Source organism: Tachysurus vachellii, chromosome 18, assembly GCF_030014155.1.
Source record: "Tachysurus vachellii isolate PV-2020 chromosome 18, HZAU_Pvac_v1, whole genome shotgun sequence".
NCBI classification, from domain to species: domain Eukaryota; kingdom Metazoa; phylum Chordata; class Actinopteri; order Siluriformes; family Bagridae; genus Tachysurus; species Tachysurus vachellii.
Window position 1 is genome coordinate 18,308,039 of NC_083477.1, and position 269,788 is coordinate 18,577,826.

Genomic DNA, 269,788 nt, shown 5'->3' on the forward strand with positions numbered 1-269,788 from the left:
AATTCAAGTTTAATATTAGATATATTTAAATGTGTATGTATTTATTCCCAATGAGCAAGTCTGAGGTGACTCAGTCAGCGGTGGCAAGGAAAAACTCCCTAAAATGGAAGGAAGAAACCTTGAGAGGAACCAGACTCAGAGGGGAACCCATCCTCATATGGGTGACACTGGAGGGTGTGATTATAAATATACAGTCTGACAAATGTTGTATTGATGTAAAAGACCACATGGAGTTCACATCTTCTCTCTAGTATCGCAGAGTCTAACTGGAGCTGGTAGATCTCTAGATGCCTCAGGATTCTCACAGCGTCGGGCCTCAACTCAGTCTTCGTCGCCCGGAAAACAATCGGAGCTGGTGCAATTTCTGGATGCCTCTCGATGGGTAGAAAGAGAGAAGCAGTGGAAAGGGATTAACATATCTGCTGTTCATAAAATGTGAAAGTCTGATGTAATAATGCACATTATTATGGGACATATTATGTGTACACAAAGTGTGTCTGAGCACCGAACACTATCAGGAAGACTATTCCAAAGTTTGGGAGCTAAATACAAAAAAAGAAAAAAAAAAGATCTACCACCTTCAGTAGACTTAGATATTCTGGAAACTACCAGGAGTCCTGAGTTTTTGATCTCAGGGAGCGTGAAGGATTGTAATGTGTTACAATGTGGGAGCTAAACCATTTAGATCCTTGTACGTAAGTAGCAGCAGTTTGTAATCAATTCTAAACTTAACAGGTAGCTAGTGTAGAGATGATAAAATTGGGGTTATATGATCATATTTTCTTGTACTAGTGAGAACTCTGGCAGCTGCATTTTGGACTAACTGTAGCCTATTTATTAAAGATGCAGGACAACCACCTAGTAATGCATTACAATAGTCCAGTCTAGAGGTCATGAAAGCATGATCTAGTTTCTCAGAATCAGATACAGATAGGATGTTTCTCAGCTTGGCAATGTTTCTAAAGTGGAAGAAGGCTGTGTTTGTAGTATGGGCAAAAGACAAGTTGCTGTCTAGTATGACACTCAGGTCTTTCACTGTCGAGCTACTAGTAACAGAACATCCCTCTAAATGGAAGTTAAATTGTGAAATCTTCTGTGTACTGGTTCTTGGACCGATAAGTAGAATCTCTGTATTATCAGAGTTTAACAACAGAAAATTAGAGCTCATCCAATCTTTTATCTCTCTAACGCACTCGGTTAATTTGGACAATTTAGCTATTTCATCTGGTTTTTATGAGATATATAACTGTGTATCGTCATCATAACAGTGGAAACTAATCCCATGTCTTCTAATAATGTTCCCAAATGGAAGCATGTATATCGGGAAAAGCAGAGGTCCTAGGACTGATCCTTGCTGGACCCCATAATTAACTGGCACTAAACTGGAGGATTCACCATTTAATTCTACAAAATGGTGTCGATCAGACAGGTAGGATCTAAACCAACTTAAAGCTTGTCCCTGAATACCTGTGTAATTTTGTAAGCAATCTAGGAGAACGTTGTGATCTATAGTGTTGAATGCAGCACTAAGGTCAAGTAGAACTAATAGGGACATGCAGTCTTAGTCTGAAGCTAGGAACGAGTCATTTGGAACTGTCACAAGTGCAGTTTCTGTGCTATGATGGGGCCTGAAACCTGACTAAAACTTTTCAAATATATTGTTCTCCTGTAAGAAGGAGCTCAGTTGAACAGACACAACTTTTTCTAATATTTTACACATAAACGGAAGATGTGAAATAGGTCTGTAATTTGATAGTTCGTTGGGACCTAAATTCTGTTTCTTAATGAGGGGCCTAATAACTGCCAACTTCAAAGATTTAGGGATGTAACCTAAAGATAGCGAGAAGTTAATAATATTAAGAAGAGGCTCACCAGCTTTTATGTAACACTTTTTTAACATTAATTTAGTTGGGATGGGGTCTAGTGAACAAGTTGATGATTTAGCTGTAATAATAAGTTTATCTAACTATTCCTGTCCTGTACTTGTAAAACACTGTAGTTGTGAGTGTAGAGCTTTAGGTGAGACTGGGTCACGAGATGCTCTCATATGGTGAACATCAACTATTTTGATACAATGCTGATCTATCCAAGTCTAATAAAATACAATAAATTACTAAATAATAATAATCCACAAATGAAAACAAAGAGATTTAAGTTAGTTAATTTAGTTCTACTGTAGTTCTAATAATTATATTGTAGATTTTATACCATAATAATACATCTCTGTAATTACTGCACATAATAACTGCAATAAAAATCATATCACTATCAAGAACTTATGTAGTATATTTGACTAACAATAATCACCTCAACAAATTAGAATCTGTGAGAGGGTTAAAGTTTTAGTTACGCTTCCTCTCTGTACATCACATTGACTCTCACATGTTTTCTATCATGACGTCATGATGCAAATCCAGACTGCTGTGTGTCCATGCAGTATTTATGTGCAGCTGAGCTGAGTGGAGCGATCGAGTCTCATCAACACTCACCATGAAGATCCCACTCTCCTTATTCCTGCTACTAATCAGCCTCATAGGTGAGTTCTCATGCTGAATCCCAAATATATTTTATTATTTATTTTAAAATACACTAATGTTGTTCTTTTTTATGTGGCAGGTATTCAGTGTCAGAGTCTTGAGTCTATTCCCACTGGTTCAATGGTGAAAAAACCTGGAGAAACTCTGAGTCTTTCCTGTAAAGGATCTGGGTTTGACTTTGGTAACTCTGGCATGCATTGGATCAGACAACAAGCTGGAAAAGCTCTAGAATGGATTGGGGTTATCTGGTATGATTCCAGTAAAACAATATACGCCAAAGACATTGAGGGACGTTTGGAAATTACCAGAGACAACTCTAAAAACATGGTGTATCTGCAGCTGACTGGTTTGAGTGCCCAGGATTCTGCTGTTTATTACTGTGCTAGATACCACAGTGGTACAAACATGTTAATCAGCTGTACAAAATCCTCCCCCAGATGCAATAAAAGAGAAAAGTGCTTTCAATATACTGGGCATTTTCTCAAGATCTGCAGGTGGCGCTACAGCTCAACAAATATACTGTAACATTGTAGGTTTATTTAAAGTACAACATATTCTCATATCCTCAGTCAGATCTAGATACTCCACAATTTCTATGTATTTCTGTGACACAATGAACACTGAGACTGTCTCTTATAGTCATATTCTTACAGAGGAACCAAAAGGGAAATAAATAACATTTACAGAAAAAGTCTGACTTTAATTAGTGATTATTAAATACATACATTTCACAAAAGTTCCATAACATTAACTGTAACATTAAACGTAAAAAGAGTTCACCATATTCTTCTTTAATTAATAAATAAATTGTCACCGTTCACAGACTGCTGCTCTTTAAGAGGAAAAGTGATCATAGTAATCAGTGCCATTGATTATTAGAAAAAAATTATCTTCATGTTTGTAGCAGTAACTTCATGTCACAGTAGAGCCAAAGGGTGCATAATTACACAATTTCGTGGGTTTTGTTTGTACTTTACACAATAAATTATCAGCACCTGCATACACCACCTCTACAATTCCTGACATCACACCACCTGGTCCTTGATTATTGTCCTATAACAACCTCATGTGTTTTACTCCTTACTGAATATGCTGATATAAAGAGTGTGTTCACTTCACATAAATTTACATGAGAACGTCTCTTAATGTTCCAAATTTTATAGATTAATAATCACAAATTAGAGCTGTTCATGAGATGAGGAGGTTTTTACATCTTGAGGAATCCATGTTTCACCTTCTACGTTTCTCAGAAGTGTAAGAAGATGACATCAGCTAGCTTTCTGTCAGTTGATTTGATGAGATTGTAGTGCTAAATTTTAATAGATTTTTTAGATAGATAGATGTAAATAGATGTATACTTTTTTAAATCTAGTAAATAAACACTGACATCTCTACATCACGTTATAATTGAGTTATGATTTAGACTGATCATGACCAGATTACTGTCCTGCAGTCTACTGAGTTACTGTGCCTTGTCCAGTGGGATTGACGTCCACATAATTGTAGGAAATGATAAATCGCTATAAAGTATAATTAATTGTATAGAAATATAACTATTAACATTGATTTTATTTAGTTATGTTCAATGATTTGCTGTGAATCATTTTTTTTTCTGACTTTGAATGTATAAGCTCTCACTATGTTCACTATTACTTTACATGCATAAGTAACATGATGCTACTCTAACAGGTAATGCGATGAACACAGGAAATTAATGAACTTATTATTTATGGTGTATTATTTTTGTAATATTTGTTACGCAGTTAACCAGACTGCATAATTCTACATATTTTATATAAAGATTTTGAATAATGCAGTTGTGATTGTTTCATATATATATATATATATATATATATATATATATATATATATATATATATATATATATATATACAGTAATACCTCGAGTTACGAGTTTAATTCGTTCCTTGACCTTGCACGTATCTCAAATTGCTCGTATCTCAAAGCAATTTTCTCCATTTAAATTAATTGAAATCCCATTAATCCTTTCCAGCTCGCAAAATTCCACTCCAGTTGTTTTGTTTATGTGTTTTGAAAATGAAAAACATATAAAAACATACAGTAATAAAAGAGAATGTTAAAAAATAAACTGATTTTACTTTACGGAAGATGCGCACGGAGGTTGAGGGAGGAGTAAACAGGCGGAGGAGTTAGGAGGAATTACACTTTCACTTTCGTTCATTTACTCGCTACGGTACACTCTTAATGCTACTTTACACTTAAATGGAACTTAACTAAACTTCACTAAAATTAACGAACTTAAATCAAGAATTGCGTTAGTTCAGGCATGCCACGTCGTCAAGTGTGCATCAGCTGTTAATCAGCTGTCCCCAACGCACACCAATCCGGTTACCACATCCATATAACTGAAATTCTCTTAACTGAACTTAATTGCTACAATTTCTGTTTTCTTTACATTCATTTTGCTTAATTTTCTTCATCGCTTTTCCAGAGGTGGGAGTAAGTCACACATGTGCAAGTCACAAGTAAGTCTCAAGTCTTAACCTTCAAGTCTCAAGCAAGTCCGAGTCATTTTTTGTGAGAGTCAAGTCAAGTCAAGTCAAGTCAAGTCACTGCTTTATGTCAAGCAATTCAAGTCAAGTCGTAGCTTGAGTCAAGCAAGTCACTGGTAAGTCATACAGATGTTTGATGATTTAACTAAATGTATATATTAAACAAAGTTAAATCTACAGTATTTATGGACTATGAGAGTTTTATTTGCAATAAAAAATGATTATATGCATTTATATTTAAAAAGCGTCCACATATAGGTGAGTTGTAAATACACTAAAAATCTAAAAATGAATAAAAATCAAAACTACAAAGAATAAGATGTCAATGTAACTGAAATAAGGCCAACATAAAAAATGAAAAGTTTCAATATGCCTCAAACATGGCAGAAGACCTGGAAAAGTATATATAAAAAAGTACAATGGTTTCTATCCAGCCAAATGGCATTTTTTGAACAGGCATTCCCTTTTAATGGGACATGAACACATCCTTACATTAGAGCCTTCCTTTTTAACAACAGAATAACAATAACAATCAATCACGTCAATCAAAAAAAACATAAATTATTGAATCACACAAACCTTGAAGTGAATTAACTTGGATTGAGTGTAATTTATTAATATTAAAGGGATAGTTCACCTAAAAATTCAAATTCTGTTATATTTTTCTCAGCCTCATGATGTTACAAGCCTGTATAAATTTCTTTGTTTTGATGAACACACATGTATTTTGAGGAATGTTTGTAACCAAACCATTCATGAGCTCCATTCACTTCCATAGTGGGAAAAAGAATACTATGGAAGTGAATGGGGCTCATGAATGGTGCGTGTGCATGCGAGACAAGAATATGGCTGTGCTTGCAACTCTGAGTTTTTTATTTTTATATTTAGGTTTATATATATATATATATATATATATATATATATATATATATATTATTAATATATATATATATATATATATATATATATATATATATATATATATATATATATATATACACATATGTATATATATATATATATATATATATATATATATATATATATATATATACATATGTATGTGTGTGTGTGTGTGTGTGTGTGTGTGTGTGTGTGTGTGTGTGCGTGTGCATCCCCATAAACGGTCCATACGCTTTTCACTCAAAGCCTAACACTGAAGACCAATTATAAGTGCTATTGCAAAACAGCTGACATTTCCACATAAACAGTGACCAACTATTTACACGACATTGCCCTTGCAAAAAATTAAATTTGATAGAAATTTGTCACTCAATTGTGAGCGATGTGGTCGCATTATCACCCCACCATGGCTGAATACATGTTCAACAGGTGCACCTGATGCAGGGATGGCAATAACTCTTACCGCTCCCTTGAACAAAGAGGGGAGGGTGTGTCTGTACACAGCCCAAAACTGCAGGGAGTCCTGTCCTGGAGGACAGTCTCATCCTGGAGTAGTTTCTCTGAGTCCTGCCATACGAAATCAGGATATGGGTAAAGGAACGGGAGCCGAGAACTGGGCTAGCTGCTGCAAAACTCGCCCAGCAGTATCGGAACGCTCACCAAGAGGGTCGTCATTTCCAACCAACGAAAGGTGACCAGAGGAGTTCTACCAGTGGATGGAGCGCTGGAGAATTTCGTCGCGACATTCAAGACAGAAAGGGGGATAAAGACACCAGAGAGCAGAAAATCACGTGTTACTATTGTCAACAGCCAGGACACAAAGCAACCGTGTGCCCAGCGAGAAAAGCCAAATTGACGGGGTTTTGTTATGTCCCGAGGAAGGAGGACAGTACAGTGAATTGTATGGGGAACCCCCAACTTATCCCAGTGACCGTTAATGGGAAGGAGTTGACCGCTTTGTTGGACACTGGGAGTTCAATGTCGCTGGTGAAGAGATGTCACGTGACCAGCGTGTCTTTCACAAATCACACAAAACTACAATGTGTGCATGGAGATGTGAAACAGTACCCCCAGACAGAGTTGAATGTGAACATTAATGGACAGACATACCTACTTACTGTTGCGATTGTGGAAACTCTACCGGCGGATGTGATTTTGGGACGCGACGTACCGGTATTACCAGAACTGGTACAAGTGAACTGGGAGGAAGAACGATCAAGAACCAACGTCCAGCTAGCATGTCCAGTTGTCACTCGGGCCCAAGCTAAGATGGGACTGCAGCTGTTGCCGGACTTGGACAGTAGTTTGCTTCAAGGTGGGACCAAGGGGCCCAGGAAATCACGTCGGCAACAACGGCTAGAGAAAGGACTTGGTACACCAGTGCCGGAGATCAAAACTGAAGGACTGGAGGTGAGTGGATGGACTGTACCTGTGAACATTGTGAAGCTGCAGCACGCCGACGAGTCACTGAAGCCTTTGTTCGAGAAAGCGTTGCAAGGCAAACAAGCGGACGTGTGTGGGGAGAGGTATATTATTACCAACGATATACTCTACATGCAAGCCTCGGATGTAACCCAGTTGGTGTTGCCGAAATGTTGTCGCCCCATGGTGTTGTACCTGGCACATACAGTTCCCTGGGCAGGACATCTTGCGCTGCAGAAAACCTACGCACGCATCAGCTCACGATTCATCTGGCCATCTATGTACATGGATGTACAAAAGTACTGCACCACATGCCCCACCTGTCAGCAGACCAGTGCTGTGCGACGACGAGACAGGGCCCCTCTACAACCATTGCCGGTGATCTCTGTACCATTCCGACGCATCGCTATGGACATAGTAGGGCCACTGGAGAGGAGCAGTACAGGATATCAGTTTATTCTTGTTATCAGTGACTACGCTACTAGGTACCCGGAGGCATTTCCTCTCCGCTCTATCACCACTCCTAAGATCATAAATGCTCTCATTCAGCTGTTCTCTTGGGTTGGAATCCCAGAAGAAATATTCACGGACCAAGGGACCAACTTCACCTCAAAGCTGATGAGACAGGTACACCGACAGCTGGGTATCACCACTATTAAGACCACCCCATATCACCCACAGACAGATGGACTGGTGGAACGCTTCAATAAAACACTCAAAAGCATGCTGCGGAAATTTGTGTCGGAAACTGGAAGGGACTGGGATAAATGGCTAATCTTCTTGCTGTTTGCCTACCGGAAGGTGCCACAAGCATCGACTGGCTTCTCACCTTTCGAGCTCCTGTACGGTTGGCAGGTCCAAGGACCTCTGGATCTCCTCCGGAAAAACTGGGAGGACCCTTGTTCAGAAAAGAAGGTGTAAAAGGGCATAGTCCAGTATATCCTGGAGATGAGGGATCGACTGGAGAACTACAGGAAGCTGGCAGAGGAGAATCTCCGAAAGGCTCAGAAGGCACAGAAAACATGGTATGACCAGCAAGCCCGTTCCAGAGAGCTACAACCAGGTCAAAAGGTGCTGTTGTTGCTGCCAACATCCACGAGCAAGCTCCTTATGAAGTGGCAGGGACTCTACAGTGTTGTCCGGAGGATGGGGCAGACAACTTATGAGATCCATCACCCGGACAAAGGCAAAGCGACACAGACCTACCACATTAACCTGCTGAAGGAGTGGAAAGAGCCTCCCAGCGAAAAGGCCGAACCGGTACTGCTCATCCAAAAGGTGGAGGAGGATCAGGAGGAGGATCACCTGGAACCAAAAGCTAGCGAGCAGGCCCAGCCAGCAGAGGTAGACCTTGGACATCTGGAGGCACCCAAACAGGCTGAGCTGCAAACGCTCTTTGGTCGATACCCTGCGTTGTTTCGTCAGAGGCCTGGACCGACTGACCTGATTCACCACAAGATCCGCCTGACTGATACAACTCCATCTCGACAGAGACCGTATCGGGTACCCGAGAGGCTGTTGGCCCCACTGAAGGCAGAAGTCAGGACTATGCTGGAGATGGGAGTAATTGAGCCATCAAGTAGTGAATGGAGTAGTCCGGTGGTCATCGTACCGTAGAAGGACAACACCCTCCGCATCTGCATTGACTTCCGTCGATTAAACTCCCAATCCCAGTTCGAGGCATACCCGATGCCACGCATTGACGATCTGCTGGAAAAGATCGGGAGAGCCAAATATGTGACGACACTAGCCCTGTAAAGGCTACTGGCAGGTGCCTCTGGAGAAGACATCCAGGCCTTACACAGCGTTCAGGACCCCACTAGGATTGTACCAGTTCACGGTTCTTCCCTTTGGCCTGCACGGGGCACCAGCAACGTTCCAGAGGTTGATGGACCGGGTGCTGCAGGGCGGCGAAGAGTGGTCGGCCGCGTATCTGGACGATGTGGTGATCACAGCGAGATCTGGGCTGATCACCTAAGCCACCTGGAAGAGACCCTGAGGAGGATCCAGGAGGCAGGCCTGACCCTGAACGTGGCCAAATGTGCGTGGGCCAAGGCTGAGGCAGACTACCTGGGTTACCGGTTGGTTGAGGGAGAGCTAAGGCCCCAAGTGGACAAAGTGGAGGCCATTCACAACAGCCCGAGGCCTACAACTAAGAAGGAGGTCCGTGCACACATGCGCAGTAAAACCGGAAGTCGGCGAGTTTATTTTGATGGAACATTTTTGTTTGCGATTACTATTATTATTATTGGTATTGTTCTCATTATTGCTGTTATTATTGTTATTACTATTGTTATTATGTTTATTATTTATATATAATGTTATAACTCCTTTCTATGGCTGGGTAAAAATTCCAAACCCTCTGGGAGAAATGGTTGAGTCCAGGGGGAGGGGTTTACCCTTTAAAAACCAGTCTCCCACTTCAGTTCGGGGTGGGAGTGGTAGGAGTGTGAAGTGGAGTTTTGGAATTGGAAGCTAGTCAAGTAAATGCTATTTTTCTCAGATTTTCTTTGGTTTTCTTTATTTTTCCACTTTTCTGGGGAGTTGTAAATATTTTGGACTTTGCACTTGAGCACACTGTAAATAAACACCACTTTACACGAAACATGACAGCAAGTATTGCCATCATTTGGGTAGAAGGCGAACCCGTAAGGCCGCTCTACCACACTGACTCGAGTCAAGTCATATGACTCGAGTCCCCCATCTCTGCGCTTTTCTCTTCACTTGTTTTTGCCTTTGTTGTCACTCTTTCCTCACCAACATCTGCCGGTCGTTTTAATAAAAACCTGTCCGGTCGGCATATCAGATGCGGTGTAGTCGCACAAGTTAAAATTTTTTAACAAATCCAACGCTCAAAACGGATACGAAAATTACGGATCCACAGATGGTCGGCAAACCACGCAGTGCCTTTGTGACTCTCCATAGGAAATGAATAACTTCCAGTTTATCAACCGTCGTTTGTCGTGTGCAGTGGAAAATCGGCTTCAACCGAGTGAGACGCATGAAGCTGAGGCGGGGGGGGGGGGGGGGGGGGGGGGTATGGGGGGGGGGGGGGACACACACGATGGACAGAGCACACGTGGTTGTTGGGGATCTTTGTTTCGGCGGCGGTGGCGGCTCGGATGCTCGTATCTCAAAAATTTGTTCGTATCTCACGGCAAAAATGTGGTCGAATCACAGCTCGTATCTCTAAAAATCCGTATGTCAAAGCACTCGTATCTCGAGGTATCACTGTATCTGTAATAAGAGTAATAATTACAGTATATGACAATAATAGGATGTTCTGCGTTCTGAATATTATAGAGAGAAAAAGAAAATCATACCGATTGTTAGTAAGAATCTGGAGACTGTATAAATGTATACTATATCAGTTCAATCAGGTGTGTATGGAGTAGGCAAAATTTCAAATTGCTGAATAAAGTGAGCAGAGACTGCAAGTCCTCTTCTGAGAATGTGAATGAAAGAGGATGATGCTTACGATTACAACACAATATTAGACATTTGCATGTAAGTCTCTGTCTCCTCCCTCCTCTCTCTTTTTCTCATCAAGTCAGGAACAGAGACGTAATAAAAAGCTCTCTGAACTGTGGAGATTCTGGATCAGTAGCCGTACCTGGTTTTTTCACTCACTAAAATAACTTTTCTATTTCATTGTGCATCTCTTATGGATATGAAAGAGCATTGACTGTATCGTCAAACAAAGCATTTGATTCTGTGTTGCTCTTTACAGGTGTGTATTCGGTTGAATTTACTCAGTCAGATAATATAGTGGTGCGACCTGGGTTTTCAATATCCAGCTACTGTCCATAATGGACTCGACAAACGCCATCCAAGACTATGGAATATATTGGATTTGTGTGTAGCAGCAGCTCTTCTGTAAAAGACTCACTCAAGAACAAAATCAGTTTCTCTGCAGATGTTTCCAGCAGCACAGTGTTTTTAAAGGGGCAAAACTTTCAGACTGAGGACACAGCTGTGTATTACTGTGCCCGAAAGCATTCAGATTACTGGTACAGCTGTACAAAAACCAGGGTCATGCTGTGGTGATCACAGCGAGATCTGGGCTGATCACCTAAGCCACCTGGAAGAGACCCTGAGGAGGATCCAGGAGGCAGGCCTGACCCTGAACGTGGCCAAATGTGCGTGGGCCAAGGCTGAGGCAGACTACCTGGGTTACCGGTTGGTTGAGGGAGAGCTAAGGCCCCAAGTGGACAAAGTGGAGGCCATTCACAACAGCCCGAGGCCTACAACTAAGAAGGAGGTCCGTGCACACATGCGCAGTAAAACCGGAAGTCGGCGAGTTTATTTTGATGGAACATTTTTGTTTGCGATTACTATTATTATTATTGGTATTGTTCTCATTATTGCTGTTATTATTGTTATTACTATTGTTATTATGTTTATTATTTATATATAATGTTATAACTCCTTTCTATGGCTGGGTAAAAATTCCAAACCCTCTGGGAGAAATGGTTGAGTCCAGGGGGAGGGGTTTACCCTTTAAAAACCAGTCTCCCACTTCAGTTCGGGGTGGGAGTGGTAGGAGTGTGAAGTGGAGTTTTGGAATTGGAAGCTAGTCAAGTAAATGCTATTTTTCTCAGATTTTCTTTGGTTTTCTTTATTTTTCCACTTTTCTGGGGAGTTGTAAATATTTTGGACTTTGCACTTGAGCACACTGTAAATAAACACCACTTTACACGAAACATGACAGCAAGTATTGCCATCATTTGGGTAGAAGGCGAACCCGTAAGGCCGCTCTACCACACTGACTCGAGTCAAGTCATATGACTCGAGTCCCCCATCTCTGCGCTTTTCTCTTCACTTGTTTTTGCCTTTGTTGTCACTCTTTCCTCACCAACATCTGCCGGTCGTTTTAATAAAAACCTGTCCGGTCGGCATATCAGATGCGGTGTAGTCGCACAAGTTAAAATTTTTTAACAAATCCAACGCTCAAAACGGATACGAAAATTACGGATCCACAGATGGTCGGCAAACCACGCAGTGCCTTTGTGACTCTCCATAGGAAATGAATAACTTCCAGTTTATCAACCGTCGTTTGTCGTGTGCAGTGGAAAATCGGCTTCAACCGAGTGAGACGCATGAAGCTGAGGCGGGGGGGGGGGGGGTATGGGGGGGGGGACCCACACGATGGACAGAGCACACGTGGTTGTTGGGGATCTTTGTTTCGGCGGCGGTGGCGGCTCGGATGCTCGTATCTCAAAAATTTGTTCGTATCTCACGGCAAAAATGTGGTCGAATCACAGCTCGTATCTCTAAAAATCCGTATGTCAAAGCACTCGTATCTCGAGGTATCACTGTATCTGTAATAAGAGTAATAATTACAGTATATGACAATAATAGGATGTTCTGCGTTCTGAATATTATAGAGAGAAAAAGAAAATCATACCGATTGTTAGTAAGAATCTGGAGACTGTATAAATGTATACTATATCAGTTCAATCAGGTGTGTATGGAGTAGGCAAAATTTCAAATTGCTGAATAAAGTGAGCAGAGACTGCAAGTCCTCTTCTGAGAATGTGAATGAAAGAGGATGATGCTTACGATTACAACACAATATTAGACATTTGCATGTAAGTCTCTGTCTCCTCCCTCCTCTCTCTTTTTCTCATCAAGTCAGGAACAGAGACGTAATAAAAAGCTCTCTGAACTGTGGAGATTCTGGATCAGTAGCCGTACCTGGTTTTTTCACTCACTAAAATAACTTTTCTATTTCATTGTGCATCTCTTATGGATATGAAAGAGCATTGACTGTATCGTCAAACAAAGCATTTGATTCTGTGTTGCTCTTTACAGGTGTGTATTCGGTTGAATTTACTCAGTCAGATAATATAGTGGTGCGACCTGGGTTTTCAATATCCAGCTACTGTCCATAATGGATTCGACAAACGCCATCCAAGACTATGGAATATATTGGATTTGTGTGTAGCAGCAGCTCTTCTGTAAAAGACTCACTCAAGAACAAAATCAGTTTCTCTGCAGATGTTTCCAGCAGCACAGTGTTTTTAAAGGGGCAAAACTTTCAGACTGAGGACACAGCTGTGTATTACTGTGCCCGAAAGCATTCAGATTACTGGTACAGCTGTACAAAAACCAGGGTCATGCTGTGATGAGATCCCTTTAGTCTGCATTTGGTCATGTCCATGATGAACGTTTGACAAAGACCTGACTGAAGATTGTATTTTAGACCTTTATGTGTTTGCTTATTTTAACAAGACAAAATTTAAAAAATAAAATTTTGAAAATGGGGGGCACGGTGGCTTAGTGGTTAGCACGTTCGCCTTACAACTCCAGGATCGGGGTTCGATTCCCGCCTCCACCTTGTGTGTGTGGAGTTTGCATGTTCTCCCCGTGCCTCGGGGGTTTCCTCCGGGTACTCCGGTTTCCTCCCCCGGTCCAAAGACATGCATGGTAGGTTGATTGGCATCTCTGGAAAAATTGTCCTTAGTGTGTGATTGCATTAGTGAATGAGAGAGTGTGTGTGTGTGTGTGTGCCCTGCGATGGGTTGGCACTCCGCCAGGGTGTATCCTGCCTTGATGCCCGATGACGCCTGAGATGAGGCCCGTGGTAGTTCGGATAAGCGGTAGAAGATGAATGAATTATATGAATGAAATGCTGAGGTGATACATAACATCTAATTAACTCACAGTCATTCAAGCAAATTTAAGTTTAAAGTTAAAGTGATGTATTAGTGATGGCCAGTTCGTGAAAGGAATCGTTCTTTTGAACCGGTTCTTTTTAGTGAACTGGATGAACCAGTTCACCAAATCGGACTGATTCATTCTAAACAGTTCGCGCCTTGAGTCAGCGCTGATCCACAAGTTACTAAAGTTACTCACTTTCGGTCATGCCTGACAGCCCCTCCGACTCTAAATAAACTAATATCGTGGAGTATATCGTCGCTGTCGGGCGGAATCCTCGTATCTCCAAAATCATTATTTTTCAGGAAATTAAAAAAACACCATATTTTTTTGAGTTATTAAACATTGTATCATTAAAGTTGTTATTATACCTTATATTGCTATCATATACTGTTGTGTACCAACATTAACACATCATTTTCCCAAAGTCACGTTTTATCGGAGATACAAGCTTTATGACTTGGGAGCAGGGAGATACGAGATTATGCTGTCATTGATAAGAATGGTACGGACAAAGACGTTGCTGCTGCCAGCAGTGTTCAATAAAGTCTGCGGTCACATTGAGCCTTTTGACAAGAGAAAAGGCTTCAATAGTTAACCAAAGCTAATGACTGTAGTTACATACATCTTCCTATACTCTATTTTATGAACTGGATCAGACAACAAGCTGGAAAAGCTCTAGAATGGATTGGGGTTATCTGGTATGATGCCAGTAAAACAATATACGGCAAAAACATTGAGGGACGTTTGGAAATTACCAGAGACAACTACAAAAACATGGTGTACAGTATCTGCAGGTGACTGGTTTGAGTGCCCAGGATTCTGCTGTTTATTACTGTGCTAGAAACCACAGCGATACAAACATGTTAATCAATCATCCAAAATCTCAGATGTGGTCAAAGAGAACTGCTGCTGTATAAGAGGAAAAGTGATCATCGTAATCAGTGCCATTGATTATTAGAAAATAATTATCCTCAGGTTTGTAGCAGTAACTTTATGAATTAAATATCTCAACTTCAACTGTGAAGATCTTCTGTAAGATACACGGCTTTGATATGACTGAGTACAACATGCACTGGATCAGACAGAAACCAGGAAAAGGTCTGGAATGGGTTGGATATGTGAACTTCGTAGTCTAACTGTACCTCTGTACTGTAAGTTTGGCTTTAACAGCTTCAGCCATGTTCATATTCACCTTCTCAAAACAGGAACCAGGAACTTTGTAGACATGAGAATCATTTCTGTGTTAATGTAATTCTCTAGAGTGCAGCCTACACATGACTGATAACGACATAAAGTATCGTTTATCTAATTATTATCATTTTCATGGATTATGGTGGAGATTCAGATTAATTTAAGGGAACTGGAAATAGATCACTTTTCAATCTGACCATCACAGGAAGTGTTAATTACATCACAACAAGTTCATATCATTATTAATAATAACAAACATATGAATTATTTTCCACATTAAATTGATATGGAGATGAAACAGGGTGTGAATGTGATTAACAGCTGCAGAGCTGCACTCAACATAGCCTCTCTGTAATGTTTATGCAAATCTGCATTTCCTCTTGTAATATTAGCAGCGTTCTGATCTAGAGAGGAAACACTTTTCATTAGTCTTCCTTCAACACAAACATGTTTGCTTCAGCTCCACTGCTGCTGCTGGCTCTCGCCCCCTGTGAGTGTTTGGATTGAAACTTTATTATTTCATCCGATCCTTTCAGTTCGACATCCTTTTCAGTTCGAAGACACAGCTGTGTATTACTGCGCTCGTTATCCACACAGTGACACAACAAGCTGTAGTGCTGCACAAAAACCTCATCACAATTCACTTCTTTAATTAAAAAATAACTACATTTTACTGAGTAAATAATCCGTACATTCCAAACACTTCCTACATCATTTAATCATCAAACTTCTCAAACAATTAGGAATACGTTGAAGTACAAATTGTTTGAGAACATTTAATTAGAAGATAAAATATCTGCAGTGGTTGATATGATGAAGATTTCTGTAAAGAGAATGTTTATTTTGTGTTGTTGGAAGGAGTCTCCAGTGTCAGAGCTAGATCAGGGTTAAAGCTGTGACTTTATTTTCAGTATGAGAAAGAGAAAGAGAAAAGTTTGTACTTTTTCCTCAGTTTCAGGACAAGTGTTGAGGGAAGGAATGGTTCTAGCTGTAATAATGAACACGATAACAGGAAATACATTATTTTTCTATAAATAAATAAAAAAGAAAAGAAAAATTGTAAATGGTGATGAATAAAAGACTTCATGTTGTGATGACCCTGTGATGGGTTGGCACTCCGTCCAGGGTGTATCCTGCCTTGATGCCCGATGACGCCTGAGGCACAGGCTCCCCGTGACCCGAGGTAGTTCGGATAAGCGGTAGAAGATGAATGAATGAATATTGTGATGATAAAAGAAACTATGCTTTGATTCATTGTTGATTATTTTTCTGTAACAAAACCTCCCCAAGTGTTTTATTCCTTACTTTCTGTCACTGAGCTTTACTCCTTCTCAATACAGGAGCAGGAGAAAACCGTCTGTGTGAAATAAACCATCACCACGTAACCATTCCTACATTTAGGTTTCCTAAAGTGTTCCTTAGATGAGTGAGGTGTCTTCTAAAAATGATTCGATTTGGTTCCCTTTCTGATAGAGAAACATTCTGTTGTAGAGATTTACATAGTACCTTATCATCCTCTCATCTATCCAGTGAGTAGCGTGTGGTTGTGGGTTGAACACCTCACTTGTGGTCATGGACATTCCTTATTCAAATAGAGTGGTGTATAAAGAGCATGTTCTTGGCTGCTCTAGTTTACAGTGAGCTCTGTGAGAGATAATACAGCTGTACAAAAACTTACACAATGTTGTTAGAATGGTAGGTAGAATGGATGATGAAGGAAATGAATGTTTAACTTCATGCTCATTAGATGAAACTTATCAATGCTATCCAACTTCACAAACCTGCTCTCATATTCCATACAAAACAAAAGTGAGATTAAGGCTACAAATACCAGAAAACCTAGAGCTAGGAGAGAAAGACAAAAAGAAGAATAAAGAAGAGAATAGAAAAAGTAGATTCAACTGAAAAAAAAATTCAACTGTTGAATAAAATAAAGAATATAAAGCTTGAGGAATGAAGAAATCAATGGATGAAAAAAGAATCCGATTCTGTACCGAGACAGAAATGAAGAATGGATCAATATCAAGAATATTAAAGTGATTAAGTTTTCTTTATTTCTTCATATATTTTTTCTTTCTTTGCTTTCAAAATATGTATCCAATAATATTGCTTGTGTGTTAAAAGATAAGACGTGCTGAGTATGTTATATGGAGGCTTTCTTAAAAAAAAATAGTCAACCCTCAGTGCTCAGAAGGATACCGCTGACAGTAATCCGTAAAGGGAAACCCCAACACTCGTGGGGGAGGGACATAGTTAGTAAGATGATATTGCAAGCTTGTGCTGTTTAAAAGGAATGTATACCTTAAAGAATACAACTGGTCACTGACCACAGGGTTACCGGTTTGGGGAAAGAGGAATGGGAAGGAATGTTGGTCTTAAGGTCAATAAGAATTGATATTGAAATATTGAATATTGGTGAAAGGCTTGGAAACGTATAAAAGCTTGTCTTGATTTACATTGTGTGTGCATTCTATTGTAGACAGACTCAGTGCATGTTATACTCTGTGTGCATCATAGAACAAATGCAAGCTCACACTTTGAGAGTGTGTCTTGGTTTGTTATAATCTTTGCACTTTAAGTACTTTTACTTATTCTAATACTGTTTGATTATTTGAAGGAGATTTTATTTGTAATTTTCTTTTCTTTTACTTTACATATATTACACACATTTATCTGTATTACACTACTTTTAATAAAAACAAGGATCCCCTTGAAGTTCTTCTACCTAATCTATTGTTTGAATCTTTAAGTAGAAGAACTTGAAGAGGATGGTTTGTTAGAAGACCGAGGGGACTTGGAAGGACACCTGCGTTCGTGGTCAGACCAACTCTGATAGTTGATCTTGTGTTTTCAACACTAACCCGTGCAAACTAGGACACATTCCTTAGTGAGATTGTGGAAGGGTTTCCTACGCAATACGAAAACATGTGTCACTAAATTACTTCAACAAGCACATCCTCGTGAGCTGTAAATATTCCCTCAGCAGGAAGCTGGACCCCAGAGACCTTTATTATAAACAACATCATCCATTCACACTCAGCACTCAGATCTTCCTCTTTATTCCAATCTCTTCTAGCAGTTATTAATATTTATAATGATAATAATAATGCTAATTATTACTATTATTTTTATTACTACAGGTTGATGGTTCATTTCCTGAATTTAGAAACACAGAGTCTGTTCAGCAGCACAGAATCTGATGAGAGATCAAACTGAAATGTAGATGTTTACTGCAGCATCATTACTACAAACTCCTAGAATTAAAAATCACCTGTAGGGGCAGCAGCTGCTTGTTTTCAAGAAGGATTCATGGAACTATGAAATCTAACAGCTGAAGTGTGTTTATACAAATTCACCCTGTTATAATACAAAAACATCCTCTTGCTCACCCAAAGTTCAGATTTAGCAGATTATTGTAGACATTTGATTAAGAAAGAAGAAGAATAAAGAATAGTTTCAACATCTAGCTGTTGTGATATTAGATTTCAGCTTTCTCTTCTGCTCACTAGAGATTACAAATCTTCTTTAGGATTTAAAAACACCTGATCTAGAATCTTCTCAGCTCTTTCTCTCTGGATTCGTCAGATAAAGCCTCTTGAGGTTTTCAGCCTATACCAGAATAAACGTCATGTTCAGTTACACGGTTTGATTATAATGTTCAATGTAGTTCAGGAAAGCGTTAATTACATCACAACACGTTCATATCATTAATAATAATAACAAACAGCTGAATTATTTTCCACATTAAATCGATATGGAGATGAAACGGGGTGTGAGTGTGATTAACAGCTGCAGAGCTGCACTCAACACAGCAATGTTTAGTCTGAAACACATGATGTTTTTATATCTCTAGTGGGTGTGTCATGCAAACCAAATCCTGTGTTTGAACCATTTATGCTGAAACATTCAGCCCAACAACATAGCAGCAGTTTGTGTTCATTTACAGCAGCAGGAATCATTTTAATTCTTTGAGATGGGACTAGACAGAGTTTTGAGTTACTTTACTCTAGCAAATAGATCGTCTACTCCAGCCAATAGACTGTGCCACGATTGGTCAGTGCCACGAGACCGTTGTCCGATTGGCTGGAGTAGACGTTGGGCGGAGTCCACCTATTTTTGGATTCTTGTGCACGTCTTGACTTTGGAAATGTTTCAAATCCACAATTGCATAGAACGCCATTCACAAATAAATACAATTAAATATATATTTATAAATATTTTTTTTATTTGCAAATCCCATTTTATTTATTTGTGAATTTCATTTCTTTTTGTGAAATTTGTAACATATATTTACAGTTTGCTTATTGTGCATTTGTTGATTTAAAAAAATATTTGTGAAACTCTTTTTTAGTAGTAGTAGTAGCCTTTATTGTCACTGGTCACAGGTACCAGCGAAATTAGCCATCAACCTGCCCATACATACAATACATACAATACAAGGGGAGGACAGGACAGGTAGACAGGGGATTGAGAAGAGATACAGCATAACATGAGGGAAGGGAGGAGAAAAAAAACAACAACCCCCAGACTATGCTCCGGTGGGGAGTACAGTGTGGGAACAAGAAAAAAACACCTCAGCAACATAAGCACATAAACAGTACGCCATAAACACATGACTTGCAACAGGGGAGGGGAGTGGGGGGTGGAGGTAATCCAGCACAGGCAAGCACCCATCAGGTCCTGCGGCCTTTCGGCGCTGGTCACAGACCCGCTTGTCAGACTGGCGGTACAAAGCGGCGAAGGCGTGAGATGGGGGGTGGGGGGTGAGTGCATATCTTTATATATGTATGTGTGTGTGTGTATGTATGTAAGTGTAGGCCTGGAGAGTCGTTGCTCCCGGCATCAAATCTTGGTGTGCCTCAGTCTGCAAGATTGTCATAGCGATACACAGCAAATTGCCATGGAGACAACCTTGATTAGTCCCAAAGAGAGTCAACAATCAGCAGGTGTCTGTAGAAGTGGGGGAAGGAACGCAAGAGGGTCTCGCTGCAGTGCTCTGCCGGGGGAATTGTTGTTCCAACAGCGGCCTTGGCCGAGGCCAGTGCTGGTTGAGAGGAGCCGAAAGCAGATAAGATTGGGATTGTTTAGTCTTGGGGCGAGTAGACGCATTCCAATTTACACGACTACACTCTTAGTCCATTCTGGTCTCCATATCGATCCGATTTTCTTTCCAAAGCAGTGAGCTTCTCCATGATGTTAACCAAAACAGTATCCAAAGCAGTGAGCTTCATCGTGATGTTACCCATAATGCGGTTATTAGTCCCAGCCTCAGTGCTGACCGCTCTGCCCACTGCATCGATCATGACGGACAGCTTAGGGAGATTTTGAACAGCTGTTACCGTTTTCTGATTCTCTCGATAAACCAGGGCAATGCCTAATCCAATCAGCAGAACTCCTGTTATCATGGTTCCGAATAGGTAGATATCTTCAATGTCCTCCACAGAAAGAGCCGCCAGACACACGACCCGCCACCTCTCCCACGCGTCCATCGTATAGCCAGCTGCAAACGTTCCGGCAGGGCAGTCAGGCTCCCCCGAACCCAAGCTTCTCGTCGAGAAGATGGTGTCAATTGCATTGAGAGACCAGTTTATCAAATCCATGATATTTTAGTTGCATAGACATTTAGTTTATGTCTCTTTATATTTATTTGTGGATCATAGTATATTTATTCAGAATAACGAAACAATTCTGACCCCATAAGTAAATGATGAGAGAATTTTCATTTTGAGTGAACTATCCCTTTAAATGTGTGTGTTCGGCGCTGCAAGAAACGACACGTCTGATGTCATCTGTTTGTCGGCTCTTGCGGCGCTGAATAAAGTTGAGCACATAAAAAAAACTCGAAACAGCTGAACTCGACAAAACTGCTCTGTGTACTGTATGTCTGCGCCTCGTCCATTAATTCAATAGTATATAGCAGAAAAAGTTCTCCCTTACTTCTCAGCGTAAGAAATACAAGGTGTGAACTGACTGAAATGCGTCTCACGGTGAAGACTTGAGAGCTCTGTCATATGTAACCTAAAAGACAAACATGCGCCTATCTGCTTTGGCAGACACAGAAAACACCTCATAATGTAGCTGCTCTCTCGCACTTTTACTAAGGTAAACATGCTGTCAATATGAGGCCAGGGGTGCGGGTTTTCCTCCTCGTTTGTGTCTGCATTGCCGACGGTTGATTCTGACATGTTTGTGTTGCTAACTAACCCGTCCCGCCGCTGAGATTGAGTATGGTAACGTGACGAGACTGCACAACTACGTTTGATTGGTGAAACACAGTCACGTGGTAGAGCCTTAGCGGAAGTTTCTCTTTCTGTCAAAATAAAACATTAAAATTGATGCGTAGAATACCAAAGAGGTAAAAAGAAAAGTAACGAGATCATTGTAGCCTAATGTAGCGGAGTAAGAGTACAGTTACTTCTTCACAAATCTACTCAAGTAAAAGTAAAAAGTATAGTGATTTAAAACTACTCCTAGAAGTATAATTTTTTCAAAAACTTACTCAAGTAAATGTAACGGAGTAAATGTAACTCGTTACTACCCACCTCTGCTTATTAGCATGAACTACTTATCATTTGTAAATACACACAGTTCAGAAAGAAAAACTCCAGTCATTCTTTATGATCATGGTGGCAGTTGAATGCTGTAAATCACAATATAGATCAAATATACCAAGAATATTGTGAGAAAACATGTTAACAACTCCAAAGGGAACGAGTTGAGTTTATGAACCCACACATCCTCCTTTAAATACATTTCAGATACATTCTCCTCCCATCATCAGCAGATAAACAAATCCAAGTGTCAGAGCTGGATCTCACTCTATTTATATGATGTGATGGTGTGTGTTAAACTTTGGAGAACAGAGAAGACTCCAGTCCAAACAACACACACCATGTTCTCTACATCTCTACTGCTCCTGCTGGCAGCTGCTTCTTGTGAGTGCTTTATCAAATTCATTCATTTACTAGATGAAGAATAAAGGTGCAGCATATATTGTGTGAGATCACCATGTGTTTTCCTCCACAGATGTGCATGGTGAGGAACTGACTCAGCCTGCTTCCATGACAGTCCAGCCAGGCCAGAGTCTCTCCATCCAGTGCAAGGTTTCATATTCAGTTACGAGCTATCGTACAGATTGGATTCGAAAACCTGCAGGAAAAGCTCTGGAATGGATTGGATACATCAGCAGTGGTGGGAGTACAGCTTACAGTGAGAAACTGAAAAATAAGTTCAGCATCTCCAGAGACACTTCTACTAACACAATAACAATTGGAGGACAGAACATGCAGACTGAAGACACAGCTGTGTATTACTGCGCTCGTGAACCACAGTGAGACAGAATAGTGGATTCCTCTTACAAAAACCTTATGAGACATGTTACAGACATCCTCTCAGTGTAACTAATAAATCATCTCAGTCACACTTTCACTTTCTTCCACTGGAATGAAGTTAGAATCATTTGCAGCATTTTAAAACAGTCACACAAAGTCATTTTTAAATGAAAAAGAAAACATTTTTGAAAGAGACTTCATTCTGAACCATTATTAATCCCTTCATTTTACAGGATTTTTAACCAGCAGTTGGAATCAGTGTTTAATGAGTGGATTCAGGAATAATACAGCATGTTTCCAGCAGTGTGTTGTGTTTAACACACAGTCTGTTGTAATAGTCTGAGGTTCAATAACTGAAACAACTGAAGGAGGCAGCAGAGCTCAACAAATAAAGTGAAAAAAAGTGAATCCACAAACTGCATTCTGTATGAGACTCATTCAGTATCAGTCATTATCAGACAAATATCTACATTTTCTCTTCTTTTTCACTCTTTCCATGATGTGTGATTAGTTATTTGGGTTGTTAAACACAGGTTGGACAAATAAAAACACTATAATTTATGTAACTACATCCTCCTGTGGTTGTGAGGTTTCTCAGTAACATGACAAGATGTATTTTATAATGCTGTTATAAAGTAAGGTTCCAATTAAATACAAAAATAAATTAATAGATATTAAGTTTAATGTTCTAGATGAATAAAAATGTCTGTTTTAGAGATAAGGAGGTTTCTCATTTATATATATAATCCATAGAATCCATCCCATGTTGACCCTAAGATAAGGAGTGTCTATGCAAATGTCCTTCTCTGTTATATATTTAAGCAACAAAGACCAAGAGCTTTTACTTCTTCTGCTCCAACACACACCATGATCTCTACATCCCTACTGCTGCTGGCAGCCGTACACTGTAAGTGTTTTTACATTTGACATGTAATACAGTTTTGGTTCCTAAAAGCATTTTGCTTTTACATCATTAAAATAACTTTTCTTTAACAGGTGTTCACAGTGTTGAGCTGATCCAGACCGGATCCACAGTATTAACTCCTGGTCAGTCACTGACTCTGACCTGTAAAGTGTCTGGATATTCAGTAACTGATAACAGCTACTGTACGAACTGGATACGACAACCTGCAGGAAAAACTCTGGAATGGATCGGAGAGATATGTGGTAATGGTAACACTTACTACAGTGAGAAACTGAAAAGCAGGTTTCCAGAGACACATCCAGCAGCACAGTGACATTAACAGGACAGAACATGCAGACTGAAGACACAGCTGTGTATTACTGCGCTCGTTACAGTGAGATGAATTAAACATCCCTGTACAAAAACTCCTCAAGACACACTGATCTATAGGAGTCTAACAAAATGTAAAATAAATAATCCACAAAAGAGAACAAAGATTAGTTATTTTTTTAAATAATTGTAATATAGATTTTAAACCATAATACAAAATTTTTAATGTTACTGCACATGATAAACACTGTAATAATTATATCACTAACAAGAACTTATGATAATGTAGGTTGAAGGATTAGTTGCTTTTCATCTCTGTTACATCATCATGACTCCCACATGTTTTCTATCATGACGTCATGATGCAAATCCAGAGTGCTGTGTGTCCATGCAGTATTTATGTGCAGCTGAGCTGAGTGGAGCGATCGAGTTTCATCAACACTCACCATGAAGATCCCACTCTCCTTATTCCTGCTACTAATCAGCCTCATAGGTGAGTTCTCATGCTGAATCCGGAATGCATCTTATTATTTATTTTTAAATACACTCATGTTTTCTTTTTTATGTGGCAGGTGTCAGAGTCTTGAGTCTATTTCCACTGGTTCAGTGGTGAAAAAACCTAGAGAAACTCTGAGTCTTTCCTGTTGTAGCAGAGCGGTAGGGGGGAGAGTGACAATTCTAGGTTATACCAAGATTTATACAACGCCACAAAAGGCCCGTAGGGGCACCACATTCAACTACGCCACCCCTTATAAGGGGAACAGTGCCACAAGGACACAGGTTCATTACCTAATGGTGATCAGCAAGAGATGAGGGCAAGAGAATAACACAGTAAACCTTTATTGTTACAGTTTGTGCAGGATTAAGATTTTCAAAAAGAATATAAAATCTTCCGTCACTAATAACAAAATCAAACACACCGAACAGAAAACATACTTGAAATGACTAGGCCTTTCAAGGAGAAAGAGGAGATAACACCGGACCCAGCTACAGCACAGTATCAAACCACGCCACTCACACGTGTGGAAGGTACACATCAAACACAGCCCCCAGTGTAAAAGTCACCCTCAATAGGTCCAGTAATTACTTCCTCCCTCTCAAAGACGACCCGCCCAACATAATTATATCAAAAGTAAACTTAAACACAACAAAAGAATTAAATGCAAAAACAAAATAAACATTACAAAACCAAAACAAAACAGAAATCTCTCAATTTAAATTAAATATACTCACAATATAAATCAAACAATAACAAAACTAATCAATAATTAACTCGAATAGCCCAGATTCAAAAGAGAGCGAAAAACCTACTTGTTGAAAGTATGAGATGGTATCAATTGACGATAGTTAGTACATGCAGATTTACTAGAGTTACTATCACTAATACAATTTTTGTACGTGCAGATTTAATAATGCATACTTCCATTCAAACATATCCAAGGGAAAACTAATGATATTAAAATCACATAACTCAAAAAAAACAAAAAAAAAAACAAACGAAATACACAGAGAAGTACTGAGATAAGTAACAACATCACATAGATAAAGAAACAAACTAAAACATCGACTATGTGACTTGCTGTTAAACGCCTCAGGAGAGGGAAGAGTGCACGTAAAACCAAACAAAGCTGCCGACTGAAATACCAGTACACGGGGTAAAACGAGGTTGACGGGTTAAAGTCAGAGCGAACCACAAGGTTATTGTCAGAGGCAAAACAGCAGCGCAGTCATACCCATGAACTTAACCCTCTCAATCCTCGGAAAGCAGTCGGACAACCAGATCAACCTGCCGAGCATATAACAGTAGGTTATTACAAATAAATAAATTGCCGTAAACAGGGACCGAAATTATACGTACCAGCGATTAGCAGTTGTAACTCTCACTAAACGCAATCATCTTCACTAGATGGAATTTTCTGGTTCACAAACTGGATGCCAACCCACACTGAAATTCGTGCCACGCGTAAGTTTCAGTACACCAGTTCGTATAAAACAAAAAAAACAACACACATATCTGAGATAGCCGACAGCCCACGCCAACAACAGCAGAACAATATTGTCCTAGTGTTAAACAAGCCACGTGAGTAAGCACGCATATAAAGTTTGTCGGACAAATTACGACGCGGTTCAACACATACCTGGAGAAAACCATGAATGGGGTCCCAAAGAGGGCGGTGCCAAAAATGACGCATAGACAGGTAACACGAACCCTGCCTTTATATAAATTACACGCATCACGTGATCCAATAAGCAATTAATCTCTCTCACTCTGCTACACTGTAAAGGATCTGGGTTTAACTTTGGTGGCTATGGCATACACTGGATCAGACAACAAGCTGGAAAAGCTCTAGAATGGATTGGGGTTATCTGGTCTGATGCCAGTAAAACAATATACACCAAAAACATTGAGGGACGTTTGGAAATTACCAGAGACAACTCCAAAAACATGGTGTATCTGCAACTGACTGGTTTGAGTGCCCAGGATTCTGCTGTTTATTACTATGCTAGAAACCACAGTGGTACAGACATGTTAATCAGCCGTTCAAAATTCTCCCCCAGATGTGGTCAAAGAGAAAAATGCATTCAATATAAAGGGCATTTGCATAAGATCTGCAGGTGGCGCTACAGCTCAACAAATATACTGTAACATTGTCTTTAAAGTACAACATATTCTCATATCCTCAGTCACATCTAGATACTCCACAATTTCTATGTATTTCTGTGAGACTGTCTCTTATTGTCAAATTCCCACAAAGGAACAAAGAGGGAAATAAATAACATTTAAAAAAAGTGTCCGACTTCAATCAGTGATTATTGAATACATACATTTCACAAAAAATTCACAACAATAACTGTAATTATAAACGTAAAAATAGTTCACCATATTCTTCTTTAATTAATATATAAATTGTAACATTGATTAAGTGGCATAATTATAGAAAGTGGCATTAATTATTAGTAAATAATTATCTACACATTTGTAGCAGTAACTTCATGTTACAGTAGAACGAAAGGGTGCAGAAATTCACAATTTCATGGGTTTTGTTTGTATTTTACACAATAAATTATCGGCACCTGCATCCACCACCTCTACAATTCCTGAGTGTGATGTAACCTGGTCCTTGTGATCCACCTGGTCCTTGATTATTGTCCTATAACAACACACCCGTGTGTTTTACTCCTTACTGAATTTGCCAATTTGAAGAGTGTGTTCACTTCACATGAATTCACCTGAGAACATCTTTTAAATGTTCCAAATTTTATAGATATAAAATCACAGATTTGAGAAGTTTATGTGATGAGAAGGTTTTTACATCTAGAGGAATCCATGTTTTACCTTCTAAGTTTCTCAGAAAAGTGAGAAGATGACATCAGCTAGCTTTCTGTCAGATGATTTAATGAGATTGTAGTGCTAAATTTTAAACTACAATTATATTTTAAATGTATACTTTTTAAATCAATTAAATTAACACTGACATCAATACATCATATTATAATTGAGTTATGATTTAGATTGATCATGACCAGATTTACAGTCCTGCTCACTCAAGTCGTTGTTCCTTGTCCCAGTGAGATTGACTTGTATATAATTGTAGGAAATGATAAATCGATATATAGTAAAATTAGTTTTGTTTCGATTTGTATTGAAATTGTAAAACAGGATTTATTCTTAAATATGTTATACAAAGAAAACTAATAACATTGATATTATTTAGATATTTTCATTGATTTGCTGTGAATCCTGAGGTTTTCTGAATGTCTTTTTTTCTAGCTTTGAACGTGTAAGCTCTCACTATGTTCACTATTAATTTACATGCATAAGAAAAGTGCTGCTATCTAACAGGTGATGTGCTGAACACAGGAAAGTGATGTACTTATTATTTATGGTGTATCATTTTTGTAATATTTGTTACGCAGTTAACCAGACTGCAAAATTCTACATATTTTATAAAATAGTCTTTGAATCATGCAGTAGTGGTCGTTTCATATATATGTCTGTAATAAAGTGTAATAAGTACAATATATGACAATAATAGGATGTGCTGCTTTCTAAATATTATAGATAGAAGGAGAAAATCATACTGCTTGAGAGTAAGAAGCTGGAGAGTATAAATGTACACTATATCAGTTCAATCAGGTGTGTATGGAGTAGGGAAAACTCCAAATTGTTGAATAAAGTGAGCAGAGACTGCAAGTCCTATTCTGTGAATGTGAATGAAAAAGGATGATGCTAAAATACTGTAAGTCTCTGTCTCCTACTGCACTTCTCCATGAACCTCATGCACTGGATCCAACAGAAACCAGGGAAAGATTCAGATTAATTAGCCGTAACTGGAAATAGATCACTTTTCAATCTGACCATCACAGGAAGCGTTAATTACATCACAACACGTTCATATCATTATTAATAATAACAAACAGCTGAATTATTACCCACATTAAATTGATATGGAGATGAAACGGGGTGTGAGTGTGATTAACAGCTGCAGAGCTGCACTCAACACAGCCTCTCTGTAATGTTTATGCAAATCTGCATCTCCTCTTGTAATATTAGCAGCGTTCTGATCTAGAGAGGAAACTCATCTCATTAGTCTTCCTTCAACACAAACATGTTTGCTTCAGCTCCACTGCTGCTGCTGGCTCTCGCCCCCTGTGAGTGTTTGGATTGAAGCTTTATTATTTCATCTGATCCTTTCAGTTCGACATGTCCACCTTTTCTTTTTCTCTTTTTACAGATGTGTTCTGTGCTACTGAGCTCATCCAGCCAGACTCACTGTTTATAAAGCCAGGAGAGACTTTAACCATCACCTGTAAAGTGTCTGGAGCTTCTATCACTGATAGCAGCAGCCACTATGGAACAGCTTGGATTCGACAACCTGCAGGAAAAGCTTTAGAATGGATCAACACCATTTATCATAGTGGGAGTATTGATAAGAAAGATTCACTTAAAGACAAGTTTGTGGTCTCTCGAGACACTTCCAGTAACTCTGTGACCTTACGGGGACAGAACATTCAGACTGAAGACACAGCTGTGTATTACTGCACTCGTGATCCACACAGTGAGAGGAATAAACAACATCCCTATACAAAAATTCAGTGTTCACAATAACAAGACACAACACTGATCTATCCGAGTCTGAAAAATTGTGAAATAAATAAATAAGTAAATAAATAAATAATTTACAAATGAGAATAAATAGATTGAATTTAGTTCATTTTTTAAATAATTGTGATATAGATTTTCAACCGTAATTCAAAATTTTAACATTACTGCACATGATAAACACTGTAATAATTATATCACTAAGAAGAAAAATTGTAAATGGTGATGAATAAAAGACTTCATGTTGTGATGATAACAGAAAGTCTGCTTTGATTCATTGTTGATTATTTTTCTGTAACAAAACCTCCCCAAGTGTTTTATTCCTTACTTTCTGTCACTGAGTTTTACTCCTTCTCAATACAGGAGCAGGAGAAAGCCGTCTGTGTGAAATAAACCATCACCACGTAACCATTACTACATTTAGGTTTCCTAATGTGTTCCTTAGATGAGTGAGGTGTCTTCTAAAAATGGTTCGATTTGGTTCCCTTTCTGATAGAGAAACATTCTGTTGTAGAGATTTACATAGTACCTTATCATCCACTCATCTATCCAGTGATGGTGATGTGGTTGTGGATTGAACACCTCCATAGTGGTATGGAGAAGACACTCTATTCAAATAGAGTGGTGTATAAACAGCATGTTCTTGGCTGCTCTAGTTTACAGTGAGCTCTGTGAGAGATAACACTCCCATACTCTTTAAATCTGGGTGAAGCAGAACGCAGGGAAGGATGATTTTAGTACAGTGTATTTTATTGCTACTCATTTCATGTATGTTTATGTTTTTTATGTGACAATTATTAGCATTATAATCAGTATAAGATAACATTACTGAGTTCTATTCTTCTCTTCCAAATTCTTATGGACAGTCCCTGACCTCCTCTGATTCTGTGGTGAAGAGACCTGGAGAGTCGGTCACTCTGTCCTGTACTGTCTCCGGATTCTCAGTGAGCAGCTATTACATGCACTGGATCCGTCAGAAACCAGGACAAGGACTGGAGTGGTTCGGGAACATTGACACTGGCACTGGCACAATATTCACTCAGTCTCTACAGGGCCAGTTCTCCATCAAGACACCAATAAAAACTTGCTGTACCTAGAAGTGAGCTGTACAAAAACTTACTCAAGCATGTCCTCGTGAGCTATAAATATTCCCTCAGCAGGAAGCTGCACCCCAGAGACCTTTATTATAAACAACATCATCTATTCACACTCAGCACTCAGATCCTCCTCTTTATTCCAATCTCTTCTAGCAGTTATTAATATTAATTATAATCCACGTTATGTATCATATTTACATTATGATGTCCTTACGTATTTGACTGGAGGTAAATCAGCTCTTGGACAATGATTGTGATGACTAGTTGGGACTACAGTATATACTGTACTATTCATGCTTTTGTTCCTCCTAATTGTGATGCCAGCTGCAGGAACACTGACAAGAGATCAAACTGAAATGTAGATGTTTACTGCAGCATCACGACTACAAACTCCTGGAATTAAAAATCACCTGTAGGGGCAGCAGCTGCTTGTTTTCACAGTGCTCTCAAGTTTTGAAGACAGGCAAGCGTGACATCTCCAGGAGGATCAGCTTTCCAGCACTGGAGAGAACTGAAGGATCAGGAAGTTGGCCGCATATTCACAGATTGGAGTTTTCCGAGTAAATAACTCCTGAGCTAAACGCTGTTACTACACAAATAACACCTCTTTTCTATTGTAGTAATGTAGAGAGGCAGCTACAACCACATTTTGTATAGTAACAGCGTTTAGCTCAGGAGTTATTGACTCTGGAAACTCCAATCTGTGAATATGCACACTGAACACTCTCTCCGCCCATATTGTCAAGACCTGCCCCTTTCCGCTCATTGGCTACAGGTTTGTTTTGATTTTTGTTTTGTTTGGTGCCCCAACGCAGTTTTCAGAAGCATTTCTCAAATATCAGAGACCCTACCTTTAAAACAGTTCGGCGCGAGCACAGCCATTTTTAGGGTCATGACTGAGGATAATGTCCCGTCCAGAGACAAGCTGTTTCATGTTGAGATTTTGTTCAAACCGACCATCGAAAATACCCTCTCTAATGAATGTTTTTTTCATTGGTTGTTGCCTTAAATCTTACCCAGATAGCGCTATTTTCTGATTGGCTATTGTGAAGCCTCTTTTTTTTTGATTGGCTGATAAGTGTCAGTCTTAACTAAAAGTGATTCCTGAGCGGTAACATAGAGATAGCGGTGCGGACTGATACATTTTGGGTGCTGTGGCTTATTAAATATATGATAAATAGTCAAAAAGTTTTTCTGCGTGAGAAATACGATTTGTGGCAGGAGAGCGTGAGAAAAGACCCAAATGAGTGACTGTCACTCTCAATGTGTGACACTTGACCGCCCTGTTTTCAAGAAGGATTCATGAAACTATGAAATCTAACAGCTGAAGTGTGTTTATACAAATTCACCCTGTTATAATACAAAAACATCCTCTTGCTCACCCCAAGTTCAGATTCAGACATGTTCATATTCCGGTTCTTTAAATGACTCTGTAAATAAACTGCAGCTCATTTTCCACGTCTGCGTCTGCAGGTTTTATGTGTTCAGGAGTCCAGAAGAGAACAAATGTCTGTGCTCTTATTAATAGAGAACAAAACTACTGGAATTAGAGGTGTAAGGATATATATACTGTAACTAATCATATAATCATTCAGTATCACCAGACAATAATCAGGGTAATGTATTCAGTCACTCGGTCATCATTAGGAAGTGTTTTATTGGGTCAGAGTGCAGGCTCCAGAGTCCATCCCAGGAACACTGAGCGTACATTCTGGTCATGTTACACATTCACACACTCATTCACACCGAGGGGCAATTTACAGAAGACGAGTTACGTTATTTACTCCTGATTCGATTTCTTGAAGCAGATTATTTTAGACTTTTGATTAAGAAAGAAGAAGAAGAAGAAAGAATAGTTTCAACATCTAGCTGTTGTGATATTAGATTTCAGCTTTCTCTTCTGCTCACTAGAGATTACAAATCTTTAGGATTTAAAAACACTTGATCTAGAATCTTCTCATCTCTTTCCCTCTGGATTCGTCAGATAAAGCCTCTAGAGGGTTTCAGCCTATACCAGAATGAATGTCATGTTCGGTTACACAGTTTGATTATAATGTTCAGTGTAGTTCAGGAAAGTGTAAATTACATCACAACACGTTCATATCATTATTAATAATAACAAACAGCTGAATTATTTTCCACATTAAATTGATATGGAGATGAAACGGGGTGTGAGTGTGATTAACAGCTGCAGAGCTGCACTCAACACAGCAATGTTTTGTCTGAAACACATGATGTTTTTATATCTCTAGTGGGTGTGTCATGCAAACCAAATCCTGTGTTTGAACCATTTATGCTGAAACATTCAGCCCAACAACATAGCAGCAGTTTGTGTTCATTTACAGCAGCAGGAATCATTTTAATTCTTTGAGATGGGACTAGGCAGAGTTTTGAGTTACTTTACTCTAGCAATCTTCATTCAATGTTAGTATTATTATTTATTTCCTATAGAGAAATGACTTAATTTTCTATTTTTCTTCTTTTTTACTTTAACACCTATCTTTGTGTGTTCTTGCAGATTCCTGCAGTCAGACACTGATCGAGTCTGATCCAGTGATCCTCAAACCTGATCAGTCTCATAAACTGACCTGCACAGCCTCTGGATTAGACATTAGTGGCTATTACTTGGCTTGGATCAGACAGGCACCTGGAAAAGGGCTGGAATGGCTTGCAAGCATCTACAGTGGCAGTAGTCCCATATATCACTCCACTGCTGTTAAGGGCCGCTTCACCATCTCCAGAGACGACAATAAGAAGCAGCTGTATCTGCAGATGAACAGCATGAGGACAGAAGACACTGCAGTTTATTACTGCGCCCGTGACACACAGTGATACTTCCCCTTAGACATCAGTACAAAAACACAGACTTACTGTTCTGTCCTCACTAGACATGTAACTTCTCTATCCAGTTAGACAGACAGTGAACAAGTGAGATGTTGGTTCATGGCTTTTAATCTTTCAATAGCTTTCATGAATCTTTTCTCAATTAACTTTAACATTATAATGTTAAAGTTATAATATAATATTTTTTCTTGTAAAACTGTAAACAAAGAATATACAGCAATTAGAATTGTATTCAATTACATATTCAAGCATAACTAACTAAACAGTATTTACTGCCCAAAAAGATTCAAAAGAAACATAAATCAACACAATAAGCATTAAACTTTACATTGTCATGTGCATCTGGTTCTTATATTCTTAGTTATAGGTAATGGCTTGTAATCACGAAATCCAAATTACCTTAATTAGCATAACAAAAGACAGCTAGCATACGGCGCTACCTAATGCTAAGTCTTTGCACTTTACGTTTGTTTTTAGCAATATTTGCATCTCTAGATCAATGAATTTACTGTCAAACATCTTTAACCTACTAATCTTTATATTTATATGACAAATAATAGCGACTTACAGCTTTATGCAGGTCACAACTTCACTGTACAAGCCGCTCTTCAGCCATGACACTTAACAATGAACTCAACACTTGAAATACGGAAGTTACCATCCCAATCCGCGCCACAAGATGGCGCTTAAAGTTCAACATATAAACAAAATCATCTCTTTACAATTAACAATTAAACTGAACCAGTACACTTACTATAGACACATAACAAACCCACATTCATAGAGGAGACAGAAACAAAATGTTTACAGTGTCTCTGACTTACAAGTTACCACTTGCCACTTTCAGGAGTCTGTGTAATGAGATCCAGTCAGTAGAAAAGTTTCACAGTGTGACAGAGTGAGAACTATGGAAGCAGTTTATAATCAGAGGATGAAAGTCATTTACATACTAAATGTAACTTACAGATTCAGTGTTAAATAAATACAAACTAATTTAAACACCAGGGAACATTTTTCACTGTGATTATTGACACCTGTAGAAGACCAGCATAACAATATGCAAATGAATATGTAAAATGTTCCCCTTACAGCTACATATAGAGAAATATCAGCCACGGTCACTGTGGGCTCTGGAGAGTTTAGCACTGCTTTTAGTTATACGATGTTCCTTCCAGTTCTGCTGCTGCTGGCAGCTTCATCCTGTGAGTTTCACTTCACTAATGATCTCAGAGCTGCTAGTAAATTCCTGTAATTATAACCTACTGTACATAGATTTTTGACTGAAATTGTGACATGTCTTTTTTCAGATGTGGAATGTGCGGTAGAGCTCACTCAGGACACCTCAGTGATGTTAAAGCCTGGAGATTCTTTAATCCTCAGCTGTAAAGTATCCGGTTACTCACTTACTGATAACAGCTACGCCACAGCTTGGATTCGACAACCTGCAGGGAAAACTCTGGAATGGATAAACCACATTTGGGGGGGGTGGAAGCACGTATCATAAAGAGTCTCTAAAAAGCAAGTTCAGTATTTCTAAAGATGCCTCCAGCAGCACGGTGACACTGAGAGGACAGAACATGCAGACTGAAGACACAGCTGTGTATTACTGCGCTCGTGATCCACACAGTGACACGACAAGTGCTGCAGTGCTGCACAAAAACCTCATCACAATTCACTTCTTTAATTAAATAATAACTACATTTTACTGAGTACAGTAACTAATCCCAGCATTCCAAATCCTTTATACATTATTTAAAAGCTTTTCAAACAATTAGGAATACTTATCATCCACTAATCTATCCAGTGAGCAGCGTGTGGTATGACACCTCCATAGTGGTCATAGACATTCCTTATTCAAATAGAGTGGTGTATAAACAGCATGTTCTTGGCTGCTGTAGTTTACAGTGAGCTCTGTGATAGATAACACAGCTGTACAAAAACTTACACAATGTTGTTAGAATGGTAGGTAGAATGGATGATGAAGGAAATGAATGTTTAATTTCATGCTCATTAGATGAACCTTATCAATGCTATCCAACTTCACAACCCTGCTCTCATATTCCATACAAAAGAAAAGTGAGATTAAGGCTATAAATACCAGAAAACATAGCGCTAGGAGAGAAAGACAAAAAGAAGAAAAAAAGAAGAGAATAGAAAAAGCAGCAGAAGAAATAAAACAACTGTTGAATAAAATAAAGAATATGAAGCTTGAGGAATGAAGAAATCAATGGATGAAAAAAGAATCAGATTCTGTACTGAGACAGAAATGAAGAATGGATCAATATCAAGAATATTAAAGTGATTAAGTTTTCTTTATTTCTTTGTATATTCTTTTCTTTCTTTGCTTTCAAAATATGTATCCAATAATATTGCTTGTGTGTTAAAAGATAAGACGTGCTGAGTATGTTATATGGAGGCTCTCTTAAAAAAATAGTCAACCCTCAGTGCTCAGAAGGATACCGCTGACAGTAATCCGTAAAGGGAAACCCCAACACTCGTGGGGGAGGGAGGGACTTAGTTAGTAAGATGATATTGCAAGCTTGTGCTGTTTAAAAGGAATGTATACCTTAAAGAATACAACTAGTCACTGACCACAGGATTACCGGTTTGGGGAAAGAGAAATGGGAAGGAATGTTGGTTTTAAAGTCAATAAGAATTGATATTGAAATATTAAATATTGGTGAAAGGCTTGGAAAAGTATAAAAGCTTGTCTTGAATTACATTGTGTGTGCATTTTATTGTAGACAGGCTCAGTGCATGTTATACTCTGTGTGCATCATAGAACAAACGCAAGCTTACACATTTTAATTACTTTTACTTATTCTAATACTGTTTGATTATTTGAAGGAGATTTTATTTGTAATTTTCTTTTATTTTACTTTACATATATTACACACATTTATCTGTATTACACTACTTTTAATAAAAACAAGGATCTCTTCAAGTTCTTCTACCTAATCTATTGTTTGAATCTTTAAGTAGAAGAACTTGAAGAGGATGGTTTGTTAGAAGACCAAGGGGACTTGGAAGGACACCTGAGTTCATGGTCAGACCAACTCTGATAGTTTATCTTGTGTTTTCAACACTAACCCGTGCAAACTAGGACACAATTCTTAGTGGGATTGTGGAAGGGTTTCCTACTCAATACGAAAACATGTGTCACTAAATTACTTCAACAAGCACGTCCTTGTGAGCTGTAAATATTCCGTATAGAGACCTTTATTATAAACAACATCATCTATTCACACTCAGCACTCAGATCTTCCTCTTCATTCCAATCTCTTCTAGCAGTTATTAATATTTATAATAATAATAATTATTATTATTACTAATATTTTTATTACTACAGGTCGATGGTTCATTTCCTGAATTTAGAAACACAGAGTCTGTTCAGCAGCACAGAATCTGACGAGAGATCAAACTGAAATGTAGATGTTTACTGCAGCATCACTACTACAATCACCTGGAATTAAAAATCACCTGTAGGGGGCAGCAGCTGTTTGTTTTCAAGAAAGAGTCATGAAACTATGAAATCTATTTGTTTTAGTGACAGAAGCTCCACAGTGTAACAGTGTAACAGAATGACATATACAACAGAATGACATATAGAATATATACAATTTGTATGTACAAATGTACAAGTGTGAAATGTGCAATTGAAATATAAATAGTATGTGTTTTAAGTAAATAATGTTTAAGAATAGTGTTGTGTGTTCCGCGGATGTTAAGTGTTCATCAGATGGATTGCCTGAGTGAAGAAACTGTTCCTATGTCTGGTCGTTCTGGTGCTCAAGGCTCTGTAGCGTCGACCAGATGGCAACAGTTCAAAGAGGGAGTGTGCTGGATGTGAGGGGTCCAGAGTGATTGTCTTTGCCCTTTTGCTCACTCTGGAGAAGTACAGGTCTTGGAGAGTGATGAGTGTTGTGCCAATGGCAGAGGATGGATTCCATGATGGCAGTGTAGAACTATTTCAGCAGATCCTGTTGCAGCTTCAAAAACAGTCCAATCAGTGAGAGAGAAACAGGTTTGTAAATTCTGCTCCGCTTCCTTGGTCCATCTTTTTACAGTCCTTAATAATGGTTTAGCTGATTTCAGTTTCTCCCTGTAGGTCAGTATCAGATGAACTAAGCAGTGATCAGAGATTCCTCAGAGCTGCCTGTGGGACAGAGTGATATGCATCCTTTATTGTTGTTTAACAGTGATCCAGTGTGTTACTGTCTCTGGTGGGACATGTAACATGCTGTCTGCATTTTGGCAGTTCACGTGTGAGAATTGCTTTATTAAAGTCCCCAAGAATTATTAGTACAGAGTCCGGATGTTGTTGCTCACTCTCTGTGATCATGTCAGCGAGTGTCTGTAGTGCCAAGCTCACGTGCGCTTGCGGGGGAATGTAAACACTCACCAGAATGAACAAGCAAAACTCCCGCGGCGAATAGAACGGTTTGCAGTTAATGAATGAATGAGTGTTTCAAGATCGGGACAGCACATCTTTAACACAGTTACATCAGAACACCACCTTTCATTGATGTAAAAACACGTCCCGCCGCCGCGCGATTTCCCCGTTGATTCCGCGTCGCGGTCCAATCTAAAGAGCTGAAATCCCGGCAGACTTAACGCTCTGTCCGGAATGGAGTCGTTCAGCCAGGTTGTGTTTCACCCAGATGAAACAGAGAGCAGCAGAGTTCGAAAAATCCTTATTTTTCCAGGTGAGCAGAAGGACTTTATCTATTAAAATAAACAAATAAGTAAATAAATAAATAAATAATACACAAATGAGAATAAATCGATTGAAGTTAGATCATATTTTAAATAATTGTAATATAGATTTTAAACCGTAATTCAAAATTAACATTACTGCACATGTTAAACATTTATAAATGGTGATAAATAAAAGACTTCATGTTGTGATGATAGAAAATCTGCTTTGATTCCAGAGCCGATCCTGACCTCCCCGGGGCCCTAAGCAAAATTCTGCTAAGGGGCCATCCTACATTTCGTGCACGATTACACGCGCATATGAAGGCATGTTCACGAGTGGTGTGGTTATTGAGCTGCCGTTTATAAACACCGTTGTCCTTGGGCCTTTATTCAAGCAATAAATTGTTGTGTGACAGACAGGCCAAGAGATGCACTGGCAGCACTGCACAGCTAATTTAGCTAGTCAGATAGCGACTAGAGACAGAATCACATCAACTTAACTTTACTGTTATTTGCTCTTGCTGACATCAAACTTGAAAAGAACACAAGTTTACCTGATTGTTGTTCTCGCATTTCACTCTCATTTTGTATAGCTCCGCTTCATATTGTCATCTACACAGTAAACATTAACATGCGCTGTAAAATAAGCAACAAAAAGGTTGTAACAAAACTTCCCCAAGTGTTTTATTCCTTACTTTCTGTCACTGAGCTTTACTCCTTCTCAATACAGGAGCAGGAGAAAGTCGTCTGTGTGAAATAAACCATCACCACGTAACCATTCCTAGATTTAGGTTTCCTAATGTGTTCCTTAGATGAGTGAGGTGTCTTCTAAAAACGATTCGATTTGGTTCCCTTTCTGATAGAGAAACATTCTGTTGTAGAGATTGTAGAGATCTAACATTGCTGCACATCATAACGACTATTCTAATAATTTCACGAGCCTCATCTTTAGAACCTGTTGTATATTTGACTAATAAAAATCCCATCAACAAAGTAAAATTAAAAGGTAAATTTAGTGTTTGATCCTTGATGCCTATTTCCACATATGATCCACATTTCTTCCATCAGATGAATCTCTGAAAAATTGTTAAACAGGATTTATTCTTTTAAAGTGTCAAAAAAAATAAGTAATAACTTTTATGACTTTACTGCAAGTAATTTTCCATTTTTACTCACAAAGTTTAATCAACATTTGGTCTTTAACTGTATCCTGTATATTTAAACTGTACCCACATTAGAAAGGTTTGAACATTATGCTGTTCTTTAAGCTTTAAGGCCTGTGATGATCGCTCTTTCTTTATTCACACAACATCTAAGCTACATGTTGAGGATCAAAGGACTGACAGTGTGTCATAAATATGTGAACATGTTCTCCTGGGATTTACATTAAAGTCATAAACACTAACTACAACATTCTTATAAAGCTAAGACATTACAGCTCCATTATATCAGCATCTCATTAAACCAGACTGCATCATCCACACTGTTTCATCAACTACATCGTAAGAAACTAATATTTTGTGATTGTGTTATTTTAACATTTGTAGGAAATGCCTCATGTTTTCTGAAAGCCTAAACACTGTCATGCAAATCAAACCCCTTCATAAATGATTAGAGGTGTTCTCAGGAGAAGTGAGGGTCTGGGTTCAGGTTCAGATCAAACCATGTTCTCTACACTTCTACTCTTGCTGTTAACAGCTACATCTGGTAAGTGTGTGGAGAATTTTGGAAAGATGCAGATCACTGTGTACATTTTCCTGTTTGATAGAATGCACCTGAATAATGGCATGATTGTTGTTCACAGGTATTAAATGTATTGAACTGGTTCAGCCTGCAGTCATGCTGGTTAAGCCTGGAGAATCATTTTCAGTCCCCTGTAAGATCACTGGATACTCAGCCACTAGTTACTGTACTAACTGGATACGACAATCAGGACAAAAACTGGAATGGATCGGCTGGTACTGCAGCTCCAGTAATACTGGCAGCAGCGATTCACTAAAGAACAAGATCCGTTTCTCAGCTGAAGCCTCCACCAACACTGTGACTTTACATGGGCAACAATTTCAGACTGAGGACACAGCTGTGTATTACTGTGCACGAGAGCCACAGTCATTCTGATTACTGCTGCGGCTGTACAAAAACCAGGGTCATGCTGTGTTGAGCTCCCTTTAGTCTGCATTTGGTCATGTCCTGTGATGAACATTAGACAAAGACCTGATTGAAGACTGAACATTGTATTTTAGACCTAGGGTTAGCTTGATTTCACAGGGAAAAAAATGAGGACAGAAGACACTGCAGTTTATTACTGCTCCTGTGACACACAGTGATACTTCCCCTTAGACATCAGTACAAAAACACAGACTTACTATAGTCACATGACAAACCCACATTTTCAGATTCATGGAGGTGAAAGAACTAAAATGTTTACAGTGTCTCTGACTTACATGTTACCACTTGCTGACTTTTACTGGACTGTTCTGAACATTGTCTGGACATTTATACTGATGTTAGATTTATTTAATTGAATGTATGTAATAAATATTGCCTATATTTCACAGATTGAGAAATATGGAAGTAGATGTTCACAAACTAGAAACAGAGCTCGGGGCCATAATAATTGAGACTAATATCGATTTCCCAATTAACTGATTAATTAAACCAGATGATTTACTATGTCACTGCTGATACTGTATCTGAGTATTTTCTCTCTTTTAAACCATTCTGATAAAAATTTCTCCATTTCTGAATTCATACTTTCTTCATTTTCACTAGTCCATGTAAAAATGTATTGTTATTTAATTTTTGATTTTTACTGACAGCGAGAACATTATAATATTTTGTATCTGCACCTGTAGGGGGCAGCAGCTGCTTGTTTTTGAGAAGGATTCATGAAGCTATGAAATCTAACAGCTGAAGTGTGTTTATGCAAATTCACTCTGTTATAAAAAAAAAAAAAAAACAGCCTCTTGCTCACCCGAAGTTTGTGTCACACGACTGAATCAAAGAGCATGATGATGGGGCTGAGGGTCACTCAGTACTACATCTTTGTTATAATGTTAACCAAAGGTACCTGAGACTTCTGTACTGTTTATTTCTTCCATCAGAATATCTTGACTGTGTTGATGATGATCTTTGTTATGTTTTATCTGCTAGGTGTCAGCAGTGATGAGATCAGACTGGACCAGTCTCCTGCTGTGGTAAAGAGACCTGGAGAAACTGTGAAGATCTCCTGTAAGATTCACGGCTTTGATATGACAAGCAGCTACATGCACTGGATCAGACAGAAACCAGGGAAAGCTCTGGAATGGCTTGGCAGGATGGATGCAGGCAGTAATGATCCAACATATGCAGAGTCTGTGAAGAACCAGCTCACTTTTACAGAAGACGTCTCAGCAAGCACACAGTACTTAGAGGCCAAGACCCTGAGGACAGAGGACACTGCGGTTTATTACTGCGCCCGAAGTCCCACAGTGACTGGAGCTGAGGAAGCAGCTGTACAAAAACCAGACACACATTGTAACTGAACTAACTGAAGTTGCTTCACTTATAATTGTAACACAGATGAACAGAGTTTGTATCTATTTACTGCTCCAATTATATATAAATGTACCTGGATATAACCCTAAAGTGGGCGTGGCCTAAATTAATTATCATGAATGAAAATATACATAAACTCTGTTTCTCTGCTCCTGGAAAGCCACAGGTAGAAATACAGTAACAGCTCTGTCAGCATGCTGTGTGAATGTGGTTCTAACTGTTCCTCAAACCAACAAACTAGTAGACGTGCCATTCCCAATATACACTGTAATACACACATCCCAGTGACAACTGCACACTGTAATAAAAATGTCCCAGTCCCAATACACACTGTAACACACACATCCCAGTCCCACTACACACTGTAATACACACATCACAGTGACAACTACACACTGTAATACAAATGTCCCAGTCCCAATACACACTGTAACACACACATCCCAGTCCCAATACACACTGTAATACACACATCTCAGTCCCAATACACACTGTAATACACACATCCCAATTCATACTGTAATAAAGACACCACAATTACAATAAACACTATACTGTAATACACACATCATACTAGCAATACACACTGTAACACACACCCCAGTCCTAGTACACACTGTAACACACACATAGTACAAAACATACTGTCCTAATACACACTGTAACACACACATCCCAGCCCCACTGGACACACTAATACACACATCCCAGTCCCAATGCACAGTCTAATACACACATCCCAGTCCCAATGCACAGTCTAATACACACATCACAGTCCCAATACATACTTTCATACAAACATCCCAGTGCTAATACTGTCAGGATCCTGCCCAGACTTTGGCCATGTGCTTTTGTTTATGTTATATGTTCAGGTATCTGCCCCGCCCTTGTCTCTTCCTCCCCGTCTCTTTACACCTATTCCTCATGTGTTTAATTGTCATGTCTATTCAGCCGTGCCGCGTTGCCTATGGCTGTGCGGAATCCTTGTTGTCATCTGTCATCCCGTGTCTAGTCGTGTCATGTCTGGTATCGTCTGTGTCCTTGTCCCTGTTTTGTGTTTTTAGTTAATAAACCCTTTTATTTTAGCTATCCTGCATTTGGGTCTGTTGTTATCCCCACGTCACTGACAAATACACACTGTAATAAACACACTACAATCCCAAAACACACTGTAATACACACCTCCCAGTCCAAATACACACTGTAATACAGACATCCCAGTCCAAATACACACTGTAATACACACATCCCAGTCCTAATACACACTGTAATACACACATCCCAGTCCTAATGCACACTGTAATACACACATCCCCATTACAGTACACACTGTAATAAACACACTACAATTCCAAAACACACTGTAATACACACATTCCAGTCCAAATACACACCGAAATACACAAATCCCAGTTTCAAAATACACAGCCTCTGTTCTGTAATGTAACTAACACCTTCTGAACACAGACACTGTGACTTTATCATATGAGGCTCATTTTAGACGATTGTTGATTGAACATGTTCAGTTCAGTTTATCACAGAGACACGTTAGTGTTTTGTTCATTTCACTCTAAGACCAATTCTTCTAAGAGGAAGAACGTTAATGTATAAATGAGTAAACCTGAGACTTCAAGATCATAATGATGCATTTCATGCAAATCCTCCACTTGTGTCTCTTACATTAAGGAGGTCTGTGTGAGTGTGTGTGTGTGTGAGTGTGTAGTGAGGAGGAGGAGAGCAGCTGAGCATTTTACTTCACTTCACTTTTATATCAACAACAATGCTGTCATTATCAGTGTTGCTGCTGCTTTCAGCTACATTCTGTACGTCTCCGTGTCGGCTGAATGAATTTAGATTTAATTCTCGTTTCGTGAAAATGACTTGATGACTTTTGATGATGTTCTGTCGCTCTTATTCACAGGTGGTGTTGGAGGTGTGGAGCTCACTCAGACAGACTCTGTGCTGGTGAAGCCTGGAGAGTCGTTCTCCATCTCTTGTAAGATCTCAGTGTCGAGTTATTGTATTAACTGGATACGGCAACCTGCTGGAAAAGCACTGGAACGGCTCGGATATCTGTGTAGCGGTGATAGCACTGATCTCAAAGACACGATGAAGAGCAAGATCAGTCTCAGCCAGGTCAAATCCAGCAGCACAGTTTATCTAAGAGGACAAAACTTTCAGGTCGAGGACACGGCTGTGTATTACTGTGCCAGACACACAACACTACAAACTCACTGAAGCTCTGTACAAAAACATCCCTGGTCATTTTCCTCTCTCTGCAGTACACATGTCCCCAGAGGGGTCTGGTATATATGAGCTAGCAGAGCTAAGACACTTCTGTAGTTCAAAGATATCTACATAAGGTTTCATCTTTGTCTCAACATTAAAATAAATTGTTGTCCTGAACAATTTAAGCTATTATTATAATTATAATTCTTTATGTGCCTCTAGATGTCAGTCTTTGTAAAGAAACTCTCTCACTTTATACATTCTAATCGTTCTCCAGCGTCATTTAACTCACCGGACAGATATTTGATTATTGGGATTCTGCAAAACTGATTCAGATTTAACTACAATAATCTGTGTATTTTAGAAATGTTACAGTTATTGTTTAGATCAATTAGAGCATAAATATTGTAAGAAAACATGTTTAAAACTAAAAAGTAAGGTTCCAAATAAAAAATCTTGTTGAAAGTTGAGTTTATAAACCAACACATCCTCCATCAGATGAATCTCCTCCTCATGATATAAATACATTTCAGATACAATCTCCTCCCATCATCAGCAGATAAACAAATCCAAGTGTCAGAGCTGGATCTCACTCTATTTATATGATGTGATGGTGTCTGTTAAACTTTGGAGAACAGAGAAGACTCCAGTCCAAACAACACACACCATGTTCTCTACATCTCTACTGCTCCTGCTGGCAGCTGCTTCTTGTGAGTGCTTTATCAAATTCATTCATTTACTAGATGAAGAATAAAGGTGCAGCATATATTGTGTGAGATATCACCATGTGTTTTCCTCCACAGATGTGCATGGTGAGGAACTGACTCAGCCTGCTTCCATGACAGTCCAGCCAGGCCAGAGTCTCTCCATCCAGTGCAAGGTTTCATATTCAGTTACAAGCTACAATACACATTGGATTCGACAACCTGCAGGAAAAGCTCTGGAGTGGATTGGACGCATCAGCAGTGGAGGGGGTACAGCTTACAGTGAGAAACTGAAAAATAAGTTCAGCATCTCCAGAGATACTTCTACTAACACAATAACAATTGGAGGACAGAACATGCAGACTGAAGACACAGCTGTGTATTACTGCGCTCGTGACACACAGTGAGACAGAATAGTGGATTCCTCTTACAAAAACCTTATGAGACATGTTACAGACATCCTCTCAGTGTAACTAATAAATCATCTCAGTCACACTTTCACTTTCTTCCACTGGAATGAAGTCAGAATCATTTGCAGCATTTTAAAACACAGCCACACAAAGTCATTTTTAAATAAAAAAGAAAACATCATTAAAAGAGTCTTCATTCTGAACCATTATTAATCCCTTCATTTTACAGGATTTTTAACCAGCAGTTGGAATCAGTGTTTAATGAATGGATTCAGGAATAATACAGCGTGTTTCCAGCAGTGTGTTGTGTTTAACACACCGTCTGTTCTCATAGTCTGAGGTTCAATAACTGAAACAACTGAAGGAGGCAGCAGAGCTCAACAAATAAAGTGAAAAAAAGTGAATCCACAAACTGCATTCTGTATGAGACTCATTCAGTATCAGTCATTATCAGACAAATATCTACATTTTCTCTTCTTTTTCACTCTTTCCATAATGTGTGATTAGTTATTTGGGTTGTTAAAGACAGGTTGGACAAATAAAACACTATAATTTATGTAACTACATCCTCCTGTGGTTGTGAGGTTTCTCAGTAACATGACAAGATGTATTTTATAATGCTGTTATAATGTAAGGTTCAAAATTAAATATAGCAATACATGTATAAAAAATAACTTCCTGATTTAAATGAATAATAATTTCTGTGAGTTTTCTTATTATAAATTCATCTGAAAACACCTGATAGTGTATAAACTTACTCATTAACACCTGCCTTAAGCTTCTTATTGGTTCAAACATAAACTCAAGCTGCAGTGATAGATATCTCTACAAAATACAGACATGTTTAAAAGATGAGGAGGTTTTCTCATTTATATTTATATATAAGAATCCATCCCATGTTGACCCTAAGATAAGGAGTGTCTCTATGCAAATGTCCTTCTCTGTTATATATTTAAGCAACAAAGACCAAGAGCTTTTACTTCTTCTGCTCCAACACACACCATGATCTCTACATCCCTACTGCTGCTGCTGCTGGCAGCCGTACACTGTAAGTGTTTTTACATTTGACATGTAATACAGTTTTGGTTCCTTAAAGCTTTTTGCTTTTACATCATTAAAATAACTTTTCTTTAACAGGTGTTCACAGTGTTGAGCTGATCCAGACCGGATCCACAGTATTAACTCCTGGTCAGTCACTGACTCTGACCTGTAAAGTGTCTGGATATTCAGTAACTGATAGCAGCTACTGTACAGACTGGATACGACAACCTGCAGGAAAAACTCTTACTACAGTGAGAAACTGAAAAGCAGGTTTCAGGCTTCCAGAGACACGTCCAGCAACACAGTGACATTAACAGTACAGAACATGCAGACTGAAGACACAGCTGTGTATTACTGCGCTCGTAACCCACAGTGAGACGAATAAACAACATCCCTGTACAAAAACTCCTCCTTCGATGTTCACAATAACAGGACACAAGACACAACACTGATCGATTCAAGGTTAAATTAAAAAAATGATCCCACAATTGATCACAAAACATTTCACTCTAGTTATTTGTTTAAGTTAATGATGTTGATTTAAATCCATATTATTATATCTCTAATATTGCTGCACATCTTAAAGACTATTATAATCACAACACTTTCCTGAACGTTATATAAAGTAGTGTTTTTGTCTAATAATAATCACATCAACAAATTAGAATTTGTGTAAACATGATCAGACAACTGGATCAGACAACAAGCTGGAAAAGCTCTAGAATGGATTGGGGTTATCTGGTCTGATGCCAGTAAAACAATATACACCAAAGACATTGAGGGACTTTTAGAAATTACCAGAGAAAACTCCAAAAACATGGTGTATCTGCAGCTGACTGGTTTGAGAGCCCAGGATTCTGCTGTTTATTACTGTGCTAGACACCACAGTGGTATAAGCATGTTAATCAATCATCCAAAATCTCAGATGTGGTCAAAGAGAAAAGCGTATTCAATGTAGAGGCCATTTTCACAAGATCTGCAGGTGGCGCTACAGCTTAACAAATATACTGTAACATTGTAGGCTTCATTAAAGTACAACATATTCTCATATACCCAGTCACAGATAGACACTCCACAATTTCTAAGTCTTTCTGTGAGACATTGAACACTGAGACTGTCTCTTATAGTCATAATTTCCTGAAAGAAACAACAAGGGAAATAAATAACATTTACAGAATATTCGCTAACGTTTATCACCAACGTGTATTGAAAGCATGTATTTTACAAAATTATCACAACAAGAACTGTAACTATAAACGTAAAAAGAATTCACCATATTCTTCTTAGATTAATAAATAAATTGTCACCGTTCACAGACTGCTGCTGTATAAAAGGAAAAGTGATCATAGTAATCAGTGCCATTGATTATTAGAAAATAATTATCTTCATGTTTGTAGCAGTAACTTCATGTCACAGTAGAGCCAAAGGGTGCAGAATTACACAATTTCATGGGTTTTGTTTGTACTTTATACAATAAATTATCAGCACCTGCATCCACCACCTCTACAATTCCTGACATCACACCACCTGATCCTTGATTATTGTCCTATAACAACACACACATGTGTTTTACTCCTTACTGAATATGCTGATATGAAGAGTGTGTTCACTTCACATAAATTCACCTGAGAACATCTCTTAATGTTCCTAATATTATAGATTTATAATCACAAATTAGAAATGTTCATAAGATGAGGAGGTTTTTACATCTAGATTAATCCATGTTTCACCTGAAGAATTACAGTTTCTGAAAAAAAAACAGAAAGTTCTTCTGGATGTTACAGTTGATCCAAAGTGATGGACTAAAAACAACACCAGCATAACGATATGCAAATGAATATGTAAAATATTCCCCTTAAAGCTACATATAGAGAAATATCAGCCACGGTCACTGTGGGCTCTGGAGAGTTTAGCACAGCTTTTAGTTATACGATGTTCCTTCCAGTTCTGCTGCTGCTGGTAGCTTCATCCTGTGAGTTTCACTTCACTAATGATCTCAGAGCTGCTAGTAAATTCCTGCAGTTATAACCTACTGTACATAGATTTTTGACTGGAATTGTGACATGTCTTTTTTTCAGATGTGGAATGTGCAGTAGAGCTCACTCAGGACACCTCAGTGATGTTAAAGCCTGGAGATTCTTTAATCCTCAGCTGTAAAGTATCCGGTTACTCAGTTACTGATAGCAGCTACGCCACAGCTTGGATTTGACAACCTGCAGGGAAAACTCTGGAATGGATAAACCACATTTGGGGGGGTGGAGGCACGTATCATAAAGAGTCTCTAAAAAGCAAGTTCAGTATTTCTAAAGATGCCTCCAGCAGCACGGTGACACTGAGAGGACAGAACATGCAGACTGAAGACACAGCTGTGTATTACTGCGCTCGTGATCCACACAGTGACACAACAAGCTGCAGTGCTGCACAAAAACCTCATCACAATTCACTTCTTTAATTAAATAACAACTACATTTTACTGAGTAACTAATCCCTACATTCCAAACACTTTATACATTATTTAAAAACTTCTCAAACAATTAGGAATACATTGAAGTACAAATTGTTTGTGAACATTTAATTAGAAGATAAAATATCTGCAGTGTTTGATATGATGAAGATTTCTGTAAAGAGAATGTTTATTTCGTGTTGTTGGAAGGAGTCTCCAGTGTCAGAGCTAGATCAGGGTTAAAGCTGTGACTTTATTTTCAGCATGAGAAAGTCTTCAGGACAGAAAAGTTTGTACTTTTTCCTTAGTTTCAGGACAAGTGTTGAGGGAAGGACTGTTTCTAGCTGTAATAATGAACACCATAACAGGAAATAACTTGTTTTTCTGGCCTTAACACAAGATTAAACATAACTATAAATAAATAAAAAAAGAACAATTGTAAATGGTGATGAATAAAAGACTTCATGTTGTGATGATAACAGAAACTCTGCCTATCTCAGGCATCATCGGGCATCAAGGCAGGATACACCCTGGACGGAGTGCCAACCCATCGCAGGGCAGAAACTTTGATTCATTGTTGATTATTTTTCTGTAACAAAACCTCCCCAAGTGTTTTATTCCTTACTTTCTGTCACTGAGTTTTACTCCTTCTCAATACAGGAGCAGGAGAAAGTCGTCTGTGTGAAATAAACCATCACCACGTAACCATTCCTACATTTAGGTTTCCTAATGTGTTCCTTAGATGAGTGAGGTGTCTTCTAAAAATGATTCGATTTGGTTCCCTTTCTGATAGAGAAACATTCTGTTGTAGAGATTTACATAGTACCTTATCATCCACTCATCTATCCAGTGAGCAGCATGTGGTTGTGGGTTGAACACCTCCATAGTGGTCATGGACGCTCCCTATTCAAATAGAGTGGTGTATAAACAGCATGTTCTTGTCTGCTCTAGTTTACAGTGAGCTCTGTGAGAGATAACACTCCCATACACTTTAAATCTGGGTGAAGCAGAACTCAGAGAATGATGATTTTAGGACAATGTATCTTATTGCTACTCATTTCATGTATGTTTATGTTTTTTATGTGAAGATTATTAGCATTATAATCAGTATAAGATAACATTACTGAGTTCTATTCTTCTCTTCCAGATTCTTATGGACAGTCCCTGACTTCCTCTGATTCTGTGGTGAAGAGACCTGGAGAGTCGGTCACTCTGTCCTGTACTGTCTCCGGATTCTCAATGAGCTACTACATGCACTGGATCCGTCAGAAACCAGGACAAGGACTGGAGTGGATCGGGCGCATTGATAGTGGCACAGGCACAATATTCGCTCAGTCTCTACAGGGCCAGTTCTCCATCAATAAAGACACCAATAAAAACTTGCTGTACCTAGAAGTGAAGAGTCTGAAAGCCGAAGACACGGCAGTTTATTACTGTGCACGAGAGTCACACTGACACAACAGACTCCAGAGCTGTACAAAAACTCACACAAGCACGTCCTTGTGAGCTGTAAATATTCCCTCAACAGGAAGCTGCACCTCAGAGACCTTTATTATAAACATCATCATCTATTCACACTCAGCACTCAGGTCTTCCTCTTTATTCCAATCTCTTCTAGCAGTTATTAATATTAATAATATTAATAATAACCATCTTATGTATCACATTTACATTATGATGTCTTTATGTATTTGACTGGAGGTAAATCAGCTCTAGGACAATGATTGTGATGACTAGTTGGGACTATATACTGTACTATTCATGCTTTTATTCCTCCTGATTGTGATGCCAGCTGCAGGAACACTACAGGTCGATGGTTCATTTCCTGAATTTAGAAACACAGAGTCTGTTCAGCAGCACAGAATCTGACGAGAGATCAAACTGAAATGCAGATGTTTACTGCAACATCACTACTACAAACTCCTGGAATTAAAAATCACCTGTAGGGGGCAGCAGCTGCTTGTTTTCAAGAAGGATTCATGAAACTATGAAATCTAACAGCTGAAGTGTGTTTATGCAAATTCACCCTGTTATAATACAAAAACATCCTCTTGCTCACCCCAAGTTCAGATTCAGACATGTTCATATTCCGGTTCTTTAAATGACTCTGTAAATAAACTGCAGCTCATTTTCCCCGTCTGCGTCTGCAGGTTTTATGTGTTCAGGAGTCCAGAAGAGAACAAATGTCTGTGCTCTTATTAATAGAGAACAAAACTACTGGAATTAGAGGTGTAAGGATATATATACTGTAACTAATCATATAATCATTCAGTATCACCAGACAATAATCAGGGTAATGTATTCAGTCACTCAGTCATCGTCACGTTCAAACACACTTATTCTGTCTTACTATGACTGACTTTCATTCCTCTTCTTTCCAGAGCAGACATCTAACTTTCCAGGTATTCCTCCACCTGCTCTCTACTCTCACTACAGAATTTCCTGAAATCTCACTTCTTTAAAATAAGGAGACTGATAAAAAGTGTTTGTAAAAGCCACTCTACACTGTGCAATTCCAGTATATTGATATGACTGAGACAGTAAAGGATGAGATAAATGTAGAGATCAGATGATGAACATTGGGACGATGACAAAAGGCATGAGGCTGATCTGAGGAGGTTTTTGTACAGGCACTTCTGTTATCTGTAGCACTGTGTTATGATAGCGCACACAATAATACACAGCTGTGTCTTCCATCTGCACATTCTGACCATGGAGGGTCACTGTGTTACTGGAGGTGTCCTGAGTGATGCTGAACCTGTTTTTCAGTGACTCTGTGCCCCCTGTGCTTCCATCACTACAAATGTATCCAATCCACTGCATATTTTTCCCAGTAGCATGTCGAATCCAGTTTGTACAATAACTGCTATCAGTCAAGCTGTAACCAGACACTTTACAGCCAGTGGTCAAAGTCTGTCCAGGCCGGACAATCACATGACCTGGCTGAGTAAAATCAATTGCGCTAAAAACAACTGCAATAAAAAAAATATATAGATAGTAAACATAATAATATTTTTTCTAATAGATCTCAACATGAAATAGACAAAGTACAACAATGTATGGTTTAAACAAACTTACAGGACGTAGATATGTCCAACACTAGGAGATAAACAAGCAGCATGGTTACAGTTGAAGCTGTACTGGTGGGAGCTGCTCTCTAATCATCCAGCTTTATTGATGTATAGTCAGGGACAGAGTTTACATAATTTACCCTCATGCAAAATAGTACTATTGCTCATTTGGTGTAATGGTGAAGGGGCGGCAGAATACAGCTACTGACATGTCCTAAAGTAGTTACTGTAACAGATAGACTACTTTTTTTACCTTAAACATTTTAGTGTAAATCATGTCTAAATTATAAGAATTAGAATCAGGAGTTTATTGAGACTGGAAGTCATTGGAAATCAGAGATAACATTAAAATATAACATTTAGATTCCTGAAAGAGGGGGGCATGGTGGCTTAGTGGTTAGCGCGTTCGCCTCACACCTCCATGGTTGGGGGTTCGATTCCCGCCTCCACCTTGTGTGTGTGGAGTTTGCATGTTCTCCCCGTGCCTCGGGGGTTTCCTCCGGGTACTCCGGTTTCCTCCCCCGGTCCAAAGACATGCATGGTAGGTTGATTGGCATCTCTGGAAAATTGTCCGTAGTGTGTGAGTGCGTGAGTGAATGAGAGTGTGTGTGTGCCCTGTGATGGGTTGGCACTCCGTCCAGGGTGTATCCTGCCTTGATGCCCGCTGATGCCTGAGATAGGCACAGGCTCCCCATGACCCGAGGTAGTTCGGATAAGCGGTATAGAAAATGAGCGAGAGAGTGAGATTTCTGAGAGATTTTTTTTCTTTCCATTCATTAAGGGGTCAAATGTCACTGATTTATGTATATCATAGTTTATTGTCAACCCAAGAATAGTTCGGATAAGCGGTAGAAAATGAATGAATGAATAGTTTACTGTCAAATGTTGTAACTAGTTATTAATTCATTCCACAGAGGATTTTTAGTTATTGTTAACTAAACAGGTGTATTGTTTCTTTTGTTGTTAAAATGTCTGCAAAGTCAGAGTTAATCTTTTTTTTTGTACAAAACCTTTATTCCAACATAGAATTTAAGAATTAATATGATTAGAATTCTCTCTTTGTAAAGAAAATCTTCTCAGTCTATTTGAACACATTCCGTGTCTCTTTCTTAAACACTCTAATCGTTCTCCAGCTTCATTTAACTCACTGGACAGATTAATGATTTTTGGGATTCTGCAAAAGTGATTCATATTTAACTACAATATTCTGTGTATTTTATAAATTCTGCAGTTATATTCACTTTTTGTGGTTTTATAGTTGATTTAAATAATGAATGCTGAATGAGTCGGATCAGGAAAGTTCATGTATTTATGTCAATCTCAGTGCAAGAAAAAGTCTAATTCAAACCCAAGCAGCAGGAGTGTTAGGGAGCGTTAACTAATACTACAAACAGAACAGTTAGTGACCTGACAATGTGAAACTTACAGAAATAGTTTTCTCCTCTCGTCTGTTCCTCTGTGGATGTTTTTATATCTCTAGTGGGTGTGTCATGCAAACCAAATCCTGTGTTTGAACCATTTATGCTGAAACATTCAGCCCAACAACATAGCAGCAGTTTGTATTCATTTACAGCAGCAGGAATCATTTTAATTCTTTGAGATGGGACTAGACAGAGTTTTGAGTTACTTTACTCTAGTAATCTTCATTCAATGTTAGTATTATTATTTAATTCATATAGAGAAACATTTTAATGATTTTTAATATTTCTTCTTTTTTAACTTTAACTAATACTTTTAAATATTTTTCTATTTCAGATTCCTGCAGTCAGACACTGATCGAGTCTGATCCAGTGACAATCAAACCTGATCAGTCTCATAAACTGACCTGCACAGCCTCTGGATTTAACTTTGGTGACTACTGGATGGCTTGGATCAGACAGGCACCTGGAAAAGGGCTGGAATGGGTTGCAAGCATCTACAGTAGTAGTAACATATATTACTCCAGTGCTGTTAAGGGCCGCTTCACCATCTCCAGAGACAACAGTAAGAAGCAGGTGTATCTGCAGATGAACAACATGAGGACAGAAGACACTGCAGTTTATTACTGCGCCCGTGACACACAGTGATACTTCCCCTTAGACATCAATACAAAAACACAGACTTACTATAGTCACATGAAAAGCTCACAGTCTGTTACAAAAAATGTTCCAAAACTTATACTTATTTTATAAGTTCTTATAAAAATTTTAAATTTTTTATTGTATGTTTCTTTTCTTTTTTAAAGCTGCTTTGAGAAAATATCCATTGTTAAATGTGTTATATAAATAAAGTGAATTGAATTAACAGATTAAGAACTATGGAAGTAGATGTTCACAAATCTAGGGAAAAAAAAATAATATTAATTTCCCTAATAATTAATTTGGTTAAACCAAATGATTTACTATGTTACTGCTGATACTGTATCTGAGTGTTTACTCTATTTTAAACCATGCTGATAAAATATATATATTTTTTCATTGTTGGTCCTTGTGAAAGTTTTTTTTTTACTGACAGCCAGAACATTATAATCTTCTGTATCTGCACCTGTAGGGGGCAGCAGCTGCTTGTTTTTGAGAAGGATTCATGAAACTATGAAATCTAACAGCTGAAGTGTGTTTATGCAAATTCTCTCTGTTATAAAAAAACAGCCTCTTGCTCACCCAAGATCGACAAGTTCGTGTCACACGACTGAATCAAAGAGCATGATGATAGGGCTGAGGGTCACTCAGTACTACATCTTTGTTATAATGTTATATATTTATAACCAAAGGTACCTGAGACTTCTGTACTGTATATTTCTTCCCTCAGAATATCTTGACTGTGTTGATGATGATCTTTCAGACTGGACCAGTCTCCTGCTGTGATAAAGAGACCTGGAGAAACTGTGAAGATCTCATTCATTCTTTCATTTTCTACCGCTTATCCGAACTACCTCGGGTCATGGGGAGCCTGTGCCTATCTCAGGCGTCATTGGGCATCAAGGCAGGATACACCCTGGACGGAGTGCCAACCCATCGCAGGGCACACACACTCTCATTCACTCACGCACTCACACACTACGGACAATTTTCCAGAGATGCCAATCAACCTACCATGCATGTCTTTGGACCGGGGGAGGAAACCGGAGTACCCGGAGGAAACCCCTGAGGCACGGGGAGAACATGCAAACTCCACACACACAAGGCGGAGGCGGGAATCGAACCCCCAACCCTGGAGGTGTGAGGCGAAGGTGCTAACCACTAAGCCACCGTGACCCCCCACTGTGAAGATCTCCTGTAAGATAAATGGATATTCAATGACAAGCCACAACATACACTGGATCAGACAGAAACCTGGGAAAGCTCTGGAATGGCTTGGCAGGATGGATACAGGCAATAATGCACCAATATATACAGAGTCTGTGAAGAACCAGCTCACTTTAACAGAAGACGTCTCAGCAAGCACACAGTACTTAGAGGCCAAGACCCTGAGGACAGAGGACACTGCGGTTTATTACTGCGCCCGAAGTCCCACAGTGACTGGAGCTGAGGAAGCAGCTGTACAAAAACCAGACACACATTGTAACTGAACTAACTGAAGTTGCTTCACTTATAACTGAAACACAGATGAACAGAGTTTGTATCTATTTACTGCTCCAATTATCTATAAATGTACCTGGATATAACCCTAAAATGGGCATGGCCTAAATTAATTATCATGAATGAAAATATACATAAACCCTGTTTCTATGCTCATGGAAACATTGGAAAAAGCCACAGGTAGAAATAACAGCTCTGTCAGCATGCTGTGTTAATGTGGTTCTGACTGTTCCTCAAACCAACAAACTAGTAGACGTCCCATTCCCAGTACACACTGTAATACACACATCCCAGTCCAAATACACACTGTAATACACACATCCCATTCCCAATACACACTGTAATACACACATCCCAGTCTCAACACACACTGTAATACACACATCCCATTCACAATACACACTGTAATACACACATCCCAGTCTGACTACACATTGTAATGCATACATCACAGTCACAATACACACTGTAATACACACATCCCAGTCCCAATACACACTGTAATACACACATCCCAGTCCCAATACACACTGTAACACACACATCACAGTCACAATACACACTGTAATACACACATCCCAGTTTCAATATACACTATATTACACAGATCACAGTCACAATACACACTGTAATACACAACCTAGTCATCCCAGTCCCAGTTTAACTCACTGGACAGATCATTGATTTTTTGGATTCTGCAAAAGTGATTCATATTTAACAACAATATTCTGTGTATTTTAGAAATTCTACAGTTTGACACTTTTATATTTATGCATTTATGTGTATCACAGTGCAAGAAAAATCTAAACCCAAGCAGCAGGAGTGTTAGGGAGCGTTAACTAATACTACAAACAGAGACAGAGTGAGAAGTGTAGGTGTGTAGGTATATATATATATATATATACACACACACACACACCTACAGTTTTGATCTTAGACTTTTCATTAAGTTATTTATTTCCACTATAACACTTGTGTTCCTGATATTATTGCATTTAATGAGGCCTTGTTGTATTTATTCTTACAATAGATTCCAGATGTGGTCAAGCTACAATTTTTTGACTAAAACTAGACTAAAATTAAAAGACTTTTAGTCGACTAAAACTTGACTAAGATACCTTGAGTTTTCTTTTGACTAAAACTAGACTAAAATGACGAGACTTTTAGTCGACTAAAACTAGGACTAACAAAAAAGATATATGAATGACTAAATATGACTAAAACTAACAAGGACATTTGGCACAAGACTAAGACTAAATTAAAAATAGGTGACGAAATTAACACTACAGCGAGCAGCGTGTGGTTGTGTGTTGAACACCTCCATAGTGGTCATGGACGCTCCCTATTTACATTATGACGTCTTTACTTATTTGACTGGAGGTAAATCAGCTCTAGGACAATGATTGTGATGTATTATTTGTTACATCATTTAAAAAATATTTTGTTTTGTTCTATTTTTAATGTTAATTCCTACCTTTGATTATTCTTCTATTTCAGATTCCTGCAGTCAGACACTGATCGAGTCTGATCCAGTGATCATCAAACCTGATCAGTCTCATAAACTGACCTGCACAGCCTCTGGATTAGACATTAGTAGCTCTTGGATGGCTTGGATCAGACAGGGAAAAGGGCTGGAATGGGTTGCATCAATCTCAGGTAGCAGTAGTTACATATATTACTCCAGTGCTGTTAAGGGCCGCTTCACCATCTCCAGAGACGACAATAAGAAGCAGGTGTATCTGCAGATGAACAGCATGAGGACAGAAGACACTGCAGTTTATTACTGCGCCCGTCACACACAGTGATACTTCCCCTTAGACATCAGTACAAAAACACAGACTTACTATAGACACATGACAAACCCACATTTGGAGATTCTTGAATGTGAAAGACATTTTTGCTGCTGACTTTTACTGGACTATTCTGAACATTGTCTGGACATTTATACTGATGAAAGATCATTAATTTTCTTCTCAACATTTTTGCAGTCATGTGAAAAAGAAAGTGCACCCTCTTGAATTCTGGGTTTAACTATTAAGACATAATAAAAAAAAATCTAGTTTTTAGCAGGTCTTAAAATCAGGTAATAAAACCTCAGATGAACAAGAACACATGACATATTACATCATGCCATTATTTATTTAACAAAAATAAAGCTAATATGGAGAAGCCATGTGTGAAAATATAAGTACACCCTCACTGCTTCCAAAGGAATTAAAAGTCTTTTATATAACAGGCTTATAAGCATTAACTACTTCATACAAGAAGTAGAATGATGTAAATCACAATATAAGATCAATTATAGGATGAATATTGTAAGGAAACCTTTTAACAACTCCAAAGAGAAAGAGTTGAGTTTATGAACCCACACATACTCCTTTAAATACATCTCAGATACAATCTCCTCCCATCATCAGCAGATAAACAAATCCAAGTGTCAGAGCTGGATCTCACTCTATTTATATGATGTGATGGTGTGTGTTAAACTTTGGAGAACAGAGAAGACTCCAGTCCAAACAACACACACCATGTTCTCTACATCTCTACTGCTCCTGCTGGCAGCTGCTTCTTGTGAGTGCTTTATCAAATTCATTCATTTACTAGATGAAGAATAAAGGTGCAGCATATATTGTGTGAGATATCACCATGTGTTTTCCTCCACAGATGTGCATGGTGTGGAACTGACTCAGCCTGCTTCCATGACAGTCCAGCCAGGCCAGAGTCTCTCCATCCAGTGCAAGGTTTCATATTCAGTTACGAGCTATGCTACAGCTTGGATACGACAACCTGCAGGAAAAGCTCTGGAGTGGATTGGAATCAGCTGGAGTGGTGGGAGTACAGCTTACAGTGACAAACTGAAAAATAAGTTCAGCATCTCCAGAGACACTTCTACTAACACAATAACAATTGGAGGACAGAACATGCAGACTGAAGACACAGCTGTGTATTACTGCGCTCGAAGACCACAGTGAGAGGAATAAACAACATCCCTGTACAAAAATTCCTCATTCAGTGTTCACAATAACAGTAAAAAATAAATAAGTAAGTAAGTAAATAAATAAATAAATAATCCACAAATATGAACAAACAGATTAAATTTGTTAATTTAAAAAAAAAATTGTAATATAGATTTTAAACCATAATACAATTTTTTTATGTTTCTGCACATGATAAACACTGTAATAATCATATCACTAACAAGAACTTGTGATAATGTAGGTTGAAGGATTAGTTGTTGTTCCTCTCTGTTACATCATTTGGATCAGACAAGCTGGAAAAGCTCTAGAATGGATTGGGGCTATCTGGCATGATGCCAGTAAAACACTATACGGCAAAGACATTGTGGGACATTTGGAAATGACCAGAGACAACTCCAAAAACATGGTGTATCTGCAGCTGACTGGTTTGAGTGCCCAGGATTCTGCTGTTTATTACTGTGCTAGAAACCACAGTGGTACAAACATGTTAATCAACCGTCCAAAATCCTCCCCAAGATGTGGTCAAAGAGAAAAGAGCTTTCAATATACGGTACATTTTCACAAGATCTGCAGGTGGCGCTACAGCACAACAAATATACTGTAACATTGTAGGTTTATTTAAAGTACAACATATTCTCATATCCTCAGTCAGATCTAGATACTCCACAATTTCTATGTATTTCTGACACAATGAACACTGAGACTGTCTCTTATAGTCATATTCTATAAGGGACCAAAAGGGAAATAAATAACATTTAAAGAAAAATGTCAGACTTTAATTAGTGATTATTAAATACATACATTTAACAAAAGTTCCATAACATTAACTGTAACTATAAACGTAAAAAGAATTCACCATATTCTTCTTTAATTAATAAATAAATTGTCACCGTTCACAAACTGCTGCTGTATAAGAGGAAAAGTGATCATAGTAATCAGTGCCATTGATTATTAGAAAATAATTATCTTCATGTTTGTAGCAGTAACTTCATGTCACAGTAGAGCCAAAGGGTGCAGAATTACACAATTTCATTGGTTTTGTTTGTACTTTACACAATAAATTATCAGCACCTGCATCCACCACCTCTACAATTCCTGACATCACACCACCTGGTCCTTGATTATTGTCCTATAACAACACACACATGTGTTTTACTCCTTACTGAATATGCTGATATGAAGAGTGTGTTCACTTCACATAAATTCACCTGAGAACATCTCTTAATGTTCCTAATATTATAGATTTAAAATCACAGTTCAGAGATGTTCATGAGATTAGGAGGTTTTCACATTTAGAGGAATCTATCACATGTTGACCCTAAGATAAGGAGTGTCTCTATGCAAATCTCCTTCTCTGTTAAAGATTTATGCAACATAGACCAAGAGCTTTTATTATGATGACTAGTTGGGACTATATACTGTACTATTCATGCTTTTATTCCTCCTGATTGTGATGCCAGCTGCAGGAACACTACAGGTCGATGGTTCATTACAGGTCGATGTTTACTGCAGCATCACTACTACAAACTCCTGGAATTAAAAATCACCTGTAGGGGGCAGCAGCTGCTTGTTTTCAAGATGGATTCATGAAACTATGAAATCTAACAGCTGGTGTGTTTATGCAAATTCACCCTGTTATAATACAAAAACATCCTCTTGCTCACCCCAAGTTCAGATTCAGACATGTTCATATTCCGGTTCTTTAAATGACTCTGTAAATAAACTGCAGCTCATTTTCCCCGTCTGCGTCTGCAGGTTTTATGTGTTCAGGAGTCCAGAAGAGAACAAATGTCTGTGCTCTTATTAATAGAGAACAAAACTACTGGAATTAGAGGTGTAAGGATATATATACTGTAACTAATCATATAATCATTCAGTATCACCAGACAATAATCAGGGTAATGTATTCAGTCACTCGGTCATCATTAGGAAGTGTTTTATTGGGTCAGAGTGCAGGCTCCAGAGTCCATCCCAGGAACACTGAGCGTACATTCTGGTCATGTTACACATTCACACACTCATTCACACTGAGGGGCAATTTAGAGAAGACGAGTCACCTGCTTCACTCCTGATTCCATTTCTTGAAGCAGATTATTGTAGACTTTTGATTAAGAAAGAAGAAGAAGAATAAAGAATAGTTTCAACGTCTAGCTGTTGTGATATTAGATTTCAGCTTTCTCTTCTGCTCACTAGAGATTACAAATCTTTAGGATTTAAAAACACCTGATCTAGAATCTTCTCAGCTCTTTCTCTCTGCATTCGTCACATAAAGCCTCTAGAGGGTTTCAGCCTATACCAGAATGAACGTCATGTTCGGTTACATGATTTGATTATAATGTTCAGTGTAGTTCAGGAAAGTGTTAATTACATCACAACACATTCATGTCATTATTAATAATAACAAACAGCTGAATTATTTTCCACATTAAATTGATATGGAGATGAAACGGGGTGTGAGTGTGATTAACAGCTGCAGAGCTGCACTCAACACAGCAATGTTTTGTCTGAAACACATGATGTTTTTATATCTCTAGTGGGTGTGTCATGCAAACCAAATCCTGTGTTTGAACCATTTATGCTGAAACATTCAGCCCAACAACATAGCAGCAGTTTGTGTTCATTTACAGCAGCAGGAATCATTTTAATTCTTTGAGATGGGACTAGACAGAGTTTTGAGTTACTTTACTCTAGTAATCTTCATTCAATGTTAGTATTATTTTTTTACATTATTAAAATATATACAGTATATATATTTTTTATTCTTTTGTTAATGTTAATTTTTACCTTTGAATATTCTTCTATTTCAGATTCCTGCAGTCAGACACTGATCGAGTCTGATCCAGTGATCATCAAACCTGATCAGTCTCATAAACTGACCTGCACAGCCTCTGGATTAGACATTAGTGGCTACTTGATGGCTTGGATCAGACAGGCGCCTGGAAAAGGGCTGGAATGGGTTGCAACCATCGACGTTACTAGCATATATTACTCCAGCGCTGTTAAGGGCCGCTTCACCATCTCCAGAGACAACAGTAAGAAGCAGGTGTATCTGCAGATGAACAACATGAGGACAGAAGACACTGCAGTTTATTACTGCGCCCGTCACACACAGTGATACTTCCCCTTAGACATCAGTACAAAAACTAAAGCCCCGTTCACACTGCAGGTAAAAGTGGCCCAAATCTGATTTTTTTGGGGTCAAGTGACCAGGTCAGACTTCTTCAGGAGTAGTGTGAACACTCACATGTAGCCCAGATCTGATTTTTTCAAATCAGATTCAGACCACTTCCATATGTGGTCCTGAATCAGACCGAAATCTGATTTTTTCCAATGTGGCCGCAGTGTGAACAACCAAGGCGGATTTGATTACAGTGTCTCTGACTTACACGTTAACACTTGCTGACTTTTACTGGACTGTTCTGAACATTGTCTGGACATTTATACTGATGAAAGATTATTAATTTACTTCAAGAAAGTGCACCCTCTTGAATTCTGGGTTTACTATTAAGACATAATAAAAAATTATCTAGACTTTAGCAGGTCTTGAAATTAGATAATAAAACCTCAGATGAACAAGAACACATAACATTTTACATTCATTATATATTTAACAAAAATGAAGCATCAGCAGTTATCTTAGAGAATCTGTCCGTCAATCTGGAAAGTGTTATAAGGTCATTTTTAAATAATTTGAATGACCATAGAGTTCAGTTGTGTGTACTTTCTATTTAACATGACTGTATTACATCACACCCACAAGTGTTTTATATCTTGTATAACACACTTTTTAGCATGAACTACTTATCATTTGTAAATACACACAGTTAAGAAAGAAAAACTCCAGTCATTCTTTATGTTCATGGTGGCAGTTGAATGATGAAAATCAATTATCAATCAATTATAGCATGAACATTGTTAGAAAACATGTTTACAACTCCAAAGAGAAAGAGTTGAGTTTATAAACCCACACATCCTCCATCAGATGAATCTCCTCCTCATGATTTAAATACATTTCAGATACATTCTCCTCCCATCATCAGCAGATAAACAAATCCAAGTGTCAGAGCTGGATCTCACTCTATTTATATGATGTGATGGTGTGTGTTAAACTTTGGAGAACAGAGAAGACTCCAGTCCAAACAACACACACCATGTTCTCTACATCTCTACTGCTCCTGCTGGCAGCTGCTTCTTGTGAGTGCTTTATCAAATTCATTCATTTACTAGATGAAGAATAAAGGTGCAGCATATATTGTGTGAGATATCACCATGTGTTTTCCTCCACAGATGTGCATGGTGAGGAACTGACTCAGCCTGCTTCCATGACAGTCCAGCCAGGCCAGAGTCTCTCCATCCAGTGCAAGGTTTCATATTCAGTTACGAGCGATTATACAGCTTGGATTCGACAACCTGCAGGAAAAGCTCTGGAGTGGATTGGATACATCAGAAGTGCTGGGAGTACAGTTTACAGTGAGAAACTGAAAAATAAGTTCAGCATCTCCAGAGACACTTCTACTAACACAATAACAATTGGAGGACAGAACATGCAGACTGAAGACACAGCTGTGTATTACTGCGCTCGTGAACCACAGTGAGACAGAATAGTGGATTCCTCTTACAAAAACCTTATGACATGTTACAGACATGTTACAGACATCCTCTCAGTGTAACTAATAAATCATCTCAGTCACACTTTCACTTTCTTCCACTGGAATGAAGTTAGAATCATTTGCAGAATTTTAAAACAGTCACACAAAGTCATTTTTAAATGAAAAAGAAAACATTTTTGAAAGAGTCTTCATTCTGAACCATTATTAATCCCTTCATTTTACAGGATTTTTAACCAGCAGTTGGAATCAGTGTTTAATGAGTGGATTCAGGAATAATACAGCATGTTTCCAGCAGTGTGTTGTGTTTAACACACAGTCTGTTCTCATAGTCTGAGGTTCAATAACTGAAACAACTGAAGGAGGCAGCAGAGCTCAACAAATAAAGTGAAAAAAAGTGAATCCACAAACTGCATTCTGTATGAGACTCATTCAGTATCAGTCATTATCAGACAAATATCTACATTTTCTCTTCTTTTTCACTCTTTCCATGATGTGTGATTAGTTATTTGGGTTGTTAAACACAGGTTGGACAAATAAAAACACTATAATTTATGTAACTACATCCTCCTGTGGTTGTGAGGTTTCTCAGTAACATGACAAGATGTATTTTATAATGCTGTTATAAAGTAAGGTTCCAATTAAATACAAAAATAAATTAATAGATATTAAGTTTAATGTTCTAGATGAATAAAAATGTCTGTTTTAGAGATAAGGAGGTTTCTCATTTATATATACAGTATAATCCATAGAATCCATCCCATGTTGACCCTAAGATAAGGAGTGTCTATGCAAATGTCCTTCTCTGTTATATATTTAAGCAACAAAGACCAAGAGCTTTTACTTCTTCTGCTCCAACACACACCATGATCTCTACATCCCTACTGCTGCTGGCAGCCGTACACTGTAAGTGTTTTTACATTTGACATGTAATACAGTTTTGGTTCCTTAAAGCATTTTGCTTTTACATCATTAAAATAACTTTTCTTTAACAGGTGTTCACAGTGTTGAGCTGATCCAGACCGGATCCACAGTATTAACTCCTGGTCAGTCACTGACTCTGACCTGTAAAGTGTCTGGATATTCATTAACTGATGGCAGCTACTGTACAAGCTGGATACGACAACCTGCAGGAAAAACTCTGGAATGGATCGGAAGGATATGTTCTAGTGGGGGCACTGACCACAGTGAGAAACTGAAAAGCAGGTTTCCAGAGACACATCCAGCAGCACAGTGACATTAACAGGACAGAACATGCAGACTGAAGACACAGCTGTGTATTACTGCGCTCGTTACAGTGAGATGAATAAACATCCCTGTACAAAAACTCCTCAAGACACACTGATCTATAGGAGTCTAACAAAATGTAAAATAAATAATCCACAAAAGAGAACAAAGATTAGTTATTTTTTTAAATAATTGTAATATAGATTTTAAACCATAATACAAAATTTTTAATGTTACTGCACATGATAAACACTGTAATAATTATATCACTAACAAGAACTTATGATAATGTAGGTTGAAGGATTAGTTGCTTTTCATCTCTGTTACATCATCATGACTCCCACATGTTTGCTATCATGACGTCATGATGCAAATCCAGACTGCTGTGTGTCCATGCAGTATTTATGTGCAGCTGAGCTGAGTGGAGCGATCGAGTCTCATCAACACTCACCATGAAGATCCCACTCTCCTTATTCCTGCTACTAATCAGCCTCATAGGTGAGTTCTCATGCTGAATCCGGAATGCATCTTATTATTTATTTTTAAATACACTCATGTTTTCTTTTTTATGTGGCAGGTGTCAGAGTCTTGAGTCTATTTCCACTGGTTCAGTGGTGAAAAAACCTGGAGAAACTGAGTCTTTCCTGTTGTAGCAGAGCGGTAGGGGGGAGAGTGACAATTCTAGGTTATACCAAGATTTATACAACGCCACAAAAGGCCCGTAGGGGCACCACATTCAACTACGCCACCCCTTATAAGGGGAACAGTGCCTCAAGGACACAGGTTCGTTACCTAATGGTGATCAGCAAGAGAATAACACAGTAAACCTTTATTGTTACAGTTTGTGCAGGATTAAGATTTTCAAAAAGAATATAAAATCTTCCGTCACTAATAACAAAATCAAACACACCGAACAGAAAACATACTTGAAATGACTAGGCCTTTCAAGGAGAAAGAGGAGATAACACCGGACCCAGCTACAGCACAGTATCAAACCACGCCACTCACACGTGTGGAAGGTACACGTCACCCTCAATAGGTCCAGTAATTACTTCCTCCCTCTCAAAGACGACCCGCCCAACATAATTATATCAAAAGTAAACTTAAACACAACAAAAGAATTAAATGCAAAAACAAAATAAACATTACAAAACCAAAACAAAACAGAAATCTCTCAATTTAAATTAAATATACTCACAATATAAATCAAACAATAACAAAACTAATCAATAATTAACTCGAATAGCCCAGATTCAAAAGAGAGCGAAAAACCTACTTGTTGAAAGTATGAGATGGTATCAATTGGCGATAGTTAGTACATGCAGATTTACTAGAGTTACTATCACTAATACAATTTTTGTACGTGCAGATTTAATAATGCATACTTCCATTCAAACATATCCAAGGGAAAACTAATGATATTAAAATCACATAACTCAAAAAAAACAAAAAAAAAAAACAAACGAAATACACAGAGAAGTACTGAGATAAGTAACAACATCACATAGATAAAGAAACAAACTAAAACATCGACTATGTGACTCGCTGTTAAACGCCTCAGGAGAGGGAAGAGTGCACGTAAAACCAAACAAAGCTGCCGACTGAAATACCAGTACACGGGGTAAAACGAGGTTGACGGGTTGAAGTCAGAGCGAACCACAAGGTTATTGTCAGAGGCAAAACAGCAGCGCAGTCATACCCATGAACTTAACCCTCTCAATCCTCGGAAAGCAGTCGGACAACCAGATCAACCTGCCGAGCATATAACAGTAGGTTATTACAAATAAATAAATTGCCGTAAACAGGGACCGAAATTATACATACCAGCGATTAGCAGTTGTAACTCTCACTAAACGCAATCATCTTCACTAGATGGAATTTTCTGGTTCACAAACTGGATGCCAACCCACACTGAAATTCGTGCCATGCGTAAGTTTCAGTACACCAGTTCGTATAAAACAAAAAAAACAACACACATATCTGAGATAGCCGACAGCCCACGCCAACAACAGCAGAACAATATTGTCCTAGTGTTAAACAAGCCACGTGAGTAAGCACGCATATAAAGTTTGTCGGACAAATTACGACGCGGTTCAACACATACCTGGAGAAAACCATGAATGGGGTCCCAAAGAGGGCGGTGCCAAAAATGACGCATAGCCAGGTAACACGAACCCTGCCTTTATATAAATTACACGCATCACGTGATCCAATAAGCAATTAATCTCTCTCACTCTGCTACACTGTAAAGGATCTGGGTTTAACTTTGGTGGCTATGGCATACACTGGATCAGACAACAAGCTGGAAAAGCTCTAGAATGGATTGGGGTTATCTGTCTGATGCCAGTAAAACAATATACACCAAAAACATTGAGGGACGTTTGGAAATTACCAGAGACAACTCCAAAAACATGGTGTATCTGCAACTGACTGGTTTGAGTGCCCAGGATTCTGCTGTTTATTACTATGCTAGAAACCACAGTGGTTCAGACATGTTAATCAGCTGTACAAAATTCTCCCCCAGATGTGGTCAAAGAGAAAAATGCATTCAATATAAAGGGCATTTGCATAAGATCTGCAGGTGGCGCTACAGCTCAACAAATATACTGTAACATTGTCTTTAAAGTACAACATATTCTCATATCCTCAGTCACATCTAGATACTCCACAATTTCTATGTATTTCTGTGAGACTGTCTCTTATTGTCAGATTCCCACAAAGGAACAAAGAGGGAAATAAATAACATTTAAAAAAAATGTCCGACTTCAATCAGTGATTATTGAATACATACATTTCACAAAAAATTCACAACAATAACTGTAATTATAAACGTAAAAATAGTTCACCATATTCTTCTTTAATTAATATATAAATTGTAACATTGATTAAGTGGCATAATTATAGAAAGTGGCATTAATTATTAGAAAATAAATATCTACACATTTGTAGCAGTAACTTCATGTTACAGTAGAACGAAAGGGTGCAGAAATTCACAATTTCATGGGTTTTGTTTGTATTTTACACAATAAATTATCGGCACCTGCATCCACCACCTCTACAATTCCTGAGTGTGATGTAACCTGGTCCTTGTGATCCACCTGGTCCTTGATTATTGTCCTATAACAACACACCCATGTGTTTTACTCCTTACTGAATTTGCCAATTTGAAGAGTGTGTTCACTTCACATGAATTCACCTGAGAACATCTTTTAAATGTTCCAAATTTTATAGATATAAAATCACAGATTTGAGAAGTTTATGTGATGAGAAGGTTTTTACATCTAGAGGAATCCATGTTTTACCTTCTAGGTTTCTCAGAAAAGATGACATCAGCTAGCTTTCTGTCAGATGATTTAATGAGATTGTAGTGCTAAATTTTAAACTACAATTATATTTTAAATGTATACTTTTTAAATCAATTAAATTAACACTGACATCTATACATCATATTATAATTGAGTTATGATTTAGATTGATCATGACCAGATTTACAGTCCTGCTCACTCAAGTCGTTGTTCCTTGTCCCAGTGAGATTGACTTGTATATAATTGTAGGAAATGATAAATCGATATATAGTAAAATTAGTTTTGTTTCGATTTGTATTGAAATTGTAAAACAGGATTTATTCTTAAATATGTTATACAAAGAAAACTAATAACATTGATATTATTTAGATATTTTCATTGATTTGCTGTGAATCCTGAGGTTTTCTGAATGTCTTTTTTTCTAGCTTTGAACGTGTAAGCTCTCACTATGTTCACTATTAATTTACATGCATAAGAAAAGTGCTGCTATCTAACAGGTGATGTGCTGAACACAGGAAAGTGATGTACTTATTATTTATGGTGTATCATTTTTGTAATATTTGTTACGCAGTTAACCAGACTGCAAAATTCTACATATTTTATAAAATAGTCTTTGAATCATGCAGTAGTGGTCGTTTCATATATATGTCTGTAATAAAGTGTAATAAGTACAATATATGACAATAATAGGATGTGCTGCTTTCTAAATATTATAGATAGAAGGAGAAAATCATACTGCTTGAGAGTAAGAAGCTGGAGAGTATAAATGTATACTATATCAGTTCAATCAGGTGTGTATGGAGTAGGGAAAACTCCAAATTGTTGAATAAAGTGAGCAGAGACTGCAAGTCCTATTCTGTGAATGTGAATGAAAAAGGATGATGCTAAAATACTGTAAGTCTCTGTCTCCTACTGCACTTCTCCATGAACCTCATGCACTGGATCCAACAGAAACCAGGGAAAGATTCAGATTAATTTGCGGGAACTGGAAATAGATCACTTTTCAATCTGACCATCACAGGAAGCGTTAATTACATCACAACACGTTCATATCATTATTAATAATAACAAACAGCTGAATTATTACCCACATTAAATTGATATGGAGAAGAAACGGGGTGTGAGTGTGATTAACAGCTGCAGAGCTGCACTCAACACAGCCTCTCTGTAATGTTTATGTAAATCTGCATCTCCTCTTGTAATATTAGCAGCGTTCTGATCTAGAGAGGAAACTCATCTCATTAGTCTTCCTTCAACACAAACATGTTTGCTTCAGCTCCACTGCTGCTGCTGGCTCTCGCCCCCTGTGAGTGTTTGGATTGAAGCTTTATTATTTCATCTGATCCTTTCAGTTCGACATGTCCACCTTTTCTTTTTCTCTTTTTACAGATGTGTTCTGTGCTACTGAGCTCATCCAGTCAGACTCACTGCTTATAAAGCCAGGAGAGACTTTAACCATCACCTGTAAAGTGTCTGGAGCTTCTATCACTGATAGCAGCAGCCACTATGGAACAGCTTGGATTCGACAACCTGCAGGAAAAGCTTTAGAATGGATCAACACCATTTATCATAGTGGGAGTATTGATAAGAAAGATTCACTTAAAGACAAGTTTGTGGTCTCTCGAGACACTTCCAGTAACTCTGTGACCTTACGGGGACAGAACATGCAGACTGAAGACACAGCTGTGTATTACTGCGCTCGTTATCCACACAGTGAGAGGAATAAACAACATCCCTATACAAAAATTCAGTGTTCACAATAACAAGACACAACACTGATCTATCCGAGTCTGAAAAATTGTGAAATAAATAAATAAGTAAATAAATAAATAATTTACAAATGAGAATAAATAGATTGAAGTTAGTTCATTTTTTAAATAATTGTGATATAGATTTTCAACCGTAATTCAAAATTTTAACATTACTGCACATGATAAACACTGTAATAATTATATCACTAAGAAGAAAAATTGTAAATGGTGATGAATAAAAGACTTCATGTTGTGATGATAACAGAAAGTCTGCTTTGATTCATTGTTGATTATTTTTCTGTAACAAAACCTCCCCAAGTGTTTTATTCCTTACTTTCTGTCACTGAGTTTTACTCCTTCTCAATACAGGAGCAGGAGAAAGCCGTCTGTGTGAAATAAACCATCACCACGTAACCATTCCTACATTTAGGTTTCCTAATGTGTTCCTTAGATGATTGAGGTGTCTTCTAAAAATGATTCGATTTGGTTCCCTTTCTGATAGAGAAACATTCTGTTGTAGAGATTTACGTAGTACCTTATCATCCACTCATCTATCCAGTGTGGTTGTGGATTGAACACCTCCATAGTGGTCATGGACGCTCCCTATTCAAATAGAGTGGTGTATAAAGAGAATGTTCTTGGCTGCTCTAGTTTACAGTGAGCTCTGTGAGAGATAACACTCCCATACTCTTTAAATCTGGGTGAAGCAGAACGCAGGGAAGGATGATTTTAGTACAGTGTATTTTATTGCTACTCATTTCATGTATGTTTATGTTTTTTATGTGAAGATTATTAGCATTATAATCAGTATAAGATAACATTACTGAGTTCTATTCTTCTCTTCCAGATTCTTATGGACAGTCCCTGACCTCCTCTGATTCTGTGGTGAAGAGACCTGGAGAGTCGGTCACTCTGTCCTGTACTGTCTCCGGATTCTCAGTGAGCAGCTACTACATGCACTGGATCCGTCAGAAACCAGGACAAGGACTGGAGTGGTTCGGGAACATTGACACTGGCACTGGCACTGCATTCGCTCAGTCTCTACAGGGCCAGTTCTCCATCAAGACACCAATAAAAACTTGCTGTACCTAGAAGTGAGCTGTACAAAAACTTACTCAAGCATGTCCTCGTGAGCTGTAAATATTCCCTCAGCAGGAAGCTGAACCCCAGAGACCTTTATTATAAACAACATCGTCTATTCACACTCAGCACTCAGATCTTCCTCTTTATTCCAATCTCTTCTAGCAGTTATTAATATTAATTATAATCCACGTTATGTATCATATTTACATTATGATGTCCTTACGTATTTGACTGGAGGTAAATCAGCTCTTGGACAATGATTGTGATGACTAGTTGGGACTACAGTATATACTGTACTATTCATGCTTTTGTTCCTCCTAATTGTGATGCTAGCTGCAGGAACACTGACGAGAGATTAAACTGAAATGTAGATGTTTACGACTACATCACGACTACAGCATCACGACTACAAACTGGAATTAAAAATCACCTGTAGGGGGCAGCAGCTGCTTGTTTTCACAATGCTCTCAAGTTTTGAAGACAGGCAAGCGTGACATCTCCAGTGCCCCTTTTCCACCGAGGCAGTTCGAGTGCTGGTTCAGAGCCAGAGCCTAATTTAGAACCAGTTCTTTCTTTTTCGACAGCCAAAGCACTGGCTCTGAACCAGGAAAAGTGGTTCTTAAGTAGCACCAAAACATTGCTGGTCTAGACTTAAGAACCGCTTGTGTCCGGGGCTGTGGGCGGGGCTACTGTTAGCGCATTTGATAATGTACCTTAAGTATATTAATGTTTAATACACTTTTACTTTACCGTAATATGATACATTATCAGCACACGCAATAGTAAGTAGCTACATGCTAAGGCTCACTTTTTTCTGTGTTAATGATAAAATAACGTTATGTACTTTATCGATTACAATCTCCGTTTATACAGATTACATGGAGCTGCACGTACACGTTTTATTCGCCGCGTTTGGATGCCAATGTATGTTCGCAAAGCCATGAGCATTAACAGTAAAGCAACATCCGCCATTGTTGATGTATTTCTGTTTGCCGCTGCTGCGCTAAAGTTGCTGGGACACGTGACACGTATACAGTGACGTGAGACTCGGCGCTGTGATGCTCTCTAGCCGGTGGAAAGGCAAACCGGTTCTTAGAAGGTTCGCCAGTGGAACCAACTTTGAACCAGCACCAGCGCTAACTCTGACCCAGCACCCGGTTCTTTCCGGTGGAAAAGAGGCACAGGAGGATCAGCTTTCCAGCACTGGAGAGAACTGAAGGAGCAGGAAGTTGGCCGCATATTCCCAGATTGGAGATTCCCGAGAAAATAACTCCTGAGCTAAACGCTGTTACTACACAAATAACACCTCTTTTCTATCGTAGTAATGTAGAGAGGCAGCTTTTTGTGTAGTAACAGCGTTTAGCTCAGGAGTTATTGACTCTGGAAACTCCAATCTGTGAATATGAGCACATGGACATGTGCGCATCGAACACTCTCTCCGCCCATATTGTCAAGACCCGCCTCTTTCTGCTCATTGGCTACACGTTTGTTTTGATTTTTGTTTTGTTTGGTGCCCCAACGCAGTTTTCAGAAGCATTTCTCAAATATCAGAGACCCTACCTTTAAAACAGTTCGGCTCGAGCACAGCCATTTTTAGGGTCTTTTTATGACTGAGGATAATGTCCCGTCCAGAGACAAGCTGTTTCATGTTGAGGTTTTGTTCAAACTGACCATCGAAAATACCCTCTCTAAAGAATTTTTTTTCATTGGTTGTTGCGTTAAATCTTACCCAGATAGTGCTATTTTCTGATTGGCTTTTGTGTAGCCTCTTTTTTTTTGATTGGCTGATAAGTGTCAGGCTCGACTAAAATTGATTCCTGAGCGGTTCCATAGAGATAGCGGTGCGGACTGATACATTTTGGGTGCTGTGGCTTATTAAATATATGATAAATAGTCAAAAAGTTTTTCTGCGTGAGAAATACGATTTGTGGCAGGAGAGCGTGAGAAAAGACCCAAATGAGTGACTGTCACTCTCAATGTGTGACAATTGACAGCCCTGTTTTCAAGAAAGATTCATGAAACTATGAAATCTAACAGCTGAAGTGTGTTTATGCAAATTCACCCTGTTATAATACAAAAACATCCTCTTGCTCACCCCAAGTTCAGATTCAGACATGTTCATATTCCGGTTCTTTAAATGACTCTGTAAATAAACTGCAGCTCATTTTCCCCGTCTGCGTCTGCAGGTTTTATGTGTTCAGGAGTCCAGAAGAGAACAAATGTCTGTGCTCTTATTAATAGAGAACAAAACTACTGGAATTAGAGGTGTAAGGATATATATACTGTAACTAATCATATAATCATTCAGTATCACGAGATTTAAAAACACCTGCTCTAGAATCTTCTCAGCTCTTTCTCTCTGGATTTGTCAGATAAAGGCTCTAGAGGGTTTCAGCCTATACCAGAATGAACGTCATGTTTGGTTACACGGTTTGATTATAATGTTCAATGTAGTTCAGGAAAGCGTTAATTACATCACAACACGTTCATGTCATTATTAATAATAACAGACAGCTGAATTATTTCCCACATTAAATTGATATGGAGATGAAACGGGGTGTGAGTGTGATTAACAGCTGCAGAGCTGCACTCAACACAGCAATGTTTTGTCTGAAACACATGATGTTTTTATATCTCTAGTGGGTGTGTCATGCAAACCAAATCCTGTGTTTGAACCATTTATGCTGAAACATTCAGCCCAACAACATAGCAGCAGTTTGTGTTCATTTACAGCAGCAGGAATCATTTTAATTCTTTGAGATGGGACTAGACAGAGTTTTGAGTTACTTTACTCTAGCAATCTTCATTCAATGTTAGTATTATTTATTACATCATTTAAAAAAATGTTTTGTTCCTGTTTTAATGTTAATTCCTACATATTCTACTATTAATGTTAATTCCTACATATTCTTCTATTTCAGATTCCTGCAGTCAGACACTGATCGAGTCTGATCCAGTGACCATCAAACCTGATCAGTCTCATAAACTGACCTGCACAGCCTCTGGATTAGACATTAGTGGCTATTACATGACTTGGATCAGACAGGCGCCTGGAAAAGGGCTGGAATGGGTTGCAAGCATCTACAGTAGTAGTTACATATATTACTCCAGCACTGTTAAGGGCCGCTTCACCATCTCCAAAGACGACAGTAAGAAGCAGGTGTATCTGCAGATGAACAGCATGAGGACAGAAGACACTGCAGTTTATTACTGTGCCCGAGGGAGATACAGCACACAGTGATACTTCCCCTTAGACATCAATACAAAAACACAGACTTACTACAGACACAAGAAAAGCTCACAGTCTGTTACAAAAAATGTTACAAAATTTAAACTTTAATTTTAAAATTTTTATTTTATGTTTCTTTTCTTTTTTAAAGCTGCTTTGAGAAAATATCCATTGTTAAATGTGTTATATAAATAAAGTAAATTGAATTAACAGATTAAGAACTATGGAAGTAGATGTTCACAAATCTAGGGGAAAAAATTAATATTAATTTCCCTATTAATTGATTTGGTTAAACCAAATGATTTACTATGTTACTGCTGATACTGTGTCTGAGTGTTTACTCTCTTTTAAACCATGCTGATAAAAATGCTCCAATTCTGACTTCCTACTTTCTTTATTTTTATTGTTGGTCCATGTGAAAGTTATTTTTTAATTGGCAGCAAGAACATTATAATATTTTGTATCTGCACCTGTAGGGGGCAGCAGCTGCTTGTTTTCAAGAAGGATTCATGAAACTATGAAATCTAACAGCTGATTCATGCAAATTCACCCTGTTATAAAAATAGCACCCTTTTGCTCACATGACTTTCGTGTCACACAACTGAAGCAAAGATACCTGGATATAACCCTAAAGTGGGCGTGGCCTAAAGTAATTATTAGGAATGAAAATATAAATTAACTATTCTAAGCTCCTGAAAACGCTGGAAAAAGTCCACAGGTAGAAATAACAGCTCTGTCAGCGTACTGTGTTAATGTGGATCTGACTGTTCCTCAAACCAACAAACTAGTAGACATCACAGTCCCAATACACACTGTAATACACACATCCCAGTCCCAATACACACTGTAATACACACATCCCAATCCCAATACACACTGTAATACACACATCACAGTTCCAATACACACTGTAATACACACATCCCAATCCCAATACACACTGTAATACACACATCCCAGTCCCAATACACACTGTAATACACACATCCCAATCCCAATACACACTGTAATATACACATCACAGTCCCAATAAACACTGTAATACACACACACCAGTCCCAATACACACTGTAATACACACATCCCAATCCCAATACACACTGTAATACACACATCACAGTCCCAATAAACACTGTAATACACACACACCAGTCCCAATACACACTGTAATACACACATCACAGTCCCAACACACACTGTAACACACATCCCAGTCCCAATACACATTGTAACACACACATCACAGTCCCAATACACACTGTAATACACACCCCAGTCCCAATACACACTGTAATACACACATCACAGTCCCAATAAACACTGTAATACACAAATCCCAGTCCCAATACACACTGTAATACACACATCCCAGTCCCAATACACACTGTAATACACACATCCCAGTCCAAATACACACTGTAATACACACATCAAAATACACAGCTTCTGTTATAGAAATGTAACTTACACCTTCTGAACACAGAAACTGTGACTTTATCATGTGAGGCTCATTTTAGACGATTGTTGATTGAATATGTTCAGTTCAGTTAATCACAAAGACACGTTAGTGTTTTGTTCATTTCACTATAAGACCAATTCTTCTAAGAGGAAGAACATTAATGTATAAATGAGTAAACCTGAGACTTCAAGATCATGATGATGCATTTCATGCAAATCCTCCACTTGTGTCTCTTACATTAAGGAGGTCTGTGTGAGTGTGTGTGTGTGTGTGTGAGTGTGTAGTGAGGAGGAGGAGAGCAGCTGAGCATTTTACTTCACTTCACATTTATATCAACAACAATGCTGTCATTATCAGTGTTGCTGCTGCTTTCAGCTGCATTCTGTACGTCTCCGTGTCGGCTGAATGAATTTAGATTTAATTCTCGTTTTGTGAAAATGACTTGATGACTTTTGATGATGTTCTGTCGCTCTTATTCACAGGTGGTGTTGGAGGTGTGGAGCTCACTCAGACAGACTCTGTGCTGGTGAAGCCTGGAGAGTCGTTCTCCATCTCTTGTAAGATCTCAGTGTCGAGTTATTGTATTAACTGGATACGGCAACCTGCTGGAAAAGCACTGGAATGTCTCGGATATCTGTATAGCGGTGATAGCACTGATCTCAAAGACACGATGAAGAGCAAGATCAGTCTCAGCCAGGACAAATCCAGCAGCACAGTTTATTTAAGAGGACAAAACTTTCAGGTCGAGGACACGGCTGTGTATTACTGTGCCAGACACACAACACTACAAACTCACTGAAGCCCTGTACAAAAACATCCCTGGTCATTTTCCTCTCTCTACAGTACACATGTCCCCAGAGGGGTCTGGTATATATGAGCTAGCAGAGCTAAGACACTTCTGTAGTTCAAAGATATCTACATAAAGTTTCATCTTTGTCTCAACATTAAAATAAATTGTTGTCCTGAACACAAGTGAATACACAGTTAATCCATCATTAATACAACACCAATCTATACCAAAGCTTCTTGTAACTTACAATTTAAGCTATTATTATAATTATAATTCTTTATGTGCCTCTAGATGTCAGTCTTTGTAAAGAAACTCTCTCACTTTATACATTATAATCGTTGTCCAGCTTCATTTAACTCACCGGACAGATATTTGATTATTGGGATTCTGCAAAACTGATTCATATTTAACTACAATAATCAGTGTTTTTTTTAGAAATTTTACAGTTATTGTTTAGATCAATTATAGCATAAATATTGTGAGAAAACATGTTTACAACTCCAAAGACAACGTTCCAAATAAAAAATCTTGTTGAAAGTTGAGTTTATAAACCAACACATCCTCCATCAGATGAATCTCCTCCTCATGATATAAATACATTTCAGATACAATCTCCTCCCATCATCAGCAGATAAACAAATCCAAGTGTCAGAGCTGGATCTCACTCTATTTATATGATGTGATGGTGTGTGTTAAACTTTGGAGAACAGAGAAGACTCCAGTCCAAACAACACACACCATGTTCTCTACATCTCTACTGCTCCTGCTGGCAGCTGCTTCTTGTGAGTGCTTTATCAAATTCATTCATTTACTAGATGAAGAATAAAGGTGCAGCATATATTGTGTGAGATATCACCATGTGTTTTCCTCCACAGATGTGCATGGTGAGGAACTGACTCAGCCTGCTTCCATGACAGTCCAGCCAGGCCAGAGTCTCTCCATCCAGTGCAAGGTTTCATATTCAGTTACGAGCTATGCTACAGCTTGGATACGACAACCTGCAGGAAAAGCTCTGGAGTGGATTGGAATCAGCTGGAGTGGTGGGAGTACAGCTTACAGTGAGAAACTGAAAAATAAGTTCAGCATCTCCAGAGACACTTCTACTAACACAATAACAATTGGAGGACAGAACATGCAGACTGAAGACACAGCTGTGTATTACTGCGCTCGAAGACCACAGTGAGAGGAATAAACAACATCCCTGTACAAAAACTCCTCTTTCAGTGTTCACAATAACAGGACACAAGACACAACACTGATGTATACAAATCTTAGAAAATGTTAAATAAATAAATAAATAAATAAATAAATAATCCACAAATGAGAACAAAGAGATTAAAGCTAATGATGATAAACACTGTAATAATTATATCACTAACAAGAACTTATGATAATGTAGGTTGAAGGATTAGTTGCTTTTCCTCTCTGTTACATCATCATGACTCCCACATGTTTTCTATCATGACGTCATGATGCAAATCCAGACTGCTGTGTGTCCATGCAGTATTTATGTGCAGCTGAGCTGAGTGGAGCGATCGAGTCTCATCAACACTCACCATGAAGATCCCACTCTCTTTATTCCTGCTACTAATCAGCCTCATAGGTGAGTTCTCATGATGAATCTTGAGTCTATTCCCTGGAGAAAACCTGGAGAAACTCTGAGTCTTTCCTGTAAAGGATCTGAGTTTAACTTTGGTGGCTATGGCATGAACTGGATCAGACAACAAGCTGGAAAAGCTCTAGAATGGATTGGGGTTATCTGTCTGATGCCAGTAAAACAATATTCACCAAAAACATTGAGGGACGTTTGGAAATGACCAGAGACAACTCCAAAAACATGGTGTATCTGCAGCTGACTGGTTTGAGTGCCCAGGATTCTGCTGTTTATTACTGTGCTAGATATCACAGTGGTACAAACATGTTAATCAGCTGTACAAAATCCTCCCCCAGATGTGGTCAAAGAGAAAAATGCATTCAATATAAAGGGCATTTTCATAAGATCTGCAGGTGGCGCTACAGCTCAAAAAAATACCGTATACTATAACATTGTAGGTTTCTTTAAAGTACAACATATTCTCATATCCTCAGTCAGATCTAGATACTCCATATTTTTTATATATTTCTGTGATACTGTCTCTTATTGTCAAATTCCCACAAAGGAACAAAGAGGGAAATAAATAACATTTAAAAAAAAATGTCCGACTTCAATCAGTGATTATTGAATACATACATTTCACAAAAAATTCCTAACAATAACTGTGACTATAAACTTAAAGTGCAGTGCTGCAAAAAAACCTCATCACAATTCACTTCCTTAATTAAATAACAACTACATTTTACTGAGTAACTAATCCTCATATTACAAATATTTCAACATAGACACCAACACTGGAATTAATAAAATAATAATAATAATAATAATAATAATAATAATAATAATAATAATAATAATAATAATAATAATAATAATAACCTTTATTTTCTATAGCGCCTTTAAAAGAACATCTCAAAGCTCTTTACAAAAGCAAAATAAAAGCAACAAAATTACACACATAATATAAAGATTAAAATTAAAGCAACAAAAATAGACAATAAAATAAGCACTATGTAAAATCACAATTAGTCAAATTAAAAGCTACCCTAAAAAAAATAAGTTTTAAGCAGAGATTTAAAAGTGCCAAGAGATGTTGCTTGCCTTATCTCAGTTGATAATGAATTCCACAGTTTTGGAGCTAGTGAAGAGAAGGCCCTATCTCCCATCGATTTTAAACTGAGTTAAAGGAACAGTTAAAAGACCAGTTTCCGAAGAACGAAGATCGCGAGATGGAATATAAGGAATTAAAAGATCAGCCAAATATTGCGGAGCTAACCCGTGTAAGGCCTTGTAGGTAAGCATCAGAATCTTAAAATCAACCCTAAACCTAACGGGGAGCCAGTGCAAGGACTCCAGAACGGGAGTAATGTGATCTTTTAACTTTGTTCTAGTAAGTATTCTCGCTGCCGAATTTTGCACTATACCTGTAATTTATTTAAGGTAGCTTTAGACACCCCAGTCAACAAGGCATTGCAGTAATCAATACGGGAAAACACAAAAGTGTTGATCAGTCTCTCAGCAACAGAAAATGACAGAATTGGACGCAATCTGGCAATATTTCTGAGATGGAAGAACGAAGTTTTAACTAGTGATGAGCGAGTACAGCATTATCTGTATCTGTATCCGTATCTGTTAACCATATGAATTATCTGTATCTGTATCTGTACTAGAAGTAGGCGGGGCTTGTATTGAAATGGGCGGGGCTTTAAACGGTAATAATTAATTTGTAATATTTATAACACTAGCTTACTACCTTTATGTTTTTATGAAATACAGCAAAAACTTGTCAGACACACAGTGTCTGGTTACTGGTTAGAGACAGCTGAAGGTTTAAAAAAGAAAAAAATCTCCGACAGGCAGAGACGCAATGCGAGTCGCATTCTACCAAGCAAGCACCACGTCTGAACGAAACCATTTACCAGAACTCTACTGGTTAGCAGTGTTGTAATGTAACAAAGTACAAATACTTCGTTACTGTACTTAAGTAGAAATTTCATGTATCTGTACTTTACTTCGCTATTTAAATTTAATGTATGTCAACTTTCACTTTCACTTTTACTCCACTACATTTTCTAGATAAAATGTATACTTTTACTCTGCTATATTTCCACTAGGCATCTTCGTTACTCGTTACTACAAAATAAAAAAAATAATAATAAAATTGCGACTGCAATAAGGGAGGTTTAGCGAATCACTGCTCCTAGATTGCATTACGCAGCTCCGCATGCTCTATTTCAGCGTAATGTTACCAAAAGGAGGCGGAAGCACAACTGAACCTGAGCCACAACAGAGCCACATTTTTTACTGTGTTACCACAAAGAGCCACATCATACACATGGGCACAAATGATCATCACCTTTTTTCCCTGCCATTTTGAGAGCAAACTTGACACAAATTGTTTACTCAAATGATCTTGCTCCTACTGGGAAACTTTGAGGTATTTTCTCGTGAACCACAGTGAGACAGAATAGTGGATTCCTCTTACAAAAACCTTATGAGACATGTTACAGACATCCTCTCAGTGTAACTAATAAATCATCTCAGTCACACTTTCACTTTCTTCCACTGGAATGAAGTCAGAATCGTTTGCAGCATTTTAAAACACAGTCACACAAAGTCATTTTTAAATAAAAAAGAAAACATTATTGAAAGAGTCTTCATTCTGAACCATTATTTATCCCTTCATTTTACAGGATTTTTAACCAGCAGTTGGAATCAGTGTTTAATGAGTGGATTAAAAAATAAAGCATGTTTCCAGCAGTGTGTTGTGTTAACACACAGTCTGTTCTCATAAGCCCTATTCGGACGGGAACGACGTTTGAGTTAGATTTTTTTTCAGCCAATGTCTGTCATTTCGTGTATGGATTCAGACGGGACTAACATCTCTGTGTTTATTACGGAGGTAGGAGTGTCTGTGTTTTACATGTGGTCGTTGCACAAGACCACATGTCCAGGATGCGTGGATTGCGTATGGTCATATTTCTATATAGAACTCCTTATAAACCCACTGGAATAAATACGTTTTTATATAATTTTCACGTTATGTAATTGACTATAGAAATGAAAGTACTCTTACCTGAAACTGATTACAGTAGCCAGTATTAACAATTTACGTGATTTGGCTCTTCTTATTGATTTCATTTTTTTATTTCTTCGCAGGGTAGCAAACACATTTACATCCATTATTGGTGTGCAGAAAGCAGAAACTTGAATACCGGTGTGTAAGGGTTAATACGGTAGTTCATGTTGAATGAAACAGACAAGAAAACGCGTTTTGGAAAAAACATTTTCGGCAATCACAGACATTCGCATTCAGACGGGATTAGATTTCTCAGAGGAGCGCCGATTTGCTGAAAAACTTTGATGCAAAAAAAAATTTTGCTGTAGGTAATTTGCTCTGGAATTTTGACACAGGTCATGTGAGAAAAAGACAGAAATGGCAGATTTGGACGGGATTAAAATCACAAAGTATGTCTGTGAAACTGAAATTTCTCTAACGACCCCCTGTAAAACTAGTCCCGTCCGAATAAGGCTATAGTCTGAGGTTCAATAACTGAAACAACTGAAGGAGGCAGCAGAGCTCAACAAAATTGGTGTGTGATTTATTCACACACCATTTAAGCAACATGTTGTGGCTGAAAGGACTGACTGTGTCATAAATATGAGAACATGTTCTCCTGGGATTTACATCATTACATTCTTATTCTTATTAAGACGTTCCAGCGGCATTTTATCACCATCTCATCTCATCCACACTGTTTCATCAGCTACATTGTAAGAAACTAATATTTTGTGATTGTGTTGTTTTAACATTAGTAGGAAATGCCTCATGTCTTCTGAAAGCCTAAACACTGTCATGCAAATCAAACCCCTTCATAAATGATTAGAGGTATACTCAGGAGAAGTGAGGGTCTGGGTTCAGGTTCAGATCAAACCATGTTCTCTACACTTCTACTCTTGCTGTTAACAGCTACATCTGGTAAGTGTGTGGAGAATTTTGGAAGATATGCATTCAGTATCAGTCATTATCAGACAAATATCTACATTTTCTCTTCTTCTTCACTCTTTCCATAATGCGGGATTAGTTATTTGGGTTGTTAAACACAGGTTGGACAAATAAAAACACTATAATTTATGTAACTACATCCTCCTGTGGTTGTGAGGTTTCTCAGTAACATGACAAGATGTATTTTATAATGCTGTTATAATGTAAGGTTCTAAATTAAATATAGCAATACATGTATAAAAAATAACTTCCTGATTTAAATGAATAATAATTTCTGTGAGTTTTCTTATTATAGATTCACCTGAAAACACCTGATAGTGTATAAACTTACTCATTAACACCTGCCTTAAGCTTCTTATTGGTTCAAACATAAACTAAAGCTGCAGTGATAGATATCTCTAAAAAATACAGACATGTTTAAAAGATGAGGAGGTTTTCTCATTTATATTTATATATATAAGAATCCATCCCATGTTGACCCTAAGATAAGGAGTGTCTCTATGCAAATGTCCTCCTCTGTTATATATTTAAGCAACAAAGACCAAGAGCTTTTACTTCTTCTACTCCAACACACACCATGATCTCTACATCCCTACTGCTGCTGCTGCTGGCAGCCGTACACTGTAAGTGTTTTTACATTTGACATGTAATACAGTTTTGGTTCCTTAAAGCTTTTTGCTTTTACATCATTAAAATAACTTTTCTTTAACAGGTGTTCACAGTGTTGAGCTGATCCAGACCGGATCCACAGTATTAACTCCTGGTCAGTCACTGACTCTGACCTGTAAAGCGTCTGGATATTCATTAACTGATAGCAGCTACTGTACACACTGGATACGACAACCTGCAGGAAAAACTCTGGAATGGATCGGAGCGATATGTGGTGGTGGTGACACTTACTACAGTGAGAAACTGAAAAGCAGGTTTCAGGTTTCCAGAGACACGTCCAGCAGCACAGTGACACTGAGAGGACAGAAAATGCAGACTGAAGACACAGCTGTGTATTACTGCGCTCGTGAAGCTCACAGTGACACAACAAGCTGCAGTGCTGCACAAAAACCTCATCACAATTCACTTCTTTAATTAAATAACAACAAAATTTTACTGAGTAACTAATCCCCATATTACAATTATAAACAGATATAACAATGATAAATAAATATATTACAGCTTAGACACCAACACTGGCATTAATAAAATAAATAAATAAAAGTTTACTTAGGAATAATAGTCTCTTTTTATAACTAGTTGAAATGAAATGTGTCTAAAAAAGACATTTATTATAAAGAACAACATCCATTCACACTCAGCACTCAGGCTTTAACTCTTCATCCTGAATGAACAAAAACCATCCAAAAACTCCTCAATCTAAATCTAATAATTAATAAGAATCCCATGCAATTAAATGTGAAGATTGTATAATTTGATCAAGAATTTCTGGTAATGTACAAATTAAAAGGAAAAAGAAACACAAAGTGTTTTATCATCTCACCAAATTTTTATTAATGGATCATCAGAAAACCAGGATTAGCTAAAAAATGACAACATCATGAAGGACTGGACACGTTTGTGTTGTTCAGTGATAAATATGAATATCAGTTCAGACTGATATAATATTTATTTAATTCCTTGAATATATCTAATATTTATTGCCTACATTTCACATTGTGACAAACTGACTACAAACTGTTGTATAAAGGACATTATTTACATTGACATTATTTCCTGTCAGTGTCACCAAAATGAGAATGAGGTTTCCTTCTAAACCTGGTTCCTCTCAAGGTTTCTTCCTCACATCATCTCAAAGAGTTTTTCCTTGAAATGTCACCTCAGACTTGCTCAATAGGGATAGATGTAAAAGATAAATAATAATTTTAAACTTTAATATTGTTATTCTATGTTTCTGTACTTTTGTAAAGCTGATTTGGGACAATGTCCATTGTTAAATGTGCTAAATAAATACAATGAATCGAATTGAATTCACAGACTGAGAACTGTGGAAGTACAGTAGATGTTAAGCTAGGAAAAGAGCTCAGTGTCATAATCATTAAGACTAATAATGTTTTCCAAATTAATTGATTTGGTTAAACCAAATGATTTACTATGTTACTGCTGATACTGTATCTGAGTGTTTTCTCTTTTAAACCATGCTGATAAAATATATATAAATATATTTTCTTTGTTGGTCCATGTGATGCTGTGTGAATGTGGTTCTGACTGTTCCTCAAACCAACAAACTAGTAGACATCCCAGTCCCAATACACACTGTAATACACACATCCCAGTCCCAATACACACTGTAATACACACATCACAGTCCCAATACACACTGTAATACACACATCCCAGTCCAAATACACACTGCAATACACACATCCCAGTCCCAATACACACTGTAATACACACATCCCAGTCTCAATACACACTGTAATATACACATCCCATTCCCAATACACACTGTAATACACACATCCCAGTCCCAATATACACTGTAATACACACATCCCAGTCCCAATACACACTGTAACACACACATCACAGTCACAATACACACTGTAATACACACATCCCATGTTCAATATACACTATATTACACAGATCACAGTCACAATACACACTGTAATACGCAACCCAGTCTTCCATCCAAGTCATCCCAGTCATCCCAGTCATCCCAGTCCCAGTTTAACTCACTGGACAGATTATTGATTTTTTGGATTCTGTGTATTTTAGAAATTCTACAGTTTGACACTTTTATATTTATGCATTTATGTGTATCACAGTGCAAGAAAAATCTAAACCCAAGCAGCAGGAGTGTTAGGGAGCGTTAACTAATACTACAAACAGAGACAGAGTGAGAACTATAGAAGCAGTTTAAAATCAAAGGATGAAAGTCATTTACATACTAAATGTAACTTACAAGATTCAGTGTTAAATAAATACAAACTAATTTAAACACTAAGGAACATTTTTCACTGTGATTATTGACACCTGTAGAAAACCAGCATAACAATATGCAAATGAATATGTAAAATGTTCCCCTTACAGCTACATATAGAGAAATATCAGCCACGGTCACTGTGGGCTCTGGAGAGTTTAGCACTGCTTTTAGTTATACGATGTTCCTTCCAGTTCTGCTGCTGCTGGCAGCTTCATCCTGTGAGTTTCACTTCACTAATGATCTCAGAGCTGCTAGTAAATTCCTGCAGTTATAACCTACTGTACATAGATTTTTGACTGGAATTGTGACATGTCTTTTTTTCAGATGTGGAATGTGCAGTAGAGCTCACTCAGGACACCTCAGTGATGTTAAAGCCTGGAGATTCTTTAATCCTCAGCTGTAAAGTATCCGGTTACTCAGTTACTGATAGCAGCTACGCCACAGCTTGGATTCGACAACCTGCAGGGAAAACTCTGGAATGGATAAACTACATTTGGGGGGTGGAAGCACGTATCATAAAGAGTCTCTAAAAAGCAAGTTCAGTATTTCTAAAGATGCCTCCAGCAGCACGGTGACACTGAGAGGACAGAACATGCAGACTGAAGACACAGCTGTGTATTACTGCGCTCGTGATCCACACAGTGACACAACAAGCTGCAGTGCTGCACAAAAACCTCATCACAATTCACTTCTTTAATTAAATAATAACTACATTTTACTGAGTAACTAATCCCTACATTCCAAATCCTCATACATTATTTAAAATCTTCTCAAATAATTGGAAAATATAAAATTTGATTTTATTTACAGCATGAGAAAGTCTTCAGGACAGAAAAGTTTGTTCTTTTTCCTCAGTTTCAGGACAAGTGTTGAGGGAAGGACTGTTTCTAGCTGTAATAATGAACACGATAACAGGAAATAACTTGTTTTTCTGGCCCTAACACAAGATTAAACATAACTATAAATAAATTAAAAAGAAAAGAAAAATTGTAAATAGTGATGAAAAAAAAACTTCATGTTGTGATGATAACAGAAACTCTGCTTTGGTTCATTGTTGATTATTTTTCTGTAACAAAACCTCCCCAAGTGTTTTATTCCTTACTTTCTGTCACTGAGCTTTACTCCTTCTCAATACAGGAGCAGGAGAAAGCCGTCTGTGTGAAATAAACCATCACTACGTAACCATTCCTACATTTAGGTTTCCTAATGTGTTCCTTAGATGAGTGAGGTGTCTTCTAAAAATGATTCGATTTGGTTCCCTTTCTGATAGAGAAACATTCTGTTGTAGAGATTTACATAGTACCTTATCATCCACTCATCTATCCAGTGAGCAGCGTGTGGTTGTGGGTTGAACACCTCCATAGTGGTCATGGACGCTCCCTATTCAAATAGAGTGGTGTATAAACAGCATGTTCTTGTCTGCTCTAGTTTACAGTGAGCTCTGTAAGAGATAACACTCCCATACACTTTAAATCTGGGTGAAGCAGAACTCAGAGATGATGAGGATGATTTTAGGACAGTGTATTTTATTGCTACTCATTTCATGTATGTTTATGTTTTTTATGCGAAGATTATTAGCATTATAATCAGTATAATATAACATTACTGAGTTCTATTCTTCTCTCCCAGATTCTTATGGACAGCCCCTGACCTCCTCTGATTCTGTGGTGAAGAGACCTGGAGAGTCGGTCACTCTGTCCTGTACTGTCTCCGTATTCTCAATGAGCAGCTACTACATGCACTGGATCCGTCAGAAACCAGGACAAGGACTGGAGTGGATCGGGCTCATTGATGGTGGCACTGGCACAATATTCGCTCAGTCTCTACAGGGCCAGTTCTCCATCAATAAAGATACCAATAAAAACTTGCTGTACCTAGAAGTGAAGAGTCTGAAAGCTGAAGACACGGCAGTTTATTACTGTGCACGAGAGTCTGACACAACAGACTCCAGAGCTGTACAAAAACTCACACAAGCACGTCCTCGTGAGCTGTAAATATTCCCTCAGCAGGAAGCTGCAACTCAGAGACATTTATTATAAACAACATCATCTATTCACACTCAGCACTCAGGTCTTCCTCTTTATTCCAATCTCTTCTAGCAGTTATTAATATTAATAAAAATAATAATCCACATGTTATGTATCACATTTACATTATGATGTCTTTACGTATTTGACTTGAGGTAAATCAGCTCTAGGACAATGATTGTGATGACTAGTTGGGACTATATATTGTACTATTCATGCTTTTATTCCTCCTGATTGTGATGCCAGCTGCAGGAACACTACAGGTCGATGGTTCATTTCCTGAATTTAGAAACACAGAGTCTGTTCAGCAGCACAGAATCTGACGAGAGATCAAACTGAAATGTAGATGTTTACTGCAGCATCACTACTACAAACTCCTGGAATTAAAAATCACCTGTAGGGGGCAGCAGCTGCTTGTTTTCAAGAAGGATTCATGAAACTATGAAATCTAACAGCTGAAGTGTGTTTATACAAATTCACCCTGTTATAATACAAAAACATCCTCTTGCTCACCCCAAGTTCAGATTCAGACATGTTCATATTCCGGTTCTTTAAATGACTCTGTAAATAAACTGCAGCTCATTTTCCCCGTCTGCGTCTGCAGGTTTTATGTGTTCAGGAGTCCAGAAGAGAACAAATGTCTGTGCTCTTATTAATAGAGAACAAAACTACTGGAATTAGAGGTGTAAGGATATATATACTGTAACTAATCATATAATCATTCAGTATCACCAGACAATAATCAGGGTAATGTATTCAGTCACTCGGTCATCATTAGGAAGTGTTTTATTGGGTCAGAGTGCAGGCTCCAGAGTCCATCCCAGGAACACTGAGCGTACATTCTGGTCATGTTACACATTCACACACTCATTCACTAGATATTAGATTTCAGCTTTCTCTTCTGCTCACTAGAGATTACAAATCTTTTTTAGGATGTAAAAACACCTGATCTAGAATCTTCTCAGCTCTTTCTCTCTGGATTCGTCAGATAAATCCTCTAGAGGGTTTCAGCCTATACCAGAATTAACGTCATGTTCGGTTACATGGTTTGATTATAATGTTCAATGTAGTTCAGGAAGCGTTAATTACATCGCAACACGTTCATATCATTATTAATAATAACAAACAGCTGAATTATTTTCCACATTAAATTGATATGGCGATGAAACGGGGTGTGAGTGTGATTAACAGCTGCAGAGCTGCACTCAACACAGCAATGTTTTGTCTGAAACACATGATGTTTTTATATCTCTAGTGGGTGTGTCATGCAAACCAAATCCTGTGTTTGAACCATTTATGCTGAAACATTCAGCCCAACAACATAGCAGCAGTTTGTGTTCATTTACAGCAGCAGGAATCATTTTAATTCTTTGAGATGGGACTAGACAGAGTTTTGAGTTACTTTACTCTAGCAATCTTCATTCAATGTTAGTATTAATTATTAAAGAATTAAAATATTTTAAATTCATTCATTTTTAACTTTAACTCCTACTTTTATATATTCTTCTATTTCAGATTCCTGCAGTCAGACACTGATCGAGTCTGATCCAGTGACCATCAAACCTGATCAGTCTCATAAACTGACCTGCACAGCCTCTGGATTTAACTTTGGTAGCTATTACATGGCTTGGATCAGACAGGGACCTGGAAAAGGGCTGGAATGGGTTGCAACTATCCACTACAGTAGCATATATTACTCTAATGCTGTTAAAGGCCGCTTCACCATCTCCAGAGACGACAGTAAGAAGCAGGTGTATCTGCAGATGAACAGCATGAGGACAGAAGACACTGCAGTTTATTACTGCGCCCGTCACACACAGTGATACTTCCCCTTAGACATCAGTACAAAAACACAGACTTACTATAGTCACATGACAAACCTACATTTGGAGATTCTTGAATGTGAATGAAATTTTTGCTGCTGACTTTTACTGGACTATTCTGAACATTGGACATTTATACTGATGAAAGTTCATTAATTTACTTCTCAACATTTTTGCAGTCATGTGAAAAAGAAAGTGCACCCTCTTGAATTCTGGGTTTAACTATTAAGACATAATAAAAAATAATCTAGTTTTTAGCAGGTCTTAAAATCAGGCAATAAAACCTCAGATGAACAAGAACACATGACATATTACATCATGCCATTATTTATTTAACAAAAATAAAGCTAATCTGGAGAAGCCATGTGTGAAAATATAAGTACACCCTCACGGCTTCTACAGGAATTAAACGTCTTTTATATAACAGGCTTATAAGCATTAACTACTTCATGCTAGAAATTGAATGATGTAAATCACAATATAAGATCAATTATAGGATGAATATTGTAAGGAAACCTTTTAACAACTACAAAGAGAAAGAGTTGAGTTTATGAACCCACACAACCTCCTTTAAATACATCTCAGATACAATCTCCTCCCATCATCAGCAGATAAACAAATCCAAGTGTCAGAGCTGGATCTCACTCTATTTATATGATGTGATGGTGTGTGTTAAACTTTGGAGAACAGAGAAGACTCCAGTCCAAACAACACACACCATGTTCTCTACATCTCTACTGCTCCTGCTGGCAGCTGCTTCTTGTGAGTGCTTTATCAAATTCATTCATTTACTAGATGAAGAATAAAGGTGCAGCATATATTGTGTGAGATATCACCATGTGTTTTCCTCCACAGATGTGCATGGTGTGGAACTGACTCAGCCTGCTTCCATGACAGTCCAGCCAGGCCAGAGTCTCTCCATCCAGTGCAAGGTTTCATATTCAGTTACGAGCCATCATACAGCTTGGATTCGACAACCTGCAGGAAAAGCTCTGGAGTGGATTGGAATCATCTATGCTGGTGGGAGTACAGCTTACAGTGAGAAACTGAAAAATAAGTTCAGCATCTCCAGAGACACTTCTACTAACACAATAACAATTGGAGGACAGAACATGCAGACTGAAGACACAGCTGTGTATTACTGCGCTCGTTACACACAGTGAGACAGAATAGTGGATTCCTCTTACAAAAACCTTATGAGACATGTTACAGACATCCTCTCAGTGTAACTAATAAATCATCTCAGTCACACTTTCACTTTCTTCCACTGGAATGAAGTCAGAATCATTTGCAGCATTTTAAAACACAGTCACACAAAGTCATTTTTAAAAATTGACCCTAAGATAAGGAGTGTCTCTATGCAAATGTCCTTCTCTGTTATGTATTTAAGCAACAAAGACCAAGAGCTTTTCTTTAACAGGTGTTCACAGTGTTGAGCTGATCCAGACCGGATCCACAGTATTAACTCCTGGTCAGTCACTGACTCTGACCTGTAAAGTGTCTGGATATTCATTAACTGATAGCAGCTACTGTACATACTGGATACGACAACCTGCAGGAAAAACTCTGGAGTGGATCGGAGGTATATGTGGTAGTGGTAACACTTTCTTCAGTGAGAAACTGAAAAGCAGGTTTCAGGCTTCCAGAGACACGTCCAGCAGCACAGTGACATTAACAGGACAGAACATGCAGACTGAAGACACAGCTGTGTATTACTGCGCTCGGCAACCACAGTGAGACGAATAAACAACATCCCTGTACAAAAACTCCTCCTTCGATGTTCACAATAACAGGACACAAGACACAACACTGATCGATTCAAGGTTAAGTAAAAAAAATGATCCCACAAATGATCACAAAACATTTCAATCTAGTTATTTGTTTAAGTTAATGATATTGATTTAAATCCATATTATTATATCTCTAATATTGCTCCACATCATAAAGACTATTATAATCACAACACTTTCCTGAACTTTATATAAAGTAGTGTTTTTGTCTAATAATAATCACATCAACAAATTAAATTTGTGTAAACATGTCTGAGCAAGTGTGGATCAGACAACTGGATCAGACAACAAGCTGGAAAAGCTCTAGAATGGATTGGGGTTATCTGGTCTGATGCCAGTAAAACAATATACACCAAAGACATTGAGGGACGTTTAGAAATGACCAGAGACAACTCCAAAAACATGGTGTATCTGCAGGTGACTGGTTTGAGTGCCCAGGATTCTGCTGTTTATTAAAAATCTCAGATGTGGTCAAAGAGAAAAGCGTATTCAATGTAGAGGCCATTTTCACAAGATCTGCAGGTGGCGCTACAGCTTAACAAATATACTGTAACATTGTAGGCTTCATTAAAGTACAACATATTCTCATATCCCCAGTCACAGCTAGACACTTCACAATTTCTAAGTCTTTCTGTGAGACATTGAACACTGAGACTGTCTCTTATAGTCATAATTTCCTGAAAGAAACAACAAGGGAAATAAATAACATTTACAGAATATTCGCTAACGTTTATCACCAACGTGTATTTTACAAAATTATCACAACAAGAACTGTAACTATAAACATGAAAAGAGTTCACCATATTCTTCTTTAATTAATAAATAAATTGTCACCGTTTACAGACTGCTGCTGTATAAAAGGAAAAGTGATCATAGTAATCAGTGCCATTGATTATTAGAAAATAATTATCTTCATGTTTGTAGCAGTAACTTCATGTCACAGTAGAGCCAAAGGGTGCAGAATTACACAATTTCATGGGTTTTGTTTGTACTTTATACAATAAATTATCAGCACCTGCATCCACCACCTCTACAATTCCTGACATCACACCACCTGATCCTTGATTATTGTTCTATAACAACACACACGTGTTTTACTCCTTACTGAATATGCTGATATGAAGAGTGTGTTCACTTCACATAAATTCACCTGAGAACATCTCTTAATGTTCCTAATATTATAGATTTATAATCACAGTTCAGAGATGTTCATGAGATTAGGAGGTTTTCACATTTAGAGGAATCTATCACATGTTGACCCTAAGATAAGGAGTGTCTCTATGCAAATCTCCTTCTCTGTTATAGATTTAAGCAACATAGACCAAGAGCTTTTATAGACCAAGAGCTTTTATTGTGATGACTAGTTGGGACTATATACTGTACTATTCATGCTTTTATTCCTCCTGATTGTGATGCCAGCTGCAGGAACACTACAGGTCGATGGTTCATTTCCTGAATTTAGAAACACAGAGTCTGTTCAGCAGCACAGAATCTGACGAGAGATCAAACTGAAATGTAGATGTTTACTGCAGCATCACTAGTACAAACTCCAGGAATTAAAAATCACCTGTAGGGGGCAGCAGCTGCTTGTTTTCAAGAAGGATTCGTGAAACTATGAAATCTAACAGCTGAAGTGTGTTTATGCAAATTCACCCTGTTATAATACAAAAACATCCTCTTGCTCACCCCAAGTTCAGATTCAGACATGTTCATATTCCGGTTCTTTAAATGACTCTGTAAATAAACTGCAGCTCATTTTCCCCGTCTGCGTCTGCAGGTTTTATGTGTTCAGGAGTCCAGAAGAGAACAAATGTCTGTGCTCTTATTAATAGAGAGCAAAACTACTGGAATTAGAGGTGTAAGGATATATATACTGTAACTAATCATATAATCATTCAGTATCACGAGATTTAAAAACACCTGATCTAGAATCTTTTCAGCTCTTTCTCTCTGGATTTGCCTCTAGAGGGTTTCAGCCTATACCAGACTGAACGTCATGTTCGGTTACACGGTTTGGTTATAATGTTCAACGTCGTTCAGGAAAGTGTTAATTACATCACAACACTTTCATATCATTATTAATAATAACAAACAGCTGAATTATTTCCCACATTAAATTGATATGGAGATGAAACGGGGTGTGAGTGTGATTAACAGCTGCAGAGCTGCACTCAACACAGCCTCTCTGTAATGTTTATGCAAATCTGCATCTCCTCTTGTAATATTAGCAGCATTCTGATCTAGAGAGGAAACACTTCTCATTAGTCTTCCTTCAACACAAACATGTTTGCTTCAGCTCCACTGCTGCTGCTGGCTCTCGCCCCCTGTGAGTGTTTGGATTGAAGCTTTATTATATCATCTGATCCTTTCAGTTCGACATGTCCACCTTTTCTTTTTCTCTTTTTACAGATGTGTTCTGTGCTACTGAGCTCATCCAGCCAGACTCACTGCTTATAAAGCCAGGAGAGACTTTAACCATCACCTGTAAAGTGTCTGGAGCTTCTATCACTGATAGCAGCAGCCACTTTGGAAAAGCTTTAGAATGGATCAACACCATTTATTATAGTGGGAGTATTGATAAGAAAGATTCACTTAAAGACAAGTTTGTGGTCTCTCGAGACACTTCCAGTAACTCTGTGACCTTACGGGGACAGAACATGCAGACTGAAGACACAGCTGTGTATTACTGCGCTCGTTATCCACACAGTGACACAAGCTGCAGTGCTGCACAAAAACCTCATCACAATTCACTTCTTTAATTAAATAACAACTACATTTTACTGAGTAACTAATCCCCATATTACAAATATTTCAGCATAGACACCAACTGTCATAAGCGTGAAACCAGTTAGATCCAAATGCAGGTTTATTAGCAAAATCCAAAAACAGGCAAGGGTTAAAACACCAGGCAAACAACAACAACAAAGGAAATCCAAAAGCAGTAGTCAATTATCCAGGCGTAGGTCAGGGCAGTTAGCAAACAATCACAAACACGAAAAACAGGCATGTTCAAAACAAGGCAATAGACGGAACAGAGAAATACGCTCAGTATGCAGACAGGCTAACAATACTTCGTCCCATAAGAGAGTTCTGAGTGAGCTTAAATAGACCAGGTGATTACAAACAGGAAACAGGTGTGCTGAGTGGGTGGTGCAATGGATTGTGGGAATTAGAGTCCTGATGATAAAGTGCAGCAAATCCTCTGCAGGCCAGCAGAGGGAGCACTCATGGCTCTCATAACACCAACACTGGCATTAATATGACAAACAAATAAAAGTTTACTTAAGAATAATAGTCTCTTTTTATAACTAGATGAAATGAAATGTGTCTGAAAAAGACATTTATTATAAAGAACAACATCCATTCACACTCAGCACTCAGGCTTTAACTCTTCATACTAAATGAACAAAAACCATCCAAAAACTCTTCAATCTATATCTAATAATTAATAAGAATCCCATGCAATTAAATGTGATATGTGAACATTGTAAAATTTGATCATGAATTTCTGGTATTGTACAAATTAAAAGGAAAAAAGAAACACAAAGTGATTCATCATCTCACCAAATAATTTTTTATTAATGGATCATCAGAAAACCAGAATTAGCTAAAAAATGACATCATCATGAAGGACTGGACACGTTTGTGTTGTTCAGTGATAATCAGTGATCAGAAAACTTTAGGTTCTTCTGGATGTTCCAGTGATCCACAGTGATGGACTAAAAAGACATGAGATCTAATGAGTAAAGAGCAGTGATGAAGCTGACAGCATGAAACACACCAGGAGTTTTACAGGAAGCTTTTTCTCCTCTCGTCTGTTCCTCTGTGGATGTTTTTATATCTCTAGTGGGTGTGTCATGCAAACCAAATCCTGTGTTTGAACCATTTATGCTGAAACATTCAGCCCAACAACATAGCAGCAGTTTGTGTTCATTTACAGCAGCAGGAATCATTTTAATTCTTTGAGATGGGACTAGGCAGAGTTTTGAGTTACTTTACTCTAGTAATCTTCATTCAATGTTAGTATTATTTATTACATCATTTAAAAAATATTTTGTTTTGTTCCTGTTTTAATGTTAATTCCTACCATTGAATATTCTTCTATTTCAGATTCCTGCAGTCAGACACTGATCGAGTCTGATCCAGTGACCATCAAACCTGATCAGTCTCATAAACTGACCTGCACAGCCTCTGGATTTACCTTTGGTAGCTACTGGATGGCTTGGATCAGACAGATGCCTGGAAAAGGACTGGAATTTCTTGCAACTATCCATGGCAGTAGCATATATTACTCCAGTGCTGTTAAGGGCCGCTTCACCATCTCCAGAGACGACAGTAAGATGCAGGTGTATCTGCAGATGAACAACTTGAGGACAGAAGACACTGCAGTTTATTACTGCGCCCGTGACACACAGTGATACTTCCCCTTAGACATCAGTACAAAAACACAGACTTATAGTCTAAGGTTCAATAACTGAAACAACTGAAGGAGGCAGCAGAGCTCAACAAATAAAGTGAAAAAAGTGAATCCACATACTCCATTCTGTATGAGACTCATTCAGTATCAGTCATTATCAGACAAATATCTACATTTTCTCTTCTTTTTCACTCTTTCCATAATGTGTGATTAGTTATTTGGGTTGTTAAACACAGGTTGGACAAAAGAAAACACTATAATTTATGTAACTACATCTTCCTGTGGTTGTGAGGTTTCTCAGTAACATGACAAGATGTATTTTATAATGCTGTTATAATGTAAGGTTATAAATCTAAATTTAACTAAATTATAAATGAATAGAAATAAAGTTTCCTGTTCTAAATGAATTTAAATTTCTGTAAGTTTTCTTATTATAAATTCACCTGAAAACACCTGATAGTGTATAAACTTACTCATTAACACCTGACTTAAGCTTCTTATTGGTTCAAACATAAACTCAAGCTGCAGTGATAGATATCTCTAAAAAATACAGACATGTTTAAAAGATGAGGAGGTTTTCTCATTTATATTTATATATAAGAATCCATCCCATGTTGACCCTAAGATAAGGAGTGTCTCTATGCAAATGTCCTTCTCTGTTATAGATTTAAGCAACAAAGACCAAGAGCTTTTACTTCTTCTGCTCCAACACACACCATGATCTCTACATCCCTACTGCTGCTGCTGGCAGCCGTACACTGTAAGTGTTTTTACATTTGACATGTAATACAGTTTTGGTTCCTTAAAGCTTTTTGCTTTTACATCATTAAAATAACTTTTCTTTAACAGGTGTTCACAGTGTTGAGCTGATCCAGACCGGATCCACAGTATTAACTCCTGGTCAGTCACTGACTCTGACCTGTAAAGTGTCTGGATATTCATTAACTGATGGCAGCTACTGTACACACTGGATACGACAACCTGCAGGAAAAACTCTGGAATGGATCGGAGAGATATGTTCTGGTGGTGAAACTTACTACAGTGAGAAACTGAAAAGCAGGTTTCAGGTTTCCAGAGACACGTCCAGCAGCACAGTGACATTAACAGGACAGAACATGCAGACTGAAGACACAGCTGTGTATTACTGCGCTCGGTACACCACAGTGAGACGAATAAAAAACATCCCTGTACAAAAACTCCTCCTTCGATGTTCACAATAACAGGACACAAGACACAACACTGATCGATCCAAGGTTAAAATTTGTGTTTTTAGAATTTAGAATTTGTGTAAACATGTCTGAGCAAGTGTGGATCAGACAACTGGATCAGACAACAAGCTGGAAAAGCTCTAGAATGGATTGGGGTTATCTGGTCTGATGCCAGTAAAACAATATACACCAAAGACATTGAGGGACGTTTAGAAATTACCAGAGACAACTCCAAAAACATGGTGTATCTGCAGGTGACTGGTTTGAGTGCCCAGGATTCTGCTGTTTATTAAAAATCTCAGATGTGGTCAAAGAGAAAATCGTATTCAATGTAGAGGCCATTTTCACTAGATCTGCAGGTGGCGCTACAGCTTAACAAATATCCTGTAACATTGTAGGCTTCATTAAAGTACAATATATTCTCATATCCCCAGTCACAGCTAGACACTTCACAATTTCTAAGTCTTTCTGTGAGACATTGAACACTGAGACTGTCTCTTATAGTCATAATTTCCTGAAAGAAACAACAAGGGAAATAAATAACATTTACTGAATATTCACTAACGTTTATCACCAACGTGTATTTTACAAAATTATCACAACAAGAACTGTAACTATAAACATAAAAAGAATTCACCATATTCTTCTTTAATTAATAAATAAATTGTCACCGTTCACAGACTGCTGCTGTATAAAAGGAAAAGTGATCATAGTAATCAGTGCCATTGATTATTAGAAAATAATTATCTTCAGGTTTGTAGCAGTAACTTCATGTCACAGTAGCCAAAGGGTGCAGAATTACACAATTTCATGGGTTTTGTTTGTACTTTATACAATAAATTATCAGCACCTGCATCCACCACCTCTACAATTCCTGACATCACACCACCTGATCCTTGATTATTGTCCTATAACAACACACACATGTGTTTTACGCCTTACTGAATATGCTGATATGAAGAGTGTGTTCACTTCACATAAATTCACCTGAGAACATCTCTTAATGTTCCTAATATTATAGATTTATAATCACAAATTAGAAATGTTCATAAGATGAGGAGGTTTTTACATCTAGCGGAATCCATGTTTCACCTGAAGAATTACAGTTTCTGAAAAAAAAAAAACAGAAAGTTCTTCTGGATGTTACAGTTGATCCACAGTGATGGACTAAAAAGAAAACCAGCATAACAATATGCAAATGAATATGTAAAATGTTCCCCTTACAGCTACATATAGAGAAATATCAGCCACGGTCACTGTGGGCTCTGGAGAGTTTAGCACTGCTTTTAGTTATACGATGTTCCTTCCAGTTCTGCTGCTGCTGGCAGCTTCATCCTGTGAGTTTCACTTCACTAATGATCTCAGAGCTGCTAGTAAATTCCTGCAGTTATAACCTACTGTACATAGATTTTTGACTGGAATTGTGACGTCTTTTTTCAGATGTGGAATGTGCAGTAGAGCTCACTCAGGACACCTCAGTGATGTTAAAGCCTGGAGATTCTTTAATCCTCAGCTGTAAAGTATCCGGTTACTCAGTTACTGATAGCAGCTACGCCACAGCTTGGATTCGACAACCTGCAGGGAAACTCTGGAATGGATAAACCGCATTTGGGGGGGTGGAAGCACGTATCATAAAGAGTCTCTAAAAAGCAAATTCAGTATTTCTAAAGATGCCTCCAGCAGCACGGTGACACTGAGAGGACAGAACATGCAGACTGAAGACACAGCTGTGTATTACTGTGCTCGTGATCCACACAGTGACACGACAAGTGCTGCAGTGCTGCACAAAAACCTCATCACAATTCACTTCTTTAATTAAATAATAACTACATTTTACTGAGTAACTAATCCCTACATTCCAAACACTTTATACATTATTTAAAAACTTCTCAAACAATTGGAAAATGAATTACAAATTGTTTGTGAACATTTAATTAGAAGATAAAATATCTGCAGTATTTGATATGATGAAGATTTCTGTAAAGAGAATGTTTATTTCGTGTTGTTGGAAGGAGTCTCCAGTGTCAGAGCTAGATCAGGGTTAAAGCTGTGACTTTATTTTCAGCATGAGAAAGTCTTCAGGACAGAAAAGTTTGTAGTTTTTCCTCAGTTTCAGGACAAGTGTTAAGGGAAGGACTGTTTCTAGCTGTAATAATGAACACGATAACAGGAAATAACTTGTTTTTCTGGCCCTAACACAAGATTAAACATAAATAAATATAAAAAGAAAAATTGTAAATAGTGATGAATAAAAGACTTCATGTTGTGATGATAACAGAAACTTTGATTCATTGTTGATTATTTTTCTGTAACAAAACCTCCCCAAGTGTTTTATTCCTTACTTTCTGTCACTGAGTTTTACTCCTTCTCAATACAGGAGCAGGAGAAAGTCGTCTGTGTGAAATAAACCATCACCACGTAACCATTCCTACATTTAGGTTTCCTAATGTGTTCCTTAGCCCTGCGATGGGTTGGCACTCCGTCCAGGGTGTATCCTGCCTTGATGCCCGATGACGCCTGAGATAGGCACAGGCTCCCCGTGACCCGAGGTAGTTCGGATAAGCGGTAGAAGATGAATGAATGAATGTGTTCCTTAGATGAGTGAGGTGTCTTCTAAAAATGATTCGATTTGGTTCCCTTTCTGATAGAGAAACATTCTGTTGTAGAGATTTACATAGTACCTTATCATCCACTCATCTATCCAGTGAGCAGCATGTGGTTGTGGGTTGAACACCTCCATAGTGGTCATGGACGCTCCCTATTCAAATAGAGTGGTGTATAAACAGCATGTTCTTGGCTGCTCTAGTTTACAGTGAGCTCTGTGAGAGATAACACTCCCATACACTTTAAATCTGGGTGAAGCAGAACTCAGAGAATGATGATTTTAGGACAATGTATCTTATTGCTACTCATTTCATGTACGTTTATGTTTTTTATGTGAAGATTATTAGCATTATAATCAGTAGAAGATAACATTACTGAGTTCTATTCTTCTCTTCCAGATTCTTATGGACAGTCCCTGACCTCCTCTGATTCTGTGGTGAAGAGACCTGGAGAGTCGGTCACTCTGTCCTGTACTGTCTCCGGATTCTCAATGAGCTACTACATGCACTGGATCCGTCAGAAACCAGGACAAGGACTGGAGTGGATCGGGTGCATTGATAGTGGCACAGGCACAATATTCGCTCAGTCTCTACAGGGCCAGTTCTCCATCAATAAAGACACCAATAAAAACTTGCTGTACCTAGAAGTGAAGAGTCTGAAAGCCGAAGACACAGCAGTTTATTACTGTGCACGAGAGTCACACTGACACAACAGACTCCAGAGCTGTACAAAAACTCACACAAGCACGTCCTCGTGAGCTGTAAATATTCCCTCAACAGGAAGCTGCACCTCAGAGACCTTTATTATAAAGAACATCATCTATTCACACTCAGCACTCAGATCTTCCTCTTTATTCCAATCTCTTCTAGCAGTTATTAATATTAATAATATTAATAATAACCATCTTTTGTATCACATTTACATTATGATGTCTTTACGTATTTGACTGGAGGTAAATCAGCTCTAGGACAATGATTGTGATGACTAGTTGGGACTATATACTGTACTATTCATGCTTTTATTCCTCCTGATTTTGATGCCAGCTGCAGGAACACTACAGGTCGATGGTTCATTTCCTGAATTTAGAAACACAGAGTCTGTTCAGCAGCACAGAATCTGATGAGAGATCAAACTGAAATGAACACACTTATTCTGTCTTACTATGACTGACTTTCATTCCTCTTCTTTCCAGAGCAGAAATCTAACTTTCCAGGTATTCCTCCACCTGCTCTCTACTCTCACTACAGAATTTCCTGAAATCTCACTTCTTTAAAATAAGGAGACTGATAAAAAGTGTTTGTAAAAGCCACTCTACACTGTGAAATTCCAGTATATTGATATGACTGAGACAGTAAAGGATGAGATAAATGTAGAGATCAGATGATGAACATTGGGACGATGACAAAAGTCATGAGGCTGATCTGAGGAGGTTTTTGTACAGGCACTTCAGTGATCCAAATCACTGTGTTATGGTAGCGCACACAATAATACACAGCTGTGTCTTCCATCTGCACATTTTGACCATGGAGGGTCACTGTGTTACTGGAGGTGTCCTGAGTGATGCTGAACCTGTTTTTCAGTGACTCTGTGCCCCCTGTGCTTCCATCACTACAAATGTATCCAATCCACTGCATATTTTTTCCCAGTAGCATGTCGAATCCAGTTTGTACAATAACTGCTATCAGTCAAGCTGTAACCAGACACTTTACAGCCAGTGGTCAAAGTCTGTCCAGGCCGGACAATCACATGCCCTGGCTGAGTAAAATCAATTGCGCTAAAAACAACTGCAATAAAAAAAATATATAGATAGTAAACATAATAATATTTTTTCTAAAAGATCTCAACATGAAATAGACAAAGTACAACAATGTATGGTTTAAACAAACTTACAGGACGTAGATATGTCCAACACTAGGAGATAAACAAGCAGCATGGTTACAGCTGAAGCTGTACTGGTGGGTGCTGCTCTCTAATCATCCAGCTTTATTGATGTATAGTCAGGGACAGAGTTTACATAATTTACCCTCATGCAAAATAGTACTATTGCTCATTTGGTGTAATGGTGAAGGGGCTGCAGGATACAGCTACTGACATGTACTAAAGTAGTTAATGTAACAGATAGACTACTTTTTTACCTTAAACATTTTAGTGTAAATCATGTCTAAATTATAAGAATTAGAATCAGGAGTTTATTGAGACTGGAAGTCATTGGAAATCAGAGATAACATTAAAATATAACATTTAGATTCCTGAAAGAGGGGGTCACGGTGGCTTAGTGGTTAGCGCGTTCACCTCACACCTCCAGGGTTGGGGGTTCGATTCCCGCCTCCGCCTTGTGTGTGTGGAGTTTGCATGTTCTCACCATGCCTCGGGGGTTTCCTCCGGGTACTCCGGTTTCCTCCCCCGGTCCAAAGACATGCATGGTAGGTTGATTGGCATCTCTGGAAAATTGTCCGTAGTGTGTGAGTGCGTGAGTGTATGAGAGTTTGTGTGTGCCCTGCGATGGGTTGGCACTCTGTCCAGGGTGTATCCTGTCTTGATGCCCGCTGACGCCTGAGATAGGCACAGGCTCCCCATGACCCGAGGTAGTTCGGATAAGCGGTATAGAAAATGAGCGAGAGAGTGAGATTTCTGAGAGATTTTTTTTCTTTCCATTCATTAAGGGGTCAAATGTCACTGATTTATGTATATCATAGTTTATTGTCAACCCGAGAATAGTTCGGATAAGCGGTAGAAAATGAATGAATGAATAGTTTACTGTCAAATGTTGTAACTAGTTATTAATTCATTTCACAGAGGATTTTTAGTTATTGTTAGCTAAACAGATGTATTGTTTCTTTTGTTGTTAAAATGTCTGCAAAGTCAGAGTTAATCTTTTTTTTTGTACAAAACCTTTATTCCAACATAGAATTTAAGAATTAATATGATTAGAATTCTCTCTTTGTAAAGAAAATCTTCTCAGTCTATTTGAACACATTCCATGTCTCTTTCTTAAACACTCTAATCGTTCTCCAGCTCCGTTTAACTCACTGGACAGATTAATGATTTTTGGGATTCTGCAAAAGTGATTCATATTTAACTACAATATTCTGTGTATTTTATAAATTCTGCAGTTATATTCACTTTTTGTGGTTTTATAGTTGATTTAAATAATAAATGCTGAAAGAGTCGGATCAGGAAAGTTCATGTATTTATGTCAATCTCAGTGCAAGAAAAAGTCTAATTCAAACCCAAGCAACAGGAGTGTTAGGGAGCGTTAACTAATACTACAAACAGAACAGTTAGTGACCTGACAATGTGAAACTTACAGAAATAGTTTTCTCCTCTCGTCTGTTCCTCTGTGGGTGTTTTTATATCTCTAGTGGGTGTGTCATGCAAACCAAATCCTGTGTTTGAACCATTTATGCTGAAACATTCAGCCCAACAACATAGCAGCAGTTTGTGTTCATTTACAGCAGCAGGAATCATTTTAATTCTTTGAGATGGGACTAGGCAGAGTTTTGAGTTACTTTACTCTAGTAATCTTCATTCAATGTTAGTATTATTATTTACTTCACATAGAGAAACATTTTAACGATTTTTAATATTTCTTCTTTTTTAACTTTAACTAATACTTTTAAATATTTTTCTATTTCAGATTCCTGCAGTCAGACACTGATCGAGTCTGATCCAGTGATCATCAAACCTGATCAGTCTCATAAACTGACCTGCACAGCCTCTGGATTTGACTTTAGTAGCTACTGGATGGCTTGGATCAGACAGGCACCTGGAAAAGGACTGGAATGGGTTGCATATATCTCAGGTAGCAGTGGTAGCATATATTACTCCAGCACTGTTAAGGGCCGCTTCACCATCTCCAGAGACAACAGTAAGAAGCAGGTGTATCTGCAGATGAACAGCATGAGGACAGAAGACACTGCAGTTTATTACTGCGCCCGTGACACACAGTGATACTTCCCCTTAGACATCAGTACAAAAACACAGACTTACTATAGACACATGAAAAGCTCACAGTCTGTTACAAAAAATGTTCCAAAATTTAAACTTTAATTTTAAAATTTTTATTGTATGTTTTTCTTTTTTAAAGCTGCTTTGAGAAAATATCCATTGTTAAATGTGTTATATAAATAAAGTGAATTGAATTAACAGATTAAGAACTATGGAAGTAGATGTTCACAAATCTAGGGAAAAAAAAATTAATATTAATTTCCCTAATAATTAATTTGGTTAAACCAAATGATTTACTATGTTACTGCTGATACTGTATCTGAGTGTTTACTCTATTTTAAACCATGCTGATAAAATATATATATTTTTTCATTGTTGGTCCTTGTGAAAGTTTTTTTTTACCGACAGCCAGAACATTATAATCTTCTGTATCTGCACCTGTAGGGGGCAGCAGCTGCTTGTTTTTGAGAAGGATTCATGAAACTATGAAATCTAACAGCTGAAGTGTGTTTATGCAAATTCTCTCTGTTATAAAAAAACAGCCTCTTGCTCACCCAAGATCGACAAGTTCGTGTCACACGACTGAATCAAAGAGCATGATGATAGGGCTGAGGGTCACTCAGTACTACATCTTTGTTATAATGTTATATATTTATAACCAAAGGTACCTGAGACTTCTGCACTGTATATTTCTTCCCTCAGAATATCTTGACTGTGTTGATGATGATCTTTCAGACTGGACCAGTCTCCTGCTGTGATAAAGAGACCTGGAGAAACTGTGAAGATCTCATTCATTCATTCATTTTCTACCGCTTATCTGAACTACCTCGGGTCATGGGGAGCCTGTGCCTATCTCAGGCGTCATCGGGCATCAAGGCAAAATACACCCTGGACGGAGTGCCAACCCATCGCAGGGCACACACACACTCTCATTCACTCACGCACTCACACACTACGGACAATTTTCCAGAGATGCCAATCAACCTACCATGCATGTCTTTGGACCGGGGGAGGAAACCGGAGTACCCGGAGGAAACCCCCGAGGCACAGGGAGAACATGCAAACTCCACACACACAAGGCGGAGGCGGGAATCGAACCCCCAACCCTGGAGGTGTGAGGCGAAGGTGCTAACCACTAAGCCACCGTGACCCCCCACTGTGAAGATCTCCTGTAAGATAAATGGATATTCAATGACAAGCCACAACATACACTGGATCAGACAGAAACCTGGGAAAGCTCTGGAATGGCTTGGCAGGATGGATACAGGCAATAATGCACCAATATATGCAGAGTCTGTGAAGAACCAGCTCACTTTAACAGAAGACGTCTCAGCAAGCACACAGTACTTAGAGGTCAAGACCCTGAGGACAGAGGACACTGCGGTTTATTACTGCGCCCGACGTCCCACAGTGACTGGAGCTGAGGAAGCAGCTGTACAAAAACCAGACACACATTGTAACTGAACTAACTGAAGTTGCTTCACTTATAACTGAAACACAGATGAACAGAGTTTGTATCTATTTACTGCTCCAATTATCTATAAATGTACCTGGATATAACCCTAAAATGGGCGTGGCCTAAATTAATTATCATGAATGAAAATATACATAAACCCTGTTTCTATGCTCCTGGAAACACTGGAAAAAGCCACAGGTAGAAATAACAGCTCTGTCGGCATGCTGTGTTAATGTGGTTCTGACTGTTCCTCAAACCAACAAACTAGTAGACATCCCAGTCCCAATACACACTGTAATACACACATCCCAGTCCCAATACACACTGTAATACACACACCCCAGTCCCAATACACACTGCAATACACAAATCCCAGTCCAAATACACACCGTAATACACACATCCCATTCCCAATACACATTGTAATGCATACATCCCAGTCCCAATACACACTGTAATACACATCCCAGTCATCCCAGTCCCAGTTTAACTCACTGGACAGATTATTGATTTTTTGGATTCTGCAAAAGTGATTCATATTTAACAACAATATTCTGTGTATTTTAGAAATTCTACAGTTTGACACTTTTATATTTACGCATTTATGTGTATCACAGTGCAAGAAAAATCTAAACCCAAGCAGCAGGAGTGTTAGGGAGCGTTAACTAATACTACAAACAGAGACAGAGTGAGAAGTGTAGGTGTGTAGGTATATATATATTTTATATATATATATGTATATATATACACATATACACATACACACACCTACAGTTTTGATCTTAGACTTTTCATTAAGTTATTTATTTCCACTATAACACTTGTGTTCCTGATATTATTGCATTTAATGAGGCCTTGTTGTATTTAATCTTACAATAGATTCCAGATGTGGTCAAGCTACAATTTTTTGACTAAAACTAGACTAAAATTAAAAGACTTTTAGTCGACTAAAACTTGACTAAGATACCTTGAGTTTTCTTTTGACTAAAACTAGACTAAAATGACGAGACTTTTAGTCGACTAAAACTAGGACTAACAAAAAAGATATGTGAATGACTAAATATGACTAAAACTAACAAGGAGATTTGGCACAAGACTAAGACTAAGACTAAATTAAAAATAGGTGACGAAATTAACACTACAGTGAGCAGCGTGTGGTTGTGTGTTGAACACCTCCATAGTGGTCATGGACGCTCCCTATTTACATTATGACGTCTTTACGTATTTGACTGGAGGTAAATCAGCTCTAGGACAATGATTGTGATGACTAGTTGGGACTATATACTGTACTATTCATGCTTTTATTCCTCCTGATTGTGATGCCAGCTGCAGGAACACTACAGGTCGATGGTTCATTTCCTGAATTTAGAAACACAGAGTCTGTTCAGCAGCACAGAATCTGATGAGAGATCAAACTGAAATGTAGATGTTTACTGCAGCATCACTACTACAAACTCCTGGAATTAAAAATCACCTGTAGGGGGCAGCAGCTGCTTGTTTTCAAGAAGGATTCATGAAACTATGAAATCTAACAGCTGAAGTGTGTTTATGCAAATTCACCCTGTTATAATACAAAAACATCCTCTTGCTCACCCCAAGTTCAGATTCAGACATGTTCATATTCCGGTTCTTTAAATGACTCTGAAAATAAACTGCAGCTCATTTTCCCCGTCTGCGTCTGCAGGTTTTATGTGTTCAGGAGTCCAGAAGAGAACAAATGTCTATGCTCTTATTAATAGAGAACAAAACTACTGGAATTAGAGGTGTAAGGATATATATACTGTAACTAATCATATAATCATTCAGTATCACCAGACAATAATCAGGGTAATGTATTCATTCACTCGGTCATCATTAGGAAGTGTTTTATTGGGTCAGAGTGCAGGCTCCAGAGTCCATCCCAGTCCTCATTCACCTAAATGGATAATTAATGTAATGTACTGAGCAACGAATCCCTACATTCCAAACACACTGTTATATAATCACAATACTTCCTCCAATAATGTTGATTCAATATATGACACCACACAGAAAGAGGTCTTAGAGGAACAAAAGACGTCCACACATGCTACTGCATCCCGTCACCCTGCCCTTGATTATTTTCCTAGAACATCATGCCTCTATGTCTTTAATTCCTTACTCTATGTTTCACTGAGCTCTTATGCTTCTGTTGGATTTTAGATAAAGGTCCAGGTCTTCATTTCTTCTAGGAGAAATTAGAAATCATTCTCAATACAGGACCAAGTTACTGATGTTTGATGCCTTGTGAGAGCGATCTGTGTGAACAAGACCATCTTTAACTGCTCATTAATACACATTCAGCTTAAAAAAAACATCTAATGAGTAAAGAGCAGTGATGAAGCTGACAGCATGAAACAGACCTTTAGTCTTACAGGAAGCTTTTTCTCCTCTCGTCTGTTCCTCTGTGGATGTTTTTATATCTCTAGTGGGTGTGTCATGCAAACCAAATCCTGTGTTTGAACCATTTATGCTGAAACATTCAGCCCAACAACATAGCAGCAGTTTGTGTTCATTTACAGCAGCTGGAATCATTTTAATTCTTAGAGATGGGACTAGGCAGAGTTTTGAGTTACTTTACTCTAGTAATCTTCATTCAATGTTAGTATTAATTATTAAAGAATTAAAATTTTAAATTCATTCATTTTTAACTTTAACTCCTACTTTTATATATTTTCTATTTCAGATTCCTGCAGTCAGACACTGATCGAGTCTGATCCAGTGACCATCAAACCTGATCAGTCTCATAAACTGACCTGCACAGCCTCTGGATTAGACATTAGTAGTCATTTTTTGGCTTGGATCAGACAGGCGCCTGGAAAAGGGCTGGAATGGGTTGCAAGCATCTACAGCAGTGACATACGTTACTCCAGTGCTGTTAAAGGCCGCTTCACCATCTCCAGAGACGACAGTAAGAAGCAGGTGTATCTGCAGATGAACAGCATGAGGACAGAAGACACTGCAGTTTATTACTGCGCCCGTCACACACAGTGATACTTCCCCTTAGACATCAGTACAAAAACACAGACTTACTATAGACACATGACAAACCCACATTTGGAGATTCTTGAATGTGAATGAAATTTTTGCTGCTGACTTTTACTGGACTATTCTGAACATTGGACATTTATACTGATGAAAGATCATTAATTTACTTCTCAACATTTTTGCAGTCATGTGAAAAAGAAAGTGCACCCTCTTGAATTCTGGGTTTAACTATTAAGACATAATAAAAATAATCTAGTTTTTAGCAGGTCTTAAAATCAGGTAATAAAACCTCAGATGAACAAGAACGCATGATATATTACATCATGCCATTATTTTTTTCTTATTGGTTTTTTTTTCATTGGACTTCGCGGTTTTGGCGACATTGGTCCGCATTTTTCCGGTGAGGGACACCGCTCCGCTTCCGGTTTCTCCGCGGGGGGCGCCGCCTCACTTCCTGGTTGTGGGCCATGTCACCAGCCCGAGTTTTGTTTTTTTTCGGTGTCCTGTGACATCGCCCCACACCTGTCCGGTGGGGGGCTTTCGCTTCACTTCAGGTTTCCGTGGAGGACGCCGTCCCACTTCCTGTCCGCGGGGGGTGTTGCAGGCCCGTGTTTTACACCCATGTATATTTTCTGTTCTGTGGAGGATTTTTTTTTCCCCTGCCCTCCCTCCCCTTTTCCTGGTTCCCTAGAGATGGGTCTGGCTGCGGTGCGTTGGGGGTTGCGCTCGCCCCCCCCACCCCCCGCTCAGCTGTGGATATTGCTCGGCCCCCCCGTTCAGCTGTGGATGTCGCTTGGCCCTCCGGTTCGGCTGTGGAGGTCGCTCGGCCCTCCTGTTTGGCTGTGGACGTCGCTGGGCCCTCGTGTTCGGCTGTGGACGTCGCTCAGCCCTTCTGTTTGGCTGTGGACGTCGCTGGGCCCTCCTGTTCGGCTGTGGACATCGCTCGGCCCTCCTGTTTGGCTGGGGACGCGCTCGGCTCTCCTGTTCCGCTGGGGACGTCGCTCGGCCCTCCTGTTCGGCTGTGGACGTCTCTCGGCCCCTCTGACTGCGCCGCCGTGTGCCTTGCTCCCCCCACCTGCCTCGCCATGTGCCTTGCTCCCCCCATCTGCCTCGCCGTGTGCCTTGCTCCCCGCACCTGCCTTGCCGTGTGCCTTGCTCCCCCATCCCGGACCCCTCGGGACTATCAGGACGAATTGGCGCGTTGGGAGCCGCACCTCGAGCGGGGGGAGGGGAGGGGGGGATTGTACTGTCAGGACTCTGCCCGGACTTTGGCCATGTGCCTTTTGTTTATGTTCTTTGTTCACGTGTCTGCCCCGCCCTTGTCTTTTCCTCCCTGCCTCTGCACACCTGTGCCTCATGTGTCATGATTATCATTAGTATTTAGTTGAGCCGCATTGCCTTGTGCAGCGCGGAATCCTCTGTTGTCTTTGTCTGCTGTTGTCTTCGTCCTGTTTAGTGGTTTTTAAGTTAATAAATGCTTTTTTTGTTAAGCTGTCCTGCATTTGGGTCCGTTTTTACCCCGCGTCCGTGACAACTTTTGTACTACTAAAGAAACTTTAGAACCTGTTGCATTTTTGACTAATAATAATCACATCAACAAATTACAATTTGTGTTAACATATGTGAGAAAGTGTGAGAGCATTATTCCATGACTATAGAAATGTTAAACTTCTGACATAGATAATAATCCTCAAATGTAAATTTAGTATTTAATCATTGATGCCTATTTCCACATATGATCCACACATCCTCCATCAGATGAATCTCCTCCTCATGATATAAATACATCTCAGATACATTCTCCTCCCATCATCAGCAGATAAACAAATCCAAGTGTCAGAGCTGGATCTCACTCTATTTATATGATGTGATGGTGTGTGTTAAACTTTGGAGAACAGAGAAGACTCCAGTCCAAACAACACACATCATGTTCTCTACATCTCTACTGCTCCTGCTGGCAGCTGCTTCTTGTGAGTGCTTTATCAAATTCATTCATTTACTAGATGAAGAATAAAGGTGCAGCATATATTGTGTGAGATATCACCATGTGTTTTCCTCCACAGATGTGCATGGTGAGGAACTGACTCAGCCTGCTTCCATGACAGTCCAGCCAGGCCAGAGTCTCTCCATCCAGTGCAAGGTTTCATATTCAGTTACGAGCTATCGTACAGCTTGGATTCGACAACCTGCAGGAAAAGCTCTGGAGTGGATTGGAATCATCTATGCTGGTGGGAGTACAGCTTACAGTGAGAAACTGAAAAATAAGTTCAGCATCTCCAGAGACACTTCTACTAACACAATAACAATTGGAGGACAGAACATGCAGACTGAAGACACAGCTGTGTATTACTGCGCTCGTGATCCACACAGTGACACAACAAGCTGCAGTGCTGCACAAAAACCTCATCACAATTCACTTCTTTAATTAAATAACAACTACATTTTACTGAGTAAATAATCCCCATATTACAAATATTTCAGCACAGACACCAACACTGGCATTAATAAAATAAATAAATAAAAGTTTACTTAGGAATAATAGTCTCTTTTTATAACTAGTTGAAATGAAATGTGTCTGCAAAAGACATTTATTATAAAGAACAACATCCATTCACACTCAGCACTCAGGCTTTAACTCTTCATCCTGAATGAACAAAAACCATCCAAAAACTCCTCAATCTAAATCTAATAATTAATAAGAATCCCATGCAATTAAATGTGAAATATGAACACTGTATAATTTGATCATGAATTTCTGGTAATGTACAAATTAAAATGAATAAAAGAAACACAAAGTGATCACCTTTTTCTCCTCTCGTCTGTTCCTCTGTGGATGTTTTTATATCTCTAGTGGGTGTGTCATGCAAACCAAATCCTGTGTTTGAACCATTTATGCTGAAACATTCAGCCCAACAACATAGCAGCAGTTTGTGTTCATTTACAGCAGCAGGAATCATTTTAATTCTTTGAGATGGGACTAGACAGAGTTTTGAGTTACTTTACTCTAGTAATCTTCATTCAATGTTAGTATTATTATTTACTTCATATAGACGAATATTTTAACGATTTTTTTATTTTTCTTATTTTTTAACTTTAACTCCTACCTTTGAATATTCTTCTATTTCAGATTCCTGCAGTCAGACACTGATCGAGTCTGATCCAGTGATCATCAAACCTGCTCAGTCTCATAAACTGACCTGCACAGCCTCTGGTTTAGACATTCTTTACTATGGTATGGTTTGGATCAGACAGGCACCTGGAAAAAGGACTGGAATGGGTTGCAACTTTAAGCAATGCTAATACTTACATATATTACTCCAGTGCTGTTAAAGGCCGCTTCACCATCTCCAGAGACAACAGTAAGAAGCAGGTGTATCTGCAGATGAACAGCATGAGGACAGAAGACACTGCAGTTTATTACTGCGCCCGTGAACCACAGTGATACATCCCCTTAGACATCAATACAAAAACACAGACTTACTATAGACACATGACAAGATCACAGTCTGTTACAAAAAATGTTACAAAATTTAAACTTTAATTTTAAAATTTTTATTGTATGTTTCTTTTCTTTTTTAAAGCTGCTTTGAGAAAATATCCATTGTTAAATTGTTATATAAATAAAGTGAATTGAATTAACAGATTAAGAACTATGGAAGTAGATGTTCACAAATCTAGGGGAAAAAATTAATATTAATTTCCCTATTAGTTGATTTGGTTAAACCAAATGATTTACTATGTTACTGCTGATACTGTGCCTGAGTGTTTACTCTCTTTTAAACCATGCTGATAATATATATATATTTTCATTGTTGGTCCTTGTGAAAGTTTTTTTTACTGACAGCCAGAACATTATAATCTTCTGTATCTGCACCTGTAGGGGGCAGCACCTGCTTGTTTTTGAGAAGGATTCATGAAACTATGAAATCTAACAGCTGAAGTGTCTTTATGCAAATTCACCCTGTTATAATACAAAAACAGCCTCTTGTTCACCCAAAGTTTGTGTCACATGACTGAATCAAAGAGCATGATGATGGGGCTGAGGGTCACTCAGTACTACATCTTTGTTATAATGTTAACCAAAGGTACCTGAGACTTCTGTATTGTTTATTTCGTCCATCAGAATATCTTGACTGTGTTGATGATGATCTTTGTTATGTTTTATCTGCTAGGTGTCAGCAGTGATGAGATCAGACTGGACCAGTCTCCTGCTGTGGTAAAGAGACCTGGAGAAACTGTGAAGATCTCGCTCTTATTCACAGGTGGTGTTGGAGGTGTGGAGCTCACTCAGACAGACTCTGTGCTGGTGAAGCCTGGAGAGTCGTTCTCCATCTCTTGTAAGATCTCGGTGTCGAGTTATTGTATTAACTGGATACGGCAACCTGCTGGAAAAGCACTGGATTGGCTCGGATATCTGTGTAGAGGTGATAGCACTGATCTCAAAGACACGATGAAGAGCAAGATCAGTCTCAGCCAGGACAAATCCAGCAGCACAGTTTATTTAAGAGGACAAAACTTTCAGGTCGAGGACACGGCTGTGTATTACTGTGCCAAAGACACACAACACTACAAACTCATTGAAGCCCTGTACAAAAACATCCCTGGTCATTTTCATCTCTCTGCAGTACACATGTCCCCAGAGGGGTCTGGTATATATGAGCTAGCAGAGCTAAGACACTTCTGTAGTTCAAAGATATCTACATAAAGTTTCATCTTTGTCTCAACATTAAAATAAATTGTTGTCCTGAACACAAGTGAATACACAGTTAATACATCATTTTTTTTTATTTTTGACTGGAATTGTGACATGTCTTTTTTCAGATGTGGAATGTGCAGTAATCCTCAGCTGTAAAGTATCCGATTACTCAGTTACTGATAACAGCTACGCCACAGCTTGGATTCGACAACCTGCAGGGAAAACTCTGGAATGGATAAACAACATTTTGGGGGGGGGTGGAAGCACGTATAATAAAGACTCTCTAAAAAGCAAGTTCAGTATTTCTAAAGATGCCTCCAGCAGCACGGTGACACTGAGAGGACAGAACATGTAGACTGAAGACACAGCTGTGTATTACTGCGCTCGTTATCCACACAGTAACACAACAGACTGCAGTGCTGCACAAAAACCTCATCACAATTCACTTCTTTAATTAAATAATAACTACATTTTACTGAGTAACTAATCCCTACATTCCAAACACTTCCTCCATCATTCAAAAACTTATCAAACAAAGGAAAATACTGAATTACAAATTGTTTGAGAACATTTAATTAGAAGATAAAATATCTGCAGTGTTTGATATGATGAAGATTTCTGTAAAGAGAATGTTTATTTCGTGTTGTTGGAAGGAGTCTCCAGTGTCAGAGCTAGATCAGGGTTAAAGCTGTGACTTTATTTTCAGCATGAAAAAGTCTTCAGGACAGAAAAGTTTGTACTTTTTCCTCAGTTTCAGGACAAGTGTTGAGGGAAGGATTGTTTCTAGCTGTAATAATGAACACGATAACAGGAAATAACTTGTTTTTCTGGCCGTAACACAAGATTAAACATAACTATAAATAAATAAAAAAAGAAAAGAAAAATTGTAAATAGTGATGAATAAAAGACTTCATGTTGTGATGATAACAGAAACTCTGCTTTGATTCATTGTTGATTATTTTTCTATAACAAAACCTCCCCAAGTGTTTTATTCCTTACTTTCTGTCACTGAGCTTTACTCCTTCTCAATACAGGAGCAGGAGAAAGTCGTTTGTGTGAAATAAACCATCACCACGTAACCATTCCTACATTTAGGTTTCCTAATGTGTTCCTTAGATGAGTGAGGTGTCTTCTAAAAATGATTCGATTTGGTTCCCTTTCTGATAGAGAAACATTCTGTTGTAGAGATTTACATAGTACCTTATCATCCACTCATCTATCCAGTGAGCAGCGTGTGGTTGTGGGTTGAACACCTCCATAGTGGTCATGGACGCTCCCTATTCAAATAGAGTGGTGTATAAACAGCATGTTCTTGGCTGCTCTAGTTTACAGTGAGCTCTGTGAGAGATAACACTCCCATACACTTTAAATCTGGGTGAAGCAGAACTCAGAGAAGGACAGTGTATTTTATTGCTACTCATTTCATGTATGTTTATGTTTTTTATGTGAAGATTATTAGCATTATAATCAGTAGAAGATAACATTACTGAGTTCTATTCTTCTCTTCCAGATTCTTATGGACAGTCCCTGACCTCCTCTGATTCTGTGGTGAAGAGACCTGGAGAGTCGGTCACTCTGTCCTGTACTGTCTCCGGATTCTCAATGAGCTACTACATGCACTGGATCCGTCAGAAACCAGGACAAGGACTGGAGTGGATCAGGCGCATTGACGGTGGCACTGGCACAATATTCGCTCAGTCTCTACAGGGCCAGTTCTCCATTAATAAAGACACCAATAAAAACTTGCTGTACCTAGAAGTGAAGAGTCTGAAAGCTGAAGACACGGCAGTTTATTTCTGTGCACGAGAGTCACACTGACACAACAGACTCCAGAGCTGTACAAAAACTCGTGAGCTGTAAATATTCCCTCAACAGGAAGCTGCACCTCAGAGACCTTTATTATAAACAACATCATCTATTCACACTCAGCACTCAGATCTTCCTCTTTATTCCAATCTCTTCTAGCAGTTATTAATATTAATAATATTAATAACCATCTTATGTATCACATTTACATTATGATGTCTTTACGTATTTGACTGGAGGTAAATCAGCTCTAGGACAATGATTGTGATGACTAGTTGGGACTATATACTGTACTATTCATGCTTTTATTCCTCCTGATTGTGATGCCAGCTGCAGGAACACTACAGGTCGATGGTTCATTTCCTGAATTTAGAAACACAGAGTCTGTGTTCAGCAGCACAGAATCTGACGAGAGATCAAACTGAAATGTAGATGTTTACTGCAGCATCACTACTACAAACTCCTGGAATTAAAAATCACCTGTAGGGGGCAGCAGCTGTTTGTTTTCAAGAAGGATTCATGAAACTATGAAATCTAACAGCTGAAGTGTGTTTATGCAAATTCACCCTGTTATAATACAAAAACATCCTCTTGCTCACCCCAAGTTCAGATTCAGACATGTTCGTATTCCGGTTCTTTAAATGACTCTGTAAATAAACTGCAGCTCATTTTCCCCGTCTGTGTCTGCAGGTTTTATGTGTTCAGGAGTCCAGAAGAGAACAAATGTCTGTGCTCTTATTAATAGAGAACAAAACTACTGGAATTAGAGGTGTAAGGATATATATACTGTAACTAATCATATAATCATTCAGTATCACCAGACAATAATCAGGGTAATGTATTCAGTCACTCGGTCATCATTAGGAAGTGTTTAATTGGGTCAGAGTGCAGGCTCCAGAGTCCATCCCAGGAACACTGAGCGTACATTCTGGTCATGTTACACATTCACACACTCATTCACACCGAGGGGCAATTTACAGAAGACGAGTCACCTGCTTCACTCCTGATTCCATTTCTTGAAGCAGATTATTTTAGACTTTTGATTAAGAAAGAAGAAGAAGAATAAAGAATAGTTTCAACATCTAGCTGTTGTGATATTAGATTTCAGATTTCTCTTCTGCTCACTAGAGATTACAAATCTTTAGGATTTAAAAACACCTGATCTAGAATCTTCTCAGCTCTTTCTCTCTGGATTCATCAGATAAATCCTCTAGAGGGTTTCAGTCTATACCAGAATGAATGTCATGTTCGGTTACACGGTTTGATTATAATGTTCAATGTAGTTCAGGAAGCGTTAATTACATCGCAACACGTTCATATCATTATTAATAATAACAAACAGCTGAATTATTTTCCACATTAAATTGATATGGAGATGAAACGGGGTGTGAGTGTGATTAACAGCTGCAGAGCTGCACTCAACACAGCAATGTTTTGTCTGAAACACATGATGTTTTTATATCTCTAGTGGGTGTGTCATGCAAACCAAATCCTGTGTTTGAACCATTTATGCTGAAACATTCAGCCCAACAACATAGCAGCAGTTTGTGTTCATTTACAGCAGCAGGAATCATTTTAATTCTTTGAGATGGGACTAGACAGAGTTTTGAGTTACTTTACTCTAGCAATCTTCATTCAATGTTAGTATTATTTGTTACATCATTTAAAAAATCTTTTGTTTTGTTCTATTTTTAATATTAATTTCTACCTTTGATTACTCTTCTATTTCAGATTCCTGCAGTCAGACACTGATCGAGTCTGATCCAGTGATCATCAAACCTGATCAGTCTCATAAACTGACCTGCACAGCCTCTGGATTAGACATTAGTAGCTACTGGATGGCTTTGATCAGACAGGCGCCTGGAAAAGGGCTGGAATTTGTTTCAATTATCGAGGGTGATAGTGATAGGAAGTATTACTCCAGTGCTGTTAAGGGCCGCTTCACCATCTCCAGAGACGACAGTAAGAAGCAGGTGTATCTGCAGATGAACAGCATGAGGACAGAAGACACTGCAGTTTATTACTGCGCCCGTGACACACAGTGATACTTCCCCTTAGACATCAGTACAAAAACACAGACTTACTACAGTCATGTGACAAACCCACCTTGTCTGGACTTTTATACTGATGTAATATTTATTTTATTCCCTGAATATATCTAATATTTATTGCCTACATTTCATGATGTGACAAACTGACTACAAACTGTTGTATAAATGACATTATTTACATTGACATTATTTCCTGTCAGTGTCACCAAAATGAGGATGACTTTTCCTTCTAAACCTGGTTCCTCTCAAGGTTTCTTCCTCACATCATCTCAAAGAGTTTTTCCTTGTGACGTCGCCTCAGACTTGCTCAATAGTGATAGACTTTAATATTTTTATTCTATGTTTCTGTACTTTTGTAAAGCTGATTTCGGACAATGTCCATTGTTAAATGTGCTAAATAAATACATTTTATACAATTGAATTGATACAATTGAAAATACAATTGAATTCACAGATTGAGAACTGTGGAAGTAGATGTTAAGCTAGGAAAAGAGCTCAGTGTCATAATCATTAAGACTGTTTTCCGAATTAATTGATTTGCTTAAACCAAATGATTTACTATGTTACTGCTGATACTGTATCTGAGTGTTTTCTCTCTTTTAAACCATGCTGATAAAAAATATATATTTATATATATATTTTCGTTGTTGGTCCATGTGAAAGTTTTTTTTTACTGACAGACAGAACATTATAATATTTGTATCTGCACCTGTAGGGGGCAGCAGCTGCTTGCTTTTTAGAAGGATTCATGAAACTATGAAATCTAACAGCTGAAGTGTGTTCATGCAAATTCACTCTGTTATAAAAAAAAAAAAAAAACAGCTTGGCAGGATGGATGCAGGCAGTAATGATGCAACATATGCAGAGTCTGTGAAGAACCAGCTCACTTTAACAGAAGACGTCTCAGCAAGCACACAGTACTTAGAGGCCAAGACCCTGAGGACAGAGGACACTGCGGTTTATTACTGCGCCCGACAAGCCACAGTGACTGGAGCTGAGGAAGCAGCTGTACAAAAACCAGACACACATTGTAACTGAACTAACTGAAGTTGCTTCACTTATAATTGTAACACAGATGAACAGAGTTTGTATCTATTTACTGCTCCAATTATATATAAATGTACCTGGATATAACCCTAAAGTGGGCGTGGCCTAAATTAATTATCATGAATGAAAATATACATAAACTCTGTTTCTCTGCTCCTGGAAAGCCACAGGTAGAAATACAGTAACAGCTCTGTCAGCATGCTGTGTGAATGTGGTTCTAACTGTTCCTCAAACCAACAAACTAGTAGACGTGCCATTCCCAATATACACTGTAATACACACATCCCAGTGACAACTACACACTGTAATAAAAATGTCCCAGTCCCAATACACACTGTAACACACACATCCCAGTCCCACTACACACTGTAATACACACATCACAGTGACAACTACACACTGTAATACAAATGTCCCAGTCCCAATACACACTGTAACACACACATCCCAGTCCCAATACACACTGTAACACACACATCCCAGTCCCAATACACACTGTAATACACACATCTCAGTCCCAATACACACTGTAATACACACATCCCAATTCATACTGTAATAAAGACACCACAATTACAATAAACACTATACTGTAATACACACATCATACTAGCAATACACACTGTAACACACACCCCAGTCCTAGTACACACTGTAACACACACATAGTACAAAACATACTGTCCTAATACACACTGTAACACACACATCCCAGCCCCACTGCACACACTAATACACACATCCCAGTCCCAATGCACAGTCTAATACACACATCCCAGTCCCAATGCACAGTCTAATACACACATCACAGTCCCAATACATACTTTCATACAAACATCCCAGTGCTAATACTGTCAGGATCCTGCCCAGACTTTGGCCATGTGCTTTAGTTTATGTTATATGTTCACGTATCTGCCCCGCCCTTGTCTCTTCCTCCCCGTCTCTTTACACCTATTCCTCATGTGTTTAATTGTCATGTCTATTCAGCCGTGCCGCGTTGCCTATGGCTGTGCGGAATCCTTGTTGTCATCTGTCATCCCGTGTCTAGTCCTGTCATGTCTGGTATCGTCTGTGTCCTTGTCCCTGTTTTGTGTTTTTAGTTAATAAACCCTTTTATTTTAGCTATCCTGCATTTGGGTCTGTTGTTATCCCCACGTCACTGACAAATACACACTGTAATAAACACACTACAATCCCAAAACACACTGTAATACACACCTCCCAGTCCAAATACACACTGTAATACACACCTCCCAGTACCAATACACACTGTAATACAGACATCCCAGTCCAAATACACACTGTAATACACACATCCCAGTCCTAATACACACTGTAATACACACATCCCAGTCCTAATGCACACTGTAATACACACATCCCCATCCCAGTACACACTGTAATAAACACACTACAATTCCAAAACACACTGTAATACACACATTCCAGTCCAAATACACACCGAAATACACAAATCCCAGTCCCAATACACACTGTAATACACACATCAAAATACACAGCTTCTGTTATAGAAATGTAACTAACACCTTCTGAACACAGACACTGTGACTTTATCGTGTGAGGCTCATTTTAGACGATTGTTGATTGAACATGTTCAGTTCAGTTTATCACAGAGACACGTTAGTGTTTTGTTCATTTCACTCTAAGACCAATTCTTCTAAGAGGAAGAACGTTAATGTATAAATGAGTAAACCTGAGACTTCAAGATCATGATGATGCATTTCATGCAAATCCTCCACTTGTGTCTCTTACATTAAGGAGGTCTGTGTGAGTGTGTGTGTGTGTGAGTGTGTAGTGAGGAGGAGGAGAGCAGCTGAGCATTTTACTTCATTTCACTTTTATATCAACAACAATGCTGTCATTATCAGTGTTGCTGCTGCTTTCAGCTACATTCTGTACGTCTCCGTGTCGGCTGAATGAATTTAGATTTAATTCTCGTTTCGTGAAAATGACTTGATGACTTTTGATGATGTTCTATCGCTCTTATTCACAGGTGGTGTTGGAGGTGTGGAGCTCACTCAGACAGACTCTGTGCTGGTGAAGCCTGGAGAGTCGTTCTCCATCTCTTGTAAGATCTCAGTGTCGAGTTATTGTATTAACTGGATACGGCAACCTGCTGGAAAAGCACTGGAATGGCTCGGATATCTGTGTAGCGGTGATAGCACTAATCTCAAAGACACGATGAAGAGCAAGATCAGTCTCAGCCAGGACAAATCCAGCAGCACAATTTATTTAAGAGGACAAAACTTTCAGGTCGAGGACACGGCTGTGTATTACTGTGCCAGACACACAACACTACAAACTCACTGAAGCCCTGTACAAAAACATCCCTGGTCATTTTCCTCTCTCTACAGTACACATGTCCCCAGAGGGGTCTGGTATATATGAGCTAGCAGAGCTAAGACACTTCTGTAGTTCAAAGATATCTACATAAGTTTTCATCTTTGTCTCAACATTAAAATAAATTGTTGTCCTGAACACAAGTGAATACACAGTTAATCCATCATTAATACCACACCAATCTATTCCAAAGCTTTTGTGCAGCTTGCTGAAGTGGATGTCGGTGTAACTCACAATTTAAGCTATTATTATAATTATAATTCTTTATGTGCCTCTAGATGTCAGTCTTTGTAAAGAAACTCTCTCACTTTATACATTATAATCGTTGTCCAGCTTCATTTAACTCACCGGACAGATATTTGATTATTGGGATTCTACAAAACTGATTCATATTTAACTACAATAATCTGTGTTTTTAGAAATGTTACAGTTATTGTTTAGATCAATTATAGCATAAATATTGTGAGAAAACATGTTTACAACTTCAAAGACAACGTTCCAAATAAAAAATCTTGTTGAAAGTTGAGTTTATAAACCAACACATCCTCCATCAGATGAATCTCCTCCTCATGATTTAAATACATTTCAGATACATTCTCCTCCCATCATCAGCAGATAAACAAATCCAAGTGTCAGAGCTGGATCTCACTCTATTTATATGATGTGATGGTGTGTGTTAAACTTTGGAGAACAGAGAAGACTCCAGTCCAAACAACACACACCATGTTCTCTACATCTCTACTGCTCCTGCTGGCAGCTGCTTCTTGTGAGTGCTTTATCAAATTCATTCATTTACTAGATGAAGAATAAAAGTGCAGCATATATTGTGTGAGATATCACCATGTGTTTTCCTCCACAGATGTGCATGGTGAGGAACTGACTCAGCCTGCTTCCATGACAGTCCAGCCAGGCCAGAGTCTCTCCATCCAGTGCAAGGTTTCATATTCAGTTACGAGCCATTATACAGCTTGGATTCGACAACCTGCAGGAAAAGCTCTGGAGTGGATTGGATACATCCATACTGATGGGAGTACAGCTTACAGTGAGAAACTGAAAAATAAGTTCAGCATCTCCAGAGACACTTCTACTAACACAATAACAATTGGAGGACAGAACATGCAGACTGAAGACACAGCTGTGTATTACTGCGCTCGTTACACACAGTGAGACAGAATAGTGGATTCCTCTTACAAAAACCTTATGAGACATGTTACAGACATCCTCTCAGTGTAACTAATAAATCATCTCAGTCACACTTTCACTTTCTTCCACTGGAATGAAGTCAGAATCGTTTGCAGCATTTTAAAACACAGTCACACAAAGTCATTTTTAAATAAAAAAGAAAACATTATTGAAAGAGTCTTCATTCTGAACCATTATTAATCCCTTCATTTTACAGGATTTTTATCCAGCAGTTGGAATCAGTGTTTAATGAGTGGATTCAGGAATAATACAGCATGTTTCCAGCAGTGTGTTGTGTTTAACACACAGTCTGTTCTCATAGTCTGAGGTTCAATAACTGAAACAACTGAAGGAGGCAGCAGAGCTCAACAAATAAAGTGAAAAAAAGTGAATCCACAAACTGCATTCTGTATGAGACTCATTCAGTATCAGTCATTATCAGACAAATATCTACATTTTCTCTTCTTTTTCACTCTTTCCATAATGTGTGAATAGTTATTTGGGTTGTTAAACACAGGTTGGACAAATAAAAACACTATAATTTATGTAACTACATCCTCCTGTGGTTGTGAGGTTTCTCAGTAACATGACAAGATGTATTTTATAATGCTGTTATAATGTAAGGTTCTAAATTAAACAGAATGATAAATGAATAGAAATAAAGGGGCCTGTTCTAGATGAATAATAATTTCTGTGAGTTTTCTTTTTCACCTGAAAACACCTGATAGTGTATAAACTTACTCATTAACACCTGCCTTAAGCTTCTTATTGGTTCAAACATAAACTCAAGCTGCAGTGATAGATATCTCTAAAAATTACAGACATGTTTAAAAGATGAGGAGGTTTTCTCATTTATATTTATATATAAGAATCCATCCCATGTTGACCCTAAGATAAGGAGTGTCTCTATGCAAATGTCCTTCTCTGTTATATATTTAAACAGCAAAGACCAAGAGGTTTTACTTCTTCTGCTCCAACACACACCATGATCTCTACATCCCTACTGCTGCTGCTGCTGGCAGCCGTACACTGTAAGTGTTTTTACATTTGACATGTAATACAGTTTTGGTTCCTTAAAGCTTTTTGCTTTTACATCATTAAAATATCTTTTCTTTAACAGGTGTTCACAGTGTTGAGCTGATCCAGACCGGATCCACAGTATTAACTCCTGGTCAGTCACTGACTCTGACCTGTAAAGTGTCTGGATATTCATTAACTGATAGCAGCTACTGTACACACTGGATACGACAACCTGCAGGAAAAACTCTGGAATGGATCGGAGAGATATGTGGTAGTGGTAACACTTACTACAGTGAGAAACTGAAAAGCAGGTTTCAGGTTTCCAGAGACACGTCCAGCAACACAGTGACATTAACAGGACAGAACATGCAGACTGAAGACACAGCTGTGTATTACTGCGCTCGGCAACCACAGTGAGACGAATAAACAACGTCCCTGTACAAAAACTCTTCATTCAGCGTTCACAATAACAAGACACAAGACACAACTCTGATCTATCCAAATCTTAGAAAATGTAAAATAAACAAACAAACAAACAAACAAATAAATAAATAAATAAATAAATAAATAAATAATCCACAAATGAGAACAAAGAGATTAACGTTAGTTAATTTTTTTAATAATTGTAATAAAGATTTTAAACCATAATACAAATCTTTAATGTTACTGCACATGATAAACACTGTAATAATCATATTACTAACAAAAACTTTTGATAATGTAGATTGAAGGATTAGTTGCTGTTCCTCTCTGTTACATCATCATGACTCCCACATGTTTTCTCTCATGACGTCTTGATGCAAATTGTCGCTGTCAGGCGAAATCCTCGGATGTCCAATACCGTTATTTTTCAGGAAATTAAAAAAACGCCGTACCTTATCTGCAGTGCACAGGGTTTAGTCCGCGTTGCAGTGGACTGTCTTGCGCTAAATTCATGTCCTCAGACGAGCACCAGAACTAGCGGGGGTCAAGATTTTTTTTAAACTGGTGGATTCGGCAACCTGCAGGAAAAGCTTTAGAATGGATCAACACCATTTATTATAATGGGCATATTAATAAGAAAGATTCACTTAAAGACAGGTTTGTGGTCTCTCGAGACAATTCCAGTAACTCTGTGACCTTACGGGGACAGAACATGCAGACTGAAGACACAGCTGTGTATTACTGCGCTAGTTATCCACACAGTGAGAGGAATAAACAACATCCCTATACAAAAATTCAGTGTTAGCAAGACACAACACTGATCTATCCGAGTCTGAAAAAATATGAAATAAATTAATAAGTAAATGAATAAATAATTCACAAATGAGAATAATAGATTGAAGTTAGTTCATTTTTTTTAAATAATTGTGATATAGATTTTAAACCGTAATTCAAAATGTTAACATTACTGCACATGATAAACACTGTAATAATTATATCACTAACAAGAAAAATTGTAAATAGTGATGAATAAAAGACTTCATGTTGTGATGATAACAGAAACTCTGCTTTGATTCATTGTTGATTATTTTTCTGTAACAAAACCTCCCCAAGTGTTTTATTCCTTACTTTCTTTCACTGAGCTTTACTCCTTCTCAATACAGGAGCAGGAGAAAGTCGTCTGTGTGAAATAAACCATCACCACGTAACCATTCCTACATTTAGGTTTCCTAATGTGTTCCTTAGATGAGTGAGGTGTCTTCTAAAAATGATTCGATTTGGTTCCCTTTCTGATAGAGAAACATTCTGTTGTAGAGATTTACATAGTACCTTATCATCCTCTCATCTATCCAGTGAGCAGCGTGTGGTTGTGGGTTGAACACCTCCATAATGGTCATGGACGCTCCCTATTCAAATAGAGTGGTGTATAAACAGCATGTTCTTGTCTGCTCTAGTTTACAGTGAGCTCTGTGAGAGATAACACTCACATACACTTTAAATCTGGGTGAAGCAGAACTCAGAGATGATGAGGATGACTTTAGGACAGTGTATCTTATTGCTACTCATTTCATGTACGTTTATGTATTCTATGTGTAGATTATTAGCATTATAATCAGTATAAGATAACATTACTGAGTTCTATTCTTCTCTTCCAGATTCTTATGGACAGTCCCTGACCTCCTCTGATTCTGTGGTGAAGAGACCTGGAGAGTCGGTCACTCTGTCCTGTACTGTCTCCGTATTCTCAATGGGCAGCTACTACATGCACTGGATCCGTCAGAAACCAGGACAAGGACTGGAGTGGATCGGGTGCATTGATGGTGGCACTGGCACAATATTCGCTCAGTCTCTACAGGGCCAGTTCTCCATCAATAAAGACACCAATAAAAACTTGCTGTACCTAGAAGTGAAGAGTCTGAAAGCTGAAGACACGGCAGTTTATTACTGTGCACGAGAGTCACACTGACACAACAGACTCCAGAGCTGTACAAAAACTCACACAAGCACGTCCTCGTGAGCTGTAAATATTCCCTCAGCAGGAAACTGCACCCCAGACACCTTTATTATAAACAACATCTATTCACACTCAGCACTCAGATCTTCCTCTTTATTCCAATATCTTCTAGCAGTTATTAATGTTTATAATGATAATAATAATAATTATTATTACTATTATTATTACTACAGGTCGATGGTTCATTTCCTGAATTTAGAAACACAGAGTCTGTTCAGCAGCACAGAATCTGACGAGAGATCAAACTGAAATGTAGATGTTTACTGCAGCATCACTACTACAAACTCCTGGAATTAAAAATCACCTGTAGGGGGCAGCAGCTGCTTGTTTTCAAGAAGGATTCATGAAACTATGAAATCTAACAGCTGAAGTGTGTTTATGCAAATTCACCCTGTTATAATACAAAAACATCCTCTTGCTCACCCCAAGTTCAGATTCAGACATGTTCATATTCCGGTTCTTTAAATGACTCTGTAAATAAACTGCAGCTCATTTTCCCCGTCTGCGTCTGCAGGTTTTATGTGTTCAGGAGTCCAGAAGAGAACAAATGTCTGTGCTCTTATTAATAGAGAACAAAACTACTGGAATTAGAGGTGTAAGGATATATATATACTGTAACTAATCATATAATCATTCAGTATCACCAGACAATAATCAGGGTAATGTATTCAGTCACTCGGTCATCATTAGGAAGTGTTTTATTGGGTCAGAGTGCAGGCTCCAGAGTCCATCCCAGGAACACTGAGCGTACATTCTGGTCATGTTACACATTCACACACTCATTCACCCCGAGGGGCAATTTACAGAAGACGAGTCACCTGCTTCACTCCTGATTCCATTTCTTGAAGCAGATTATTTTAGACTTTTGATTAAGAAAGAAGAAGAAGAAGAATAGTTTCAACGTCTAGCTGTTGTGATATTAGATTTCAGCTTTCTCTTCTGCTCACTAGAGATTACAAATCTTTAGGATTTAAAAACACCTGATCTAGAATCTTCTCAGCTCTTTCTCTCTGGATTCGTCAGATAAAGCCTCTAGAGGGTTTCAGCCTATACCAGAATGAACGTCATGTTCGGTTACACGGTTTGATTATAATGTTCAGTGTAGTTCAGGAAAGTGTTAATTACATCACAACACGTTCATATCATTATTAATAATAACAAACAGCTGAATTATTTTCCACATTAAATTGATATGGAGATGAAACGGGGTGTGAGTGTGATTAACAGCTGCAGAGCTGCACTCAACACAGCAATGTTTTGTCTGAAACACATGATGTTTTTATATCTCTAGTGGATGTGTCATGCAAACCAAATCCTGTGTTTGAACCATTTATGCTGAAACATTCAGCCCAACAATATAGCAGCAGTTTGTGTTCATTTACAGCAGCAGGAATGTGTATCTGTTCCTAGTGTTTCGAGCCCTTTGTCATTTTTTCCCTTAATAAGCCCCTTTTTGTTATCAGTGCATACGGGTCTTTTTATCCTTTAAAACACCCCTGTTTCCTGACACAAGGTTACTTCCTCATATCATCTTAAAAAAAGTTCTTGACACATTGCCTCAGACTTGCTCATTAAGCATCAATTTTAGAGATAAATATTTATCTCACTTTTAAACTTAAAATTTTTTTTTTTGTATTTTTCTCTAAAAGCTGCTTTGAGACAATATCTATTGTTAAATGTGCTATACAAATGAATTAGATTGAACTGACATATTGACAACTATAGAAGTAGATGTTAACTAAGCTAGAAAAAGAGCTCAGTGCCATAATCATTGAGACTAATATTGATTTCCCAATTAACTGATTAGAAATCTAAATCCAAATGATTTACTATGTTACTGCTGATACTGTATCTGAGTGTTTTCTCTCTTTTAAACCTTGCTGATGAAAATGTTCAGTTTCTGAATTCCTCCTTCTTTTTAAATTTTCTTTTTTTTTTTTACTGACAGCCAGAACATTTTTTATAATATTTTGTATCTCCACCTGTAGGGGGCAGCAGCTGCTTGTTTTTGTGAAGGATTCTATGAAATCTAACAGCTGAAGTGTGTTTATGCAAATTCACCCTGTTATAAAAAAATAACAGCCTCTTGCTCACCCCAAGTTTGTGACACACAACTGAATCAAAGAGAATGATGATGGGGCTGAGGGTCACTCAGTACTACATCTTTGTTATAATGTTAACCAAAGGTACCTGAGACTTCTGTACTGTTTATTTCTTCCCTCAGAATATCTTGACTGTGTTGATGATGATCTTTGTTATGTTTTATCTGCTAGGTGTCAGCAGTGATGAGATCAGACTGGACCAGTCTCCTGCTGTAGTAAAGAGACCTGGAGAAACTGTGAAGATCTCCTGTAAGATAAATGGATATTCAATGACAAGCAACTACATACACTGGATCAGACAGAAACCAGGGAAAGCCCTGGAATGGCTTGGCAGGATGGATACAGGCAAAAATGCACCAATATATGCAGAGACTGTGAAGAACCAGCTCACTTTAACAGAAGATGTCTCAGCAAGCACACAGTACTTAGAGGCCAAGACCCTGAGGACAGAGGACACTGCGGTTTATTACTGCGCCCGAAGTCCCACAGTGACTGGAGCTGAGGAAGCAGCTGTACAAAAACCAGACACACATTGTAACTGAACTAACTAAAGTGGCTTCACTTATAATTCATAGAGAGATAAACACTCTGTATCTGTTTTCTACTCCAATTATCTATAAATATATCTGGCTATAACTCAAATGTGGGTGTGGCATAAACTAGTTTTTTAAAAATATACATTTTTCATACATTTATATGCTCCTGAAAACACTGGAAAACCCACAGGTAGAAATAACAGCTCTGTCAGCATACTGTGTTAATGTGGTTCTGACTGTTCCTCAAACCAACAAGCTAGTAGACATCCCAGTCCCAATACACACTGTAATACACACATCCCAGTCCCAATACACACTGTAATACACACATCCCAGTCCCAATACACACTGTAATACACACATCCCAGTCCCAATACACACTGTAATACACACATCCCAGTCCCAATAAACACTGTAATACACACATCCCAGTCCCAATACACACTGTAATACACACATCCCAGTCCCAATACACACTGTAATACACACATCCCAGTCCCAATACACACTGTAATACACACATCCCAGTCTCAATACACACTGTAATACACACATCACAGTCTCAATATACACAGCTTCTGTTATAGAAATGTAACTTACACCTTCTGAACACAGAAACTGTGACTTTATCGTGTGAGGCTCATTTTAGACGGTTGTTGATTGAACATGTTCAGTTCAGTTAATCACAGAGACACGTTAGTGTTTTGTTCATTTCACTCTAAGACCAATTCTTCTAAGAGGAAGAACATTAATGTATAAATGAGTAAACCTGAGGATTCAAGACCATGATGATGCATTTCATGCAAATCCTCCACTTGTGTCTCTTACATTAAGGAGGTCTGTGTGAGTGTGTGTGTGTGTGTGTGAGTGTGTGTGTAGTGAGGAGGAGGAGAGCAGCTGAGCATTTTACTTCACTTCACTTTTGTTTTAACAACAATGCTGTCATTATCAGTGTTGCTGCTGCTTTCAGCTGCATTCTGTACGTCTCCGTGTCGGCTGAATGAATTTAGATTTAATTCTCGTTTCGTGAAAATGACTTGGTGACTTTTGATGATGTTATGTCGCTCTTATTCACAGGTGGTGTTGGAGGTGTGGAGCTCACTCAGACTGACTCTGTGCTGGTGAAGACTGGAGAGTCGTTCTCCATCTCTTGTAAGATCTCAGAGTCGAGTTATTGTATTCACTGGATACGGCAACCTGCTGGAAAAGCACTGGAATGGCTCGGATATCTGTGTAGTGGTGATAGCACTAATCTCAAAGACACAATGAAGAGCAAGATCAGTCTCAGCCAGGACAAATCCAGCAGCACAGTTTATTTAAGAGGACAAAACTTTCAGGTCGAGGACACGGCTGTGTATTACTGTGCCAGACACACAACACTACAAACTCACTGAAGCCCTGTACAAAAACATCCCTGGTCATTTTCCTCTCTCTGCAGTACACATGTCCCCAGAGGGGTCTGGTATATATGAGCTAGCAGAGCTAAGACACTTCTGTAGTTCAAAGATATCTACATAAGGTTTCATCTTTGTCTCAACATTAAATTAAATTGTTGTCCTGAACACAAGTGAATACACAGTTAATCCATCATTAATACCACACCAATCTATTCCAAAGCTTTTGTGCAGCTTCCTGAAGTGGATGTCAGTGTAACACACAATGTAAGCTATTATTATGATTATAATTGTCTGTGTGTTTTTATGCCTCTAGATGTCAGTCTTTGTAAAGAAAATCTTTTTAGTCTATTTGAACACATTCATTGTCTCTATCTTAAACACTCTAATCGTTCTCCAGCTTCATTTAACTCACTGGACAGATTTATAAATGATTTAAATAATAAATGCTGAAAGAGTCGGATCAGGAAAGTTCATGTATTTATGTCAATCTCAGTGCAAGAAAAAGTCTAATTCAAACCCAAGCAGCAGGAGTGTTAGGGAGCGTTAACTAATACTACAAACAGAACAGTTAGTGACCTGACAATGTGAAACTTACAGAAATAGTTTTCTCCTCTCGTCTGTTCCTCTGTGGATGTTTTTATATCTCTAGTGGGTGTGTCATGCAAACCAAATCCTGTGTTTGAACCATTTATGCTGAAACATTCAGCACAACAACATAGCAGCAGTTTGTGTTCATTTACAGCAGCAGGAATCATTTTAATTCTTTGAGATGGGACTAGACAGAGTTTTGAGTTACTTTACTCTAGCAATCTTCATTCAATGTTAGTATTTTTTGTTACATAATTAAAATATTTTTCATTCATTCATTTTTAACTTTAATTCCTACCTTTGAATATTCTTCTATTTCAGATTCCTGCAGTCAGACACTGATCGAGTCTGATCCAGTGACCATCAAACCTGATCAGTCTCATAAACTGACCTGCACAGCATCTGGATTAGATTTTGATGCCTATTACATGGCTTGGATCAGACAGGCACCTGGAAAAGGGCTGGAATGGGTTGCATCAATCTCAGGTAGCAGTAGTTACATATATTACTCCAGTGCTGTTAAGGGCCGCTTCACCATCTCCAGAGACAACAGTAAGAAGCAGGTGTATCTGCAGATGAACAGCATGAGGACAGAAGACACTGCAGTTTATTACTGCGCCCGTGACACACAGTGATACTTCCCCTTAGACATCAATACAAAAACACAGACTTACTATAGACACATGACAAACCCACATTTGGAGATTCTTGAATGTGAAAGACATTTTTGCTGCTGACTTTTACTGGACTATTCTGAACATTGTCTGGACATTTATACTGATGAAAGATCATTAATTTACTTCTCAACATTTTTGCAGTCATGTGAAAAAGAAAGTGCACCCTCTTGAATTCTGGGTTTAACTATTAAGAAATAATAAAAAAAGAATCTAGTTTTTAGCAGGTCTTAAAATCAGGTAATAAAACCTCAGATGAACAAGAACACATGACATATTACATCATGCCATTATTTATTTAACAAAAATAAAGCTAATATGGAGAAGCCATGTGTGAAAATCTAAGTACACCCTCATTGCTTCCACAGGAATTAAAAGTCTTTTATATAACAGGCTTATAAGCATTAACTACTTCATGCTAGAAGTAGAATGATGTAAATCACAATATAAGATCAATTACAGGATGAATATTGTAAGGAAACCTTTTAACAACTCCAAAGAGAAAGAGTTGAGTGTATGAACCCACACATACTCCTTTAAATACATTTCAGATACAATCTCCTCCCATCATCAGCAGATAAACAAATCCAAGTGTCAGAGCTGGATCTCACTCTATTTATATGATGTGATGGTGTGTGTTAAACTTTGGAGAACAGAGAAGACTCCAGTCCAAACAACACACACCATGTTCTCTACATCTCTACTGCTCCTGCTGGCAGCTGCTTCTTGTGAGTGCTTTATCAAATTCATTCATTTACTAGATGAAGAATAAAGGTGCAGCATATATTGTGTGAGATATCACCATGTGTTTTCCTCCACAGATGTGCATGGTGAGGAACTGACTCAGCCTGCTTCCATGACAGTCCAGCCAGGCCAGAGTCTCTCCATCCAGTGCAAGGTTTCATATTCAGTTACAAGCTACAATACAGCTTGGATTCGACAACCTGCAGGAAAAGCTCTGGAATGGGTCGCAACTATGGGTTCTGCTGGTAGCACTTACTACAGTGAGAAACTGAAAAGCAGGTTTCAGGTTTCCAGAGACACGTCCAGCAACACAGTGACATTAACAGGACAGAACATGCAGACTGAAGACACAGCTGTGTATTACTGCGCTCGTGAACCACAGTGAGACGAATAAACAACATCCCTGTACAAAAACTCCTCATTCAGTGTTCACAATAACAGTAAAAAATAAATAAGTAAGTAAGTAAGTAAATAAATAAATAAATAATCCACAAATATGAACAAACAGATTGAAGTTTGTTAATTTAAAAAAAAAATGTAATATAGATTTTAAACCATAATACAATTCTTTTTTTATGTTTCTCCACATGATAAACACTGTAATAATCGTATCACTAACAAGAACTTCTGATAATGTAGGTTGAAGGATTAGTTGCTGTTCCTCTCTGTTACATCATTTGGATCAGACAAGCTGGAAAAGCTCTAGAATGGATTGGGGCTATCTGGCATGATGCCAGTAAAACACTATACGCCAAAGACATTGCGGGACATTTGGAAATGACCAGAGACAACTCCAAAAACATGGTGTATCTGCAGCTGACTGGTTTGAGTGCCCAGGATTCTGCTGTCTATTACTGTGCTAAACACCACAGTGGTACAAACATGTTAATCAACCGTCCAAAAATCCTCCCCAAGATGTGGTCAAAGAGAAAAGAGCTTTCAAGATACGGTACATTTTCACAAGATCTGCAGGTGGCGCTACAGCACAACAAATATACTGTAACATTGTAGGTTTCTTTAAAGTACAACATATTCTCATATCCTCAGTCAGATCTAGATACTCCACAATTTCTATGTATTTCTGACACAGTGAACACTGAGACTGTCTCTTATAGTCATATTCTATAAGGGACCAAAAGGGAAATAAATAACATTTAAAGAAAAATGTCAGACTTTAATTAGTGATTATTAAATACATACATTTCATAAAAGTTCCATAACATTAACTGTAACATTAAACATAAAAAGAGTTATTCTTTAATTAATAAATAAATTGTCACCGTTCACAAACTGCTGCTGTATAAGAGGAAAAGTGATCATAGTAATCAGTGCCATTGATTATTAGAAAATAATTATCTTCAGGTTTATAGCAGTAACTTCATGTCACAGTAGAGCCAAAGGGTGCAGAATTACACAATTTCATGTGTTTTGTTTGTATTTTACACAATAAATTATCAGCACCTGCATCCACCACCTCTACAATTCCTGACATCACACCACCTGGTCCTTGATTATTGTCCTATAACAACACACAAATGTGTTTTACTCCTTACTGAATATGCTGATATGAAGAGTGTGTTCACTTCACATAAATTCACCTTAGAACATCTCTTAATGTTCCTAATATTATAGATTTAAAATCACAGTTCAGAGATGTTCATGAGATTAGGAGGTTTTCACATTTAGAGGAATCTATCACATGTTGACCCTAAGATAAGGAGTGTCTCTATGCAAATCTCCTTCTCTGCTATAGATTTAAGCAACATAGACCAAGAGCTTTTATAGACCAAGAGCTTTTATTATGATGACTAGTTGGGACTATATACTGTACTATTCATGCTTTTATTCCTCCTGATTGTGATGCCAGCTGCAGGAACACTACAGGTCGATGGTTCATTTCCTGAATTTAGAAACACAGAGTCTGTTCAGCAGCACAGAATCTGACGAGAGATCAAACTGAAATGTAGATGTTTACTGCAGCATCACTACTACAAACTCCTGGAATTAAAAATCACCTGTAGGGGGCAGCAGCTGCTTGTTTTCAAGAAGGATTCATGAAACTAAGAAATCTAACAGCTGAAGTGTGTTTATGCAAATTCACCCTGTTATAATACAAAAACATCCTCTTGCTCACCCCAAGTTCAGATTCAGACATGTTCATATTCCGGTTCTTTAAATGACTCTGTAAATAAACTGCAGCTCATGTTCCCCGTCTGCGTCTGCAGGTTTTATGTGTTCAGGAGTCCAGAAGAGAACAAATGTCTGTGCTCTTATTAATAGAGAACAAAACTACTGGAATTAGAGGTGTAAGGATATATATACTGTAACTAATCATATAATCATTCAGTATCACCAGACAGTAATCAGGGTAATGTATTCAGTCACTCGGTCATCATTAGGAAGTGTTTTATTGGGTCAGAGTGCAGGCTCCAGAGTCCATCCCAGTCCTCATTCTCCTAAATGAACAAATAATGTAATGTACTGAGTAACGAATCCCTACATTCCAAACACACTGTTATATAATCACAATAATTTCTCCAATAATGTTGATTTAAAACATGACACAACACAGAGAGATCTTAGAGGAACAAAAGACGTCCACACATGCTACTGCATCCCATCACACTGCCTAAAACATCATGCCCCTATGTCTTTAATTTCTTACTCTATGTTTTTACTGAGCTCTTATGCTTCAAAAAAGACATGAGATCTAATGAGTAAAGAGCAGTGATGAAGCTGACAGCATGAAACACCTTTAGTCTTACAGGAAGCTTTTTCTCCTCTCGTCTGTTCCTCTGTGGATGTTTTTATATCTCTAGTGGGTGTGTCATGCAAACCAAATCCTGTGTTTGAACCATTTATGCTGAAACATTCAGCCCAACAACATAGCAGCAGTTTGTGTTCATTTACAGCAGCAGGAATCATTTTAATTCTTTGAGATGGGACTAGGCAGAGTTTTGAGTTACTTTACTCTAGCAATCTTTATTCAACGTTAGTATTATTTATTACATAATTAATTTTTTTTGGTTTGGTCCTGTTTTAATGTTAATTCCTACCTTTGAATATTCTTCTATTTCAGATTCCTGCAGTCAGACACTGATCGAGTCTGATCCAGTGATCATCAAACCTGCTCAGTCTCATAAACTGACCTGCACAGCCTCTGGATTAGACATTAGTAGCTACTGGATGGCTTGGATCAGACAGGCACCTGGAAAAGGACTGGAATTTGTTGCAATTATTGAGTATGATAGTGATAACAAGTTTTACTCCAGTGCTGTTCAGGGCCGCTTCACCATCTCCAGAGACAACAGTAAGAAGCAGGTGTATCTGCAGATGAACAGCATGAGGACAGAAGACACTGCAGTTTATTACTGCGCCCGTGACACACAGTGATACTTCCCCTTAGACATCAGTACAAAAACACAGACTTACTATAGACACATGACAAACCCACATTTTCAGATTCATGGAGGTGAAAGAACCAAAATGTTTACAGTGTCTCTGACTTACATGTTACCACTTGCTGACTTTTACTGGACTGTTCTGAACATTGTCTAGACCAGGGGTCGGCAACCTTAAACACTCAAAGAGCCATTTGGACCCGTTTCCCACAGAAAAAAAAACACAGGGAGCCACAAAACCCTTTTGACATCTAAAATGAAGAGAACACTGCAAATACCGTTTTTTTACCTTTATGGAAAGTATAGAAAAAATTGTAGTGTGTTGCATTTATGAAATCAATGAACTGCTACCGAGTATATTTTGAGCGACAAAAAAATTAAACACGGTTTATTGTAATGTTACAAGAGCATCATAATCTTAGAATTTAGAATTAGATTTTTTTTAAAAACTAACTAAAATAAAATAAATTTAAATTAAATATTTATTTTCCAAATCTACAGGGAGCCGCAGCAGAGGGATGAAAGAGCCATTTGCGGCTCCGGAGCCGCGGGTTGCCGACCCCTGGTCTAGACGTTTATACTAATGAAATATTATTAATTCACGTGTCAATACATTTACAGTCATGTAAAAAAGAAAGTGCATCCTCTTGAATTCTGGGTTTAACTACTAAGACATAGTAAAATGAATCTAGTCTTTAGGCAGTTGAATGATGTATATTGTAAGGAAACCTTTTGACAACTACAAAGAGAAAGAGTTGAGTTTATAAACCAACACATCCTCCATCAGATGAATCTCCTCCTCATGATATAAATACATTTCAGATACAATCTCCTCCCATCATCAGCAGATAAACAAATCCAAGTGTCAGAGCTGGATCTCACTCTATTTATATGATGTGATGGTGTGTGTTAAACTTTGGAGAACAGAGAAGACTCCAGTCCAAACAACACACACCATGTTCTCTACATCTCTACTGCTCCTGCTGGCAGCTGCTTCTTGTGAGTGCTTTATCAAATTCATTCATTTACTAGATGAAGAATAAAGGTGCAGCATATATTGTGTGAGATATCACCATGTGTTTTCCTCCACAGATGTGCATGGTGAGGAACTGACTCAGCCTGCTTCCATGACAGTCCAGCCAGGCCAGAGTCTCTCCATCCAGTGCAAGGTTTCATATTCAGTTACGAGCTATCATACAGCTTGGATTCGACAACCTGCAGGAAAAGCTCTGGAGTGGATTGGAATCATCTATGCTGGTGGGAGTACAGCTTACAGTGAGAAACTGAAAAATAAGTTCAGCATCTCCAGAGACACTTCTACTAACACAATAACAATTGGAGGACAGAACATGCAGACTGAAGACACAGCTGTGTATTACTGCGCTCATTACAGACAGTGAGACAGAATAGTGGATTCCTCTTACAAAAACCTTATGAGACATGTTACAGACATCCTCTCAGTGTAACTAATAAATCATCTCAGTCACACTTTCACTTTCTTCCACTGGAATGAAGTCAGAATCGTTTGCAGCATTTTAAAACACAGTCACACAAAGTCATTTTTAAATAAAAAAGAAAATATTATTGAAAGTGTCTTCATTCTGAACCATTATTAATCCCTTCATTTTACAGGATTTTTAACCAGCAGTTGGAATCAGTGTTTAATGAGTGGATTCAGGAATAATACAGCATGTTTCCAGCAGTGTGTTGTGTTTAACACACAGTCTGTTCTCATAGTCTGAGGTTCAATATCTGAAACAACTGAAGGAGGCAGCAGAGCTCAACAAATAAAGTGAAAAAAGTGAATCCACAAACTGCATTCTGTATGAGACTCATTCAGTATCAGTCATTATCAGACAAATATCTACATTTTCTTTTCTTTTTCACTCTTTCCATAATGTGTGATTAGTTATTTGGGTTGTTAAACACAGGTTGGACAAATAAAAACACTATAATTTATGTAACTACATCCTCCTGTGGTTGTGAGGTTTCTCAGTAACATGACAAGATGTATTTTATAATGCTGTTATAATGTAAGGTTCTAAATTAAACAGAATTATAAATGAATAGAAATAAAGTTTCCTGTTCTAGATGAATATAAAGTTCTGTAAGTTTTCTTATTATAAATTCACCTGAAAACACCTGATAGTGTATAAACTTACTCATTAACACCTGCCTTAAGCTTCTTATTGATTCAAACATAAACTCAAGCTGCAGTGATAGATATCTCTAAAAAATACAGACAAGTTTAAAAGATGAGGAGGTTTTCTCATTTATATTTATATATAAGAATCCATCCCATGTTGACCCTAAGATAAGGAGTGTCTCTATGCAAATGTCCTTCTCTGTTATATATTTAAACAACAAAGACCAAGAGCTTTTACTTCTTCTGCTCCAACACACACCATGATCTCTACATCCCTACTGCTGCTGCTGCTGGCAGCCGTACACTGTAAGTGTTTTTACATTTGACATGTAATACAGTTTTGGTTCCTTAAAGCTTTTTGCTTTTACATCATTAAAATAACTTTTCTTTAACAGGTGTTCACAGTGTTGAGCTGATCCAGACCGGATCCACAGTATTAACTCCTGGTCAGTCACTGACTCTGACCTGTAAAGTGTCTGGATATTCAGTAACTGATAGCAGCTACTGGACACACTGGATACGACAACCTGCAGGAAAAACTCTGGAATGGATTGGAGAGATATGTGGTGATGGTAACACTTACTACAGTGAGAAACTGAAAAGTAGGTATCAGATTTCCAGAGACACGTCCAGCAGCACAGTGACATTAACAGGACAGAACATGCAGACTGAAGACACAGCTGTGTATTACTGCGCTCGTGAACCACAGTGAGACGAATAAACAACATCCCTGTACAAAAACTCCTCCTTCGATGTTCACAATAACAGGACACAAGACACAACACTGATCGATCCAAGGTTAAATTAAAAAAATGATCCCACAAATGATCACAAAACACTTCAATCTAGTTATTTGTTTAAGTTAATGATGTTGATTTAAATCCATATTATTATATCTCTAATATTGCTGCACATCATAAAGACTATTATAATCTCAACACTTTCCTGAACTTTATATAAAGTAGTGTTTTTGTCTAATAATAATCACATCAACAAATTAGAATTTGTGTAAACATGTCTGAGCAAGTGTGGATCAGACAACGGGATCAGACAACAAGCTGGAAAAGCTCTAGAATGGATTGGGGTTATCTGGTCTGATGCCAGTAAAACAATATACACCAAAGACATTGAGGGGCGTTTAGAAATGACCAGAGACAACTCCAAAAACATGGTGTATCTGCAGCTGACTGGTTTGAGTGCCCAGGATTCTGCTGTTCATTAAAAATCTCAGATGTGGTCAAAGAGAAAAGCGTATTCAATGTAGAGGCCATTGTCACAAGATCTGCAGGTGGTGCTACAGCTTAACAAATATACTGTAACATTGTAGGCTTCATTAAAGTACAACATATTCTCATATCCTCAGTCACAGCTAGACTACAATTTCTAAGTCTTTCTGTGAGACATTGAACACTGAGACTGTCTCTTATAGTAATAATTTCCTGAAAGAAACAACAAGGGAAATAAATAACATTTACAGAATATTCACTAACGTTTATCACCAATGTGTATTTTACAAAATTATCACAACAAGAACTGTAACTATAAACATGAAAAGAGTTCACCATATTCTTCTTAGATTAATAAATAAATTGTCACCGTTCACAGACTGCTGCTGTATAAAAGGAAAAGTGATCATAGTAATCAGTGCCATTGATTATTAGAAAATAATTATCTTCATGTTTGTAGTAGTAACTTCATGTCACAGTAGAGCCAAAGGGTGCAGAATTACACAATTTCATGGGTTTTGTTTGTACTTTATACAATAAATTATCAGCACCTGCATCCACCACCTCTACAATTCCTGACATCACACCACCTGGTCCTTGATTATTGTCCTATAACAACACACACATGTGTTTTACTCCTTACTGAATATGCTGATATGAAGAGTGTGTTCACTTCACATAAATTCACCTGAGAACATCTCTTAATGTTCCTAATATTATAGATTTATAATCACAGATTAGAAATGTTCATAAGATGAGGAGGTTTTTACATCTAGTGGAATCCATGTTTCACCTGAAGAATTACAGTTTCTGAAAAAAAACAGAAAGTTCTTCTGGATGTTACAGTTGATCCACAGTGATGGACTAAAAACAACACCAGCATAACAATATGCAAATGAATATGTAAAATGTTCCCCTTACAGCTACATATAGAGAAATATCAGCCACTGTCACTGTGGGCTCTGGAGAGTTTAGCACAGCTTTTAGTTATACGATGTTCCTTCCAGTTCTGCTGCTGCTGGTAGCTTCATCCTGTGAGTTTCACTTCACTAATGATCTCAGAGCTGCTAGTAAATTCCTGCAGTTATAACCTACTGTACATAGATTTTTGACTGGAATTGTGACATGTCTTTTTTTCAGATGTGGAATGTGCAGTAGAGCTCACTCAGGACACCTCAGTGATGTTAAAGCCTGGAGATTCTTTAATCCTCAGCTGTAAAGTATCCGGTTACTCAGTTACTGATAACAACTACGCCACAGCTTGGATTCGACAACCTGCAGGGAAAACTCTGGAATGGATAATGGAAATTTGGGGGGTGGAACCATACGTTATAAAGAGTCTCTAAAAAGCAAGTTCAGTATTTCTAAAGATGCCTCCAGCAGCACGGTGACACTGAGAGGACAGAACATGCAGACTGAAGACACAGCTGTGTATTACTGTGCTCGTTACACACAGTGACACGACAAGCTGCAGTGCTGCACAAAAACCTCATCACAATTCACTTCTTTAATTAAATAATAACTACATTTTACTGAGTAACTAATCCCTACATTCCAAACACTTTATACATTATTTAAAAACTTCTCAAACAATTATGAATACATTGAAGTACAAATTGTTTGTGAACATTTAATTAGAAGATAAAATATCTGCAGTGTTTGATATGATGAAGATTTCTGTAAAGAGAATGTTTATTTCGTGTTGTTGGAAGGAGTCTCCAGTGTCAGAGCTAGATCAGGGTTAAAGCTGTGACTTTATTTTCAGCATGAGAAAGTCTTCAGGACAGAAAAGTTTGTACTTTTTCCTCAGTTTCAGGACAAGTGTTGAGGGAAGGACTGTTTCTAGCTGTACTAATGAACACGATAACAGGAAATAACTTGTTTTTCTGGCCTTAACACAAGATTAAACATAACTATAAAAAAATAAAAAAAGAAAAATTGTAAATAGTGATGAATAAAAGACTTCATGTTGTGATGATAACAGAAACTCTGCTTTGATTCATTGTTGATTATTTTTCTGCAACAAAACCTCCCCAAGTGTTTTATTCCTTACTTTCTGTCACTGAGCTTTACTCCTTCTCAATACAGGAGCAGGAGAAAGCCGTCTGTGTGAAATAAACCATCACCACGTAACCATTCCTACATTTAGGTTTCCTAATGTGTTCCTTAGATGAGTGAGGTGTCTTCTAAAAATGATTCGATTTGGTTCCCTTTCTGATAGAGAAACATTCTGTTGTAGAGATTTACATAGTACCTTATCATCCACTCATCTATCCAGTGAGCTAGTGTTAATTTCGTCAGACGAGACGAGACGAAATATGTTCGTCAACAACCTTTTTTTTCATGACTAAGACGAGACGATGACAAGACTGCACCACTGTCCAAAAACGCTGACTAAGACTAAATTAACATGCATTATTGTTGACGAAAAAAGACGAGACGAAATGTAAATTATATTTCCTGTCACTGCACAGGCTCTTTTATTGTACATGACAGCTTATGTCCCGATGACCGGTCTTTGCATTACGATTAAAAGCAGTATCAATAAAGTAAAAAATGTGATGTGCAGTCAAGTTCGAGTGTATGCACTGTTTAAACGAGTGTTCTCAACTTCTCACTGATACTTTTGTGATTCACGGAGTTTTGACAAGTTTTATAGCCTTGATACTGTTTCTTATTCAAAAGTGGTGACAGAAAAAACTCAGCACCCCGAACCTGAAACCTCTTCCCACCCCCCTGTCACAATCACATCATAATCAAAATTAATAATTAGGCTTAAAAGCAAATGTATATGTAAGGGAATCAAGTTTAACAATTACATGTAATATTGCTCCAAATATCATCAATAATGGTGTGTGCAATACCATGTATAACTTGCATTAAGTCGGTAATTTATATATATATATATATATATATATATATATATATATATATATATACACACACACACACACACACCTACAGTTTTGATCTTAGACTTCTCATTAAGTTATTTATTTCCACTATAACACTTGTGTTCCTGATATTATTGCATTTAATGAGGCCTTGTTGTATTTATTCTTACAATAGATTCCAGATGTGGTCAAGCTACAATTTTTTGACTAAAACTAGACTAAAATTAAAAGACTTTTAGTCGACTAAAACTTGACTAAGATACCTTGAGTTTTCTTTTGACTAAAACTCGACTAAAATGACAAGACTTTTAGTCGACTAAAACTAGGACTAACAAAAAAGATATGTGAATGACTAAATATGACTAAAACTAACAAGGACATTTGGCACAAGACTAAGACTAAATTAAAAATAGGTGACGAAATTAACACTACAGTGAGCAGCGTGTGGTTGTGTGTTGAGCACCTCCATAGTGGTCAAGGACGCTCCCTATTTACATTATGACGTCTTTACGTATTTGACTGGAGGTAAATCAGCTCTAGGACAATGATTGTGATGACTAGTTGGGACTATATACTGTACTATTCATGCTTTTATTCCTCCTGATTGTGATTCCAGCTGCAGGAACACTACAGGTCGATGGTTCATTTCCTGAATTTAGAAACACAGAGTCTGTTCAGCAGCACAGAATCTGACGAGAGATCAAACTGAAACGTAGATGTTTAATGCAGCATCACTACTACAAACACCTGGAATTAAAAATCACCTGTAGGGGGCAGCAGCTGCATGTTTTCAAGAAGGATTCATGAAACTATGAAATCTAACAGCTGAAGTGTGTTTATGCAAATTCACCCTGTTATAATACAAAAACGTCCTCTTGCTCACCCCAAGTTCAGATTCAGACATGTTCATATTCCGGTTCTTTAAATGACTCTGTAAATAAACTGCAGCTCATTTTCCCCGTCTGTGTCTGCAGGTTTTATGTGTTCAGGAGTCCAGAAGAGAACAAATGTCTGTGCTCTTATTAATAGAGAACAAAACTACTGGAATTAGAGGTGTAAGGATATATATACTGTAACTAATCATATAATCATTCAGTATCACCAGACAATAATCAGGGTAATGTATTCAGTCACTCGGTCATCATTAGGAAGTGTTTTATTGGGTCAGAGTGCAGGCTCCAGAGTACATCCCAGGAACACTGAGCGTACATTCTGGTCATGTTACACATTCACACACTCATTCACACCGAGGGGCAATTTACAGAAGACGAGTTACGTTATTTACTCCTGATTCCATTTCTTGAAGCAGATTATTTTAGACGTTTGATTAAGAAAGAAGAAGAAGAAGAAAGAATAGTTTCAACATCTAGCTGTTGTGATATTAGATTTCAGCTTTCTCTTCTGCTCACTAGAGATTACAAATCTTTAGGATTTAAAAACACCTGATCTAGAATCTTCTCAGCTCTTTCTCTCTGGATTCATCAGATAAAGCCTGTAGAGGGTTTCAGCCTATACCAGAATGAATGTCATGTTCAGTTACACAGTTTGATTATAATGTTCAGTGTAGTTCAGGAAAGTGTAAATTACATCACAACATGTTCATATCATTATTAATAATAACAAACAGCTGAATTATTTCCCACATTAAATTGATATGGAGATGAAACGGGTGTGAGTGTGATTAACAGCTGCAGAGCTGCACTCAACACAGCAATGTTTAGTCTGAAACACATGATGTTTTTATATCTCTAGTGGGTGTGTCATGCAAACCAAATCCTGTGTTTGAACCATTTATGCTGAAACATTCAGCCCAACAACATAGCAGCAGTTTGTGTTCATTTACAGCAGCAGGAATCATTTTAATTCTTTGAGATGGGACTAGACAGAGTTTTGAGTTTCTTTACTCTAGCAATCTTCATTCAATGTTAGTATTATTTATTACATTATTTAAAAAATATTTTGTTTTATTCTATTTTTAATGTTAATTCCTACCTTTGATTATTCTTCGATTTCAGATTCCTGCAGTCAGACACTGATCGAGTCTGATCCAGTGACCATCAAACCTGATCAGTCTCATAAACTGACCTGCACAGCCTCTGGATTAGACATTAGTAGCCATTACTTGGCTTGGATCAGACAGGCGCCTGGAAAAGGGCTGGAATGGCTTGCAAGCATCTACAGTGGCAGTAGTTACATATATTACTCCAGCACTGTTAAGGGCCGCTTCACCATCTCCAGAGACGACAGTAAGAAGCAGGTGTATCTGCAGATGAACAGCATGAGGACAGAAGACACTGCAGTTTATTACTGCGCCCGTGACACACAGTGATACTTCTCCTTAGACATCAGTACAAAAACACAGACTTACTATAGACACATGACAAACCCACATTTTCAGATTCATGGAGGTGAAAGAACCAAAATGTTTACAGTGTCTCTGACTTACATGTTACCACTTGCTGACTTTTACTGGACTGTTGTGAACATTGTCTGGATGTTTATACTGATGAAAGATTATTAATTTATTTCTCAATATATTTGCAGTCATTTGAGAAATAAGTGCACCCTCTTTAACTCCTGGTTTAACTGTTTATATATAATAAAAATTCATCTAGTCTTTAGCAGGTCGTCAAATTAGGTAATAAAACCTCAGATGAACAAGAACACATGACATATAACACAATGTCATTATTTATTTAACATAAATGACGCTAATATGGAGAAGTGTATGAAAAATATGTGAAAAACTAAGTACACCCTCACTGCTTCCACATGAATTAAGAGGGTAAATAGCAGACAGGTGCTGCTAATATGATGCAAGTGAATAATTGATCACTAGCAATTGTGACTTATAATATCTCTATAAAAACAGAAGTTTTGTCAGTTTGCTTTCCTGGAGCATTCAGGTGTGTGTTAAAATAACAGCAAGAATGAAGTACGTCAGCAGTTATCTTAGAGAATCTGTCTATCAATCTGGACAGTGTTATAAGGTCATTTTTGAAGAATTTGAATTACTATAGAATTCAATACTGTGTACTTTCTATTTAACATGACTGGATTACATCACACAAACAAACGTTTTATGACTTGTATAACATGCTTATTTGCATAAACTACTTATCATTCGTAAATACACACAGTTCAAAAAGAAAAACTCCAATCATTCTTTATGATCATGATGTTCATATAATAGTTGAGTTTATAAACCAACACATCCTCCATCAGATGAATCGCCTCCTCATGATATAAATACATTTCAGATACATTCTCCTCCCATCATCAGCAGATAAACAAATCCAAGTGTCAGAGCTGGATCTCACTCTATTTATATGATGTGATGGTGTGTGTTAAACTTTGGAGAACAGAGAAGACTCCAGTCCAAACAACACACACCATGTTCTCTACATCTCTACTGCTCCTGCTGGCAGCTGCTTCTTGTGAGTGCTTTATCAAATTCATTCATTTACTAGATGAAGAATAAAGGTGCAGCATATATTGTGTGAGATATCACCATGTGTTTTCCTCCACAGATGTGCATAGTGAGGAACTGACTCAGCCTGCTTCCATGACAGTCCAGCCAGGCCAGAGTCTCTCCATCCAGTGCAAGGTTTCATATTCAGTTACGAGCTATGCTACAGCTTGGATTCGACAACCTGCAGGAAAAGCTGTGGAGTGGATTGGAATCAGCTGGAGTGGTGGGGGTACAGCTTACAGCGACAAACTGAAAAATAAGTTCAGCATCTCCAGAGACACTTCTACTAACACAATAACAATTGGAGGACAGAACATGCAGACTGAAGACACAGCTGTGTATTACTGCGCTCGAAGACCACAGTGAGAGGAATAAACAACATCCCTGTACAAAAACTCCTCTTTCAGTGTTCACAATAACAGGACACAAGACACAACACTGATGTATACAAATCTTAGAAAATGTTAAATAAATAAATAAATAAATAAATAAATAAATAAATAAATAAATAATCCACAAATGAGAACAAAGAGATTAAAGTTAGTTCATTTTTTAAATAATTGTAATAAAGATTTTAAACCATAATACAAAATTTTTAATGTTACTCCACATGATAAACACTGTAATAATCATATCACTAACAAGAACTTATGATAATGCAGGTTGAAGGATTACATCATCATGACTCCCACATGTTTTCTATCATGACGTCATGAAAATCCAAATCCAAATCCAGACTGCTGTGTGTCCATGCAGTATTTATGTGCAGCTGAGCTGAGTGGAGCGATCGAGTCTCATCAACACTCACCATGAAGATCCCATTCCTGCTACTAATCAACCTCATAGGTGAGTTCTCATGATGAATCCCAAATATATTAGACATTAGTTTTCTTTTTAATTACACTAATGTTGTTCTTTTTTCTGTATCAGGTATTCAGTGTCAGAGTCTTGAGTCTATTCCCACTGGTTCAGTGGTGAAAAAACCTGGAGAAACTCTGAGTCTTTCCTGTAAAGGATCTGGGTTTAACTTTGGTGGCTATGGCATGAACTGGGTCAGACAACAAGCTGGAAAAGCTCTAGAATGGATTGGGGTTATCTGTCTGATGCCAGTAAAACAATATTCACCAAAAACATTGAGGGACGTTTGGAAATGACCAGAGACAACTCCAAAAACAGGATTCTGCTGTCCAGGATTCTGCTGTTTATTACTGTGCTAGATATCACAGTGGTACAAACATGTTAATCAGCTGTACAAAATTCTCCCCCAGATGTGGTCAAAGAGAAAAATGCATTCAATATAAAGGGCATTTTCATAAGATCTGCAGGTGGCGCTACAGCTCAAAAAAATACCGTATAGACAAAATAGAATAGACAATAAAATAAGCACTACGTAAAATTACAATTAGTCAAATTAAAAGCTACTCTAAAAAAAAATAAGTTTTAAGCAGAGATTTAAAAGTGCCAAGAGATGTTGCTTGCCTTATCTCAGTTGGTAATGAATTCCACAGTTTTGGAGCTAGTGAAGAGAAGGCCCTATCTCCCATCGATTTTAAACTGAGTTAAAGGAACAGTTAAAAGACCAGTTTCCGAAGAACGAAGATCGCGAGATGGAATATAAGGAATTAAAAGATCAGCCAAATATTGCGGAGCTAACCCGTGTAAGGCCTTGTAGGTTAGCATCAGAATCTTAAAATCAACCCTAAACCTAACGGGGAGCCAGAGCAAGGACTCCAGAACGGGAGTAATGTGAACTTTTAACTTTGTTCTAGTAAGTATTCTCGCCGCCGAATTTTGCACTACCTGTAATTTATTTAAGGTAGCTTTAGACACCCCAGTCAACAAGGCATTGCAGTAATCAATACGGGAAAACACAAAAGTGTTGATCAGTCTCTCAGCAACAGAAAATGACAGAATTGGACGCAATCTGGCAATATTTCTGAGATGGAAGAACGAAGTTTTAACTAGGGATGAGCGAGTACAGCATTATCTGTATCTGTATCCGTATCTGTTAACCATATGAATTATCTGTATCTGTATCTGTACTAGAAGTAGGCGGGGCTTGTCTTGAAATGGGCGGGGCTTTAAACGGTAATAATTAATTTGTAATATTTATAACACTAGCTTACTACCTTTATGTTTTTATGAAATACAGCAAAAACGTGTCAGACACTCAGTGTCTGGTTACTGGTTAGAGACAGCTGAAGGTTTAAAAAAGAAAAAATATCTCCGACAGGCATAGACGCAATGCTAGTCTGAACGAACCCACGTTTACCAGAACTCTACTGGTTAGCAGTGTTGTAATACTTTGTTACCGTACTTAAGTAGAAATTTCACGTATCTGTACTTTACTTCGCTATTTAAATTTATGTCAACTTTCACTTTTACTCCACTACATTTTCTAGATAAAATGTATGCTTTTACTCCGCTATATTTCCACTAGGCATCTTCGTTACTCGTTACTACAAAATAAAAAAAAATAATAAAATTCCGGGGGCACGGTGGCTTAGTGGTTAGCACGTTCACCTCACACCTCCAGGGTCGGGGTTCGATTCCCGCCTCCACCTTGCGTGTGTGGAGTTTGCATGTTCTCCCCGTGCCTCGGGGGTTTCCTCCGGGTACTCCGGTTTCCTCCCCCGGTCCAAAGACATGCATGGTAGGTTAATTGGCATCTCTGGAAAGTTGTCCCTAGTGTGTGAATGAGTGTGTGTGTGTGCCCTGTGATGGGTTGGCACTCCGTCCAGGGTGTATCCTGCCTTGATGCCCGATGACGCCTGAGATAGGCTCCCATAAGGCGACTGCAATAAGGTTTGGCGAATCACTGCTCCTAGATTGCATTACGCAGCTCCGCATGCTCTATTTCAGCGTAATGTTACCAAAAGGAGGCGGAAGCACAACTGAACCTGAGCCACAACAGAGCCACATTTTTTACTGTGTTACCACAAAGAGCCACATCATACACATGGGCACACATGATCATCAACTCATACACATGGGCACACATGATCATCAACTTTTTCCCCCCTGCCATTTTGAGAGCGAACTTGACACAAATTGTTTACTCAAATGATCTTGCTCCTAGTGGGAAACTTTGAGGTATTTTCATCCCACTCACATACGCGTTAGACGAAAATACCGTATTTAACTCAAGCGAAGCGAATACGCACAATAAAAAGACACACAAACTTCGATATGAACGTAACATGCGTCTCGAATGAAACCGGGCAAAGAGCCGCATGCGGCTCTGGAGCCGCGGTTTAGCCACCTCTGTCGTAGACGACCACCCCGACAATAGTGGTGAACAGGGTGAAGAAGATAACGTTATACACCCCTGGCCGTATTTGCAAGAAATGTTTCTGTACATCGGAATGAAAGATTCTTCCTACTGGATGAAGTGTCTCTTATGCCTACCGAAAAACACTGAAATTTTACTTTTTACTTTTACTTCAAATACTTAAGTACATTAAATATCAGAAAGTTACTTTTGATACTTAAGTACAGTAAATTTCAGATACTTTAAGACTTTTACTTGAGTAATATTCTAAAAGGTGACTTTCAACTCTACCAAAGTCTTTTTCTAGTACGATACTTGTACTTTTACTCAAGTATTGCTTTCTAATACTTTATACAACACTGCTGGTTAGTAAGTACGTATTATTAACGTTACAACCCGAAGTAAAAAGCTGAAGAAACCCTAAACGTTAACGGAAAAGACCCGCGAACCCGAGTGACTGAGGGAGAGACAGAGAGCTGTTCTGTGTGTGAGCAGAGCGAGACACAGCAACACAATACATCTGTATGTGTGTAGGGGAGGGGCGCTGTGACTAGTCTATCACAGAACGCTGACACAATCAGATACCCAATGATGATTTTCATTCAATCCGAGCACAGATATTGACTCGTATTACTCGTATAATACTCATACTCGGCAGAAGTGCTTTATCCATACCGGATACTCGTTTCAGCCGAGTATCCGGCTCATCTCTAGTTTTAACCGTATTTTGGATATGTGGCTCAAACGTTAAATTGGCATCAAAAATTACCCCTAGATTCCTCAATTTTGTTTGAAACTCCACATTTGAATCATCAAGAGTTGATTCAAATGTGGAGCTTTGCCTGACCCAGCTTTGCGTAGTTGGTGGAGTGAGCCAACAAGCATAATCTCAGTCTTTTCACTGTTAAGACAAAGAAAATTTAAATTTAAATATTTAAATATATTAAATTTACTCAGGAATAATAGTCTCTTTTTATAACTAGTTGAAATGAAATGTGTCTGCAAAAGACATTTATTATAAAGAACAACATCCATTCACACTCAGCACTCAGGCTTTAACTCTTCATCCTGAATGAACAAAAACCATCCAAAAACTCCTCAATCTAAATCTAATAATTAATAAGAATCTCATGCAATTAAATGTGAAATATGAACACTGTATAATTTGATCATGAATTTCTGGTAATGTACAAATTAAAATGAATAAAAGAAACACAAAGTGTTTTATCATCTCACCAAATGATTTTTATTAATGGATCATCAGAAAACCAGGATTGGCTAAAAACGACAACATCATGAAGGACTGGACACGTTTGTGTTGTTCAGTGATAATCAGTGATCAGAAAACTTTACGTTCTTCTGGATGTTCCAGTGATCCACAGTGATGGACTAAAAAGACATGAGATCTAATGAGTAAAGAGCAGTGATGAAGCTGACAGCATGAAACACACCCGGAGTTTTACAGGAAGCTTTTTCTCCTCTCGTCTGTTCCTCTGTGGATGTTTTTATATCTCTAGTGGGTGTGTCATGCAAACCAAATCCTGTGTTTGAACCATTTATGCTGAAACATTCAGCCCAACAACATAGCAGCAGTTTGTGTTCATTTACAGCAGCAGGAATCATTTTAATTCTTTGAGATGGGACTAGACAGAGTTTTGAGTTACTTTACTCTAGCAATCTTCATTCAATGTTAGTATTATTATTTATTTCATATAGACGAATATTTTAACGATTTTTTTATTTTTCTTATTTTTTAACTTTAACTCCTACCTTTGAATATTCTTCTATTTCAGATTCCTGCAGTCAGACACTGATCGAGTCTGATCCAGTGATCATCAAACCTGATCAGTCTCATAAACTGACCTGCACAGCCTCTGGATTTAACTTTGGTGGCTCTTGGATGGCTTGGATCAGACAGGCGCCTGGAAAAGGACTGGAATGGGTTGCAACTTTAAGCAGTGCTAATACTTACATATATTACTCCAGCGCTGTTAAGGGCCGCTTCACCATCTCTAGAGACGACAGTAAGAAGCAGGTGTATCTGCAGATGAACAGCATGAGGACAGAAGACACTGCAGTTTATTACTGCGCCCGTGACACACAGTGATACTTCCCCTTAGACATCAATACAAAAACACAGACTTACTACAGACACATGAAAAGCTCACAGTCTGTTACAAAAAAGTTACAAAATTTAAACTTTAATTTTAAAATTTTTATTGTATGTTTCTTTTCTTTTTTAAAGCTGCTTTGAGAAAATATCCATTGTTAAATGTGTTATATAAATAAAGTGAATTGAATTAACAGATTAAGAACTACGGAAGTAGATGTTCACAAATCTAGGGGAAAAAAGTAATATTAATTTCCCTATTAATTGATTTGGTCAAACCAAATGATTTACTATGTTACTGCTGATACTGTGTCTGAGTGTTTACTCTCTTTTAAACCATGCTGATAATATATATATATTTTCATTGTTGGTCCTTGTGAAAGTTTTTTTTACTGACAGCCAGAACATTATAATCTTCTGTATCTGCACCTGTAGGGGGCAGCACCTGCTTGTTTTTGAGAAGGATTCATGAAACTATGAAATCTAACAGCTGAAGTGTCTTTATGCAAATTCACCCTGTTATAATACAAAAACATCCTTTTGTTCACCCAAAGTTTGTGTCACATGACTGAATCAAAGAGCATGATGATGGGGCTGAGGGTCACTCAGTACTACATCTTTGTTATAAGAGACTTCTGTACTGTTTATTTCTTCCATCAGAATATCTTGACTGTGTTGATGATGATCTTTGTTATGTTTTATCTGCTAGGTGTCAGCAGTGATGAGATCAGACTGGACCAGTCTCCTGCTGTGGTAAAGAGAACTGGAGAAACTGTGCAGATCTCACTCTTATTCACAGGTGGTGTTGGAGGTGTGGAGCTCACTCAGACAGACTCTGTGCTGGTGAAGCCTGGAGAGTCGTTCTCCATCTCTTGTAAGATCTCAGTGTCGAGTTATTGTATTAACTGGATACGGCAACCTGCTGGAAAAGCACTGGAATGGCTCGGATATCTGTGTAGCGGTGATAGCACTGATCTCAAAGACACGATGAAGAGCAAGATCAGTCTCAGCCAGGACAAATCCAGCAGCACAGTTTATTTAAGAGGACAAAACTTTCAGGTCGAGGACACGGCTGTGTATTACTGTGCCAGACACACAACACTACAAACTCACTGAAGCCATGTACAAAAACATCCCTGGTCATTTTCCTCTCTCTGCAGTACACATGTCCCCAGAGGGGTCTGGTATATATGAGCTAGCAGAGCTAAGACACTTCTGTAGTTCAAAGATATCTACATAAAGTTTCATCTTTGTCTCAACATTAAAATAAATTGTTTTCCTGAACACAAGTGAATACACAGTTAATCCATCATTTTTTATTTTTTTTTGACTGGAATTGTGACATGTCTTTTTTTCAGATGTGGAATGTGCAGTAGAGCTCACTCAGGACACCTCAGTGATGTTAAAGCCTGGAGATTCTTTAATCCTCAGCTGTAAAGTATCCGGTTACTCAGTTACTGATAGCAGCTACGCCACAGCTTGGATTCGACAACCTGCAGGGAAAACTCTGGAATGGATAAACCACATTTGGGGAGGTGGAAGCACGTATCATAAAGAGTCTCTAAAAAGCAAGTTCAGTATTTCTAAAGATGCCTCCAGTAGCACGGTGACACTGAGAGGACAGAACATGCAGACTGAAGACACAGCTGTGTATTACTGCGCTCGTGATCCACACAGTGACACAACAAGCTGCAGTGCTGCACAAAAACCTCATCACAATTCACTTCTTTAATTAAATAATAACTACATTTTACTGAGTAACTAATCCCTACATTCCAAACAGTTTATACATTATTTAAAAACGTCTCAAACAATTGGAAAATACTGAATTACAAATTGTTTGTGAACATTTAATTAGAAGATAAAATATCTGCAGTGTTTGATATGATGAAGATTTCTGTAAAGAGAATGTTTATTTCGTGTTGTTGGAAGGAGTCTCCAGTGTCAGAGCTAGATCAGGGTTAAAGCTGTGACTTTATTCTCAGCATGAGAAAGTCTTCAGGACAGAAAAGTTTGTACTTTTTCCTCAGTTTCAGGACAAGTGTTGAGGGAAGGACTGTTTCTAGCTGTAATAATGAACACAATAACAGGAAATAACTTGTTTTTCTGGCCCTAACACAAGATTAAACATAACTATAAATAAATAAAAAAAGAAAAATTGTAAATGGTGATGAATAAAAGACTTCATGTTGTGATAACAGAAACTCTGCTTTGATTCATTGTTGATTATTTTTCTGTAACAAAACCTCCCCAAGTGTTTTATTCCTTACTTTCTGTCACTGAGTTTTACTCCTTCTCAATACAGGAGCAGGAGAAAGTCGTCTGTGTGAAATAAACCATCACCACGTAACCATTCCTACATTTAGGTTTCCTAATGTGTTCCTTAGATGAGTGAGGTGTCTTCTAAAAATGATTCGATTTGGTTCCCTTTCTGATAGAGAAACATTCTGTTGTAGAGATTTACATAGTACCTTATCATCCACTCATCTATCCAGTGAGCAGCATGTGGTTGTGGGTTGAACACCTCCATAGTGGTCATGGACGCTCCATATTCAAATAGAGTGGTGTATAAACAGCATGTTCTTGGCTGCTCTAGTTTACAGTGAGCTCTGTGAGAGATAACACTCCCATAAACTTTAAATCTGGGTGAAGCAGAACTCAGAAAATGATGATTTTAGGACAGTGTATCTTATTGCTACTCATTTCATGTATGTTTATGTATTTTATGTGAAGATTATTAGCATTATAATCAGTATAAGATAACATTACTGAGTTCTATTCTTCTCTTCCAGATTCTTATGGACAGTCCCTGACCGCCTCTGATTCTGTGGTGAAGAGACCTGGAGAGTCGGTCACTCTGTCCTGTACTGTCTCCGGATTCTCAATGGGCAGCTACTACATGCACTGGATCCGTCAGAAACCAGGACAAGGATTGGAGTGGATCGGGTGCATTGATGGTGGCACTGGCACAATATTCGCTCAGTCTCTACAGGGCCAGTTCTCCATCAATAAAGACACCAATAAAAACTTGCTGTACCTAGAAGTGAAGAGTCTGAAAGCTGAAGACACGGCAGTTTATTACTGTGCACGAGCGTCACACTGACACAACAGACTCCAGAGCTGTACAAAAACTAACACAAGCACGTCCTTGTGAGCTGTAAATATTCCCTCGTCAGGAAGTTGCACCTCAGAGACCTTTATTATAAACAACATCATCTATTCACACTCAGCACTCAGATCTTCCTCTTTATTCCAAAATCTTCTAGCAGTTATTAATGTTTATAATGATAATAATAATAATTATTATTACTATTATTATTACTACAGATCGATGGTTCATTTCCTGAATTTAGAAACACAGAGTCTGTTCAGCAGCACAGAATCTGACGAGAGATCAAACTGAAATGTAGATGTTTACTGCAGCATCACTACTACAAACTCCTGGAATTAAAAATCACCTATAGGGGGCAGCAGCTGCTTGTTTTCAAGAAGGATTCATGAAACTATGAAATCTAACAGCTGAAGTGTGTTTATGCAAATTCACCCTGTTATAATACAAAAACATCCTCTTGCTCACCCCAAGTTCAGATTCAGACATGTTCATATTCCGGTTCTTTAAGTGACTCTGTAAATAAACTGCAGCTCATTTTCCCCGTCTGCATCTGCAGGTTTTATGTGTTCAGGAGTCCAGAAGAGAACAAATGTCTGTGCTCTTATTAATAGAGAACAAAACTACTGGAATTAGAGGTGTAAGGATATATATACTGTAACTAATCATATAATCATTCAGTATCACCAGACAATAATCAGGGTAATGTATTCAGTCACTCGGTCATCATTAGGAAGTGTTTTATTGGGTCAGAGTGCAGGCTCCAGAGTCCATCCCAGGAACACTGAGCATACATTCTGGTCATGTTACACATTCACACACTCATTCACACCGAGGGGCAATTTACAGAAGACGAGACACCTGCTTCACTCCTGATTCCATTTCTTGAAGCAGATTATTTTAGACTTTTGATTAAGAAAGAAGAAGAATAAAGATACGTTTCAACATCTAGCTGTTGTGATATTAGATTTCAGCTTTCTCTTCTGCTCACTAGAGATTACAAATCTTCTTTAGGATTTAAAAACACCTGATCTAGAATCTTCTCAGCTCTTTCTCTCTGGATTCGTCAGATAAAGCCTCTAGAGGGTTTCAGTCTATACCAGAATAAAAGTCAAGTTCGGTTACACGGTTTGATTATAATGTTCAGTGTAGTTCAGGAAAGTGTTAATTACATCACAACACGTTCATATCATTAATAATAATAACAAACAGATGAATTATTTCCCACATTAAATTGATATGGAGATGAAACGGGGTGTGAGTGTGATTAACAGCTGCAGAGCTGCACTCAACACAGCAATGTTTTGTCTGAAACACATGATGTTTTTATATCTCTAGTGGGTGTGTCATGCAAACCAAATCCTGTGTTTGAACCATTTATGCTGAAACATTCAGCCCAACAACATAGCAGCAGTTTGTGTTCATTTACAGCAGGAGGAATCATTTTAATTCTTTGAGATGGGACTAGGCAGAGTTTTGAGTTACTTTACTCTAGCAATCTTCATTCAATGTTAGTATTTTTTGTTACATAATTAAAATATTTTTCATTCATTCATTATTAACTTTAATTTTTACCTTTGAATATTCTTCTATTTTAGATTCCTGCAGTCAGACACTGATCGAGTCTGATCCAGTGACCATCAAACCTGATCAGTCTCATAAATTGACCTGCACAGCATCTGGATTAGACATTAGTGGCTATTACTTGGCTTGGATCAGACAGGCACCTGGAAAAGGGCTGGAATGGGTTGCAAGCATCCACAGTAGCACTAGTTACATATATCACTCCAGCACTGTTAAGGGCCGCTTCACCATCTCCAGAGACAACAGTAAGAAGCAGGTGTATCTGCAGATGAACAACATGAGGACAGAAGACACTGCAGTTTATTACTGTGCCCGAGGGAGTTACAGCACACAGTGATACTTCCCCTTAGACATCAATACAAAAACACAGACTTACTACAGACACATGAAAAGCTCACAGTCTGTTACACAAAATGTTACAAAATTTAAACTTTAATTTAAAAATTTTTATTGTATGTTTCTTTTCTTTTTTAAAGCTGCTTTGAGAAAATATCCATTGTTAAATGTGTTATATAAATAAAGTGAATTGAATTAACAGATTAAGAACTATGGAAGTAGATGTTCACAAGTCTAGGGAAAAAAAATAATATTAATTTCACTATTAATTGATTTGGTTAAACCAAATGATTTACTATGTTACTGCTGATACTGTATCTGAGTGTTTACTCTCTTTTAAACCATGCTGATAAAAATGCTCCAATTCTGACTTCCTACTTTCTTTATTTTTTATTGTTGGTCCATGTGAAAGTTATTTTTTAATTGGCAGCAAGAATATTATAATATTTTGTATCTGCACCTGTAGGGGGCAGCAGCTGCTTGTTTTCAAGAAGGATTCATGAAACTATGAAATCTAACAGCTGATTTATGCAAATTCACCCTGTTATAAAAATAGCACCCTTTTGCTCACATGACTTTCGTGTCACACAACTGAAGCAAAGATACCTGGATATAACCCTAAAGTGGGCGTGGCCTAAAGTAATTATTAGGAATGAAAATATAAATTAACTATTCTAAGCTCCTGAAAACGCTGGAAAAAGCCCACAGGTAGAAATAACAGCTCTGTCAGCATACTGTGTTAATGTGGATCTGACTGTTCCTCAAACCAACAAACTAGTAGACACCACAGTCCCAATACACACTGTAATACACAACATCCCAGTCCCAATACACACTGTAACACACACATCCCAGGCCCACTGCACACACTAATACACACATCCCAGTCCCAATACACACTGTGACGCGTGACGTCAGTGACGCGGGTTTTATTAACCCGCGTCACTGACAAATACACACTGTAAGAAAGACACTACAATCCCAAAACACACTATAATACACACCTCCCAGTCGCAATACACACTGTAATACACACATCGCAGTCACAATAAACACTGTAATACACACATCCCAGTCCCAATACACACTGTAACACACACATCACAGTCCCAACACACACTGTAACACACACATCACAGTCCCAATACACACTGTAATACACATGTCACAGTCCCAACACACACTGTAACACACACATCCCAGTCCAAATACACACTGTAATACACACATCACAGTCCCAATACACACTGTAATACACACATCCCATTCCCAATACACACTGTAATACACACATCCCAGTCCCAATACACACTGTAATACACACATCACAGTCCCAATACACACTGTAATACACACATCCCATTCCCAATACACACTGTAACACACACATCCCAGTCCAAATACACACTGTAATACACACATCACAGTCCCAATACACACTGTAATACACACACCCCAGTCCCAATACACACTGTAACACACACATCCCAGTCCCAATACACACTGTAATACACACATCACAGTCCCAACACACATTGTAACACACACATCACAGTCCCAATACACACTGTAATACACACATCCCAGTCCCAATACACACTGTAATACACACATCACAGTCCCAATAAACACTGTAATACACACAGCCCAATCCCAATATAGACTGTAATACACACATCCCGGTCCCAATACACACTGTAATACACACATCCCAGTCCCAATAAACACTGTAATACACACATCGCAGTCCCAATACACACTGTAATACACACATCCCAGTCCCAACACACACTGTAATACACACATCCCAGTCTCAATACACACTGTAATACAGACATCACAGTCCCAATAAACACTGCAATACACACATCACAGTTCCAATAAACACTTTAATACACACATTGCAGTCCCAATAAACACTGTAATACACACATCGCAGTCCCAATACACACTGTAATACACACATCCCAGTCCCAACACACACTGTAATAAACACATCCCAGTCTCAATACACACTGTAATACACACATCCCAGTCCCAATACACACTGTAATACACACATCACAGTCCCAATAAACACTGTAATACACACATCGCAGTCCCAATAAACACTGTAATACACACATCACAGTCCCAATACACACTGTAATACACACATCCCAGTCCCAATACACACTGTAATACACACATCACAGTCCCAACACACACTGTAACACACACATCACAGTCCCAATACACACTGTAACACACACATCACAGTCCCAATACACACTGTAATACACACATCACAGTCCCAATACACACTGTAACACACACATCCCAGTCCCAATACACACTGTAATACACACATCACAATCCCAATATATACTGTAATACACACATCACAGTCCCAACACACATTGTAACACACACATCACAGTCCCAATACACACTGTAATACACACATCACAGTCCCAACACACATTGTAACACACACATCACAGTCCCAATACACACTGTAATACACACATCCCAGTCCCAATACACACTGTAATACACACATCACAGTTCCAATAAACACTGTAATACACACAGCCCAATCCCAATATAGACTGTAATACACACATCCCGGTCCCAATAAACACTGTAATACACACATCCCAGTCCCAATAAACACTGTAATACACACATCGCAGTCCCAATACACACTGTAATACACACATCCCAGTCCCAACACACACTGTAATACACACATCCCAGTCTCAATACACACTGTAATACAGACATCACAGTCCCAATAAACACTGCAATACACACATCACAGTCCCAATAAACACTTTAATACACACATCCCAGTCCCAATACACACTGTAATACACACATCCCAGTCCCAACACACACTGTAATAAACACATCCCAGTCTCAATACACACTGTAATACACACATCCCAGTCCCAATACACACTGTAATACACACATCACAGTCCCAATAAACACTGTAATACACACATCGCAGTCCCAATAAACACTGTAATACACACATCACAGTCCCAATACACACTGTAATACACACATCCCAGTCCCAATACACACTGTAATACACACATCACAGTCCCAATAAACACTGTAATACACACACCCCAATCCCAATATAGACTGTAATACACACATCCCGGTCCCAATAAACACTGTAATACACACATCCCAGTCCCAATAAACACTGTAATACACACATCGCAGTCCCAATACACACTGTAATACACACATCCCAGTCCCAACACACACTGTAATATACACATTCCAGTCTCAATACACACTGTAATACACACATCACAGTCCCAATAAACACTGTAATACACACATCACAGTCCCAATAAACACTTTAATACACACATCCCAGTCCCAATACACACTGTAATACACACATCCCAGTCCTAATACACACTGTAATACACACATCCCAGTCCCAATACACACTGTAATACACACATCCCTGTCCCAATACACTATGTAATGCACACATCCCCGTCCCAGTACACACTGTAATAAACACACCACAATTCCAATACACACTGTGATACACACATTCCAGTCCAAATACACACCGAAATACACAAATCCCAGTCCCAATACACACTGTAATACACACATCCCAGTCCCAAAACACACTGTAATACACACATCAAAATACACAGCTTCTGTTATAGAAATGTAACTAACACCTTCTGAACACAGAAACTGTGACTTTATCGTGTGAGGCTCATTTTAGACGATTGTTGATTGAACATGTTCAGTTCAGTTAATCACAGAGACACGTTAGTGTTTTGTTCATTTCACTCTAAGACCAATTCTTCTAAGAGGAAGAACGTTAAAGTATAAATGAGTAAACTTGAGACTTCAAGATCATGATGATGCATTTCATGCAAATCCTCCACTTGTGTTTCTTACATTAAGGAGGCCTGTGTGAGTGTGTGTGTGTGTGAGTGTGTGTGTAGTGAGGAGGAGGAGAGCAGCTGAGCATTTTACTTCACTTCACATTTATATCAACAACAATGCTGTCATTATCAGTGTTGCTGCTGCTTTCAGCTGCATTCTGTACGTCTCCGTGTCGGCTGAATGAATTTAGATTTAATTCTCGTTTCGTGAAAATGACTTGATGACTTTTGATGATGTTCTGTCGCTCTTATTCACAGGTGGTGTTGGAGGTGTGGAGCTCACTCAGACTGACTCTGTGCTGGTGAAGCCTGGAGAATCGTTCTCCATCTCTTGTAAGATCTCGGTGTCTAGTTATTGTATTAACTGGATACGGCAACCTGCTGGAAAAGCACTGGAATGGCTCGGATATCTGTGTAGCGGTGATAGCACTGATCTCAAAGACACGATGAAGTACAAGATCAGTCTCAGCCAGGACAAATCCTCAGCACAGTTTATTTAAGAGGACAAAACTTTCAGGTCGAGGACACGGCTGTGTATTACTGTGCCAAAGACAAACAACACTACAAACTCACTGAAGCCCTGTACAAAAACATCCCTGGTCATTTTCCTCTCTCTGCAGTACACATGTCCCCAGAGGGGTCTGGTATATATGAGCTAGCAGAGCTAAGACACTTCTGTAGTTCAAAGATATCTACATAAAGTTTCATCTTTGTCTCAACATTAAAATAAATTGTTGTCCTGAACACAAGTAAATACACAGTTAATCCATCATTAATACAACACTAATCAATTCCAAAGCTTTTGTGCAGCTTGCTGAAGTGGATGTCGGTGTAACACACAATTTAAGCTATTATTATAATCATAATTCTTTATGTGCCTCTAGATGTCAGTCTTTGTAAAGAAACTCTCTCACTTTAAACATTATAATCGTTCTCCAGCTTCATTTAACTCACCGGACAGATATTTGATTATTGGGATTCTGCAAAACTGATTCAGATTTAACTACAATAATCTGTCTTTTTTAGAAATGTTACAGTTATAGTTTAGATCAATTATAGCATAAATATTGTGAGAAAACATGTTTACAACTCCAAAGACAACATTCCAAATAAAAAATCTTGTTTAAAGTTGAGTTTATAAACCAACACATCCTCCATCAGATGAATCTCCTCCTCATGATTTAAATACATTTCAGATACATTCTCCTCCCATCATCAGCAGATAAACAAATCCAAATGTCAGAGCTGGATCTCACTCTATTTATATGATGTGATGGTGTGTGTTAAACTTTGGAGAACAGAGAAGACTCCAGTCCAAAAAACACACACCATGTTCTTTACATCTCTACTGCTCCTGCTGGCAGCTGCTTCTTGTGAGTGCTTTATCAAATTCATTCATTTACTAGATGAAGAATAAAGGTGCAGCATATATTGTGTGAGATATCACCATGTGTTTTCCTCCACAGATGTGCATGGTGTGGAACTGACTCAGCCTGCTTCCATGACAGTCCAGCCAGGCCAGAGTCTCTCCATCCAGTGCAAGGTTTCATATTCAGTTACAAGTGATGCTACAGCATGGATACGACAACCTGCAGGAAAAGCTCTGGAATGGGTCGCAACTATGCGTTATGCTGGTGGCACTTACTACAGTCAGAAACTGAAAAGCAGGTTTCAGGTTTCCAGAGACACGTCCAGCAACACAATGACATTAAGAGGACAGAACATGCAGACTGAAGACACAGCTGTGTATTACTGCGCTCGTTACCCCACAGTGAGATGAATAAACAACATCCCTGTACAAAAACTCCTCATTCAGTGTTCACAATAACAGGACACAAGACACAACACTGATCTATAGGAGTCGAACAAAATGTAAAATAAATAAATAAATAATCCACAAATGAGAACAAAGAGATTGAAGTTAGTAATTTATTTAAATAATTTAAATAAATAATTTTATTTATAATTAAATAATTTTTAATGTTTACTGCACATGATAAACACTGTAATAATCATATCACTAACAAGAACTTATGATAATGTAGGTTGAAAGATTAGTTGCTGTTCCTTTCTGTTACATTCAATTCAATTCAAGTTTATTTGTGTGGCGCTTTTTACAATTGACATTGTCTCAAAGCGGCTTTACAGAACATAATCATAGAACAAAGGTTAATATATAGAATAATATAAAGATTAATAGAAAACAAAATTCAAGTTTAATATTAGATATATTTAAATGTGTATGTATTTATTCCCAATGAGCAAGTCTAAGGTGACTCAGTCAGCAGTGGCAAGGAAAAACTCCCTAGAATGGAAGGAAGAAACCTTGAGAGGAACCAGACCCAAAAAGTGGAACCCATACTCATATGGGTGACACTGGAGGGTGTGATTATAAATATACAGTCTCACAAATGTTGTATTGTTGTACATCTCCTCTTTAGTATCGCAAAGTCTAATTGGAGCTGGTAGATCTCTAGATGCCTCAGGATTCTCACAGAGTCGGCCTCATCTCAGTCTTCATCGCATGGAAAACAATCGGAGCTGGTGCAATTTCTGGATGCCTCTGGATGGGTAGAAAGAGAGAAGCTGATGTAATAGTGCACAATATTATGGGACATATTATGTGTACGCCTGATTAAAGAGATGAGTTTTTAATCTACATTTAAACTGTTATAGTCTGGCTGAGCACCAAACACTATCAGGAAGACTATTCCAAAGTTTGGTAGCTAAATACAAAAACGATCTACCACCTTCAGTAGACAGATATTCTGGAAACTACCAGAAGTAATGAGTTTTTGATCTCAGGGAGCGTGAAGGATTGTAATGTGTTAGAAGACTAGTTAGATACATTAGAATCCATTTAGATCCTTGTACATAAGTAGCAGCAGTTTGTAGTCAATTCTAAACTTAACAGGTAGCCAGTGTAGAGATGATAAAATTGGGGTTATATGGTCATATTTTCTTGTCCTAGTGAGAACTCTGGCAGCTGCATTTTGGACTAACTGTAGCCTATTTATTAAAGATGCAGGACAACCTCCTAGTAATACATTACAATAGTCTAGTCTAGAGGTCATGAACTATTTTCTCAGCATCAGATACAGACAGGATGTTTCTCAGCTTGGCAATATTTCTAAGCTGGAAGAAGGCTGTGTTTGTAGTATGGGCAATATGACTTTCAAAAGACAAGTTGCTGTCTAATATGACACCCAGGTCTTTCACTCTCGAGCTACTAATAACAGAACATCCCTCTAAATGGAAGTTAAATTGTGAAATCTTCTGTGTACTGGTTCTTGGACTGATAAGTAGTATCTCTGTATTATCAGAGTTTAACAACAGAAAATTAGAGCTCATCCAATCTTTTATCTCTCTAACGCACTCGGTTAATTTGGACAATTTAGCTATTTCATATGGTTTTTATGAGATATATAACTGTGTATCGTCATAATAACAGTGGAAACTAATCCCATGTCTTCTAATAATGTTCCCAAATGGAAGAGGTCCTAGGACTGATCCTTGCTGGACCCCATAATTAACTGGCAATAAACTGGAGGATTCACCATTTAATTCTACAAAATGGTGTCGATCAGACAGGTAGGATCTAAACCAACTTAAAGCATGTCCCTGAATACCTGTGTAATTTTGTAAGCAATCTAGAAGAATGTTGTGATCTATAGTGTCGAATGCAGCACTAAGGTCAAGTAGAACTAATAGGGACATGCAGTCTTAGTCTGAAGCTAGGAACGAGTCATTTGTAACTGTCACAAGTGCAGTTTCTGTGCTATGATGGGGCCTGAAACCTGACTAAAACTTTTCAAAGATATTGTTCTCCTGTAAGAAGGAGCTCAGTTGAACAGACACAACTTTTTCCAATATTTTAGACATAAACGGAAGATGTGAAATAGGTCTGTAATTTGATAGTTCGTTGGGATCTTAATTCTGTTTCTTAATGAGGTACACCTTAATGAGGTTCGTAATAACTGCCAACTTGAAAGATTTAGGGACGTAACCTAAACCTCAACTGTTTTGTTACAACACTGATCTATTCAAGTCTAATAAAATACAATATATTACTAAATAATAATAATAATCCACAAATAAAAAAGAGATATAAGTTGGTTAATTTAGTTCTACTATAATTACTGCACATAACAACCGGAATAAAAATCATATCACTATCAAGGACTTATTATAATGTAATATATTTGTCTATCAATAATCACGCAACAAATTAGAATCTGTGAGAGAGGTAAAGTTTTAAAGGATTAGTTGCTGTTCCTCTCTGTTACATCATCATGACTCCCACATGATTTCTATCATGACGTCATGATGCAAATTCAGACTGCTGTGTGTCCATGCAGTATTTATGTGCAGCTGAGCTGAGTGGAGCGATCGAGTCTCATCAACACTCACCATGAAGATCCCACTCTCTTTATTCCTGCTACTAATCAGCTTCATAGGTGAGATCTCATGCTGAATCTGCAGTATATTTTATTATTTATTTTAAAATACACTAATGTTGCTCTTTTTTCTGTATCAGGTATTCAGTGTCAGAGTCTTGAGTCTATTCCCACTGGTTCAATGGTGAAAAAACCTGGAGAAACTCTGAGTCTTTCCTGTAAAGGATCTAGGTTTAACTTTGGTGGCTATGGCATGAACTGGATCAGACAACAAGCTGGAAAAGCTTTAGAATGGATTGGGGTTATCTGGCATGATGCCAGTAAAACAATATACGCCAAAGACATTGAGGGACGTTTGGAAATTACCAGAGACAACTCCAAAAACATGGTGTATCTGCAGCTGACTGGTTTGAGTGTCCAGGATTCTGCTGTTTATTACTGTGCTAGAAACCACAGTGGTACAAACATGTTAATCAGCTGTACAAAATCCTCCCCCAGATGCAATAAAAGAGAAAAGTGCTTTCAATATACGGGGCATTTTCTCAAGATCTGCAGGTGGCGCTACAGCACAACAAATATACTGTAACATTGTAGGTTTCTTTAAAGTACAACATATTCTCATATCCTCAGTCAGATCTAGATACTCCACAATGTCTATGTATTTCTGTGACACAATAAACTGAGACTGTCTCTTATAGTCATATTCTTACAGAGGGACAAAGAGGGAAATAAATAACATTTTAAGAAAAAATGGCTGACTTTAATTAGTGATTATTGAATACATACATTTTACAAAAGTTCCATAACATTAACTGTAACGTTTAACGTAAAAAGAATTCACCATATTCTTCTTTAATTAATAAATAAATTGTCACCATTCACAGACTGCTGCTGTATAAGAGAAAAGGTGATCATTGTAATCAGTGCCATTGATTTTTGTAAAATTATTATCTTCAGGTTTGTAGCAGTAACTTCATGTCACAGTAGAGCCAAAGGGTGCAGAATTACACACTTTCATGGGTTTTGTTTGTACTTTACACAATAAATTATCAGCACCTGCATCCACCACCTCTACAATTCCTGACATCTCACCACCTGGTCCTTGATTATTGTCCTATAACACCAGACACATGTGTTTTACTCCTTACTGAATATGCTGATATGAAGAGTGTGTTCACTTCACATAAATTTACATGAGAACATCTCTTAATGTTCCAAATTTTATAGATATAAAAAGACAGATTAGAGATATTTATGAGATAAGGAGCTTTTGACATTTAGAGGAATCCATCCCATGTTGACCCTAAGATAAGGAGTGTCTCTATGCAAATGTCCTTCCCTGTTATATATTTAAGCAACAAAGACCAAGAGCTTTTACTTCTTCTGCTCCAACACACACCATGATCTCTACATCCCTACTGCTGCTGCTGCTGGCAGCCGTACACTGTAAGTGTTTTTACATTTGACATGTAATACAGTTTTGGTTCCTTAAAGCTTTTTGCTTTTACATCATTAAAATAACTTTTCTTTAACAGGTGTTCACAGTGTTGAGCTGATCCAGACCGGATCCACAGTATTAACTCCTGGTCAGTCACTGACTCTGACCTGTAAAGTGTCTGGATATTCATTAACTGATTACAGCTACTGTACACACTGGATACGACAACCTGCAGGAAAAACTCTGGAATGGATCGGACGTATATGTGCTAGTGGGGGCACTGCCTACAGTGAGAAACTGAAAAGCAAGTATCAGATTTCCAGAGACACGTCCAGCAGCACAGTGACATTAACAGGACAGAACATGCAGACTGAAGACACAGCTGTGTATTACTGCGCTCGTGAACCACAGTGAGACGAATAAACAACATCCCTATACAAAAACTCCTCATTCAGTGAACACAATAAGAAGACACAAGACACAATGTGTGTCTTGTACAACATATTCTCATATCCTTGATCTGGTTCTATCTTATGGACTTGATGTGGCTGATATTGTGCTTTCTGATATTATGATCTCAGATCATAAGCCTATATTATTCTCCCTGTCTCTTCCAGTCATCTCTCACTTTTCTAATATGTCTGAAAGTGTTTCACGTTTTTATTCACCACAGTTTAGCATTAATTTTAACTCGTATTTTGCCAAATGCTGCTCACAGTTGCTCCTGGAGCAGCCATTACCTGACTTGGATGCTGACCAACATCTTGGCCTGGCTTGAGACCGCAAATGCAACTGCTCCTCTCAAACCCTGCAAGAAAAAATTAAAATCTGTAGTTTGGCAAAACGCTGAGACTCGTCTCCAAAGACAACTTTGCAGAAAGGCAGAACGTAAATGGAAAAAGGACAGGCTGCATGTTTCTCTTCAGATATTTAGAGACTCTCTTACATCTTACCAGACTTTAGCCAAATCTGCGAAAGCTGCTTATTTCTCTAATCTAATTGAAAGAAACCACTCTAAACCTAAGGTTTTGTTTTCTATCATTAAATCCGTGACAAATCCTTCTGTTAAATCTATGCCTGTTTCCTCTGTTGCTGTCTGTGAAGGCTTCTCGAGATTCTTTGGTGACAAAATCACTAAACTAAGGCTAACTGTTCGCCCCACTATAACTCCTATCTCTTCCCCAATCACGTCAAAGGTCTCTGCATTTTTTAAAGCTTTTGAGCCCATCAACCTCCAGCAACTGAAGGAGGTGATTGACAAGCTCAAACCCTCATTTTGTCCCAGTGACATAATTCACCCAAAATTTTTAAAACAAATCTTTCACTCAATTGCTCCAGGCCTGCTGTCTCTGATCAATAAGTGCCTGCAAACTGGCACAGTCCCTGCCAACCTTAAGGTTGCCACTGTTACTCCCTTGCTCAAGAAGCCTTCACTGGACCCCTTCATTCAAAAAAACTTTCGACCTATCTCTGTCTTGCCTTTCATGTCAAAAATTCTGGAGAAAATTGTGCTAAATCAACTCCAAAGTTTTCATTCATTCATTCATTCATCTTCTACCGCTTATCCGAACTACCTCGGGTCACGGGGAGCCTGTGCCTATCTCAGGCGCCATCGGGCATCAAGGCAGGATACACCCTGGACGGAGTGCCAACCCATCGCAGGGCACACACACACTCTCACTCACGCCTCCAAAGTTTTCTGAATAACAATTGTATCTATGAGGTCTTTCAATCGGGTTTTAAGTCTGCTCACAGTACTGAGTCGGCCCTTTTGAGAGTTTTAAATGACATTTACCTTTCTACTGACTCCGGAGACTCTGTGGTTCTTATTCTCTTAGATTTATCAGCTGCTTTTGATACCATAGACCACTCCCTTTTATTATCAAGGCTCGAGACCTGGGTAGGTCTAAAAGCTAATGTTTTGAGCTGGTTTCAGTCATACCTAACTGACAGAAAGTTCATAGTGAAACTGGGTAACTTTCCTCCTCCCCCGCCGTGCTGTCCTGTGGCCTTCCACAAGGCTCAATTTTAGCTCCTTCTCTATTCTCATTATATATGCTACCCCTGGGCTCTATTCTCCGGAAACATGATGTATCCTTTCATTTCTATGCTGATGACACTCAGATCTACTTACCAATTAGGAAAAATAACCCTTTAGCAAGCTCATCTCTTCTAAAATGTTTAGAAGAGGTTAAATTATGGCTGGCACAAAATTTTCTGTTTTTAAATGAAGAAAAGACTGAGGTAATAATGTTTAGCCCAAATGAGAACTCTCAGTCCTCTAGCATCAACCTAGAGAGTTTATCTGTTTTTAGATCTTCACGGGTGCAGAATCTTGGCATCTTTAATCAGCACTTAAAATTTGACAAACACATCTCGTCTGTTATTGGGTCTAGCTTTTACCAACTGTGGATTCTCTCCAAAATTAAACATTTTCTTACCCCTAAGACTCTAGAAATGGCTGTTTATAAATGGTTTATAACCTCTCGCTTAGATTACTGTAACTCTTTATATTGCGGTATATAAAAAACTCAGATTACGCGTCTCCAGCTCGTTCAAAATGCTGCTGCCAGATTTCTCTCTAGCTGTCGCAAACATGAACACATCACTCCCATTCTTAAATCTCTACACTGGCTGCCGATTTCGCAGAGAATAGATTTTAAGATTTTACTCTTTGTCTATAAGTCTCTCCATAATACCAACAAGTTAAAGATCTAATGACTGACAGTGTGTCATAAATATGAGAACATGTTCTCTTGGGATTTACATTAAAGTCATAAACAATAAAGACACCATTCTTATGAAGCCAAGACCTTAGAGCTCCAGACTGTATAATCTTCACCATTTGATCAACTACACAGTAAGTACATAGTAAGTAACTAATATTTTGCTTCTGTGTTTCTCAGAAGTGTGACAAGACATCAGCTAACTGTTTGTCAGTTGATTAGATTAGATTGTAGTGCTAAAATTTAAACTAAAATTACATCTTTAATGTGTACGTTTTAAATCTACTGAATAAACCCTGTCATCTCTACATCACATTATAATTGAGTTATGATTTAGATTGATCATGACCAGATTACTGTCCTGCAGTCCACTGAATCATTGTTCCTTGTCCAGTGGAATTGACTTTTACATATTTGTAGGGAAAAATTAGATAAATCTGTTTATAGTGATTCCTTTCACTATTTCACTCTTTTTACTGGACTTCATAATGTTGAATTCTTCATGTGTCCTCTGTAATGTGTAAGCGCTCGGTATCATCACGATGACTTTACATGCATAAGAACAGTGCTGCTATCTGACAGCTGATCTGATGTAAACAGGAAAATGCTGAACTTATTATTTACAAAGAATAATATTCACAGACTGCAAATTTGTAAGAGTTTTTTTTTTAGAAAGTGTTCACCTTATGCAGTTGGTAGTGTTATATATATATTTCTGTGCAATAAGTAGAGCAGAATGTTCTTCTGGATGTTCCAGTGATCCACAGTGATGGACTAAAAAGACATGAGATCTAATGAGTAAAGAGCAGTGATGAAGCTGACAGCATGAAACACACCCGGAGTTTTACAGAAAGCTTTTTCTCCTCTCGTCTGTTCCTCTGTGGATGTTTTTATATCTCTAGTGGGTGTGTCATGCAAACCAAATCCTGTGTTTGAACCATTTATGCTGAAACATTCAGCCCAACAACATAGCAGCAGTTTGTGTTCATTTACAGCAGCAGGAATCATTTTAATTCTTTGAGATGGGACTAGGCAGAGTTTTGAGTTACTTTACTCTAGCAATCTTCATTCAATGTTAGTATTATTATTTACATTATTTAAATATTTTTCATTCATTCATTTTTAATGTTAATTCCTACCTTTGAATATTCTTTTATTTCAGATTCCTGCAGTCAGACACTGATCGAATCTGATCCAGTGACCATCAAACCTGATCAGTCTCATAAACTGACCTGCACAGCCTCTGGATTTAACTTTGGTAGCTACTGGATGGCTTGGATCAGACAGGCGCCTGGAAAAGGGCTGGAATTTGTTGCAACTATTGAGGGTGATAGTGATAGGAAGTATTACTCCAGTGCTGTTCAGGGCCGCTTCACCATCTCCAGAGACAACAGTAAGAAGCAGGTGTATCTGCAGATGAACAGCATGAGGACAGAAGACACAGCAGTTTATTACTGCGCCCGTCACACACAGTGATACTTCCCCTTAGACATTAGTACAAAAACACAGACTTACTATAGACACATGACAAACCCACATTTGGAGATTCATGGAGGTGAAAGAACCAAAATGTTTACAGTGTCTCTGACTTACATGTTGCTGACTTTTACTGGACTGTTCTAAACATTGTCTGTACATTTACTCTGCTGCTAGATTAATTAATACATTTTTGAATTTGTCCAGTAAAAATATAACACAACAGACACAACAGTGTGACTTTCCTACACACTTTCAGGAGTCTGTGTAATGAGATCCAGTCAGTAGAAAAGTTTCATAGTGTGACAGAGTGAGAACTATGGAAGCAGTTTATAATCAGAGGATGAAAGTCATCAGTAACTTACAGATTCAGTGTTAAATAAATACAAACTAATTTAAACACTAAGGAACATTTTTCACTGTGATTATTGACACCTGTAGAAGACCAGCATAACAATATGCAAATGAATATGTAAAATGTTCCCCTTACAGCTACATATAGAGAAATATCAGCCACTGTCACTGTGGGCTCTGGAGAAGTACAAATTGTTTGAGAACATTTAATTAGAAGATAAAATATCTGCAGTGTTTGATACGATGAAGATTTCTGTAAAGAGAATGTTTATTTCGTGTTGTTGGAAGGAGTCTCCAGTGTCAGAGCTAGATCAGGGTTAAAGCTGTGACTTTATTTTCAGCATGAGAAAGTCTTCAGGACAGAAAAGTTTGTACTTTTTCCTCAGTATCAGGACAAGTGTTGAGGGAAGGACTGTTTCTAGCTGTAATAATGAACACGATAACAGGAAATAACTTGTTTTTCTGGCCGTAACACAAGATTAAACATAACTATAAATAAATAAAAAAAGAACAATTGTAAATGGTGATGAATAAAAGACTTCATGTTGTGATGATAACAGAAACTCTGCTTTGATTCATTGTTGATTATTTTTCTGTAACAAAACCTCCCCAAGTGTTTTATTCCTTACTTTCTGTCACTGAGCTTTACTCCTTCTCAATACAGGAGCAGGAGAAAGCCGTCTGTGTGAAATAAACCATCACCACGTAACCATTCCTACATTTAGGTTTCCTAATGTGTTCCTTAGATGAGTGAGGTGTCTTCTAAAAATGATTCGATTTGGTTCCCTTTCTGATAGAGAAACATTCTGTTGTAGAGATTTACATAGTACCTTATCATCCACTCATCTATCCAGTGAGCAGCGTGTGGTTGTGGGTTGAACACCTCCATAGTGGTCATGGACGCTCCCTATTCAAATAGAGTGGTGTATAAACAGCATGTTCTTGGCTGCTCTAGTTTACAGTGAGCTCTGTGATAGATAACACAGCTGTACAAAAACTTACACAATGTTGTTAGAATGGTAGGTAGAATGGATGATGAAGGACATGAATGTTTAATTTCATGCTCATTAGATGAACCTTATCAATGCTATCCAACTTCACAAACCTGCTCTCATATTCCATACAAAACAAAAGTGAGATTAAAGCTACAAATACCAGAAAACCTAGAGCTAGGAGAGAAAGAAAAAAAGAAGAAAAAAAGAAGAGAATAGAAAAAGCAGCATCAGAAATAAAACAACTGTTGAATAAAATAAAGAATATAAAGCTTGAGGAATGAAGAAATCAATGGATGAAAAAAGAATCAGATTCTGTACTGAGACAGAAATGAAGAAGGGTTTCCTACACAATACGAAAACACGTGTCACTAAATTACTTCAACAAGCACGTCCTAGTGAGCTGTAAATATTCCCTCAGCAGGAAGCTGCACCCCAGAGACCTTTATTATAAACAACATCATCTATTCACACTCAGCACTCAGGTCTTCCTCTTTATCCCCTTCCAGCTGCTGGAACCTGTTAAGTTTAGAATCGACCACAAACTGCTGCTACTTCCATACAAGGCTCTTAACGGTTTAGCTCCCACGTATCTAACTAGTCTTCTAACACGTTACTAGTAACTAGTCTTCTAACACCTTCACGCTCTCTGAGATCACAAAACTCAGGACTTCTGGTAGTTCCCAGAATATCTAAGTCTACTAAAGGCGGTAGAGCGTTTTCTCATTTAGCTCCCAAATTCTGGAATAGTCTTCCTGATAGTGTTCGGGGCTCAGACACACTTTCCCAGTTTAAATGTAGATTAAAAACTCATCTCTTTAGTCAGGCATACACATAACACATCCCATTATATTGTGCACTATTACACTAGACTTGCACATTTTTATGAACAGCAGATATGTTAATCCCCCTGCACTGCTCTTCTCTTTTTCTACCCATGCCGAGACACCCAGACATTGAACCAGCTCCGATCGTCTTCCATGCGATGACGTTTTTGGACTTCCACCGAGATGAGGCCGACTCTGTGAGAATCCTGAGACATCTACAGATCTACCAGCTCCAGTTGGACTCTGTGATACTAAGAGGAGATCTCAACTCCATGTGCTCTTTACACCAATACAACACTTGTCTGACTGTATATTTGTAATCACAGCATCTAGTGTCACCCATATGAGGATGGGTTCCCCTTTGAGTCTGGTTTCTCTCAAGGTTTCTTCCTTTACCAATCTAAGGGAGTTTTTACTTGCCACTGCTGCCTCAGTGTCTCCTCAGACTTGCTCATTGGGGAAAAAATACATATACATACATACATACATACATACATACATACATACATACATACATACATACATACATACATACACACTGTGAACTATTTATATTTTGATTTTTTATTATATTAATTCTTTATACTACTCCTTATGTTTATTTTCTGTTCTATGTTTATGTTCTGTAAAGCTGCTTTGAGACAATGTCCACTGTAAAAAGCGCTATACAAATAAACTTGAATTGAATTGAATTATTCCAATATCTTCTAGCAGTTATTAATATTTATAATATTCCCCATCTTATGTATCACATTTACATTATAACATCTTTACGTTTTTGACTGGAGGTAAATCAGCTCTAGGACAATGATTGTGATGACTAGTTGGGACTATATACTGTACTATTCATGCTTTTATTCCTCCTGATTGTGATGCCAGCTGCAGGAACACTACAGGTCGATGGTTCATTTCCTGAATTTAGAAACACAGAGTCTGTTCAGCAGCACAGAATCTGACGAGAGATCAAACTGAAATGTAGATGTTTACTGCAGCATCACTACTACAAACTCCTGGAATTAAAAATCACCTGTAGGGGGCAGCAGCTGCTTGTTTTCAAGAATGATTCATGAAACTATGAAATCTAACAGCTGAAGTGTGTTTATGCAAATTCACCCTGTTATAATACAAAAACATCCTCTTCTTCACCCCAAGTTCAGATTCAGACATGTTCATATTTCGGTTCTCTAAATGACTCTGTAAATAAACTGCAGCTCATTTTCCCCGTCTGTGTCTGCAGGTTTTATGTGTTCAGGAGTCCAGAAGAGAACAGATGTCTGTGCTCTTATTAATAGAGAACAAAACTGCTGGAATTAGAGATGTAAGGATATATATATACTGTAACTAATCATATAATCATTCAGTATCACAAGATTTAAAAACACCTGATCTAGAATCTTCTCAGCTCTTTCTCTCTGGATTCGTCAGATAAAGACTCTAGAGGGTTTCAGCCTATACCAGAATGAACGTTATATTCGGTTACATCGTTTGATTATAATGTTCAATGTAGTTCAGGAAAGCGTTAATTACATCACAACACGTTCATATCATTATTAATAATAACAAACAGCTGAATTATTTCCCACATTAAATTGATATGGAGATGAAACGGGGTGTGATTGTGATTAACAGCTGCAGAGCTGCACTCAACACAGCCTCTCTGTAATGTTTATGCAAATCTGCATCTCCTCTTGTAATATTAGCAGCGTTCTGATCTAGAGAGGAAACACTTCTCATTAGTCTTCCTTCAACACAAACATGTTTGCTTCAGCTCCACTGCTGCTGCTGGCTCTCGCCCCCTGTGAGTGTTTGGATTGAAGCTTTATTATTTCATCTGATCCTTTCAGTTCGACATGTCCACCTTTTCTTTTTCTCTTTTTACAGATGTGTTCTGTGCTACTGAGCTCATCCAGCCAGACTCACTGCTTATAAAGCCAGGAGAGACTTTAACCATCACCTGTAAAGTGTCTGGAGCTTCTATCACTGATAGCAGTAGCCACTATGGAACAGCTTGGATTCGACAACCTGCAGGAAAAGCTTTAGAATGGATCAATTTAATTGAATAGGATGGAGATATTAATAAGAAAGATTCACTTAAAGACAAGTTTGTTGTCTCTCGAGACACTTCCAGTAACTCTGTGACCTAACGGGGACAGAACATGCAGACTGAAGCCACAGCTGTGTATTACTGCACTCGTGATCCACACAGTGACACAACAAGCTGCAGTGCTGCACAAAAACCTCATCACAATTCACTTCTTTAATTAAATAATAACTACATTTTACTGAGTAATTAATCCCCATATTACAAATATTTCAGCATAGACACCAACACTGGCATTAATAAAATAAATAAATAAAAGTTTTCTTACGAATAATAGTCTCTTTTTTTAAGTAGTTGAAATGAAATGTGTCTGCAAAAGACATTTATTATAAAGAACAACATCCATTCACACTCAGCACTCAGGCTTTAACTCTTCATCCCGAATGAACAAAAACCATCCAAAAACTCCTCAATCTAAATCTAATAATTAATAAGAATCCCATGTAATTAAATGTGAAATATGAACATTGTATAATCGATCATGAATTTCTGGTAATGTACAAATTAAAATGAATAAAAGAAACACAAAGTGTTTTATCATCTCACCAAATGATTTTTATTAATGGATCATCAGAAAACCAGGATTAGCTAAAAAATTACAACATCATGAAGGACTGGACACGTTTGTGTTGTTCAGTGATAATCAGTGATCAGAAAACTTTACCTTCTTTTGGATGTTCCAGTGATCCACAGAGATGGACTAAAAAGACATTAGATCTAATGAGTAAAGAGCAATGATGAAGCTGACAGCATGAAACACACCCGGAGTTTTACAGGAAGCTTTTTCTCCTCTCGTCTGTTCCTCTGTGGATGTTTTTATATCTCTAGTGGGTGTGTCATGCAAACCAAATCCTGTGTTTGAACCATTTATGCTGAAACATTCAGCCCAACAACATAGCAGCAGTTTGTGTTCATTTACAGCAGCAGGAATCATTTTAATTCTTTGAGATGGGACTAGGCAGAGTTTTGAGTTACTTTACTCTAGCAATCTTCATTCAATGTTAGTATTATTTATTACATCATTTAAAAAATATTTTGTTTTGTTCTATTTTTAATGTTAATTCTTACCTTTGATTATTCTTCTATCTCAGATTCCTGCAGTCAGACGCTGATCGAGTCTGATCCAGTGATCATCAAACCTGATCAGTCTCATAAACTGACCTGCACAGCCTCTGGATTTACCTTCGGTGACTACCGGATGGCTTGGATCAGACAGGCGCCTGGAAAAGGGCTGGAATGGCTTGCAAGCATCTACAGTAGTAGCATATATTACTCCAGCACTGTTAAGGGCCGCTTCACCATCTCCAGAGACGACAGTAAGAAGCAGGTGTATCTGCAGATGAACAGCATGAGGACAGAAGACACTGCAGTTTATTACTGCGCCCGTCACACACAGTGATACTTCCCCTTAGACATCAGTACAAAAACACAGACTTACTATAGACACATGACAAGATCACAGTGTCTGGACATTTATACTGATATAATATTTATTTAATTCCCTGAATATATCTAATATTTATTGACAATATTTCACATTGTGACAAACTGACTACAAAATGTTGTAGAAAGGACATTATTTACATTTACATTATTTACTATCCTGTGTCACCCAAATGAGGATGAGGTTCCCAACTGAGCCTGGATCCTCTCAAGGTTTCCTCAAAATGTTACTAAATTTAAACTTAAAATATATATATATATATATATATATATATATATATATATATATATATATATGATTCTGTTCTTTTGTAAAGCTGCTTTGAGACAATGTACATTGTTAAATGTGCTAAACAAATAAATTTTTTGATTTCAATTGAATTGAATTGATAGATTGAGAACTGAGGAAGTAGATGTTCATTTGTAAATAATCATTGAGACAAATATTGATTTCCCAATTAATTGATTAATTAAACCAAATGATTTACTATGTTACTGCTGATACTGTATCTGAGTGTTTTCTCTCTTTTAAACCATGCTGATAAAAATTTCTCCATTTCTGAATTCATACTTTCTTTATTTCCGCTAGTCCATGTAAAAATGTATTGTTATTTAATTATTTATTTTTCTGGCAGCCAGAACATTTTCAACTTCTGTATCTGCATCTGTAGGGGGCAGCAGCTGCTTTTTTTCTAGAAGGATTCATGAAACTATGAAATCTAACAGCTGAAGTGTGTTTATGCAAATTCACTCTGTTATGAAAAAAACAAAAAACAGCCTCTTGCTGACCAAAACAGAAAAAAAGGAACTTTGTAGACATGAGAATCATTTCTGTGTTAATGTAATTCTCTAGAGTGCAGCCTACACATGACTGATAACGACATAAAGGATCGTTTATCTAATTATTATCATTTTCATGGATTATGGTGGAGATTCAGATTAATTTGTGGGAACTGGAAATAGATCAGTTTTCAATCTGACCATCACAGGAAGCGTTAATTACATCACAACACGTTCATATCATTATTAATAATAACAAACAGCTGAATTATTTCCCACATTAAATTGATATGGAGATGAAACGGGGTGTGAGTGTGATTAACAGCTGCAGAGCTGCACTCAACACAGCCTCTCTGTAATGTTTATGCAAATCTGTATCTCCTCTTGTAATATTAGCAGCGTTCTGATCTAGAGAGGAAACACTTCTCATTAGTCTTCCTTCAACACAAACATGTTTGCTTCAGCTCCACTGCTGCTGCTGGCTCTCGCCCCCTGTGAGTGTTTGGATTGAAGCTTTATTATTTCATCTGATCCTTTCAGTTCGACATGTCCACCTTTTCTTTTTCTCTTTTTACAGATGTGTTCTGTGCTACTGAGCTCATCCAGTCAGACTCACTGCTTATAAAGCCAGGAGAGACTTTAACCATCACCTGTAAAGTGTCTGGAGCTTCTATCACTGATAGCAGCCACTATGGAACAGCTTGGATTCGACAACCTGCAGGAAAAGCTTTAGAATGGATCAACAGTATTTATTATGATGGGAGTATTCATAAGAAAGATTCACTTAAAGACAAGTTTGTGGTCTCTCGAGACACTTCCAGTAACTCCGTGACCTTACGGGGACAGAACATGCAGACTGAAGACACAGCTGTGTATTACTGCGCTCGTTATCCACACAGTGACACAACAAGCTGCAGTGCTGCACAAAAACCTCATCACAATTCACTTCTTTAATTAAATAATAACTACATTTTACTGAGTAAATAATCCCCATATTACAAATATTTCAGCATAGACACCAACACTGGCATTAATAAAATAAATAAATAAAAGTTTACTTAGGAGTAATAGTCTCTTTTTATAACTAGTTGAAATGAAATGTATCTGCAAAAGACATTTATTATAAAGAACAACATCCATTCACACTCAGCACTCAGGCTTTAACTCTTCATCCTGAATGAACAAAAACCATCCAAAAACTCCTCAATGTAAATCTAATAATTAATTTTTAAGATTTTTTAAGAGATTTTTTAAGAGATTTTTTAAGAGATTTTTTAAGAGATTTTTTCTTTCAAGATTCCCATGAAATTAAATGTGAAATATGAACATTGTATAATTTGATTACTTATTTTTTGATAATGTAAAAATGAAAAGGAAAAAAACAAACACAAAAAGTTTTTTATCATCTCACCAAATGAGTTTTATTAATTGATTATTGGAAAACCAGAATTAGCTAAAATGTTAACTTTAAAATTTTTATTTTATGTTTCTGTACTTATGTAAAGCTGCTTTGAGACAAAGTCCATTGTTAAATGCATTACAGAAATACATTGAATTGAATCGACAGATTGAGAAATATGGAAGTAGATGTTTACAAACTAGAAAAAGAGCTCAGTGCCATAATCATTGAGACTAATATTGATTTCCCAATTAACTGATTAATTAAACCAAATGACCAATTTACTATGTTACTGCTGATACTGTATCTGAGTGTTTTCTCTTTTAAACCATGCTAATATAAATGATCCATTACTGAATTCCTACTTACTTTATTTTCATTGCTGGTCCATGTGAAAGTTTTTTTAATTGACAGCCAGGACATTTGAAACATTTTCTCATTTTAGGTGTGTATCATCTGACACCAGGTCTTTTTGCCACTAGAGGGCAGTCTGTACAAACTCAACCATCTCCATCAGTTTCCATCTGCACATTTAGACAATCTCTCTTTTCACATTCTGCTCTGACTGCATCCAGCATCATGACACTCGGATTAAACTCAGTTACATAAAATGTCTGTGGTGACCTGTTTAGTGTTGATCAGTAAATAAGGCTCTTTATTATGGAAAACCTGATTTCATGGAAAATTCAAGTGGAGTCGATCGAGTGAAACGAATGATTGTCTAAGTTTATACAAACAAAAGCCTGATTAAACATTTGATTTATTTAGATCTTGTTTGTATCAATGTTCAAAAGGATCCTCAAGCATACATAATAATTATTATGCTAAAATTCATTTGTGTTCCTTGTTTCCTTCATTGAGTCTTTAAGATTTCTGGTTTGGGAAAATGACAGTATTTGATAGAAAGGCTGCTGTTCCATTATGAATTCAGATCTGATGAATCTCCTCCTCATGATTTAAATACGTTTCAGATACATTCTCCTCCCATCATCAGCAGATAAACAAATCCAAGTGTCAGAGCTGGATCTCACTCTATTTATATGATGTGATGGTGTCTGTTAAACTTTGGAGAACAGAGAAGACTCCAGTCCAAACAACACACACCATGTTCTCTACATCTCTACTGCTCCTGCTGGCAGCTGCTTCTTGTGAGTGCTTTATCAAATTCATTCATTTACTAGATGAAGAATAAAGGTGCAGCATATATTGTGTGAGATATCACCATGTGTTTTCCTCCACAGATGTGCATGGTGTGGAACTGACTCAGCCTGCTTCCATGACAGTCCAGCCAGGTCAGAGTCTCTCCATCCAGTGCAAGGTTTCATATTCAGTTACGAGCTATTATACAAATTGGATTCGACAACCTGCAGGAAAAGCTCTGGAGTGGATTGGATACATCAGCAGTGGTGGGAGTACAGTTTACAGTGAGAAACTGAAAAATAAGTTCAGCATCTCCAGAGACACTTCTACTAACACAATAACAATTGGAGGACAGAACATGCAGACTGAAGATACAGCTGTGTATTACTGCGCTCGTTACACACAGTGAGACAGAATAGTGGATTCCTCTTACAAAAACCTTATGAGACATGTTACAGACATCCTCTCAGTGTAACTAATAAATCATCTCAGTCACACTTTCACTTTCTTCCACTGGAATGAAGTCAGAATCGTTTGCAGCATTTTAAAACACAGTCACACAAAGTCATTTTTAAATAAAAAAGAAAACATTATTGAAAGAGTCTTCATTCTGAACCATTATTAATCCCTTCATTTTACAGGATTTTTAACCAGCAGTTGGAATCAGTGTTTAATGAGTGGATTCAGGAATAATACAGCATGTTTCCAGCAGTGTGTTGTGTTTAACACACAGTCTGTTCTCATAGTCTGAGGTTCAATATCTGAAACAACTGAAGGAGGCAGCAGAGCTCAATGAATAAAGTGAAAAAAAAGTGAATCCACAAACTGCATTCTGTATGAGACTCATTCAGTATCAGTCATTATCAGACAAATATCTACATTTTCTCTTCTTTTTCACTCTTTCCATAATGTGTGATTAGTTATTTGGGTTGTTAAACACAGGTTGGACAAATAAAAACACTATAATTTATGTAACTACATCCTCCTGTGGTTGTGAAGTTTCTCAGTAACATGACAAGATGTATTTTATAATGCTGTTATAATGTAAGGTTCTAAATTAAATATAATTATAAATAAATAGAAATAAAGTTTCCTGTTCTAAATGAATATAAATTTCTGTAAGTTTTCTTATTATAAATTCACCTGAAAACACCTGATAATGTATAAACTTACTCATTAACACCTGCCTTAAGCTTCTTATTGGTTCAAACATAAACTCAAGCTGCAGTGATAGATATCTCTAAAAAATACAGACATGTTTAAAAGATGAGAAGGTTTTCTCAGTTATATTTATACATAAGAATCCATCCCATTTTGACCCTAAGATAAGGAGTGTCTCTATGCAAATGTACTTCTCTGTTATGTATTTAAGCAACAAAGACCAAGAGCTTTTACTTCTTCTGCTCCAACACACACCATGATCTCTACATCCCTACTGCTGCTGCTGCTGGCAGCCGTACACTGTAAGTGTTTTTACATTTGACATGTAATACAGTTTTGGTTCCTTAAAGCTTTTTGCTTTTACATCATTAAAATAACTTTTCTTTAACAGGTGTTCACAGTGTTGAGCTGATCCAGACCGGATCCACAGTATTAACTCCTGGTCAGTCACTGACTCTGACCTGTAAAGTGTCTGGATATTCATTAACTGATAACAGCTACTGTACAGACTGGATACGACAACCTGCAGGAAAAACTCTGGAATGGATCGGAGAGATATGTTATAATGGTAACACTTACTACAGTGAGAAACTAAAAAGCAGGTTTCAGGTTTCCAGAGACACGTCCAGCAGCACAGTGACATTAACAGGACAGAACATGCAGACTGAAGACACAGCTGTGTATTATTGTGCTCGGCGACCACAGTGAGACGAATAAACAACATCCCTGTACAAAAACTCCTCCTTCGATGTTCACAATAACAGGACACAAGACACAACACTGATCGATTCAAGGTTAAATTAAAAAAATGATCCCACAATTGATCACAAAACATTTCACTCTAGTTATTTGTTTAAGTTAATGATGTTGATTTAAATCCATATTATTATATCTCTAATATTGCTGCACATCATAAAGACTATTATAATCACAACACTTTCCTGAACGTTATATAAAGTAGTGTTTTTGTCTAATAATAATCACATCAACCAATTAGAATTTGTGTAAACATGTCTGAGCAAGTGTGGATCAGACAACTGGATCAGACAACAAACTGGAAAAGCTCTAGAATGGATTGGGGTTATCTGGTCTGATGCCAGTAAAACAATATACACCAAAGACATTGAGGGACGTTTAGAAATGACCAGAGACAACTCCAAAAACATGGTGTATCTGCAGGTGACTGGTTTGAGAGCCCAGGATTCTGCTGTTTATTACTGTGCTAGAAACCACAGTGGTACAAACATGTTAATCAATCATCCAAAATCTCAGATGTGGTCAAAGAGAAAAGTGTATTCAATGTAGAGGCCATTTTCACAAGATCTGCAGGTGGCGCTACAGCTTAACAAATATACTGTAACATTGTAGGCTTCATTAAAGTACAACATATTCTCATATCCTCAGTCACAGCTAGACACTCCACAATTTCTAAGTCTTTCTGTGAGACATTGAACACTGAGACTGTCTCTTATAGTCATAATTTCCTGAAAGAAACAACAAGGGAAATAAATAACATTTACAGAATATTCGCTAATGTTTATCACCAACGTGTATTTTACAAAATTATCACAACAAGAACTGTAACTATAAACATAAAAAGAGTTCACCATATTCTTCTTAGATTAATAAATAAATTGTCACCGTTTACAGACTGCTGCTGTATAAAAGGAAAAGTGATCATAGTAATCAGTGCCATTGATTATTAGAAAATAATCATCTTCAGGTTTGTAGCAGTAACTTCATGTCACAGTAGAGCCAAAGGGTGCAGAATTACACAATTTCATGGGTTTTGTTTGTACTTTATACAATAAATTATCAGCACCTGCATCCACCACCTCTACAATTCCTGACATCACACCACCTGGTCCTTGATTATTGTCCTATAACAACACACACATGTTTTTTACTCCATACTGAATATGCTGATATGAAGAGTGTGTTCACTTCACATAAATTCACCTGAGAACATCTCTTAATCTTCCTAATATTATAGATTTATAATCACAAATTAGAAATGTTCATAAGATGAGGAGGTTTTTACATCTAGTGGAATCCATGTTTCACCTGAAGAATTACAGTTTCTGAAAAAAAACAGAAAGTTCTTCTGGATGTTACAGTTGATCCACAGTGATGGACTAAAAACAACACCAGCATAACGATATGCAAATGAATATGTAAAATATTCCCCTTAAAGCTACATATAGAGAAATATCAGCCACGGTCACTGTGGGCTCTGGAGAGTTTAGCACTGCTTTTAGTTATACGATGTTCCTTCCAGTTCTGCTGCTGCTGGCAGCTTCATCCTGTGAGTTTCACTTCACTAATGATCTCAGAGCTGCTAGTAAATTCCTGCAGTTATAACCTACTGTACATAGATTTTTGACTGGAATTGTGACATGTCTTTTTTTCAGATGTGGAATGTGCAGTAGAGCTCACTCAGGACACCTCAGTGATGTTAAAGCCTGGAGATTCTTTAATCCTCAGCTGTAAAGTATCCGGTTACTCAGTTACTGATAACAGCTACGCCACAGCTTGGATTCGACAACCTGCAGGGAAAACTCTGGAATGGATAAACCACATTTGGGGAGGTGGAAGCACGTATCATAAAGAGTCTCTAAAAAGCAAGTTCAGTATTTCTAAAGATGCCTCCAGCAGCACGGTGACACTGAGAGGACAGAACATGCAGACTGAAGACACAGCTGTGTATTACTGCGCTCGAAGACCACACAATGACACAACAAGCTGCAATGCTGCACAAAAACCTCATCACAATTCACTTCTTTAATTAAGTAGTAACTACATTTTACTGAGTAACTAATCCCTACATTCCAAACACTTCATACATTATTTAAAAACTTCTCAAACATTTAGGAATACATTGAATTACAAATTGATTGAGAACATTTAATTAGAAGATAAAATATCTGCAGTGTTTGATATGATGAAGATTTCTGTAAAGAGAATGTTTATTTCGTGTTGTTGGAAGGAGTCTCCAGTGTCAGAGCTAGATCAGGGTTAAAGCTGTGACTTTATTTTCAGCATGAGAAAGTCTTCAGGACAGAAAAGTTTGTACTTTTTCCTCAGTTTCAGGACAAGTGTTGAGGGAAGGACTGTTTCTAGCTGTAATAATGAACACCATAACAGGAAATAACTTGTTTTTCTGGCCTTAACACAAGATTAAACATAACTATAAATAAATAAAAAAAGAACAATTGTAAATGGTGATGAATAAAAGACTTCATGTTGTGATGATAACAGAAACTCTGCTTTGATTCATTGTTGATTATTTTTATGTAACAAAACCTCCCCAAGTGTTTTATTCCTTACTTTCTGTCACTGAGCTTTACTCCTTCTCAATACAGGAGCAGGAGAAAGCCGTCTGTGTGAAATAAACCATCACCACGTAACCATTCCTACATTTAGGTTTCCTAATGTGTTCCTTAGATGAGTGAGGTGTCTTCTAAAAATGATTCGATTTGGTTCCCTTTCTGATAGAGAAACATTCTGTTGTACAGATTTACATAGTACCTTATCATCCACTCATCTATCCAGTGAGCTAGTGTTAATTTCGTCAGACGAGACGAGACGAAATATGTTCGTCAACAACCTTTTTTTTCATGACTAAGACGAGACGATGACAAGACTGCACCACTGTCCAAAAACGCTGACTAAGACTAAATTAACATGCATTATTGTTGACGAAAAAAGACGAGACGAAAATGTTTTGTATAAAATAAAAACTAAGATAAAATCTCTCTGCATTTTCGTCTACAATTGTCTCTGCTTTTTCATCAGCTGTTACGCCTTTAAAATATTCAGCACGAGTTCGCGGCTCCGCTGTTGCTCAAATTACAGGTCCGCAAAGCGGATCCCGCTTATTATATTGCTACCTACCAAATAAATCAATAATTTGACTCAAAATGATGATTTAAAAAGGAGTTTATTGATTTAAAAACAATTGTATTGTTTCTGCTAAAGAAAATAGTGTGCTCCGTCTCTACGGTTAGAATCCTGTGTGTCCATGGCAACGCTCTGTTTTTCATGGCAACGGTGTGTTATCAAGAAATAAAATAGTGTGTGCGTAGAAAGAATTCATCCACATGCCGCTCAAATAAATAAATAAATAAATAAATAAATAAACACCTGAGCGTAAGTCCACCCCTGGTCTAGGCAGCTTTTTGTGTTAAATTATATTTCCTGTCACTGCACAGGCTCTTTTATTGTACATGACAGCTTATGTCCCGATGACCGGTCTTTGCATTACGATTAAAAGCAGTATCAATAAAGTAAATAATGTGATGTGCAGTCAAGTTCGAGTGTATGCACTGTTTAAACGAGTGTTCTCAACTTCTCACTGATACTTTTGTGATTCACGGAGTTTTGACAAGTTTTATAGCCTTGATACTGTTTCTTATTCAAAAGTGGTGACAGAAAAAACTCAGCACCCCCCAACCTGAAACCTCTTCCCACCCCCCTGTCACAATCACATCATAATCAAAATTAATAATTAGGCTTAAAAGCAAATGTATATGTAAGGGAATCAAGTTTAACAATTACATGTAATATTGCTCCAAATATCATCAATAATTGTGTGTGCAATACCATGTATAACTTGCATTAAGTCGGTAATTTATATATATATATATATATATATATATATATATATATATATATATATATATATATATATATACACACACACACACCTACAGTTTTGATCTTAGACTTTTCATTAAGTTATTAACACTTGTGTTCCTGATATTACTGCATTTAATGAGGCCTTGTTGTATTTATTCTTACAATAGATTCCAGATGTGGTCAAGCTACAATTTTTTGACTAAAACTAGACTAAAATTAAAAGACTTTTAGTCGACTAAAACTTGACTAAGATACCTTGAGTTTTCTTTTGACTAAAACTAGACTAAAATGACAAGACTTTTAGTCGACTAAAACTAGGACTAACAAAAAAGATATGTGAATGACTAAATATGACTAAAACTAACAAGGACATTTGGCACAAGACTAAGACTAAATTAAAAATAGGTGACGAAATTAACACTACAGTGAGCAGCGTGTGGTTGTGTGTTGAGCACCTCCATAGTGGTCAAGGACGCTCCCTATTTACATTATGACGTCTTTACGTATTTGACTGGAGGTAAATCAGCTCTAGGACAATGATTGTGATGACTAGTTGGGACTATATACTGTACTATTCATGCTTTTATTCCTCCTGATTATGATGCCAGCTGCAGGAACACTACAGGTCGATGGTTCATTTCCTGAATTTAGAAACACAGAGTCTGTTCAGCAGCACAGAATCTGACGAGAGATCAAACTGAAATGTAGATGTTTACTGCAGCATCACTACTACAAACTCCTGGAATTAAAAATCACCTGTAGGGGGCAGCAGCTGCATGTTTTCAAGAAGGATTCATGAAACTATGAAATATAACAGCTGAAGTGTGTTTATGCAAATTCACCCTGTTATAATACAAAAACATCCTCTTGCTCACCCCAAGTTCAGATTCAGACATGTTCATATTCCGGTTCTTTAAATGACTCTGTAAATAAACTGCAGCTCATTTTCCCCGTCTGCGTCTGCAGGTTTTATGTGTTCAGGAGTCCAGAAGAGAACAAATGTCTGTGCTCTTATTAATAGAGAACAAAACTACTGGAATTAGAGGTGTAAGGATATATATACTGTAACTAATCATATAATCATTCAGTATCACCAGACAATAATCAGGGTAATGTATTCAGTCACTCGGTCATCATTAGGAAGTGTTTTATTGGGTCAGAGTGCAGGCTCCAGAGTCCATCCCAGTCCTCATTCACCTAAATGGATAATTAATGTAATGTACTGAGCAACGAATCCCTACATTCCAAACACACTGTTATATAATCACAATAATTCCTCCAATAATGTTGATTCAATATATGACACCACACAGAAAGAGGTCTTAGAGGAACCAAAGACGTCCACACATGCTACTGCATCCCGTCACCCTGCCCTTGATTATTTTCCTAGAACATCATGCCTCTATGTTTATAATTCCTTACTCTATGTTTCACTGAGCTCTTATGCTTCTGTTGGATTTTAGATAAAGGTCCAGGTCTTCATTTCTTCTAGGAGAAATTAGAAATTATTCTCAATACAGGACCAAGTTACTGATGTTTGATGCCTTGTGAGAGCGATCTGTGTGAACAAGACCATCTTTAACTGTTCATTAATACACATTCAGCTTAAAAAAAAAACATCTAATGAGTAAAGAGCAGTGATGAAGCTGACAGCATGAAACAGACCTTTAGTCTTACAGGAAGCTTTTTCTCCTCTCGTCTGTTCCTCTGTGGATGTTTTTATATCTCTAGTGGGTGTGTCATGCAAACCAAATCCTGTGTTTGAACCATTTATGCTGAAACATTCAGCCCAACAACATAGCAGCAGTTTGTGTTCATTTACAGCAGAAGGAATCATTTTAATTCTTTGAGATGGGACTAGGCAGAGTTTTGAGTTACTTTACTCTAGCAATCTTCATTCAATGTTAGTATTATTTATTACATCATTTAAAAAAATGTTGTGTTCCTGTTTTAATGTTAATTCCTACATATTCTTCTATTTCAGATTCCTGCAGTCAGACACTGATCGAGTCTGATCCAGTGACCATCAAACCTGATCAGTCTCACAAACTGACCTGCACAGCCTCTGGATTAGACATTAGTGGCTATTACATGACTTGGATCAGACAGGCGCCTGGAAAAGGGCTGGAATGGGTTGCAAGCATCTACAGTAGTAGTTACATATATTACTCCAGCACTGTTAAGGGCCGCTTCACCATCTCCAAAGACGACAGTAAGAAGCAGGTGTATCTGCAGATGAACAGCATGAGGACAGAAGACACTGCAGTTTATTACTGTGCCCGAGGGAGATACAGCACACAGTGATACTTCCCCTTAGACATCAGTACAAAAACACAGACTTACTACAGACACATGAAAAGCTCACAGTCTGTTACAAAAAATGTTACAAAATTTAAACTTTAATTTAAAAATTTTTATTTTATGTTTCTTTTCTTTTTTAAAGCTGCTTTGAGAAAATATCCATTGTTAAATTGTTATATAAATAAAGTGAATTGAATTAACAGATTAAGAACTATGGAAGTAGATGTTCACAAATCTAGGGGAAACAATTAATATTAATTTCCCTATTACAGGGTTCCCACGCGTCCTGGAAAACCTGGAAATCCTGGAAAATTAATGACCAATGTTCCAGTCCTGGAAAACACATGGAAAATGAGAGAAAACATAAATTGTCCTGGAAAAAATCTTGTTGTCCTGGAAAATTATTATTTTTAAATGTTCTTGATCATTTAAAGAACAGTTTACAACTGGTCGAAACAATTAACGTTAGTAACAGTCTTGTGTTGGCGGTTTCAGGTGCTAGGAATGGTTTAACTGCTCGAATGTTTTCAGCAAATGGTGACGGGTAACCAGGTTATATTAACCTTGTTAATCTGAATATCATGTACAAGGGGAATGTACAGCAAACTAAAGCATGACGGCATTGGCCTGAGAAAGGAGAGGATGTTAATATGTGCAGTCTTTTTATTTTATAAATGTTGAAATTTCATTCACATGACAAATTGTCTTTAAAAGTATAGTTAAGTAATAGCCATAAAGTGTTCGTTGTTTGTAAGACTTCTGGACAGAAGAACATATTACTTTAGGCCGTGAATCTGTGAGCCTTGTCTTTTTTTGCTAAATTTGAAATGTCCTGGAAAATGATCTCTGAAAAAGAGTGGGAACCCTGTATTAATTGATTTGGTTAAACCAAATGATTTACTATGTTACTGCTGATACTGTGTCTGAGTGTTTACTCTCTTTTAAACCATGCTGATAAAAATGCTCCAATTCTGACTTCCTACTTTCTTTATTTTTATTGTTGGTACATGTGAAAGTTATTTTTTAATTGGCAGCAAGAACATTATAATATTTTGTATCTGCACCTGTAGGGGGCAGCAGCTGCTTGTTTTCAAGAAGGATTCATGAAACTATGAAATCTAACAGCTGATTTATGCAAATTCACCCTGTTATAAAAATAGCACCCTTTTGCTCACATGACTTTCGTGTCACACAACTGAAGCAAAGATACCTGGATATAACCCTAAAGTGGGCGTGGCCTAAAGTAATTATTAGGAATGAAAATATAAATTAACTATTCTAAGCTCCTGAAAACGCTGGAAAAAGCCCACAGGTAGAAATAACAGCTCTGTCAGCATACTGTGTTAATGTGGATCTGACTGTTCCTCAAACCAACAAATTAGTAGACATCACAGTCCCAATACACACTGTAATACACACATCCCAGCCCCAATACACACTGGAATACACACATCCCAGTCCCAATACACACTGTAATACACACATCACAGTCCCAATAAACACTGTAATACACACACACCAGTCCCAATACACACTGTAATACACACATCACAGTCCCAATACACACTGTAATACACACATCACAGTCCCAATACACACTGTAATACACACATCCCAGTCCCAATACACACTGTAATACACACATCACAGTCCCAATAAACACTGTAATACACACACACCAGTCCCAATACACACTGTAATACACACATCCCAGTCCCAATACACACTGTAACACACACATCACAGTCCCAATACACACTGTAATACACACATCACAGTCCCAACACACACTGTAACACACACATCCCAGTCCCAATACACATTGTAACACACACATCACAGTCTCAATACACACTATAATACACACCCCAGTCCCAATACACACTGTAATACACACATCACAGTCCCAATAAACAATGTAATACAAAAATCCCAGTCCCAATACACACTGTAATACACATCCCAGTCCCAATACACACTGTAATACACACATCCCAGTCCCAATACACACTGTAATACACACATCAAAATACACAGCTTCTGTTATAGAAATGTAACTTACACCTTCTGAACACAGAAACTGTGACTTTATCAAATAAGGCTCATTTTAGACGATGGTTGATTGAACATGTTCAGTTCAGTTAATCACAGAGACACGTTAGTGTTTTGTTCATTTCACTCTAAGACCAATTCTTCTAAGAGGAAGAACATTAATGTATAAATGAGTAAACCTGAGACTTCAAGATCATGATGATGCATTTCATGCAAATCCTCCACTTGTGTCTCTTACATTAAGGAGGTCTGTGTGAGTGTGTGTGTGTGAGTGTGTAGTGAGGAGGAGGAGAGCAGCTGAGCATTTTACTTCACTTCACATTTATATCAACAACAATGCTGTCATTATCAGTGTTGCTGCTGCTTTCAGGTGCATTCTGTACGTCTCCGTGTCGGCTGAATGAATTTAGATTTATTTCTCGTTTTGTGAAAATGACTTGATGATTTTTGATGATGTTCTGTCGCTCTTATTCACAGGTGGTGTTGGAGGTGTGGAGCTCACTCAGACAGACTCTGTGCTGGTGAAGCCTGGAGAGTCGTTCTCCATCTCTTGCAAGATCTCGGTGTCGAATTATTGTATTAACTGGATACGGCAACCTGCTGGAAAAGCACTGGAATGGCTCAGATATCTGTGTAGCGGTGATAGCACTGATCTCAAAGACACGATGAAGAGCAAGATCAGTCTCAGCCAGGACAAATCCAGCAGCACAATTTATTTAAGAGGACAAAACTTTCAGGTCGAGGACACGGCTGTGTATTACTGTGCCAGACACACAACACTACAAACTCACTGAAGCCCTGTACAAAAACATCCCTGGTCATTTTCCTCTCTCTGCAGTACACATGTCCCCAGAGGGGTCTGGTATATATGAGCTAGCAGAGCTAAGACACTTCTATAGTTGAAAGATATCTACATAAAGTTTCATCTTTGTCTCAACATTAAAATAAATTGTTGTCCTGAACACAAGTGAATACACAGTTAATCCATCATTAATACCACACCAATCTATTCCAAAGCTTTTGTGCAGCTTGCTGAAGTGGATGTCGGTGTAACACACAATTTAAGCTATTATTATAATTATAATTCTTTATGTGCCTCTAGATGTCAGTCTTTGTAAAGAAACTCTCTCACTTTATACATTATAATCGTTGTCCAGCTTCATTTAACTCACCGGACAGATATTTGATTATTGGGATTCTGCAAAACTGATTCATATTTAACTACAATAATCTGTGTTGTTTTAGAAATTTTACAGTTATTGTTTAGATCAATTATAGCATAAATATTGTGAGAAACATGTTTAAAACTCCAAAGACAACATTCCAAATAAAAATTCTTGTTGAAAGTTGAGTTTATAAACCAACACATCCTCCATCAGATGAATCTCCTCCTCATGATTTAAATACATTTCAGATACATTCTCCTCCCATCATCAGCAGATAAACAAATCCAAGTGTCAGAGCTGGATCTCACTCTATTTATATGATGTGATGGTGTGTGTTAAACTTTGGAGAACAGAGAAGACTCCAGTCCAAACAACACACACCATGTTCTCTACATCTCTACTGCTCCTGCTGGCAGCTGCTTCTTGTGAGTGCTTTATCAAATTCATTCATTTACTAGATGAAGAATAAAGGTGCAGCATATATTGTGTGAGATATCACCATGTGTTTTCCTCCACAGATGTGCATGGTGTGGAACTGACTCAGCCTGCTTCCATGACAGTCCAGCCAGGCCAGAGTGCAAGGTTTCATATTCAGTTACGAGCTATCATACAGCTTGGATTCGACAACCTGCAGGAAAAGCTCTGGAGTGGATTGGATACATCGATAATGGTGGGAGTACAGCTTACAGTGACAAACTGAAAAATAAGTTCAGCATCTCCAGAGACACTTCTACTAACACAATAACAATTGGAGGACAGAACATGCAGACTGAAGACACAGCTGTGTATTACTGCGCTCGTTACACACAGTGAGACAGAATAGTGGATTCCTCTTACAAAAACCTTATGAGACATGTTACAGACATCCTCTCAGTGTAACTAATAAATCATTTCAGTCACACTTTCACTTTCTTCCACTGGAATGAAGTCAGAATCGTTTGCAGCATTTTAAAACACAGTCACACAAAGTCATTTTTAAATAAAAAAGAAAATATTATTGAAAGAGTCTTCATTCTGAACCATTATTAATCCCTTCATTTTACAGGATTTTTAACCAGCAGTTGGAATCAGTGTTTAATGAGTGGATTCAGGAATAATACAGCATGTTTCCAGCAGTGTGTTGTGTTTAACACACAGTCTGTTCTCATAGTCTGAGGTTCAATAACTGAAACAACTGAAGGAGGCAGCAGAGCTCAACAAATAAAGTGAAAAAAAGTGAATCCACAAACTGCATTCTGTATGAGACTCATTCAGTATCAGTCATTATAAGACAAATATCTACATTTTCTCTTCTTTTTCACTCTTTCCATAATGTGTGATTAGTTATTTGGGTTGGTAAACACAGGTTGAACAAATAAAAACACTATAATTTATGTAACTACATCCTCCTGTGGTTGTGAAGTTTCTCAGTAACATGACAAGATGTATTTTATAATGCTGTTATAATGTAAGGTTCTAAATTAAACAGAAGTATAAATGAATAGAAATAAAGTTTCCTGTTCTAGATGAATATAAAATTCTGTAAGTTTTCTTATTATAAATTCACCTGAAAACACCTGATAGTGTATAAACTTACTCATTAACACCTGCCTTAAGCTTCTTATTGGTTCAAACATAAACTCAAGCTGCAGTGATAGATATCTCTAAAAAATACAGACAAGTTTAAAAGATGAGGAGGTTTTCTCATTTATATTTATATATAAGAATCCATCCCATGTTGACCCTAAGATGTTACAGTGTCTCTATGCAAATGTCCTCCTCTGTTATATATTTAAGCAACAAAGACCAAGAGCTTTTACTTCTTCTGCTCCAACACACACCATGATCTCTACATCCCTACTGCTGCTGCTGCTGGCAGCCGTACACTGTAAGTGTTTTTACATTTGACATGTAATACAGTTTTGGTTCCTTAAAGCTTTTTGCTTTTACATCATTAAAATAACTTTTCTTTAACAGGTGTTCACAGTGTTGAGCTGATCCAGACCGGATCCACAGTATTAACTCCTGGTCAGTCACTGACTCTGACCTGTAAAGTGTCTGGATATTCATTAACTGATAGCAGCTACTGTACAGACTGGATACGACAACCTGCAGGAAAAACTCTGGAGTGGATCGGAGCGATATGTGGTGATGGTAACACTTACTACAGTGAGAAACTGAAAAGCAGGTTTCAGGTTTCCAGAGACACGTCCAGCAGCACAGTGACATTAACAGGACAGAACATGCAGACTGAAGACACAGCTGTGTATTACTGCGCTCGTAAACCACAGTGAGACGAATAAACAACATCCCTGTACAAAAACTCCTCCTTCGATGTTCACAATAACAGGACACAAGACACAACACTGATCGATCCAAGGTTAAATTAAAAAAATTATCCCAGAAATGATCACAAAACATTTCACTCTATTTATTTGTTTAAGTTATTGATGTTGATTTAAGTCCATATTATTATTTCTCTAATATTGCTGCACATCATTAAGACTATTATAATCACAACACTTTCCTGAACTTTATATAAAGTAGTGTTCTTGTCTAATAATAATCACATCAACAAATTAGAATTTGTGTAAACATGTCTGAGCAAGTGTGGATCAGACAACTGGATCAGACAACAAGCTGGAAAAGCTCTAGAATGGATTGGGGTTATCTGGTCTGATGCCAGTAAAACAATATACACCAAAGACATTGAGGGACGTTTAGAAATTACCAGAGACAACTCCAAAAACATGGTGTATCTGCAGGTGACTGGTTTGAGTGCCCAGGATTCTGCTGTTTATTAAAAATCTCAGATGTGGTCAAAGAGAAACACGTATTCAATGTAGAGGCCATTTTCACAAGATCTGCAGGTGGCGCTACAGCTTAACAAATATCCTGTAACATTGTAGGCTTCATTAAAGTACAACATATTCTCATATCCTCAGTCACAGCTAGACACTCCACAATTTCTAAGTCTTTCTGTGAGACATTGAACACTGAGACTGTCTCTTATAGTCATAATTTAATGAAAGAAACAACAAGGGAAATAAATAACATTTACAGAATATTCGCTAACGTTTATCACCAATGTGTATTGAAAGCATGTATTTTACAAAATTATCACAACAAGAACTGTAACTATAAACATATTGTTCTTAGATTAATAAATAAATTGTCACCGTTTACAGACTGCTGCTGTATAAGAGGAAAAGTGATCATAGTAATCAGTGCCATTGATTATTAGAAGATAATAATCTTCAGGTTTGTAGCAGTAACTTCATGTCACAGTAGAGCCAAAGGGTGCAGAATTACACAATTTCATGTGTTTTGTTTGTACTTTATACAATAAATTATCAGTACCTGCATCTACCACCTCTACAATTCCTGACATCACACCACCTGGTCCTTGATTATTGTCCTATAACAACACACACACGTGTTTTACTCCTTACTGAATAAGCTGTTATGAAGAGTGTGTTCACTTCACATAAATTCACCTGAGAACATCTCTTAATGTTCCTAATATTATAGATTTATAATCACAGATTAGAAATGTTCATAAGATGAGGAGGTTTTTACATCTAGTGGAATCCATGTTTCACCTGAAGAATTACAGTTTCTGAAAAAAAAACAGAAAGTTCTTCTGGATGTTACAGTTGATCCACAGTGATGGACTAAAAAGAAAACCAGCATAACGATATGCAAATGAATATGTAAAATGTTCCCCTTACAGCTACATATAGAGAAATATCAGCCACGGTCACTGTGGGCTCTGGAGAGTTTAGCACTGCTTTTAGTTATACGATGTTCCTTCCAGTTCTGCTGCTGCTGGCAGCTTCATCCTGTGAGTTTCACTTCACTAATGATCTCAGAGCTGCTAGTAAATTTCTGCAGTTATAACCTACTGTACATAGATTTTTGACTGGAATTGTGACATGTCTTTTTTTCAGATGTGGAATGTGCAGTAGAGCTCACTCAGGACACCTCAGTGATGTTAAAGCCTGGAGATTCTTTAATCCTCAGCTGTAAAGTATCCGGTTACTCACTTACTGATAGCAGCTACGCCACAGCTTGGATTCGACAACCTGCAGGGAAAACTCTGGAATGGATAAACCACATTTGGGGGGGTGGAGGCACGTATCATAAAGAGTCTCTAAAAAGCAAGTTCAGTATTTCTAAAGATGCCTCCAGCAGCACGGTGACACTGAGAGGACAGAACATGCAGACTGAAGACACAGCTGTGTATTACTGCGCTCGTGATCCACACAGTGACACAACAAGCTGCAGTGCTGCACAAAAACCTCATCACAATTCACTTCTTTAATTAAATAATAACTACATTTTACTGAGTAACTAATCCCTACATTCCAAACAGTTTATACATTATTTAAAAACTTCTCAAACAATTGGAAAATACTGAATTACAAATTGTTTGTGAACATTTAATTAGAAGATAAAATATCTGCAGTATTTGATATGATGAAGATTTCTGTAAAGAGAATGTTTATTTCGTGTTGTTGGAAGGAGTCTCCAGTGTCAGAGCTAGATCAGGGTTAAAGCTGTGACTTTATTTTCAGCATGAGAAAGTCTTCAGGACAGAAAAGTTTGTACTTTTTCCTCAGTTTCAGGATAAGTGTTGAGGGAAGGACTGTTTCTAGCTGTAATAATGAACACCATAACAGGAAATAACTTGTTTTTCTGGCCTTAACACAAGATTAAACATAACTATAAATAAATAAAAAAGAACAATTGTAAATAGTGATGAATAAAAGACTTCATGTTGTGATAATAACAGAAACTCTGCTTTGATTCATTGTTGATTATTTTTCTGTAACAAAACCTCCCCAAGTGTTTTATTCCTTACTTTCTGTCACTGAGTTTTACTCCTTCTCAATACAGGAGCAGGAGAAAGTCGTCTGTGTGAAATAAACCATCACCACGTAACCATTCCTACATTTAGGTTTCCTAATGTGTTCCTTAGATGAGTGAGGTGTCTTCTAAAAATGATTCGATTTGGTTCCCTTTCTGATAGAGAAACATTCTGTTGTATAGATTTACATAGTACCTTATCATCCACTCATCTATCCAGTGAGCAGCGTGTGGTTGTGGGTTGAACACCTCCATAGTGGTCATGGACGCTCCCTATTCAAATAGAGTGGTGTATAAACAGCATGTTTAAGACGTTTGATTAAGGAAGAAGAAGAAGAAAGAATAGTTTCAACATCTATCTGTTGTGATATTAGATTTCAGATTTCTCTTCTGCTCACTAAAGCTTACAAATGTTTAGGATTTAAAAACACCTGATCTAGAATCTTCTCAGCTCTTTCTCTCTGGATTCGTCAGATAAAGCCTCTAGAGGGTTTCAGCCTATACTAGAATGAACGTCATGTTCGGCTACACGGTTTGATTATAATGTTCAGTGTAGTTCAGGAAAGCGTTAATTACATCACAACACGTTCATATCATTATTAATAATAACAAACAGATGAATTATTTTCCACATTAAATTGATATGGAGATGAAACGGGGTGTGAGTGTGATTAACAGCTGCAGAGCTGCACTCAACACAGCAATGTTTAGTCTGAAACACATGATGTTTTTATATCTCTAGTGGGTGTGTCATGCAAACCAAATCCTGTGTTTGAACCATTTATGCTGAAACATTCAGCCCAACAACATAGCAGCAGTTTGTGTTCATTTACAGCAGCAGGAATCATTTTAATTCTTTGAGATGGGACTAGACAGAGTTTTGAGTTACTTTACTCTAGCAATCTTCATTCAATGTTAGTATTAATTATTAAAGAATTAAAATATTTTAAATTCATTCATTCTTAACTTTAACTCCTACTTTTATATATTCTTCTATTTCAGATTCCTGCAGTCAGACACTGATCGAGTCTGATCCAGTGACCATCAAACCTGATCAGTCTCATAAACTGACCTGCACAGCCTCTGGATTTAACTTTGCTAGCTATTACATGGCTTGGATCAGACAGGCGCCTGGAAAAGGACTGGAATTTCTTGCAACTATCCACGGCAGTAGCATATATTACTCTAATGCTGTTAAAGGCCGTTTCACCATCTCCAGAGACGACAGTAAGAAGCAGGTGTATCTGCAGATGAACAGCATGAGGACAGAAGACACTGCAGTTTATTACTGCGCCCGACACACACAGTGATACTTCCCCTTAGACATCAGTACAAAAACACAGACTTACTATAGACACATGACAAACCCACATTTGGAGATTCTTGAATGTGAATGAAATTTTTGCTGCTGACTTTTACTGGACTATTCTGAACATTGGACATTTATACTGATGAAAGATCATTAATTTACTTCTCAAGATTTTTGCAGTCATGTGAAAAAGAAAGTGCACCCTCTTGAATTCTGGGTTTAACTATTAAGACATAATAAAAATAATCTAGTTTTTAGCAGGTCTTAAAATCAGGTAATAAAACCTCAGATGAACAAGAACACATGATATATTACACCATGCCATTATTTATTTAACAAAAATAAAGCTAATATGGAGAAGCCATGTGTGGAAACATAAGTACACCCTCACTTCTTCCACAGGAATTAAAAGTCTTTTATATAACAGGCTTATAAGCATTAACTACTTCATGCTAGAAGTTGAATGATGTAAATCACAATATAAGATCAATTATAGGATGAATATTGTAAGGAAACCTTTTAACAACTCGAAAGAGAAAGAGTTGAGTTTATGAACCCACACATCCTCCTTTAAATACATTTCAGATACATTCTCCTCCCATCATCAGCAGATAAACAAATCCAAGTGTCAGAGCTGGATCTCACTCTATTTATATGATGTGATGGTGTCTGTTAAACTTTGGAGAACAGAGAAGACTCCAGTCCAAACAACACACACCATGTTATCTACATCTCTACTGCTGGCAGCTGCTTCTTGTGAGTGCTTTATCAAATTCATTCATTTACTAGATGAAGAATAAAGGTGCAGCATATATTGTGTGAGATATCACCATGTGTTTTCCTCCACAGATGTGCATGGTGTGGAACTGACTCAGCCTGCTTCCATGACAGTCCAGCCAGGCCAGAGTCTCTCCATCCAGTGCAAGGTTTCATATTCAGTTACAAGCTACACTACACATTGGATTCGACAACCTGCAGGAAATGCTCTGGAGTGGATTGGATACATCGCTCCTAGTGGGAGTACAGCTTACAGTGACAAACTGAAAAATAAGTTCAGCATCTCCAGAGACACTTCTACTAACACAATAACAATTGGAGGACAGAACATGCAGACTGAAGACACAGCTGTGTATTACTGCGCTCGTTACACACAGTGAGACAGAATAGTGGATTCCTCTTACAAAAACCTTATGAGACATGTTACAGACATCCTCTCAGTGTAATTAATAAATCATCTCAGTCACACTTTCACTTTCTTCCACTGGAATGAAGTCAGAATCATTTGCAGCATTTTAAAACACAGTCACACAAAGTCATTTTTAAATAAAAAAGAAAATATTATTGAAAGTGTCTTCATTCTGAACCATTATTAATCCCTTCATTTTACAGGATTTTTAACCAGCAGTTGGAATCAGTGTTTAATGAGTGGATTCAGGAATAATACAGCATGTTTCCAGCAGTGTGTTGTGTTTAACACACAGTCTGTTTTCATAGTCTGAGGTTCAATAACTGAAACAACTGAAGGAGGCAGCAGAGCTCAACAAATAAAGTGAAAAAAAGTGAATCCACAAACTGCATTCTGTATGAGACTCATTCAGTATCAGTCATTATCAGACAAATATCTACATTTTCTCTTCTTTTTCACTCTTTCCATAATGTGTGATTAGTTATTTGGCTTGTTAAACACAGGTTGGACAAATAAAAACACTATAATTTATGTAACTACATCCTCCTGTGGTTGTGATGTTTCTCAGTAACATGACAAGATGTATTTTATAATGCTGTTATAATGTAAGGTTCTAAATTAAATATAACAATAAATTAATAAAAATAAATTTTGCTGTAAGTTTTCTTATTATAAATTCACCTGAAAACACCTGATAGTGTATAAACTTACTCGTTAACACCTGCCTTAAGCTTCTTATTGGTTCAAACATAAACTCAAGCTGCAGTGATAGATATCTCTAAAAAATACAGACATGTTTAAAAGATGAGGAGGTTTTCTCATTTATATTTATATATAAGAATCCATCCCATGTTGACCCTAAGATAAGGAGTGTCTCTATGCAAATGTCCTTCTCTGTTATATATTTAAGCAACAAAGACCAAGAGCTTTTACTTCTTCTGCTCCAACACACACCATGATCTCTACATCCCTACTGCTGCTGCTGCTGGCAGCCGTACACTGTAAGTGTTTTTACATTTGACATGTAATACAGTTTTGGTTCCTTAAAGCTTTTTGCTTTTACATCATTAAAATAACTTTTCTTTAACAGGTGTTCACAGTGTTGAGCTGATCCAGACCGGATCCACAGTATTAACTCCTGGTCAGTCACTGACTCTGACCTGTAAAGTCTCTGGATATTCAGTAACTGATTACAGCTACTGTACAGACTGGATACGACAACCTGCTGGAAAAACTCTGGAATGGATTGGACGTATATGTGGTGGTGGGGGCACTGACCACAGTGAGAAACTGAAAAGCAGGTATCAGGTTTCCAGAGACACGTCCAGCAGCACAGTGACATTAACAGGACAGAACATGCAGACTGAAGACACAGCTGTGTATTACTGCGCTCGTTACGCCACAGCGAGACAAATAAATAACATGCCTGTGTGATATACTGAATGTGTTATCAAAAGTTCACATTTAAATGTATTATAAAAATGTTACATTTATTTTTGTAGTATTCACATTAGTATTCATTGAATAGTGTTTGATTTTCAAGTCGTACTTTACATAAAATAGGTGTTTAATTTAGCACATTTATTGGATTAAGTATCCTAATTATTTGACACACCTGCGTGATGACGTCATCGCGCGCGCCACTAGGTGACGCCCCCGATGCGCTTCATTCTAAATTAATACACCGTCACGGAAGTCATCACTGCAGCGTTCTGTCATTATTTAATTAATCCTTTCGGTACTTCTACACAGGTACAGTAGTTGCAAATTAAGACACTTATTTAAAAACAAACACTATTTAATGCAATACTATCGAGTTAAGTGTGTTAGAAACTGTTTCAAAACTTGTTTGTATTACACTTTTGATAATGTGTCATGAGCTAGCAGGCCTGAGCACATGTGTAGTATGGGCACCTCGTGGTCAACGTGAGAGACGCTATCAGTTATGAATATTTAAAATATTAATGTTAGTGAAAGTATAATTATATTGTTTCAGATGATTTGATTCTTTTATCTCAGTTTAAGAGGAAGTATTAACATTGTGCATACTTGATTATATTTATGTTTCAGAGTATCCTATTCTTGCAAAGAGCATGTGGAGCTAAGGAAGTCAGTTCTGTTTGTATTTCTGGTTACTACAGTGAAGAAGCAGCGATACACACATGTATTGATACTGTCAGATAATGGGTTTTTGCTATGTATACATTCATGTTGATTCTAAATTAATACACCGTCACGGAAGTCATCACTGCAGCGTTCTGTCATTATTTAATTAATCCTTTCGGTACTTCTACACAGGTACTACAATTTTGGAGGCACCGCTGGGATAGATGTTCGGTGGATCAACTTCCTGATCGGTAGAGCCCACCTAGCAACATCATCCCGTTCTCAGTGATTCAGATGTGTAGCAGTGTGAAGTAGGACAAGTGGTGAGAAAGATCTGGTTGAGCAGTGCACGTGAAGAACTACAGTTGGTTCCTTCAGTGGGTCAAGTCAGTGAGGTAAACACCACCCTTAACACCCTGCTTATACAGCTGCTAAAGATGGATGCACTTAAAAGTCTTCAAGATGAAATTGGTGAGAAATTATGCACATTGTCATGTGAAAAGCTGGAAGAGCTCTGTGAATATCTCCACATCACAAAAGATGGTGAGTCAACTGTAACTCGTTTGTCCCTGCTAAATCTCCTCAGCAACTATCTCTTACGAACTGAGCTTGATGAGTTAGAGGATGGAGGAATGGCTGAGCTTTTAGCAATCAATGAGAAACTGAATCAGCTCATAGGAACAAATGTTAATGCTTCTAGAAGGGAGGAAAAGGAATCTGGTGAAGAAGTAACAATTCAGAGTTCAATTAGAGACCGTGAAAATACTGAACTGTTGGCAGCTATGCATATTAGTCCTACTGTGTCGCTGAATACAGAAAGGAGACAGATGCACACCAACAGCTCGGTTAGCAGAGAACACACATTACAGAGACAGATTACCCCAGTGTGGCATAAAGATTTCAAGATTGCTGGCCTCATAGGAGACCCAGGGCAAAAGGATCGCCTCTCATTTTCCAGTTTAGCACGGCAGATAGAAAGTGGATTAAAAAAGGGCTATCCAGAGCAGGAAATAATTGATTCTGTCATCAGAGCTATCACGCCAGGGCTTCAGTTGCGAAGTTATCTGGAGGGCAAGGCAGAACTGACACTCCCAGTGTTGAGACAAATACTTCGCTCCCATTATCAAGAGAAAAATGCTACTGAACTTTACAAGCAACTCACTACAGAAGCTCAGCGCTCAAGAGAAACACCACAAAGCTTCTTAATTCGTGTTCTTGACCTCAGACAGAAAATCTTGTTCGCCTCTCAAGAAGATGACTCTGGATTAAAATATGATCCCGGTCTTGTACAAAATATGTTCTTGCACACTGTCCTGACAGGGCTGCAAAATGATCACATTCAAAGTGACCTTCAGCTATACTTGTCTAACCCTAACATCTCAGATGAAGTGCTGATGGAGAAACTCAATGTTGCTTGCTCCAATGAATCTGAAAGACAGAACAAACGCAAACATGATCGAAGTGGTACTGTTCATGCTGTGCAGTTAAATGAGTTTGTTCCTGAACAAAGATGTCAATCAAAGCCGCCTAAGTTTGATCTCATGTTACAACTGAAAAGTTTAAGTGACGATATCATGCAGATAAAAGAGACAATTCAACAGCCCTTCTCTGTCCCCCAGCAGTGCTTTGCAGTCAGTAACACGGAACCAGCAGCAAAGGCTCTACCACTATATCAAGATTCTCATCAGAACTTCCAGCAGATTTCAGGATGTACCAAAGCTCAAGAGACTCCGACCTGGAGACCAGAATCACTTAACTACCAACAGCAGACAGGTCCATGCATGTCTTCACATCAGTTTCCACAAAGTCAATCTCAGGTAGTGAGACAAAACCCACCTTTTCCACTCTCAAATTCAGTGCAGTCCTCTTCTGTTCCACAAGAACGTCCATATCAGTCACAGCAATCACCAAACTTGCAGTGTGCGAATCTGGCAAAACAGTATGAAACACTAGAGGCTCACTATGGACAACCACCTGTGTATCCTTATCCTCAGCACCCTCCCATGTCAGTTAATTATGCAACTCAGCCTTCAAATTTGGCAGCCCCCCAGTATTATCCCCAGCAGTATAGAGCGCTACCACAACATTACCCTCAGCAGTTTCGCCAGCCTCGTCCTTCACGAGTCAGACCATGTTTCCACTGCCAGCAGCGGAAAACAGAGGAACCTTGCACTCATTGCTACGTCTGCGGCAGCAGTGAGCACTTCTCAGCGGGCTGTAAAAGTAAAGGTGCCAGATCTCAGTCAGGAGCCCCGTTAAACAGGAGCGGGTTGCCCCCAAGGGACAGGGTGTGACCCGAGCGGTAGAAACGTCCCAGAAACAGGAGAGATGTGGCAGAAACCATCAGCTTGAGCTCGAATCCCAGTTCCTCAACAGAATTTTAGCTACCCCTTGCCAAGTTAACCGTCATTCTGCTGTAACATCATTAGTAGGCAGACAGTGCCTGGTGACCTGCTATTTACATGGACAAAAGACAGAAGCCTTATGGGACACAGGCTCCCAAGTATGTGTTATAGATGAGCAATGGAAAACAAAATATGCACCTGAATTGACACTGAGAAATATTTCTGAGGCGACAGAAGCGCCAGATAGCCTACAACTGGTAGCAGCCAATGGAACAAACATGCCATACTGTGGATGGGTGGAAATGACATTTAAGCTGGCATCTCCTGGGACCAGGGGAAGGGAGTTAATGATTCCTGTACTTGTCCTGAAGGACCAAGAATTGTCCAGGCCTATCATTGGATATAACGTCATTGAGCAGGTTATGAAGCAACATGAAGTGAATGGATTTCCTGATGGGACTGGTGAAAACTTGTACAGGACTGTTAGAAATGCTTTCCCTAGCCTCAAGAAGAAGGAGGTTCACACCTTCATCAATTTAGTGTCTGCAGAGGACTCCAAAGAGTATGCAGTGAGGACAATGAAGGAAACTATGAACATCCCCAAGCACACTGTGATGATGATTCAATGTCAGGTGAAAGTGCCTTATGTGACACAAGATAGCGTCTTGCTGTTTGAACCACATGTTAACCCACAACATTCTGATGGACTTGAACTATTTGACACCCTTTTTATTATGAAAAAAGGTTCTCGCCCATCGGTTACTATCAGTGTGCAGAATGGAACAGATCATGACATCACACTTATTGGCAGAACAGAACTAGGGACACTGCAAGCAGTTAAATCGGTCCTACCAGCCGCAACATCACAGAGTGCAGTCACAGCCTCTGTTACTCAGACCCCAAAGGAAACCATTAGAGTAGATGGCAACATGGATCCATGGGATCCTCCAGTCGATGTGAGCCACTTAACGTTACCCCAACGACAACAAGTAAAGCAGATGTTGCGTGAGGAATGTCATGTTTTCTCAAAGTCAGACGACGACATTGGCTGTATTCCAGGTTTGCAACTGAGTCTTACCTTAAACGATCACACCCCTGTTGCTCGCACCTACACTTCAGTTCCTAAACCGCTATACCAGGAAATGAAGGACTACTTACATGATCTGATTGCCCAAGGATGGGTGCAGAAATCCCATTCCCCTTACTCGTCCCCAATCGTCTGTGTCCGAAAAAAAGATGGGAGCCTCAGATTGTGTGTCGACTATAGAGAGCTGAACAGCAAAACAGTTCCTGACCGCCAGCCGATACCTAGGGTGCAGGATGTACTAGATGGACTAGGAGGCAATGCATGGTTCTCTCTATTAGATCAAGGGAAGGCCTATCATCAGGGTTTTATGTCCCCAGAGAGCAGGCACTTGACCGCATTCACTACACCGTGGAGCTTATATGAATGGTGCCGCATTCCGTTTGGCCTTATGAATGCGCCAGCTGCATTCCAACGTTTCATGGAGGAATGCTTGGAGGGACTACGGGATAAAATCTGCATACCCTACCTCGATGACATTCTTGTCTTCACGGAGTCATTTGATGAACATGTTGAGGCAGTGAGGAAAGTACTGCAAAGACTGAAATCCAACGGAGTTAAGCTGAAAGCGAGAAAATGTGAACTTTTCAAGAATGAAGTACGTTATCTGGGGAGACTCGTCTCAGCTGAAGGTAGCCGTGTGGACCCTGCAGATACTGTTGCTGTAACAGCACTCAAAGAAAAGACACCAAGCACTGTGGGAGAATTGCGTAAAGTACTGGGCCTGCTCAGCTATTATCGGCAATATGTAAAAGACTTCTCCCGGGTCGCCAACCCTCTGTATGACTTGCTAAAAGCCAAGGCTGACGGTAGTGAGGACCAGAGAAAAGGGAAAAGAAAAAGGGAAACTCACAAGAAAAATCAGGTTGTGCCATCGAGTCAACCAATTGAGTGGACAAAACACCATCAGGAGATTCTTGAAAAGTTGATTGATCACCTGATCCACCCTCCTGTGCTAGGATTCCCTGATTTCTCCCAACCATTTATTCTTCATACAGATGCCTCCAACCAGGGGTTGGGAGCAGTCCTGTACCAGAATCAGAATGGCAAGTTGAGAGTCATTGCCTACGGCTCTCGGACGTTAACAGCAGCAGAAAAGAACTATCACATGCACAGTGGGAAGTTGGAATTTTTAGCTCTAAAGTGGGCTGTAACTGAAAAATTTAGAGATTATCTCTATTATGCACCAACGTTTACTGTGTTCAGTGACAACAACCCACTAACCTATGTCCTGACTTCGGCCAAGCTAAACGCCACTGGATGTCGTTGGGTTGCGGAGCTTGCAGATTTTCACTTTTCCATCCGTTATCGTCCTGGTAGAGAAAACATAGATGCAGACACACTGTCCAGAATGCCAGTAGATCTGGAAGAAACCATGAGAGAATACACCGAAGAGCTTTCATCTGATGGTGTAGGAGCAATGATCCAAGCAGTGGAGATTCAAGATGATCAAAATGCACCCCTCACTATAGCCTGCCAGAGTGCACCAGTATGTGAGACGGGCAGCGTGGAACCTCTCAAAGCCCTGTCAAAAGAGGAGATTAGACAAGCTCAGAGGGATGACAAAGAGATTGAAAAAATCATTGAACACTTACAGTCAGGATCCAAACCTCTCCAGCAGTGGCGTTCAGGCAGTTCAATACCCAGAAGTCTTTGGAGAGAATGGGATAAATTAAAGTTGGATGAACATGGAATTCTGTTTCGAAAAACATCCCAAAGGACCCAACTGGTTTTACCGACTCAATTCAGACAAACTGTGTTAAGGGAACTGCACGATGAGATGGGTCATCAGGGTCTTGACCGTACTACCAGTCTCATTAGAGATCGTTTTTTCTGGCCATACATGCAAAAAGACATTGAACATTATGTTCTCAGAACCTGCTCCTGCATAAAACAAAAAAAAACATGTAGAGAGACGAGAGCACCACTTAAAAGCATCAAAACCACATTCCCATTTGAATTGGTGTCCATTGACTTCCTTCACTTGGACAAATGCAAGGGAGGTTATGAATACATTTTGGTGATCATTGACCACTTCACTCGTTTTGCACAGGCATACGCAACCACCTCAAAATCAGCAAAAACAGTGGCTGACCGATTATTCAATGACTTCGCCCTCAAGTTTGGTTTCCCCTCAAGAATTCACCATGATCAAGGAGGAGAATTCGAAAATCAGTTGTTTGCTCAGCTCAGAAAGTATAGTGGCATTGCTGGCTCAAGGACAACGCCCTACCACCCCCAGGGGAATGGGCAGGTGGAAAGATTTAATCGGACTTTGCTACAGATGTTGAAAACCCTGACTGAAAGACAAAAATCTAACTGGAAAGAGGCACTTAATAAACTCATCTTTGCTTATAACTGTACCAAATGTGAAGTGACTGGCTTTTCACCTTTCCACCTTCTGTTCGGGCGCTCTCCAAGGCTTCCCATCGACAGTCTTTTTGGACTCAACCCGGATAACTGCTCTGTAAGTCACAGCGAGTATGTGGAACGGTGGACAAAAGAAATGAACGAGGCTTGTCAGATAGCCAGAGAACATGCAAACAAGTGTGCTGAAAGGAACAAAAAGAACTATGACCTAAAAGTAAGGTGCACAGACCTTATTCCAGGTAGTAGGGTTCTTGTGAAAAACTTGACTCCAAGGGGCGGAACGGGAAAACTTCGAAATTACTGGGAGAACGAGGTCCATGTTGTTTTACGCCAAGTTGCCAATGATGTACCAATCTATGAAGTGAAACCTGAGCAGAGTAAAGGTCGATCACGAGTGTTGCACCGTAATCATCTTCTTCCCTGCGATTACTTACCTCTGGATATTACACCAACCCCGAGTACCCAATCAAAGCAAAAACACCAACAAAGAAATAGCCAAACTCAGCCCGCCCAGAGAAGAGAATGTGAAGCAGGGTATGATAATGAAAGTGAAGAGGATGAGTACTACTTTCAAGTGGAGCCGTTTCAGACCAGGCCACCAGAAAGCAGTGACTGCCTAAAGAACAGAAATGTGTTACCACAACCGTCAGTAACTTCTGCGCCTCGATCAGTGGTGAAACCAAGGCCACAATCTCACCCAGCAAAGTCAGAAATAGATCTTTCAGAGTCCGCACCTGACATAAGAATAGAACTGGAAAATGAACCAACTGTTGACCTCATGCAACAAGACTTACCTTCTACTGAAGCAGCTGGATCACCTGGGCCCAGAGACAGGACCACTGAGGAGGAAAACGGGTACCAGTTCACCAGGAGAAACCGACGACCACCTAGAAAGTTTACCTATGACAATCTTGGGTCCCCATCATGCTACACTATGCGGATAATTGGCAACAACCCCTACCCACACTTTGCATCTAGTGGAATGACAGCTGTGACACCCTGGTCATCAACACCCCTTCGTTACCCCCAGCCTACATATGTGTGCTATTAGCTTCGAATTGCACTACCACATACAGTTTCACCCTCTATCTTGTCACCGTATGGCCTGTGTTGAAGGCATGAGATGTCACTATACAGAACATTACCCAGGGACTGTTTATTGCTACAGTGAGACACTATTGCAAAACTAAAATAATGGACTGTTCTCAGATTTTGGAAAGTAATGGACTGTTGTGCGGTTTTAAACCTGTGGACACTTCGAATCATTCTGAGACTTCCCTCATTGACACTGGTTGAATCGTTTTTTTCTCTCGAAGGACTCTGTCATATTTTTCTTGCTAAAGCAAATGAATAGAGTTTGCATAAGGCTCCCTTTTTTTCTAGACCTACCGCATGGAACTATTTACAAAAAAGTGCCTATTGTCTATTAAGAAATAAGGACTTTTGTAAGTTGAAATGAGCAATATCACAATTGTGAATGTATGCTTCGAAAAAAAGGAGAATGTACAAGTAATATGTGATGACTATTTTGTAATATTTTATGTTGTAGACACCTGCTGGGTAAAGTTGAAATAGGTTAAGTACTGTAAATTGGGCATATATGTGACTTAGTAATTCGATGTCGGGACGACATCTTTTCATGGAGGGGAGAGTGTGATATACTGAATGTGTTATCAAAAGTTCACATTTAAATGTATTATAAAAATGTTACATTTATTTTTGTAGTATTCACATTAGTATTCATTGAATAGTGTTTGATTTTCAAGTCGTACTTTACATAAAATAGGTGTTTAATTTAGCACATTTATTGGATTAAGTATCCTAATTATTTGACACACCTGCGTGATGACGTCATCGCGCGCGCCACTAGGTGACGCCCCCGATGCGCTTCATTCTAAATTAATACACCGTCACGGAAGTCATCACTGCAGCGTTCTGTCATTATTTAATTAATCCTTTCGGTACTTCTACACAGGTACAGTAGTTGCAAATTAAGACACTTATTTAAAAACAAACACTATTTAATGCAATACTATCGAGTTAAGTGTGTTAGAAACTGTTTCAAAACTTGTTTGTATTACACTTTTGATAATGTGTCATGAGCTAGCAGGCCTGAGCACATGTGTAGTATGGGCACCTCGTGGTCAACGTGAGAGACGCTATCAGTTATGAATATTTAAAATATTAATGTTAGTGAAAGTATAATTATATTGTTTCAGATGATTTGATTCTTTTATCTCAGTTTAAGAGGAAGTATTAACATTGTGCATACTTGATTATATTTATGTTTCAGAGTATCCTATTCTTGCAAAGAGCATGTGGAGCTAAGGAAGTCAGTTCTGTTTGTATTTCTGGTTACTACAGTGAAGAAGCAGCGATACACACATGTATTGATACTGTCAGATAATGGGTTTTTGCTATGTATACATTCATGTTGATTCTAAATTAATACACCGTCACGGAAGTCATCACTGCAGCGTTCTGTCATTATTTAATTAATCCTTTCGGTACTTCTACACAGGTACTACACCTGTACAAAAACTTCTCATTCAGTGTGACACAAGACACAAGACACAACACTAATCTATCCGAGTCTAAATAAAAAACAATAATCCTGCGAATGATCACAGAAAATTTCAAGCTAGTTATTTGTTTAAGTTCATTTAAATCCATAATATTTATTGCTGCACATCATAAAGACTATTATAATAATATCACAATCCTGAACTTTATATACTGTTGTATTTCTAACTAATACTAATCCCATCAACAAATTAGAATTTGTGTGAACATATGTGAGAAAGTGTGAGAGCATTATTCCATGACTATAGAAAGGTAAAACTTGTTCTATTATCATAATCCCAATCTTCTCAGTCATAGATAATAATCCTTAAAGGTAAAATTTGTATATAATTCTTGATGGCTGTTTCTACATATGATTCACATTTCCTCCATCAAATTAATCTCCTCATCATGATTTAAATACATTTCAGATTCATTCTGGTTTGACTGGTTTGAGTGCCCAGGATATTGCTTTTTATTTATTGTGCTAGACATCATAGTGGTACAAACATGTTCATGTGCCATCCAAAATCTTTCCCCAGATGTAGTAAAGGAAAAAAGTGCATTCACTATAGAGGCCATTTTCACAAGATCTGTAGGTGGTGGTAAGGCTTAACAAATATGCTGTAACATTTTAGGTTTCCTTAAATTACAACATATCCTCAGTCAGATCTCGATACTCCATAATTTCAGTGTGTTTCTGTGAGACAATGAACACTGAGACTGTCACTTATAAACAAATTCCCACAAAGGAACAATAAATAGGGAAATAAATAACATTGACAGAAAAATAGTCGACTTTCAATTCATGATTATTGAATACATACATTTCACAAAAGTTCTACAACATTAACTGTTAGTTTAAATGTAAAAAGAGTTCACCATATTCTTTTTTAATTAATAGATAAATCGGAACCATTCAGAGACTGCTGCTGTATAAGAGGAAAAGTGATCATATCAGGCTGAATAATCAGTGGCATTAATTTTTGAAGCAGTAATTTCATGTCACAGTAGAACCAAAGGGTGCAGAATTACACAATTTCATGTGTTTTGTTTGTACTTTACACAACAAATTATCAGCACCTGCATCCAGAACCTCTACAATTCCTGACATCACACCAGCTGGTCCTTGATTATTGTCCTATAACAACACACTCCATGTATTTTACTTCTTACTGAATATGCTGATATAAAGAGTGTGTTCACTTCATATAAATTTACATGAGAATGTCTCTTAATGTTCCAAATTTTATAGATTTAAAATCACAGATTAGAGATGTTCATGAGATGAGAAGGTTTTTACATCTAGAGAAATCCATGTTTCGCCTTCTAGCTTTCTCAGAAGTGTTAGAAGATGACATCAGCTAGCTTTCTGTCAGTTGATTTGATGTGATTGTAGTGCTAAATTTTAAACTACAATTAGATTTTTTTTAATGTATACTTTTTAAATCAAGAAAATAAACACTGACATCTCTACATCACATTATAATTAAGTTATGATTAAGATTGATCATGACCAGATTACTGTCCTGCAGTCTACTGAGTAATTGTTCCTTGTCCAGTGGGATTCACTTCTACATAATTGTAGGAAATGATAAATATTATAGAGAGACGGAGAAAATCATACCGATTGATAGTAAGAAGCTGGAGACTGTATAAATGTATACTATTTCCTTTCAATTAGGTGTGTATGGAGTAGGCAAAATTTCAAATTGTTGAATAAAGTGAGCAGAGACTGCAAGTCCTCTTCTGAGAATGTGAATGAGAAAGGATGATGCTTACGATTAAAACACAATATGAGAAATTTGCATGTAAGCCTGTGTCTCCTCCCTGCTCTCTCTTTTTCTCATCAAGTCAGGAACAGAGACATAATAAAAAGCTCTCTGAACTGTGGAGATTCTGGATCAGCAGCCGTACCCAGTGCTAATCAAATCACCATGAGCTCCATCTGTCTCCTGCTGTTTCTAACAGCTGTGTCCTGTAAGTGCAGTTTTTTCACTCACTAAAATAACTGTTTTTATTTCATTGTGCATCTCTTATGGATATGAAAGAGCATTGACTGTAAGGTCAAACAAAGCATTTGATTCTGTGTTGCTCTTTACAGGTGTGGATTCGGTTGAATTTACTCAGTCAGATAATATAGTGGTTCGACCTGGAGAGGTGTTTACCATCTCCTGTAAATTCTCTGGGTTTTCAATATCCAGCTACTGTCCATACTGGATTCGACAAACGCCATCCAAGGCTATGGAATATATCGGATATGTGTGTAGCAGCAGCTCTTCTGTAAAAGACTCACTCAAGAACAAAATCAGTTTCTCTGCAGACGTTTCCAGCAGCACAGTGTTTTTAAAGGGGCAAAACTTTCAGACTGAGGACACAGCTGTGTATTACTGTGCCCGAGAGCCACAGTCATTCAGATTACTGGTACAGCTGTACAAAAACCAAGGTCATGCTGTGATGATCTCCCTTTAGTCTGCATTTGGTCATGTCAATGATGAACCTTTATGTTTCATGATTTTAGACCTTTATGTGTTTGCTTATTTTAACAAATAAAATGTAATAAATAAAATCTTCAAAATTTTGTATATTCAAGCACATGCAGTAGCAGTCATGCGGAAGTGATACATATCAGAGAGCTACTTAACTCACAGTCATTAAAGCAAATTTAAGTTTAAAGTTTATTTGTTATTACATTTGAAAAAAGTGTCTTGGCCTTGGAAAAGTCTTCATGTGGTCAACATTTGTCTAGTATAAATAAATCTGAAAACTACAGACGGTGGATAGTGGATTCCTCTTGCAAAAACCTTATGAGACATGTTACAGACATCCTCTCAGTGTGACTAATAAATCATCTCAGTAACACTTCATGAATGAAGTCCTAATCGTTGGTAGCATTTTAAAACACAGTCACACAAAGTCATTTTTAAATAAAAAAGAAAACAATTGAAAAAGACTATAGGATCAGTGTTTAATGAGTAATCAGCAATGATTTGTGACCTGAATTATTTCTTTAATTAAATTTAGTTTTTATTAGACACACAGATTATCAATGACAGTTTCTGAAAAGGCCAGAATGTTCTTCTGGATGTTCCAGTGATCCACAGTGATGGACTAAAAAGACATGAGATCTAATGACTAAAGAGCAGTGATGAAGCTGACAGCATGAAACACACCCGGAGTTTTACAGGAAGCTTTTTCTCCTCTCGTCTGTTCCTCTGTGGATGTTTTTATATCTCTAGTGGGTGTGTCATGCAAACCAAATCCTGTGTTTGAACCATTTATGCTGAAACATTCAGCCCAACAACATAGCAGCAGTTTGTATTCATTTACAGCAGCAGGAATCTGTATCTGTTCCTAGTGTTTCTAGCCCTTTGTCATTTTTTTCCCTTAATAATACCCTTTATGTTATCCCTGCATTTGGGTCTTTTAATCCTTGAAGACACCCCTATTTCCTGACACAAGGTTTCTTCTTCATATCATCTTAAAAAAATGTTCTTGACTTGTTGCCACAGACTTGCTCATTAAGGATAAATGTTAAAGATAAATATTTATCTCAATTTTAAACTATTTTATTTTTCTATAAAAGCTGCTTTGAGACGATATCTATTGTTAAATGTGCTATGCAAATGAATTAAATTGAATTCACAGATTGAGACCTATGGAAGTAAATGTAAATGCATGTGTGTGCCCTGTGATGGGTTGGCACTCCGTGCAGGGTGTATCCTACCTCGATGACCGATGACGCCTGATGAATAGTTCGGATAAGCGGTAGAAAATGAATGAATGAATGAATGAATCAATGAATGAATGATTAGAAATCCAAATTATTTACTATGTTACTGCTGATACTGTATCTGAGTGTTTTCTCTCTTTTAAACCTTGCTGATAAAAATGTTCAGTTTCTGAATCCCTCCTTTTTTTCTGACAGCCAGAACATTATAATATTTTGTATCTGCACCTGTAGGGGGCAGCAGCTGCTTGTTTTTGAGAAGGATTCATGAAACTATGAAATCTAAACAGCTGAAGTGTGTTTATGCAAATTCACTCTGTTATAAAAAAAACAGCCTCTTGCTCACCCGAAGTTTGTGACACACGACTGAATCAAAGAGCATGATGATGGGGCTGAGGGTCACTCAGTACTACATCTTTGTTATAATGTTAACCAAAGGTACCTGAGACTTCTGTACTGTATATTTCTTCCCTCAGAATATCTTGACTGTGTTGATGATGATCTTTGTTATGTTTTATCTGCTAGGTGTCAGCAGTGATGAGATCAGACTGGACCAGTCTCCTGCTGTGGTAAAGAGACCTGGAGAAACTGTGAAGATCTCCTGTAAGATACACGGCTTTGTTATGACTAAGTACTACATGCACTGGATCAGACAGAAACCAGGGAAAGCTCTGGAATGGCTTGGATATGTGAACTCTGGTACAACAGATGAACCCACATACGCAGACTCAGTGAAAGGGCATTTTCTCCTCTCTGAAGACGTCTCAGCAAGCACACAGTACTTAGAGGCCAAGACCCTGAGGACAGAGGACACTGCGGTTTATTACTGCGCCCGAAGTCCCACAGTGACTGGAGCTGAGGAAGCAGCTGTACAAAAACCAGACACACATTGTAACTGAACTAACTGAAGTTGCTTCACTTATAATTCATAGAGAGATAAACACTCTGTATTGCAAAAAGCACTGGAATGGCTCGGATATCTGTGTAGCGGTGATAGCACTAATCTCAAATACACGATGAAGAGCAAGATCAGTCTCAGCCAGGACAAATCCAGCAGCACAATTTATTTAAGAGGACAAAACTTTCAGGTTGAGGACACGGCTGTGTATTACTTTGCCAAACACACAACACTACAAACTCACTGAAGCCCTGTACAAAAACATCCCTGGTCATTTTCCTCTCTCTACAGTACACATGTCCCCAGAGGGGTCTGGTATATATGAGCTAGCAGAGCTAAGAAACATCTGTAGTTCAAAGATATCTACATAAAGTTTCATCTTTGTCTCAACATTAAAATAAATTGTTGTCCTGAACACAAGTGAATACACAGTTAATCCATCATTAATACCACACCAATCTATACCAAAGCTTCTTGTAACTCACAATTTAAGCTATTATTATAATTATAATTCTTTATGTGCCTCTAGATGTCAGTCTTTGTAAAGAAACTCTCTCACTTTATACATTATAATCGTTGTCCAGCTTCATTTAACTCACCGGACAGATATTTGATTATTGGGATTCTGCAAAACTGATTCATATTTGACTACAATAATCTGTGTTGTTTTAGAAATTTTACAGTTATTGTTTAGATCAATTATAGCATAAATATTGTGAGAAACATGTTTAAAACTCCAAAGATAACATTCCAAATAAAAAATCTTGTTGAAAGTTGAGTTTATAAACCAACACATCCTCCATCAGATGAATCTCCTCCTCATGATTTAAATACATTTCAGATACAATCTCCTCCCATCATCAGCAGATAAACAAATCCAAGTGTCAGAGCTGGATCTCACTCTATTTATATGATGTGATGGTGTGTGTTAAACTTTGGAGAACAGAGAAGACTCCAGTCCAAACAACACACACCATGTTCTCTACATCTCTACTGCTCCTGCTGGCAGCTGCTTCTTGTGAGTGCTTTATCAAATTCATTCATTTACTAGATGAAGAATAAAGGTGCAGCATATATTGTGTGAGATATCACCATGTGTTTTCCTCCACAGATGTGCATGGTGAGGAACTGACTCAGCCTGCTTCCATGACAGTCCAGCCAGGCCAGAGTCTCTCCATCCAGTGCAAGGTTTCATATTCAGTTACGAGCGATTATACAGCTTGGATTCGACAACCTGCAGGAAAAACTCTGGAGTGGATTGGATTCATCAGACCTGGTGGGAGTACAGTTTACAGTGAGAAACTGAAAAACAAGTTCAGCATCTCCAGAGACACTTCTACTAACACAATAACAATTGGAGGACAGAACATGCAGACTGAAGACACAGCTGTGTATTACTGCGCTCGTTACACACAGTGAGACAGAATAGTGGATTCCTCTTACAAAAACCTTATGAGACATGTTACAGACATCCTCTCAGTGTAACTAATAAATCATCTCAGTCACACTTTCACTTTCTTCCACTGGAATGAAGTCAGAATCATTTGCAGCATTTTAAAACAGAGTCACACAAAGTCATTTTTAAATAAAAAAGAAAACATTATTGAAAGAGTCTTCATTCTGAACCATTATTAATCCCTTCATTTTACAGGATTTTTAATCAGCAGTTGGAATCAGTGTTTAATGAGTGGATTCAGGAATAATGCAGCATGTTTCCAGCAGTGTGTTGTGTTTAACACACAGTCTGTTCTCATAGTCTGAGGTTCAATAACTGAAACAACTGAAGGAGGCAGCAGAGCTCAACAAATAAAGTGAAAAAAAGGGGAATCCACAAACTGCATTCTGTATGAGACTCATTCAGTATCAGTCATTATCAGACAAATATCTACATTTTCTCTTCTTTTTCACTCTTTCCATAATGTGTGATTAGTTATTTGGGTTGTTAAACACAGGTTGGACAAATAAAAACACTATAATTTATGTAACTACATCCTCCTGTGGTTGTGAGGTTTCTCAGTAACATGACAAGATGTATTTTATAATGCTGTTATAATGTAAGGTTCCAAATTTAACTAAATTATAAATTAATAAAAATAAAGTTTCCTGTTCTAATTGAATAGAAACTTCTGTAAATTTTCTTATTATAAATTCACCTGAAAACACCTGATAGTGTATAAACTTACTCATTAACACCTGCCTTAAGCTTCTTATTGGTTCAAACATAAACTCAAGCTGCAGTGATAGATATCTCTAAAAAATACAGACATGTTTAAAAGATGAGGAGGTTTTCTCATTTATATTTATATATAAGAATCCATCCCATGTTGACCCTAAGATAAGGAGTGTCTCTATGCAAATGTCCTTCTCTGTTATATATTTAAGCAACAAAGACAAAGAGCTTTTACTTCTTCTGCTCCAACACACACCATGATCTCTACATCCCTACTGCTGCTGCTGCTGGCAGCCGTACACTGTAAGTGTTTTTACATTTGACATGTAATACAATTTTGGTTCCTTAAAGCTTTTTGCTTTTACATCATTAAAATAACTTTTCTTTAACAGGTGTTCAAAGTGTTGAGCTGATCCAGACCGGATCCACAGTATTAACTCCTGGTCAGTCACTGACTCTGACCTATACAGTGTCTGGATATTCATTAACTGATAACAGCTACTATACAGACTGGATACGACAACCTGCAGGAAAAACTCTAGAGTGGATCGGAACCATATGTTCTGGTGGGAGCACTGGCTACAGTGAGAAACTGAAAAGCAGGTTTCAGGTTTCCAGAGACACGTCCAGCAGCACAGTGACATTAACAGGACAGAACATGCAGACTGAAGACACAGCTGTGTATTACTGCGCTCGGCGACCACAGTGAGACGAATAAACAACATCCCTGTACAAAAACTCCTCATTCAGCATTCACAATAACAAGACACAAGACTGATCTATCCAAATCTTAGAAAATGTAAAATAAATAAATAAATAAATAATCCACAAATGAGAACAAAGAGATTAAAGTTAGTTCATTTTTTTAATAATTGTAATAAAGATTTTAAACCATAATACAAATCTTTAATGTTACTGCACATGATAAACACTGTAATAATCATATTACTAACAAAAACTTTTGATAATGTAGATTGAAGTATTAGTTGCTGTTCCTCTCTGTTACATCATCATGACTCCATGTTTTCTCTCATGATGTCATGATGCAAATCGTCGCTGTCGAGCGGAATCCTCAGATGTCCAAAACCGTTATCTTTCAGGAAATTAAACAAACACCGTACCTTATCTGCAGTGCACTGGGTTTAGTCCGCGTTGCACTGGATTGTCTTGCGCTAAATTCCTGTCCTCAGACGAGCACCAGAACTAGCGGGGGTCAAGGTTTTTTTTTCTTTGAGCCCAGTGTTTTGAAGACATTTACCTCAGAAGACGTGTTGATTCGTTGCGACTCTTCTTGAGGAGAAATATGCCGTGAAGCTCTCCCGCGGAGTGAGGAAGAGGTGGACAGTTGAAGTGTCCAATGGAGTTATGAGATTTGCGCTCAAGCTATTTTCAAGGCTTTAGATTGGTTAATAACTTGTAAAAATAACAGACCCATGTGGAGACTGAACAATAGCATCGATATGTGAAAAAATATGTAATTGACCAAATTTGGACATACGAGGTTTCCGCCCGACAGCGACGATATATACATCCCACAAATTATCACAAAACATTTCAAGCTAGTTATTTGTTTGTTAATATTGTTGATTTAAATCCATATGATTATATCTCTAAAGACTATTGTAACATAATACTTAAATAATCATTTAGTAAATAAAGTACATGACAAAAAGACGAATAGAACAATAAGTATTACTTTATTATTTTACAAACTACTTAGAATTCGTAATAAGTTTACTAACTTGAACTTTACTAATATATTTCACTGAAACATGTTATGGTCATGACCAACTTAGTAAAACAAACAGAAAAAAAAATAATAAAAACGTGGCAGGCCTGGACGATGCTTGTGAGCGTTGTGGCGATAAGCTACTTCGCCCCTTCTTTTTAATCGGCATAAACCACAAAGTAAAAAAACTTAGACTCAGTCACGTCAAGTCAAGTTACTCGGACATAGCCTTGATGATCCACGAACACATGAGCACGTTTTCCCTCAGCAGCAAAAGAAAGTTCAGGTACAACACCTATAATCCGTAGCGAACTTTGGATATTTGCTCCAGAATACAAAGAAAAATAACCATTTGTTTTAAAGTGTCTACTGGACACTGTATCCTGTCACCTTGAAAGGAGTAAAAAGCAAACAGAAAGTATTTATAACGAGCGACACCTCTGCGTGTCTCTCCAGCACAAAAAAACAAAAATGTCCGACTCTCTCTTCTCGTCTTCAATCACCATTACGACAAATACCTGCCCCATCCAATCACTCACATCAAAATTAACAGCCCAGGCCCTGAACCAATGGGCTTAAGACATCAATTAGCTATGTTTGAGGATAGGATGCCACTTACAGGACCATAACAATACATTCATCAGTCAAAAAGAAAATATCACATACAAAAACAATGTTGTGTTCTAAAACATAACATCCAAGCAGGCTACACTATTATAATCACATCACTTTCCTGGACTTTATATAAAGTAGTGTCTTTGACTAATAATAATCACATCAACAAATTAGAATTTGTGTAAACGTGTTAGAAAGTGTGGATCAGACAAATGGATAAGACAAAAAGCTGGAAAAGCTCTAGAATGGATTGGGGCTATCTGGTCTGATGCCAGTAAAACAATAAACGCCAAAGACATTGAGGGACGTTTGGAAATTACCCGAGACAACTCCAAAATGGTGTTATGGTGTTTGTGTGTGTGTGTGTGTGTGCTTATTGTCCGGAATGAAAGAATGAAGTGAGTGTGTGTGCGGCATGTATGCGAGCGAGCGGCGTGCTAACTGGCGTGTGTGCACCCACAGCACTGTAGCGAGAAACGGAGGAGAAGTGAATGTGTAGTGGGGTATGTAGCGCCTTGCTGACGAAAGGGACAGTTCACTCTGTCACATCACCTTCCCCCTCTCCAAGCCGCGAGCTGGCTGGGTGGCGAGACAGGTAGTCAGCAGTCAGGTTCTGTTTCCCTGGACGATGTCTGACTCTGAAGTGGTATGGCTGCAAGGAGAGGTACCACCTGGTCACCCGAGCATTGTGGTCCTTCATGGTGTGGATCCAGGTTAAGGCTCTGTGGTCAGTTTCCAGGGTGAATTCCCTTCCTAGCAGGTAATACTTTAGGCTCTCCAGGGCCCATTTGATTGCCAAGCATTCTTTCTCAATGGTGGAATACCGGGTTTCACGTGGCAGCAGTTTCCGACTCAGGAAGGCAACTGGTCTCTCGTTGCCTTCCTCACCCTGGGTCAAGACTGCTCCAACTCCCACCGAAGATGCATCAACCTGGACGGTGAACCGCTTTGTGAAGTCTGGACTGCATAAGACAGGCTCTGCACACATTGTTTCCTTCAGCGTGACGAAGGCTGTCTCACAGTCTTCAGTCCACCGTATTGGGTTCTTCACTGCCTTCCCCAGCAGGTTGCTCAGCGGTACTGCGGTGGTGGAGAAATTTGGGATGAACCACCGGTACCATCCCACCAGTCCTAAGAAGGATCTGACCTCCTTCTTAGTTGTAGGCCTCGGGCTGTTGCGAATGGCCTCCACTTTGTCCACTTGGGGCCTTAGCTCTCCCTCACCCAACCGGTAACCCAGGTAGTCTGCCTCAGCCTTGGCCCACGCACATTTGGCCACATTCAGGGTCAGGCCTGCCTCCTGGATCCTCCTCAGGGTCTCTTCCAGGTGGCTTAGGTGATCAGCCCAGGTCTCGCTCTGGACTACCACATCGTCCAGATACGCGGCTGACCACTCTTCCCCGCCCTGCAGCACCCGGTCCATCAACCTCTGGAACATTTCTGGTGCCCCGTGCAGGCCAAAGGGAAGAACCGTGAACTGGTACAATCCTAGTGGGGTCCTGAACGCTGTGTAAGGCCTGGATGTCTTCTCCAGAGGCACCTGCCAGTAGCCTTTACACAGGTCTAGTGTCGTCACATATTTGGCTCTCCCGATCTTTTCCAGCAGATCGTCAATGCGTGGCATCGGGTATGCGTCAAACTGGGATTGGGAGTTTAATCGACGGAAATCAATGCAGATGCGGAGGGTGTTGTCCTTCTTCGGTACGATGACCACCGGACTACTCCATTCACTACTTGATGGCTCAATTACTTCCATCTCCAGCATAGTCCTGACTTCTGCCTTCAGTGGGGCCACCAGCCTCTCGGGTACCCGATACGGTCTTTGCCGAGATGGAGTTGTATCAGTCAGGCGGATCTGGTGGTGAATCAGGTCGGTCCGTCCAGGCCTCTGACGAAACAACGCGGGGTATCGACCAAAGAGCGTTTGCAGCTCAGCCTGTTTGGGTGCCCCCAGATGTCCAAGGTCTACCTCTGCTGGCTGGGCCTGCTCACTAGCTTTTGGTTCCGGGTGATCCTCCTCCTGATCCTCCTCCACCTTTTGGATGAGCAGTACCGGTTACCAGTACCTGGGAGGCTCTCTCCACTCTTTCAGCAGGTTAATGTGGTAGATCTGTGTCGCTTTGCCTTTGTCCGGGTGATGGATCTCATAAGTTGTCTGCCCCATCCTCCGTACAACACTGTAGGGTCCCTGAAACTTCATAAGGAGCTTGCTCGTGGATGTTGGCAGCAACAACAACACCTTTTGACCTGGTCGTAGCTCTCTGGAACGGGCTTGCTGGTCATACCATGTTTTCTGTGCCTTCTGAGCCTTTCGGAGGTTCTCCTCTGCCAGCTTCCTGTAGTTCTCCAGTCGATCCCTCATCTCCAGGATATACTGGACTATGCCCTTTTCCGCCTTCTTTTCTGAACAAGGGTCCTCCCAGTTTTTCCAGAGGAGATCCAGAGGTCCTTGGACCTGCCAACCGTACAGGAGCTCGAAAGGTGAGAAGCCAGTCGATGCTTGTGGCACCTCCTGGTAGGCAAACAGCAAGAAGGGTACCCATTTATACCAGTCCCTTCCAGTTTCCGACACAAATTTACGCAGCATGCTTTTGAGTGTTTTATTGAAGCGTTCCACCAGTCCATCTGTCTGTGGGTGATATGGGGTGGTCTTAATAGCGGTGATACCCAGCTGTCGGTGTAACTGTCTCATCAGCTTTGAGGTGAAGTTGGTCCCTTGGTCCGTGAGTATTTCTTCTGGGATTCCAACCCGAGAGAACAGCTGAATGAGAGCATTTATGATCTTAGGGGTGGTGATGGAGCGGAGAGGAAATGCCTCCGGGTACCTAGTTGCGTAGTCACTGATAACAAGTATATACTGATATCCTGTACTGCTCCTCTACAGTGGCCCTACTATGTCCATAGCGATGCGTCAGAATGGTACAGAGATCACGGGCAATGGTTGTAGAGGGGCCCTGTCTCGTCGTCGCACAGCACTGGTCTGCTGACAGGTGGGGCATGTGGCGCAGTACTTTTGTACATCCATGTACATAGATGGCCAGGTGAATCGTGAGCTGATGCGTGCGTAGGTTTTCTGCAGCGCAAGATGTCCTGCCCAGGGAACTGTATGTGCCAGGTGCAACACCACGGGGCGACAACATTTCGGCAACACCAACCGGGTTACATCTGAGGCTTTCATGTAGAGCATATCGTTGGTGATGATATACCTCTCCCCACACACGTCTGGTTGTTTGCCTTGCAACGCTTTCTCGAACAAAGGCTTCAGTGACTCGTTGGCGTGCTGCAGCTTCACAATGTTCACAGGTACAGTCCATCCACTCACCTCCAGTCCTTCAGTTTTGATCTCCGGCACTGGTGTACCAAGTCCTTTCTCTAGCCAGCGTTGCCGACGTGATTTCCTGGGCCCCTTGGTCCCACCTTGAAGCAAACTACTGTCCAAGTCCGGCAACGGCTGCAGTCCCATCTTGGGCCCGAGTGACAACTGGACATGCTAGCTGGACGTTGGTTCTTGATCGTTCTTCCTCCCAGTTCACTTGTACCAGTTCTGGAAATACCGGTACGTCACGTCCCAAAATCACATCCGCCGGTAGAGTTTCCACCATCGCCACCGTAAGTAGGTATGTCTGTCCATTAATGTTCACATTCACCTCTGTCTGGGGGTACTGTTTCACATCCCCATGCACACATTGTAGTTTTGTGTGATTTGTGAAAGACACGCTGGTCACGTGACATCTCTTCACCAGCGACATTGAACTCCCAGTGTCCAACAAAGCGGTCAACTCCTTCCCATTAACGGTCACTGGGATGAGTTGGGGGTTCCCCATACAATTCACTGTACTGTCCTCCTTCCTTGGGACATAACAAAACCCCGTCAATTTGGCTTTTCTTGCTGGGCACACGGTTGCTTTGTGTCCTGGCTGTTGACAATAGTAACACGTGATTTTCTGCTCTCTGGTGTCTTTATCCCCCTTTCTGTCTTGAACATCGCGACGAGATTCTCCAGCGCTCCATCCACTGGTAGAACTCCTCTGGTCACCTTTCGTTGGTTGGAAATGACGACCCTCTTGGTGAGCGTTCCGATACTGCTGGGCGTGTTTTGCAGCAGCTAGCCCAGTTCTCGGCTCCCGTTCCTTTACCCATGTCCTGATTTCGTACAGCAGGACTCGGAGAAACTGCTCCAGGATGACCATCTCACCAATCTACTCCTTGGTGTATAGTTCCGGTCGCACCCAACGGCGGTAACGATGCCTCAGCCGATTATATGTCTCGGAGGGTGTCTCCCCAACTGGGGTCGTAGTTGCACGAAACCGCTGACGATAGGTTTCTGGAGAGACGTTAAACTTCTCCAACAGCGCCTTCTTGAGTTCGCTGTAGACTGCTGCTTGGTCTTCATCCATCACCAGATAGGCCTCCAGCGCTTGCCCGGTCAACAGTGGAACCAGCTGATAGCTCCATTCTTCCTCCGGCCACTTCCAGGTTCTGGCAAGCCACTCGAACCGATGCAGATAGTTTTCGATGTCTTGCCCTTGCTGGAAGCTTGGCAACTTTGGCTCGGTTCTGAGCATTGGCTGACTGGTGGGCGTCGGTGTGCTCTGGACCCTCAGTGCAGTAGTATTCCTCCGGGCTGCTGGGGTGGGCAGCTCCATTCGTGGACTCTCCAGGCCCAGAGATGAAGAAGCCGGTTGGAAGGCTTGCCGCATGGTTTCCTGCAGAGACTGCAGCGCTTGGAGATAGCGTTTCTCTTGCTGTTCCTGTGCATGCATGAACTGTCGGAACACCTCTGCCATCCCTCCTTCAAAGGTTGTAGTGGGCGGCCCTGCTCCAGTCCTGGATGCTGTACCCTTGGGTCGGACAGGAGGACCCCACTCCTCCTCTCTCTCTTCCTCAGTGGAATCCACCTTTCCCCAGGCTCCATCTTCCTCAGTGGTTGCCCGGGTCTGGGAACGAAGCACCATCTTGGCCTTGCGTCCTCTTGGCACTATCCTGCGAGTAGCCATCCCACTTCTGACACCAAATGTGGTAGAGCGGCCTTACGGGTTCGCCTTCTACCCAAATGATGGCAATACTCGCTGTGATGTTAAAGTGGTGTTTATTTACAATGTGCTCGAGTGCAAAGTCCAAAATATTTACAACTCCCCAGAAAAGTGGAAAAATAAAGAAAACCAAAGAAAATCTGAGAAAATAAAGAAAACTATGTGCAAGCATACAGCACCTACAATTGTGCATTTACTTGACTCGCTTCCAATTCCAAAACTCCACTTCACACTCCTACCACTTCAAACCCGAACTGAAATGGGAGACTGGTTTTTAAAGGGTAAACCCCTCCCCCTGGACTCAACCATTTCTCCCAGAGGGGTCGGAATCTTTACCCAGCCATAGAAAGGAGTTATAACATTATATATAAATAATAAACATCATAACAATAGTAATAACAATAATAACAGCAATAATGAGAACGATACCAATAATATTAACAATAATAATAATAGTAATCGCAAGCAAAAATGTTCCATCAAAATAAACTCGCCGACTTCCGGTTTTACTGCGCATGTGTGGCGCAGCGCTGGCGCTTTAAAGCCAGCCGCTATCCAGCGCTCCGGTTGGCTGCTGTCCAAACCCACCCGGAAGACCGACACAACAAACAGGCGAGTTTCTAAAATTTAACCCCAGAAAAGGAAACCTATACATAGATATTTAAAGACAAATAAAGAATTACAAAGTCTGTCTGTGTCTGTCTGTGTCTGTCTGTGTCTGTCTGTGCTTATTGTCCGGAATGAAAGAATGAAGTGAGTGTGTGCGGCATGTATGCGAGCGAGCGGCGTGCTAACTGGCGTGTGTGTGCACCCACAGCACTGTAGCGAGAAACGGAGGAGAAGTGAATGTGTAGTGGGGTATGTAGTGCCTTGCTGACGAAAGGGACAGTTCACTCTGTCACAATCTGCAACTGACTGGTTTGAGTGCCCAGGATTCTGCTGTTTATTACTGTGCTAGAAACCACAGTGGTACAAACATGTTAATCAATCGTCTAAAATCCCAGATGTGGTCAAAGGGAAAAGCGTATTCAATGTAGAGGGCATTTTTACAAGTTCTGCCGGGCAATGTAGAGGGCAGTTCTGCAGGTGGCGCTACAGCTCAACAAATATACTGTAACATTGTAGGTTTCTTTAGAGTACAACATATTCTCATATCCTCAGTCAGATCTAGATACTCCACAATGTCTATGTATTTCTGTGACACAATGAACACTGAGACTGTCTCTTATAGTCATATTCTTACAGAGGAACCAAGAAGGAAATACAGTAAATAACATTTACAGAAAAATGTCAGACTTTAATTAGTGATTATTAAATACATACATTTTACTAAAGTTCCATAACATTAAATGTAACGTTTAACGTAAAAAGAGTTCGCCATATTCTTCTTTAATTGATAAATAAATTGTCACCGTTCACAAACTGCTGCTGTATAAGAGGAAAAGTGATCATAGTAATCAGTGCCATTGATTATTAGAAAATAATTATCTTCATGTTTGTAGCAGTAACTTTATGAATTGAATATCTCAATTTCAACTGTGAAGATCTCCTGTAAGATACACGGCTTTGATATGACTGAATACAACATGCACTGGATGAGACAGAAACCAGGGAAAAGCTCTGGAATGGTTTGGATATGTGAACTCCGTAGTCTAACTGTACCTCTGTACTGTAAGTTTGGCTTTAACAGCTTCAGCCATGTTCATATTCACCTTCTCAAAATAGAAACCAGGAAATTTGTAGACATGAGAATCATTTCTGTGTTAATGTAATTCTCTAGAGTGCAGCCTACACATGACTGATAACGACATAAAGGATCGTTTATCTAATTATTATCATTTTCATGGATTATGGTGGAGATTCAGATTAATTTAAGGGAACTGGAAATAGATCAGTTTTCAATCTGACCATCACAGGAAGCGTTAATTACATCACAACACGTTCATATCATTATTAATAATAACAAACAGCTGAATTATTTCCCACATTAAATTGATATGGAGATGAAACGGGGTGTGAGTGTGATTAACAGGTGCTCTTATTCACAGGTGGTGTTGGAGGTGTGGGGACCACGGGATTTCGTCTCTGCTTTTTGCAGATGATGTAGTCCTGTTGGCTTCTTCAAATACGGACCTTCAGCGTGCACTGGGACGGTTTGCAGCCGATTGTGAAGCCGCGGGGATGAGAATCAGCACCTCCAAGTCCGAGACCATGGTTCTCAGCCGGAAAAGGGTGGCTTGTCCCCTTCAGGTTGGTGGAAAGCTCCTGCCTCAAGTGGAGGAGTTTAAGCATCTTGGGGTCTTGTTCACGAGTGAGGGAAGGATAGAGCGGGAGATTGACAGGCGGATCGGTGTATCTTCTGTAGTGATGCGGTTGATATACCGGTCTGTTGTGGTGAAGTAAGAACTGAGCCGCAAGGCGAAGCTCTCTATTTACCAGTCGATCTACGTTCCTACCCTCACCTATGGTCATGAGCTTTGGGTCATGACCGAAAGGACAAGATCCTGGATAAGCGGTAGAAGATGGATGGATGGATGGATATATATACTGTAACTAATCATATAATCATTCAATATCACGAGACAATAATCAGGGTAATGTATTCAGTTACTCGGTCATCGTCACGTTCAAACACATGTTCAAACAGACGTATTCTGTCTTACTATGACTGACTTTCATTCCTCTTCTTTCCAGAGCAGACATCTAACTTTCCAGGTATTCCTCCACCTGCTCTCTACTCTCACTACAGAATTTCCTGAAATCTCACTTCTTTAAATAAGGAGACTGATAAAAAGTGTTTGTAAAAGCCACTCTACACTGTGCAATTCCAGTATATTGATATGACTGAGAAAGTAAATGAGGAGATAAATGTAGAGATCAGATGATGAACATTGGGACGATGACAAAAGGCATGATGCTGATCTGAGGAGGTTTTTGTACAGGCACTTCTGTTATCTGTAGCACTGTGTTATGGTAGCGCACACAATAATACACAGCTGTGTCTTCCATCTGCACATTCTGACCCTGGAGGGTCACTGTGTTACTGGAGGTGTCCTGAGTGATGCTGAACCTGTTTTTCAGTGACTCTGTGCCCCCTGTGCTTCCATCACTACAAATGTATCCAATCCACTGCATATTTTTCCCAGTAGCATGTCGAATCCAGTTTGTACAATAACTGCTATCAGTCAAGCTGTAACCAGACACTTTACAGCCAGTGGTCAAAGTCTGTCCAGGCCGGACAATCACATGACCTGGCTGAGTAAAATCAATTGCGCTACACTGCAATAAAAAAATATATAGATAGTAAACATAATATTTTTTTTCTAAAAGATCTCAACATGAAATAGACAAAGTACAACAATGTATGGTTTAAACAAACTTACAGGACGTAGATATGTCCAACACTAGGAGATAAACAAGCAGCATGGTTACAGTTGAGGCTGTACTGGTGGGAGCTGCTCTCTAATCATCCAGCTTTATTGATGTATAGTCAGGGACAGAGTTTACATAATTTAACCTCATGCAAATAGTACTATTGCTCATTTGGTGTAATGGTGAAGGGGCTGCAGGATACAGCTACTGACATGTCCTAAAGTAGTTACTGTAACAGACAGACTACTTTTTTACCTTAAACATTTTAGTGTAAATCGTGTTTAAATTATAAGAATAGGAATCAGGAGTTTATTGGGACTGGAAGTCTTTGGAAATCAGAGATAACATTAAAAAAAAGTATCATTTAGATTCCTGAGAGTTTTTTTTTCTTTGCATTCATTAAGAGGTCAAAATGCCACGGATTTATGTATAACATAGTTTACTGTCAAATGTTGTAACTAGTTATTAATTCATTCCACAGAGGATTTTTAGTTATTGTTAGCTAAACAGATGTATTGTTTCTTTTGTTGTTAAAATGTCTGCAAAATCAGAGTTAATCTTTTTTTTTGTACAAAACCTTTATTCCAACATAGAATTTAAGCAATTAATATGATTAGAATTCTCTCTTTGTAAAGAAAATCTTCTCAGTCTATTTGAACACATTCCGTGTCTCTTTCTTAAACACTCTAATCGTTCTCCAGCTTCATTTAACTCACCGGACAGATTAATGATTTTTGGGATTCTGAAAAAGTGATTCATATTTAACTACAATATTCTGTGTATTTTATAAATTCTGCAGTTTTCACTTTTTGTGGTTTTATATTTGATTTAAACAATAAATGCTGAATGAGTCGGGTCAGGAAAGTCAAACTCAGTAAAGGTAAAATTCTAATTCAAAGCCAAGCAGCAGGAGTGTTAGGGAGCGTTAACTAATACTACAAACAGAACAGTTAGTGACCTGACAATGTGAAACTTACAGAAATAGTTTTCTCCTCTAGTCTGTTCCTCTGTGGATGTTTTTATATCTCTAGTGGGTGTGTCATGCAAACCAAATCCTGTGTTTGAACCATTTATGCTGAAACATTCAGCCCAACAACATAGCAGAAGTTTGTGTTCATTTACAGCAGCAGGAATCATTTTAATTCTTTGAGATGGGACTAGGCAGAGTTTTGAGTTACTTTACTCTAGTAATCTTCATTCAATGTTAGTATTATTTGCTACATTATTTAAAAAAAAACATATTTAATTCATTTTTAATATTAATTCCTACCTTTGAATATTCTTCTATTTCAGATTCCTGCAGTCAGACACTGATCGAGTCTGATCCAGTGATCATCAAACCTGATCAGTCTCATAAACTGACCTGCACAGCCTCTGGATTTAACTTTGGTGGCTCAGACATGGCTTGGATCAGACAGGCACCTGGAAAAGGACTGGAATGGGTTGCATATATCTCAAGCGGCAGTGGTAGCATATATTACTCCAGCACTGTTAAGGGCCGCTTCACCATCTCCAGAGACAACAGTAAGAAGCAGGTGTATCTGCAGATGAACAGCATGAGGACAGAAGACACTGCAGTTTATTACTGCGCCCGTGACACACAGTGATACTTCCCCTTAGACATCAGTACAAAAACACAGACTTACTATAGACACATGACAAGATCACAGTGTCTGGACATTTATACTGATATAATATTTATTTAATTCCTGAATATATCTAATATTTATTGACTATATTTCTCACTGTGACAAACTGACTACAAACTGTGGTAGGAAGGATATTTACATTTACATTATTTACTGTCCTGTGTCACCCAAATGAGGATGAGGTTCCCAACTGAGCCTGGATCCTCTCAAGGTTTCCTCAAAATGGTACTAAATTTAAACTTAAAATATATACTGTATATATGATTCTGTTCTTTTGTAAAGCTGCTTTGAGACAATGTCCATTGTTAAATGTGTAAAACAAATAAATTGAATTGACATACTAAGAACTGAGGAAGTAGATGTTCATTTGTAAATAATCATCGAGACTAATATTGATTTCCCAATTAACTGATTAATTAAACCAGATGATTTACTATGTCACTGCTGATACTGTATCTGAGTGTTTTCTCTCTTTTAAACCATGCTGATAAAAAGTTCTCTATTTCTGAATTCCAACTTTATTTCCGCTAGTCCATGTAAAAATGTATTGTTATTTAATAATTTATTTTACTGACAGCCAGAACATTATAATATTTTATATCTGCACCTGTAGGGGGCAGCAGCTGCTTGTTTTTGAGAAGGATTCATGAAACTATGAAATCTAACAGCTGAAGTGTGTTTATGCAAATTCACCTGTTATAAAAAACCAGCCTCTTGCTCACCCGAAGTTTGTGTCACACGACTGAATCAAAGACCATGATGATGGGGCTGAGGGTCACTCAGTACTACATCTTTGTTATAATGTTAACCAAAGGTACCTGAGACTTCTGTACTGTTTATTTCTTCCCTCAGAATATCTTGACTGTGTTGATGATGATCTTTGTTATGTTTTATCTGCTAGGTGTCAGCAGTGATGAGATCAGACTGGACCAGTCTCCTGCTGTGGTAAAGAGACCTGGAGAAACTGTGAAGATCTCCTGTAAGATAAATGGATATTCAATGACAAGCAACGACATGCACTGGATCAGAAAGAAACCAGGGAAAGCTCTGGAATGGCTTGGCTGGATGAGTACAGGCAATAATGATCCAACATATGCAGAGTCTGTGAAGAACCAGCTCACTTTTACAGAAGACGTCTCAGCAAGCACACAGTACTTAGAGGCCAAGACCCTGAGGACAGAGGACACTGCGGTTTATTACTGTGCCCGAGACCCCACAGTGACTGGAGATGAGGAAGCAGCTGTACAAAAACCAGACACACATTTTCAGAGTTTTTTGAACAAGTCACATGTCCTGTTATCATTTATCTGTTATGTTCTATACATATATATATATTAAAGAGCTCATTAACATTTTGTTTTAAATCCTGTAATGTTTTATTGAAATGTTAAACATGTTTCTGCAGCATTCAGACTCTCTAAAGGCCAAGTGACACCATTTCTGTTCCCCATAATATCTGTACCTCTGTACTGTAAGTTTGGCTTTAACAGCTTCATTCATGTTCATATTCACCTTCTCAAAACAGAAACCAGGATATTTGTAGACATGAGAATCATTTGTGTTAATGTAATTCTCTAGAGTGCAGCCTACACATGACTGATAACGACAAAGGATCGTTTATCTAATTATCATCATTTTCATGGATTATGGTGGAGATTCAGATTAATTTAAGGGAACTGGAAATGAATCAGTTTTCAATCTGACCGTCACAGGAAGCGTTAATTACATCACAACACGTTCATATCATTATTAATAATAACAAACAGCTGAATTATTTCCCACATTAAATTGATATGGAGATGAAACGGGGTGTGAGTGTGATTAACAGCTGCAGAGCTGCACTCAACACAGCCTCTCTGTAATGTTAGTTTATTATTGATTAGTTATTTGGGTTGTTAAACACAGGTTGGACAAATAACACTAATTTATGTAACTACATCCTCCTGTGGTTGTGAAGTTTCTCAGTAACATGACAAGATGTATTTTATAATGCTGTTATAATGTACGGTTCTAAATTAAACAGAATTATAAATGAATAGAAATAAAGTTTCTGTCAGAACTCTGCCCGGACTTTGGCCATGTGCCTTTTGTTTATGTTCCTTGCTCACGTGTCTGCCCCGCCCTTGTCTTTTCCACCCCACCTCTGCACACCTGTCCCTTGTGTCTGAATAATTATTTGTACTATTTAGTTGAGCCGGGTTGCCTTGTGCAGCGCGGAATCCTCTGTTGTCTCTGTCTGCGTCTGAGTTTTGGCTTTGTCCTGTTTCGTGGTTTTTTTTAGTGTGACCAATAGCATGTGAACCATAAGGTATAAATTCCTAATTTTGATAATTAGACTGAGTGTGACTACGCCACCTCCACTTTAACAACTTAGTGGGAGAAAATAAGACAACCCGCTCAAGTAATTCAAATGAATTAGAAGCCAGAGTACAAAGGAGTTTACAATTTATTCAACAGCAAATAAGCTCCACACATACAAAGACCGTTAACAGCTTGCCTACGGGTTCAGATTTAAACACCCACTGGGCATAAAGAAATGAGTTCTAGCTTTAATGAAAAGAATTTTACATTAAAAATCAAATCAAAATTAAACCTGTATGAAAATATTTCAATCACACCTCAAATCCAAAGAATAAATAAGAAAAAACACCCAATACACAAGAACTCAATTCCTACACAAACCCACAGCGCAAACCCAGGTAGAGGGAGATTTTATGCCCAAATCAAACTTAGTAAAACAGGAGCGTATAATTCCCTGTTGTATCAGGTATAATGGTATAAAGAAATACAAAAAATGGAAAAGAAAATAAATGGAAAATACAAAAGAAAAGAAACAGTGGTTGCCTAGTCAACAGCCAAAAGTACTCCTATAAATAAAAACACCTTTAATACATTTCAATTAAAACAAAGCATCAAATATACAAGGTATAAGACATGGGCATTTCACAAATCCAAATTACATACCTCCTTTTAAAACAGCCGGATTAACCTGGCTGCCTATTTTGCAGAGAAGCTTTTCCCCTTTGTCCAATATGACTAAAACAACAATAAACAATTACATTTTAACATTACCATCTCTCCATATTACACAATAAAACCCCACACTTCCATGAGAATAAAAGCAGCATTGTTACCTGACTGATGATATCAGGTGCTATTGAACAATTGATTTATTTGTTACACATGCTGTTCTGGAAAGCTGTGCGTCTGCATTTATGAACTGTGGCAACACAAACAACAATTAATTTAAGCAATATCCCGCAATTATACGTTTCAACTCTTAAAACACTGCAACGTCTTTACCTGATCAATGACACTCCTTAAGAATGCCCAGAAGTCACTAAATCCACCAATTGAAGAGGCAGAATATCCACAGCAACCTTTAGAGCACATACATACCAGAAGAAACGGAATGAAACAATAGTTGTTTTTGTTTTCTTTTTTTTTAAGCAAGATCGTGTAACGGACTAGTCGCAAGAGTCCTTCCAACGCGCACGGATATCAGCGGGAACGAGATCAAACGATAGTTTCTCAGAGTCGCAAGTCTTTAAACACCTGTGTAATTATCCTACCCACCCTCTTAAAGCGAAAGTAGTCTCATTCCGGTCACATTAGTTAAAAAAAACTGTTTCTTTTAAGCTGTCCTGCATTTGGGTCCGTTTCTATTCCGCGTCCGTGACAGTTTCCTGTTCTAAATTAATATAAATTTCTGTAAGTTTTCTTATTATAAATTCACCTGAAAACACCTGATAGTGTATAAACTTACTCATTAACACCTGCCTTAAGCTTCTTATTGGTTCAAACATAAACTCAAGCTGCAGTGATAGATATCTCTAAAAAATACAGACAAGTTTAAAAGATGAGGAGGTTTTCTCATTTATATTTATATATAAGAATCCATCCCATTTTGACCCTAAGATAAGGAGTGTCTCTTTGCAAATGTCCTCCTCTGTTATATATTTAAGCAACAAAGACCAAGAGCTTTTACTTCTTCTGCTCCAACACACAACATGATCTCTACATCCCTACTGCTGCTGCTGCTGGCAGCCGTACACTGTAAGTGTTTTTACATTTGACATGTAATACAGTTTTGGTTCCTTAAAGCTTTTTGCTTTTACATCATTAAAATAACTTTTCTTTAACAGGTGTTCACAGTGTTGAGCTGATCCAGACCGGATCCACAGTATTAACTCCTGGTCAGTCACTGACTCTGACCTGTAAAGTGTCTGGATATTCATTAACTGATAGCAGCTACTGTACATACTGGATATGACAACCTGCAGGAAAAACTCTGGAATGGATCGGAGATATATGTGGTAATGGTAACACTTACTACAGTGAGAAACTGAAAAGCAGGTTTCAGGTTTCCAGAGACACGTCCAGCAGCACAGTGACATTAACAGGACAGAACATGCAGACTGAAGACACAGCTGAGTATTACTGCGCTCGTGGTCCTCACAGTGAGACGAATAAACAACATCACTGTACAAAAACTCCTCATTCAGTGTTCACAATAACAAGACAGAAAACACAACACTATCTATCTATCTGAGGCTAAATTTAAAAAAAAATGATCCCACAAATGATCACAAAACATTTCAATCTAGTTATTTGTTTAAGTTAATGATGTTGATTTAAATCCATATTATTATATCTCTAATATTGCTGCACATCATAAAGACTATTATAATCACAACACTTTCCTGAACTTTATATAAAGTAGTGTTTTTGTCTAATAATAATCACATCAACAAATTAGAATTTGTGTAAACATGTCTGAGCAAGTGTGGATCAGACAACTGGATCAGACAACAAGCTGGAAAAGCTCTAGAATGGATTGGGGTTATCTAGGCTGATGCCAGTCAAACAATATACACCAAAGACATTGAGGGACGTTTAGAAATGACCAGAGACAACTCCAAAAACATGGTGTATCTGCAGCTGACTGGTTTGAGAGCCCAGGATTCTGCTGTTTATTACTGTGCTAGAAACCACAGTGGTACAAACATGTTAATCAATCGTCCAAAATCTCAGATGTGGTCAAAGAGAAAAACGTATTCAATGTAGAGGCCATTTTCACAAGATCTGCAGGTGGCGCTACAGCTTAACAAATATACTGTAACATTGTAGGTTTCATTAAAGTACAACATATTCTCATATCCTCAGTCACAGCTAGACCACAATTTCTAAGTCTTTCTGTGAGACATTGAACACTGAGACTGTCTCTTATAGTCATAATTTCCTGAAAGAAACAACAAGGGAAATAAATAACATTTACTGAATATTCGCTAACGTTTATCACCAACGTGTATTGAAAGCATGTATTTTACAAAATTATCACAACAAGAACTGTAACTATAAACATGAAAAGAATTCACCATATTCTTCTTAGATTAATAAATAAATTGTCACCGTTCACAGACTGCTGCTGTATAAGAGGAAAAGTGATCATAGTAATCAGTGCCATTGATTATTAGAAAATAATTATATTCATGTTTGTAGCAGTAACTTCATGTCACAGTACAGCCAAAGGGTGCAGAATTACACAATTTCATGGGTTTTGTTTGTATTTTACACAATAAATTATCGGCACCTGCATCCACCACCTCTACAATTCCTGAGTATGATGTAACCTGGTCCTTGTGATCCACCTGGTCCTTGATTCTTGTCTTATAACAACACACCCAAGTGTTTTACTCCTTACTGAATTTGCCAATTTGAAGAGTGTGTTCACTTTACATGAATTCACCTGAGAACATCTCTCAATGTTCCAAATTTTATAGATTTAAAATCACAGATTTGAGAAGTTTATGCTATGATGAGGTTTTTACATCTAGAGGAATCCAAGTTTTTCCTTCTAAAGCCCTATTCGGATGGGATCAGTTTTACGTGGGGACGTGGAGTAATGCAATTTTACCTCAGGACGTCTGTAATATTAATTGGCCAATTCGCACGGGACAAGACATCTCAGTAAAACTAGCAGAAGTGGGAGGGGTAACTCGCTTTATGCACCACAGTAACCTCCTTCTCGTCATGTGCGTATGACGTTGCTTCCTGTTATCACGTGCGCAAACAGACAACATGGCACCTCCATGCTTGCAAAACGCGCCAAAAACTACTTTTAAACAGGAAATGACGGAATTTTACCGTACATATTTACAGCGAGTCTATTCGGACGGGATTAGTATTACCTGAGGTAATTTTTGCGGACCTTTTTACAGAAGGTAAAAGTTGCCGTAATCTTTACTGACATTGTCCGTAATGAATACCGAGATGGCACATTCGGACGGGACTAAAATCACAGAGAAGTGATCCCCACATCCCCACGTAAAACTAATCCCGTCCGAATAGGGCTTAAGTTTCTCAGAAAAGTGAGAAAATGACATCAGCTAGCTTTCTGTCAGATGATTTAATGAGATTGTAGTGCTAAATTTTAAACTACAATTATATTTTTTATAATTATATACAATTACAATTTTATACTACAAATAAATCAAGTAAATTAACACTGACATCTATACATCATATTATAATTGAGTTATGATTTAGATTGATCATGACCAAATTTACAGTCCTGCTCACTGAGTCATTGTTCCTTGTCCCAGTGAGATTGACTTGTACATAACTGTAGGAAATGATTGATATATAGTAAAATTAGTTTTCTTTCAAATTTGTATTGTAAAATTGTAAAACAGGATTTATTCTTAAATATGTTATACAAATTAAACTATTAACATTGATATTATTTAGATATTTTCATTGATTTGCTGTGAATCCTGAGGTTTTCTGAATGTCTTTTTTTCTGGCTTTAATGTGTAAGCTCTCACTATGTTCACTATTACTTTACATGCATAAGAAAAGTGCTGCTATCTAACAGGTGATGTGCTGAACACAGGAAAGTGATGTACTTATTATTTATGGTGTATCATTTTTGTTATATTTGTTACGTATTTTATAAATAGTCTTTGAATCATGCAGTTGTGGTCATTTCATATATATGTCTGTAATAAGTGTAATAAGTACAATATATGACAATAATAGGATGTGCTGCTTTCTAAATATTATAGATAGAAGGAGAAAATCATACTGCTTGAGAGTAAGAAGCTGGAGACAGTATAAATGTATACTATATCAGTTCAATCAGGTGTGTATGGAGTAGGGAAAACTCCAAATTGTTGAATAAAGTGAACAGAGACTGCAAGTCCTATTCTGTGAATGTGAATGAAAAAGGATGATGCTAAATTATAATATGAGAAATTTGCATGTAAGTCTCTGTCTCCTACTGCACTTCTCCATGAACCTCATGCACTGGATCCAACAGAAACCAGGGAAAGATTCAGATTAATTTGAGGGAACTGGAAATAGATCAGATTTCAATCTGTCCATCACAAGAAGTGTTAATTACATCACAACACGTTCATATCATTATTAATAATAACAAACAGCTGAATTATTTCCCACATTAAATTGATATGGAGATGAAACGGAGTGTGAGTGTGATTAACAGCTGCAGAGCTGCACTCAACACAGCAATTTGTCTGAAACACATGATGTTTTTATATCTCTAGTGGGTGTGTCATGCAAACCAAATCCTGTGTTTGAACCATTTATGCTGAAACTTTCAGCCCAACAACATAGCAGCAGTTTGTGTTCATTTACAGCAGCAGGAATCATTTTAATTCTTTGAGATGGGACTAGACAGAGTTTTGAGTTACTTTACTCTAGCAATCTTCATTCAATGTTAGTATTATTATTTACTTTAACGATTTTTCAGTTTTCTTATTTTTTAACTTTAACTCCTACCTTTGAATATTCTTCTATTTCAGATTCCTGCAGTCAGACACTGATCGAGTCTGATCCAGTGATCATCAAACCTGATCAGTCTCATAAACTGACCTGCACAGCCTCTGGATTTGACTTTAGTAGCTACTGGATGGCTTGGATCAGACAGGCGCCTGGAAAAGGACTGGAATTTGTTGCAATTATCGAGTATGATAGTGATAGGAAGTTTTACTCCAGCGCTGTTCAGGGCCGCTTCACCATCTCCAGAGACAACGGTAAGAAGCAGGTGTATCTGCAGATGAACAGCATGAGGACAGAAGACACTGCAGTTTATTACTGCGCCCGAAGGGATACAGCACACAGTGATACTTCCCCTTAGACATCAATACAAAAACACAGACTTACTATAGACACATGAAAAGCTCACAATCTGTTACAAAAAAATGTTACAAATTTGAAACTTTAATTTTAAAATTTTTATTGTATGTTTCTTTTCTTTTTTAAAGCTGCTTTGAGAAAATATCCACTCTTAAATGTGTTATATAAATAAATTGAATTAAATTAACAGACTAAGAACTATTTAAGTAGATGTTCACAAATCTAGGAAAAAAATTAATATTAATTTCCCTATTAATTGATTTGGTTAAACCAAATGATTTACTATGTTACTGCTGATACTGTGTCTGAGTGTTTACTCTCTTTTAAACCATGCTGATAAAAATGCTACAATTCTGAATTCCTACTTTCTTTATTTTCATTGTTGGTCCATGTGAAAGTTTTTTTTTTTTTTTTTTTTATTGGCAGCAAGAACATTATAATCTTCTGTATCTGCACCTGTAGGGGGCAGCAGCTGCTTGTTTTCAAGAGGTTTTCATGAAGCTATGAAATCTAACAGCTGAAGTGTGTTATGCAAATTCACCCTGTTATAAAAATAGCACCCTTTTGCTAACACAACTTTCGTGGCACACGACTGAATCAAAGATACCTGATATAACCCTAAAGTAGGCGTGGCCTAAACTAATTATTAGGAATGTAAATATAAATAAACTATTCTTAGCTCCTGGAAATGCTGGAAAAAGCCCACAGGTAGAAATAACAGCTCTGTCAGCATACTGTGTTAATGTGGATCTGACTGTTCCTCAAGCCAACAAAATAGTAGACACCACAGTCCCAATACACACTGTGATACACACATCCCAGTCCCAATACACACTGTAATACACACATCCCAGTCCCAATACACACTGTAATACACACATCCCAGTCCCAATACACACTGTAATACACACATCCCAGTCCCATTACACACTGTAATACACACATCACAGTCCCAATACACACTGTAATACATTTACATTTACATTTACAGCATTTGGCAGACGCCCTTATCCAGAGTGACGTACATAAGTGCTTAAATCTCTAACATTGAATACATTAATGCTGGCTCACTAAGTTACATACTTAAGATACCATGAGTTTAAAACATTTGTTCAAAGTTACAATGAAAGTGTCAAAGGTGTGTTTTTTTTTTGTTTGTTTTTTTTGTTTTTTTAAATGCAAAAGATAATGAAAGAAGTGCTAGTTGAAGTGTTTCCTGAATAAGTAAGTCTTCAACCGCCGCTTGAAAATAGCCAGTGACTCAGCTGTCCGGACCTCTAGGGGAAGTTCGTTCCACCACCTTGGTGCCAGTACAGAGAAGAGTCTTGTAGTATACTTGCCTCTTACCCTGAGAGATGGTGGAACCAGTCGAGCAGTGCTGGTAGATCGGAGGGTGCGGGGTGCAGTGTGAGGAGTGATGAGGGCTTTGAGGTAAGAGGGAGCTGGTCCATTTTTGGCTTTGTAGGCCAGCATCAGTGTTTTGAATCTGATGCGTGCAGCTACCGGAAGCCAGTGGAGGGATCGCAGCAGCGGGGTGGTATGCGAGAACTTTGGCAGTTTGAAAACAAGCCGGGCAGCTGCATTTTGGATCATTTGCAGAGGACGGATTGCGTTCATAGGTAGACCTGCCAGCAGTGCATTGCAGTGATCCAGTCTAGAAATGACAAGAGACTGAACAAGTACCTGAGCAGCCTGTGTGGACAGAAATGGTCGAATCCTTCTAATGTTGTAGAGAAGAAACCGACATGAGCGAGTCACATTAGCAACATGAGAGGAAAAGGACAGTTGATTGTCCATGGTTACCCCAAGGTTGCGAGCTGTGGCTGAAGGGGAGATCAGATCGTTGTGCAAGGATATAGCAAGATCATGACCTGGGGATGAATCACCTGGGATGAAGAGCAGTTCAGTTTTGCTAGGATTAAGCTTTAACTGATGAGCAGTCATCCATGATGAAATTTCTGCCAGACATGCAGAGATCCGTTCAGAAGCTGTGGCATCTGCGGGTGGGAAAGAGAAGATAAGTTGTGTATAATCAGCATAGCAGTGGTAAGAGAACCCATGTGAGGAAATAACTTCACCAAGAGAGTGAGTATACAGGGAGAACAGAAGAGGACCAAGTACTGAGCCTTGTGGGATGCCAGTGGAGAGTCTGCGTGGAGCAGATGTCACTCCCCTCCATGTTACCTGATATGAGCGTCCTTCCAGGTAGGAAGCGAACCATTCCCAAGCTGATCCGCAAATCCCAAGACTCCTGAGGGTGGCTGAGAGAGTCTTATGGTTGACCGTATCAAACGCTGCTGAAAGGTCAAGGAGGATAAGGACGGATGAGAGATTGGCTGATCTAGCAGCATGTAGTTTCTCAGAGACATCTAAAAGGGCTGTCTCTATGGAATGAGCTGCTTTAAAGCCAGACTGGTTGGGGTCTTGGAGGTTGTTCTGTGAGAGATAGACAGACAGTTGATTAAAGACAATGCGTTCAAGAATTTTTGAAAGAAACGAGAGAAGTGATACCGGTCTGTAGTTACTGATGTCTGATGGATCCAGAGCAGGTTTCTTCAGGATGGGAATAACCCTTGCTCTCTTGAAGGTAGTTGGTACCTGACCAGATGCTATGGATCTATTGGCGATAGTTGTAATGACCTAATAACACCTCCAGGGTTGGGGGTTCGATCCGCCTTGTGTGTGGAGTTTGCATGTTCTCACCGTGTCTCCGGGGCTTCCTCCCCCGGTCCAAAGACATGCATAGTAGGTTGATTGGCATCTCTGGAAAAATTGTCCGTAGTGTGTGAGTGCGTGAGTGAGTGAATGAGAGTGTGTGTGTGCCCTGCGATGGGTTGGCACTCCGTCCAGGGTGTATCCTGCCTTGATGCCCGATGACGCCTGAGATAGGCACAGGCTCCCCGTGACCCGAGGTAGTTTGGATAAGCGGTAGAAAATGAATGAATGAATGAATGAATACACTTATGTTTTCTTTTTTTATGTGGCAGGTGTCTGATTCTTGTGTCTATTCCCACTGGTTCAGTGGTGAAAAACCTGGAGAAACTCTGAGTCTTTCCTGTAAAGGATCTGGGATTAACTTCAGTGGATTTTTACAGGATATTTAACCAGCAGTTGGAACCAGCAGAGTGTTTAATGATTGAATGATTCAGGAATAATATAGCATGTTTCCAGCAGTGTGTTGGTGGAGTCACTGGCTACAATGAAAGACTGAAAAGCAGGTTTCAGGTTTCCAGAGACACGTCCAGCAGCACAGTGACATTAACAGGACAGAACATGCAGACTGAAGACACAGCTGTGTATTACTGCACTCGAGAACCTCACAGTGAGACGAATAAACAACATCCCTGTACAAAAACTCCTCATTCAGTGTGACACAAGACACAACACTGATCTATCCGAGTCTAAATCAAAAACAATAATCCTGCAGATTATCACAGAAAGTTTCAAGCTAGATATTTGTTTAAGTTGATTTAAATCCACAATATTATATCTTTAATATTGCTGCACATCATAACGACTATTATAATAATATCACAATTCTGAACTTTATATATTGTTGTGTCTTTGATTAATAATAATAATATCAAAAAATCTGATTTTGTGTGAACATGTGTGAGAAAGTGTGAGAGCATTATTCCATGACTATAAAAAGGTAAAACTATCCTTATGTTCTATTATCATAATCCCAATCTTCTCATTCATAGATAATAATCCTTAAAGGTAAATTTTATATATAATTCTTGATGGCTGTTTCTACATATGATTCACATTTCCTCCATCAGATGAATCTCCTCATGATTTAAATACATTTCAGATTCATTCTGGTTTGAATGGTTTGAGTGCCCAGTATTCTGCTTTTTATTTATTGTGCTAGACAACATAGTGGTACAAACATGTTAATGAGCCATCCAAAATCTTTCCCCAAATGTGGTAAAGGAAACAAGTGCATACAATATACGGGCATTTTCACAAGATCTGCAGGTGGTGCTAAGGCTTAACAAATATACTGTAACATTTTAGGTTTCTTTGAATTACAACATAGTCTCATATCCTCAGTCAGATCTAGATACTTCGCAATTTCTATGTATTTCTGTGAGACATTGAACACTGAGACTGTCTCTTATAAACAAATTCTTACAGAAGAACAAAGAGGGAAATAAATGACATTGACAGAAAAATAGTTGACTTTTATTTAATTCATGATTATGGAATACATACATTTCACAAAAGTTCTACAACATTAACTGTAAGTATAAACGTAAATAGAGTTCACCATATTCTTCTTTAATTAATAAATAAATCGGAACCGTTCACAGACTGCTGCTGTATAAGAGAAAAAGTGATCATATCATGCTGAATAATCAGTGCCATTAATTTTTGAAGCAGTAATTTCATGTCAAAGTAGAACCAAAGGGTGCAGAATTACACAATTTCATGGGTTTTGTTTGTATTTTACACAATAAATTATCAGCAACTGCATACACCACATCAGGAATCTACAATTCCTGACATCCTGATTATTGTCCTATAACAACACACCCCATGTGTTTTACTCCTTACTGAATATGCTGATATGAAGAGTGTGTTCACTTCACATAAATTTACATGAGAACATCTCTCAATGTTCCAAATTTTATAGATTTAAAATCACAGATTAGAGATGTTCATGAGATGAGAAGGTTTTTACATCTAAAAATGTTTCACCTTCTAAGTTTCTCAGAAGTGTAAGAAGACAACATCAGCTAGCTTTCTGTCAGTTGATTTGATGAGATTGTAGTGCTAAATTTTAAACTACAATTAGATTTTTTAAAAGTATACGTTTTAAATCAAGAAAATAAACACTGACATCTCTACATCACATTATAATTAAGTTATGATTAAGATTGATCATGACCAGATTACTGTCCTGCAGTCCACTGAGTAATTGTTCCTTGTCCAGTGGGATTCACTTCTACATAATTGTAGGAAATGATAAATATTATAGAGAGAAGGAGAAAATCATACCGATTGATAGTAAGAAGCTGGAGACTGTATAAATGTATACTATTTCCTTTCATTTAGGTGTTTATATAGTAGGCAAAATTTCAAATTGTTGAATAAAGTGAGCAGAGACTGCAAGTCCTCTTCTGAGAATGTGAATGAAAGAGGATGATTCTTATGATTAAAACACAATATGAGAAATTTGCATGTAAGTCTCTGTCTCCTCCCTCCTCTCTCTTTTTCTCATCAAGTCAGGAACAGAGACGTAATAAAAAGCTCTCTGAACTGTGGAGATTCTGGATGAGCAGCCGTACCCAGTGCTAATCAAATCACCATGAGCTCCATCTGTCTCCTGCTGTTTCTAACAGCTGTGTCCAGTAAGTGCAGTTTTTTCACTCACTAAAATAACTGTTTTTATTTCATTGTGCATCTCTTATGGATATGAAAGAGCATTGACTGTATCGTCAAACAAAGCATTTGATTCTGTGTTGCTCTTTACAGGTGTGGATTCGGTTGAATTTACTCAGTCAGATAATATAGTGGTTCGACCTGGAGAGGTGTTTACCATCTCCTGTAAATTCTCTGGGTTTTCAATATCCAGCTACTGTCCAAACTGGATTCGACAAACGCCATCCAAGGCTATGGAATATATCGGATATGTGTGTAGCAGCAGCTCTTCTGTAAAAGACTCACTCAAGAACAAAATCAGTTTCTCTGCAGACGTTTCCAGCAGCACAGTGTTTTTAAAGGGGCAAAACTTTCAGACTGAGGACACAGCTGTGTATTACTGTGCCCGAAAGCCACAGTCATTCAGATTACTGGTACAGCTGTACAAAAACCAAGGTCACGCTCTGATGAGCTCCATTTAGTCTGAATTTGGTCATGTCCATGATGAATGTTTGACAAAGACCTGACTGAAGATTGTATTTTAGACCTTTATGTGTTTGCTTATTTTAACAAGAAAAAAATAATAAATAAAATCTTGAAAATTCTGTATATTCAAGCACACGCAGTAGCAGTCATGCTGAAGTGATTTGCTTGAATGACTGTGTGTTAATTTGCATGTTGTGTATCAACACAACATGCAAATTAACACACAGTCATTCAAGCAAATTTAAGTTTAAAGTTTATTTGTTATTACATTTAAAAAAATGTGTGTTGGCCTGGGAAAAGTCTTCATGTGGTCAACATTTGTCTAGTATAAATAAATCTGAAAACTAGACTTAATGGATAGTGGATTCCTCTTGCAAAAACCTTATGAGACATGTTACAGACATCCTCTCAGTGTGACTAATAAATCATCTCAGTCACACTTCATGAATGAAGTCATAATCGTTTGCAGCATTTTAAAACACAGTCACACAAAGTCATTTTTTTTTTTTGAAGAAAACATAATTGAAAAAGACTACAGGATCAGTGTTTAATGAGTAATCAGCGATGATTTGTTACCTGAAATATTTCTTTATTTAAATTTAGTTTTTATTAGACACACAGATGAACAATGACAGTTTCTGAAAGGCCAGAATGTTTTTCTGGATGTTCCAGTGATCCACAGTGATGGACTAAAAAGACATGAGATCTGATGAGTAAAGAGCAGTGATGAACCTGACAGCATGAAACACACCCAGAGTTTTACAGGAAGCTTTTTCTCCTCTCGTCTGTTCCTCTGTGGATGTTTTTATATCTCTAGTGGGTGTGTCATGCAAACCAAATCCTGTGTTTGAACCATTTATGCTGAAACATTCAGCCCAACAACATAGCAGCAGTTTGTGTTCATTTACAGCAGCAGGAATCATTTTAATTCTTTGAGATGGGACTAGACAGAGTTTTGAGTTACTTTACTCTAGTAATCTTCATTCAATGTTAGTATTATTTATTACATAATTAAAAACATTTTTCTTTCATTATTTTTTAACATTAATTCCTACCTTTGATTATTCTTCTATTTCAGATTCCTGCAGTCAGACACTGATCGAGTCTGATCCAGTGACCATCAAACCTGATCAGTCTCATAAACTGACCTGCACAGCCTCTGGATTTGACTTTAGCAGCTCTTGGATGGCTTGATCAGACAGGCACCTGGAAAAGGGCTGGAATTTGTTGCAACTATCGAGTATGATAGTGTTAGTAAGTATTGCTCCAGTGCTGTTCAGGGCCGCTTCACCATCTCCAGAGACAACAGTAAGAAGCAGGTGTATCTGCAGATGAACAGCATGAGGACAGAAGACACTGCAGTTTATTACTGTAGGGGGCAGCAGCTGCTTGTTTTCAAGAAGGATTCATGAAACTATGAAATCTAACAGCTGAAGTGTGTTTATGCAAATTCACCCTGTTATAATACAAAAACATCCTCTTGCTCACCCCAAATTCAGATTCAGACATGTTCATATTCCGGTTCTTTAAATGACTCTGTAAATAAACTGCAGCTCATTTTCCCCGTCTGCGTCTGCAGGTTTTATGTGTTCAGGAGTCCAGAAGAGAACAAATGTCTGTGCTCTTATTAATAGAGAACAAAACTACTGGAATTAGAGGTGTAAGGATATATATACTGTAACTAATCATATAATCATTCAGTATCACCAGACAATAATCAGGGTAATGTATTCAGTCACTCAGTCATCGTCACGTTCAAACACACTTATTCTGTCTTACTATGACTGACTTTCATTCCTCTTCTTTCCAGAGCAGACATCTAACTTTCCAGGTATTCCTCCACCTGCTCTCTACTCTCACTACAGAATTTCCTGAAATCTCACTTCTTTAAAATAAGGAGACTGATAAAAAGTGTTTGTAAAAGCCACTCTACACTGTGCAATTCCAGTATATTGATATGACTGAGACAGTAAAGGATGAGATAAATGTAGAGATCAGATGATGAACATTGGGACGATGACAAAAGGCATGAGGCTGATCTGAGGAGGTTTTTGTACAGGCACTTCTGTTATCTGTAGCACTGTGTTATGATAGCGCACACAATAATACACAGCTGTGTCTTCCATCTGCACATTCTGACCATGGAGGGTCACTGTGTTACTGGAGGTGTCCTGAGTGATGCTGAACCTGTTTTTCAGTGACTCTGTGCCCCCTGTGCTTCCATCACTACAAATGTATCCAATCCACTGCATATTTTTCCCAGTAGCATGTCGAATCCAGTTTGTACAATAACTGCTATCAGTCAAGCTGTAACCAGACACTTTACAGCCAGTGGTCAAAGTCTGTCCAGGCCGGACAATCACATGACCTGGCTGAGTAAAATCAATTGCGCTAAAAACAACTGCAATAAAAAAAATATATAGATAGTAAACATAATAATATTTTTTCTAATAGATCTCAACATGAAATAGACAAAGTACAACAATGTATGGTTTAAACAAACTTACAGGACGTAGATATGTCCAACACTAGGTGATAAACAAGCAGCATGGTTACAGTTGAAGCTGTACTGGTGGGAGCTGCTCTCTAATCATCCAGCTTTATTGATGTATAGTCAGGGACAGAGTTTACATAATTTACCCTCATGCAAAATAGTACTATTGCTCATTTGGTGTAATGGTGAAGGGGCTGCAGAATACAGCTACTGACATGTCCTAAAGTAGTTACTGTAACAGATAGACTACTTTTTTTACCTTAAACATTTTAGTGTAAATCATGTCTAAATTATAAGAATTAGAATCAGGAGTTTATTGAGACTGGAAGTCATTGGAAATCAGAGATAACATTAAAATATAACATTTAGATTCCTGAAAGAGGGGGTCACGGTGGCTTAGTGGTTAGCACGTTCACCTCACACCTCCAGGGTTGGGGGTTCGATTCCCGCCTCCGCCTTGTGTGTGTGGAGTTTGCATGTTCTCACCATGCCTCGGGGGTTTCCTCCGGGTACTCCGGTTTCCTCCCCCGGTCCAAAGACATGCATGGTAGGTTGATTGGCATCTCTGGAAAATTGTCCGTAGTGTGTGAGTGCGTGAGTGTATGAGAGTGTGTGTGTGCCCTGCGATGGGTTGGCACTCTGTCCAGGGTGTATCCTGCCTTGATGCCCGCTGACGCCTGAGATAGGCACAGGCTCCCCATGACCCGAGGTAGTTCGGATAAGCGGTATAGAAAATGAGCGAGAGAGAGAGATTTCTGAGAGATTTTTTTTCTTTCCATTCATTAAGGGGTCAAATGTCACTGATTTATGTATATCATAGTTTATTGTCAACCCAAGAATAGTTCGGATAAGCGGTAGAAAATGAATGAATGAATAGTTTACTGTCAAATGTTGTAACTAGTTATTAATTCATTCCACAGAGGATTTTTAGTTATTGTTAACTAAACAGGTGTATTGTTTCTTTTGTTGTTAAAATGTCTGCAAAGTCAGAGTTAATCTTTTTTTTGTACAAAACCTTTATTCCAACATAGAATTTAAGAATTAATATGATTAGAATTCTCTCTTTGTAAAGAAAATCTTCTCAGTCTATTTGAACACATTCCGTGTCTCTTTCTTAAACACTCTAATCGTTCTCCAGCTTCATTTAACTCACTGGACAGATTAATGATTTTTGGGATTCTGTGATTCATATTTAACTACAATATACTGTGTATTTTATAAATTCTGCAGTTATATTCACTTTTTGTGGTTTTATAGTTGATTTAAATAATAAATGCTGAAAGAGTCGGATCAGGAAAGTTCATGTATTTATGTCAATCTCAGTGCAAGAAAAAGTCTAATTCAAACCCAAGCAACAGGAGTGTTAGGGAGCGTTAACTAATACTACAAACAGAACAGTTAGTGACCTGACAATGTGAAACTTACAGAAATAGTTTTCTCCTCTCATCTGTTCCTCTGTGGATGTTTTTATATCTCTAGTGGGTGTGTCATGCAAACCAAATCCTGTGTTTGAACCATTTATGCTGAAACATTCAGCCCAACAACATAGCAGCAGTTTGTGTTCATTTACAGCAGCAGGAATCATTTTAATTCTTTGAGATGGGACTAGACAGAGTTTTGAGTTACTTTACTCTAGTAATCTTCATTCAATGTTAGTATTATTATTTACTTCATATAGAGAAACATTTTAATGATTTTTAATATTTCTTCTTTTTTAACTTTAACTAATAATTTTAAATATTTTTCTATTTCAGATTCCTGCAGTCAGACACTGATCGAGTCTGATCCAGTGACAATCAAACCTGATCAGTCTCATAAACTGACCTGCACAGCCTCTGGATTTAACTTTGGTGACTACTGGATGGCTTGGATCAGACAGGCACCTGGAAAAGGGCTGGAATGGGTTGCAAGCATCTACAGTAGTAGTTACATATATTACTCCAGTGCTGTTCAGGGCCGCTTCACCATCTCCAGAGACAACAGTAAGAAGCAGGTGTATCTGCAGATGAACAACATGAGGACAGAAGACACTGCAGTTTATTACTGCGCCCGTCACACACAGTGATACTTCCCCTTAGACATCAATACAAAAACACAGACTTACTATAGACACATGAAAAGCTCACAGTCTGTTACAAAAAATGTTCCAAAATTTAAACTTTAATTTTAAAATTTTTATTGTATGTTTCTTTTCTTTTTTTAAAGCTGCTTTGAGAAAATATCCATTGTTAAATGTGTTATATAAATAAAGTGAATTGAATTAACAGATTAAGAACTATGGAAGTAGATGTTCACAAATCTAGGGAAAAAAATTTAATATTAATTTCCCTAATAATTAATTTGGTTAAACCAAATGATTTACTATGTTACTGCTGATACTGTATCTGAGTGTTTACTCTCTTTTAAACCATGCTGATAAAATATATATATTTTTTCATTGTTGGTCCTTGTGAAAGTTTTTTTTTTACTGACAGCCAGAACATTATAATCTTCTGTATCTGCACCTGTAGGGGGCAGCAGCTGCTTGTTTTTGAGAAGGATTCATGAAACTATGAAATCTAACAGCTGAAGTGTGTTTATGCAAATTCTCTCTGTTATAAAAAAACAGCCTCTTGCTCACCCAAGATCGACAAGTTCGTGTCACACGACTGAATCAAAGAGCATGATGATGGGGCTGAGGGTCACTCAGTACTACATCTTTGTTATAATGTTATATATTTATAACCAAAGGTACCTGAGACTTCTGTACTGTATATTTCTTCCCTCAGAATATCTTGACTGTGTTGATGATGATCTTTCAGACTGGACCAGTCTCCTGCTGTGATAAAGAGACCTGGAGAAACTGTGAAGATCTCATTCATTCAATCATTTTCTACCGCTTATCCGAACTACCTCGGGTCATGGGGAAACAGCTTGGCAGGATGGATACAGGCAATAATGCACCAATATATACAGAGTCTGTGAAGAACCAGCTCACTTTAACAGAAGACGTCTCAGCAAGCACACAGTACTTAGAGGCCAAGACCCTGAGGACAGAGGACACTGCGGTTTATTACTGCGCTCGAAGTCCCACAGTGACTGGAGCTGAGGAAGCAGCTGTACAAAAACCAGACACACATTGTAACTGAACTAACTGAAGTTGCTTCACTTATAACTGAAACACAGATGAACAGAGTTTGTATCTATTTACTGCTCCAATTATCTATAAATGTACCTGGATATAACCCTAAAATGGGCGTGGCCTAAATTACTTATCATGAATGAAAATATACATAAACCCTGTTTCTATGCTCATGGAAACACTGGAAAAAGCCACAGGTAGAAATAACAGCTCTGTCAGCATGCTGTGTGAATGTGGTTCTGACTGTTCCTCAAACCAACAAACTAGTAGACATCCCAGTCCCAATACACACTGTAATACACACATCACAGTCCCAATACACACTGTAATACACAAATCCCAGTCCAAATACACACCGTAATACACACACCCCATTCCCAATACACACTGTAATACACACACCCCAGTCTCAATACACACTGTAATACACACATCCCAGTCCCAATACACACTGTAATACACACATCCCAGTCTCAATACACACTGTAATACACACATCCCATTCCCAATACACACTGTAATACACACATCCCAGTCTGACTACACATTGTAATGCATACATCCCAGTCCCAATACACACTGTAATACACACATCCCAGTCCCAATACACACTGTAACACACACATCCCAGTCCCAATACACACTGTAATACACAACCCAGTCATCCCAGTCCCAGTTTAACTCACTGGACAGATTATTGATTTTTTGGATTCTGCAAAAGTGATTCATATTTAACAACAATATTCTGTGTATTTTAGAAATTCTACAGTTTGACACTTTTATATTTATGCATTTATGTGTATCACAGTGCAAGAAAAATCTAAACCCAAGCAGCAGGAGTGTTAGGGAGCGTTAACTAATACTACAAACAGAGACAGAGTGAGAAGTGTAGGTGTGTAGGTATATATATATATATATATATATATATATATATATATACACACACACACACACCTACAGTTTTGATCTTAGACTTTTCATTAAGTTATTTATTTCCACTATAACACTTGTGTTCCTGATATTATTGCATTTAATGAGGCCTTGTTGTATTTAATCTTACAATAGATTCCAGATGTGGTCAAGCTACAATTTTTTGACTAAAACTAGACTAAAATTAAAAGACTTTTAGTCGACTAAAACTTGACTAAGATACCTTGAGTTTTCTTTTGACTAAAACTAGACTAAAATGACGAGACTTTTAGTCGACTAAAACTAGGACTAACAAAAAAGATATGTGAATGACTAAATATGACTAAAACTAACAAGGAGATTTGGCACAAGACTAAGACTAAATTAAAAATAGGTGACGAAATTAACACTACAGTGAGCAGCGTGTGGTTGTGTGTTGAACACCTCCATAGTGGTCATGGACGCTCCCTATTTACATTATGATGTCTTTACGTATTTGACTGGAGGTAAATCAGCTCTAGGACAATGATTGTGATGACTAGTTGGGACTATATACTGTACTATTCATGCTTTTATTCCTCCTGATTGTGATGCCAGCTGCAGGAACACTACAGGTCGATGGTTCATTTCCTGAATTTAGAAACACAGAGTCTGTTCAGCAGCACAGAATCTGATGAGAGATCAAACTGAAATGTAGATGTTTACTGCAGCATCACTACTACAAACTCCTGGAATTAAAAATCACCTGTAGGGGGCAGCAGCTGCTTGTTTTCAAGAAGGATTCATGAAACTATGAAATCTAACAGCTGAAGTGTGTTTATGCAAATTCACCCTGTTATAATACAAAAACATCCTCTTGCTCACCCCAAGTTCAGATTCAGACATGTTCATATTCCGGTTCTTTAAATGACTCTGTAAATAAACTGCAGCTCATTTTCCCCGTCTGCGTCTGCAGGTTTTATGTGTTCAGGAGTCCAGAAGAGAACAAATGTCTGTGCTCTTATTAATAGAGAACAAAACTACTGGAATTAGAGGTGTAAGGATATATATACTGTAACTAATCATATAATCATTCAGTATCACCAGACAATAATCAGGGTAATGTATTCAGTCACTCGGTCATCATTAGGAAGTGTTTTATTGGGTCAGAGTGCAGGCTCCAGAGTCCATCCCAGTCCTCATTCACCTAAATGGATAATTAATGTAATGTACTGAGCAACGAATCCCTACATTCCAAACACACTGTTATATAATCACAATACTTCCTCCAATAATGTTGATTTAATATATGACACCACACAGAAAGAGGTCTTAGAGGAACAAAAGACGTCCACACATGCTACTGCATCCCGTCACCCTGCCCTTGATTATTTTCCTAGAACATCATGCCTCTATGTCTTTAATTCCTTACTCTATGTTTCACTGAGCTCTTATGCTTCTGTTGGATTTTAGATAAAGGTCCAGGTCTTCATTTCTTCTAGGAGAAATTAGAAATCATTCTCAATACAGGACCAAGTTACTGATGTTTGATGCCTTGTGAGAGCGATCTGTGTGAACAAGACCATCTTTAACTGCTCATTAATACACATTCAGCTTAAAAAAAAAACATCTAATGAGTAAAGAGCAGTGATGAAGCTGACAGCATGAAACAGACCTTTAGTCTTACAGGAAGCTTTTTCTCCTCTCGTCTGTTCCTCTGTGGATGTTTTTATATCTCTAGTGGGTGTGTCATGCAAACCAAATCCTGTGTTTGAACCATTTATGCTGAAACATTCTTAAAAATTACTTTACTCTAGCAATCTTCATTCAATGTTAGTATTAATTATTAAAGAATTAAAATTTTAAATTCATTCATTTTTAACTTTAACTCCTACTTTTATATATTTTCTATTTCAGATTCCTGCAGTCAGACACTGATCGAGTCTGATCCAGTGACCATCAAACCTGATCAGTCTAATAAACTGACCTGCACAGCCTCTGGATTAGACATTAGTAGTCATTTTTTGGCTTGGATCAGACAGGCGCCTGGAAAAGGGCTGGAATGGGTTGCAAGCATCTACAGCAGTGACATACGTTACTCCAGTGCTGTTAAAGGCCGCTTCACCATCTCCAGAGACGACAGTAAGAAGCAGGTGTATCTGCAGATGAACAGCATGAGGACAGAAGACACTGCAGTTTATTACTGCGCCCGACACACACAGTGATACTTCCCCTTAGACATCAGTACAAAAACACAGACTTACTATAGTCACATGACAAACCCACATTTGGAGATTCTTGAATGTGAATGAAATTTTTGCTGCTGACTTTTACTGGACTACAGGGAGTGCAGAATTATTAGGCAAATGAGTATTTTGACCACATCATCCTCTTTATGCATGTTGTCTTACTCCAAGCTGTATAGGCTCGAAAGCCTACAACCAATTAAGCATATTAGGTGATGTGCATCTCTGTAATGAGAAGGGGTGTGGTCTAATGACATCTACACCCTATATCAGGTGTGCATAATTATTAGGCAACTTCCTTTCCTTTGGCAAAATGGGTCAAAAGAAGGACTTGACAGGCTCCGAAAAGTCAAAAATAGTGAGATATCTTGCAGAGGGATGCAGCACTCTTAAAATTGCCAAGCTTCTGAAGCGTGATCATCGAACAATCAAGCGTTTCATTCAAAATAGTCAACAGGGTCGCAAGAAGCGTGTGGAAAAACCAAGGCGCAAAATAACTGCCCATGAACTGAGAAAAGTCAAGCGTGCAGCTGCCAAGATGCCACTTGCCACCAGTTTTGCCATATTTCAGAGCTGCAACATCACTGGAGTGCCCAAAAGCACAAGGTGTGCAATACTCAGAGACATGGCCAAGGTAAGAAAGGCTGAAAAACAACCACCACTGAACAAGACACACAAGCTGAAACGTCAAGACTGGGCCAAGAAATATCTGAAGACTGATTTTTCTAAGGTTTTATGGACTGATGAAATGAGAGTGAGTCTTGATGGGCCAGATGGATGGGCTCGTGGCTGGATTGGTAAAGGGCAGAGAGCTCCAGTCCGACTGAGACGCCAGCAAGGTGGAGGTGGAGTACTGGTTTGGGCTGGTATCATCAAAGATGAGCTTGTGGGGCCTTTTCGGGTTGAGGATGGGGTCAAGCTCAACTCCCAGTCCTACTGCCAGTTTCTGGAAGACACCTTCTTCAAGCAGTGGTACAGGAAGAAGTCTGCATCCTTCAAGAAAAACATGATTTTCATGCAGGACAATGCTCCATCACACGCGTCCAAGTACTCCACAGCGTGGCTGGCAAGAAAGGGTCTAAAAGAAGAAAAACTAATGACATGGCCTCCTTGTTCACCTGATCTGAACCCCATAGAGAACCTGTGGTCCATCATCAAATGTGAGATTTACAAGGAGGGAAAACAGTACACCTCTCTGAAGAGTGTCTGGGAGGCTGTGGTTGCTGCTGCACGCAATGTTGACGGTGAACAGATCAAAACACTGACAGAATCCATGGATGGCAGGCTTTTGAGTGTCCTTGCAAAGAAAGGTGGCTATATTGGTCACTGATTTGTTTTTGTTTTGTTTTTGAATGTCAGAAATGTATATTAGTGAATGTTGAGATGTAATATTGGTTTCACTGGTGAAAATAAATAATTGAAATGGGTATATTATTTGTTTTTTGTTAAGTTGCCTAATAATTATGCACAGTAATAGTCACCTGCACACACAGATATCCTCCTAAAATAGCTAAAACTACAAACAAACTAAAAACTACTTCCAAAAATATTCAGCTTTGCTATTAATGAGTTTTTTGGGTTCATTGAGAACATGGTTGTTGTTCAATAATAAAATTAATCCTCAAAAATACAACTTCCCTAATAATTCTGCACTCCCTGTATTCTGAACATTGGACATTTATACTGATGAAAGATCATTAATTTACTTCTCAACATTTTTGCAGTCATGTGAAAAAGAAAGTGCACCCTCTTGAATTCTGGGTTTAACTATTAAGACATAATAAAAATAATCTAGTTTTTAGCAGGTCTTAAAATCAGGTAATAAAACCTCAGATGAACAAGAACACATGACATATTACATCATGCCATTATTTATTTAACAAAAATAAAGCTAATATGGAGAAGCCATGTGTGAAAATATAAGTACACCCTCACTGCTTCCACAGGAATTAAAAGTCTTTTATATAACAGACTTATAAGCATTAACTACTTCATGCTAGAAGTTGAATGATGTAAATCACAATATAAGATCAATTATAGGATGAATATTGTAAGGAAACCTTTTAACAACTCGAAAGAGAAAGAGTTGAGTTTATGAACCCACACATACTCCTTTAAATACATTTCAGATACAATCTCCTCCCATCATCAGCAGATAAACAAATCCAAGTGTCAGAGCAGGATCTCACTCTATTTATATGATGTGATGGTGTGTGTTAAACTTTGGAGAACAGAGAAGACTCCAGTCCAAACAACACACACCATGTTCTCTACATCTCTACTGCTCCTGCTGGCAGCTGCTTCTTGTGAGTGATTTATCAAATTCATTCATTTACTAGATGAAGAATAAAGGTGCAGCATATATTGTGTGAGATATCACCATGTGTTTTCCTCCACAGATGTGCATGGTGTGGAACTGACTCAGCCTGCTTCCATGACAGTCCAGCCAGGCCAGAGTCTCTCCATCCAGTGCAAGGTTTCATATTCACTTACGAGCTACAGTACAACTTGGATTCGACAACCTGCAGGAAAAGCTCTGGAGTGGGTCGCAACTATAGGTTATGATGGTAACACTTACTACAGTGAGAAACTGAAAAGCAGGTTTCAGGTTTCCAGAGACACGTCCAGCAGCACAGTGACATTAACAGGACAGAACATGCAGACTGAAGACACAGTTGTGTATAACTGTGCTCGGCGACCACAGTGAGACGAATAAACAACATCCCTGTACAAAAACTCCTCATTCAGTGTTCACAATAACAGAACAAAAGACACAACACTTATCTATCTGAGGCTAACTGAAAAAATATATCCCACAAATAATCACAAAACAATTCCAGCTAGTTATTTGTTTAAGTTAGTAGTGTTGACTTAAATCCATAATATTATATATCTAACATTGCTGCACATCATAAAGACTACTTTTGTCAGGACTCTGCCTGGACTTTGGCCATGTGCCTTTTGTTTATGTTCTTTGTTCACGTGTCTGCCCGCCCTTGTCTTTTCCTCCCGCCTCTGCACACCTGTCCCTCATGTGTCATGATTATCATTAGTATGTAGTTGAGCCGCGTTGCCTTGTGCGGCGCGGAATCCTCTGTTGTCTTTGTCCTGTTTAGTGGTTTTTAAGTTAATAAATCCTGTTTTTGTTAAGCTGTCCTGCATTTGGGTTCGTTTTTACCCCCGCGTCCGTGACAGAAGGATTCCGCCAGACCAGGACCCAGCAGGACAGCTGCAGCCTGGACCGGCCGATATTGGGAGCATTTTCTTTTCTTATTGGTTTTTTTTTTCATTGGACTTCGCGGTTTTGGCGACATTGGTCCGCATTTTTCCGGTGAGGGACACCGCTCCGCTTCCGGTTTCTCCGCGGGGGGCGCCGCCTCACTTCCTGGTTGTGGGCCATGTCACCAGCCCGAGTTTTGTTTTTTTTCGGTGTCCTGTGACATCGCCCCGCACCTGTCCGGTGGGGGGGCGTCACTTCACTTCCGGTTTCCGTGGAGAATGCCGCCCCACTTCCTGTCCACGGGGGGTGTTGCAGGCCCGTGTTTTGCACCCATGTATTTTTTCTGTTCTGTGGAGGATTTTTTTTCCCCCTGCCCTCCCTCCCCCTTTCCTGGTTCCCGAGAGATGGGTCTGATGAGATGGAGATGGGCCGCACCTCGAGGGGGGGTGGGGTGGGGGGGTGGGGGGTGTACTGTCAGGACTCTGCCCGGACTTTGGCCATGTGCCTTTTGTTTATGTTCTTTGTTCACGTGTCTGCCCCGCCCTTGTCTTTTCCTCCCTGCCTCTGCACACCTGTGCCTCATGTGTCATGATTATCATTAGTATTTAGTTGAGCCGCATTGCCTTGTGCAGCGCGGAATCCTCTGTTGTCTTTGTCTGCTGTTGTCTTCGTCCTGTTTAGTGGTTTTTAAGTTAATAAATCCTGTTTTTGTTAAGCTGTCCTGCATTTGGGTCCGTTTTTACCCCGCGTCCGTGACAACTTTTGTACTACTAAAGAAACTTTAGAACCTGTTGCATTTTTGACTAATAATAATCACATCAACAAATTACAATTTGTGTTAACATATGTGAGAAAGTGTGAGAGCATTATTCCATGACTATAGAAATGTTAAACTTCTGACATAGATAATAATCCTCAAATGTAAATTTAGTATTTAATCATTGATGCCTATTTCCACATATGATCCACACATCCTCCATCAGATGAATCTCCTCCTCATGATTTAAATACATTTCAGATACATTCTCCTCCCATCATCAGCAGATAAACAAATCCAAGTGTCAGAGCTGGATCTCACTCTATTTATATGATGTGATGGTGTGTGTTAAACTTTGGAGAACAGAGAAGACTCCAGTCCAAACAACACACACCATGTTCTCTACATCTCTACTGCTCCTGCTGGCAGCTGCTTCTTGTGAGTGCTTTATCAAATTCATTCATTTACTAGATGAAGAATAAAGGTGCAGCATATATTGTGTGAGATATCACCATGTGTTTTCCTCCACAGATGTGCATGGTGAGGAACTGACTCAGCCTGCTTCCATGACAGTCCAGCCAGGCCAGAGTCTCTCCATCCAGTGCAAGGTTTCATATTCAGTTACGAGCTATCGTACAGCTTGGATTCGACAACCTGCAGGAAAAGCTCTGGAGTGGATTGGAATCATCTATGCTGGTGGGAGTACAGCTTACAGTGAGAAACTGAAAAATAAGTTCAGCATCTCCAGAGACACTTCTACTAACACAATAACAATTGGAGGACAGAACATGCAGACTGAAGACACAGCTGTGTATTACTGCGCTCGTGATCCACACAGTGACACAACAAGCTGCAGTGCTGCACAAAAACCTCATCACAATTCACTTCTTTAATTAAATAACAACTACATTTTACTGAGTAAATAATCCCCATATTACAAATATTTCAGCACAGACACCAACACTGGCATTAATAAAATAAATAAATAAAAGTTTACTTAGGAATAATAGTCTCTTTTAGTTCTAGTTGAAATGAAATGTGTCTGCAAAAGACATTTATTATAAAGAACAACATCCATTCACACTCAGCACTCAGGCTTTAACTCTTCATCCTGAATGAACAAAAACCATCCAAAAACTCCTCAATCTAAATCTAATAATTAATAAGAATCCCATGCAATTAAATGTGAAATATGAACACTGTATAATTTGATCATGAATTTCTGGTAATGTACAAATTAAAATGAATAAAAGAAACACAAAGTGATCACCTTTTTCTCCTCTCGTCTGTTCCTCTGTGGATGTTTTTATATCTCTAGTGGGTGTGTCATGCAAACCAAATCCTGTGTTTGAACCATTTATGCTGAAACATTCAGCCCAACAACATAGCAGCAGTTTGTGTTCATTTACAGCAGCAGGAATCATTTTAATTCTTTGAGATGGGACTAGACAGAGTTTTGAGTTACTTTACTCTAGCAATCTTCATTCAATGTTAGTATTATTATTTACTTCATATAGACGAATATTTTAACGATTTTTTTATTTTTCTTATTTTTTAACTTTAACTCCTACCTTTGAATATTCTTCTATTTCAGATTCCTGCAGTCAGACACTGATCGAGTCTGATCCAGTGATCATCAAACCTGCTCAGTCTCATAAACTGACCTGCACAGCCTCTGGTTTAGACATTCTTTACTATGGTATGGTTTGGATCAGACAGGCACCTGGAAAAAGGACTGGAATGGGTTGCAACTTTAAGCAATGCTAATACTTACATATATTACTCCAGTGCTGTTAAGGGCCGCTTCACCATCTCCAGAGACAACAGTAAGAAGCAGGTGTATCTGCAGATGAACAGCATGAGGACAGAAGACACTGCAGTTTATTACTGCGCCCGTGAACCACAGTGATACTTCCAATTAGACATCAATACAAAAACACAGACTTACTACAGACACATGAAAAGCTCACAGTCTGTTACAAAAAATGTTACAAAATTTAAACTTTAATTTTAAAATTTTTATTGTATGTTTCTTTTCTTTTTTAAAGCTGCTTTGAGAAAATATCCATTGTTAAATTGTTATATAAATAAAGTGAATTGAATTAACAGATTAAGAACTATGGAAGTAGATGTTCACAAATCTAGGGGAAAAAATTAATATTAATTTCCCTATTAATTGATTTGGTTAAACCAAATGATTTACTATGTTACTGCTGATACTGTGTCTGAGTGTTTACTCTCTTTTAAACCATGCTGATAATATATATATATTTTCATTGTTGGTCCTTGTGAAAGTTTTTTTTACTGACAGCCAGAACATTATAATCTTCTGTATCTGCACCTGTAGGGGGCAGCAGCTGCTTGTTTTTGAGAAGGATTCATGAAACTATGAAATCTAACAGCTGAAGTGTCTTTATGCAAATTCACCCTGTTATAATACAAAAACAGCCTCTTGTTCACCCAAAGTTTGTGTCACACGACTGAATCAAAGAGCATGATGATGGGGCTGAGGGTCACTCAGTACTACATCTTTGTTATAATGTTAACCAAAGGTACCTGAGACTTCTGTATTGTTTATTTCTTCCATCAGAATATCTTGACTGTGTTGATGATGATCTTTGTTATGTTTTATCTGCTAGGTGTCAGCAGTGATGAGATCAGACTGGACCAGTCTCCTGCTGTGGTAAAGAGACCTGGAGAAATTGTGAAGATCTCGCTCTTATTCACAGGTGGTGTTGGAGGTGTGGAGCTCACTCAGACAGACTCTGTGCTGGTGAAGCCTGGAGAGTCGTTCTCCATCTCTTGTAAGATCTCAGTGTCGAGTTATTGTATTAACTGGATACGGCAACCTGCTGGAAAAGCACTGGAATGGCTCGGATATCTGTGTAGCGGTGATAGCACTGATCTCAAAGACACGATGAAGAACAAGATCAGTCTCAGCCAGGACAAATCCAGCAGCACAGTTTATTTAAGAGGACAAAACTTTCAGGTCGAGGACACGGCTGTGTATTACTGTGCCAAAGACAAACAACACTACAAACTCACTGAAGCCCTGTACAAAAACATCCCTGGTCATTTTCCTCTCTCTGCAGTACACATGTCCCCAGAGGGGTCTGGTATATATGAGCTAGCAGAGCTAAGACACTTCTGTAGTTCAAAGATATCTACATAAAGTTTCATCTTTGTCTCAACATTAAAATAAATTGTTTTCCTGAACACAAGTGAATACACAGTTAATCCATCATTTTTTTTTTTTTTGACTGGAATTGTGACATGTCTTTTTTTCAGATGTGGAATGTGCAGTAGAGCTCACTCAGGACACCTCAGTGATGTTAAAGCCTGGAGATTCTTTAATCCTCAGCTGTAAAGTATCCGGTTACTCAGTTACTGATAACAACTACGCCACAGCTTGGATTCGACAACCTGCAGGGAAAACTCTGGAATGGATAAACCACATTTGGGGAGGTGGAAGCACGTATCATAAAGAGTCTCTAAAAAGCAAGTTCAGTATTTCTAAAAATGCCTCCAGCAGCACGGTGACACTGAGAGGACAGAACATGCAGACTGAAGACACAGCTGTGTATTACTGCGCTCGAAGACCACACAGTGACACAACAAGCTGCAGTGCTGCACAAAAACCTCATCACAATTCACTTCTTTAATTAAATAATAAATACATTTTACTGATTAACTAATCCCAGCATTCCAAACACTTCCTCCATCATTCAAAAACTTATCAAACAAAGGAAAATACTGAATTACAAATTGTTTGTGAACATTTAATTAGAAGATAAAATATCTGCAGTGTTTGATATGATGAAGATTTCTGTAAAGAGAATGTTTATTTCGTGTTGTTGGAAGGAGTCTCCAGTGTCAGAGCTAGATCAGGGTTAAAGCTGTGACTTTATTTTCAGCATGAGAAAGTCTTCAGGACAGAAAAGTTTGTACTTTTTCCTCAGTTTCAGGACAAGTGTTGAGGGAAGGACTGTTTCTAGCTGTAATAATGAACACAATAACAGGAAATAACTTGTTTTTCTGGCGCCTAACACAAGATTAAACATAACTATAAATAAATAAAAAAAGAAAAATTGTAAATGGTGATGAATAAAAGACTTCATGTTGTGATAACAGAAACTCTGCTTTGATTCACTGTTGATTATTTTTCTGTAACAAAACCTCCCCAAGTGTTTTATTCCTTACTTTCTGTCACTGAGCTTTACTCTTTCTCAATACAGGAGCAGGAGAAAGCCGTCTGTGTGAAATAAACCATCACCACGTAACCATTCCTACATTTAGGTTTCCTAATGTGTTCCTTAGATGAGTGAGGTGTCTTCTAAAAATGATTCGATTTGGTTCCCTTTCTGATAGAGAAACATTCTGTTGTAGAGATTTACATAGTACCTTATCATCCACTCATCTATCCAGTGAGCAGCGTGTGGTTGTGCGTTGAACACCTCCATAGTGGTCATGGACGCTCCCTATTCAAATAGAGTGGTGTATAAACAGCATGTTCTTGTCTGCTCTAGTTTACAGTGAGCTCTGTGAGAGATAACACTCCCATACACTTTAAATCTGGGTGAAGCAGAACTCAGAGATGATGAGGATGATTTTAGGACAGTGTATTTTATTGCTACTCATTTCATGTATGTTTATGTTTTTATGTGTCGATTATTAGCATTATAATCAGTAGAAGATAACATTACTGAGTTCTATTCTTCTCTTCCAGATTCTTATGGACAGTCCCTGACCTCCTCTGATTCTGTGGTGAAGAGACCTGGAGAGTCGGTCACTCTGTCCTGTACTGTCTCTGGATTCTCAATGAGCAGCTACTACATGAACTGGATCCGTCAGAAACCAGGACAAGGACTGGAGTGGATCGGGCGCATTGATGGTGGCACTGGCACAATATTCGCTCAGTCTCTACAGGGCCAGTTCTCCATCAATAAAGACACCAATAAAAACTTGCTGTACCTAGAAGTGAAGAGTCTGAAAGCTGAAGACACGGCAGTTTATTACTGTGCACGAGAGTCACACTGACACAACAGACTCCAGAGCTGTACAAAAACTCACACAAGCACGTCCTCGTGAGCTGTAAATATTCCCTCAGCAGGAAGCTGCACCCCAGAGACCTTTATTATAAACAACATCATCTATTCACACTCAGCACTCAGATCTTCCTCTTTATTCCAATCTCTTCAAGCAGTTATTAATATTTATAATGATAATAATAATAATAATTATTATTATTATTATTATTATTACTATTATTATTATTACTACAGGTCGATGGTTCATTTCCTGAATTTAGAAACACAGAGTCTGTTCAGCAGCACAGAATCTGACGAGAGATCAAACTGAAATGTAGATGTTTACTGCAGCATCACTACTACAAACTCCTGGAATTAAAAATCACCTGTAGGGGGCAGCAGCTGCTTGTTTTCAAGAAGGATTCATGAAACTATGAAATCTAACAGCTGAAGTGTGTTTATGTAAATTCACACTGTTATAATACAAAAACATCCTCTTGTTCACCCCAAGTTCAGATTCAGACATGTTCATATTCCGGTTCTTTAAATGACTCTGTAAATAAACTGCAGCTCATTTTCCCCGTCTGCGTCTGCAGGTTTTATGTGTTCAGGAGTCCAGAAGAGAACAAATGTCTGTGCTCTTATTAATAGAGAACAAAACTACTGGAATTAGAGGTGTAAGGATATATATACTGTAACTAATCATATAATCATTCAGTATCACCAGACAATAATCAGGGTAATGTATTCAGTCACTCGGTCATCATTAGGAAGTGTTTTATTGGGTCAGAGTGCAGGCTCCAGAGTCCATCCCAGGAACACTGAGCGTACATTCTGGTCATGTTACACATTCACACACTCATTCACACCGAGGGGCAATTTACAGAAGACGAGTCACCTGCTTCACTCCTGATTCCATTTCTTGAAGCAGATTATTTTAGACTTTTGATTAAGAAAGAAGAAGAAGAATAAAGAATAGTTTCAACGTCTAGCTGTTGTGATATTAGATTTCAGCTTTCTCTTCTGCTCACTAGAGATTACAAATCTTTAGGATTTAAAAACACCTGATCTAGAATCTTCTCAGCTCTTTCTCTCTGGATTCGTCAGATAAAGCCTCTAGAGGGTTTCAGCCTATACCAGAATGAATGTCATGTTCGGTTACACAGTTTGATTATAATGTTCAGTGTAGTTCAGAAAAGCGTTAATTACATCACAACACGTTCATATCATTATTAATAATAACAAACAGCTGAATTATTTCCCACATTAAATTGATATGGAGATGAAACGGGGTGTGAGTGTGATTAACAGCTGCAGAGCTGCACTCAACACAGCAATGTTTTGTCTGAAACACATGATGTTTTTATATCTCTAGTGGGTGTGTCATGCAAACCAAATCCTGTGTTTGAACCATTTATGCTGAAACATTCAGCCCAACAACATAGCAGCAGTTTGTGTTCATTTACAGCAGCAGGAATCATTTTAATTCTTAGAGATGGGACTAGACAGAGTTTTGAGTTACTTTACTCTAGTAATCTTCATTCAATGTTAGTATTATTTATTACATCATTTAAAAAACATTAAAATGTAAATTAATATTTAATGTTAATTCCTACCTTTGAATATTCTTCTATTTCAGATTCCTGCAGTCAGACACTGATCGAGTCTGATCCAGTGATCATCAAACCTGATCAGTCTCATAAACTGACCTGCACAGCCTCTGGATTAGACATTGGTGGCTACTGGATGGCTTGGATCAGACAGGTGCCTGGAAAAGGGCTGGAATTTGTTGCAACTATAAAATATGATAGTGCTTACATATATTACTCCAGCACTGTTAAGGGCCGCTTCACCATCTCCAGAGACAACAATAAGAAGCAGGTGTATCTGCAGATGAACAGCATGAGGACAGAAGACACTGCAGTTTATTACTGTGCCCGAGGGGGATACAGCACACAGTGATACTTCCCCTTAGACATCAATACAAAAACACAGACTTACTACAGACACATGAAAAGCTCACAGTCTGTTACAAAAAATGTTACAAAATTTAAACTTTAATTTTAAAATTTTTATTGTATGTTTCTTTTCTTTTTTAAAGCTGCTTTGAGAAAATATCCATTGTTAAATGTGTTATATAAATAAAGTGAATTGAATTAACAGATTAAGAACTACGGAAGTAGATGTTCACAAATCAAGGGAAAAAATTAATATTAATTTCCCTATTAATTGATTTGGTTAAACCAAATGATTTACTATGTTACTGCTGATACTGTGTCTGAGTGTTTACTCTCTTTTAAACCATGCTGATAAAAATGCTCCAATTCTGACTTCCTACTTTCTTTATTTTTATTGTTGGTCCATGTGAAAGTTATTTTTTAATTGGCAGCAAGAATATTATAATATTTTGTATCTGCACCTGTAGGGGGCAGCAGCTGCTTGTTTTCAAGAAGGATTCATGAAACTATGAAATCTAACAGCTGATTCATGCAAATTCACCCTGTTATAAAAATAGCACCCTTTTGCTCACATGACTTTCGTGTCACACAACTGAAGCAAAGATACCTGGATATAACCCTAAAGTGGGCGTGGCCTAAAGTAATTATTAGGAATGAAAATATAAATTAACTATTCTAAGCTCCTGAAAACGCTGGGAAAAGCCCACAGGTAGAAATAACAGCTCTGTCAGCATACTGTGTTAATGTGGATCTGACCAACAAACTAGTAGACATCCCAGTACCAATACACACTGTAATACACACATCCCAGTCCCAATACACACTGTAATACACACATCCCAGTCCCAATACACACTGTAATACACACATCACAGTCCCAATACACACTGTAATACACACATCACAGTCCCAATACACACTGTAATACACACATCACAGTCCCAATACACACTGTAATACAAACATCACAGTCCCAACAAACACTGTAATACACACACCCCAATCCCAATATAGACTGTAATACACACATCCCGGTCCCAATAAACACTGTAACACACACCACAGTCCCAATACACACTGTAATACACACATCCCAGTCCCAATACACACTGTAATACACACATCACAGTCCCAATACACACTGTAATACACACATCACAGTCCCAATACACACTGTGATACACACATTCCAGTCCAAATACACACTGTAATACACACATCCCAGTCCCAATACACTATGTAATACACACATCCCGTCTCAGTACACACTGTAATAGACACACCACAATTCCAATACACACATTCCAGTCCAAATACACACCGAAATACACAAATCCCAGTCCCAATACACACTGTAATACACACATCAAAATACACAGCTTCTGTTATAGAAATGTAACTAACACCTTCTGAACACAGAAACTGTGACTTTATCGTGTGAGGCTCATTTTAGACAGTTGTTGATTGAACATGTTCAGTTCAGTTAATCACAGAGACACGTTAGTGTTTTGTTCATTTCACTCTATGACCAATTCTTCTAAGACGAAGAACGTTAATGTATAAATGAGTAAACCTGAGACTTCAAGATCATGATGATGCATTTCATGCAAATCCTCCACTTGTGTCTCTTACATTAAGGAGGTCTGTGTGAGTGTGTGAGTGTGTGTGTGAGTGTGTGTGTAGTGAGGAGGAGGAGAGCAGCTGAGCATTTTACTTCACTTCACTTTTATATCAACAACAATGCTGTCATTATCAGTGTTGCTGCTGCTTTCAGCTACATTCTGTACGTCTCCGTGTCGGCTGAATGAATTTAGATTTAATTCTCGTTTCGTGAAAAAGACTTGATGACTTTTGATGATGTTCTGTCGCTCTTATTCACAGGTGGTGTTGGAGGTGTGGAGCTCACTCAGACAGACTCTGTGCTGGTGAAGCCTGGAGAGTCGTTCTCCATCTCTTGTAAGATCTCAGTGTCGAGTTATTGTATTCACTGGATACGGCAACCTGCTGGAAAAGCACTGGAATGGCTCGGATATCTGTGTAGCGGTGATAGCACTGATCTCAAAGACACGATGAAGAGCAAGATCAGTCTCAGCCAGGACAAATCCAGCAGCACAGTTTATTTAAGAGGACAAAACTTTCAGGTCGAGGACACGGCTGTGTATTACTGTGCCAGACACACAACACTACAAACTCACTGAAGCCCTGTACAAAAACATCCCTGGTCATTTTCCTCTCTCTGCAGTACACATGTCCCCAGAGGGGTCTGGTATATATGAGCTAGCAGAGCTAAGACACTTCTGTAGTTCAAAGATATCTACATAAGTTTTCATCTTTGTCTCAACATTTGAACACAAGTGAATACACAGTTAATACATCATTAATACCACACCAATCTATTCCAAAGCTTTTGTGCAGCTTGCTGAAGTGGATGTCGGTGTAACTCACAATTTAAGCTATTATTATAATTATAATTCTTTATGTGCCTCTAGATGTCAGACTTTGTAAAGAAACTCTCTCACTTTATACATTATAATCGTTCTCCAGCTTCATTTAACTCACCGGACAGATATTTGATTATTCTGATTCTGCAAAAGTGATTCATATTTAAATACAATAATCTGTGTTTTTTAGAAATGTTACAGTTATTGTTTAGATCAATTATAGCATAAATATTGTGAGAAAACATGTTTACAACTCCAAAGACAACGTTCCAAATAAAAACTCTTGTTGAAAGTTGAGTTTATAAACCAACACATCCTCCATCAGATGAATCTCCTCCTCATGATTTAAATACATTTCAGATACATTCTCCTCCCATCATCAGCAGATAAACAAATCCAAGTGTCAGAGCTGGATCTCACTCTATTTATATGATGTGATGGTGTGTGTTAAACTTTGGAGAACAGAGAAGACTCCAGTCCAAACAACACACACCATGTTCTCTACATCTCTACTGCTCCTGCTGGCAGCTGCTTCTTGTGAGTGCTTTATCAAATTCATTCATTTACTAGATGAAGAATAAAGGTGCAGCATATATTGTGTGAGATATCACCATGTGTTTTCCTCCACAGATGTGCATGGTGAGGAACTGACTCAGCCTGCTTCCATGACAGTCCAGCCAGGCCAGAGTCTCTCCATCCAGTGCAAGGTTTCATATTCAGTTACAAGTGATGCTACAGCATGGATACGACAACCTGCAGGAAAAGCTCTGGAATGGGTTGCAACTATGGGTTATGCTGGTGGCACTTACTACAGTGAGAAACTGAAAAGCAGGTTTCAGGTTTCCAGGTTAAACAACATCCCTGTACAAAAACTCCTCATTCAGTGTTCACAATAACAGGACACAAGACACAACACTGATCTATAGGAGTCGAACAAAATGTAAAATAAATAAATAAATAATCCACAAATGAGAAGAAAGAGATTGAAGTTAGTAATTTATTTAAATAATTGTAATATAGATTTTAAACCATAATACAAAATTTTTAATGTTTCCTGCACATGATAAACACTGTAATAATCATATCACTAACAAGAACTTATGATAATGTAGGTTGAAAGATTAGTTGCTGTTCCTCTCTGTTACATTACATTCAATTTTATTTGTGTTTATCAGTTTATTTGTGTACAGTAGCGCTTTTTACAATTGACATTGTCTCAAAACGGCTTTACAGAACATAATCATAGAACAAAGGTTAATATATAGAATAATATAAAGATTAATAGAATACAAAATTCAAGTTTAATATTAGATATATTTAAATGTGTATGTATTTATTCCCAATGAGCAAGTCTAAGGTGACTCAGTCAGCAGTGGCAAGGAAAAACTCCCTAGAATGGAAGGAAGAAACCTTGAGAGGAACCAGACCCAAAAAGTGGAACCCATACTCATATGGGTGATACTGGAGGGTGTGATTATAAATATACAGTCTCACAAATGTTGTATTGTTGTACATCTCCTCTTTAGTATCGCAAAATCTAATTGGAGCTGGTAGATCTCTAGATGCCTCAGGATTCTCACAGAGTCGGCCTCATCTCAGTCTTCATCGCACGGAAATGCGTACACCTGATTAAAGAGATGAGTTTTGAATCTACATTTAAACTGTTATAGTCTGTCTGAGCCCCGAACACTATCGGGAAGACTATTCCAAAGTTTGGTAGCTAAATACAAAAACCATCTACCACCTTCAGCAGACTTAGATATTCTGGAAACTACCAGAAGTCCTGAGTTTTTGATCTCAGGGAGCGTGAAGGATTGTAATGTGTTAGAAGACTAGTTAGATACATTAGAAACCATTTACTTCCGTGTACATAAGTAGCAGCAGTTTGTAGTCAATTCTAAACTTAACAGGTAGCCAGTGTAGAGATGATAAAATTGAGGTTATATGGTCATATTTTCTTGTCCTAGTGAGAACTCTGGCAGCTGCATTTTGGACTAACTGTAGCCTATTTAATAAAGATGCAGGACAACCACCTAGTAATGCATTACAATAGTCCAGTCTAGAGGTCATGAATGCATGAACTATTTTCTCAGCATCAGATACAGACAGGATGTTTCTCAGCTTGGCAATATTTCTAAGATGGGAAAAGGCTTTTTTTGTAGTATGGGCAATATGATTTTCAAAAGACAAGTTACTGTCTAATATAACACTCAGGTCTTTCACTGTCGAGCTACTAGTAACAGAACATCCCTCTAAATGGAAGTTAAATTGTGAAATCTGTACTGGTTCTTGGACCAATAAGTAGTATTTCTGTATTATCAGAGTTTAACAACAGAAAATTAGAGCTCATCCAAACTTTTATCTCTCTAACGCACTCGGTTAATTTGGACAATTTAGTTATTTCATCTGGTTTTTATGAGATATATAACTGTGTATCGTCATCATAACAGTGGAAACTAATCCCATGTCTTCTAATAATGTTCCCAAATGGAAGCATGTATATCGAGAAAAGCAGAGGTCCTAGAACTGATCCTTGCTGGACCCCATAATTAACTGGCAATAAACTGGAGGATTCACCATTTAATTCTACAAAATGGTGTCGATCAGACAGGTAGGATCTAAACCAACTTAAAGCATGTCCCTGAATACCTGTGTAATTTTGTAAGCAATCTAGGAGAACGTTGTGATCTATAGTGTCGAATGCAGCACTAAGGTCAAGTAGAACTAATAGGGACATGCAGTCTTAGTCTGAAGCTAGGAACGAGTCATTTGTAACTGTCACAAGTGCAGTTTCTGTGCTATGATGGGGCCTGAAACCTGACTAAAACTTTTCAAAGATATTGTTCTCCTGTAAGAAGGAGCTCAGTTGAACAGACACAACTTTTTCCAATATTTTAGACATAAACGGAAGATGTGAAATAGGTCTGTAATTTGATAGTTCGTTGGGATCTTAATTCTGTTTCTTAATGAGGGGCGTAATAACTGCCAACTTGAAAGATTTAGGGACGTAACCTAAACCTCAACTGTTTTGTTACAGCACTGATCTATTCAAGTCTAATAAAATACAATATATTACTAAATAATAATAATAATCCACAAATAAAAAAGAGATATAAGTTGGTTAATTTAGTCCTACAATAATTAGTGCACATAACAACCGGAATAAAAATCATATCACTATCAAGGACTTATTATAATGTAATATATTTGACTATCAATAATCACGCAACAAATTAGAATCTGTGAGAGAGGTAAAGTTTTAAAGGATTAGTTGCTGTTCCTCTCTGTTACATCATCATGACTCCCACATGATTTCTATCATGACGTCATGATGCAAATCCAGACTGCTGTGTGTCCATGCAGTATTTATGTGCAGCTGAGCTGAGTGGAGCGATCGAGTCTCATCAACACTCACCATGAAGATCCCACTCTCCTTATTCCTGCTACTAATCAGCCTCATAGGTGAGATCTCATGCTGAATCTGCAGTATATTTTATTATTTATTTTAAAATACATTAATGTTGCTCTTTTTTCTGTATCAGGTATTCAGTGTCAGAGTCTTGAGTCTATTCCCACTGGTTCAGTGGTGAAAAAACCTGGAGAAACTCTGAGTCTTTACTGTAAAGGATCTGGGTTTAACTTTGGTGGCTATGGCATGAACTGGATCAGACAACAAGCTGGAAAAGCTCTAGAATGGATTGGGGCTATCTGGTATGATGCCAGTAAAACAATATACGCCAAAGACATTGAGGGACGTTTGGAAATGACCAGAGACAACTCCAAAAACATGGTGTATCTGCAGCTGACTGGTTTGAGTGTCCAGGATTCTGCTGTTTATTACTGTGCTAGATACCACAGTGGTACAAACATGTTAATCAGCTGTACAAAATTCTCCCCCAGATGCAATAAAAGAGAAAAGTGCTTTCAATATACGGGGCATTTTCTCAAGATCTGCAGGTGGCGCTACAGCACAACAAATATACTGTAACATTGTAGGTTTCTTTAAAGTACAACATATTCTCATATCCTCAGTCAGATCTAGATACTCCACAATGTCTATGTATTTCTGTGACACAATGAACACTGAGACTGTCTCTTATAGTCATATTCTTACATAGGAACCAAGAGGGAAATAAATAACATTTTAAGAAAAATGTCTGACTTTAATTAGTGATTATTAAATACATACATTTTACAAAAGTTCCATAACATTAACTGTAACGTTTAACGTAAAAAGAGTTCACCATATTCTTCTTTAATTAATAAATAAATTGTCACCATTCACAGACTGCTGCTGTATAAGAGGAAAAGTGATCATAGTAATCAGTGCCATTGATTTTTGTAAAATTATTATCTTCATGTTTGTAGCAGTAACTTCATGTCACAGTAGAGCCAAAGGGTGCAGAATTACACAATTTCATGGGTTTTGTTTTTACTTTACACAATAAATTATCAGCACCTGCATCCACCACCTCTACAATTCCTGACATCACACCACCTGGTCCTTGATTATTGTCCTATAACAACACACACATGTGTTTTACTCCTTACTGAATATGCTGATATGAAGAGTGTGTTCACTTCACATAAATTTACATGAGAACATCTCTTAATGTTCCAAATTTTATAGATATAAAAAGACAGATTAGAGATATTTATGAGATAAGGAGCTTTTGACATTTAGAGGAATCCATCCCATGTTGACCCTAAGATAAGAAGTGTCTCTAAAGAGCCTTGAACCAAGAGCTTTTACTTCGTCTGCTCCAACACACACCATGATCTCTACATCCCTACTGCTGCTGCTGCTGGCAGCCGTACACTGTAAGTGTTTTTACATTTGACATGTAATACAGTTTTGGTTCCTTAAAGCTTTTTGCTTTTACATCATTAAAATAACTTTTCTTTAACAGGTGTTCACAGTGTTGAGCTGATCCAGACCGGATCCACAGTATTAACTCCTGGTCAGTCACTGACTCTGACCTGTAAAGTGTCTGGATATTCATTAACTGATAGCAGCTACTGTACACACTGGATACGACAACCTGCAGGAAAAACTCTGGAATGGGTCAGACGTATATGTGCTAGTGGGGGCACTTACTACAGTGAGAAACTGAAAAGCAGGTATCAGATTTCCAGAGACACGTCCAGCAGCACAGTGACATTAAGAGGACAGAACATGCAGACTGAAGACACAGCTGTGTATTACTGCGCTCGTGAACCACAGTGAGACGACTAAACAACATCCCTGTACAAAAACTCCTCATTCAGTGAACACAATAAGAAGACACAAGACACAATGTGTGTCTTGTGTCCTTTCAAAAAGTCATGTGTTTCACATGACTTTCTGAACTTGCTCGAAACGTTTAACCTATCCCAGTGGATCAGCGACCCCACCCACATCCAGGGACATACGCTTGATCTGGTTTTATCTTATGGACTTGATGTGGCTGATATTGTGCTTTCTGATATTATGATCTCAGATCATAAGCCTATATTATTCTCCCTGTCTCTTCCAGTCATCTCTCACTTTTCTAATATGTCTGAAAGTGTTTCACGTTTTTATTCACCACAGTTTAGCATTAATTTTAACTCGTATTTTGCCAAATGCTGCTCACAGTTGCTCCTGGAGCAGCGATTACCTGACTTGGATGCTGACCAACATCTTGGCCTGGCTTGAGACCGCAAATGCAACTGCTCCTCTCAAACCCTGCAAGAAAAAATTTAAATCTGTAGTTTGGCAAAACGCTGAGACTCGTCTCCAAAGACAACTTTGCAGAAAGGCAGAACGTAAATGGAAAAAGGACAGGCTGCATGTTTCTCTTCAGATATTTAGAGACTCTCTTACATCTTACCAGACTTTAGCCAAATCTGCGAAAGCTGCTTATTTCTCTAATCTAATTGAAAGAAACCACTCTAAACCTAAGGTTTTGTTTTCTATCATTAAATCAGTGACAAATCCTTCTGTTAAATCTATGCCTGTTTCCTCTGTTGCTGTCTGTGAAGGCTTCTCGAGATTCTTTAGTGACAAAATCACTAAACTAAGACTAAGTGTTCGCCCCACTATAACTCCTATCTCTTCCCCAATCACGTCAAAGGTCTCTGCATTTTTTAAAGCTTTTGAGCCCATCAACGTCCAGCAACTGAAGGAGGTGATTGTCAAACTCAAACCCTCATTTTGTCCCAGTGACATAATTCACCCAAAATTTTTAAAACAAATCTTTCACTCAATTGGTCCAGGCCTGCAGTCTCTGATCAACAAGTGCCTGCAAACTGGCTCAGTCCCTGCCAACCTTAAGGTTGCCACTGTTACTCCCTTGCTCAAGAAGCCTTCACTGGACCCCTTCATTCAAAAAAACTTTCGACCTATCTCTGTCTTGCCTTTCATGTCAAAAATTCTGGAGAAAATTGTGCTAAATCAACTCCAGTTTTCTGAATAACAATTGTATCTATGAGGTCTTTCAATCGGGTTTTAAGTCTGCTCACAGTACTGAGTCTGCCCTTTTGAGAGTTTTAAATGACATTTACCTTTCTACTGACTCCGGAGACTCTGTGGTTCTTATTCTCTTAGATTTATCAGCTGCTTTTGGTACCATAGACCACTCCCTTTTATTATTAAGGCTCGAGACCTGGGTAGGTCTAAAAGCTAATGTTTTGAGCTGGTTTCAGTCATACCTAACTGACAGAAAGTTCATAGTGAAACTGGGTAACTTTCCTCCTCCCCCGCCGCGCTGTCCTGTGGCCTTCCACAAGGCTCAATTTTAGCTCCTTCTCTATTCTCATTATATATGCTACCCCTGGGCTCTATTCTCCGGAAACATGATGTATCCTTTCATTTCTATGCTGATGACACTCAGATCTACTTACCAATTAGGAAAAATAATCCTTTAGCAATCTCATCTCTTCTAAAATGTTTAGAAGAGGTTAAATTATGGCTGGCACAAAATTTTCTGTTTTTAAATGAAGAAAAGACTGAGGTAATAATGTTTAGCCCAAATGAGAACTCTCAGTCCTCTAGCATCAACCTAGAGAGTTTATCTGTTTTTAGATCTTCACGGGTGCAGAATCTTGGCATCTTTATTAATCAGCACTTAAAATTTGACAAACACATCTCGTCTGTTATTGGGTCTAGCTTTTACCAACTGTGGATTCTCTCCAAAATTAAACATTTTCTTACCCCTAAGACTCTAGAAATGGCTGTTCATGCGTTCATAACCTCTCGCTTAGATTACTGTAACTCTTTATATTGCGGTATATCTAAAACTCAGATTACGCGTCTCCAGCTCGTTCAAAATGCGGCTGCCAGATTTCTCTCTAGCTGTCGCAAACATGAACACATCACTCCCATTCTTAAATCTCTACACTGGCTGCCGATTTTGCAGAGAATAGATTTTAAGATTTTACTCTTTGTCTATAAGTCTCTCCATAATACCGCTCCTCTCTATTTATCTGAACTTCTTCATCCCTACTCTCCTATTAGAAGTCTTCGCTCATCTGGCCAGGTCATGTTGGTGGTTCCTCGTGTATGGCTCAAGCGTAGACGAGAGCGTGCTTTTTCTGTGGTTGGTCCTAGACTATGGAACTCCCTGCCACTAGAGATTAGGATGGCACCCACCATATCTAGTTTTAAGTCCATGCTAAAGACCCACTTATTTTCTCTAGCCTTTTCATGATTTGCCTAGGGGTTTATGTCTGTTTATATCTGGTTTATGGTTTTATTTATCTCACCTTCTTTTACACTGGTTATTTTATTTATTATTTATTGATTTATATATATTTACATATATACATATTTTTTTAAAAAATTCTTATTTTAGTTTCTTGAACTACTTTGTGCATGTGTGTATTCTTAAGTGTATGTGTGTGTATGTCAAACGCACTGTGAAGCACTTTGGTCAGCCATGTGGCTGTTTGTAAATGTGCTATACAAATAAAGTTGAACTTGAACTTGAACTAAAAGGAATGTATACCTTAAAGAATACAACTGGTCACTGACCACAGGGTTACCGGGTTTGGGGAAAGAGGAATGGGAAGGAATGGTGGTTTTAAAAAAAGCTTGTCTTGAATTACATTGTGTGTGCATTCTATTGTAGACAGACTCAGTGCATGTTATACTCTATGTGCATCATAGAACAAATGCAAGCTTACACTTGGAGAGTGTTTCTTTGTTTGTTATAATCTTTGCATTTTAATTACTTTTACTTATTCTAATACTGTTTGATTATTTGAAGGAGATTTTATTTGTAATTTTCTTTTATTTTACTTTACATATATTACACACATTTATCTGTATTACACTACTTTTAATAAAAACAAAGCCTCCCTGGGTGAGAGTTGGTCTTACCATGAACTCAGGTGTCCTTCGGAGTCCCCTTGGTCTTCTAACAAAGGATCCTCTTCAAGTTCTTCTACCTAATCTATTGTTTGAATCTTTAAGTAGAAGAACTTGAAGAGGATCCTTTGTTAGAAGACTGAGGGGACTTGGAAGGACACCTGCGTTCGTGGTCAGACCAAATCTGATAGTTGATCTTGTGTTTTCAACACTAACCCGTGCAAACTAGGACACATTCCTTAGTGGGATTGTGGAAGGGTTTCCTACGCAATATGAAAACATGTGTCACTAAATTACTTCAACAAGCACGTCCTTGTGAGCTGTAAATATTCCCTCAGCAGGAAGCTGCACCCCAGAGACCTTTATTATAAACAACATCATCTATTCACACTAAGCACTCAGATCTTCCTCTTTATTCCAGTCTCTTCTAGCAGTTATTAATATTTAGAATATTCCCCATCTTATGTATCACATTTACATTATAACATCTTTACGTTTTTGATTAGAGGTAAATCAGCTCTAGGACAATGATTGTGATGACTAGTTGGGACTATATACTGTACTATTCATGCTTTTATTCCTCCTGATTGTGATGCCAGCTGCAGGAACACTACAGGTCGATGGTTCATTTCCTGAATTTAGAAACACAGAGTCTGATACATCTACAGATCTACCAGCTCCAGTTGGACTCTGTGATACTAAGAGGAGATCAGAACTCCATGTGATCCCTACACCAATACAACACTTGTCTGACTGTATATTTGTAATCACACCATCTAGTGTCACTCATATGAGGATGGGTTCCCCTTTAAGTCTGGTTCCTCTCAAGGTTTCTTCCTTTACCAATTTAAGGGAGTTTTTACTTGCCACTGCTGCCTGAGTCTCCTCAGACTTGCTGATTGGGGATAAATACATGCATACATACATACATACATACATACATACATACATACATACATACATACATACATACATACATACACACTGTGAACTATATATAATTTTAATTTTTATTATATTAATTCTTTATACTACTCCTTATGTTTATCTTCTGTTCTATGTTTATGTTCTGTAAAGCTGCTTTGAGACAATGTCTATTGTAAAAAGCGCTATACAAATAAACTTGAATTGAATTGAATTATTCCAATATCTTCTAGCAGTTATTAATATTTATAATAATAATAATCCACATGTTATGTATCACATTTACATTATGACGTCTTTACGTATTTGACTGGAGGTAAATCAGCTCTAGGACAATGATTGTGATGACTAGTTGGGACTATATACTGTACTATTCATGTTTTTATTCCTCCTGATTGTGATGCCAGCTGCAGGAACACTACAGGTCGATGGTTCATTTCCTGAATTTAGAAACACAGAGTCTGTTCAGCAGCACAGAATCTGACGAGAGATCAAACTGAAATGCAGATGTTTACTGCAACATCACTACTACAAACTCCTGGAATTAAAAATCACCTGTAGGGGGCAGCAGCTGCTTGTTTTCAAGAAGGATTCATGAAACTATGAAATCTAACAGCTGAAGTGTGTTTATGCAAATTCACCCTGTTATAATACAAAAACATCCTCTTGCTCACCCCAAGTTCAGATTCAGACATGTTCATATTCCGGTTCTTTAAATGACTCTGTAAATAAACTGCAGCTCATTTTCCCCGTCTGCGTCTGCAGGTTTTATGTGTTCAGGAGTCCAGAAGAGAACAAATGTCTGTGCTCTTATTAATAGAGAACAAAACTACTGGAATTAGAGGTGTAAGGATATATATACTGTAACTAATCATATAATCATTCAGTATCACCAGACAATAATCAGGGTAATGTATTCAGTCACTCGGTCATCATTAGGAAGTGTTTTATTGGGTCAGAGTGCAGGCTCCAGAGTCCATCCCAGGAACACTGAGCGTACATTCTGGTCATGTTACACATTCACACACTCATTCACACCGAGGGGCAATTTAGAGAAGACGAGTCACCTGCTT

General features: G+C 38.3%; 1 long non-coding RNA gene, 9 pseudogenes and 46 gene segments (V, D, J or C); 54 read left to right on the plus strand and 2 right to left on the minus strand.

Annotated features, from left to right (window-relative positions):
- The first annotated feature begins 2,490 nt into the window (after positions 1-2,490).
- On the plus strand, positions 2,491-6,669 carry LOC132861581 (immunoglobulin heavy variable 3-33-like). The segment is given in 3 exon segments: positions 2,491-2,536; positions 2,617-2,934; positions 6,404-6,669. Coding segments are annotated over 3 exon segments (630 nt in total).
- A 15,427-nt stretch (positions 6,670-22,096) lies between these two features.
- Positions 22,097-22,584, plus strand: LOC132860652 (Ig heavy chain V region 914-like). The segment is given in 2 exon segments: positions 22,097-22,185; positions 22,277-22,584. Coding segments are annotated over 2 exon segments (351 nt in total).
- An 864-nt stretch (positions 22,585-23,448) lies between these two features.
- LOC132861582 (immunoglobulin heavy variable 1-3-like) lies at positions 23,449-23,893 on the plus strand (annotated as a pseudogene).
- Positions 23,894-34,022: 10,129 nt separating this feature from the next.
- Positions 34,023-35,922, plus strand: LOC132861583 (Ig heavy chain V region 914-like; annotated as a pseudogene).
- A 3,191-nt stretch (positions 35,923-39,113) lies between these two features.
- LOC132861584 (immunoglobulin heavy variable 1-8-like) lies at positions 39,114-39,676 on the plus strand. The segment is given in 2 exon segments: positions 39,114-39,265; positions 39,363-39,676. Coding segments are annotated over 2 exon segments (414 nt in total).
- An 896-nt stretch (positions 39,677-40,572) lies between these two features.
- LOC132861585 (immunoglobulin heavy variable 1-3-like) lies at positions 40,573-41,082 on the plus strand. The segment is given in 2 exon segments: positions 40,573-40,624; positions 40,712-41,082. Coding segments are annotated over 2 exon segments (423 nt in total).
- Positions 41,083-42,875: 1,793 nt separating this feature from the next.
- Positions 42,876-44,787, plus strand: LOC132861587 (Ig heavy chain V region MOPC 141-like). The segment is given in 3 exon segments: positions 42,876-42,918; positions 43,017-43,303; positions 44,773-44,787. Coding segments are annotated over 3 exon segments (345 nt in total).
- A 653-nt stretch (positions 44,788-45,440) lies between these two features.
- On the plus strand, positions 45,441-45,855 carry LOC132861588 (immunoglobulin heavy variable 2-70-like; annotated as a pseudogene).
- A 1,556-nt stretch (positions 45,856-47,411) lies between these two features.
- LOC132861589 (Ig heavy chain V region 914-like) lies at positions 47,412-48,883 on the plus strand (annotated as a pseudogene).
- Positions 48,884-48,933: 50 nt separating this feature from the next.
- Positions 48,934-49,377, plus strand: LOC132861590 (Ig heavy chain V region 6.96-like). The segment is given in 2 exon segments: positions 48,934-48,985; positions 49,070-49,377. Coding segments are annotated over 2 exon segments (351 nt in total).
- A 12,302-nt stretch (positions 49,378-61,679) lies between these two features.
- On the plus strand, positions 61,680-62,617 carry LOC132861451 (Ig heavy chain V region 5A-like; the record flags this gene model as incomplete). The annotated part of the segment is given in 3 exon segments: positions 61,680-61,722; positions 61,816-62,113; positions 62,602-62,617. Coding segments are annotated over 3 exon segments (357 nt in total), but the record flags the coding sequence as incomplete, so codon positions are not given.
- Positions 62,618-63,001: 384 nt separating this feature from the next.
- LOC132861591 (immunoglobulin heavy variable 2-26-like) lies at positions 63,002-63,818 on the plus strand (annotated as a pseudogene).
- Positions 63,819-63,859: 41 nt separating this feature from the next.
- On the minus strand, positions 63,860-65,510 carry LOC132861370 (uncharacterized). Its single transcript, XR_009649930.1, has 3 exons — positions 65,467-65,510; positions 65,187-65,273; positions 63,860-65,114 (listed from the first exon to the last, which is right to left on the minus strand). It is a non-coding gene; the product is annotated as an uncharacterized LOC132861370 (long non-coding RNA).
- Positions 65,511-80,509: 14,999 nt separating this feature from the next.
- Positions 80,510-81,602, plus strand: LOC132860654 (Ig heavy chain V region 914-like; the record flags this gene model as incomplete). The annotated part of the segment is given in 2 exon segments: positions 80,510-80,552; positions 81,292-81,602. Coding segments are annotated over 2 exon segments (354 nt in total), but the record flags the coding sequence as incomplete, so codon positions are not given.
- A 2,093-nt stretch (positions 81,603-83,695) lies between these two features.
- LOC132860655 (Ig heavy chain V region 5A-like) lies at positions 83,696-84,145 on the plus strand (annotated as a pseudogene).
- An 871-nt stretch (positions 84,146-85,016) lies between these two features.
- LOC132861592 (Ig heavy chain V region 6.96-like) lies at positions 85,017-85,511 on the plus strand. The segment is given in 2 exon segments: positions 85,017-85,062; positions 85,147-85,511. Coding segments are annotated over 2 exon segments (411 nt in total).
- Positions 85,512-88,086: 2,575 nt separating this feature from the next.
- On the plus strand, positions 88,087-89,104 carry LOC132860701 (immunoglobulin heavy variable 1-3-like). The segment is given in 2 exon segments: positions 88,087-88,129; positions 88,788-89,104. Coding segments are annotated over 2 exon segments (360 nt in total).
- Positions 89,105-91,440: 2,336 nt separating this feature from the next.
- On the plus strand, positions 91,441-91,977 carry LOC132861593 (immunoglobulin heavy variable 4-39-like). The segment is given in 3 exon segments: positions 91,441-91,483; positions 91,567-91,857; positions 91,973-91,977. Coding segments are annotated over 3 exon segments (339 nt in total).
- Positions 91,978-94,291: 2,314 nt separating this feature from the next.
- LOC132861594 (Ig heavy chain V region 914-like) lies at positions 94,292-94,794 on the plus strand. The segment is given in 2 exon segments: positions 94,292-94,334; positions 94,424-94,794. Coding segments are annotated over 2 exon segments (414 nt in total).
- Positions 94,795-96,079: 1,285 nt separating this feature from the next.
- LOC132861595 (Ig heavy chain V region 5A-like) lies at positions 96,080-98,092 on the plus strand (annotated as a pseudogene).
- A 19,177-nt stretch (positions 98,093-117,269) lies between these two features.
- Positions 117,270-117,700, plus strand: LOC132861278 (Ig heavy chain V region PJ14-like; the record flags this gene model as incomplete). The annotated part of the segment is given in 2 exon segments: positions 117,270-117,312; positions 117,411-117,700. Coding segments are annotated over 2 exon segments (333 nt in total), but the record flags the coding sequence as incomplete, so codon positions are not given.
- Positions 117,701-118,480: 780 nt separating this feature from the next.
- Positions 118,481-118,912, plus strand: LOC132861277 (Ig heavy chain V region 5A-like; the record flags this gene model as incomplete). The annotated part of the segment is given in 2 exon segments: positions 118,481-118,523; positions 118,617-118,912. Coding segments are annotated over 2 exon segments (339 nt in total), but the record flags the coding sequence as incomplete, so codon positions are not given.
- Positions 118,913-119,924: 1,012 nt separating this feature from the next.
- Positions 119,925-120,942, plus strand: LOC132861597 (Ig heavy chain V region 914-like). The segment is given in 3 exon segments: positions 119,925-119,970; positions 120,060-120,363; positions 120,915-120,942. Coding segments are annotated over 3 exon segments (378 nt in total).
- Positions 120,943-121,913: 971 nt separating this feature from the next.
- LOC132861598 (Ig heavy chain V region 914-like) lies at positions 121,914-122,348 on the plus strand. The segment is given in 2 exon segments: positions 121,914-121,953; positions 122,038-122,348. Coding segments are annotated over 2 exon segments (351 nt in total).
- A 2,182-nt stretch (positions 122,349-124,530) lies between these two features.
- On the plus strand, positions 124,531-125,040 carry LOC132861599 (immunoglobulin heavy variable 1-69-2-like). The segment is given in 2 exon segments: positions 124,531-124,582; positions 124,670-125,040. Coding segments are annotated over 2 exon segments (423 nt in total).
- Positions 125,041-125,970: 930 nt separating this feature from the next.
- LOC132861252 (Ig heavy chain V region MC101-like) lies at positions 125,971-126,401 on the plus strand (the record flags this gene model as incomplete). The annotated part of the segment is given in 2 exon segments: positions 125,971-126,013; positions 126,112-126,401. Coding segments are annotated over 2 exon segments (333 nt in total), but the record flags the coding sequence as incomplete, so codon positions are not given.
- A 1,977-nt stretch (positions 126,402-128,378) lies between these two features.
- Positions 128,379-128,810, plus strand: LOC132861726 (Ig heavy chain V region 914-like; the record flags this gene model as incomplete). The annotated part of the segment is given in 2 exon segments: positions 128,379-128,421; positions 128,515-128,810. Coding segments are annotated over 2 exon segments (339 nt in total), but the record flags the coding sequence as incomplete, so codon positions are not given.
- A 404-nt stretch (positions 128,811-129,214) lies between these two features.
- LOC132861601 (immunoglobulin heavy variable 3-30-3-like) lies at positions 129,215-131,815 on the plus strand (the record flags this gene model as incomplete). The annotated part of the segment is given in 3 exon segments: positions 129,215-129,386; positions 131,414-131,428; positions 131,517-131,815. Coding segments are annotated over 3 exon segments (486 nt in total), but the record flags the coding sequence as incomplete, so codon positions are not given.
- Positions 131,816-132,794: 979 nt separating this feature from the next.
- Positions 132,795-133,226, plus strand: LOC132861340 (Ig heavy chain V region 5A-like; the record flags this gene model as incomplete). The annotated part of the segment is given in 2 exon segments: positions 132,795-132,837; positions 132,931-133,226. Coding segments are annotated over 2 exon segments (339 nt in total), but the record flags the coding sequence as incomplete, so codon positions are not given.
- Positions 133,227-134,244: 1,018 nt separating this feature from the next.
- On the plus strand, positions 134,245-134,681 carry LOC132861339 (Ig heavy chain V region PJ14-like; the record flags this gene model as incomplete). The annotated part of the segment is given in 2 exon segments: positions 134,245-134,290; positions 134,380-134,681. Coding segments are annotated over 2 exon segments (348 nt in total), but the record flags the coding sequence as incomplete, so codon positions are not given.
- A 1,523-nt stretch (positions 134,682-136,204) lies between these two features.
- On the plus strand, positions 136,205-136,648 carry LOC132860603 (Ig heavy chain V region 5A-like; annotated as a pseudogene).
- A 12,965-nt stretch (positions 136,649-149,613) lies between these two features.
- LOC132861602 (Ig heavy chain V region 914-like) lies at positions 149,614-150,060 on the plus strand. The segment is given in 2 exon segments: positions 149,614-149,665; positions 149,750-150,060. Coding segments are annotated over 2 exon segments (354 nt in total).
- A 7,146-nt stretch (positions 150,061-157,206) lies between these two features.
- On the plus strand, positions 157,207-157,680 carry LOC132861604 (Ig heavy chain V region 5A-like). The segment is given in 2 exon segments: positions 157,207-157,273; positions 157,367-157,680. Coding segments are annotated over 2 exon segments (357 nt in total).
- A 2,631-nt stretch (positions 157,681-160,311) lies between these two features.
- On the plus strand, positions 160,312-161,262 carry LOC132861605 (immunoglobulin heavy variable 3-33-like). The segment is given in 3 exon segments: positions 160,312-160,357; positions 160,438-160,755; positions 161,255-161,262. Coding segments are annotated over 3 exon segments (372 nt in total).
- A 435-nt stretch (positions 161,263-161,697) lies between these two features.
- On the plus strand, positions 161,698-166,501 carry LOC132861606 (Ig heavy chain V region PJ14-like). The segment is given in 4 exon segments: positions 161,698-161,743; positions 161,833-162,141; positions 165,717-165,919; positions 166,430-166,501. Coding segments are annotated over 4 exon segments (630 nt in total).
- A 6,384-nt stretch (positions 166,502-172,885) lies between these two features.
- Positions 172,886-174,293, plus strand: LOC132861607 (immunoglobulin heavy variable 4-39-like). The segment is given in 3 exon segments: positions 172,886-172,928; positions 173,012-173,316; positions 174,279-174,293. Coding segments are annotated over 3 exon segments (363 nt in total).
- A 524-nt stretch (positions 174,294-174,817) lies between these two features.
- On the plus strand, positions 174,818-175,382 carry LOC132860951 (Ig heavy chain V region 5A-like). The segment is given in 2 exon segments: positions 174,818-174,981; positions 175,075-175,382. Coding segments are annotated over 2 exon segments (408 nt in total).
- A 3,017-nt stretch (positions 175,383-178,399) lies between these two features.
- LOC132861609 (Ig heavy chain V region 914-like) lies at positions 178,400-179,526 on the plus strand. The segment is given in 3 exon segments: positions 178,400-178,439; positions 178,546-178,847; positions 179,497-179,526. Coding segments are annotated over 3 exon segments (372 nt in total).
- Positions 179,527-185,461: 5,935 nt separating this feature from the next.
- LOC132861610 (Ig heavy chain V region 914-like) lies at positions 185,462-186,002 on the plus strand. The segment is given in 3 exon segments: positions 185,462-185,504; positions 185,603-185,889; positions 185,964-186,002. Coding segments are annotated over 3 exon segments (369 nt in total).
- Positions 186,003-186,673: 671 nt separating this feature from the next.
- On the plus strand, positions 186,674-187,092 carry LOC132860705 (Ig heavy chain V region 5A-like; annotated as a pseudogene).
- A 1,020-nt stretch (positions 187,093-188,112) lies between these two features.
- LOC132861611 (Ig heavy chain V region 914-like) lies at positions 188,113-189,039 on the plus strand. The segment is given in 3 exon segments: positions 188,113-188,158; positions 188,248-188,551; positions 189,036-189,039. Coding segments are annotated over 3 exon segments (354 nt in total).
- A 1,035-nt stretch (positions 189,040-190,074) lies between these two features.
- LOC132861612 (Ig heavy chain V region 914-like) lies at positions 190,075-191,617 on the plus strand. The segment is given in 3 exon segments: positions 190,075-190,114; positions 190,221-190,527; positions 191,614-191,617. Coding segments are annotated over 3 exon segments (351 nt in total).
- A 1,550-nt stretch (positions 191,618-193,167) lies between these two features.
- Positions 193,168-193,593, plus strand: LOC132861525 (immunoglobulin heavy variable 1-46-like; the record flags this gene model as incomplete). The annotated part of the segment is given in 2 exon segments: positions 193,168-193,204; positions 193,298-193,593. Coding segments are annotated over 2 exon segments (333 nt in total), but the record flags the coding sequence as incomplete, so codon positions are not given.
- Positions 193,594-194,589: 996 nt separating this feature from the next.
- Positions 194,590-195,068, plus strand: LOC132861613 (Ig heavy chain V region PJ14-like). The segment is given in 2 exon segments: positions 194,590-194,635; positions 194,725-195,068. Coding segments are annotated over 2 exon segments (390 nt in total).
- Positions 195,069-205,979: 10,911 nt separating this feature from the next.
- Positions 205,980-206,573, plus strand: LOC132861614 (Ig heavy chain V region 914-like). The segment is given in 2 exon segments: positions 205,980-206,081; positions 206,206-206,573. Coding segments are annotated over 2 exon segments (411 nt in total).
- Positions 206,574-208,217: 1,644 nt separating this feature from the next.
- Positions 208,218-208,730, plus strand: LOC132861615 (immunoglobulin heavy variable 1-3-like). The segment is given in 2 exon segments: positions 208,218-208,269; positions 208,357-208,730. Coding segments are annotated over 2 exon segments (426 nt in total).
- Positions 208,731-209,704: 974 nt separating this feature from the next.
- LOC132861608 (Ig heavy chain V region 5A-like) lies at positions 209,705-210,133 on the plus strand (the record flags this gene model as incomplete). The annotated part of the segment is given in 2 exon segments: positions 209,705-209,747; positions 209,841-210,133. Coding segments are annotated over 2 exon segments (336 nt in total), but the record flags the coding sequence as incomplete, so codon positions are not given.
- A 1,023-nt stretch (positions 210,134-211,156) lies between these two features.
- LOC132861616 (Ig heavy chain V region 914-like) lies at positions 211,157-211,608 on the plus strand. The segment is given in 2 exon segments: positions 211,157-211,202; positions 211,292-211,608. Coding segments are annotated over 2 exon segments (363 nt in total).
- A 9,545-nt stretch (positions 211,609-221,153) lies between these two features.
- On the minus strand, positions 221,154-223,050 carry LOC132861617 (Ig heavy chain V region 3-6-like). The segment is given in 2 exon segments: positions 221,154-221,555; positions 223,012-223,050. Coding segments are annotated over 2 exon segments (441 nt in total).
- Positions 223,051-224,059: 1,009 nt separating this feature from the next.
- LOC132861619 (immunoglobulin heavy variable 1-3-like) lies at positions 224,060-224,893 on the plus strand. The segment is given in 3 exon segments: positions 224,060-224,111; positions 224,199-224,539; positions 224,876-224,893. Coding segments are annotated over 3 exon segments (411 nt in total).
- Positions 224,894-236,706: 11,813 nt separating this feature from the next.
- Positions 236,707-237,306, plus strand: LOC132861620 (Ig heavy chain V region 914-like). The segment is given in 2 exon segments: positions 236,707-236,814; positions 236,939-237,306. Coding segments are annotated over 2 exon segments (411 nt in total).
- Positions 237,307-248,322: 11,016 nt separating this feature from the next.
- Positions 248,323-248,766, plus strand: LOC132860702 (Ig heavy chain V region 914-like). The segment is given in 2 exon segments: positions 248,323-248,365; positions 248,459-248,766. Coding segments are annotated over 2 exon segments (351 nt in total).
- A 5,867-nt stretch (positions 248,767-254,633) lies between these two features.
- LOC132861621 (Ig heavy chain V region 914-like) lies at positions 254,634-255,073 on the plus strand. The segment is given in 2 exon segments: positions 254,634-254,679; positions 254,763-255,073. Coding segments are annotated over 2 exon segments (357 nt in total).
- Positions 255,074-258,761: 3,688 nt separating this feature from the next.
- Positions 258,762-259,192, plus strand: LOC132860808 (Ig heavy chain V region MC101-like; the record flags this gene model as incomplete). The annotated part of the segment is given in 2 exon segments: positions 258,762-258,804; positions 258,903-259,192. Coding segments are annotated over 2 exon segments (333 nt in total), but the record flags the coding sequence as incomplete, so codon positions are not given.
- Positions 259,193-262,878: 3,686 nt separating this feature from the next.
- LOC132861622 (immunoglobulin heavy variable 3-33-like) lies at positions 262,879-263,450 on the plus strand. The segment is given in 2 exon segments: positions 262,879-262,924; positions 263,005-263,450. Coding segments are annotated over 2 exon segments (492 nt in total).
- Positions 263,451-264,237: 787 nt separating this feature from the next.
- Positions 264,238-264,674, plus strand: LOC132861159 (Ig heavy chain V region 914-like; the record flags this gene model as incomplete). The annotated part of the segment is given in 2 exon segments: positions 264,238-264,283; positions 264,373-264,674. Coding segments are annotated over 2 exon segments (348 nt in total), but the record flags the coding sequence as incomplete, so codon positions are not given.
- Positions 264,675-269,788: the final 5,114 nt, after the last annotated feature.